Below are 272,353 nucleotides of genomic sequence, written 5' to 3' on the forward strand. Positions count from 1 at the left end.
GTATAAAAGCAGTTTAGCATTTCGAAAGCCACCATCTTTTTTCTTTCTCTGCATATACAGTATATATATACGTGTACATGTTGTTCCATCTATTGTTCCTTCTGTGTTTTATTCTCTAACGTCTAAATATTAATACTTAATCTGGACGCTGTGAGCTCTTGAAACCAAAGTTAATTTCCTTGTTTGTGCAGACAAACTTGGCCAATAAAACTGATTCTGTCTTTAAATTAGTGTTAGAAACTCAATTATAATTAGAACTTTAGTTCCTCTCTTATAGTTTCTGTGAAATAAAATTAACATCACAGGTTAATTTGTTTTAATTATAGTCATTTCTAAAATTATTTTTTACTTATATTTATGTTTGCACTGTCAGCATATCATGTGGTGTTTGTTCCTCTTCATACATCATTTACTTTGCATCCGGCTTCATATCCAACTCATTTATTATCATTTAAGTGCATATTTCATATTTCATCATAAGCTGTTTAATTGTGATACTTTCTCTGTTTCTTTTATTCTATTTCCTGACCGTAATACTACAATCATGTGATTTAAACTCTATGATGTATTCAGCACCAAAGTCGGCTGAGATTAAGATTAACAAGTCATGCTGCTTCTACTATAGCAATCTGGACATAAAGAAGCCCCCACCTCACTATCCCTTAGAGAAAGTGAGTAGAGTTTAGTGGGGGTTGGAGGGATTACGGAGAAGGATTGGTTACATAACTGCATTGTACCAGCGGGCAGTCAGGGTGTAAGTAAGAGACACACAGTAAGAGAGACCAGGTTCATCTAAAAAGGAAAACGGCATAAACTGTTCACTGTGTTTAACTGGTGGATTTTTTAGTTATTATTTAGAATCCTGCATATGTATTATTATTATTACCGTTGTCTTTTCTAACATCTCATTTCCCTTAGAAATAAACTATGCATTTTAAACCAGATGTATTCTTTTATTATTATTGTTATCATTATTATTATTATTATTATTATTATTATTAGGAAATTGTTCCCAAGGATGAACCAGATTTGTGCAGCTCCTCAAATCTTTTCCTGATCTTTTGACTGATTTCAGTTTGATTTTCAAACAAGAAAGCAGAGAGTTCCAGGTGTTGCCTAAAAATACATCCACAGGTCCAATTAACTCAAATGCGTCAATTAACCTATCAGGAACTTCCGATGCCTTGACATCATCAGCTGGGCTTTTCTCTCATTGTTTAAAGAAACAGGACTAATTCGATGCATTTCTGATTCTGGAGACATTTAATAAATACAACTTGCATAATTGTGGACATAATTTTGGAAGTTCTAACCTAAAGCAAGAAAAGTTTTGTTTACTTTAACTTCAAATAGTGGGGGGAAAAAGGTGAACGTAGCTCTGTTTCCATTAACCATAAAATAAATTTGCTTTATAAAAACAGATAAATAAATTAAAAAAACATGTTTTTTCATTAGGATGAGGTGGTTTTTCAGCTGTATCAAAATAGATATATTTTTCAAAACTGCAGTAGAAACACTGCAGCACACGAGTCATGTGATCAACAGCGGATGTTACTACTGCCGGAAACGACGGAGAAGAGGACAGGAAGTAGTAGGAGAATGAGAGTTAGTTTTTTTGCTCTCACAGCATCACACAGCTCATAAAATGTTGTGTGTCATTCAGACATGTTGATTCTACAATTTCGCAAAATGCCGCATACTCTGCTCCCAAATAGGCGGAGCTAAGACTCTGACTGGCTATTAGATGATGCCCGCTAGCACCATGACTGAACTATGAATATATCTCATGTAAGTGTCTCTGCCTTGATTTTTAATGATTTATCGCATGAACAAGCTTACTCACGTGTGATTTTGATTTAATTTCTTATTTTATGGAAACACCGAAATTGTAAAATTGTTGTGTTTTTTTTTTTTTACATTAGGAGAGTATACATAAAGATTTGTGCACATTTATAATGGAAGCCTTCCCTTTTTATTTGGTGTATTTAAACTTCTGGCTTCAACTGTAAGTCTCGAGTTTCAGAAAGCTGAAAGAGACACACCCAGGAACACCTGCAGCTTGGTGATTACATAAGGAATTGACTCGTGGAGATTGAATACAAATGCACACCACACTTTAAGCATTTCTGTTTGAAAACCATGCTTTTTCTCTTCCATTTCACAATTGCCCCTACTTTGAATTGGTCTAAGACATAAAATTCCAATAAAATGCACTAAAGTTTATAGTTGTCAGGAAACAAAAATGGAGAAAAGTTTAAGAGGAGCGAATACTCTGCAGGCCACTTTACTGAAGGATTACTGGGTAAATACACCAGTCAAAAAAAAACCTTCCTGCAGGAAGCACGTTGTTGATTCTATTTTCATAATGACACGGAGGTTTCCAGACTCATGGTGATGATGAAGTTCCACCTGAAACATGGATTCTTTCACATTTGCATGAAATCCAAGAGATGTGTGTGCTGTGAAGTCAAATCAGCAAAGTCTTTGCTTTAGATTTCCCTAACTGCTGCTGAGATTGAGCAGGAAGTAATGATCTCTCTATTATTCCAAAACAACCAGAATGATGGATTTTTCTCCTGGATGCGGAGGCAGCCTTGTGCTTTGGTTGGTATTCATGATGCAGTAACGATACAAAACGCTCCAGTGATGTCGCGTTGATGATAAATGTGTAATAAATTATGCAACTCTGCTACAATTTGAGCAGAGTTGCATAACTCTGCTCAAGGCAAGGACCTTCTTGACTTGCAGCAAGAAGCTCCTGGGTTCGATTCCCTGCCCAGGGTCTTTCTGCGTGGAGTTTGCATGTTCTCCCTGTGCATGCTTGGGTTCTCTCTGGGTACTCCGGCTTCCTCCCACAGTCCAAAAACATGACTGTCAGGTTAATTGGTCTCGCTAAATTCTCCCTAGGTATGAGTGTGTGTGTGCATGGTTGTGTGTCCTGTCTGCCTCTGGGTTGCCCTGCGACAGACTGGCGACCTGTCCAGGTGACCCCGCCTTTCACCCAGAACGTAGCTGGAGAGGCACCAGCACCTCCCGACCCCGTTAGGGGCAAGGGTGTTAGAAAATGGATGGATGGATGGATGCTATGATTTGGTTATTTTAACATAGTCTTTGCTACCATTATTAGTTCACATAATAATCTTTATACTCAGCCAAAAAGTTTCTCAAAGTAAAACAGAAAACAAGATCAACTCTCCACCTTCGGAGGTGAGCAGGGTACAGAAAAATTATACTCAAGAGTAGCAGTACTTCAACATATTTTTTACTTTTAACTAGTAGCCATCCAAAAAATTACTCAAATAAGAGTAAAAAAGTATTTGGTAAAAGGTCTACTAAAGTACTGAGTAGCTGATCAAATCATAAACCATTTAATATTCAAAAATTACATAATCAGACGGAACAAAATATAACGTTAAATGGAAATTTTTGTATTTTAAGGATGAAAATGACAAAAAAATTATATAAGTATGTAACATTAAAAGCAAAATCAGCCAGAACCCAAAACAAGAGGACGGTTCACCAAAAGTTTTATTACAAAAACAATGGTGTAGAAGGGTGTGGTCATACTGGTGGGTCAGGGATGGGGAATCCAAAGGGGTCAGGAATCCAGCTGGGGGAGGGTTGGTGAGTGGACAATGGGAGGTCCGGGGGGGGGGGGACTCAGGGGACAAACAGAAGACAGGGACAAAATCCACCAACCAGAGGCTGAGTCGTGAAACGGTCCGGGGTCATGCACAGGAGGGTCTCAGGCAATGAAAATCCAGTAACCAGAAGGCAGGAGGCAGGGTCAGAAACAGGATTTCCGACAGCAGAAGGATTAGACAAAGATCTGTGGTCAAAAAACAGGCAGGATCAGAAAACCAGAAAACTCTTTGGAACATGAGACAAGGCTTGAAAGCTGTGACAGTGACAACAGACGATCTCACACTGAGCTGGTGACAAGCAGCTGTTTAAATAGGGAGCAGCTCAGTGCATGTGCTGATTACTCAGCACCTTGACTGTGCTGAGTAATCACCACAGTCAAGGTAGAGCTGAAGGGCTGAAATCATGACAAAGTAACAACAAATAGCAAAATCAAGCAAAAAAAAGTTTTTTAAATCACTTTCTTTCAATAAGAAACCTTAACAAAAACTGCAGGTTGTGTCTGTGTCTGGTGAATTTTTGGTAAAAACATGTTTGTTTTTCATTTAGTGGGTAGAAAAAAACAGAAATTTGACTCAAGTAAGAGTAGAAATACTTCATAAAAAAATTACTGAAGTAAAAGTAAAAAGTACCGCATAGTAAAAATACTCCTAAAAGTAAATATTTTTCCAAAACATTACTCAAGTAAATGTAACTAGTTACTAACCAACTCAGTGCACTTTGTAATAAAGTTGGAAGCTGTTGACCAAAATAGCAGGAGTTTCGGCTTTTTGCATCCCTGAAGCATGCAAGTTTGAGTTAACACACTAAGGAAAGGAACAAGATAATGACAGCAGAAAAATAACTGTTACTGCTCATGAATCTGTTAAGGCTCATGTATCAAACTCAAGGTCCAGGGGCCAAATCCAGTCCTCCGCCGCTTTCTATGTGGCCCTATATACTCCAAAGAGACATAAATAGAATCTTGAAGATAATATTTGCTTAAATATTATTGTATCAAGCAAATCAAAGCAGTTTTTATATGTAAACTGCAAAATGCAAAGTTAACAAATCCCTGTATTAACGGGATATTGTGCAGAAATCAAACTTGACAAAGAAGCAATTCAGATCTTTGACTTTTATAAATTGAAAAAAATAAATAGCTTGACAACACTGACCCCTAGTGACCAATCTGCAGAACACAGAGAGCCCCAGACTTAAAACCATTCCGGTGACCTTGGCTTACAAGTGACAGAAGTTTAACAGCTTGTACTTCAGCATAATAGATATACTGTATGAATTAAAATGTAAAATGTTATTTCAATAAATTGCTCCTAAAAGGCTAAATTAAACCCTAATGGCTTTTATTTAAAAAATATTCCAAAGTCCTCCTATAGAAGAAAGAAAGTCAAGCTTTTAAACCATAACACGATTCTTCTGAAAGTCCCACAAGTCATGAAAATGTATTAAATTAAATGGAGCAATTGTGTGGTACCAATGGGAAAAAGTGTTTTCTTACTATTCAAAAATAATGTATTGATCCCAAAGGGAAATTAAATGTTTAATTCAAATTCTTCAAAGAATTATTATAAATGAGAAAACTTGGGAGTTTCAAATGTGGAAAAAAAGGAAGAAGACTTGGGAATATATTTGTTTTTTTCTAGACAATATCTCAGATTAATCTCAAAACGTCCAATTTGTTTTTCTTATAAATTACTAATTTTTGGAATTCTGAAAATTTCTTGCTTTTTCTAGGAAATTTCTCAAAGTTTCTGAGTTGTTGTTTTTTTTTTTTGGCAGAAATTTACTCCTTTATTTTCTTTCCACAATTACCCATATTACAGAATAAAGACAAATAACTATTGTCTAACTACTACAACTCTACACAATCTGGTTAACTTTTCTATAATTCTTCTGGCGGTTGGCAAACAACTTGTCCCCTAGTGCATTAATGCTTTGTAACAGCCGGTCTCAAAGATTTGTTATCCAGCACCAGAACTCCGCCATGTTGGTGGTTCTGGTTCCTCAGCTGGTCCCATTTAGCAATCGGCTCCAGCTGCTCTGCGGATCATATAAAAGCAGCTCTGATAGGCTGGAGTCACTATATTATTATTATTGCTTTTTTTGTGGGAGAATATATATGGAGCATCCCGATCCACGCTCCATTCCTCCATTCCAGTAGATGGCGGTAATGCACATCAGTAAGTTGCTTGCCAACCGCCATAAAAAAACAGAAGAAGAAAAATGAGTCACTATCAGAGGATCTGAACTGGGTACAGCAACATCCCTTTGGCCTCTCCAGCAGCTGTACCAAGATGAGGTGAGTAAATGTTGGGTTTGATGTTAGTTAAACTTGGTTCCTTTATTGTCATTGGTGACAATGACAATAAAGATTTATCTTATCTTATCTTTTAAAATGTGTTCTGAACTTTTATCTGCAGGTTTTTGTGGCTTTCTCTACTACTGATTGGAAGCATCATTTGTGCTCCTCCAAAACAAGGTAAACCTTAAACTTACAAAACTGAATAGTTTTAGCTTTGACTAAACCATATCTCTGAACTGGTTTTTTTTAGATGGGCAGCCTATGTGGTGGCAAGTAGTTTCTTCATCTGAACAGGACCCATCTCAGGCAGTCGACCAGAACCCCAGTGGACAGGTTGGACCTGGTAGCTATGGCAGTTAGTAAGGATTTCAGTACTACAGTGGAACCGGCAGTACTGGAGATTCTGACAGCGTTTTTACCCATGGGACCCAACAGGGGGCTCTAAATGACAGCAGCCCTTACCAGTCTGCAGAGGAGAGCTGGAGCTCTTCATCTGGTACCCCTGGTGAGGACGAGCCAGTGTTCACGCCTGTAGATGACGAGGATCAACCCTACAAGTCCAAGTCGCGCTCCAACCGTAAGCAGCTGAGGTTCCTCCAGTTCCGCTACCCCCCAACAGAGCCAATTGTCCTCCAGCCACCAGTGTCTCGCCATCCAGGGAAACGGCCTCACCATCCAGGACAGAAGGGGTACTGAAGTGCTCTCGTGGTGAGGCTCACTTCACAGACTGGTGTCTGCTGGCTTATGCTGATTCTTGTCTGTCTCCAGGGATGAGCTGCTGCATCAAAACTTGTAATAAAATGTAATGTTCAACTAATCCATATTTGGGTCTAATTGTTTTGAACTGTAACATCTAACGTGCTGAGGCCTGCAGACTCAGAGGTGGAGCTCTTTTGTTTCTGAGCAGTGAACGCCCTAACCTTGGGGTGACTATGTTGGGATGTGCATTCCTATGAAGATCAACAGTCTTCAGTCAGAGGCCTCTTCAGATTTGTTGCAAGATTGACTGCTACTGAAGATTTTTCCTGCCTGCACAATCATCATTCACAATGACTAAAGAAACTTGCATGATATGATTTACAACATTTAATTTTCCTTAGGGATGAGTAAAGTATTTTTGAATTGAATCTCTCCATTTACATGTGTCTTTGCAAGGTGTGCTATTATATTGTAGAGAGAACAGACTTTTTTCTGGCAAGAGCACAAGTTGAGCACAAATCAGTACTAAATAAATTCCATAATTTGATAGTTATTGCTGATTTTCTCTGAGCTAGGGAAACTTTGTAATTACCAGTAGATTGGCTTTTTTTCTATGGTTGTTTGTAAATAGAGTAAAATAGTTTTGTCTTGTTTTTTTAGCCTAATATTAACATTTGTTTTATGTGAAACACGCTATTTGATGCTTAAATTTGTTTGACGTATTTATTTATATAACTGAATCAAATTACCTTTATAAACTGGGCTGTATAAATCACCTGGCCCCTATAATAATGTGAACACAGCTGAAATGAGAGCCTTCATTTGTCTGTAACCCGCACTCCATCTCACCCCTACCTGCTCAACCCTACATCGGAGGCAAACAGAAACGTGACACAGCTTGTCACCTTACCGCTTTTCTCTGCCGTCTGCCGATCCAGCCAATCACAGCGGCCCAGTTTTATAATTCATCTTGACGTTTCTCTATCTGTCCAATCAGGGAGCAAGCCAACAATTAGCCACGCCTACCGTTCACTGCCACTGGGAAAGTTTTCTGAAGTCCCGTTGATGTCCGCATTTATCCCAGTTTTTCTGGATTAATGCTGAATTTCTGGTGGATTTTATTCTGATGGTGGAATAAGAGGGAAGCATGGTGGTGAATTCCGTGCACTGGTTCCGCAAAGGTCTTCGGCTGCATGATAATCCGGCACTGCAAGAGGCCCTTAGCGGAGCGGACACGGTACGCTGTGTTTATGTCCTGGACCCTTGGTTCGCCGGAGCCGCTAACGTCGGGATCAACAGATGGAGGTCTGACATTTTTTGACATCTTTTCATAAACCTTACAGTTACTTTGACTTGTTTCCAGGACATTATTAATGTCGTTCGGAGGATTTATCAGGTCGAGTGTTCTTATGTTTTTATGTCGAGTCCTCAGAGTTAAGGCCTTGGCCTCCGCTCTGTTAGCTAAAACTAGCTCATAAGGAACTCCATAAACAACAGTCACAATTTTAATTGATCCTCAAATATTACTTCAGTGTGTACGTTTACAGAAACGCAATTTAATCAGTTGGGATCCTTAATGTGAACTAATGAATTCGGGGCAATTTCGGGATTATTGTCAGATTGTTACATTTCTACAGCAACATAAACAAATCTTCATTCGCAGGCACATAAAAAAAAATCAAGAAGCTAATTCATCTTACTTATTCAAATCAAACAGAGAAAATCGTGAGTAGGTTCATTACTGTTCATCCTCTGTGAAGGTAGCTCTTTTTAAAGTTTTTTGCACTTCATTTTACACAGCCCATCTATGGCGAAGATATAAAAAAAGTAGCCTGCACAAACTTTATGTGGCATACAATGATGGCCTGAGGCTCCTACTCAAAGTGCCTAGATGGAGCAGTGCCAGCCACATGTTTGCACATAACGCTGTTCCCACATGTGCAGCTGCGCTCAGGAATCTCATGTATAAATGTATGTGTAGATTATCCGTGTCATACAATAATATAATAGCAATTTTAGTAAACCCTGTTTTTAGTACAGCGAGATTTTTCTCAAGATTGTGGAAACATTGGCGTCATCATTTATTTGTGGCTCAGTGACTGTCATGTTTCTTTTTGTTTTCTTTTTCTTTTGTTTTACTATGGACCTCTTTTGTGTCTGAAATAAAGATTGATTGATTGATTGATTGATTGATTGATACATTCACAGGGATATACTTCAACGCCGTTGTTTTTGCTAATTTTGATGATTAGGCCGTAAAGTAAATGAAAATAATCATCATCAATTTTATTTATAAAGCGCTTTAACACCAGCCACAACTGAAACAAAGTGCTGAACATCAGTAATAAGATTAAAAAAAAAGCATAACAATAAAGTGACAAAGATAAGCACACAGTTTATTAAAATCTCAATTCAAAACAAAATCAAACAACTCAATTAAAGAGATGAAATCAATACCAGTAAAGATAAAGTAAAATCAAGTCTCAGTTGGGTTGAAGACCAGTGAGTAAAAGTTATGTTGCTGGTTTTAAAAAATGAAAGTTTCAGTCTCTATAAACGTTAGAATGTTGCAGAAGACTAATTAATACAGCTTTTTAAAATACAAAATAGCTAATACAGGTTCAAGGATGTGAAGAGCCTCCAGAAAATGATAGCCAAAGATGGTGGCTGTAAAGAGCGCTGGATTCAATAAATTAATGGAAAGTTGAGCGGAAGAAAAAAGGTAGATAATAGGGATAATTGCAAGTTTTCAGGACATAAACTACAAGCTGGGCTACATTATATTAGAATATATATCTCTGGAGTTTAAAGCCTGCTTTGAGCATCCATGCAGATAGTAAAGATCACATCAGAATAACCTTCATAATGAATGAATCTCTGCAGCTGTTTGACATGTAATATCTCTCCTCTGTGCAGGTTTCTGCTGGAGTCTCTGGAGGACTTGGACAACAGTCTGAAGAAGCTCAACTCGAGGCTGTTTGTGGTCAGAGGTCAGCCGACCGAGGTCTTCCCGAGGCTCTTTAAGGTCAGTGTTCCTGCACGTCATGTTCTCCACCAGGATCTCTGTGAATGTGGTGATTAAATACCAAAGTGTTTACTTGTAAAGAAGAAATATGTTTGCACTAAGATGCATGTTATGAATTAATGAGTTAATCTAAATTTGATTGATCTTATTAATCGACTAACAATTCATTGATAATCTTCCATTTTCTTAAGAACCTGAGTATCGACCATCTTTCTGTAACATGAAGGGCTACATCTTTATACAATGAATTAAAAAAAACATTATTTTGTGTCAGCTGTATTAAATGCTCACTGAATAAAGAGAAAATTGTGGTTTTCTCATATTTTTAAACTTAAATGTATTCATAAAACATAAGAAAACAGGAAGCTCTTAGCTTGCTGAAGGAGTAAAATATGTGAAATGCTTGATTCGTCATTAACGGAAAGATATTCATACATAAATACCTTCTGTAGCCCCATGAAGTGCATTAACTTATGAAATCCCATCATGTTTTTTTTCCATTATTTTTCTGTGTTATCTCCTCTGGGTTTGTGTCATCACATCCTCCTCACCTTCGTAGCACATCAGTAAGTTTTTAGTAACTTGACTCTGCTCCATCGTGAATTTCGCCATTAAGGTGAAACTTAAATTAATGAGCTTGTCAAGTGATTATATTTCAACACAGAATCGCATAAAAAGTGCATTTTTGCGTCCCACACTGGACTCTGTTTAGGCCGTTTCTCCTTACCGTTTTTTTTGGTCTGGCCGCCATCTTTGTTTCTGCATCAAATGTCTGGCGCCTCTAAAGGATGACCAGTGGCGCCCTCTTCTGGATGGCATCCAAACTACAACACTGAAAGGAGGTCTAAACGGACGTTATTTGTTAGCTGGTTGGAACTCATTTTAATGTAATAAACCATTAGTCGACAATAAAATTAATCTTTTTGCTGACTGAAGTTGCTGGACATTCTTTGGCTTGGAAGTTCTTGAAGAGTAAATCAATCAGATGTACTTTTGTTTTTATCTGCCATCCTTGGCCTCTTAGAACTAGCTTATCCACTTCTTTTGTTCTGGTTGACCTTGGATGAGGCAGATTGAATACCTGTGGTGATGTTGGGTGTGCTTGGAAGTTTATTTCTGATCTAATGTTTTCTTCATGTCATAAGCTGTCCTCTGCTGTGTAAATATACTGATTTATTTGTGTTCAAACTTTTTGCCATGGGATATGCAACAAAATTATTTGAGAGAAAGTTTGCAGAGCATATATAACATATTAAAAAGAAAATGGAGCTGGGTGTAATGCTAGTTTGGCATGTTGTCATTTGCAAAACAGCCAATCCAGGAGTCCCATTTATTTTCCTTTGCACTGATTGGTTGAACCCTCAATTGGAGATAAGGAAGACTGTGGATGTTAGCTGCAGTTGTCCTAAGACGGTTTCTACTGTGTTTATTAATGCATATAAAGGTATATTTGGAGTTTGAACTATTAAAATAGTATGTTATAAGAGTTTTTATATTGAGTCTGAAGTATTTATGGATTTAAGCAACTCCTAACCCCCGTATATACCAGGAGTACATTGTAATCTTATTTTTGTAGAAATGCGTCTATAAATCAGGCAAGTTTGTCCAGTAAAGAAAAAAACAATCAAAGTAAAACAAAATACGATGACCTACATTTTTCATGTTGTTCATCTCTGTTTTGATCGTTTGTTGTGTATAATTAGAACAACTAGAACAGCAAATGGCTCACTCTTTTGATTTTAGTCAGGCTTAATAAATGGGGACGCCAAGCCTGCTGTTTATGTTTGTGGTCCTATTTACTTTCCAATTAAACTAATAAAACAGTGGTTCACACATCGCCCCTTTCTTTCTCTTCTGCTGCTTTTTGCCATTATCTGGATCTTTCTCTTTGTCATCTTCAACTAAATCATGATCTTTGTCTTAATCTAAATCATCTTGTCATCATTTAAATCTAAACCACCATGTTTCTCTTCATCTGAATTATCATCTTGGTCTTTCTTCATCTAAGTTATCATCTATGTCTTAGTCTTCATCTAGATAAAAGTAATTTTTTTCTTCATCTAAATCTAAATCATCTTTGTCTTCATCTAAGTCATCCTTGTTGTCTTTGACTTTACTTAAGTCTTAGTCTTCATCTAAGTCTTTGTTTTCATCTAAATCTTTTGTCTTTATCTTCGTCTAAATGAGGAACACCATATAAACCCCTACAGACATATATTTATGAAAAATCTAATTGATTTTCCTGCATTTCTTTCTTTCTTCATTCAGTTTTATTTATTCTTTTCACAAACCTTTGCTTCTGTTTCGTCCCACTGCAGGAATGGAATGTGACCCGGCTGACGTTCGAATACGACCCGGAGCCCTACGGGAAGGAGAGGGACGGCGCCATCATCAAGATGGCCCAGGAGTTTGGAGTGGAGACGGTGGTCAGGAACTCGCACACCCTCTACAACCTGGACAGGTCTGTGATTCACAGTGAAATTCAGCCTCCACAAGCAAGGGGTATCATTTAAAGGAGGAATGTAAGATTAAAACTATAAAATTATTTTATTTCCCATAGAATGAGCTTCTTGTGTCTTTAATTACTCTGAGTTAAAACTCAAAACAACTTATATCCTAAAGTAATATATGGATAAAGAAATATTTTTGAGCACTTTTAGAACAACTGATGATGATATTCATGTCTTTTCATCACAGACCTGGGCACTTGCTAAAAGAAAGGAGAGAAACCGTAGAGTTTTTAATAATATAGGAACTTTAGTATATATTTAGAGGAGTCCAAGTGCTGTCAGACTTATTCTCAGGAATTACAATCTGAGATATTAATCTTGTATCGGTTCATCTCTATCTATAATGCCTGATGGTGTCATTTATAAAATAAATAAATTTCAGATTATTTAAAGACTGGCGATCAGCCAGAAAACTGCAACCGGTGCGCATCTACAAATTGGAGAAGCTTTATGGTGGTAAAATCTGTAACTTCGGGTCTTCCTGGCTGCATCTGACATTCTTAATGAAGCACGGTAACTTTCTCTAATGTAATTTAACACTATATTTAGAATCAGAACTCCTTTTATTCTCATTGTTCACAAAAGAAAGCACTTCGAAACTTTAAAAAATAGCAGTTTTTAAAGTCAAGTCAAATAATTGAATAAAGTAAATATATATGAACAAATATAAAAATATGGTAGAAACACAGAAATAACTGGGATGTTAAGAAAAATTAAACTTCTAGAAATTTATTTTAGAAATGAATAAATTTTGGTCAAATTTTCTCTGAATCAGGACTTTAAAGCCCGTTTGAGTCGCAGCTAAAGTGAATCTCCAGTGTGTCAGACTCGGTGGAGCCCCCAGTGGCTGGCTGCTGTCACTGCAGGTCACACACTGCACCCATGTGCGGGGATAAGTGGGTTTTAACGAGCGAGAGTGAAGAACTTTCTCCATGCCTCTCTGCGCTGCTGCATGACCAGTGCAGCGTTACGTAACCAGTGGATTACCGCCGGCCTGTGTGTTAGTGTACCAGCTGGGTGAAGCCGGGCTTTGTGTGTTCCGGCGTTGTGAAAATGCGCTCATTCAGAGCCGACCCAGCCAACGGGACGCTGTCCCTGCTGCAGGTCCTGAGCAAGTTGTGTAAGAAGGAAACTTAAAAAAGTCCACAGGGCAGCTGATCCGTTTAAAACTGAGGCAGCAGCAGCCAGACGACTGATGAAAACACAGATTGGTTCTGATTCATTCAGATGTTCTTCATTAAGCGCAGGGTGGAGCTGTTCTGAAACTGGGCATAAAATGCTAAACAAAGGCATAAAACAAATAATAATAAAAAGGTTATTTGTATAAAACAAGCCATTTCAAAGTGCTTTACGTCATAAAACATACAAAGTCACAGAACACGCAGTCATTAACTGAAGCATTACATTTTGTCAAGTGCCATCGTTACACATCAAAATATTGATTGATGTTTTACTAATAATGTATCAAAGGCAACTATAAACAGGTGGGGTTTTATTCCAGATTTAAGGAACCTTATTTATAAATTCCTTATTTGATAAGTTTTGTTCTAGATTTTAAAAATAAAGTCTCAAACTTTGAAATGGTTTTACAGCACACTTCAGAAATGTAAAGCCAATTTTAGCATCATATAGCTCCATTATTGTGGAACACAGATAGTAAAACGCTATTATTTCGAACTCAAATTCCCTAAATGTCAGTAAAAATGCTGCAGAAAAAAATCTAGAACATGTAGTCTGAAAAGTAGCTTTTTTAAATTCTACCAATAAATAAATTACTTTTCAATAAATATAATTTCCATAGTTTTAATTGTTTACCATGGAAGATAACCGAAAATAAATGCATGGATTACATCAATCTGTGCTTTAATGACTCTATATAATTCATGAGTTTTGGTTTCCAGGTTGAATTCCTGGAATAAACCGACTTTAAATGCAGCAGAGCTGTAATCCTCCTCTGCTGTTTTTTATTGCCTGCAGGATAATCGAGATGAACAACAACAACCCGCCTCTGACCTTTAAGCGCTTTCAGACCATTGTGAGCCGACTGGAGTTGCCTAGGAGACCTCTGGCTTCTGTCAGCCAGCAACAGATGAACCAATGCCTCGGCAAAATCTCCGACAACCACGACCAGCTGTACAGTATACCTTCACTGGAGGAGCTAGGTAAGCATCTCCAGATCCACCCGCAGGCCGTTTTAATCCACATTAAATCAAAACAAATAATTGCTGCTCTTTATTTTATATATATAAATAAATATGCAACATTTTCTTATTGTTACAAATGTTATGACGTAAAGGTAGCGATAAAAAGAAAGGGATCTAACTGTGAGCCCTGTGGAACGCCAAAGGAAAATTTAAGGCAGCAGTTTTGACAAGAAATCAATTATGAACCAATATAAATCTTAGAAACCATTAAATAAACGTGACTGTAGCTTTTCTTAGACCCTTAAAAAATCCTGATTTTTAATGTAAACACAATAAGCTTTTTTAATTCATTATTAACACTTGGTGTGTGGATCTGAAAGCTGTAGAGTTTGGAAATAAATGGTTTGCTTACCAAAATGTTAGAAATCTTGCTTTCTTTAATCATTTTTTCATTCAAATTCTTGCTTCCCAGCTTCTAAAGAGCTTTCTTTTGCATTATTACACTACTACTTTAATTTGATTTGATTTAAATGTGTGTGCAGGTTTCAGGACGGAGGGGTTACCTCCAGCTGTGTGGCGCGGAGGAGAGTCGGAGGCTTTGGACCGACTGAGCAGATACCTGGACAAAAACGTAAAACTGACACTAGAGCCGAGCGGCAGGACAAGAACGCTTGTTTTGGTGGTTAAATCATGTGAAAAACTCAGATAATAATAACCTATCGAATCAGGATAAAGATCAACACACCTTAAAGCAATTTTTACAAAATTGCGTAAAAATCATTTGGAAGACAAGAATTTTTCAACAATTAGCTAATAACCTAATATTTTAATGAAGCAAAAAATCAGTTTATTATTATTATTTGTTTATTTTATTTTATTGACAGAACAAAATGTGTATAAAAACATTTGAGCCAAAACTGAAAAAATAGTGTTGCACATAAGCCTTATTTATTTATTTTAAAAAGCATCCAATTTTCTAATCTTTTTTTTACTTCATTGTTAGAAAAAAAAAATTTTGTTCTCAGGAATAAGAACAAAATTTTGAAAACTTGCTGAAGTACAATCTCATATTTTATTTATTTATTTGTCAGTTTTGGCAGGATTAGTCCTCCATAAAAATCCCACACAATGAGCAGCATCAGTGTGAGATTATTTACTGAGACATTTCACTTTTATATGTGACTGTTATAAATTCTAACTTCAGTTAGTTAATCTAATATTGAACATGCTTTTTTCTGTTTTAGTGAAAAACAGAAACTCCTAAAGCTGAAGAACTTATAAAAACTGTAGATTTATTAAGCTTTAATTAATAACTTTTAAAAAAGCAGAGTTTTATTAAACTACTTTTAGCATCTCAGCATCTGATTGGAGTCACACCTGCCTCTCCCCTGACTGATTCACACCTGTGCGTCCGTCTCTTCAGGTGTGGGTGGCCAACACTCGGGTGAAGACTTGCTCTCTGTATGCCAGCCCCACAGGCCTCAGCCCCTACCTGCGCTTCGGCTGCCTGTCCTGCAGGATGCTATACTACAACCTCAGAGAGATCTACATGAAGGTACTGAGAGCGACTGGCTCCAGTAAACACAAACAGCTTCTGTCCAAAACAAAGCACAACTGTGAGAAACATCTGTTTAGTCCTTTTTATTGTTTTACAAACAGCTGCCCTTTCTGGCAACAAGGAGAAACAACCAATCAGAGCCAGAGAACAATCTCAATTGTACACGGGCATGATTGACGGCGCTAAAGCCCTTCTCCTGGATCTGATTGGCTGTTTTTTCTGTACCTAACACTGGGAGAAGGCAGAGGACTTAGATTTTTATTTGACACATGATGGCACTTTTAACAAAAATGTAAGAAACATATTTTTATAAAAGTTACAAACTGCAGTTTGTAAAGCAAAGATGTTGTGGACAAACACAAATTATGCAGTTATAGTTATCCACCATTTGGGCATTTGTACGTTTTCTTCGTCTCTGGAAACCTTTACACTGGACTAAAGAGCTATGCTTTATAGTAAAATAAACATTTTGAATAAAACATCTGTGGTTGTTTAATTTGTGTTTGTTTTGACGTTAGTCTTAAATTTTATTAGATGTGTCATAAAAAATTTCTTAAAGTCTTCAGCCTAACTTGCCCTAAGCAGTAAGAATTCTGTACAAGGTGGTTTGGACATGAAGGTGGTTGAATATTCCCGTTTTGATCCAGAACCAAACTTAATCTTTGTCTCACTGGGTTTTCTTCTTCTTCTCCTCCTCCTCAGCTCTGTAAGCGGAGCAGTCCTCCTCTGTCGCTCTACGGCCAGCTCCTATGGAGGGAGTTCTTCTACACCGCCGCCACCAACAACCCAAACTTTGACCGCATGGAGGGAAACCCCATCTGCGTGCAGGTGAGCGTGAGACGGGTTTGTACAGGTGTTTCCTTGAAAATCCTTGAAAATGCTTGAATTTTCAATTTGGTGTTTTCAAGGTTTGGAAAGTGCTTGATTTATCTATCAAGTCCTTGAAAGTACTTGATGTTCAAAATGAAGAGTTTTGACTAAAAGCATACATTTTGAAAACGTTACTTACAGTTGAAACCAGATCATTTTTATTAAAGACTCTTTTTTTTTCTCACTGTTTGAAGTTAAATCAGACTAAACTTCTCATGTCTCAGGTTAGTTGGAATCACCAAAACCAAATTATTTCTATTTGCTAATTGCCAGAAAATTTGGTGAGAACATTTCTTTGAGAATTTCTTTGGGCAACGTTTTATGCATATTGTGTTTTAAGCATTTCATTTGGGCATAAAGGTCATTTGTTTGTATTGTTTCAATTTGATGAATATTTCTTACTATTAATGACTTAATGATCTGTGTAATTAAAATAAAGGTTGGCTTATATCTTATACATGTTTTTTATGTGTGTTAATTTAGTATTTTATTCTCAGACCAGCCAGGTGTATGAGTCAACCATTTAAAAAAATGTATTTTGTTGTATTTCAGTTATCTTCTCCCTGCTGCAGAATGTAGAATATTATTGCAGAATAAAATATCCTAAAATAATGAATAGAAAATGTCTCTTTTTTTCAGTTCATTTGTTTGTATTTTCAAAATGTGATGCTGAAAGTTTGAAAACTTACCTTGAAAATGGTTGAAAAGTGTACGGGCGGGCATTAATGTTTACTCTGTAGCTCCACAGCAGAGATTAATGCTTATTTACCTGTTTGTCAACAGATCCCATGGGACCAGAACCCAGAGGCACTGGCCAAGTGGGCCGAGGGACGGACTGGCTTCCCCTGGATCGACGCCATCATGACTCAGCTGAGGCAGGAGGGCTGGATCCACCACCGGGCGCGGCACGCCGTGGCCTGCTTCCTCACCAGAGGCGACCTGTGGATCAGCTGGGAGAGCGGGATGAAGGTCGGACTTTTGTGCGCTAACATGCGCCATTGCTATTCATTGAGTCAGGAATATCGGTGGTCAGGAAAATGACACAATTGTGCAAAATATTAGCAAAAGGCACACAATGTCAATATATTGACAAATTGATAACTAGGTCCAAGGGTATCACATTTCACATGTCAGTGAAAAGTTTTAATTAAAAAAAAATAGAGTGGAAATGGGGAGTAGGCTAGTCATGCTAGCTTGACTTTGACAAACTTAACATGTAGATTTGCTGCACAGTTTGGTCTTTTCCCATTGAGTTAACACTAAAATAAGGCAACAACACTCACTAACTCTGACAGATTAGGTGTTTACATTAGCTAATCAACCACCACTGATCACTTAAAAATCAGAATAAGTGGTTTTGACTTGTTTGGCGGTGTTGCCCTTTGTGGCGGCGCCTTGCAGACCAGCCAGGTAGATTATAAGTTAAAGAACTTTTAATTTTTAAAAGTTCAGTAAACAACAGAAACTGGACCAATTGTCTTGTTTGTACATAGAGCATTACGATATTCATAACAGTCATGAAATAGTATAAAATATTTCAAAATGTATAAGAGCCACTGCTTGTTTAATTTGAATAAACTGTCTCCTAAAGCAGTTGTTATGTACAACTAAATTAATTGTCCAACATAGAATTTATTTGAGTCCTTTCTTGCATCTTGACAGATTTGACAGAAACCAAATTGTTTATAGATTTATATCTAGAGTGGGGCTGAACAATATGGCTGAAAAACGTATATCTGTATAAGCATTTCCTATCAGTCACTAGGCCTGTCGCGATAAACGATAAATCGATTAATCGTACGACAAATTAAAACTATCGACGTCATTTTAATTATCGGCATTATCGTCTCTTCCGGCCTTTTTCTCTTTCCGCTAATGACACTGAATAAAAAAAAGGCTCAACTCCGGTGCTCTCCACTGACCCTCCCTTCCTCATTTCCTTAGTGTAAAGCCCAGCGCACCCTACAGGATCTTAAAGCTGTCGGCCGATTGTCAGCCCATTTTCAAACCTGACAGACCAAACATTAGCCGACAGAAATCCTAGGTATAACGGTTCGATCGGGTTCATTCCTGCCGTGTGGTGTCCAACAATGGGAACAAAATAATGGCTACAAGTTCAGTTAACTAATTTTAAAACCAGACATTAATCAATGCGTTACTACAATCTACCTGCAATGCATGTGGCTAGTGTCAGCGTAAAGTCCTGACTGAATGAAAATCATTATAACCTGTTTACGTCACGTTAACGAAGAACAGCTGAAAAGTTACCGGGTTTATCAACTGCGGTAGCAATTTCGCTCCAGCTGCTCCCCTTGTCATTTCTATATTCTTTGCATGTTGAATAAACATTAATGTTGTTTCCACATATCATCTCCAATGTCCACTGGACTTGCGCCGTGTCAGCTGTTTGGGATTCCCCGACGTAATTTACCCTCAGAAAGTGTGGAGGAGAATCCTGCTTTCTGATTGACTGCCTGTCACATTCAACAGGCTGCGTTAAGCTCCCAGTCGGGGAAAACCCCTGATTTGGATCGGAGGACGATCTACCGTAGCACCCCACACAATCTTAGAAAGACCAACATTTTAAGATTGTCATAAGGGGAAAAATAGGAGCAAAAAATCATGTAGTGTGAACTATTGCATCAGGTAGTCGATGTGCCCATCTTCTCTATTAAATCTAATTATTACTGAAGGGCAACATAATATACAAACTCCATAATCTGCACTCTTTTGGTTGAATGCAGTATTTATTTCCACTTTTACTTTATGTTGTTTAGGGTTTTTTTTCAAGTGCGTTTTTTGTTAATGGAGACCATTTTATTTTCGTTTTTGGTTGTTTTGTTTATTTTGTTTATCAGCTCCAGTGTTTAGTGTTCTTTTGAAAATAAAGTGTATCTATCTTTGGCAGGAAATCGCATGCATTATTATGTCATTTCCATTAAATCAGTGTAAAAAGTTCTTCAAACAATATTATCGTTTATTGCAATAATTTTTGAGACAATTAATCGCTCAGCAAAATTTGCTATTGTGACAGGCCTATCAGTCACTATTGATTATTATTGATTAGCTGTTTGTTTTATATATCTGGAAAACTGACAAACTGGTGGCGTGATCTTTCCTGTTTTATCCACAGTTTTCACTCCACGGTGTTTATTTACTTTTAAGCAGTTACGAGGCATCATAGTGAAACCTTAAACTTCTGCTGCTGCAAGTTACTCAACAGGTTGTTGCTAGGTAACCAAAGAATGAGAGAGTTGCTAGGTAACCAAAGAGCGAGTGAGTCAGTTGATTCCGCAAGCTTTGCTTAGCTAACAGTGAGAGGATGAGCTGCTAAAGCCATTTATCTGCCTACATTTCCCAGAATGCCGTGCTGTTCTGGATTGGAGCTCAGTGAAATTATTGATAATATCAGATGTATTACTTATTGATACTAATCACATTATCGCAATATATATATATATATATATATATATATATATATATATATATTATTAATTTATTGTCAAATCAAATCATATTTGTGTAGCACATTTCAGCAACAAGGCATTTCACATCATAAAAACACAAAAATATAAAGTCATAGAACACACAGTCAACAATTGAAACATTTCATTTAGCCGTCATTACGCATCAGATTGTTCACTAATGTATCATTGATTATGTTTCAAAAGCAACAAGCCCTAATCTAGGGAAGAAAAAATGTTTCCTCTTTAAAACATCAGGAATTTTCCCGGCTTTAGTTTAAGTCGACTGATGGCGTGTTGTTGTTTTTTCTGCAGGTGTTTGAGGAGCTGCTGCTGGACGCCGACTGGAGCGTGAACGGCGGCAGCTGGATGTGGCTGTCCTGCAGCGCCTTCTTCCAGCAGTTCTTTCACTGCTACTGTCCCGTGGGCTTCGGGAGGAGGACCGACCCATCAGGAGACTACATCAGGTCAGCTTAGCGCCCGCACGCCCGACTGACTACAAGCTTAAACGCTTTTCTGGCTTTCTTTGATGTCAAATCTGCTAATTCACCGCTAGGAGATACTACAACTGAGCAATGTGTATGGAACTAAATTGGGGCCATGCATGTGTTTCAAAATGTTTTATTTTTTCAGATTCAAAAATTTTAATTTACTTCTTTTTTTCTCTTTTGAACAAACTTTATGGCCCCAACTTAGCTCCATAGATATGGCTTAAAAACAAAATATCAGATTTACCAATTTCTTTTCCTCTCACTTTTATAAAAAAAATATATAAATGACTTGTAAAAGTGCTTTTCATGTCATTGGTGGGACTTCAGGGCCAGTCTAGAAGAATGTTTGTTTAATTATGAGAATGTGGTCATATTAGCAGAAAAAGGATGCAATTTTACCAGAAAACAAAAACGTCTTGAAATTACAAAAAAAGTTGTTTTAATGAGAAAAGGGATTTGATAAACCTGAGTTTGTGTGGTTCTTTCTTCAAAATAGACAAAGGTGGACTTTATTAGGACTGGTAGGACTGGTAATAATTTGATGCTGATGTGTCAAAAGATTAACTATTTCTGTTCAGTATCATCTGTAAATGTATTTTTCGTGTTGGAATTCTCATAAAATGAATACTTAATTCTCCTAATATTATGAATATGTTCTCATGATATTATGACTTTATTGCTGTAATATAAAAAAAAAATCTTAAACTATACCTAATATTTTGTCATAGAGTTGACCTGAATTCAAATTCCAAATAAATAGAAGCTGATAAACACGCTTTTCAAACAAAATGGCGGCTCTGGGCGCGCTCACGTCACTCTGAACTCTGGAAACTCGAGGAGTGCATTGGGTGAAAAATGTCCTTATTTTCTAAAAATTAAATAATCAAAAACCAAAAATTAACTTAATTGATAAAACTGTTTCATCGCCCAGTTCTAACAGATATTTAAACCTTAGAAAATGGAACATTTCTGTTCTTTTCACAATAAAAGCACTCCTGCTGTTATGCATGCATAAAGCATAAAACAAGTGCTGAGAAGGTGTAAAGCCTATAGCAAATGGGGAAACTGATAGATTATCATAATTTCTGCTTCTCTGCATTTGACCCTAATTTTTATCAGTTTTACTGAATTCAAAACAAAGAATGTTGGTTTACAGACGAAGAACGGAGCGAATCGAGAGCAAACTGACAGATTTCAATCTCAGATGGCCAGTGCAGCTCAGGTTGTGTCGTTCTGTCTGTTTATGAAGGATGCACTTCCTGTACCAACTGCTTGACTACAGGAAGTGTGGTAAATTTCAAGCACAGATTTCAAACCACAGCTCTGCAGCACTCGGCTCGAGCTGTGCACCAGCATACGGTACCGGATCGCTTTAAAGGACAAATTCTTTATCGTCGACAAATTTTCTCGGATGAAAATTTGATAAATCGATGGAGAAGTAAACTACAGAAGCAGAAAGCAGTAAAAATGTTGCCTACACAGTGGGGTTGGGTTGCACTGTAAAAACGCAAACGGATGCAGAGCTGATGTAATATTGCAGGAAGACTTTGGTCCATGATGAAGATTCTGGAAATTAGGGTCGGACAATGTTAAACAGTTATATTATTGGTGTCTGCCATAGCAATGCAAGTGCATTGGAGGCTAGTAGAGAATGGAGTTAGCCAATGTTAGTCAACATTCTAGTGATATTTTAGCTAAAATTAGCATTTTAGCTAATTTTGATAGAAAAGTTAATTTTTTTAAAACTAGATGGAGTATTTTAATTAAACTCAACATGCTAATGATAGCCTACATGGTAATGGTGGTATTTTAGCTAAAATTAAATTTTTAGCTCATTTTTATAGGAAAGATAATTCTGAATGGAGTAAGTCAATGTTGGCCAACATGCGAATGAAACCCCAGACGCCAATGATAGCATTTGTGTTAACCTTACCAATTTAGCTAATTTTAGTTTAGGGATTGCACTCCTTTTTGTGCTTTGTGGTCAACAGGCTAAAGATTGCCCACATGCTAATGGCAGCATATCAAGCTAGAATAAGCGTTTATCTATTTTCTTATAGAAAAGATAAACATCATACTGAATGGAGTAAGTGCATATTAGTCGACATGCCAGCGACAGCCCAGAAGTTAATGGTAGCATCTATACTAATGATAATTTTAGCTAATTTTTATAGAAAAGCGAAACCACATTTACTGAATGGAGTAAGTCAATGTTAGCCGATGTTCTAGTGATTGCCCAGATGCTAATAGTAGCATTAAAGCTAAATTTAGTGTCTTAGCTTATTTTAATAAAATGGTTAAACTTGACATACTGAATCGTCCTGCAGGCGTTACATTCCCATCCTGAAGGACTTTCCGAACCGCTACATCTACGAGCCGTGGAACGCCCCAGAGTCTCTGCAGAAGGCGGCGAACTGCGTGGTGGGAGTGGATTACCCCAAACCGATGATAAACCACGCAGAAGGCAGCCGGCTCAACATCGAGCGCATGAAGCAAGTTTACCAGCAGCTGTCCCATTACAGGGGACTCAGTAAGTACAGTACTGAGCTGCTGTAGCGCCACCTAAAGGGAGCAGCTAGGAGATGTTTGAACTGGTGGTGTCCAAACTCTTTGGCTTGTGGGCCGAAATCAAGCGGAAGCTACTTGAGGCCAATGAAATGTTATCTTTTGTATTAAAATTGCCAAAATATTAATATTTTTACTTCATTCTATTTTAACTTCAAAATATTTTAATGAAACAAAAAGTGTATCTTGTAGACATAGGATTTCTAAATCACTGTAGACCAAAACCAAATATTATCACACATTTTCCGTAATAAAGAAAAGCATAAAATTTCCCCAAAATTTCTTTTCTACTGTTTTGTTTTGTTTTTTTTTGTTCCTTGGCCTACGAAGTCCTAAATGTCTTTGTGTCAGATTTTGAAGGTTTGCTTTAAAGAGATGCTCTGATCATAGATTAAACAGCGGGAGGTTTAAAGGGGACCTATTATGCAAAACTGACTTTTAGTGTGTTTTTATACTGTCCTTTGGGCCTCAACTGCTTCTATGAACAACCCAAGCATTTAAAAAAACCATCCAATTGTTTTTTGGCAATTGTTAATGTATTCTGGTGTCTGAAAAACAAGCCGTTTCAAAAGCCTCCCAATTGTTGAGTTACACTGCGTGTTACCTAGCAACTGCAGCAGAGTTTTGTCCGTTACTTAGCAACCCAAGCTGAGGTCCGGCTTTGGTCAGCTGTTTTATCACTGTATGTGCTGTACAATGGCTGTCTTTTGGGGAAAAAAAGACGTTTTTTGTTGTTTTGTTGTTGACTTATCATCCAGAAACCACTTGCTGCATTATTTTGGTTGTGCAGGAGGCTCTGCTATTGTTTTCAAAGCTATGCTCTTGTAAAATTTTGCATCTTTTTGAAGCCTTTTTTATGTGTGAGTGTAAACGTTGAGCTGGGGGCAGTGGTCAGCAGCTGCTTATTTGGATTAAAAGTGACAGGAGTCAGTAAAACAGCTCAAAAATAGGCAGAATGACTACACTAAAATCTGATTATCTAAGTATTTATTACATTTTGTGCAAAACAATGTAATAAATACCATAACCTGTTCAATGAAACATAATAGGTCATCTTTAATTAAATAACATATTTGTGTTCTAGGCCTACTAGCGTCGGTACCGACGATCCAGGAGGAAGCAGAGCCGCCGATGACAGACGAGTCTCAGACCAGCAGCGGACCCGGTACAGTAAAGTTTTCTTCCTCAGATGTGGAAAATGTTTTCAAACGGTCTAAACTCAGATTATTCCCTCCCGTCTCCCAGATTCTCCTCCCAGAGTTCTCGCCGACATCGAAGCAGCCGTCTGCCTGATGGCTCCAGATTCCTCCACTTCGGCTCCGGACCAGGACAACGTGTCGCTCCATCGGGTGTTCCAGGATCACTGCACCTCCTCGGGCTGGCCGTCCTCTCCTGCCTCCAGTCCGCCACAAAGCCCCGCACCTCGATCCAAACCCGGATCTCCCTCCTCCTCCTGCCCCTCACCGTCCGCCAGTCCGTCCTCGCTGCCCCCGAGAAGGAAAGGCATCGCCCACAAGGGCCGGCGAAGCCAAAGACGGAGAGAACGTCCGTCCTGCCCGATGGCGAAGGAAGAGGATGAGGAGGAGAGGATGCAGGAGGAGGTGGATGAAGAGAGGATGGAGGAGGAGACGGCAGCAGCAGCGCAGCAGTGATATTAAGTGGACAGACAAGGTAGTTACCACGGTTTTAATAGTTTGGTTTTTCATTTTAGTTCAGTTTTATTTCGCTGGTTTTTTGGGCTCTCAAACTCATTTTCATTTTTTGCCAAATCCGGGTCATGGATGTTCTTAAAGGTCCAGTTATGCCAGAATAAAACCCAAACACAAACTGTTAAAATATTATTAAATAAATATTATTTATTAGTCTTTCAAACTGATGTGATTTTTTTTTGTCACATCAGTTCAGTTCAGTTTACGTCAGTTGTTGACAAATGACGGTTCTCTATATTTTTCCTGGTGTGGAAGACTTAAATCATATCCATATGAAACGGGGCAGAACTTTAACTATTTCTTTATTATAGACACATCTCCAACTTGTTTTGTGCATAAACTGATCGTTTTCGCTCTCTTGTCTCGTCAGGGGCGGTTTCTGAGAACAATCTGTATATTTCCTCCATCCAGTTGGAAACTAAGGAACGTTCCTTTGGATCTGGAGGCACATGATGCAACGAATGGAAGAGGAGCAGCACATTTAAACCCCAGTTAACCCAAATCAAGACAGAAACTGCAGACACATTCACACACAGACTGCTGTCTGGTCTAAAAACCTTATTTTAGGCCATATAATGTCCGTAAGATGAATTGTGTGTTATTTTATACAGCTCCACCTTTTGTTTTCTAAGGATTTCATTAGATCAGAGTGTCTCTCTGATCATGGACTTCATTTAAAGATGGAAATCATTTGATCCTTCTGACAGCATCAGGACTGTCTCCTGTGATCCAGGTTTATGTTCATGCTCCCCTTGTAACGGTTTGATCCAGTCTGAAAAACCAGCAACAATTTAAAGGGTTTAAATTTTTGTACAATGTAATTCAAAGCATTCAGGATGAGCACTGTCCAGGTCTGCAGAGGCTTCGTATTCAGTTGTGAGTGTGACGTGTTTAACATCGGGTTCAGGTGTCGTCAGACCCTCTAAAAAATTTTTAATTAGTTAAAACATGAAAGAAAATCAAACAAAAATTTCTACTCATCTGCTGCCACAAAATGGAGTAACATAATTTAATATTCTGTATTTTAAAAGATCAGAATTCAACCTTTGTAATTGTTTCTGATGAGAAACTTTAGTTATCAGAACTTCCAAAAAATAATGTACTTTAGATTTTTTTCTGAATTATTCAGAAAAAATTATTCTTGAAAATATTGAATGAAAATTAATGATTAAATTATTTGTGATTTTTTTTCTGAAATAATTTCCCAGAAAATTATTTCTGAAACATAATTTTTAGAAATTACTTTTTTGAAAATAATTTCAAAAAAAAATATTTTTCTGAATACAATTTTTATTCAGAAAAAATATTTATTTTTTGAATAATTTTCTTCTGAAATGATTCTTAAACAATGAATGTGGCCCTCCATTTTTGTAATTTTTAGCATGAGAGTTTTAATGACACATTTAATTATTTTTTTAACAAACTTCTTTGAGTTTTAATTATTAGTTTTAAAAATTATAGCACATTAATACTTCTATTAAACTTGCTAATTTTAAAGAATAATGTCATTTTTGTTGCAGGCAATTGACTAAAAGATATTTTAAACCAAATAAACTGAAAAACAATAAAGTTAGAAACTGTCCAGCTTTTAGTAATACAAAGAAAACGCCTCTTTGCTTCATTAAATATTGCATGTATAATTTTTTATGCATTTTTAAGTTGGAAAAAACAATATGGCTCCTCAATACTCAAAACTTTGTGATCTGACCCTTGTTGCGAAACGTTTGGACATTCCTTCCTTAGAGCCCACTTAATGTCAATTCTAGAAATTAGAGTTTCTTACAGACTCATCAGCAGAACTTTGTTCTGCAGCCTGAACCCGATGTTTCACTTCACTGACTTCTTGTTTCTGGATGAATCTGTATGAATGTTTAAATCCACTTCACTCTATTCTGTTCTTGGTATCTCTTTGTTTATATGTAAATATTAAAAGTGAATATTTTAGGAATAGCTGATATTTTTGCCAGCAGTTAGAGAACTCAGCCAGATTCTGTAGACCCTGTAGTTGTTCTGCAGGCCGGGAAACATTAAGGTGAATCGTTGCATCTTTTTGTGCAACCTGACTTTATAGAGTAAAAATTATTTCTTGTTGTTCACTTTAATTTATCTGTTTGTATATAAAATATATAAAGCACTCAACTGTATGTGTGTGGATTCTAAGTTTTGATTGAGGGTTTTACTTGGGTCCACTAGTCTGGTCAGTGGGAATCATTAGAAATGTAATCAGAAGGGAGACTAAATCAGTTATTTTATTGTATTCAGATTATAAAATCATTAGAAATTCAAACTTTGTATCCACAAAATTGGTTTCATTTAAATATCACATGTAATCTTATTGATCCATAGTCACCCAAAACAAACATAACACTCAAAAATAAATACGAAAAAAAATAAAAATGAAGACAAGAATGCAGTGGGAAGAGCAAATAAAAACAACAAAGTCAATTAAAGTTTTTAAAGTTTTGCTTCCCTACACATTTCAGCTAGATGTTCATCTCCTCTAGGCTGCCAGAAATTTCTCTCATTGACTTGGATTTCTCAGGGCCAATTAGCAAATAGAAGTTGTGAACGATGATGTTTATTTTCTGTGCTGTTTTTAAATTAAATTTTGCCTGTTGTCACCTTCCTAAAATGATGGTCTTAGTCATTTATTCCAAATGTGAGTTTGGCAAAAATAAATTAATAAAATAACCCCTTTTTTATTACCAAAAGATAATTTAGGAAAACTTTATTATGTTACTTTATTATTTCGAAAGGAGACGATATTCGAAATTAAATCATGAAACACTCCATACCACTAGGTGGCGGTAATTCACACTTCCTGTTTCCTTTCCTACTGTCAAAAACAGAAGAAGCAGTTTAGCATCGACAGCGAAGGAAGTGAACAAAACAGCTTCTTTTCGGTCCGTGTTGGACACATTTTTACGGAAGAGGATTAGGGCCACCTAAAAAAAAAAAAGAATTTTCAGATTAAAGTCAGAATTCTGACTTTCTGACTTTAATCTGAGAATTCTGACTTTAATCTCAGAATTCTTTTTTTTTTTTTTTTTTTAGGTGGCCCTAATCCTCTTCCGTACATTTTTGAATTAACATTAACAGTCATCTTTTTTAGCTCTTCTCTCTTCGCAGTGGAGGACGGCTGTTTACAGCGCAGACCATTTCCGGTAAGCTTCATGGGGTCGAACTGCCGCGTTACGTACGTCATGGCCAAACGTTAGCGGTTAAACCTCAACTAAATCCAGATTTTCTTTACGAAGTGAATTAGAACAAGTGGTTTTTTTCTGCCAAATTAATATCAAAGTGTTTGTAAGATGAGATCTTTCACGAAATACTGACTGAAATAGAAAGCTCCTAAAAGGTGTTGATTGATCACCCACCAACCATGATTTAAGCTGCCTCTTAAAGGGAGAGTATTATATATTTTCCAGACACGTAGTGCAATTTTACAGCACATACTACTAACTTAAATTGTTAAGTTAGTAGCTTAGCTGACTTGGAAGAAATTGTACGTCCTGATTTAATGCCTTGAAATTGGGCCTCTGTCCCTTTAAAAAGTCCCGCTCTTTCTGAAACTCTGCCTTCAGAAAGTCATCACAACATGGCTCCTGTATTAACCCTATAACAACAGTGTTGCACTGACAGTAGCTGGTATAAAGAGCTCTGCAGGTGCAAAGTTTCACCAGGTGTTTGCTAATTGCTGCTGGCTAGTCTGAAGGAGCTGCGTCATGGGGAAGCGCTGCTCTGTGAGGCAGTAGCTCTGAGGAGGAGCTGCTCCTTCAAGGCAGGTCCACTCAGGCATTTTGAACAGCTGAACGGTTGTCATGGAAATTAAAGAATTTGTCAAACATACATTAGAATCAAAGCAACACTCCAGGTTTGTTTTGGATTAGGGAATAACATTATGACATGATTTAAAGATTAAAAAAGTGGATTTTACACAAATACTCTTCCTTTAAACTGGTTTTCTGTCTGATTGACAGGCTGGTTCCTCACTGGTTTTATGTTTAAACTGGTTTACCGTTTGATTGACAGGCTGGTTCCTCACTGGTTACTGGTTTTATGTTTAAACTGGTTTACCGTCTGACTGGCAGGCTGGTTCCTCACTGGTTACTGGTTTTATGTCTATTTAAACTGATTTTCTGTCTTATTGACTGTCTCTTTACCAGTTATCAGCCTGTTTGCTGACTGTTTTCAGACAGGATGACTGTTTCCAGTTGTCAGACCGTTTCCTAACTGGCAACTGGGGGTATATTTAGCTGAACTGGGTTGAGACAGACTGGCAGGCTGGTTCCCAGTCATCAGACAGTTTGCCGACTGCTTTGCTGACTGGCCATTGCCTTTGTCCGCCTGTCCTGCTGTCTAGTCGTATTTCTCTGAGTCACTCTCTGTATGTTCATTAGCCTGAAGGCAGATCAGCTGATGATGTCATGCTTTGCTCTGATTGGCTGCCTCTGACTTCCTCCCTCCCTCTCCTCCTCTCCCTTCCTCTACATCTCTTGCTCATCTCAGTCCTGACTCCCTCCATCACAACTCAACACAATCCCTCTCCCTCTTCCTCTTCCTCTCCGTTGTGGTGATGAAGGTGATGTGACGGCGTGCGGGGCCAATCGTCAGGGAACAGGGGCGTGGCCAGAGAAGGAGCTCAGAGCTGAATGATGCTCAGAGGACCGAGGAGGAAGAAGAGATGACAGGGAGGTAGAGGAGGGTGGGGGAGGCCTTGTCCGAGCCGAGGAGCGCCGACGGTGGGTTGATAGGAGGAGGGAGGAAGCTGCCGCCTGTCGACGGAGGATCCACCTGCGCTGTCATGGATAAATACCGACCAAAGAGACCGACCAGCCTGAATCTGTTCCCACAGCTCCCACAAGCCGGCACCCAGGTAGGTCCGATCGGACCGGGCGGACCCACCCAGAGGTCGGCCGATAACTGGGTGACTGTGTGTGTGTGAGAGTGCATCTGTGTGTAATCGAGTGTGTCATTCGGGTCACATCCCGTCTCCCGGGATGCTGAATGTTCCTGATCGGTTCCAGGACTGAAGGAGTCAGAGTGGATCAGGGTGAAGTGATTCATCGAAGGACGCCTGGCCGTGTTTGTCCCGACTGCTGCTGATGCCGCTGCTGCTCTGCCATCTTGGGAAAATATTCAGTTGCAATTATGATAAATATTGCCGATTCTGGGAAAAAGACACGTCTGGACTGCTGACTCCAGAGCAGTAGAAGATCGGATTTAGCTCATCATCTCAGGGTGTTTACAGAGATAGAAGGCAGGTCTGGTTCAGATCCAGCCAGACTCAGACAGAGGCTCTGAAAAGAGCCCACACCCCTTTAAAAATAAAGCTTATAATCTTAAAAAGAAATTATAACTTTGATCTTTAAAGGGGCGGTATTATGCCAAGCATATAAAATCATTCTATAGCACAATCAAGTAACCGTGTTACCTTCAGTTGTTTTGAAAATGCTGTAAATATCAAATATGACTTAAAGAGAACCTATTATTATTTTACACTTTCATTTGGGTCTCTGGTGCTTCTAAAATCAGCGTAATCGCTTAAAAAACTACCTAGCCAGTTAACATTTTTTGGTGTCTTGAAAATGAGCCATTTCAAAAACCTTCGGAATGTAACATCACAACTCAGCTTGTTACCTAGCAACCCCAGCAGAGTTCCGCCGTAACCTAGCAACCCAATTGGAGGTCCAGCAGGTTTGTTCAGCTGGTTTTACTGCTGTATGCGCTGTACAATGGCTGTTGGAAAAGACAAGAGTTTTGTTGTTTACATGCCATCCAGAAACCACTTGCTGCATTTTTGTTGGTTGTGCAGGATGCTCCACTTCTACTTTTCAAAGATGTGCAGTTGTTGTATAATTGCGCATCTGTTTGCAGCTATTTTCACATACAAGTGTGAAAATAACTGAGTAACTGAGGGGGGCGTGGCCAGCAGTAGCTTATTTGGATTGGAAGTTAGAAGCCCTAAAACAGCTCAAAATAGTCTAACAGCATACTATTTGTGCAAAAATGTAATTAATATGGTTTGTGTAGCCCTCAAACCTATCCTTACATGTCCCAGGAAGCATAATAGGTCATCTTTAAAAGAAAATTGACATTGCGATTTAACGCCTTGAAATTGGGCATCTGTCTCTTTAAGAAGCTCCTGCTCTTTCCAAAATGCCGCCTTCATCACGTCATCACAACACTCCTCCATTAAGCCTTGAACAACGTTTTCCCCAGTGTTTCTTTGAGAAGTAGTTTGTATAATGAGCTCAGCAGATGTGCAGTTCTACCAGGTGCTTGCTAATTGCTGATAGCTAGTCTGAAGGAGCAGAAAGCTTGGAAACTGCAAAAGAACCTATTCTTACCAAGTAGTTTTGGTCTAGTTTCTTGTACAAATATCTTAGTACACTTGAAATAAGTCAAAACTAATTTAAAAGTAACTTTTTAGCAAGATCAAGGAAGTATTTTCAGTAAATGTCTTAAATAAGTTAAATAATTTACCGGTGGAGCCAGTTTAAGATATTTGTACTAGAAACTAGAAAAAATACTTGGTAAGATTTTGTGTTTTTGCGTTGTGATGCCACCAGCCTCATACTTCACAGTTGGGATGGCATTCTACCTGTTAAATCTTAATCACACTAAATTTATTAACGGTCCTTGCAGCCAAACACTTGAATTTTCTCCCTGAACACATTTGCGAAATGTAAACCGGAGCTTTATGTCTTTATTGTAATCACGGCTTCTTCTTCTGTGAGCGGCCTTTCAGCCCATTGCAGGACATGACTCCTTTCTCTGTGGATAGTGACTCCCTCCTTGTGAAAATGAAGATTTTTTTTCACTACGTCTTTTTTATTCTGAGGTTGATGCGGATATTACACAACAAAACCTGTTAATTTCAGGTAAAGAGAACCATTTTTCTTTGTGAACTGAATGATAATTAGACTTTCCATTTTGAATACATGAATGTGGCATTTTAATCTACCTGGAAGTTGTTTCCAAGGATGAAGCAGACTGGTGGAGGTTCTAATATATATTGACTAATTTCTTTTAATTTAGCCATTATTTAAAAATGTAATGTTAATTATCCTGTTGTTTAGCAAATGGAAACAGTTATTGGTGCTTTAACAGTAATTAAGGCTAATAAATGAGCCTCATGTTTTCAAACCATAAATGATTTCTGATTTTAATCAATTATTTTACGTTTTTTTTGGGGGTTTTTTTGCTTTCTTTTCTAAAAACAAAATTGCAGAAATTATTTTCAAAAATTGACTTTTATTTCCAACATCCCTTCTGTGAGTTGTACGACAAAGTATCAGGCCAGTGTATGAGAATTTTTGTTTGTGAGAAAATGTCCATTAGTAGAAAAAAGATGCAATTTTACCATCCATCCATCTTCTTCCGCTTATCCGGGGTCGGGTCGTGGGGGTAGCAGCTTCAGAAGGGAGGCCCAGACTTCCCTCTCCCCAGCCACTTCTTCCAGCTCTTCCGGGGGAATCCCGAGGCGTTCCCAGGCCAGCCGAGAGACATAGTCCCTCCAGCGTGTCCTGGGTCTTCCCCGGGGCCTCCTCCAGGTGGGACATGAACACCTCACCAGGGAGGCGTCCAGGAGGCATCCTGACCAGATGCCCGAGCCTCAACTGGCTCCTCTCGATGTGAAGGAGCAGCGGCTCTACTCTGAGTCCCTCCCGGATGACTGAGCTTCTCACCCTATCTCTAAGGGAGAGCCCAGACACCCTGCGGAGAAAACCCATTTCGGCCGCTTGTATCCGTGATCTCGTTCTTTCATAGAAGAGGGTGGGAACGTAGATCGACCTGTAAATCGAGAGCTTTGCTTTTTGGCTCAGCTCTCTCTTCACCACGACGGACCGGTACAGCGCCCGCTTGACAGCAGACGCTGCGCCAATCCGCCTGTCGATCTCCCGCTCCCTTCTTCCCCCATTCGTGAACAAGATCCCGAGATACTTAAACTCCTCCACTTGGGGCAGGACACCCCCCCTGACCCGGAGAAGGTACTCTACCCTTTTCCGGCTCAAGACCATGGCCTCGGATTTGGAGGCACTGATCCTCATCCCGGCCGCTTCACACTCGGCTGCGAACCGCTCCAGCGAGAGCTGCAGATCACGATCTGATGAAGCCAAAAGGACCACATCGTCTGCGAAAAGCAGAGATGAGATCCTAAGGCCACCAAATCGGATCCCCTCAACACCTTGGCTGCGCCTAGAAATTCTGTCCATGAAAGTGATGAACAGAATCGGTGACAAAGGGCAGCCCTGGCGGAGTCCAACTCTCACCGGAAACGAGCCCGACTTACTGCCGGCAATGCGGACCAGACTCTGACTCCGGTCATACAGGGACCTGACAGCCCGTATCAAAGGGCCCGGTACCCCATACTCCCGGAGAACCCCCCACAGGGCTCCCCTAGGGACACGGTTGAACGCCTTCTCCAAGTCCACAAAACACATGTAGACTGGTTGGGCGAACTCCCATGCACCCTCCAGGACCCTGCCGAGGGTGTAGAGCTGGTCCAGTGTTCCACGACCAGGACGAAAACCACACTGCTCTTCCTGAATCCGAGGTTCGACTATCCGACGGACCCTCCTCTCCAGGACCCCTGAATAGACCTTGCCAGGGAGGCTTAAGAGTGTGACCCCTCTATAATTGGAGCACACCCGCCGGTCCCCCTTTTTGAACAGGGGGACCACCACCCCAGTCTGCCAATCCAGGGGAACTGCCCCCGATGTCCATGCGATATTGCAGAGTCGCGTCAGCCAACACAACCCTACAACATCCAGAGCCTTAAGGAACTCCGGGCGCATCTCAGCTTTTTAACCACCTCGGCGACCTCGTCCTCAGAGATTGGAGAGCCCAACCCAGAGTCCCCAGGCTCAGCTTCATCAATGGAAGGCATGTTGGTGGGATTGAGGAGGTCTTCAAAGTACTCTGCCCACCGGCCCACAACATCCCGAGTCGAGGTCAGCAGCACACCATCCCCACTATAAACAGTGTTGGTGCTGCACTGCTTCCCCATCCTGAGACGCCGGATGGTGGACCAGAATCGCCTCAAAGAATCCTCCCACGCCCGAGTTTTTGTCTCAGCAACCACCTGATCCACATCGTTTCAAAATCCTGCTAATGATAATAATTTGATGCTGATGTGTTAAAAGATTAAATGTTTTCATATCTGTGTATTGTAACATAAGTAAATATGGAAAATGTGGGACATATTTGGATATAATTTAATAAACTTTGTCTTCTTCCTCCTACTATTCAAACTGGATAGGAAGGTTTAATTTTTTTTATATGTTTTATTATTATTATGGTATATTTTCTTCTTAATTATTTTACTTTTTTTCTGACAGCTTACTTGTTCAAAATAAATGAAGATTTCATTTAAATCCATTCATTGGTTAAACTGGTCCCAAAATATAACATTAGAAGAGGCTAAACTCCTCAGTTTCATTTTTTATTATTTGTTATGTTGCAGTTCTCATAAAACAGGCATTTTTATTTTTTTCCAAAATATCTTTATTAGAATTTTAGTGGTTAAAACAAACAACTTGATCAGTATGCAAATTGTGGCAACAACAATAGTAGTATTACTGTTCAAGTCAAAATAAAATACAAACAAAAAAGTACAACAAAATGTCTCTCACAATCCTGGTTCCAATACAACCCATCACATATTTTACATATCGTTTTTAAATTGAGATTTTAACAGTATATGCCCTCAAAAAGAATTGTCTTTGGGAACTGCAGTTACCATGTTCTTCAGTCACTTGTACCGTCTTCCGAGATGTTCCGATCCTTGACATACCTAATGAAGGGATTCCAGATGAACTCAAACACATCTTGTTTTCTCTTTAATATATACGTAATTTTTTCCAGAGGGAGGGCAGATAACATCTGCTGTACCCATTGGTTTATGGTCGGTCCATGGGTCTTTTTCCAAAACATTGATATACATCTTTTCGCATTAAGCAAACTTAAGTTTATAAATGTCCGTTCATTTTTAGTATAGTTATGTTTTTCAGGGTACAGTCCAAACACAAACAGCTTTGGCTCAAGAATTATTTGTTTGGAAATTATTTTCTCAATTACATCTTTTACCTCTTTCCAAAACAGTGTAATTATCCTACAATACCACATGCAGTGAACCAGAGTTCCTCTGTTCTCTGTGCATTTCGGACATACATCAGGAATCTCCCTGTTATACCTATTAAGGTCCACTGGTGTTATATAAACCCGCATTAACCATTTGAATTGAATCATTTTAAGAGATGTGTTGATAGAGCTGGTGTGGGCCAGTTTACATGCTGTTTGCCAATCTTCCTCAGATATCTCTAGCAGTAAATCTTCTCTCCAAGCCTTAAGTCTATCATGAGATCCTTCTGATATATGTAACATTATTGAGTGATAAAATTCTGATATGATACCTTTCTTCAAACTGTCCTTTGTTAACATTTTTTCTAAAGTTGACTTGGCAGGTTTTGTCAACTCATTATTTTGACTCATTCTTATGAAGTTTCTGAGTTGGAGATATTTAAAGAAATGTTTCCTATCTAGGTAAAATTTATGTTGCAGATCCTGGAAGCTCATTAGTATGTCTGAGTCTGGTACATAAAGATTCTGAATCATTTGGAGTCCTTTGTCTTTCCATACTTTAAATATTAAATCAGCTCTACCAGGTACAAAAAATTGGTTACCCCACACTGGACTGAACAGCGATAAACAATTTGGTTCATTTAAAATTTTTCTTACATCTCAAACAGGCATTTTTTACTTTATTTTTGTAATTAAAGATATAAAATTGGAATCTGGCCCTAGTATTCTATTGTGCCTGAGCTCAAAATCCAAATAAATAGAAAAACAAGATGGCGGCTCTGGGCGTGCTAGCATCACTCTGAACTATGGAAACCCAAGAAGTGAATTGGTGAAAAAAATTTTTCAAAAATTAAATCTTCAAAAACTAAAAATTTAGTTTCCTAGTCTTAGTAATAAGACAGATAGTGGAACATGCAGCTTGCAGAGTGTCAGCAGTGATTCAAAGTGAAAAGAAAGGAAAACAAGATGGCCTCCAGTCATCCTGGCTGGAGGCCATAAAACCCACATTTTAACTCCCATAAAACCCACATTTTAACTCGGTGATCGTAGAAATAAAGGAAGGTGATACTTTCAGAAATGAAGCAGCCCTTTTTTCAGTCTGGGCTGTATTTGGCGCTGTTCAGCTGTTGATGCTGCAGTCTTTCAGTCTGATCCCTCGGGCAGAGCATCGTCATCATCCTCAGCAGCAGCAGTGAGTTCTGGAGTTCCTCGTTAAACGAGCCTCTTCCTGTTTACTGGGTCGGTTCAGACCAGTCCAGCCATCCTTACCGGAAGGTAAGGATAGCTTACCAGTCACAAATTAAAGGCTTCAAAGCTTTAAGGAGCACTAAATAATTACAAATCAGATTTCTTTTTCTTCAAAATAAGATTATAGTTCACCAAGAGGAAGAAAAGGGTGAATGTTTTGTATTCTTTAGTTTTCAAGATGAAGTTGAAATAAGAAAAAACTTTTTTGCTGATTTTAAATCAAAACATTAAGAGTAAAGTAGAAATATCTTGAAAAAAGGTGGAATTATTGCAATATTTTTCCAACTTTTTCTCATAATTTGGATTGTTTCATTATGTCAAAGTTTTGTCATTATTTCAACATTTTCTAATAATTTTGTCTTTTTTCTCATTTGGTCTTTTTCCTCATCATTTATTTGTTTTTCTAATTCTTATAAATTTGTATTTTAAAACATTTGTTGATCGTTTGACTTTTTCCTCATCCTTAATTTTTTTTCATTATTTTGTTTTTTTTTTCTCATTTGAATATTTTTCTCATCGTTTCTTTGAAATGATAAAACAATAAGGATTAGAAAATTAAGAGGAAAACAAACTTTTCCTTGGGCTTTTCTTAATTTTCTTTTTAGTTCAACTTTATTACTTTTTAATTTTCCTCAACAATTAAACTTTTTTCTTTTTTTATAATTTTGCCAATTTGACTTTTTCTATTATTTTGACTCATTATTCCTGAATTTAATCATTTCTAGCTTTTTCTCCTTATTTTAGTTTCTTTTTCATCTCCATTTTTTCTTTGATTCAACATTTTCCCATCATTTCAATGTTTTCCTCATCATTTTGACTTAAAAAAAACATTAAACACAGTTAAGTTGGTTGTACCAACCAGTATTTACGCCAAGTTTAGGTTGGAAAAATAACATAAAATACATAAATCGACATAAGAGACAGTTAGATTAATCTGTAGGTTCCTGCAGAAACACCAGGAGATATTTTCCTGATCTGTCCTGCTGGAGAGGGAAAGGAGGATTAAGAGGGAACGTTGTTCTAAACAAATAACGCCCTAATAAATCCATTTAAGATCTCTACTCTGCAGGTTCTGACGGCTGCCAGCGGATCAGGGAAGGATGTGCTGAGTTGACGTAACAGAACGCTTCATCGATCAGTTGGGCCTGTTTCAGTTCAGCAGCTCGCTGTGAGACAGAGGATCTGGACTCCTTCTGACCGTTACTTCTCCGCTTCTGAGATTTATCAGCTGGAAAACGCAGCGAGTCACGAGTCCAGTAACGGTTCTGATTCTCCATGCTGAGGATGCACACGGCAAAAACACAAAATCTTAATCAAATATTTTTGCTCTTGTTTATAGAGCAAATATATTAGTACACTTGAAATAAAACAGAACTTACTTACAAGTAACAATATAGGATTTTGTCTTAAGTAAAAAATTCCTTTAAATTGATGAAAAAGTGCAAATTCCATTGGCAGATTAATATAACAGACATTTTTTCCATGTTATAAGTAAAATAATCTGCCAGAGAAACTAATATTCAAGAATTATTCATTTAAAACAAACTCATTTCTTGCTGAAAAGTTATTGCAATGTAGTTTTGTTTTTGTTTAAAGTGGACTAAGATCTTTGCACTAGGAACTAAACCAAAATTTTTGGTAAGATTTTTTGTTTTTGCAATGATTTCAAGGAAATTGATGGAAAACACTCACAAAGTGTCCTGAACTGAAATGAATAAGACAACAAGTGTAAAACAGCTGCAAAAACAGAAATACAGAACAACCATAAAGTTACATAAACGTCCAGAAATCGACCAACAAACCAAGGACAAAAATATCAAAAATGATGAAAGATATGTATGATTTTTAAATCTGTTCGGTGTAGAAATCCCTTTAAAGAACTTCAGTCTGCGATCTGACCTGCGATGTGAGTGATCGTCTTTATCTATTCGTGTAGTTTCTTTGTAAACCTGGGGAATTTCCTGAGGCTTACTGGGTCAGGCGTTTATATTTAGAGAAACTGAAAGAACTTCCAGGGATGAATGAAAATGTCTGGTGTGTTTGAGGTCAGAAAAGAGAAACGGCATGTATTTCATGATGAAAGTCGAAATATTTATTTTTAGAGGTTTGGATCTGACAAACTGTTGCTCAGAGTTAACACGGTAACCATGGTAACGAGGTGTGAGACCAGTAGAGCAAATTCATGATTATATGTTGTTTATTTTGGAGATATGCTGGTTCTGATTCTGGTTTGGTCAAAACATCAGAGATTTTTCAAGCAGTAAATCGGATGGATGGATGGATGGATGGATGGATGGATGGATGGATGGATGGATGGATGGAAGAAAGAAAGAACAGATGGACGGACAGATGATCTTTGATGGTCTTTCTTTCAATATGTTGTTTCTTTTCAGGACTCCATCAACAACAACTCTTTGGGTAAAAAGGACAGCTGGAAGGACTCCCACTCTTCCTCCCCACACATCACAGGTACAACAAACACCTCAAGGTTACAACAAGCATTTGAAGGGTACAACCATCATGTAGCAGTGGTGCCCAAAGTCGGTCATCCTGCATGTTTTAGTTTTCCCCCTGGTTTAACGCACCTGGATCAAATGATGGCTCATTAGAGGGCTAAGAAGAACATTGAGATGCTGAGGCGGCTGTTAGCATCCTCAGCATGCTAACGGCTGCTGAGGATGCTAACTAAAACATGCAGGTTGCCGGCCCTCGAAGACCAACTTTGGGCACTACTGATGTAAACAGTACAACCAACATGTAAAGGTTGCTACAAACATTGCAGCGGTTTTTGGGTGTCGAAGTTTTGCAGATGTGATGGCAGGTTATTTCATCTACTTGTTTCTGTGTTTGATGTGATGTAAAGCACTTTGAAATGCCTTCCTGCTGAAATGTGCTATACAAATAAAATCTGATTGATTGATTGATTGATTGATTAAGCACCTTTTCTATGATTTCTGTGATTAAGCGACAGTCCGGTCAACATTAATGATAATGATTCTTTGTTAGCTGTTTCCTTCAGCAGTCAGGCTCTCAGGCAGGAAGCTGTTAAGCCTCAGAGTTTAGAGTTGAGTAAGAACATGTGAAGAAAAAGAAAAGTTCCTGCAGCACCGGTCCAGACTAATCTTCTTACTACACGTATAATCTGCCTGTTTTCTGTTCTGAAGGTTGAGTAACACATAATCTGATGTTTTCTTGTTTTTCTTTCTGCGTTCAGGAGACCCAGCACCTCAAGATGCCAAGCCAAAACCAGAGGAAAAAGTCCGGCCCACAGCTCAGCGCCGGCCAGCACCAAAACCGCCCACAGCCTCCAACAGCAGAAACAACGCGCAGGCCGCCGCCTCAGCCCCAGACGCACGGGTCCGACCACGAGAACGGTCGACGTCCGCAGCCACGCAACCCTGCAGCACGCCGAGGAGTCAGCGGAGAGCCGCAGGAGGCGGGGGAGGCGGGAGAGGAGGAGGAGGGAGAGGAGCGATGAAGGAGAAGAACCTGGGAGAGCTCAGGGGCAACGGGACGGACCGGAGAGGGGGACGTCTGTGTGAGGACAAGGCGAAGGACAAAGACAGGAACGGACATCAGAGGCAGAGGGAGGTCAACGGGCCGAAAGGCCGGCAAGCTGAGGGGAGAGGAAGAGGAGGAGCGAAGATGAGCAGCAGAGGAGGAGCAGGCATCAAGTCCAACAACAAGCTGTCCAACCAGGAGATCTACCTGCCTGCCATGGTGGTCCCACGCACACCTGTAGCAGCAAGAAGCCAGGAGAAGAGCCAGAACCGGGAGAAGAGCCAGAACCAAGGTGGGAAACCAGTCAGCACCTCTGCAGTGAGTTTAGAGAGAAACAAATAACTAAAGAAAGGGTAACACTACTTCAACATATTCTTACTCAAGAAAAGTAAAAGTAGCCATCTGAGACATTAGTCAAGAGAAAAATAGTATTTGGTAAAAAAAATCAGCTCAAGAACTGAGTAACTGATCAAATTATCAACCATTTAATATTTAAAAATTACATCATCACACGGACCAAAATATACATTTCTGTGGAAACTTTTTGTATTTTAAGGACATGAATGTAAATAATTCATGTAAGTAACAAAAAATAAAATCAGGCAAAGAAATTTTTTCCAAATCAGTTTCTTTCAATAAAAAGTTGTGTGGTTAATTTTTGTGTTGAAACATGTTTTTCATCCAGCAGGTAGAAAACCCAGAAGTTTTACTGAAGTAAGAATAGACATACTTCAACAAATCTTTATTCAAGTGAAAGTAAAAAGCAGTCTTCAAAGATACTAGTCAAATAATAGTAAAAAAAAATACTTGGTAAAAAGGCGACTAAAGTGTTAATTCTTTAAAGTTAGGTTTTAAAAACTTGTCTGTGGTTAACAATAACAAGGAAATGCATTATTAATAAGAGCTGATTTAAAATTGACAGAGATCTGGATCTCATTTTTCAGCACTATTTCATTTATACACTGCAAAAATACAGAATCTTAAAAGTATTTTTGGTATAGTTTCTGGTGCAAATATCTTAGTACATTTGAAATAAGAAAAACAACTTAAACGTAACAGTTTAGCAAGATATAGGAGCTTGTTTAAGTCAAAAGCTCCTTAATATTGATGAAAACTTTTATCATCTAGTTTTTAGTAGAAAGAGAGAAAAAAGAAAAACAACAAATCATGTGATAATTTGATACTGATTATTGCGACAGGCCTAATCAACTCTGATTTGTTTTCTCAGGCCAAAACCATGACAGAACCCAGGAGAACCCCCCTGCTGCGCTGTCCCGGTCCAGTAGTGAGGGGGGGTCCAACCGGATGTCCCTGAGCTCAGACACAGAGGGGCCCCCTCCTGGACCGCTGCATCCCTCTCTTTCCTGCAGAACCAACCCCGACATCCGAGAAGAAGACGGGGAAGGAGATCCGACTCCCTCCGCGTCCGTCCAGAACCACCCGGCACGCCCGCTGACGGACAAGGACAAACCAGAGACGGACCGTACCACCGCCGAGACAGACGCAGGGGGGGACAAAGCTGAAGACACGGTGGACGTTAAGTTGGGCCGAACCCGACCAAAGAGCGAGGCGGCGGTCGGGCTGAGCTACGACTCTGTTAAATACACGCTGGTGGTGGACGAGCACGCGCAGCTGGAGCTGGGCAAGCTGAAGGACTGCCTGCACGGACCCAACGAGCACAACGAGGACAGCGACACCGAGACCGTCTACCAGTCGGCCAACGAGGAGGAAGACCCCGAGTACGAGGAGGAGAGGAGGAAGAGCGAGGAGGCCAGAAAGCTAGGTAAAAACTGAGGAGCTGCTTTATCTATCCATCCATCCATCCATCCCTCTGTCTGTCTGTCTGTCTGTCTGTCTGTCAGTCAACCAATCCAACAATCAATCAATCAAGTACTGCACATTTCAGCAACAAGGCAGTTCAAAGTCACAGAACACAGTCAATAATTAAAACGTTACATTTAGTCAAGTTAAATTTTTTATTTATTATGTTTTGACAGCAGCTGGGTTTTTGGTCTTGATTTAAAGGAACTCAGTGTTTTGGCTGTTTTGCAGTATCCTGGAAGTTTGTTCCAGATTTGTGGTGCATAGAAGCTGAATGCTTCTTCTCCATGTTTGCTTCTGGTTCTGGTTCTGCTCTACATCCAGAATTCTTTAATGTGTTGTGATGCTAAACTGTTCAGTGATTTATAAACTAACAGTATGTTAGTCTATTCTCTGAGCTACAGGGATCCTGTGGAAGGATTTTAGAACTGGGTGATGTGCTCTATCTTCCTGGTTTTAGTCAGAACAGCAGCAGCAGCATTCTGGATCTGATTGATTTTTTTAGGCAGACCTGTGAAGACCCTGTTGCAATAATCAATGCGACTAAAGATAAACGCATGGATGAGTTTCTCTAGATCTTGCTGAGACATTAGTCCTTTAATCCTGGAAATGTTTAGGTGATAATGTTAAGTTGCAAGTAGCTTACTGCGCATGTGTTGGATGTAAGGTAATGGGAGGCGGGGCTAGAACTGTAGTTTTTCATTATGTTGTGAGAGGGGCGCTGGAGCGCATGTTGTTAACTATGCGACCATTAAAGTGTTGTCAACAATAGAAGGCCGACTGTGTAACCATCTTTATGTGGCTCTGAATGTTCAGAGCAGAGTTCATCACTACTCCCAGGTTTTACATTCATACAATTCTGGACCCAATTCCCAGAAGGAAAACTTGCATTTGCTACAAAAAAAGACTAAGCAGCTTCTTTTTCCAGAATCTTTGCTGTAAAGGGGAATTCACATTTTATATGTTTTCATATTTCCATTTATGTCTCAACTGCTTCTAAAAACATCCCAAGCGCTTAAGAAAAAAAAACAACCAGCTGCTTTTTGGCAATAAGTTAATGTGTTTTGGTGTCTGAAAAATCAACCGTTTCTAAAAACTCCTGATCGTTACGTCACATTCAATGGGAAGTGTGCCATCAGTTAGCAACCTTTACGGTTTCAATAAGGGGTTAAATGAGGACTCTAGCGTATAAAAATCTGCATTTCTTTCTGTTCAATATTATTTTAACCTTGATTTTTAGTTTTTGATTCTAAGTTTACTTCATTTTCAATAATGTTTTCAAAGTTTTTAACATTTTTATATGAAGGCAAGTATCATTTGCATAGAGGTAAGTAATGATTTCCTTCTTTAAACTAGAAGAAGATAGAAAAAACAAAGGGCCAAACACAAAACCTTGTGGGACACCAGAACTGTAAGAAAAACAACTATCGCCATGTTGCTTTCTGTTTCAAGAAAGGAGAAAAGAGGAGGAGAAGCAAAGACAAGAGGAGAAGAAGAGGAAAAAAGAAGAGGAGGAGGCAAAGAGGAGGAAAGAAGAAGACCTAAAGAAGAGGAGGGAGGAGGAAGTGAAGAGAAGGAGGGAAGTAGTTGCAGTTGCACGTGTCTGCAAGCAGTCCAAGGTTTCGTCAGCCACAACTTCAGAGGAAGACGAGTCTAGTGGAGGAGGAAGAGGCCCCAGAAGCAGGAAGTTCCTCAACCTGTTCTCTGCCAACAGCAGCAGCTCATACAGCTCCACAGGTGAGTTTACCTGCAAATATTCCCTTCTCACTCAGCACTGTTCTCACGGATAGAGGAAAAATAAGCCGGTTACATAAAAATGTACCAAGCTGTACCACTGCAAGTCCAAATTCTTGGCGTTATTTAGTGATTAACATGATTCCAAGGCACTGAAATCTTAAACATGAACAAGTTTCAGTTTGTAATCCATAAAAATTAAGATATAAATACAAAGAAAACACAAAAAATATTATAGTTTTTTTCTTAATTTGAACCCAGAAAGTTTTTTAAGGAGTTTTTGTTCGTTTCTGATGGTTTAGAGATTCCTAGTATTATGTTTCAACCGTCCTTGTTCATATTTTCAAGGTTTACTAAAAATAGTGCATCTTAAATCAAAAACTCCTGCTGGAGGACAGTTCAAAGTGGACAAAGACAGTATTAGAAGCAGAGTTTTAAATGCGTGGTACCTGAAATTTGATAGGCTTTTAAATATTGCATATTGCATCCTCTGCAGTTGTGCTGTTGGACGCAGTCGTTTTGTGGTGATTTGATATATTGCACAGCTGTAGTTCTGAGGCGCAATTAAAAACTACAATCCTCCAGGAATGTGGAGCATTAACACATTTTATGCATGGAAAAAAACAACGTTGCATGTTTTCTGAGAGTTTGCAGGCATGTAAGGTCTATTTCAAGGTATACAGTATTCTTCCACAATACAAAAATATATGCAAATGCATATATTAAAGCCATAAAGTAACATGTTTCAAACAGTTCATTAGTCAGATTATTTGATTAAAAGCTGCAGGAAGGAGAAACATTGTTGCGGCGCGCAAATAGAGATGATATGCACTGGCTGTGGGTTGCAAATAATTTTATTATCTTAACTATAAACAGATTAAATAGTTAACATGCTTGCTTTCCTGACATAGATGTATATATAAACCCTCTATACTGTACAAGATTGTAGCATAAAAATACTATTCAGTTATCAAACGTTAAAAAAAATTAATTCAAGACGTGGAAATAGGAGGAATAGGAAGGCTATCAGATTATTCAGATGTTGGAACAGAACCAGTTACTAATTCATATAATCCAATCCAATTAATCCAGGCTTTTGGTGTTAACTCAGAAAGAGTGCAGTTTAACTTGTCAAGTGTTAAAGGAAATGCAAAGAGTAAATTCTAAACAATAGCTACTTTAACTCTGAATATTTTCACCGACATAATGAGGCATTTTACTCTCACCGTTGTTGAATCGACTCTTATAAAGTTCACGTTGATTATTTGACAGTTGGGGTGTAAAGTTGGCTTTTTGTTCCTCAGGTGCCGGCTCGTTTGGTGTGTTTTCCTGTGTTTTGGACGGCGTGGAGAGGCAGCAGACCCACCGGGCCACCTACAGGTCGGCACAAACACAACACAGAACCACATGAAAAAGTAAATAAAAATCATCACAGATCGCAGCTGACTCTGTTTCTGTCGCAGGTTTGTTCCCCGCCACGCAGACGAGCTGCAGCTGGAAACAGACGACCCGGTCCTGATGCTGAAGCAGAGCGAGGATCTGTGGTGTCAGGGCTACAACATGAGGACCGGGGCCACCGGCATCTTCCCGGCCTTCTACGCCGTCAGGGTGCCCAAAGACGGGAGTCTCGGTACGCCAGGACGGGCAGGAAGTGGGGTCCAGACTTCCTAAACTGGCATTTGTTACAAGAAGAGATTATTTTAATTCTTTACAGTAACATCAGACCAGTTAAAAATATGTCTGTGACTAACTATAACAAGGAGATGCATTATTCTTAAGGGAGATATCTGGCTGATTTGTCAGCTCTACTTAATTTATATATTGCAAAAACCAGAGTTATGTAGGAACTCTCTACATTTACTCAATAACATTTACTTGAGTAACTAAAAAAAAAAAAAGTACTTCTAGGAGTATTTTTACTACCCTGTACTTTTTACTCTTTAGAAAATTTCTGGATTTTCTACCCACTGAGTAAAAATAAAACATGTTTTAACAAAAAATTGTCCAGACACAGACACACAGCTGCAGTTTCTGTTAAAGTTTCATAAGTTTATTATTGAAAGAAACTGATTTCTATTTTTTGTTATATGAATTATTGCCTTTTTGGTCCTCAAAAAATGCAAAGTTTCCTCTTAACTTTATATTTCGGTCTGTCTGATGATGTAATTTCTAAATATTAAGTGATTGATAATTTGATTAGTTACTCAGTACTTGACTCTTTACCAAATACTTTTTACTGTTACTTACTGAGTAATTTCTTGGACAGATACTTTTTATGTTCACTTGGGTAAAAATATGTTGAAGTATTGCTACTCTTACTTTAGTACAATTTTTGGATACTTTACCCACCTCTGGCAAAAGCACAACATTTTACCAAGTATTTTTGGTTTAGTTTCTAGTGGAAATATCTTAGTATGCTTGAAATAAGACCAAACTAACTTACAAGTAACTTTTCAGCAAGCTATAGGAGTTTGTTTTAAGTCATCAATTTCATAATATTGATAGAAAAGTACCAGTTCCATGAGCAGATTATTTTACTGATAAGATATTTTTCATGTAATTAGTGAAATTATCTGTCAGTGTAACTAGTACTTTTGAATCAATATTCAAGGATTACTGACTTAAAACAAGATGGCGTGTCTTGCTGAACAGTTATGTGTTATAAGTGTAATAGAATATTTGCACTAGAAACTAAATGAAAATACTTGGTCAAATTATGTGTTTTTGCACAAAAAAACATCAAAATCTTGCTACAGTGTCAAAATGTGAAAATGGGGGAAATCCAGCCTCAAGCTAAGAAAACTGAAAAACATGACAATAAATACGTATTTTCAACAGACTCCACATTTATTAAAATTTTTAAATAAACGTAGCTGAAACATTTATATGTGTTCATTATTTATTGGTGTTTCTTTATTTGTCTTTCAGTCCGTAACGACGGCTGGACGGAGCAGTTTGTTGTTCGGTTTCTGGGCTCGGTTCAGGTTCCCGTCCACATGGGAAACGATGTCCTGTGTGCAGCGATGCAAAAGGTACAAAAGAAATCTGTGTTCACCTGGGAAAAAACGCTTTAAACAGTTCTTATAACAATTGGCTTTTCTAATAAATTTACTTTCCATCTAAAAGACAAAACTAAACATCTGTCTGCAGGAAATAAATTCTAACTTTGTGTTTATTTCTGTGTTTGTTTGCGTAGCTGCTGCTGATATGCAGGTTTTTTTCTGGTTGTCTGACTGTTTGCTCTAACAGGTTGTGTGTAACAGGCGGTCAGCCGGTCAGCTGCCGTCAGCCTGTGTGCTGGAGGTCAGCGTGAAAGGTGTGAAGATGATCGTTCAGGACCAGTGCCACTCTGTTCACCGGGTAAGTCCAATCATTCGGTTTTTCTTTCCATCTGCTAGAAGGTCCGATGAAGCTGAAAAAAGGTGTGCGGTTCTCAAAAAATTGAGAACAATCTGTGAAGAGTCTGTAAACAATTAAATATCTCAATTTAACACATTTAAGTTTTATGGGGAAAAAGAGTAAAAAAAGGAAAAGGGAAAAAAATGGAGTCCTAGCATAGAGCCATGAGGAACACCAGAGAAGAATGATTTTAATTTGAAGATTTGTGGAATTGAATCTTTGTTTGTCTCTGTGTCATAAAACACAAACTTTGTTGTCCTTAAGCCATTTATCACCACTGGAACCAACACATTACATTTTAAATTAAAAATTTTTAATTAATGTGATCAAATTATTGCATCACAAAAGAATGAAAAACAGGTTTACAAGCATAGATCCTTGAGGAACACTTATGAAAATGAATTATAAGATTCCTAGGATTAAATGTGTTTCTGTGTCTGTCAGGGAGACCAGCGTTTTCATTACTCCCAGTGAATGCTGGGAGTAATGGGAATCTTTGGAGAATATAAAAAAATCCTACAATGGAAATCAGAAGTTTACATACGCCTAATAAAAAAAGATAACTATACCAAACTTCTCTTGTTTTTAGGTCACAATAACCAAAATTGTTTCCATTTGCTAAATGCCACAATAATGAAAGAGAGAATATGTCAGAGATTTATTTATTAAAACTCAGATGCTAACGTACATTTCTTCAGTATTTCGTAGCACTGCCTTTGAACTCTTTGACGTGGGTCAAATATGTTGGGTTTCTTTCCACAAATTTCTCACAAAACATGAACTTTGTTGTCCTCAAACACAACTCAAAAATGTTAAGTTATGTGAGCAAATTATTGCAGCACAAGATGTTGAAAAGCAGGTTTCCCAGCATAGATCCTTGAGGAACACCACTGAATGTAAATTGAAGGAGTCGTAGGACTAATTGTATGTGTTTCTATGTTTGTCAGGGAGACCAGTGTTTCCATTTCTTCCAGTTGAAGAACATCTCATTCTGCGGCTGCCATCCCAAACACAGCCGGTGAGTTCAACCCACCGTACCTGAATTGTCTCACACACCTGGACTTGGAACTGTTTCAACCCTCCGTTTGGAGGCGTTGGGTCTCTGCAGATCTCATCAGCTGGAAATCTTTTTATTTTGGTTTTGCTGCAGGTATTTTGGATTCATCACTAAACATCCCGACCAGCAGCGCTTCGCCTGCCATGTGTTGATGTCAGACACCACCTTGCATCCTCTGGCGGAGTCTGTTCGGTGAGAAAGACACACCGAGGTTTTCTGCTCCCACTTTTTACCTCTTGGCTTCAGAGGAGTTTCTTTCAAGAAGGATTAGAAAGGAAGCCGTTAAAATAAATGTCACATTTTAGTCAGTTATTCTATTAGATTTGCTATTTTGATATTTTTATTAGTAATCATAACTATTATTTGTCAATATACTCCAAGTGGAAAACAAAATTACTTAAGGAAAAATAAAAAATAAGCTGGACTGACTTGACTTCAGAAGTGATCAGAGTTTAAAATGTTGCTTTGATTCCTGAAAGGGAATCAAAATATGATTCAACATTCATTTTGAGTTCTCACCTGTTCTAGTGAAAATTAGTAAATTGGAAGATATTAGAGGAGTTAATGAGATTCCTGATATTTGGTAAATGGATGAATAGTTGGATGGATGGATGATGGTTGGATGAATAGTTGGATGGATGGATGGATGAATGAATAGTTGGATGGATGACTAGTTGGATGGATAGTTGGATGGATGGATGAATGAATAGTTGGATGGATGAATAGTTGGATGGATGGATGATGGTTGGATGAATAGTTGGATAGATGGATAGATGGATGGATGGATGGATGGATGGATGGATGGATGAATAGTTGGATGGATAGTTGGATGGATGGATGAATGAATAGTTGGATGGATGAATAGTTGGATGGATGAATAGTTGGATGGATGGATGATGGTTGGATGAATAGTTGGATAGATGGATAGATGGATGGATGGATGGATGGATGGATGGATGGATGATGGTTGGATGAATAGATGGATGGATAGATGGATGGATGGATGGATGGATGGATGGATGGATGGATGGATGGATGAATGAATAGTTGGATGGATGGATGAATGAATAGTTGGATGGATGAATAGTTGGATGGATGGATGGATGGATGGATGGATGGATGGATGATGGTTGGATGAATAGATGGATGGATAGATGGATGGATGGATGGATGGATGGATGGATGGATGGATGAATGAATAGTTGGATGGATGGATGAATGAATAGTTGGATGGATGAATAGTTGGATGGATGGATGGATGGATGATGGTTGGATGAATAGATGGATGGATGGATGGATGGATGGATGGATGGATGGATGGATGGATGGATGGATAGTTGGATGAACTGGTTCCCCCCCAGTGAGTAATCTGATTACTTCCTGCTCTGTGCAGTCGGGCGTTCCAGCAGTTCTACAAGGAGCACGTCGGTTACTCCTGTCCCACTGAGGACATCTTCATCGAATGAACTGCCCTCCTCTTCATCCTCCTCTGCCTCAGACTGAAGCCTCACCGTGTGCATGCTACGCTGGCCTTACTCCCAGACTGGACCACCAGAACTTCCTCTCTGCATGGTGGGTTCATTCAGCGTTCTGACCGGTCCGAGTCGCCAGGCGAATCCCTCTGAGGACCAAAATGACTGAACTCACTGAAACGTCCCCAATAATCACTTTATATTCACGCATTTATTAACAGAAGTTATTTACATGTACCCATGCTTGGATATTTTACTCACCGTTTAAAACTTCAGTCACAGAGAAACTACTAGAAAAGTCACTAAAAGGACACAAGACAACAGCAGAGATACTTTAAAAGACCACTAGGTGGCGCCAAACAGCTTTAAAAGTTGGAAACAACTGGGAGGAGACGAAGAAGAGAGCTTCAAAACTAAACAGATGAAAAAGGCACAAAAAGCTGCTTTTACTCTAATATTAGTGCAGCTTGGTGGCTCATAATCCAAAGGTAGTCTATATTAAACGTTTCAGCAAAAAAAAACAGATAAATGTTTTTTTGCAGCTTAAATAATAAAAAGATAATTTATATAAGGCCTCATACAATGATGGCATATTAGGACCATTCCAGATAGAAAAAAGGAGTAAATTTCCATCAAAAAGCTCAGAAATTTTGAGATTGATCTCTAGTTTCCTTATTTTTTCTATACATTTTCTAGAAAAAACTCAGCAATTTCTGAGCTTTAAAAGTCAAAAATTTGCTAGAAAAAAATTTAAAACTCAGAAATTTTTAGATAAATCCTAGAAATTTTCTAGAACAAAATACTAGGACATTTCTGAGTTTCAAAAGTCAAAAATATTCGACTTGAGTTTTAAAGTTGAAAATGTCTGACTTTTGAAACTCAAAAAGTTCCTAGATTTTTCTAAAAGATTTCTGAAATTAATCTCAAAATTTTACAAGCAAACTTTTGACTTTTGGAGCTAAGAATGTCATTGGTTTTCTAAATCATTTCTGAGATTATTTTCAAAATTATTGAGTTTTGTTGGTGGAAATTATACTCCTTTTTTTCTCTCTATCTACAGTATGACGTCGTATCGTACACACATAGCCCGGGCTTTATAGAACCAAATATCTCCGCCACATTGTTTAAATAAATATCATACACACAGGATTGGTTTCGGAAACGTTTTTATCCACATGAACCTGCACAAATCCGCCCTGAGTGTTGTTTTAACCATGCCAGACCCATAGGGGGCAGTGTAGCTCTTGGCTTACTTTCTCCAAATGCCCAAACAATCCAAAATGATTCACCTGAAACTGAAGCTGCAGAGTTGGGAGTATAACATTTCTGCTGCTGCAGAAACATTTGGAGCATGGCTGCATGATCTGTGGAGACCATGAACAACCGAGGAGTTCTCTGATTCTTCTTCCAGCTATAAAATACAACACAAGTTCTTTTAATGAAACAAAAATAGGAAAAATTTAAAACATTTATAAACAAAAAAATTTGTAAAATGTATCAGTTTGGGACAATTTAAAACTAAACATTATAATTAAGTTTAAGACATTTACACCTAAGTGGGGCTTAATATGGATTAAAATAATAATTCTGCATGACTTCAAATCAGCATAATATGTAGAGAGATCTCCTTCAGCTATATTTATGATTTTATTAAAAGCAAAATAGGTTTCTAACACAAACAGAAATAGTGTTTTTAAGGGTCTTGAAGCTGCAGGATGAATCAACAGAGCAGATTTTAATCTCCACAGTGACGGAGGCCTTTATCTGCTCGTCTCTTTGCACACACTGATGTTTCCAAATAAATTGAACAAAACGCAGACTCTGTATTTTCTAACATTTAGACTCGACAATCTTCTGTTTTAATGGTGAAGGTGCCTCATTTATGTTTGCTGCTCTCCTTTGGCTTCCAAATGTGACTGAAAACGTTCACGCAGGGTTCCTGCAGCTGAGCAACAAGTCAAGGCCGAATGACGCTGTGCAATCTGTGTGTGTGTGCGTGTGTGTGTGTGAGAGAGAGAGAGAGGATGCTGATGTTTCTTCTGTTTTATCTGCTCAAACCTGGAGTGAATATTAAATGTTCAACTTGAAACAGATAGGAAAATGTTTTGAGATATTGCAAAAAATAAGATAATTTCAGTCAAGAAATAATGACATGAGATAAAGAGGCGGTAATAACGCTGACAAAAAAATATTCTTTCTTAAAATGCAGCAACAAAAAGGAAATCCCAATAAACTTTGTTCATAAAACGGCTCTAAACACGTGTGACTCAAAATGTCTGAGTTTTTATTTTACATCCCAGTTTTAAAGGGGAAGCATTATGTATTTTCTAGGCACATAGTGCTATTTTATATCACAATCATATACAGTACAGACCAAAAGTTTGGACACACCTTTTAATTCAATGAGTTTCCTTTATTTTCATGACTATTGACATTGTAGATTCACACTGAAGGCATCAAAACTATGAATAACACATGTGGAAATATGCACTAAACAAAAAAGTGTAAAACAACTTAAAATACCCCTTATATTCTAGTTTCTTCAAAGTAGCAACCTTTTGCTGTGATTACTGCTTTGCACACACTCTGCATTTTCTTGATGAGCTTCAAGAGGTCGTCACCTGAAATGGTTTTCACTTCATAGGTCAACCTGCCCTGTCAGGTTAATAAGTGGGATTTCTTGCCTTATAAATAGTCATGAAAATAAAGAAAACCCATTGAATTAGAAGGTGTGTCCAAACCTTTGGTCTGTACTGTATATGAAATATATACTATATATATGTAAAATATGTCTTCACAATTAATGCCTTGAAATTGGGTCTCTGTCTCTTTAAAAACACCTGCTCTTTCTGAAACTCCGCCTTCAGGAAGTTGTAACAACGTGACTCTTCTATTAACCCTTTAACAACATTTTTACCAGCGTTTCACTGAGAAGTAGCTCCTACAATAAGTTCAGCAGAACTTCAGTTCCTCCAGGTGTTTGCTAATTGCTGCTGGCTAGTCTGACGGAGCTAAAAGGGGGAGGAGCTGTGCCTCGAAGGCGGAGCTAGGTCCACCCACACTTTTTGCATGGCTGAATGGTTTCAGTGGGAGATTAATGGATTTTTCAAACATACATGAAAGAATCAAGGCAACACTCCATCTACGTTTTTGATGAGGGAATAACGTTATAACAGGATTTGAAGCTCTAAAAAATAAATTTTATACGATACTGCCCCTTTAAGGATTCATCTAAAGGGCTGTTTCAAGTACATAGAACCAAAATGTACACATTTAAGTCTAACTGCTGCTTTTGGATGAAAGCTGACTGCCGCAGTAATCATCCTGATGTCACTGGGCAAGTTCTGCAGGGGGCTTTCATGTTGTCCTGCCCTCTGGTGGCCACGTCAGTCATTGCAGTCTCAGCAAAACAAAGTTGAAACTTTTGGAGTTTGAGCAGATAAAACCCGAGAGCATGAAGCATCAAAAATGTTTTTATTTCCATGTTTGATAACAGTGCCTGTTTTTCTTTTTTTCTGCACTAACTGACCCGCTTCAGAGACACAGAACCGAACCTGAAAAAAAGCAAACAAACCAACCAAACAGCAGGTCGTGTTCAGATGAGTGGTCCTGCGGCTCGGCGCGACTGATCGCCTCAGAGGTGGTTGCTGTGGAAACCCAGAGGACTTAGGTTGATAGCTGGCATGTTTCTGCAGAAAAATTATTTGAAGCTGTTTAGATATTTAAATATGGATTGTTTGAGCTGGAAAACACCTGAAACATGTGGAATGTCGCATTAAGTCTCAGTAAGAGTTTAAACTATATCAATAAAATCTACGGCAGCACTGTTAGCAGTTTTCTAGCTAATAGATTTACATTTTTAAATGAAAAATACTGACCTGCCATGATTATTTTTTTATCTGAAAAGCCGCTGGATATGGGCTGGTGGGCGGGTCACTCAGGGCTGTTCTGTGAGGCCGAAGCTTGAAAGGAGGAGCTGCGTCCTGAAGGCGGGGCTAGATCCAACCAGGCATTTTGCACAGCTGAATGGTTGCCATGGAGATTAAAGGATTTCTCAAACACGCATGAAAGAATCAAAGCAACTCTCCAGGTATGTTTGTGATGAGAAAATAACATAACATAATGTAAAGCTAAAAAAAAAGGTCAGTTTTAAATATGTACTGCCCCTTTAAGTCTATATAAGAGGACAAAGCCATCTTAAAGATAGAATCCATATTTTTTATTTTCAAAAAAGAGTTTATGCCTTATTTAAATCAAAGTATGATCCAGAACTGAGTAAAAAACATTTCCAAAGGAAGACTCAAAGAACTTTTTATTAGAGCCACTTAAAAAAATTATTTAAAAAAAAAAAAAAAAAACACACTCTTGAACCCAACTGCCTCTTTGGCCGTGATAGAAAAATGTAGCTGTATCGCTGTTTCCATGGCAACCACCTGAAGTGCACCACTTTGAGCCGCTCCTCCAGAAAGTGTCCTTTCTTTGCGTTCCAGCTTTGTGACTCTTAACAGCACGAACATTCACTGTACATACGTCATCATCCTCATCCTCATCACAGAGGTCTCCTGTATAAATCCTGTTTGTCTGTTTGTATAGGAGGTATTGCCGTACGCTGTGGCTGGGTGTAGCGCCGCATGATATCAGTGTTGTAAAATGAAGAAGCTCAGACTGAAGCTAACTCTGGGTTTTCATGTCAATAAATCAAGTTTACAACAAAAATCACAGATCATGGTATGTTTATTTTTATTTTATTTAGAGAATAATGCTGAATTTAGATTTCCTGATGTTAAATGATGACAGTTTGTTGAAAACAATGATTTATTCATCACTGAAAGTTTCAGAAAAAGAAGCTTGTTAGTTCTGAACTTCATGTTTAATCTGGTTTTTGAAAAATAACATTCTGGCCTTGTGAACTTAAACAATTTTGTATTTTAATTTGTAAAATCGGGACGTAAAAGATGCATTTAGCTACTGGCCTTTTGTTAGTTCTTGCAAGCTTTTTCTTTCTTTTTGTTATATTATTCTTCTTTTAAAAAAGTATACTTTCTGTAGAGAGTTCCTACAAGGTCTCGATTTCGATTTTTCCAGAAAAAGAAAATGTGAAAAAATATCGACATTATTTCTCTGTCTTTCAGAGTCAGAATTTCTTTTTAAATTTTTTTTAAAAGATTGCAACTCTCAAAAGTAGTGCAAATAAAGAAATATATTTAGATAAATATACAAATTATAGTAGAAACACAAGAAAACTTTGATATTAAAAACATATATATTGTCTTTTTTCCTCCTGGGTTTTCCCCATTCTTCTTTTGTTGTGCCTTTTTTAAAAAAAACATTTTTTATTTTAAATATAATTTAAAAGACAGGGAATTCTATAAGTTAGTCTGGAAAATCTGGCAATTTCATATGAATGATGAAAATGAAAATCAGTAAAAGCACCAACAGTTTCATGCAGATTTAGCTTTTTTTGTTGTTGTTGCCAAAACCTTCTGCTGATGACAGTCATGATTATATCTTAAGTTATTCAATTCCACATTGTGACATAGAAGTGAACCAAAAACTGCCTCCATATCAATTTGACATTAATTCTAACCAATAATGACCCAGAAACCTTTAATGGCGTCACAGTTGCAGCTTTTATTAATCAGTGAGCGTAGCTGCATACATTTTGAATTATATTTTAAGTAATTTCATAATAAGAAGTCATAAATGCATGAACAGGTGAGTGATACAGGCTTAACATCTAATTTATCATAAACATTAACGCAGTAGCAGGTCAGAAAGAAGACTGTAACTATTGACTATGAATAGACATCTTCAAGAACAGATAGGCTACATGTTTGTAAGGTACATTCATAAAATGTTTGCTTTGTTGTCAACATTTCAATAGAGCTTATTTTCTATAAATGCCACAGATATAAAGATCTAAATTTTTTGACATTAGCAAATGCAAAATTGAGCTTTAATTAGAAATAATACTTTTAAGAAACAAAAAAAGAAAAGGTACAAACAGTTGAAAAATGTTTGTTCACATCAAGATGCTCTTGTTTTCAGATTTTACTTACAGACTTATTAGTAAGCTATTAAATTGTTCTCTATGGTTTCTGAAGCTCTTTCAAAGTCCTTAATTATTGCCATGAAGCTGCATTGAATTTACTGAATGAGATCAAATTTATTTTAAAACATACTTTTTATTAAACTACTACTTTGACAAGTTCAGATTTAAAACTGATGTAACATTCATGATGGCACAATGAAATGACAGCAGGTTAGTTGAGCACAAATTCAATTAGAGACAAAAGATTATTAGCTTTGCTTGAGAATCACTTGAGAGTTTGGTGTATAAAATTAACAAATAGCTTAAGAATTAAAGAGGAAAGCTCATGATTTGTCCTAAACAGAGCTAAAATCAAGCTAATGCATTTTGGGCTAATTGTTAAACTAGCCTAAGCTATGTTTGGATAGCTAAACTAAGTTAACATAATGTAGGCTACACAACAAACAAAACTGAGCTAAATTGGGAGATGCTAAAGAAAGCTAAATCAAGAAAACACACTTTGAATGAACATAAACTAAGCTAAGCTAAATTGAAGTTGAGTCAGTTTAGCTCACTTTATTTTAGCTTAGTGAACCTAAGGTACACTAAACTAACCCAAACTAAGTTAAATTTAGGTATAGCTACCAAGCTAAATTACACTGAACTAAGTCAAGAAAGGTTAATTTAAGGTAAACTAAGTTGAATCAAGCTAATCTGACCTAAACTGAGTGAAGCTAACACATGCTAATCTTGGGTAAGCTACATTAAACCAAGTAAAACTAAATCAAAGTAAGCAAAGCTAGATGTGGGTTAAGCTAGGCTAAAATTAGCTAAGCCAAACTATGTTACACTCAAATAAAGTAAGAGAAGCTAAGGCAAGCTAAACACAGCTAACCAGCTTTAACTATGCTAAAATGTGCTAAGCTAAATTTCTCTGAAAATGCACAGCTACAAGAGTTCTAATGAAAATGAGTAAAACCCAACAGAAAAAAAACGTGAACAGTTTCAGAAAGACTGAGAAAGTCTAAGATTATACAAGGAAGTCAGTATCAGAAAGATAAGAGGCGCTGAATAACGAACTATAAACTATAAAAAATGAACAATATCTCTTAGGTGACTTTAACACTGGAAGTACTAGAGAAAGGTGGGAAAGTGTACAGATCGAACCGACCACCTGATGTCACTTCGATAGCTCTGTAATGCGTGTTCATACGGCACTATCTAACGTAATGTGGGTTTTGTATTGCAAATTTTATTAGAATGTGTTTGCCTGCTAAGACTTAAAGACCCTGCAAAGACCCGGTTCAGTTTTCAGAGGAGTCCGTTTCCTCGGTGGAGCCGTCGCTCTCCACCTCCATCTTCCTCCGGTGGTGGATGTTCCTACGTGGGGAAGCGCGCCTCTGCACCTCCTTCAGACCCCCGATGGCGCTGCCGCTGCTGTTGCTGCCGGGGCTCACAGAGATCTGAGCGATTCTGCATTTATTCAGGCAGAAAGACAACACTCAAAACATCGTCCCACATGTATTCATCACACCATTTACACTGCAAAAACAAAAGGTTTATACGTATTTCTGGTTGAGTTTCTAGTGAAAATATCATACTACATTTGAAATAATACAAAAACTGACTTGCAAGTAACTTTTCAGCAAGATAAAGGAGCTTGTTTTAAGTAAATAATTCTTTATTATTGATTAAAATGCCACAGGCAGAATATTTCTCTATATAACTCAACATTTGTCCCATGTTTTAAGTGAAATAATCTGCCAGTTGAACTAGCATTTTAATCAATATTAAGTAATTATTCACTTAAAACAAGCTCCTTTATCTTGCTGAAAAGTTACTTATTTAGTTTTTGTCTTATTTCAAGTGTAGTGAGATTTTTCCACTAGAAACTAGAACAGAGAAACTTAGTATTTTTTGCAGTGTATTTAGTAATTTCACCTTGATGGAGGTTATTCAATTGTATTTTGCACACAATTAAAGCCAAATTAATTGAAACTAACAAAGTTATTCTATATTTTTAATGTAATTCAGATCATTGATTTTAGTGCAATATTGCTATTAAAACCCAGTGATTGTAAACTAAATGAGTTGTGTGAGTTTGTTCTCACAGCTTGTCGAGTTCCTGGTCCATTTCTGGGTCAATGAGCAGCTCCTCCTTACTGGGTAACGCTCCTGAAACAGTTCAGACACAGAAACTCAGTTTATCTAATCAAATTTAATAATGGAAATTAAATGTTGTTGTGACTCATATTAATTAAAAAAATGTTCAGTCATTGCAGATAGTGATGGCTGTGGGCAGGAAAGATCTCCTGTAGCAATCTGTGTTACAGCGAATTTGGAGAAGCCTCTGACTGAAGACACTATGTTTTATGTTTTACATAAAGAGGATGGTCAGGGTTGTCCATAAGTTTCTTGAATTTATATGAAATTCTTCTTAAAATTGAGAAAATTATAGACAACAATCAGGAAGTAAACAGAATAAAAATGGAAAATGTTAATAAGAAAACAATCTTACTGTGTGGTAGAGAGAGTAGCCATTTTGATTTAAGTCAAGATTAACTCAATAGAACTGACATTAAGCGATTATTTTAGTAACCAATTATTCTATCAATTATTCTTCTGATTAATCTGTTAAATAAAATAATAAAATATTTGGCACATTCTGCAGAGTTTCCATTTAACCACTTAAGCCTTTAAGAAAATACATATTTAATTACCTAAAATGCAATATAAAAGCATTCCTTTGGAGAATTTTAACCAGATAAAGTTAAATCTAGGCCACTTGAGTTTTGGCTAAAACATATTTACACAGGTGTTTTTATTTTAAATGCAAAAATGTTATGTAATTTTTGTACAATTTTGGCTTAATTATTGCTCTGAGTGTGTTGTTCTTTCAGTAAATGGGATTTTTTAAAATATCTGTATACTGCTGATCGATTAACTGCGGCATATAATTACAATCGAATATGAACTACGATGTGTTCATGATCATAAAACCTTATATATATTAAAAAATAACTCCGACAATTTTACAATTACAAATCAAATTAAATCCAGAACAAACATTCATTGAATCAAGGCCATTTAGAGTCGGGTTTTAGTTGTACAAGGCCTAATTTGTACAATGTACATGTACATTGTACATTGCTAGTTGTATAACCACTAGCAGCCATTTGCAGAGAAAACAAGCCCATCATCGCATAAGCCTTTCCGCAGAAACGTGTGTCATGACTTCCTGATGTCATGACACAACATGACTAATCGATTAGAGAAAACATTTGAAAAACTTTCTGCTGAACCCACCGATCGTTTGGTTAATGCTCTCATGGTTGGCCAGACTCTGGAGGAAACCGTAGTAAGAAACTTTGTCTGTCTGTTCCAGTACTTCCCTCAGGCACGTCCTGGAGGGATAGCTGCTCGCAGAAAAACAAAACATTCACAAAAACAACAAAAACGCTGCGATGATGAGACTTTTCATGGTCTGCTGACCTATGCTTGAACCGTTCACAAAGTGCGTCCACACACTCAGCCAGCGTGGACGAATCCACGACGTCCTGCTGCTGCTCCTCCCTGTCGCTCTCCTCGGTTGCCACGGAGACGAGCTGCTCGACGGAGGACGACGTGGGGACGATGACGGTGTTGGGACTCTTCCCGGCTAGCAGGTCCTGGTAGATCACCTGGATGCTGTCCAGGAACTCTGAAGGACGACAACAGGAGGAACTCGTTCGTATTCTGCTCATCAGGAAAAAAAAGATGAAGAGACAGTCCAAACAGTTTGACCTAAATGTTGAATTTTCTTATGTTTTCTGAACCGGCTGTACCTTGGTAGCAGAACTGCAGCTGGAAGGAATAAATGAAGTCAGAGAAAGACATCAGACCATCAGAGGCGTCGTCCGCCAGAACAATTCTGCAGAATGACAGAAAGAATAAAGCGAAGTTAACGAGCTGCACGTGGAAACAAGATGTCAAGGATCTGAATCTTTGAAAAGATCCAGAACTCTCATACGATTCATAATGGGCATGTTCAGGATGTTCTATTATCTATTCTATTGAACACTTTGGATTTTAGTTTTGCATTGTAAGTCTGTTGCTTTATCCGTTAAAATATATTAATTCTGGTGGGGTAACATCAAGGGCGGACCTAGCCTGTTAATGCCCTGGGCCAAACAGGCTAGGACCGTATCAGAGCAGGTCTAGTTTCTTCATGGCGTTTCCAGATTAGCATCCCTGCTGAGTGCAACGTGAAGCTGTTACCACCTGGAGGCGCTCTGCACTGCCTCCAGTGGGAAGTCAGGGCACAGCAGCTGCAGTAGGGACCTGTACTCCGGCACCGACAGCAAATCTACAACACAACAAGATGCACAGGTCGACTTAACTGGTGCACAACAACAATCAGTACAAGAGGAGTCAAAAGTCAAAGGTTTCACAGCTTCACGTAAAAACATTAACATTAGGTTATCTCAGCAGAAAAAACAAAGATAAATTAGTAATTAAATACACATTAATATATGTCCATCAATTAATTTAAGATTATTCATTTTGAAGAATTAAAAAATAAATGTATTTATTCAATGTTTTTTGATGCAACAATAGTGTTTCCATTACAGTTCTGTTAAATAAACTGGCCAAAAAAAAATCTACTTCACCTAGTGTAAAATCTTTTTATCAAAACACAAGAATTTTTTTAAACTGATGTGTTTTCATTAAGCAAATTTATTTTCAAAATGTTAAATATGGTCAACGGAAACGCAGCAAATTACAGATCCGTCAGTCACTTAGTTTAAAGCATGTTTTATGATTCCTCCTACGAAATCTGCTTTATCGTGTTTCGTAAAGATTATTAATATAATTTCTGACTTAGACTTCATCATTCTAAGAAGCTGCGGCATCGCCTCGCTCACCTCCACTCTTGCCGATCTGCCTGAAGCATCTCCAGAAGACTCTGATGAAGGACGCTCTGTTGTGCTGCGTGGCTCTGATGTAGCTCAACTCCCTGAAGAGGACATGGTTGCTGTTCTTCACACTGCTGAAACTAAAAACACAAAAAAACATGTTTAAGGAAGCAGTTCTGGTGCGATGGGCCCGGCAGGAATGAAACCGAGTCATCTTTCAAATTAAATTAAACAATGCCAGTGGGGTCAGAACTTCAACATTTAAACTCCTCACCAGCCACAAAATTCATTAAATTAAAAATGCTAATATTAGTTTATTGTAATTTTTCTATTTTTTATTTTGACCTGCTCGATAATAAATAACATTTTTATGAAATCCAGAAATCCTTAAAGCTCAAATACATAAAGGTTGTACTTTTGTTTTATTAAAAGAAATTAGTTGTTTTCTATTTTGTTTGCCAAATTTTTTACTGTTCTTGACTTTTGGTCAAGGGCCGAACAAAATCATTTCAGGGGCCAAAAGTGACTTTGAAATAGAAGTAGTTGAGCAGAGCTTAAATTTGGTTTGATTTTATTTTACGTTAAGAAAATTGTAACAAAAAGATGAGCACATTTATATATGTTGCTAGACAGCCACCTAATTTTGCAGCCATTTTATTCTGAGTGACATTGTTGTACCTAGGAATATCTTCCACCACAAAGGATAGTTATTTAAAACTAAAATAGTTACATTTTGGTTGAATTGTGGGTATGCCTGTCACAATAACAAATTTTACTGGGCGATAAATTATATATATGTTGTTTATTTTGTTGTGACCTTTTACCCAAATGTATTCATATTTCATTTAAAATAGATTAAACAAAACGAGTTGTTTTAAATAAATTATTTTTATTATTTTACTGTTTTCCTATTTAACCCAGCTCTGAATTTTTTATTTAATTTTGATTTATGTATTTATTTATTTATTTATTTATTTTTGAATTATCTCAGATGGGGTCAGAATTCAAACAAAGAAATTTCGGAATCTTTCATAGTAAAAATAAAAAATGTAAACCACATATTTTGTTTCGTTCAATTAATGCAAAACTATCCTGTGTTTAAAGAGGTCCAGGCGGGTTCAGCCTGACGGTTCTGTTTAATGCGGAACCTACTATTCTGCGAAGTACCGAACCAGGCCGAACTGGGTGTACTCCTCCTTATGGTCCAGCAGCTGGGTCACTGCATCATTCAGGTAGAACAGAACCTGGCTGTCCGCTACGGGGGGGAAATAACAGACAAAAATATGTTCATACAATCAGAACCGAACCGAGCCAATACAAATGAGGATTTGCAGTTCCGAAATTACCGAGGTACTGCTCTGCGGGGACGGCCGAACTCAGGCGGTTCATTCTGCTGGTATTGACGGGATGGATCCATTCACATCATCGCAAAATAAGAGAACTTTACTGATTAGCTGATTCAGTTCTGAAGGCTCTGGATGATTCCGACTGGCATCGTTGCAGCAAACTGCCGCTCCATATATGGAAACAGGAAACAAGACCGGATGTTGTGAGCTACGTGGATTTGAGCCCCCAGTTAAACCTGCTAGTAAGGGTTCCGCTTCACGTAATAACTAATAATATTAACAATAATAATAATAATAACTGTTCATGTAACATAAGCAATATTATGTAATGATAATAACTATTATTATTCTACCTAATAATGATAATAATAGTAATTTTATTATTATTATTATTATTATTAGGTAGAATAATAATAATAATAATAACTATTTGGTAGATTATTATTATTATTATCATAATTAGTATTATTATAATCATAATTATTATTGTTGTTGATGTTATTAAATGGTAGAAAGTCATTCAGACAATCTTTTTTATGTTGAAATGCAGGAGACACTACTGGGTGCCACTCCTGAGAACAAATAAATACTCATCCTGCAGTTCACACAGGCTGACCAAAATTAGACAGTTTTTGGAAATACTTTGCCTATTGGTGAGCCTTAATTTCAGTTGGTATATTGAGACGTGCAGGATTTGGTGTTGAATGTGTTCATCATGCTCTATCTCAAAGTTTCAGGTTGCAGCTGGTGGTGCAATGGTGTGGAGATATTTTCTTGGCACACTTTGGGTCTCTTACTACCAACTATTCGTCATTTAAATGCCATTTAAGTGCCACCTGAATAGTGTTGCTTTTGTTACTATAATATATCTATCTTTTGATTCCTAATTTCAGAGTAATGTACCATTTCACAAACCTTAAATCATCTATGAAGTATGGTGGTGGAGGAATGCTAATGTCCATCCATCCATCCATCCATCCATCTTCCTCCGCTTATCCGAGGTCGGGTCGTGGGGGTAGCAGCTTCAGAAGGGAGGCCCAGACTTCCCTCTCCCCAGCCACTTCTTCTAGCTCCTCCGGGGGAATCCCGAGGCGTTCCCAGGCCAGCCGAGAGACATAGTCCCTCCAGCGTGTCCTGGGTCTTCCCCGGGGCCTCCTCCCGGTGGGACGTGCCCGGAACACCTCACCAGGGAGGCGTCCAGGAGGCATCCTGACCAGATGCCCAAGCCACCTCAACTGGCTCCTCTCGATGTGAAGGAGCAGCGGCTCTACTCTGAGTCCCTCCCGGATGACTGAGCTTCTCACCCTATCTCTAAGGGAGAGCCCAGCCACCCTACGGAGAAAACCCATTTCGGCCGCTTGTATCCGCGATCTCGTTCTTTCGGTCATGACCCAAAGCTCATGACCATAGATGAGGGTGGGAACGTAGATCGGCCGGTAAATCGAGAGCTTCGCTTTTTGGCTCAGCTCTCTCTTCACCACGACGGACCGGTACAGCGCCCGCTTGACAGCAGACGCTGCGCCAATCCGCCTGTCGATCTCCCGCTCCCTTCTTCCCCCATTCGTGAACAAGATCCCGAGATACTTAAACTCCTCCACTTGGGGCAGGACACCCCCCCTGACCCGGAGAAGGCACTCTACCCTTTTCCGGCTCAAGACCATGGCCTCGGATTTGGAGGCACTGATCCCCATCCCGGACGCTTCACACTCGGCTGCGAACCGATCCAGCGAGAGCTGCAGATCACGATCTGATGAAGCCAAAAGGACCACATCGTCTGCGAAAAGCAGAGATGAGATCCCAAGGCCACCAAATCGGATCCCCTCAACACCTTGGCTGCGCCTAGAAATTCTGTCCATGAAAGTGATGAACAGAATCGGTGACAAAGGGCAGCCCTGGCGGAGTCCAACTCTCACCGGAAACGAGCCCGACTTACTGCCGGCAATGCGGACCAGACTCTGACTCCGGTCATACAGGGACCTGACAGCCCGTATCAAAGGGCCCGGTACCCCATACTCCCGGAGAACCCCCCACAGGGCTCCCCTAGGGACACGGTCGAACGCCTTCTCCAAGTCCACAAAACACATGTAGACTGGTTGGGCGAACTCCCATGCACCCTCCAGGACCCTGCCGAGGGTGTAGAGCTGGTCCAGTGTTCCACGACCAGGACGAAAACCACACTGCTCTTCCTGAATCCGAGGTTCGACTATCCGACGGACCCTCCTCTCCAGGACCCCTGAATAGACCTTGCCAGGGAGGCTTAAGAGTGTGACCCCTCTATAATTGGAGCACACCCGCCGGTCCCCCTTTTTGAACAGGGGGACCACCACCCCAGTCTGCCAATCCAGGGGAACTGCCCCCGATGTCCATGTGATATTGCAGAGTCGCGTCAACCAACACAACCCTACAACATCCAGAGCCTTAAGGAACTCCGGGCGGATCTCATCCACCCCCGGGGCCTTGCCACCGAGGAGCTTTTTAACCACCTCGGCGACCTCGCCCCCAGAGATTGGAGAGCCCAACCCAGAGTCCCCAGGCTCCGCTTCCTCAGTGGAATGCTAATGTGGGCTTGTTTTTTTTTTTTTTTTTTTAAAAACCTTTCAATTGTAAAGTTGACCAAGAATTCATCCTTATATGAAAAGCATAAAGTCAAATGTGATGGCATTTCTCCAAAAACTCAAGCTTGGCCCAAACTAGGTCATCACAAGTGCAGTACCGCCACACAGCCAGAATCAATTAGATACGCACTGTGGAAAATATACAGAATATGAGCTTTACATCCTAACAATCACTTCCTTCAGAGGTTTGTTTCAAATCTTAAAAAGAAGTACATATCCTAAATATTGATCTGATATACATTTCATATTAAGATAAAAAAAAAATCAGGTATATAACACTGGAAAATAATTATCTCTGTCAATTCTACCATTTCATTAAACTGACTGAAACTTGTTTTACTCTTCTTTTAATTAAAAATCAGCTAATTTTTCGCTTTTATTTAAGGCTGCTAGTCTGTAATGCAATTGTACTTTTCTGTTGTTATGAAGTTTGTTATAAAACAGTTTTTAATTTAAAAACCAATTTAATTGTACTTGAACAATAGAATTTCGAATTACCCAGTTAAAAACACGGGTGTGTTCCCCGTCAGTATGAAATAACCAATAGTAAATCAATCGATATACCTATGAGGCGGGTGTTGTCGCAGAACATCCAATCAAATTGCTACAAGTTATGACCTACATCGCTTCCATCAAATCAGCAAATTATTTTGACATCATGGGGGCGGAGTCTCGTTCAAATCTAGCCAATCATTGGCCACAGCTGATGACAAACAAGGAAACCTATTTGGCAAATTGCAAACGACAGAAAAAATAAAACTGTGCGGTAAAAAAAAATCCGTTTTCACTGGAATTTCCAGATATGTATGACTGTGTTTGGCAGGGCTCACTATCAGGTTTAACGTACGAAACGGATGCAGACAGAACGAAGCCCCACGTTCTCCGCCCTCCTCTGTCTCTCCGCCCTTGGACTCTTTTGAAAAAGATGCGTCAAGTTATACATGTATATCAGAGACGTTACCGGATGTGACTATACAAAATAAGAGTCAATAAATCATATGTGACCCAAAAATTCCAAACAGATACAAAACACATATGCAAACTATATGTAGAATGTGTTGTGGTGTCTTTTATATATATATATATATATATATATATATATATATATATATATATATATATATATTATTCAATATTACGAATACATCAGTTTCTTTAATAGACGCAGGAGACGTTGACCTTTACTTTTAGCGGAAGTTGATTGGGACGTACAATGCAGCTGATGCTTTAAGACTCGGGCAGACTTCACTAGGGTGATCTCATTATAGCTCCCATATCACTGGGTTGCCTACGTCTTATTGTCCTACAGAGACGTCAACAGGTATTCTTTTCATGTCAGTTTAATCCTCCACGTCGACCTACAGTCCATTTTTTCTGTGTCGGTGTGTTTGAGCTGCTGTGGCGGAGAAGTGCGTTGTTCGGCCTGGCTGTGTTGGCGCGGATGGACGGTTAGCTCCTAGCCGTTTCTAGGCAGCTAATGGACGTTAAGAGCCATCAGCAGGCTTTCATTGGGAATACTTTCTGTGCATAATATTTTTTCATTCTGTACAAAGCATTAGTAGAGTCACATTGTTTATATTGAATTAATATTGTGAGTGTTAGTGGTGAGGCGATTTCAACCAGAACCTCCGGGATAAGTAACGGAGCAACGGCTGTTGCTAAGGTAGCTAGTTATTGTGCTGGTTTAAATTAAACGGCTCGGTAATATTCTGACATTTTCTTAGCTTGAATATATTGGGGTTGTTTTTTTTTAACGAGGGTCACGGGAACATCCGAACAGCTTCTGACAGGGCTGTTGTATGGTTAAACCCAGTGGGTTTTCGGGTGCTGCCATGTTTCTGTGTTAGCTTTGCTTGGGGATTTGAATAAATTAATTTACAATTCAATGACGCTGAACCAAACAAGGAGAGTAAACCTCAAGTTTATACATTTACATTTATACATACATTTTCCTCCCTAATTTAAATCTGATTAACTTAATTCTTCTCTACCTCGACCATCGTTTAATGTTCTCTAGGTGATGCATTAATATAATATTATCCGTGGTATTACTAATGCTGTTATCTGTCTTGCGTTTATGCGCTTTTACTGTTGTTGTTGTTGGATGTCTGAATTAATAATGAGATGTTGGTGTATGTACTATGATCCCCATGACTACCTGTCCTACAAGTTGTAGGTGTTTCCCTCGATGCCACTCACCTGGCTGAAATGAACAGGCCTCTGCATCACCTGATTGCATGCTGAAGAGATGCACTAAAGTATTTTATTGTTGCGATATCCACCCATAATGTTGCTGTTTTAGTTTTGTCTTTAACATTGTAAATCTAATTTTGTAGTTTGCATTCGTGGATTCTCTCATGAAGCTGGAGTTGACTTATAATTGTAATTTCCGATTCAGGAAATGCCTAAAAGACCATTCCACTTAATTCTTCACTACCTTGACCATTTTTTAGACTTCATTATATTATTTTACACCATGAACAGAATCATTGAAACAAATTTGTGAAACTTATTAAATACAAGCATACCTCATTGCTCCCAAAGGGAAATTAACATTTTATTCACAAAGTTTATATATTTTGCCATTAAAGTAGAATAGTCTAGTCCAGGTTTGAAGAGTCTGAGTGTTGTAGTTTCTGAGCTGGACCAGAATAGTCACTAAGTTGACCTTTTATTAAACTTTTCTAAACCAGATAAAGGCATCACAAACTAGGTTTTATGTATTCTGCTATTAATGTGGAGCAATTTAATGAACATTTAACACTGTAACTGGAAGACATTTTAAATATCCAAATGAAATAAACAAAACAACAAATGATAAAGTTAATTTTGAAGACTTTGTAAACAAAACTGTACTGAAAAAAATGGCTAGTTGAGACCAGAGCACCAAACTGAAGATTTTTATGATCCAGTTTTTGGTAGAAAGAGGACAAAAAAGAGATGTATGATAAAACATGCCAATTGAAATTGAGTTTGTTTTAATTTATTATGCAATTAATAGATTGATTATTGTGACAGGCTTAATTGTGGTTTTTAAGATGGAACATAATAAAAATGTTCAGAATTTGAAAGAATAGGTGAACTTGCTCTTTAGCCATTTCTCAAATCAGAAGCTAACTTAAGCTTTGTGGTTCTCTGGGTACTCTGGTTGGAGAAAAGTAGCAGGAACCCCCTACACAAGGTTCCTAGTTTTGTCAATTTAACACATTTCTGTTTGTGTGTTTTCTTTACGATGGACTCTGAGCTGAAGGTATCTTCATCCGTTTGCCCAACTGGTTTGGATCAATGTGAAACATGAGCCTCCAGCTATTCCTTTAACGTGCTTTGAACCACTGAGTGGCTGAGAGCACACTGCACTTTATGGACTCTCTTATTGAACGAAAGTGGAACTATCTTTCAGCATTTTTTCCCTGGGTCTTCACTACTTCGTTTTCCTCTGACTATAACCTTTTTAACTTTAATTTGATCTAACTTCCAGTCTCTGACCTGATCAGTTTTTTTAGCCTTCCTCTGTTGTTGTTTGAATTTTCTCAGTTTGTGTTTCATTAAATTTGAAATAAACCATGCTGTTCCTAAACTGGATTTTACATAAATGTTCAACACTTGAGTACATTTGACATGAGGAGTAAGAAATACTTTATTCTAGAAAGAAAACCCAAATTATTCTGCCTCAGCAGAAAGGCTGATAAAATGATTAAAGTTTAAATATATGATGATAATGCTACTATTTTAATGTCTTGTTTTCAGCCAACTCTAGGGGAAGCCCAGCCCCCGACCAGTAGCCATGGGGGACGATAGCGAGTGGATGAAGCTTCCCATTGACCAGAAATGTGAACATAAGGTGAGCAACTGGCCGACTGTCCTCAGATAGAGGTGGTCGGATTTCAATCTGGTTTAATTTTTAATTTCTTAAACGTTGATTACTCTTTTTTCTGTCAGCCTCAGACAAAAGATGCTTTTATTTTGGTATTGTGACACAGATTGTGCCTTTTATGTCTTCACAGCCAAACATGATATTAAAATTTTACCAAATGTTATGTTTATGAACATAGATAGATCCTCCCATGACTGTTGACGTGTTTCATGTCTGTTTTGGACTCTTGGTAGAGTTCTGGTTTATGGGAAGATGGCAGAACAATGCAGTGAGAGTAGATAATTGGGCACATTGCCATATTTCACCATAAACTGCCAGAGTTTCTGAAATAATTTCAGCAATAATCAAGCATCTATTTTTGTAAACAATTTGTGTATTGAAACTCATCTACGTTTCAGTTCACAGTTGTGTAGCTGTATAAAAGATGCAATAGTTTTGGCTCTTGACTGCAGCTGGAGACTCAAGGAAAGCGACTAAATCTGAAAATGAGCTGCAAACAGGTTTCAGGAACAGGTCAAACTATCGGATCAGATCAGACGGGCTTAAAAACCAACCTGAGCCTCATCCTGCAGACATCAGGGACTCAGCTTCAGTCTCTCTGCATGATTAGCTTCCTTTAGATTTGCTTACTCTGTTTGGATCCTGATGAGACTTTGCATTCGGGATTAGACTAATACAGTCTTAGTGCAATCTCTAATTCATGGCTACAGACATGACATCGGTCCTAATATTGTTTGGTAAATCTAAACAAACAAGAACAATCTACTGCTGGTCAGCTATAATGTTTAGCATAGGCATTTAGCTTTTAAAGTTTAAAATATCTAAAGCAGGAGTTTATATTTGGCTTTTTTTAAATCTATTGTCTCCACTACCGTGTAGAAAAGTAAACAAGCTTAAAGTGTTTTTTCTTTTTAGACTTGAGGCTATGATGGAAATAACTTCAACAAACTAATCAGCTGTTTCTGCTCTGAGATCACATGACTGCATAATATCCCAAATATTTCCAAATAGGTTTTTTTCCCCTCTCCCACAGCCTATATGGTCGGGGTTATTTTGTTTTTAATCGGGTAAAGGAAAGTTCTCTGATATGTTTTCTGAGCCATGAAAATAAGCAACCTTGTCATGCCGCTTTTTAACCAGTCACACTTTTCTCTTGACATTTTTGATTCAGTTACTTTTTAATGTTAAATATGAGCGAGAATGCTTTTGCTAAAATCTGCAGACGCCACACATCCTGGTCACAAACTGTTTGGACTTTTACCTTCAGGTCGGCACTATTTGCTAAAACCAGCTGCCACAAGCTCTTAAAATTAAAATATGTCTGTAAATGAGGGTACATGTTGTTCCTTTATCCTGATTGTATTCCTTTTAAAGTTTATTTATTTAGCCTGTATGCTGTGAGAACTTGAAACCAAAATCAAATTTCGTATTTATGCACACAATCTTGGTCAGTAAAGCTGATTTTGATTGGATCAACTGATAAAGTTCACAAATGAGCCTGGAAAAGAAATAGCATCAGTGCACTCAAGTTAATTGATGCTAGTTGGGTTGAAATGAGCCTGTTTGGATGCTAAAGATGCTGTTCTCGGTCATTAAAGAGTCCCAAGAGTGGTGGTAAAACTTTTTTTTTTTCTCTTGTTTGGTTTGAATCATTTTTTACCTCCTGTCTCATTCAGGTGTGGAAAGCCAGACTGAACGGTTATGAAGAAGCTCTGAAGTTGTTCCAGAAAATAGAGGATGAGAAGAGTCCGGAGTGGGGGAAGTACCTGGGACTAATCAAGAAGTTTGTCACAGACTCGAATGCAGTGGCTCAGCTCAAAGGCCTTGAAGCTGCCTTGGCCTTTATTGAGAATGCTCATGTGGCTGGCAAGTAAGTTCTGTTCACAGCTGGAGGTTTAGCCACAAGTTTAACACTTGGTGGTATTTTTATGGCAGGTCTTTAAATAATGGAGGTGGTTCACTGGACATAATCCAGGAATGTTTTGGAGACTCTAATCCGCTTTGTCTCTGTGCTGCAGGACGACGGGCGAGGTGGTGTCGGGCGTCGTCACCAAAGTGTTCAACCAGCCGAAGGCGCGAGCCAAAGAGCTGGGCATGGACATCTGCCTGATGTACATCGAGATAGAGAAGGGCGAGGTGGTTCAGGATGAGCTGCTCAAAGGACTGGACAACAAGAACCCCAAGATAGTGGTAGCGTGCATCGAGACGCTCAGGAAGGCTCTGAGGTCGGTGGCTGCTCGATTATTTTCTGTTATTAAACAGAACAGAATTTTAATTTGCACCAAATCAATAATTTTTTTCACAGCTTCCTGTAAAACAAATTATTCATAATGTTTTGTTATAATCTGAGCTAGAGGGAGCATGTAGATATTAAATCGAAGGGGCCCCAGAATGGAGCTTTGTGGAACCCTGCATGTGAGTTGCTGCTTTTATAAAATGGATTTGCAACTTTGAGGGATTTTCACGACCACAGCAACTTTTTGTGGGCTTCTCACAAAAAGCAACTCCTGAGTTATTGGTGCACTAAACTAAAAGTTGGTTTTGGGGTAAAATGGCAAGTCAGGGGCTTTGCACAGTACCAACATGTCAGGTTCTGCACTGACTTCCATCTGAAAAGCAGCAACAAAGACAAGTTGTTTCACAAAGAAAGACTCTGATTGGTTCTTTGTTCTCTTCATTGCCTCCCCCAGTGAGTTTGGATCAAAAATAGTGACCCTAAAGCCAGTAGTGAAAGTCTTACCCAAACAGTTTGAGTCCAGAGAGAAGGCTGTGAGGGATGAGTCAAAGTTGCTTGCTGTGGAAATCTACAAGTGGATCAGAGACGCTCTGAGGCCGCCGCTGCAGAACATCAACTCTGTACAGGTGGGACCTGATCAGCTTCACACAGAGTACAAACAGAGCACTGCTTAATTCAGCTGGATGAGTGTTTGCTTGTTTTCCCTCTGCAGCTCAAAGAGCTGGAGGAGGAGTGGGTGAAGCTGCCCCCCTCCCCTCCCAAGCAGACCCGGTTCCTGCGCTCTCAGCAGGACCTGAAAGCAAAGTTTGAACAGCAACAAGCTCAAGGAGGAGAGCAGTCTGACGGTAAGCATGGCTCATCTGTGACCCATTTTATTGTTTTCTCTTTGTTACTGGGCAGTCACAGACTCCTCTGCTTGTCTCCCAGGAGATGAAGAAGAAGAAACTGCAGTAGCTGTGGATCCGTACGATCTGCTGGAACCTGTGGAGATTCTGTCAAAGATGCCCAAAGATTTCTATGAGAAAATTGTGAGTTTTTCAAAACACTTTTAAACCTCTGTGTAGTTTTCTTCCAGGTATATATATATATATATATATATTTTACCTTTGCAAGAGTTTCAGTCAGGATTGTCAAATTTGATCGGGTCTTTTCTGATCTAAACATGACATAAATCTAAAGAAACCCAGCAGAATAGTCCAAATCTCAGTCTCTGCTGAAATTCATGACTATTTCATAATGGCACTTAACTAATCAATGATTATCAAGTTTATTTATGCTTTATAGTGAGGTGCAAAGTAAAGACGGCAGAATAATTGACATAGTGAACAGTGTTACCACCAGCTTACAGCCAAACATGGGCCAGACATGCCCAACTGCAAAGACAAATGCAAGACAAAGTGACCAAAATGTTTTAATGGACAGATTTTTACCAATGACTACTAATTATTGTTGATGTCCCATTTGATGGATTCTAAACACTTCAAATTAAATTGACATTAAATTGGTATTTTTATTAAAATGCTCAAATTTTTTTTTTGTTTTTAAAAGTTTTCTGCCACCCAGAACAACGGTTTTGGTAGAATTTTCTATAAGTACTTTCTAAAAACCTGCTAAATGCTGTGAAAAGCGGTCCAAATTTCAACATCCAGTCCAACATGTTCAAAAGAATCCCAGTTGGGGTGAAACCTACCCAATCTGGCAACATGGTTTTCAGTAGAAATGACAAGTAGCAGCTGCTAGAATAACCAAGCTTCACATATGACGGCATTAAAATCACAGAAAGCAGCCTGGTTCCACTCATAAACATCTCTAACGATGCAGTTTGTATTAATAATCTGTGAACGCTGTGAGAATAATAATCCTGGGCTTTTATTCCTGCAGGAAGCTAAAAAGTGGCAGGAGAGGAAAGAAGCTCTTGAAGCTGTCGAAGCTCTGACCAAGAACCCCAAACTGGAAAACGGCGACTATGGAGACCTGGTCCGCGCGCTGAAGAAGGTGCAAATATTAAATTAATAAAATATTTCTCGAGTCATATAAAAACAGATCTGCAGATGCTGTTCAGAGTTACTGTTTTAAAGCATTTAGTTGGCTGACCCTGATATTTGAACTGAACTGTAAAGACTTGCCAGCTGTCTGAGAGGAGGGAAGGCTGTTCAGTCTTACTGATTGACGTTTTGACCAATAGGAGTCGAGTTGGAGCTGATGTGGTTTCTCTGCTTCAGGTTGTGGGAAAAGACGCCAACGTGATGCTGGTTTCCATGGCAGCCAAATGTCTGGCTGAACTGGCCTCTGGTCTCAGGAAGAAGTTTGGGACGTATGCAGGACAAGTAAGGGAATCTTATCTTATGGTTTATTAGACGTTCTTCCCTCAAATTCTCCAGATTCTTTTACTTTAAATGAAGGAAGTATGTAAGAAGACGGAGACCCATGAATCAAACGGCTTCCCTCACAGATTTATTTTATTTTTTTTACAGGTTGTTCCAACTATCCTGGAGAAGTTTAAGGAGAAGAAGCTGCAGGTTGTCCAGTCCCTGCAGGAGGCTATTGATGCCATCTTCCTCACTGTGAGTACAATAGGCATGTTTTTATTTTTGTTTTAGTATTTAGTCTACAATCTACGATATGTAAGGAAAAACTGCTAAATTTATTTTATTTGTAATTATTCATTTTTGTAATATTGATTGCAGAACCATTTAGGTTCTGTGGCAGCAGCATAAATAGTTTTTTTTTCTACTGAAAACATTTAATGTGTGAGCAGTTACCATGGTAACCATACTTATGACTTTAAACACAGCATAGATGTTGATATGTTTAGTGCTGTAAAATGTAATTGCATATTTTCTAAAGTACAAAATGGTGAATCAGGAGGTTTTTTTTATTCTGCATTATGATTTTCTTTAGCTTTGCCATCACTGAGCTTCTTCTTGTCTAGATGAACGGCTCACTTCCTGTCTGGAAGACATGATGAAGCGTTTTCTCTCTGGATTGATTTAATTTTAATCATTGTTTACTAACTTACTTTGAATCCACTTCCTGTTTAAAGACTGTTATCTACCAAGCACCCAGCTGATGCTGCAGCTCCTAATGTGTTTCAGTAGTGCTGAGACGATTGATATATATATTTTTTTCTTCCCCAGACGACTCTGCAGAACCTTTCGGAGGACATCCTGGGTGTGATGGACAATAAGAACCCGTCCATTAAGCAGCAGGCGTCTCTGTTTCTGGCCCGATCTTTCCGACACTGCACGCAGGCCACGCTGCCGAAAAGCGTTCTCAAGCCGTTCTGCGCCGCCCTCGTCAAGGTTTGTCCTCCAATACATCAACAAACTGTAGACATTACTGTTGGTCATCATAAAAACTGATCATGTCCTGCTTTATCATCCACAGCAAGTGAATGACTCGGCACTTGAGGTTCGTGACGCGGCCTTCGAAGCTCTGGGAACGGCCATGAAGGTGGTGGGGGAAAAGGCTGTGAACCCTTTCCTTGCCGACTTGGACAAACTCAAACTTGATAAGGTGAAGATTAGAACCAGAGAATCCTCCCCAGGCCCTCATGCCATCAATCTCTTACTTTTTCTGTGTTTCTCCAACAGATCAAGGAGTGTGCTGACAAAGTGGAGCTTCCTGGAGGTAAAAAAGGAGCAGCTGGAGGAGGATTATCAGCGGGTGACAAGAAACCTGCAGCTAAAGCTCCTCCTGCAGCCGAAGCCCCTCCCAAATCCTCGGCGCCGCCAAAGAAGAGCCAGACCGCATCAGTCAGCAAGGTACGCACAGAACGAAACCCAAATGGCTCCCGTTAATGATCCAGAGTAGCTAAACGTTTTGTTTTTTTGCAGCCGTCAGCTGGTCCAGCTAAAAAAGGGAAACCAGCATCAGCAGCTGGAGGGAAAACCAAGAAGACCTCAGACAGCAAAGAAATCACAGAAGCTGAAATATCTGTAAGTTCACAAGCAGAATGATTTAAATCAGAACGAGTTTTTACAGACTGGGTCTGGAGGCACAGAAACATAAATCTGGAGGGGAGGAAGAGCTAAAAACTGAGACGTTTATTTGTAGAGCACAATTCAGCAACAAGGAATTATCACTAAACAGCAAACAGTAACCGATTATGAAACAAGCAATAAACATTACATTTTGTCTAATGCTACCATCAGTCATCAAATGTATTGATCAATTCACATATTATTAGTCAAATGTAACTAACCAGAAGGGTTTTCAGCCTTGATTTAAAGGAACTCAGTGTTTCGGCAGTTTTTCAGTTTTCTGGAAGCTTGCTCCAGATTGGAGGAGCATAAAAACTGAATGGTGCTTTTTTATGTTTGGTTCTGGTTCTGAGAATGCAAACCAGAACCAAAACATCAGAGTCGCCTGGAAGGTTGATACAAAAACAGCAGATTTTTAATGTCTTCATTTACTTTAACAACAAAACATTACAGCTTTAAATTCATTTAATTGATGTTTTTTTTAAGTAAATAATAGAGGGAATCTGAAGTTGAGTTTCTATTTAATATAAAGTTTAATCCTTTTAACTTTGTTGCAATAAATTCACCTTTTTCAATATTGTTGGATTAATGGCAGTTTTAGCTTTCAGTCTGAGAATATTATAGAATCCTTAAATCTTCGTTAAGCTCTTTCTTAATGGAGATCAGATTAGATGGCATTGTTAAGTTTTAGTTTCTGACTGTTTGCTGTTGTCTTCAGCCTGAAGCATGCGAGGAGCTGGCAGCAGCAGTACTTCCTGCTTCCTGTTTGCAGCAGCTGGACTCGGGCAACTGGAAGGAGAGGCTGGCCAGTATGGAAGAGTTCCAGAGGGTAAAGTCTCCCAGTTTACTCTGAAACCTTTAACTTCCAGCAGCCACCAGTCTCTGCACGGCTGAGCAGAAGATTTATCTTGGATTCCTGTCTGCAGGCTGTGGAGACCATGGACAAGGCGGCGATGCCGTGCCAGGCGTTGGTTCGAATGCTGGCCAAGAAACCGGGTTGGAAGGAGACGAACTTTCAGGTACGCTGCTGGAATCCAACAGGCTAAAGCTCAGTGGCATTCTGGTCCCTGAACGCAGAGTTTCTGGGAGACGGCACGCCCAGATCTTTTTCTGTGCTGTTGACGACGGCTAAAGGGAACGGCAAGATTTATCACGGCTGACTAAGAAACACAGAGAAGGGCGTTGCGCTTGTAAACTCATCTGTCTGAACAATTAGTATGTTTTTGAAAGTAACTGGAATCTAGTTTAATGTTTCAGTAAATTATATAAGGAATATTAACGAATACAGTGTGTAGTTTGATGCGATTACATATTTTTACTTTTTTTTTTATCCTTCTTGGCTCTTAAGCACCCCTTACTAAAACAAACATTTACTTTTTTTTTTTTTTTTTTAAGTCATGAATGCTGTATTTAGATATTTTAGAAATGTCCCACTTCACATTGGGAAATTTTAACTGATGCCTAAATGCCAGCGATGCATTCAGCGGTAGACTAACCTAAAGAAATAACATTTAAATAAAGTTTTGATCCTCTTCAGACTGAGTCAGCTTGGTTCAGCTGCAGAACAAAAAAATGAGACGTTAGACCCTCATACGTGTTTGATGGTAAATTAAATCCTTTTCTTCATTGGAGACATGAATCTTCTGTTGATTTCATGAGTATTCTGAGTTTGATGACGGATATTTTGCAGAATAAGCTCAATGGTTTGTTGATGAATAAAAAGGTTGACAATTTTTAACCGATCTGTTCTATGAAGCCACTCTTGACCTTTTTAAATAAACTGTTACTAACTTGTAATATTATTCCTGGGAGCGACGCCATCATGAAACCAAACAAGTTAAACGTTTTAACTTGAGTTTTCTTTAAGGTTCAGACTAAATCCACCCCACGCAGCTGAACCTCGGTGTCTGTTTTCAGTTTCTAACGCTGTGACCTCCTGCAGGTGATGCAGATGAAGCTGCACATCGTGGGTCTCGTGGCTCAGAGAGGACAGTTCTCAAAGACGTCGGCCTCCGTGGTTTTAGACGGTCTGGTGGATAAAATCGGAGACGTGAAGTGCGGCGGGAACGCCAAGTCGGCTCTGACGGCGATCGGAGAGACGTGCTCATTGCCGTGGACAGCAGAGCAGGTGAACCCGGTAAACGTCAGCGAAGCCAACAGGACTGACTGTGCGGTTTTAACACGGTTTGTTCGCACGTCAGGTCGTCTCCTTGGTGTTTGCACAGAAGAACCCCAAAAACCAGGCGGAGACGCTCAACTGGCTGGCGAACGCCATGAAGGAGTTTGGATTTGCTGGGTAGGTTTTCCTCAGACGCAACAACGATCCTAGTTAAATCTTTCCAGATGAAGTAAATGCATTTTTTTCTTGTATTTTTAATGTACATAAAAGGCTTAAATTAAAAATCTGCAGAATGTGCCCTTTTTTTTATCCAATTAATCACCAGAATAATCAATTAGTCAGTAACTAATCGTTTAATTGCAGCTCTTATGAAATGCTGTGAAATTAATATTAAAACTACACACATGTAAAATGTTAAAGTAACTTAACAAAATTTAATCCCTGTAATGAAAGAAAGTGATTTAAAAGCTGAGATGTTATTATGATGGTGTAATATTAACCCTTTCCTCCCTGCTCTGCAGCATCAATGTGAAAGGCTTCATCAACAACGTGAAGACGGCTCTGGGCGCGACGAACCCCGCCGTGCGGACGGCAGCCATCACCCTACTGGGAGTCATGTACCTGTACATGGGCCAGCCGCTGCGCATGTTCTTCGAAGACGAGAAGCCGGCTCTCCTCGCACAGATAGATGCAGAGTTCGAGAAGGTACCAGACCGTCAGACGTGACCCGAACCCCGATCAGAACCACGCAGGAGACTCGGGTTTTCCACCGCCATCCGAACAGTAATGACAGAAAACGGTTCTCTCCCTCACAGATGCAGGGTCAGTCGCCTCCGGCTCCGATCAGAGCCACGAAGAAGGCGACGGCGGAGGAAGATGGAGACGAGGGGGCGGAGCAGGATGAAGATGGAGGAGCGGGGCAGGACATCATGGACCTGCTGCCCCGAACTGATATCGGGTAAGTTCTGCAACTCCATAATGAAATGGGTGAAAAACTAACTTCAAACTAAAATAATAAAGTTAGACTAGAAATGTGCATAAAGAGCAGAAACTCGGCAACATGACAAAAAATACCCAGAAATGACCTTTTCTGAGGTTTTGCCACTTGTAATCACAGTGGGAATTATGGTTGGACACATACAGCAGCTAAAAATGTATTTCTGCTCCAGCTCTGACCAGCATTATCACTAAACCAATGTCTCTAGAATAGATGGCAGAACACAAGTTATTGCAACAAACTCGAGGCATCAGATTGGCGCGAATTTGACACAAGAAGAAAAATGCTACAAAAAACAGGAATATTTCCTACCTGAGGAACTTTATGCTCACAAACAACTGCAGTCTCCCTCTTGCTTTACTGTCTTTATTTCCTGATGTGTGTAGCCGCTATGAACTGTGCTGTAGTCCATCAGATTTTTCTTTAAATCAGAATTATCAATCAAATCACGTTTGTTTCTGAAAAGTATGCCTTGACATCACTTTGCTGGCTTGAAAAACGATGTGAGGTACGTTTGTAACTTCTTTGTTTTGTTCCTAAATTATTTCAAAATTTTTTACTTTCAATATGAGATTTTATTTCTTGCATTAAAACCAAAAAATTTTCTTTGGATTTTTGCAACTGAAAGTGAAAAATGCTTCCTTTAAAAAAAATGACCAAGGTCAAAATAGTATTTTATTGATGGTAGCAATCTCTAGAAATGGTATTACAAAGTTTGTTGTTTTCTTCTTTTTTCCCGGAAAAGTGTATGAATATTTTTATCAATGTGTGAACAACACTTCAGTCTCTTCAGTCAGGAACCAGTTTTATTGTTTGAGATCTACAGGATTATTTTCAGGAGCAGCTAAGTTCATGAATTTTGCTAAAGGCCTTTTTTTTTTTTTCTTTCCTTTGTTCCAATTCATTTTTAAAGTGACAAGATCACATCCGACCTGGTGTCTAAAATTGAAGACAAGAACTGGAAGATCAGGAAGGAGGGTCTGGATGAGGCTGCGGCCATCATCTCTGAGGCCAAATTCATCACGGCCAACATCGGGGAGCTTCCTCTGGCGCTGAAAGGGCGACTCACCGACTCCAACAAGATCCTGGTAAGCTGGACTGTTCTGAGTTTGGCCTCTGGGTTAAACGTTATGATGACCGTCCTGTTTGTGGTCTGCAGGTCCAACAGACTCTGAGTATTCTGCAGCAGCTGGCTACAGCCATGGGACCCGGACTCAAGCAGCATGTGAAAGTTCTGGGGTTCCCTGTTATCACTGTTCTGGGAGACAGCAAGGTATTCCACCTCCAACCTCAACTCCAATAGTTTAAACAGAATCTCCATGACGGAATGCCTCATGTCCTGTCAGCAGTTATAATTTGTCTGAGTTATATCTGTCTATCTGCAGGTGAACCTGAGGACGGCTGCCATGGCAACCCTGCAGGCCTGGGTGGAGCAGACTGGGATGAAGGACTGGCTGGAGGGAGAGGATCTGTCCGAGGAGCTGAAGAGGGAAAATCCCTTCCTGCGTCAGGAGGTGCTCCGACTCCTCCACTGCTCCTCCTCACGGTGGGGATGATGAAGATCAGACTCTAACCCACTCTTCATCCTCAGGTTCTTGGCTGGCTGGCAGAGAAGCTGCCGACTCTCAGGTCGGTCCCCGGGGACCTGATGCTGTGCGTCCCGCAGCTGTTCACCTGCCTGGAGGACCGGAACGCCGACGTGAGGAAGAAAGCTCAGGACGCCCTGCCCGCCTTCATGATGCACCTGGGCTACGACAAGATGAACAAAGCCACAGGAAAACTCAAAGTACAGAGCCGTCAGCGAGGTGGTCCCAGTGTTTGAGACTGTTGGTTCCAACTTGGTTTGTTTATCTCTCCTCAGCCTGCCTCTAAGGATCAGGTGGTAGCCATGTTGGAAAAGGCCAGAGCAGTGATGCCGGCTAAAACTGCGGCGCCGACCAAAACGGGAGGAAAAGGTTCTGCAGAGCAGAGCAGAGCTCCTTCAGGTGAGCTCACAGACATTCAAGGATAATTTGGGACAAACCAAACTTAAACAAGATTTAGATAATTCAGATGTTTGCTTGTTGTATGTGCAGCTTCCAGGGCCAGCGAGGATTTCACTGATAAACCTGAAGCCAAGAAAGTCAGAGGAGGAGCTGCCAAGAAGGTACATCTGTTTGGATCAGGGCTGCAGCTAATTATTATTTTAGTAATTGATTTAATGAGATTTTTAAAAAATTGCCACATTCTGCAAATTTTTCAATTAACCACATAAACAAATCTATTCCTTTTTTGGATAGGAAAATGTATATTTTGTTGCCTAAAATACAATAACAGCAAATTTTTTTAGTGGATGTTTGATCATTTGTAACAAAGGATGCAGCTGAAAATACTTCAAATATCAACATGTGAAAAGTTTGGCTCCTTCTGCTTAACATCAGTATAATGGAGGGTTTGTTTTTCTCCCCATTAACTTATAATTAGAAAAAGGCGCTTAATTGAAAGTGTTTTTTTTGTGTACAAAATATGAACCGAGTGAAGCTTTAATCTGTTTATATTCTCTACCCTTAACTCAAGATTTTCTATTCTTGAGTCTTCTATTCCAAATGTATATATTTTTGTAAAGTATTAGCTTAATTACAGCTGAATATTTCAAGAAACTGGCCGTTTTTGAGTCCGTATACGCCAATTAATGATTAATCGATTACTAAATTAGTTGACGATTATTTCAGTAATGGATTAATTAATTCCAGATAAGATGAATTACTTTTTAAAGTAATCATCCAATTAATAAAAAATGTTTTTCTCATTTATTTATTTGATGAAAGAACACAGTCTCTTCAGTCCTTTTCATTAGTCTTTAAGTTTTGAATATTTAGTCACTTTGTTGTTTTTTTTGCCCTTCTCCCCTCATGTTGTTTGTTTTGGTCGTGTTCCCTCCATGAAGTTCGTTTTGTGATGTTTTTATTTATTTTCACTCACCCAGCCTCCCTCTCCCACGGAGGAAGCTCCTCCTCCCTCCAAGGAGAAGGAGTGTAATGGTAGCAAAAAGCCGCCCGTCAAAGGGAAGGCTGCTGCTGGCGGCCAACAGGTAGTTGAATGCGGGCGTCTGGATCATCCCACTCTTTCCTGAATGCTGTCGGCTTGGCAGATAGTTAACCTCCGCCTGGCTTCTCTCAGTCTAACTCTGCGTCTTCAGTCACTAATGCAGCCTCAGAGCATTCACTCAGCTGTGGAAACGACAAACCTCGTGTGACGGCTTTCTAGTATTAATGTCTCTGTTAACCTGCACAGAAATCTTTCCGCCATAACTCTCCTGGTAGCTCTGGTTTCTTCTTTCCCTCACTTTTCTGTCCAGTTCTCATTAAAACTTTGTTTTAGAAAACTTCTCGCTTCTGTTCGCTCACTGCTTCTGTCCGTTTGCGTCAATCAGGGTGCAGCTGGTAAGAAACCCGCCACTAAAGGCCTGAAGGATGATGAGGATAAGTCTGGGCCGATCTTTGTCTTGGTCCCCAACGCCAAGGAGCAGAGGATGAAAGAGGAGAAGCAGCTGAAGGTATCTCCAGCTGCTGACTTTTTGTAATTTATCAATGTTTTTAGGAAGCAAACCTTCTTTTTATATAAATTCAAATTACAAAACAGGAGCAGCTGAGTGTTTGTAAACAAAATGTTTAAATCCAACCAGTCGAGTGTTTGCATAACTAAAATCAGCTAACCTTAGTGAAAATATTAATTTACATTTAGTAGGATTAACACAATATGCATATCTCAGACGTAGCTAATGCTGCCATCAGGCTTTCTATTCCTGGAATGACAGATGTTAAAAGTAATTAAGAAAACCTTGTTGGAAATTTATCTTTTTAAATATATTTTTTTCCAGTTGATGGGTAAATTACTCATTATCCGGTGACCGTTTATCCTATCATTATTGCAATATTTACCATAAATGTCAAATATTACGTCTTTACTTAAATCTCTGCTTTGGCAACTGAGAGAAAATCATTTAAAATTCTTTTTCTGTGGTTTTTGACTCGTTCTGATTAAATTTTAGTTTTCCTTTTGAGTTGGTACTTAAAACGTTTTGCTTAAAACACGTTTGTTCGTCATCCGGTGGGTAGAGAATCCAGAAATTTTACTCAAGTAGTAATGGTGATACTTTATAATAAAATTACTAAAAAGTTATAAGTACAGTTTAGTAAAAGTACTCACCCTGAACCTCAAGAGGGATTCAAGTAAAATTAAGTAGTTGCCACCAAAATCTGTAAACTTTCTGAACCAGAAAGTTTAGGGTAGCACATTTAGCTCAAGTCTTTAGTCAAGAGTTGGGAATTCTGGGTAACTTGAGTCTCAGGTTAGCCCCGCCAGGTGGTCTGACTGAAATCAGTGACGATCTAACGCTGAACCTCTGGGCTCCAGATTCTGAAGTGGAACTTCATCACCCCTCGGGACGAATACGTGGAGCAGCTGAAAACTCAGATGGCCGCCTGTTTCGCCAAGTGGCTGCTGGATGAGATGTTTCACTTCGACTTTCAGCGACAAGTGAAGGCCATCGGGGTCATGATCGAGGTAGGAGGCTGCCGGAGCCGCGGCTGCTGTGAACCGGGTTCTGACCACCAGGTTCTGTTTCTAACTGATGGTCTGTCTCTGGCTGACAGAGGCTGAACACCGAGAGCGAAGCGACCATCAGCTGCCTGGACCTGATCCTCAAGTGGATCACGCTCCGCTTCTTTGAAACCAACACCACCATCCTGATGAAAGTGCTGGAGTATCTGAAGCTGCTGTTCACTATGCTGAACAGGGAGAACTACCACCTGACGGAGTATGAAGCCAACTCCTTCGTCCCCTACCTCATACTGAAGGTACACACACACACACACCATCAGTCAGGGGTTTAATAAACAGGGTAAATATTGGCATGAAAATTCATATCACCTGGAATATATTAGCAGACAATTGTTGCGCTCCACAGTCCTTTGTGATATGAGTTGCCCATCTCCAGCGAGACATTTCTCGCTGGAGAGGCGGGGTCACCCTGGACGGGTCACTAGTCCATCGCATATTCTGATTATATTCTCGCTTGTTTGTAGTTTTTGTGCTCATGGTTGCCGTTAACGGCTCAGCTTGCCATTTAGAGTGAGATGATCATTGCTTTCCTTCAGGTCGGAGAGTCGAAGGATGTGGTTCGTAAAGATGTCCGGGTCATCCTCAGCATGCTGTGCAAAGTTTATCCTGCTTCCAAGCTCTTCCCTTTCCTCATGGACGGAACCAAGTCCAAGAACTCCAAGCAGAGAGCTGGTAGGGTAGTCCAAGTAGAGATTTTCCAAAAATTAAATCTGTACAGATCGCCTTGACATAAACATGAAGCACAGGTCAGCCTTCCTTTAGTTATGTTTGCTCCTTCATGCTGAATGTTTTTGGTTTCCTCAGAGTGTTTGGAGGAGTTGGGCTGTCTGATTGAGGGCTACGGGATGAACGTGTGCCAGCCGACTCCGGCCAAATCCCTGAAGGAAATCGCCGTCCACATCGGAGACAGAGACACGTCCGTCCGAAACGCTGCCCTGAACACGGTGGTGGCCGTCTACAACGTCTGCGGGGAACAGGTCTACAAACTCATCGGAAATGTAAGAAAAAGAAAAACAACCAAAGTTTGGAGCTGGACATTCCCTCCGCAAAATCAGAGACTCATTTTATTTGGATTTTTTCCAGCTGTCAGAGAAAGACATGAGCATGCTGGAGGAGCGGATCAAGCGATCGGCGAAGAAGACGCCTGCGGCTCCGGTGAAGCAGAGCACCGCCGAGAAGACGCAGCGGGAACAGCCGACGAACCCCAACGCTACCTTCCTCCGCAAGCCAGCACAGGAAGACCCCGGAAAGCTCAAGTAGGTCCCCGCTTTTTACTGGAAACCAGTAAAACAAGCTCCAGTTATGAATGAAAATATAAAGTTTAAGATGCTTTACAAACTGTCGCACACTGACATGAATCAGCTCAAAATAACAGACCACAAAATTATCAATATCTTATCAAATTTCTTCCTTTAACTAGTAGAAACTGAGTAAATATATGGACCACAGCAGTTTTATTCATATTTATCATACATTCATATCACAATAGTGTTTAAATTATTATTGAAGGTACTCAATATGGACTCCGTCTGGGGGAAAACAGGCAAAGTATAAGTTTCCTTAAATAGATCAATCTGTCCACTGTCGCCCCCTGCAGGTTTGTTTTTGCAGCGCAGTTAGCATCAACGAATTAAGTTTCTCATAATTCACTCTACTGGTAATTTATAAACTTATTGACAGCGACATGGTAAAGGGTTGCCAAGTGTCGGGGGAAACTAAAACATTATATTGACATTTAATAAAGGAACAAACCCTTTATTAAACAAATAAATTATTATTATTAAACAAAGTGTCGTAACTTCTCTGCTTTTATCATTTAAATCTGGATTCAGTGTTTTAAGGCCTTAAAGTTTGCATATTTTATGTTGGAGGTGAATTATTGACATTATACAGCTCTGGAAAAAATTAAGAGAAATTAAAATGATCAGTTTCTGGTTTTACTTTTCACAGGTATGTTTGAATAAAATGAACATTGTTTTTTTATTCTATGAACTACTGACAACATGGGTCTGAAACTCCAAACAAAACTTTAATATTTATTTGCAGAAAATGAGAAATGGCCAAAATAATGAAAAAGATGCAGAGCTTTCAGACCTCGAATAATGCAAAGAAAACGAGTTCATGTTAATTTAGAAACAACAACACTAATGTTTTAACTCAGGAAAAGTTCAGAAATCAATATTTGGTGGAATAACCAGGAGGTTTTCAGTGGTCTCATTCATTCATTTTTCTAGAGCTGTATATTTTTTTCTATTTTGCGATCTCTAGTCTTTGCAACCTAAAACTAGAAATTAAAGTATTTCAGAGATGATGGTTAGAACTAAGTGATAAAGAGCCCGACTTTCTTGTTGCGTCCTTCATAAATATATCCATGTGTTTCTCTCTGATGTCTGTTGAAATGTTTGTGTGTGAGACTTTCTGACCTTTCCGGCCGTTTTCTCACCAGCATGCTGACCGTTCCTCTTTTACCCGTCTGTGTTTAAATATTTGCCAACATCTGATCTGTCCTCGTCCTCATCCTGGTTTCTGAGCCGCTGCATGCTGGGTTGCTCTCGCAGTCACACATCAGTTCAGTGAGTCTGTGAAACCAGCCTGCTTCTGGTCGTTTCTGTCTCCTAACCCTTCATCTTTCTTCCTGTGTGATCTGCTCCGCCTGCCTTCCTTTCCGGAGCAGAATAATGTATCGCACGTATAGGATGTGAGTACAACTCCTCCTCCTGTTTTCTGTGACGTCACTGTAAATTCACCCTAATGCTCGTCATAAACCAGCCCAACAACCAAAACCCTGCTGTGGCTTTGAGTCCTGGTGAAGCACCGCACTAACTCAGCTCTCACTTTCACTCATTCCTCCTCTTCCTCACTTGCCTGTTTGTGTTTGAGAGAACCTGAGATCAGACCGGCTGCTTGGCGTCCAGGAGATTATTCCCAGTGGGTTTGTTGTGATTCTGGTTTCTCTGAGTGTTTATAAAGCAGCAAAAGTGGAAAACAATGTTAATTCTTACTAATGGATAATTTGATCCAGATTCTGCAGGCTGTTTGCAAACATTTATTTCAGCATTTTTCATCAAATTAGATGAAGATGTGAAGGAAATATTGATTCAGGAGGATTAATTTTGCTCCTTTGCAGCCATAATGTTTACTATTAGTGACTGTCAAACAAAGCCGCTGAGCACCTGAATAGGTGAATCACTGTTGACGCGCCAGCTGATCAAAACTTAAATCCAAGTTAAGATGATTTTATTTTCCTCAATATCATCAAAAAAAATCCAAGGCAGAACATCAGTGGATAACAGACATCCGTGTCCAAAAGCAGCATTAAAAACGGATCCGCATGTTTTAAACAGTGAACAAAGATAACAAGACATTCAAGCTTAAAGCGGTCAGCAAAAAGTAGACCCCCCCATCACCCACTCACTAAAGTCACCAGGTGAGCAACAGGTGGTCTACCATCACTACTAACATCAGGTGATCCAGCGTAGCGCCTACCCACAACACTTAACTCCATCTGCAACGTTGAGCCGGGTTCCTCGGCCGGGATGTTGGGAGGAGTTTATCTTATCGGCTGCCTGATTTTAAAAACGTCAGTAGCAAAATGAAAACCTGAACTTGATGCTTTCATAAGTTTCAGAACCATTTGTGGCATCAATTCAAGAAGCCCAGGCATCTCAATCAGACGGACGCCGTTTCGAATTTTGAACGTTGAATTTTTAAACGTTTTTGTCTTGCATTAGTAATATTTGTTCTTTTCTGTTGCTTTTTGCTTTTTCAGGGGTTTTTTTCTTTTAGTTTCTTTTCTTTTTTTTATAAATATGTGGCTCTTATTTTTGCTGTGAGACAAACATCCTGCAACATCTACTAAAATACCAGATATGGGTGGATTTATTCATTACAGTTGGGAAAACACAACTTCTTTGTTTTCCCAAAATGAAAACAAAATGTTTTCATTTTGTCTTAAATGTCTTAATTTAAACTTTTAGATTTAAAACATTTTTCATAAAAAAAAAAAGATTTTTAAATGTAATTTTAAAAAAATTAATTGGAGAAATAATTAGAAAACTGCATTTTTTTGTTTTTAAGCTATGAAAAAATCTATGGGAATCTGATTCCATTGTTTCATTGAAATATTGCTTGTTTAAATTTATTGCTGAAGAGAAAAAAGTATAAAGCACAATAATATTTTTTGATCTTAAATCATAAATACCCTCCAGTCTCTGAGCTGCGCCTGAACAGACTCAGATGTCAAAGACCACATGTAACAACTGCTGACTTGGCAGATCAATTACTCTACTTGTTTTCTGAAAGTTGAGATAAAAACTGGAAACTCCTGAAGTCATTTAATTTCATCTAATGCCCTAAGCTTGTTTGGGTTTTTGCCCTTTAACTTTGTGCAAAACGGCGTCATTAATGTCCCGTTTCACCTCCTTCACCCTCTGGTTCTGTTCATCACTGTTATCCTTCACTTCCTGTGTTAAGATGAGCTAAAAGGGTTAAATGGTTCGTCTCAAGCAAACGATGCTCATGATGGTCTGTTGTGCTGCAGATCGTCACTTTGTCAAAAAAAAAAAAAGACAAGACAGAATCATTTTGAATAGATTTGAGTTTAGATTTTTATGACGGATTGTCCTTAATCTAGAAAACGCTTCACAGCTGCTTGTATCCATGTTCCCTCTGTGGTCTCTGTAGCTCATGAACTCCTGTGATTGGTTCGGCCATGTTGTTTTGTGAGGTCAGTGCTGCGAAGCTCCAGTTCAGACGGACCGACCCAACCTCAACCTCGGCATCAACAACGACCTTTCCAACTAAATTCACCATGAAATGTGACTTTTAAAATGTGTAAAATTTATGGTTTCCACTCAGACTTGAAGTGGGTAAAATTTCCAGAAAAGGAAATTTAAAGGTTTAGAAAGAGAGACATGCTTTGATGCTCTTACAGCTTTGCTGTCGTCGTGGCTGTCATTACAAATGCACCGATATCCCGCTAAAAAAACACTTTAGCAATCGCAGTGTTTCTACTGAATAAGAATCACAATTAAAATCACACGAATAAGTTTGTTTACCCTCCAAGTCATTAACAAAACATGGTTCCATAATCCTCCTGCCACTTCCTGTCTTCGTTGCCTTTTCTGCAAGCTGCTGGAGCCCATCATGATCACTTTCACTCGTGTGAAGTGAAAAGTGTTTTTTATTGGGGGGTTTTTATGCGGCAGACAAAAACGCTTCATTCTAGCTCAACAAATCTGTTTTTATAAATTGGCCCGTTTGCATTAAACTAATTTGTTTTAGGAATTTCAATTTGCACGGTTTGGGATCATTTATGTCAAATATCGCCCAACTCTGTTCATCTTGGATGCCAGAACTGTAAATATCTGAGGTAACTCAGTATGGAAGTCCAGACTGGAGCTAGAAGCACTGATCTCTACCCAGTAGAACTGACTGGTTTCTCTGCTGTCCGTCCAGTCAGTCCCGGCAGAACGCGCACAGCGACCATCCCTCCATCCCCAAAGAGTTCCAGCTGGACCTAGACATGATAGAGCAGGACCAGCGGAGCGTGTGTGAGCTGCCGGACCTGGTCCAGCACCAGCTGGATGAGCTGCTGGAGCCTGTCATGATCCCGGAACCGAAGTAAACGCACCGCTGTCCCCAAACGGAACCGGTCTGACTCCGGTCAACCAGAAACGGCCTTAACGTTCCTGTGTTTCCCTCCAAGGATCCGCTCCATCTCTCCACACTTTGACGACCTTCACAGCAGCACCGCCTCCACCATCAACTTCGTCATCTCTCAGGTGGCGAGCGGCGACATCGGCACCAGCATCCAGGCGCTGGCTCAGGTCCGGCCCACTTCCACAAACCGCTCTACATCACTTCTTTCTTCCACGTCTCTTTGAAAACTTCATGGTGAAATTCAGGCTTTTATTCTGAAAAATAAACACAAACCACTAGCACTGAGATGATAAAGTGACTATTGAAATAAACCAATATAGTAATCGATTAATTAACTAAAGGAACACAGAGCAGTAATTAAGCCAAGATGGTAGAAAATTGGTATAGTTTGCAGATGAGTTGGAAAATAAAAATAACTTTTTATCTGTTAATATTTTCTACCCAGAACTCAACTGGCTTCTCCTGGTTCAAATTCTGTACAAAACAATTTCCCATTTAGCACATTCTGCTGTCTAATTGTTAACTAATCAAAAAATAATCAGCTGATCAGCCCTACACTGTATTGATAAGTTAACCAAAAATAGTTGATTGATGAAAGTATTTTAAATTTTTATTTTTGCTGCAAATGATTCATTGAAGGAATCTTGTTTCATTTAGGAAATAAAATGTTTATTTCCTATTTAAAAAGGAATTAGATTATTTGTTGATTTGCATCTTCCAATGCATTTCTAATATTGTATATAGATCTAAGTGGTTACATTTAAAATCTGAGAATCTGCCTATTTATTTTTTCACCTGATTTAGTCATCAGAATAATCAAAAGAATAATCACTAAAATAATCAGTTGCAGCCTATATAAACAATTTATTCTTCTGGAAGAATTGGTGTGAAAAAGTCCTTTTTATAAATAAAATTCTGGAAAAGTGTTGGTAGTAAATGTTTCAGTCTTACTCTAAACATTCAACATTTAGAGCAACACTCTTCCAACTCCAAGATGTACTGTCGAATAATTGTGAATCTATTTGCAGCCATTTTTATTTACCTGAGTAAAGGTTGAGTTGGGGGCGTGGCCAGCAGCAGCTTATCGGGATTTAAAGTGACAGAACCCTAAAACGACTCATTCTGAAAGGAGCTGAAAATGGTCAGAACAGATCAGACTAAAAATTAAAAGATGTTGAATATTATTAGAAAATTATTTAGTCCTGAGTAGTATTCACTGAATGCAGAGACAGCTATTTATTCATATCTTCACTTTATTCATGAGTTTTTAAAATGCATTCTTCTGCCTTTGAGGACATTTATAATCTCGAAAATGAGTTTGACCTTTCTCGTGACCTTCTCCTCTCAGATTGACGAGGTTCTGCGTCAGGAGGACAAGGCCGATGTCATGTCGGGTCACATCGACCAGCTACTCATCGCCACCATCATGCAGCTGCGCCTCATCAACAGCACGCACCTCGCAGACGACCGCGTGGACAAGAAGGACCTCATCAAACTGTACAGCTGCATCATGGGAAACATGATGTCTGTGAGTGAGCGCACGGAGCGACGCCCTGCGGCTCAACGACCCGCAGGTGGCCTCTGACCCCTTTCTCCTCCCCTCAGCTGTTCTCCATGGAGACGCTGGCCCGCGAGGCGTCGATTGGCGTGCTGAAGGACCTGATGCACAGCCTGATCACGCTGATGCTAGACAGCCGAGTGGAGGACGTGGAGGACGGGACGCAGGTCATCCGCTCAGTCAACCTGCTGGTGATCCGAGTTCTGGAGCACTCGGACCAGACCAACATATTCAGGTCGGTAGAAACGGATCTGTCTCTCTGACTAGGTCAGAACTCTGCAGCCTTTACATTTTATATCTCTGTGTGTGTGCGCGTGCTGCTTCTAAGAACCACCCAGCTCTTTTTGGCAATAAGTTCATGTTTTTTGGTGTCTGGAAAATGAACCATTTCAAAAACCTCCTAAATGTGACAGTCAACTGGCGCTCCAACGTTACCTGGCAACCAAGCTGAGCTCCAGCACGTTTGGTCAGCTGGTTTTACTGCTGTGTGCACTGTACAATGACTGCTGGAAAAGACAAGTGCTTTATTGTTGACTTACCGTCCAGAAACCAGTTTCTTGTTTGTTGTTCAGGAGGCTCCACTTCTGCTTTTCAAAGATGTATGGTTGTATAATTGTGCATCTGTTTGTTCATGTGCGAGTGTAAACATTGAGTTGAGGGCGTGATTTCAAAGAGACAGAACCATAAAATAGCTTAACTCTCGTTAGCTAAGTGATTTTGTGCAAAAATGTAATGAAATGTTTTGTATAGACCTTTCCTAAACTGGTCAGGGCGGCATGATGGATCACCTTTAAGGTATAGTTTGTGTTTGGACTATTAATGGGGAGTTATAAACGTTTTTAGTGGAGTTTGAGGAGTATGCATATTTTAGCTCTTTGTGATACCGGGACTCGACTGCACTTGGGTTTAGCCGAAGTTATTAAGAGCCACTAAAGGTCCAAACCCATTACAGCGAGTTGCAAACCTCCAGTTTGACCCGTTTCTTCCTGTTTCCACAGCGCTCTACTGGTTCTGCTTCAGGACACGCTGGTCTCCAACGCCGGGTCTCTTAAAGTCTCTGAACTGGTGATGAAGGTGAGCGCCGGTACCACTGCAGACCCGGCTCAGTCAGTCCGGTCCGCTCTAACCGTTTATCCTCTTCAGTGTCTGTGGAGGATGATCCGCTTCCTGCCAGAGAATATCAACAGCCTGAACCTGGACCGGATCCTGCTGGACGTCCACAACTTCATGAAGGTTTTCCCGAAAGAGAAGCTGAAGCAGCTGAAGACGGACGTTCCTCACCGGACCCTGAAGACCCTCTGCCACACGCTCTGCAAGCTCACCGGGGTCAAGGTAACCAGAGGTCACAGACCCGGGGGGAGACGTGTTATTCCTGCAGGTGTCGTTTTGGTCATTCTTGGCGTGTTTCTGGACAGATTCTGGACCACCTGTCCATGATAGAAAATCGGAACGAGTCGGAGTTGGAGGCCTACCTGAGGCGAGTTGTCAAGCACTCGGGGAACCTGTCGGGAACGAAGAGCGACCGCGGCAACGAGAAGAGCGCCCTCGGGACGGTGAGCGACAAACTTCAGAGGCAGTCAGAGCTGAAGGCCTGATGCGTCCCTCTGGTCCTCAGATTCTACTTCCTGTTTTCCTCCATTTCTGAAAGTTCTTCCCACAGATTTAGAAAAGATTCACTAAAGTTGTGAAGTATGAAGAATTTAGCATGAAATGTAAAATAAATACCTAGTGACAGAGCTGGCCGATAAATCGATTTTTGAAGATTTAATTTTTGGATTTTATTTAATGCATTCCTTGGGTTTCCATAGTTCAGTGATGTCGGTGCGCCCAGAGCCGCCATTCTGTTTTACAGCTTTTATTTATTTGGACTTTAAGTCAACTACAATGAAACATCAGGGCCATGCTATGATTTATTACATTTTTTATTGCGAGAAAGTCAGTTGTACTACAATAATAATAAAAGAAATTATACTAAGAGACTAAAGTAGCATTTTTATAAGAAATCCTACATGAAAAATAACTTTAAATGAGGAACATTGAACATTTTGTGAAGTCATGCTCTGGTATAGGGTTTAAAGATAAAATGTCAATACTTGAGACATGGGAGTTCATTTTAACTAATTTCTGAATATTGATTTTAAAAGTCCTTAACACATTTCTCCAATTTTATAGGTGAAAAAAGTCTGTACTTTTTATTATCAACTTAAAACAATCTATTTCTTGCTGAAAAGTTCCTTGGAAGTTAGTTTTGTTATTTCAAGTGTAATGAGATATTTACACTAGAAACTAGACTAAAGTACTTGGTAAGATTTAGTGTTTTAGCAGTGAGACGATATTTGCTGATATTAAAAAACTGGAAGGAACCAGATGTGAGACGTGGATCCAAACTGAAACCAGCATCAAAGTTTCTTCAATTCAAAAACATTTGATTTGTCCCAAAGGGAAGCAAAATGAGGTCGTTACTCGGGTCTTCAGACCCGTCGGTGATGCAGAAAGTATCTCCTGTAACAGTCAGAGTTGCTGCGTATCGGAATAGGCCTCTGACTGAAGACTGTTTCTGTATGACTGTCTCAGTTTCCAGGCAGCAGAGACGATATTCGATTCAGAAATTCTTTATTGATTCCAAAGGGGAATTTAAATATTCCTCACTAGCATTTCCTGGCATTTCCTGGATGACATCATCAGTTCAGACATGCTACTTTCTTTAGCATGTCTGATTAAAGATAATTATTCACACTTAATCTTTATTTAATTGAGAAAACAGTTAAAATGTGGGGTTTTAGATCCATCAGACCCAGGATCGACTAGTCCATAACTCAGGTTCTGGAGATAATTAGGCTTTTAGATTCTGTCCGATTCTGTCTGGACGTTTTACCCTGCAGAGGTTAAAATCTGCTGAATAACTGTGATGTCTGCCGTGCTGCAGGACGATCGCATGTCCAAGGCGAAGGTCAGCGACATCCTGTCCGAGATCTTCAAGAAGATCGGCTCCAAGGAGAACACTAAAGAGGTCCGGTCCTGCTCTGGCTCCGCCTCGTTGACCTTTGACTCCAGAGTTGATTGGTTGTTAATCTGAGGAAACCGTTTCCCTCCCAGGGCCTGACCGAGCTCTACGAGTACAAGCAGAAGTACTCTGACGCCGACCTGGAGCCGTTCCTCAGAAACACGTCACAGTTCTTCCAGAGCTACGTGGAGCGAGGCCTGCGGGTCATCGAGTCGGAGCGGGAGGGAAAACCTCGGATCCAGAGCTCCTCAGGTTTTTCTTGGTTTTGTACATCTGCCAGCCTGGTGTGTGTGTGTGTGTGTGTGTGTGTGTGTGTGTGTGTTAACGTCGCTGTGTGTGTTTGCAGTGATTCCTCAGCACAACGTGGAGTCCAGCCTCAGCAGCAGCAACGAAGAGCTGAAACCCGCTGTTTACTACGAAAGGCTGAAGATCCTCCGGCAGAGACAAGGCCTGGAAAACACGACCAGGGTGAGTCCAAACATCCGCCGCCTGGTTCTGGTTCCATGATGCTGCTGGAAAAATTACCCATTTATTAAAAATTTTATAGCATTTTCTCTCAGTTTGGAAAAAGTGGAAATTTAATAGGAAAAAAAACATGGAAATGACCATTTAAAAATAAATAAATGTATAAGTTTTTTTTGTTTTGTTTTTTGTTTTTTTTAACTGTGAAATTGCTCGGTCGCCATGGTAACCGCTCCCCTCTGACGGCGCAGGCTCTCAGCAGCGAGGACGAGCCTCCGCAGCGGCCGGCCATCTCCTCCCTGCTGTCCTCCAAGCCGTCCGTGGCCTCGTCCACCGACATGCTCCACAGCAAGCTGTCGCAGCTGAAGGAGTCCCGGGAGCTGTACCAGCAGGAGCACAACACGCGCTCCGGATCGCCGGCCCGCGCCGCCTCGCCCGCCACCGCCAACCTGGACGACCTGAAGAAGCGTCTGGAGCGGATCAAGAGCAAACGGCAGTGAGGCGGTTCGTCCGCTACTCATACCCCTTCTCCCCGCTCCCAATGCACGGACAGGAGGAAGGCCGCGGCCTCCTCATCCTCACACGCAGCCTGACTCCGCCCACTGTGCCTGTGTGATGAAAACATTAAAGCAACACATCCAGAAACCCTGCAGCTGCTTCCGGCTGTCTGTGTTATGACGCTGACCTTTCTCTAAAACATCATCCGGCTGTAAATATCTAATCTACTCCTCACAGCGCCCTCTGCAGGTGGGTTTAGGTCGCATCAGGCTGTAGATAATTCTAGTTCTCATAAGCTCATCTGTTCAGCAGCTGGAGCTGGTTCTGGTTCTGATTCCGGTTCCGACCTGCTCGGTTCTCCTCCGTCGTTGTGGCTTGAAGAGCATGGCATGTCTGTGGCTGTTTTTATGTTGGTGTAAATAGTTTGTTTTAATAAAACTGCAGTTTTCCCTGCATCACCTGTCAGGTGAGCCTGTCTCTCACCTGTTCAGCGACGGGATCAGTAACCCGGTTTTTGTATTTAACTCAAACGTCCAAACTGCAGTCATCTTTGTTGCCGTCATTGTATAATCCATTGTTGAAAACATCAATAAAAATCTTTTTTTAACAACATTTTATGGCATTTTTATTCTTCTGTTGAAAAGCTTAATTAAAAGCTCAGACTGTAAAACATTTAAAATCCAGTTAGTTTCCGTTTGCAGCTCTAGAAAATGCTGCAAAATATAAACCAAAGTAAATTTTTTTTAATCAGGCTGTCCAGCCTTGGTCTTAAAATCATGTATCTAAAATATAAAAACACATTTTGCCTGTAAATTTTTACTCAGGTCTCCTGAAGTGGCAGTTTAACTAAATGTTTTTTAAAATTTGTATATTTGCAGCTTTTAATCTTTATAAAATTTTATTATATTTTGAGGTCGAAAGAAAATTTTTTACAATATGCCAATATTTTTATCCTATTAATCGATTGGTAAAATAATCATTAGTTGCAGCACTAGATGCCTGGATAGTTTGGGTTTGATTCATTTACTTGAATCATTCCAGCTGCTCATTCAGGGGAAAAGAGGTGTAAAACTACCAGGTAATAATGCTGAGATCCAGGTTGGTTGCAGTTTGCAATGTCACCACTTGATGTCGCCAAACGTCACAGCCAACCGTTGGCGCGCTCAGGAAAAAACTAGGTTAATTTCCTGAGACCTTTATCACTGATCGCTTTTAATGTATTTTTTTTTAAACATTTTGGTTTCAGTTTTATCTTTGTATGTACATTCTTTCGTGATAAGCAAATTTTTTATATTATAATTAAATTCTTTATTCCTTAATATTCAGTTGTAAATGTTTTTCACTCTAAAAAGCAGCCTCATTCCTCTGGTTTCTCATTCCAGTTTTATAGGCTGGCAACGTTTTCTTTTCAGATGTTTCTGATGGCACACCAGACAAGAAAACAACATCCATCATTTCAAATGAATAGAAACGTTTTTTTATTCAGCTATGGTAAAGAAAAATTTATGCAATCTGATGCATTTTTTTCTTCTTTCACTGAACTTACTCGGTTGATAGTATCCAGACATTTTACTCACATAAGAGTAATGCTTCACATTAAAATTACTCAAGGAAAAAGTACAACATGAATAAATTGTGACAAAATGTAATATTGTAGAGGGGGGGGGGGACTACAAGCCACGAAGAAGACTACTTCCTGTTGTCTTCTTGGTGGTTTTCGCCAGTAGTATGTTGATCACGTGACTTGTGTGATGGGGGCGGGGGAGTGTTTCCATTACATTTTAGCTAAACACATCTATTTCCACAGGGCTGAAAAACCACCTCATCCCAGTGCAACAACTTTTTATCGAAAAATTAGAGTTTTTTCCCCCCAAAATTGTCTGTGCTTCCATTAAGAGAATTTATTTTTCATAATTTCAATTTGCGCAATTCTGCAGCCACTGCCATTACGGTAAAAGCGGGAAGTTGGACTGTTGCTCTGGTTTTAAAGCCGTCGGGTTGTTTCCAACCAAACTAAGCAGAAATCCATTTAGAAGAAGATTTGCTCTGATTCTGTCTGTTGCTGATTGATTATGAATAAATTATCAAGATTACCCGGAAACAAACCACTAAACAACCCGTTAGCTAAATTTAAGCTAATGTTAATGCTAACTAGCCTCCAGGCGGGTTAGCTAAATTTAAGCTAATGTTAATGCTAACTAGCCTCCAGGTGGGTTAGCTAAATTTAAGCTAATGCTAACTAGCCTCCAGGCGGGTTCGGAGCTCTGACTGAGGTCAGCGGGTTAGTGGCAGCTGAGCCCGTCCAGATTCTGTCCGAATTCCTTTAACGTGACATAATGCTGAACTCTGGACTCAAAAGAAGCTTCATCTGGATCTCCAATCCTGCCAAACGACTGAGAGCAGCGGTGAAGTAGCACTTGAGGACCTCGACCACACACCCTGCCCTCTGTCGGGAAACCTCCAAAAGCCGCTTTTCTTGCGCCTCTTCCACCATTTTCAGGTTTTTTCCCCCCCTAATCTCCTGATCAAATGTGCCAAACGCTCCCCAAAGGATCCAAAAGGATGAAAATCAGCGAAGAGAATGGCGTCATTAGGAGGCCTTTGGTTTGCAGAGGAGCCGCATTGTTTGAGCTGCTGAACGTTTGAGAAGATGAACGGAATTCCAGCGACGAGACATGAGCTTCAAGTGCTGTTATAAAAGATTAATGCAAAGGTTTGGAAGCACACACACGGCAGTTACCGTTTATTCTGAAAAGAATCTCATTTTGGGATCAGATTCATGCGTCTGTTGTTGGCAGAACTGAATGAGGCGAAAGGATTTCTGTGTTTCTGTCTGCAGATTTTGGATCAGCAAAGACAGAAACGTACTAGAATCAGACTAAAACGCAACAGTGTTGCAGTCAAATCAGCTGGGAAATTAACAAAAATAATAAGCAAGTTAAAAACAAAACAAGTTCGGGATGATAAAACTTAAGACACTGAAAATAAAAATAAGACAGTAAAACAATCTAAATAATGACATAAGAAAGCAAAATCTGACTATTAGACTGAGAGGAAAATATATAAAATATGAAAAGAAGTTTAAGAATTGGGAAACAGTTCAATGTTAAGAAAGGCAAAAAAAAATAAAAAAAAATAAAGATACCATTAGATGAATGTGACAAAATAAAAGCAAACTAAATGTCAAATAATAGATTTTGATGCTGGTTAAATGTCACATTACATTTGATGGTTTTTGAAACAGCTCATTTTCCAGACACCGAAATGCATTAACTACATGCAAAAAACAATCAAATGTTATTTATTTTTTTGAGTGCTTGGATGCTTTCAGAAGCAGTCGACCTGCAAAGGGAAGTAAAAACATGCAAAAAGTGACTTTCCTCTTTAAAATGTAGGGAGTGATCGTAAAAAGTAATCAGAAAAATGAATACTCAAGTAAAATACAGAAACATGGAAACTCTACTAGCTAAAATTGGGTTGCTAGGCAATGGGCTGGGCTTCACTTGGGTTGCTAGGCGACAGGCCGTGCCTGCTGATTTGTGACATTGCATTCCAAAGGTTTAGACACCAAAAACATGAACTTATTGACATAAAAAAAAACCCTGGGTGTTTTCTTTTTTTTACTGGTTTGGCTGTTTTTGAGTTGAGACCCAAACGGACAAACAAAAACATAAAAAATATGAATTTTGGACAATAGTTCCCCTTAAACTGACTGGTTAGAGCCGTTGGTGCATTTAATAAGTTTGCTTTATGTTGTTTATGCATATTGTACCATCTTTGAGTGTGTGGCCGCCTCCCGCTCATTATTTATTCTCCGTCTCTGTTTGATTGGCAGTCGGCCGGCCCTCCTGGCTGGGAGCTGCGGCCGACTGACCAGTGCCATATGGACTCCTTTATGCACGCACGCTGACCAGGACACACACTGGTGGCTCCAGGACAGCACTCTTTAACCCGTTTAACACGCTGCGACAAAAGGTTTGGACCCCCATGTATGCAGCGTGGAATTTAACCAGCTCTCTGCGTCACACTGGGGCTTCGATTGTCTGAAAACAGAAATGTGATTTAACTTTTCCTCCCTGCTAGCCTGGAGTTCATGTGAAGATCATGAAAGAAATCATAAAAGCCCAACAGGAAGGCATAAATATGAGTTTTAATGTCATAATTATTAGATATAAAGTTATAATTTTGACTTTCAAATTCTCAGTTATGAGATTCAGTCACAATTTTGAGATACAAAATTATAATTTCCACTTTCAGAGTCATAATTTTGACTTTCAAGATCATAACTAAGAGATGATAATTTATAATTTTGATTTTAAAAGTTACAGTTATGAGTTTCGGTCATAGTAATGACATAAAAAGTCATAATTTTGACATACAAAGTTATAATTTGTACTTTCAGTCATAATTGTGAGCTGTAATGTACTTTTGGACTCATAATTATGGGATTCAGTTATGATGATATCAAGTCATAGTTTCGACTTTCAAAGTCACAAATAAGAGATTTTGTCACAATTAGGGGATAATTAAGTATCTCATAATCGTGACTTTGAGATTCAAAGTCATGATTATGAGACTGTAGAAAATCTGTGACTTTTCTTTCTCATAATTATGACTTTAAAACTCTTAATTATGTCTTCCTGTGGTTTTTTTTTCTTTCATGGCGGAAATGTGCTCCATAAATTCACTCACATTTTTATATTTAACCTAAACTTAACTTTGTGCAATAAAGTTGATTTATCGTAACAGAGCAAGCAACAATGACACTGGAGCCAAGTTGAGTCAGCAAATGTTTTTTTGACAGTGCAGGAATCTTATTCAGTGTGTAATGGAGAACGTTGTCTTGATTTTACCAACCAAAGACTTTTTTTTCCTTCTGCTGTTCAGCCATGATAAGTTTCTGCATCAGTTTCAGCTTTCTGTCAGAGTTTTATATTTTTTTATCAGCTTATTAGCAGCATGAACGAATGAAAATAAAAACGTTTCAGCACAGAAACCTGAATACAATCAGGAGGATCAGAGAAAAGCTTTAATAAAGTTCCAGAAAGTACTTCAGTTTTCAGATTTTTCTGCGAGTTTAGATTAAAAACCATAAACCAATTTTGATTCTCATCAAAGTGCCACATTTCTTGAAAACAAAACTTTCTGCTTTAGATGCATCAGAGATGCCACAGCTGACATTGTGTTTTTTTTCTGTCTTTTCTCTGAGATGTGCACCGTCCTTCCTCCTTCCTTCCTCCTCCTCCTCCCTCTCTGCCCAGCTGAATACCCACTAATGGTAATTAGATCATAATGACCTCGCAGCATCCATATAAAACCTGATTATCCACGCCACCGTCTGCCTAATGAGCTGAAAAACTGCTGTGTGAGTGTGTGTCAGTGTGTGTGTGAAATGTCTGTATTTTGCTCCTTTCGTCACAGCTCTGTGTGGCATCTCAACACTCACACCGACCCTGGAAACAGAAACCAGGAGCTGCAGGACGAGGGACCGGGACAGAGCGTCGAAACGTCCTGATTGTCCTAAAAGAGACCAAACAAAATGAAGGCAACAAAATCCAACTGATTTAACCACACTGCAAAAACACACAGCTTTACCAAGTAGCACCAGATTGTGGCTGTGGTAACAAAACAATCGAACTGTGAGTATTGTTCTCGAACTTTTACAAAGCAAACTAGCCAAGTCCTTAAAATATTACAATTAAATGTTAAACAATTTAAAATCTTTTAATTTATGTATGCTGGAACCATTAAATCAAATTTAGCAGCATTGATAATTCCAATAAACAAATGTTACATTTATGTATCTGTATTAAAATAGTAGCATTTATTGGCCCCTGAAGCCCTGGGGGCCCTTATGGAGCTGCTGACTTAATTTGGATTAAACAGAAGTGCAAATAACTGATATTCATTCTAATTGTATTTTTGATCAGTTGTTTCTAAGACTAGTTGTGGGTTTAAATAGTGTTTCACTGGCGATGTTTTCCCGTAACATAAAATAACCCAGTAATATTTTTACATTTCCTGTCAAGTTAACACAGGGGTGTGAAACTCCAGACCTCCAGGGCCGCAGTCCTGCAGTTTTTAGATGTGCCACAGGTACAAAACACTGGAATGAAATGGTTTAATTACCTCCTCCTTGTGTAGACCAGTTCTCCAGAACCTTAATGACCTAATTATTCTGTTCAGGTGGTGCAGCAGAGGCACATCTAAACGTTGCAGGGCAGCGGCCCTCGAGGACTGGAGTTTGATACCCCTGACTTAACATCTTTTAATACAAAAACACGCTGCTGGACCGCCTCGGCGCCCCGACCACCGGGCTTAGAAACCCTGTACTAAAATATTTCCACCAAATACTTGGAAAGATTTTATGTTTTTGCAGTGTTGTTGTTCAGTTTTGAAATTAAAATACTGTATTTTCAGAAATATTTTTTGTGCTACTTGAAAACTAAAGTGAGTCTTGGATGAAATGACGGCAGATCTCGGCCCATTTGAGTTTGACACGTTTGAGCGTTGCGTACCTGCTCCCTGCTCTGAAGCTGATTTAGCTTTAATTCTCTGTGGAAACGCACTTCCACCTCCTGACTCCTCCTCCTCCCCTCTGCGATAAAGAACTGCCTGTCCTGGCCTCGTGAATCTGTTCAGTGTGTGAATGATAGACTAACCCTTTTTTGAATGATAGACTCCCAGGGGTCACACTGCAGCCCCGAGGGCCCATTGTTGCTGCCCCTCTGCAGCCCCTCTCAGCTGCACTTGACGGCGCTTTGCTGCGATGTGTGTTTGCTCTCAGGTAGAAAAGCAGCCGATCGCTCGTTGCCCTCCACTTCGCCTCACTGCTTCTTTTATAGCGGCTCAAATTGGGCCTCAAAAGAGGCTGGATACTCAAACCCAACGGCAACAAACTCCCACTAGATGTGGGATGAGAGCAAAAATATTTGCAAATTCAAGCAGAAACTTTACCGCTTGAAATAAAAGCACCTGAAGAAAAAACGTCAATTTATTTGTAGAGAGAACATTTTTAGATCAAGAAAAAAAACTAAACCAGAAAAATTTTAAATAAAAAAAATGGGGAAATCTAAATGCTTTTAAAATAAGTAAAAAAAAAAAAAAGCTTAAGAATAAATAAATGTTTCAGAAAACATGTTGCTAAAAAGAAAAAATAAAATCTCAAGAGCATTTCTAGCACATAAACAGCAACAAAAATGCAAAAAAGTAACATTTTGTCACGTCAAACAAATTAAAAATAACATTTCAAAACACAAATAAGTGAAAAAGACGGAAAACCTCAATATTTTACAAAAATACACAAAAAGCACAATAAAAAACTGAGCCATGCAGATCAAATAAAATCAAGAGACAATATTTAGAAATATATATTTTAGAAGAGAAATAAAAAATTAATGTGGAAAACTATAAAACAGAACAACTAATAAAGATAATTTAAAAATGGTCAGAAAATAAAAACAGAAAAAATATTGTTGAAAATCGAAACCATAAAATAAGGAATAGAAAAAAACTATAAACAAAATAAAATGGAAAAATATTTTTGCTTCGTTCTTTTAGAAATTAATACCAAAATAACAACAAACAAGAGAAAAACAGGAATAAAACATTTTAATGCAACCAAAAAACAAACAAACCCAACAGCAACTATTAAATGTAATTTTATTTAACATTTTGGCTGTAATATTTAATTTCTGTTGCCCGAATGTAATTCTCTGCATTCATTAATGACATTTCCTCTTTTTTTCTCGGTTTTCTTCCTTAGGAGGCAAAAATGAAGACAAATCCAATCTGAACTTGTTCATATCATCATTTACTCTTTTTTTTGTAAAAATATTTTAATTAGAGCCAATCAAACAAATTACTATATAAAATTCTTATTTTACATATACATTTATTGATACACTTAATATAATACCGACAAAATAGTGCATAAAATACAGTTTCAGCCTTTTTTTGTTGCTTTTACTCTTAAATCATTTTATTTTACTTTCTCATAGGTCATTTTGTGTAAATTTTTTAAAATCTTTCCTATCTATATCAGTTATTTTCTCCCTAACAGTCCTGCACAGACAAAATGCAAAATAAAACCTATTTTTTTTAGCACCGTTGTCAAGCCAATCTAATTTTCTAAAGGACATTAAGTTCCTGCAGCAAAGCAACAGTTTGAAAAAGGCTGACCCCTCTCAGCGGAGCTTTAACCAGGAGTTAATTATCCTTTTTATTCTCCATGAATGAGTTAATTGATTAATGAGGACTGTTAATGGATTTATCTGTAAACAGCCTCTCTGCGGCTCCGCGGTTTTCCAGCTCTGCGCTGCAACTCGGAGACGAGAGCCTCGTTCAGATCCTTCTGTTCGCTTTAATTAAAAACTCAAGATTCGGCCTCTCAGAGGGATCGGCCTTCGCAGCTCCTCTGTGCTTCGGGTCTCCCACAGTAACACCCATTAAATACGACGAGGAAGAAAGACGGCACAGTAATTTAAATCCCCTCCTCCTCTGCCACTTTACATCATCGGGTTTGAGCTGCGAGCGGGACGCAGACGCCGATGGAGGAGAAAGAGGCGGATGAATGTGGAGCTTCAAAGCTCGGCGGCCCTTCAGGGAATAATCAGCCGGCTCAGGGCGGCTTAGCGCGGCTAACAACGCTTTCTACAAAAACCTTCATCAAACCAGAGGCGAGAGCAGAAAGTACAGAGATGGAGACGTGGGTTTGAATCTTCCGCCTTCATTCAGCTTTGAAAGAAGCGGCTTCGCCATTTGAGGCTTATGTTCAATTTACCACAGAGTTGCACAAATTGAAATTATGAAGATATTATATATTTGTTTAATGAAAAGACAGCAAAAAAACTAATGTTCTAAGATTAAAAAATGGTTTTTCAGCCATAGTATCACAGGAGTCACATTATCAACAGCTGGATGTTACTACTGGTGAAAACAACAAAGAAAACAGGAAGTGGTAGTGGGATGGGTTTTGTTTTGTGCAGTTGTGTGTAATGTTGAACATGTTGAATCCATTGGTTTTCTGTAAAATGGCCGTCTACAACTTCCCCAAAATGCTCAATACAAGGCAAGGCTCCTTCCCTGATTGGCTGATAGATAATTAGCATTAGCTAATGGCTAATTGGCTGAATTATGAAGGATCTCATGTAACTGTTTACATCCTTTGTTGCTGTGGTTTTTAATGAGTGATAGTGTGAGCAAGCTTATTGAAGTGTGATTTTAATAAAACGTCTTATTTTACGGAAACACCACAGTTGCGTAAATGGTTTTTTTATTAACGTTATCATTTGCGCACATTTGTAATTGAAAAACACAATTTTGCAATTGCATTGTTTAAATAAATGCAATTAAAGTCACACATGAATAAGTTTGTTTACATTAGAAGTCATTAAAAACACAATCATCTTACCACTTCCTGTCATGTTCTTCGTCTTTTCTGACAGTAGTAACATCCGGTTGTTGATCACGTGACTCATGTGATGCGGACAAAGCGTTTCCATTGCAGTTTCGCAAAATACACAAATTTTGATTCAGCCAGAAAACTGCCTCATCCTAGCACAATACTGTTTAGCTAAAAACGCTAAATAAATACCCCCATCGAAGGGGCAGTATTATGTATTTTGAAGGCAAAAAGTGCCATTTTATTGGGCAACCAAGTAACTGTTACCTTCTGTTGTTATAAAAATGTATATGACTTAAAAGAAATTTGACTTCATAACTCAACACCTTGAAATTGGGCCGCAGTTTCTTTAAGAAGCTCCTGCTCTCTCTGAAACTCTGCCTTCATGAAGTCATCACAACACGGCTCCTCTATTAACCCGTCAACATTTTATCAGTGTTGCTTTGAGAAGTAGCTCCTATAATGAGCTCAGCTGATGTGCAGTTCCACCAGGTGTTTGCTAATTGCTGCTGGCTAGTCTGAAGGAGCTGAGTGGGGGAGGGTGGAAACATTTATCTATCATTTTAAAGATATTAATAAAGGGTCATCGGAGGTCAACCAACCAGCCCACAACAAAAACTGGTGTCAATCAGTTGCTCTTCATTTGTGCCGCTTTAATTTGTAAGATTTAAAAAGGAAAATCTGAGTTTAACTTAATCTTATTATATTTTCTCTGATTTTTTTATCACTCCTGAATAAAACAAAATGTTTTACTGCCAATAAACTGAAGGGATGAGATGCGTCACACCTGTTCTGGTATTTTTACTTTTACATTTACCAAAAAGTTCATACTTTGAATAAAAAGTCACATGACCAGTCTAAACATGAAATTCTAAGTAAAAGAAGTTTTCCCAGCACTTCTGTGCTACATGTTGATTCCAGTTTTAGGTTCCAGAGAGGAAAACCTCTGCTGAAGGAACACCGACAGATGGCCTTTCTTGATTAACAGCTCACAATGTGGCTAATGAAACTTTTAACATGTCGTTAAATGTTTAACAAAACTCACTTGACATCGCTGGGTTTAGGCTCTCCGGGGAAAATGGGGATAAGGATGCTAAAGACGCTGCTGGTCACGTACGATTGCTTTCCCTCGTTTTCTGTTGTTTTCATGAGAAAAGCAGCAATTACAAGAACACAAAAAGAACCTGAATGGAGGGAGAAACGGCGCTTAAATAAATGATGTGAGTGATAATCTGGGGAGAAAGCAGCTCTATTGGACATATGGCCGAGTGCCGCGGGATGGAGGGTTTTTCATGGTCTTCACTCTATTTCGAGGATTAGAGATGCAGGGAGGCCGACACACACACACACACACACACACACACACATCGAGGTGGATAAAACATTTTTTACATTTTACTTTAAAGACTAACCTGAAATATGTATGTGACGATGAAAACGTTGAGTCCAATTAAAGTTTAGTTCATTTTAATTTATTTAAATAGCACTAATTAAAGTTGCAGCATGTAACTTTTATAAACGAATATGATTTAAAACGTATTTGTTAAACTATCACTATGCCCAGAAATAGTTTAACATGAGATAATCTGTGGGAAAAAAATCAAGCTTCTCTGCATCTGTCTGCAGAAATGCACTGCTTCATTTCTAAATCAACCAAACGGGGGCCAGGGGGAGGGTCTTAACGCTGTCAATCAGGCTCGTGTTCGCATCTATCCAGATGTCTGAGCAACACAAACTTGAAGTTGAGATCATCAGCAAACACAAGATGAAGTTGAACAAAACTAAACCTGCAACTAAAAGAAATACTGCAAAAGCTGAAAATGGACCCAAATCATGGATTTACGTCCTTCTCACCGAGGACGCTGACCTACTGCAGCAGAAATGATAAAAGCATCTCCGCCTGGCTACAGAAATTATCCGCATCCTTCAAAATTTTTAATTCCACGGTGTTGAGGAACTCCTGAAGATCTCATCTAGACCCTCCAAAGACTTTTCACACTCCCAAGTGCTTGAAAAAAACCTAATCAAACTGTTTTTTGGCAGCAAGTAAATGTTTTTTGTTGGTGTTTGGAAAAGTAGCATTTTAAAAGACCTCCAGAATGTAACGCCAAAATTCAGCAGGCACCTCCCGTTACCTAGCAACCCCAGCAGCATTCTATCGTTACCTAGCAACCTAAACGGAGCTCCAGCGTGTTTAATCAGCTGGTTGTACCGTTGTATGCGCTGTACAATGGCTGTTGGAAAAGACAAGTGTTGTTGTTGACTTACCATCCAGAAACCATTTGCTGCACTCTTGTTGGTTGCGCAGGAGGCTCCACTTCTGCTTTTCAAAGGTATGCGTTTGTATCATTGCCATCTGTATGCAGCCATTTTCACATGCAAGTGTAAATGTTGCGCAGCCAGAAGCAGCTTATTTGGATTTAAAGTGACAAGACGCTCTAAAACAGCTCAAAGATGGGCAGAACTAACCAGAGTAAAATCTGATTATCTAAGAATGACTTTGTGCAAAAAAATGTAATAAATATCCAACCTGTTCAATGAAGCATAATAGGTCACCTTTAATAATGACCCATCACCTGGCAGCAGTAGATGATTAAAAATGTATTCTGAAGAGCGAGTTTGTGGGACATCATGTCATTATGCGATTAATAATGTCTAACCTGTAACAAACAGGTTGGACATTATTGTCTATGCAGTGTGGGCAGAGCAGTGGCTGCTAATCCACAGCATCTAAACCAGTAAATGTTTGAAATGAAACTTGAAGAATCTGCAGATTTATTTGCTTCTGTTCGTCTGTCGGTGGAGAGACGTTTCTGGAATCGGTGTGATAACAACAAACAGGTGGAAGGTCAGAAATAAAAACCCTGAGGTTGGACTTTGATGAGCGGTGGAGCGAAGAAGCACCTGGACCTGGGAGGGAGGCAGGGATTTCCACATTAGCTTCCCCTCTTTCTCCGGACGGACCCCCATGAAATCACCCCTTAAGTAAAGGATCACTCACCATGAGCGTGCGGCCATGCTGGTAAAGCCCATGGTAAATCGAAACCATTACTGTCTGGTGCTGAAAAGGCAGAACTAAAGACCGTCCTGTGTCCCACCACTCGCTGTTGGCTTTCTAATACGACAGCTGTGTGTGTGTGTGTGTGTGGGCGTGTCCAAGTGTGTGTTCACACTGCGACAGTGTGGACCTCCTTCCATTAAAAATATAAAACTTTAAAGTGAAGAAAAGGAATCAGATAAAGTAAAATAAATGCAACCTCTGAGGAAAATCTTTGCGAAGACACATTTCCTTGCAGGTTAAGGTCAAATATTAGACTTTTATCTTGAAGGGAAGAAATTGTATCAGTGACAAACATTTAAACTCTGTAGTTGATTTAAAAATGAATGAAACATGTTTAGGAACTACATGATGAATGGAATGGAAAATACTTTATTGATTCCTAAGTGGAAACTTGTTATATGCTGTCAGCTACTCCATTGAAAGTGTCAAATATTAGTAAATACAAATATAACCATGAGAAATATAAAGTTTATGTATATATACGTATATATATATTCTGAGTGATTTAAATTTAAATATGTCTAAATAAAAAATAAATATTTTTTATGTATTTTATGTATTTAAATATTATTAAATACATAAATAAATAAAATATCAGTAATGCACATTAATCCATAAATAAATCTGTAAATAAGTGAGCCCAGAGATCACTGCTTAATATGTTCTTTTGTCAAAGTTTGAGCAGAGAAACAAATAAAAAGGAAGAACTGTCCCAAACAAGTTCTCTTTTAATATACAGAATTTTAATTGTAAAAAAAAACTTAATTAGGTTTTACAGTGCAGTTAAGTTACTCAAAATTGTGTAAAGTTAACAGCTTGCACTTACTAACATTTTAAGTTTTTAAAATTTGATTTTTTTTTTATTTCTGAGACAATGAGTTTGCATAATTTTTTAAGTAAAGTCTACTTATTCTGTTTTACAGTGCGGTTGCTGACCAGCATCATACCTGCTGGGAAAGGCCATGGTAACTGGAGGAGCTGCAGAGATTCACAACTCAGGTGGGAGAATCTGCATAAAGATTTCAGAGTAAACCCAAAACCAGAACTACAATGTAATATTTTAAATCAGAGAATATCCATTTGATACAATGGCCTAATCAAAGCTCAGACCTAAATCCAGCTGAAAATCTGTGTTAGAATTTGAAAATTGCTGTTCACAGTTGAACTTTATTTAATCTGGCTGAGATTAAGGTATTTTGCAAGAGAGAATGTGCAAACAAAAAAATAATTTATGGTGATTCAAGTCAGTTTTTTAGTGAAAGATGCTTAAGTTAAAATTTATTTGTTTGGCCAATTTCAGCAACATGTTCCGGGTTAGTGTTGATTTATGCCACTCTTTTTCAGTGTTTTGTCTTTTTTTGTCATATTTTTGCACCACTGACATCAAATCCCAATAAAAACCAGAGAGCAGCGAAAAATTATAATCAAGTAAGTTTAGCACGACCTTACTCAAGAGAAAGTAAAAACATATTTGGTAAAAAGTCTACTAAAGAACTGAGTAACTGATCAAATTATCATTTAATATTTAAAAATTACATCATCAGACAGACCAAAATATAAAGTTAAGTGGAATTTTTGGTATTTTATGGACAAAATTCATCTGAGTAGCAGAAAAATAGCAAAATCAGGCTAAAAATATGTTTTAAATTCAGTTTTTTTCAAGAAAAAACTTATGAAATTTTAACAAAAGCTGCAGGTGTGTGTCTGTGTCTGGCAAACTTTTGGTTAAAACATGTTTGTTTTTAATTCAGTGGGCAGAAAATCCAGACATTTTACTCAATAGTAAAAAATACTTCATAGTAAAGTACCTTTTTACGCGTATTTTTACTGAAGTAAAAATAAAAAGAGCAGCAGAGTAAAAATACTCCTAAAAGTTCTTTTTTTCAAAAAAGTTACTCAAATAAATGTAATTGAGTAAATTACTAGCTGACTCTGATAAAAACCCATTAAAGTTTTGTGGCTTTGACCCGTTTTTAGCACCTGGCTCTGTTTTATTCTCTCCTTCATGTCTTCACCAACAAACTGAGGCCTTTCTCCCGCCCTCTGCCCTCCTGTCCGGTCTCTCCGGCCCAGCCATGTATGACAGATATGGTTGATTGTGAGCAGATCATTGAGGTGAATGGATTCAGTGGAACCTCCTATTCAGTTCATAGTCGGAGCTTTCAAAGGAGCCCTGATATGGAAAAAATTGGGAAATCCTCCTGGCTGCTCCTTTATACTGCAGGCTGTGTGTGAGCTGCTGACTTTAGTCCATCTGAAATGATCAAGTAAAGCTGAAGTAGGAAGTAGCATGAATGTCCCTCCTGGTGGGCACCATGACCGTAATCTGTTGGGTCCATGCACGCTCGCTGGGGGTTCAAACATCTGAAAACAGGAAATGAAAATGTCCTTTTGACTCTTTCTTCAGTGATAATGAAGTTTGTAGCATCAGTGCTGATTTTCTCCGAAGACTGTCGGCCTCCTTGTAATATGAAAAGTGTTCAGTTTTCTATGAATGGAGATTTAAATGAGTCATTGGAGAGATTTGAATATCGTCTGTAAAGTTCTGCCCTCAGCTGTCAGTGTTGGAAACTGTCACAGTGGGACTCCATGTCGACTTTATGTTTGGTACTTTCAGACATGATGTCAGGAGGATCTTGACATGTTGTTGTTTACATCTGGGAATTTCTACGCTGGAGGGTAGAAAAAGACGATTCTTTTACTTGCCATCCATAGCCACACTGAAAACCGGAGATGCAGTAATAATCCAGGTATTATTACCGCAGTATTAATACCTGGAGACCATACGTGCTGGAACTCAGCCTGGGTTACTAGGTAACGGGCAGAGTTCCACTGGGGTTACTAGGTAACGGGCAGAGTTCCACTGGGGTTACTAGGTAACGGGCAGAGTTCCGCTGGGGTTGCTGGGTAACGGGCAGAGTTCCGCTGGGGTTGCTGGGTAACAGGCAGAGTTCCGCTGGGGTTACTAGGTAACGGGCAGAGTTCCACTGGGGTTACTAGGTAACGGGCAGAGTTCCACTGGGGTTACTAGGTAACGGGCAGAGTTCCACTGGGGTTACTAGGTAACGGGCAGAGTTCCGCTGGGGTTGTTGCTAGGTAACAACGCAGTGCCCGTCGAACGCAACAGGAGGTTTTTGAAACGGCTCATTTTCCAGACACCAAAAAACATTAACTTATTGCCAAAAAACGTTTTGGTGAGTTTTTTTAAAGCACTTTAGCTGTTTTTAGAAGCAGTAAAAACTAAAATGGAAGAATAAAAACGTGCAAACTGTGAATTTTTTATATTAAATCCCCTTTAAAATATAGAAGATAGCCATAAAAAGTACAGATGCGTGATCTATGTCTGTGAGGTTTGAATAAAATGAGAAATATTACGTAAAAGGTTTACCAAACTGGGTATTGGCCCCAACATTAAAAGCAGACATTATTACACCAGATTTAATTGAGTTTATGTCCCGTCCACGTGAATCGGCCTGCTCTACACCGAATCACAGGAGTCAAACGGCTCTCGGACAGTTGAATTTCCCTCGTTCTCGTTTCTTCATCCTCCTGAGAACGGTGACAGAAGCAGATGCCGGCGATCTGACGGATAGATTTCTGTTTCCCACAGCGGAGCTCCTACCTGTCAGACTATATGAGCACCAGATCCCTGGCTGGGTTGGATCTGACTGGATTAGCTGTTTCCTGCCCAGACACAATAGAGTACAGCAGGAACCCAGATCAAACCCCACACACGCAGCTACATGTGCAAGGCCGTGCATATCATAACATGTGCATGTGCGCATTGGTGTGTGCGCACATCGGGAGCAAAGAGCTGGGCTAAGGGGCCGAAAGCCAACAAAGAACAAGGAGAGGGAAGCAGCAGGAAGCTGACTAGTCACTTTATCCGCCTCGCGCTCTCCGTGCTCGTGCAGACAGCGGGATCAAGAGGCAGAGATGAAGTTAAAATCAAAGGTTGCAGCTTGGGTTTAATCCAGAGCGAGAGAGGGAAGGGGGAGAGGGCAGGAGGTCGGTTCAGGTTTAAAGAGAAGCAAAATAAGAGAAGCGATAATTTTCAGTACTTAGATTAGATAGTCTGTCTCCTTTCAAGTCCTTGCATTTCAGACGGACAAAATGCCATCTTAAGACTTTTTTAAAGTATCAAATTAACAAATGTATCAAGTGGAGGCACATCAATTCATCAGTTATTTTTTCATCTAACAGATCTCTGCACACTGCAAAAACTCAAATTCTTACCAAGTATTTTGGGTCAGGTTTCTACTGCAAATACCTTATTACACTTAAAATGAGACAAAACTAATACGTAACCTTTTGTCAAATATATAGCAGCTTGTTTTAAGTCAATAATTCCTTAATATTGATGAAAAAGCGCTAGTTCCTCTGGCAGATAATTTTTTCCACAAGTACAATAGTCTGCCAGTGAACTTTTTCATCAATGTTAATGAATCATATACTTAAAACAAGCTCATTTATCATGACGAAAGGTTACATTTTAGTTTTGTCTTGTTTTAAATAGTTACTTTAAATTGTAGAGTAACTGAAAAGTTACTTGTAAGTTAGTTAAGATATTTGCGATGGAAACCAGACCAAAAAATCTTGGTAAGATTTTTGGAACCTTCTCAAGGCCAAACTGACCAACTTTCACTGTAAATGTCGAGTTGCCTTGAGATCCAGACTGTTTGCTGAAGAAAATGGGGTTGGAACAATTAATCGTGATTAATTGATTAATTAAATAATTGTCAGCTAGTTCAATAATCAAATAATTGTTAACATGCAGACTCTAAAACACGACATTTCTGAAAGAACATTCTCAGAGGTTTTAGCTAAACCTGATTCAAATTCTCTAAAAAATTTAATATATATATTAATCACCTTTTATGGTCCAATTGTTAATCAGTTAATCCAAAAACTACAGTGACTTGATGTCAAGCAGAAAGGGCTGAGCTTTTCACATGTTGATGTTACAAGTTTTTATTTAACTGCAGATGCATCTTTTGCTACGAAGGATCAAACATTCAATAAATGAATGCTGTTGTTGCATCTTAGTCTATAAAATTATTATTTTCTTATTTCAAACATGAATTTAGTTATTTGCATTTTTTCATGTATTTCTAATATTGTATAGAAAAGGCTTCAGTGCTTAAAGGAAAAATCTGCAGAATGTGTCTGTTTTTTAATCCAGTTAATCATCATAATAATCAATAGAATAATCAATTACTGAAATAACTGTTAGTTGCAGCAATAGAAGAAAACCTGGATCACTCTTTGCTTTGTGGATAGACTCATCTTTATCCTAATAAATAATCTTTTTTATTTTTGGGCTGGTTTTTAGTGCTAATGTCTTGGTACATTTGAAAAAAGACAAATTTAACTTATAAGTAACGTTTTCATTCAGATATTGAATCTTGTTTAAAGTCAATAATTCCTTAATATTGATGAAACAGTTCTAGTTTCACTGGCAGATTATTCCACTTCCAACGTGGGAAATATTCTGCCAGTACAACTAGCACTTTTTCATCAATATTAAGATATTATTTACTTAAAACCAGCTCCTGTCTTGCTGAAAAGTGACTTGAAAAATATCTTGTTATGAGTGAATTTATCTACAGATGGAACAAAAGCTTTTAGATTTTTCCCTCGTCTTGAATTAAATGGCTAAACTGGCTCACCACTCGCCAGGGAAAACATTTTCCAACTTCTTTATTATTTGCTATCATTTTTAACAATACTGAAAAAATCAAAGTAATATAAATAAAATAGTGATGGGACTTGATTAAACTTAATGAAGTTAATTGCAGGGTATGTGATTAATTAATCAATTTAATCGTCAAGGTAAGCAAAATGTTAAATTCAAAAACTCTGTGCTGCTAAAATATTGAATAAAAATATATATATTGTTTTTAATCTGATATTTTGGTTCTTCAACCATCAGATTTGTGCAAAGTTCTGCTCTGTCCACTCAGGAACCTCTGATTATTTGTGGATCTTTATAAATGTGGGTTGTCAGCGTTGGGGACGTCTGTGCTGGAGCTACATGTTTAACATTCAGATGCTAATTTAGGCTTGAATATCTTCACTGATAGGCTAACTCCTTTTAGCACAGCTTGAACACAGTCCAAGCTTTTTCCAGCATCAAATCAGATCGACTTGTGAAGCAGAAATTAGTCTCAAGTGGAAGAGAAACTTATTTGTCGTCCGTCGTCGTCGTTTGCGAATTGTACAATTGTGCGTCAGATTTACGGATGTACCAGAAACTCGTGAATACAAAAGTTCCGCCCATAATCCTTGTTTATACAAAAAAATAATAATAATAAAAAATGCGATTGATTGCCTTAAAAACTATTGTAACTAATTAATCGAAATAAACACGTTAAAGTCCTGTTGGTTTTAAGACTTACATACATTTAAGACACTTTTTTCTTGAGATTTGTCTATTTTCATGAGTTCTGTTTTTATGATACAAACCCTTTAAACTGCCTTGTTGCTGAAATCAAATGAACTTGACTGATTTATTTCACATTTATACGTTATGGTAAGAGAGCTAGAGGGACTTTAACGGGGGAACTGCTTGGCCATTTCACACACTACCAATATATGTGCAAAATTTTATGAGTTTTTGTTTAGGTGCCTGAAATGAAATTAATTTGACAGGAGGATAATTCAAAGTGCTTAAAATTTTGCAGGTTTGTTATGAATGCAGATTTTGAGCTTTAATCTTCAGCGTAGAACATCTGCAGGGTTCTCCTGGTTCTGACTCATTTGGGTCCTCACAGGTGGAGAGAAAGGTGCCTGATTCCAAGGTTACATGTTTTTCAGACTTTTGTTCCTCCGTTGGGGATTTGAACCCCAGACGCCTCCCATCCTAATCTCCGTCCGGTTGGTGTCTCTGACTCACTGTTTCTCTGAAGATTATCACCTCACATTAAATGTTTTGCATCTATTTAGATGTTGTTTTTTTGCTGTTTTAATATCAATTTTTAGAAGGGTTGAAAGTTTATTTCAGCCGCAGGATTTTGGGGCTGTGAAAGACTTTCTGAGTCAGAGCAGGTTTTTATTTGTTCTTTGTCTAACTGCTGCGTCACGCTGTGTGGAAATGCCATCACAGAAGTGATCTAACGTGTGGAAAAACGGCTCCAGAATCCCTCAGTCCGCTGATCCGTGTGAGAACGCTTGTCCCTCAGCGTATGCATATATAAGCCTACCAAACACTTTCAATTACAACACTGTTCCTGTTCCTTCTCTCACACACAGGCGCCCTGAAAAGGCAGAGTCCCTTTTTTCCTGTTATGCAAATAACAGCAGCGTTAAAACGATTTGAGTGAGAATTAAACGTGAATTAAATGAGGCTTGGGTCTTTTCTCTCCTTTCTGTCTGAATAGGGCAAAGTCCCGTCACCATGGGAGATCCCCACGCCGCCGCAATGCCTGTTAAGGGATTGACAAGACGAGAAGTGACATAAATACCATGGCCAGCGTTCAATCCAATTATGTGGCGTGGCCCGCCTCAATACCTGCTGGCCACGCAGCGCTGCGCTGGCGTCCTTGCATTCAGAAATGAGACGAGCTGCATTCATCTCCACGCCTCGCACTAACCTTGGGCTCCTAACCTCAGTGAGATCTGAGTCTGCCTCCCATCCTACACTCAGCCCATCAGCCCGGCTTAATACGGGCCTTTGGACAAGGTGCTTTAACACCCCTCCCCAGAGTAAATCACAATCCGCTCTGAAATCCCCAAAGGGCCACAAACAACTTTTTATATAATAATATGCAGGCAACTCTGCAACAGGAAGCATTCTTTTAAACAGGAATAGTTAAAAAAAACAACAAAACATCAATAAAGACTGTTGCAGAGTTGACACTTTAAAACAAATTACATAAAGAGGAAGAGGCCAGGAATGTTATGAAAATCCAGTTAAATTGGTCCTGACTACTGCTGTGGAGATATTTACCTGAGAGGTTTTTATTTAAAGTTTTTATTGAGTCATGTTTGGTTTCCTAATGAAGCTGCAGGCATCAGAAATAGTTCTGTCTGAAATAAATCATTTAATGGCCAAAAACTCAAACATTTTAGCACATAAAGATCTGAAAACTCCATGGATGGATGGATGATGGATGGATGGATGATGGTTGGTTGGATGGATGGATGGATGAATGGATGGATGATGGTTGGTTGGATGGATGGTTGGATGGATGGATGGATGGATGGATGGATGGATGATGGTTGGTTGGATGGATGGATGGATGATGGTTGGTTGGATGGATGGATGGATGATGGATGATTGATGAATGATGGATGGATGAATGAATTTATGCATAGTTGGATGGATTGAAGAATGGTTGGTTGGATGGATGGATGGATGGATGATGGATGGATGGTTGGATGGATGGTTGGTTGGATGGATGGATGGATGATGGATGGTTGGTTGGATGGATGGATAATGGATGGTTGGATGGATGGATGGATGGATGGATTGAAGAATGGTTGGTTGGATGGATGGATGAATTGAAGGTCGGTTGGTTAATTGGTTAATTGGTTGATGGTTGGATTTCTCCAGAACCAGTCAGGCGCTCTGTCACATAGATGTTGCCAAGCTAACCTCTAACCTTTGACCTCTGGTTCCTGTTTCTGCTTGCTGTTGGTTCTGGAGTCCCAGGTCTGTGAAACGACCTAGTCCGTCTTTGCTTCCCCTCTCCTCTGACAACCCAGAGATCTAAACTGGACCTGACAACCACATCCCCCCAGTTCCCTTGGTTCCTCCCGGCTCCCCTGGTTCTGGGCTTGGCTTGTGTTCGGACCCATTTTAACCACAGGCATTTACAAGCTCCCCTCTAACCAACCTGCCAGGTGCTTTCAGCCTCCTGCTGCAGGCCGCAGAACATCATGAGCCTCCAATAAGATTAGCGCAGAATGGGCCATGAATGGTATAATGGAGGAGCACATAAAGGGAGAGACTGTTAGCACAGCGATGTGCCGCTCTGAGCTCCCATGACCAATCTCCAGCTAATGAGCATTCAGCGAGCGTGCTCTGTGTCACCGGAGTCCTGAGGCTGCAATGGGGACACCGAGACGAGCCATTTCTCATATTTGTCAGCGACACGGGCTAATCGCTTCGGTCAAGTTTTACTTTTATTGTATGGATTCAAAACGCCGAGGACATTCTCACACTCTGGCTCTGCTTGATGAAAATTCATGGGGCACCACGCTGCCGACACAGCATTTCATCCTGAGCAGTTCATTCTGGAGGCCAGAGTGAAAACACGCTAACTTTCCATTTACACTCAATAGAATCATTCAAAAAAAATTAGCACTTAAAGATATTAAAACTCCAACTTTGTAAATGGATAAACTGACATTTATAAATTAATTCCTTCAGGGTGAATATTTACTGAGATGACTTTGATGGAAAGATTAGAGAATCAAGTTCATCAAGTCAACAGAAAAATGGATGGTTGGAGGGTTGGGAGGATGGATGGATGGATGGATGGATGGATGGATGGATGGATGAGTGAGTGGGTGGGTGGGTGGTTTGTTGGTTGGATGGATGGATGGACAGATGGTTTGTTGGTTGATGGATGGATGGATGGTCGGATGGATGGATGGTTTGTTGGTTGATGGATGGATGGACAGATGGTTTGTTGGTTGATGGTTGGATGGATGGATGGATGGATGGATGGATGAGTGGGTGGGTGGATGGATGGGTGGGTGGGTGGGTGGTTTGTTGGTTGGATGGATGGATGGACAGATGGTTTGTTGGTTGATGGATGGATGGACAGATGGTTTGTTGGTTGATGGATGGATGGATGGTTGGATGGATGGATGGATGGATGGATGGATGGATGAGTGGGTGGGTGGATGGATGAGTGGGTGGGTGGTTTGTTGGTTGGATGGATGGACAGATGGTTTGTTGGTTGATGGATGGATGGATGAATGGATGGATGGATGGATGGATGGAGGATCGGAGCATATTGGTGAAACAAATCCTGATTTTCCAAAAATGGACTTAAAAAACCAAAAATTAGAGCAAATCGATTCATCGCTTCAGTCGTTTGCATTAAGACCCATAAAGCCCATCGACCTTCAGAAGGCGAGTGGACATGGCAGAGAACGACCTCAACGGGATAGCTAAGCAAGTACACACACCCACACACACACACACACACACCCACACCCACACACACACATTCAGCGTAAGCTGCTTTCCGTCTGCCTGCACAGAATGAGCCGATGTTTAATAGAAAGTTAATATGACTTTAATGCTGGTCGCTGCACTGCAGCACTGAAAGGCCGCGCTAATCCGCTCTGTTCCACCGACTTTCAGACCCTCAGAGACCCTCACTATTACTCACCATTACACAGACGAAAATAAATTCAGTTATTTAAATAAAATATCACCAAATGTACCGTAATTCAGGACAGGTCATGGAAAATCATGCATCTCACAATGTTAGCATCTCCTTTTAAAAAGAAGCACTGAAATTTAATACATTTTCTGTGATTCCAGTCCTGCAGCTTTTTACTTTTTTCTTCTCCAACACACCTGAGTCACACGAGTAGTTAATGACAAAATCTTTGCAGAAATGGCTGGCCGTTAGATTTTTACTACAAAAACTGCAATAACTGAAGAAAACACATGCAGAAGTTGAAATATGAAGAGATTTTTTTTAGTTTGTGTTTAGTTTTATTTATTTCCAGGAGCAGATAAAGTGGTGACCTCTCTAAATTCACCTGTTAAACTGAAAAACCAAATTTCTTCTTTTAATGACTACTCGCTAGCTGCAGGTGCAGAGTCAACCCAAAAGTGTATTTTTGGAGTAAGCAAAGGCAGGCGGCCATATTTTTACTGAAGCAACTCTTATGTAAGAACATTCAGTCTACGCTGAAATCAAACTAAAATAAACAAAAGTAAACTAACTTAAACTAAACCAAAACACAAAATAACATTTCTTGCAATCATTGACGTCGAAGATAATAATACGATTGTAATAATACAATTACAAAAGAATTGATGAATTTTAACTATTGATCTTTTAATAGAAAAAGTTAGAAAAAAATTCAAATATCACCACCATTACTTTGCACCATAATGGCAGTGAAATTAAATAAAAAGTGTTTTAATGGAAATGTATGGAGCACTTTTTGCCTCACAAATCAGTGTTGTTGCTAACCTTTGACTATAATGTTTTAAAAACCTAAAAAAAATCATAACATTTTTAGTTCTGAGAAAGATTAAATGTTTTATTCAAGCAGAAAAATAATTCATAAATGCTCTTTTAAAAGCAGATTTTTATGTACATTTTCTCCAAGATGATGCAAAATGCAAAGAGATGAAAAGGTTTCGACTCTGAATGCTGAAAAAACTGAAAACAAAGAGTTCCTGGTAAACTTCAGACAAAAATACTTTCTAAAAGCCATTTTCTTGTGTTTCTTGTGAAATTTTATGCTATAAATGCACACAGACCATTCAAGTAGACAATAGTGCATCATACAATACACTGCCAACTACAGGCCATTCACTGTAAGTGCAAGAAATCTTTTTTGCTAAATCCAATATGGCGGACAGATGGCAAACCAACTCAGGAATATCCAGTCCCTCCTTCTTCTGTAGAGGACTCTTACAGGTAACCCCTACAGACTAAAACTACTGATACATTTTACAAATAACAACTTTGTATTTGGAGAAAATTACAACTAATCACCTACAAAAAATAATCCTTTTTTAATGTCTTAAGAAAAGCAAACCCACTGGATAAAAAAATCCTTTTTTAATGTCTTAAGAAAAGCAAACCCACTGGATAAAAAAATCCTTTTTTAATGTCTTAAGAAAAGCAAACCCACTGGATAAAAAATTCTGCCATAAAGGATCATAATTCATGCATGAAGGCGTTAATTTCTGTGAGCCAAGAAGTTTTCATTGACAGAGTGAACATGAAATGGTTAAAGACGATAAAAAGTAAAACATTAATGCAGTAGTGCTCATAAGAAATGGAAACACTTTGCAAATAACAGCAGCAATGTAAACATTTATTGCAATTTTTTTATGCAAAATTCAAGGGTAAAAGACACTGGATGCTGAAAAAACTGTAAATAAAGATTCAGCTAATCCCCAAATATAATAAAGAAAATAATCAGGAATAAATTTCTCCCTTCATGTCGGAGGATTTTTCTGCTCCTTTGTGACATAAATGCGTCTGTTTGTTCAGATTCAGAGAGTTAACAGGAGAATTAACTAGTTATGGCCGCAGACAGCTTGTTTGCATGTGTAATGGGCGCAGCCTCTAATAATGGAGGCGGGTCGGTGTTGTAAGACTTTGCCGGGCTAATGGCCTTAAAATGAGTCTTAACTGGTGTTAAAATCACCAACAGCTGCTATTCTGGTTAAGAATCGGAGCAGCAGGTCGGAGAGTCTGTCGGACCAGGAGGACAAATTAGTTCTGCTGATGTTCATCAACCATCTGCTCCACTTCAGCACAATGGAGGGATTTTCTGAACGAATAAAATGCTCTGAATGCAACACTTTCTTTTTTTTTTTTTTTTTTTGGTTAAGGTGTCAAGTGTCTGAGCGGAGCAGATTTAATGATCTCTTCCTTTTTGTGGAGCAGCAGATCGTTTTGTCGTTATGCCTTTAAACGAGGCGTTCATGGGATTAAAATGCTGCGCAGATTCACACAGATTGGTTTGATAAAAGCAGCAATTTATTTTAAAGAATCATCAAAGAAAGTTTCTAGATTTTCTTTGGTTTCGTCCCAAAACTTTTGGGTTTGTTTGAAGATTTCAGCCAGTGGTGAATATTTATGTTTCACTAATAAAAGCTAAAAGAAAACAAAACAAAGCTGGAAAATTAAGTATTCATTTTTAAAGCACAGAAGAATTTTTTTTTATTTGAGTCGGATGGACGGATGGATGGATGGATGGATGGATGAATGGATGGATGGATGGATGGATGGATGGGTGGACGGACGGACGGGTGGACGGATGGATGGATGGATGGATGGATGGATGGATGGATGACATGGATTATGTCTCTGTGGAATCGTCCACAGAGACATAATTCATGCAGGTGAATCTGGACACAATTTGTTAATCCAGAAATTTTGAAATTAATCTCAGAAATCTTCTAGAAAAAAATACAAAATTTTGAGTATCAAAAGTAAAATAACTTTGACTTTTGGCATTAACTTCTGGAGTTTCAAAAGTTCAACATTTTTGACTTCTGACACTTAAAGATTTTTTTTTAGCGCATTTTCGACTTTTCAAACTTCGACCTTTCTTTGTTTTTTCTTGAAAATTTCTGAGATTAATATCAAAATTACCGAGTTACTTGCCATAAAATCTACTCCTGTTTTCTTAATCTGCATTTTCCTTAAACCCTGTAAGAAACCAACTGGTGAACCAGTTCCCTTATCCAGTCCTGTCACACACCTCAGCGCTCTGAACTGGTTTAAAACTTTCAGCTCTTAATGGGAGGTGAGGGTGGACCTTCTGACGCGTACTGGTGTGTGGGAGTAACTCCAGTATAAAACCAGTTACAGCAGCTTCAGAGACCAGAGGAGCAGTTTTTTTAAAAATTTGCCCCCGTTTGGAGCACCATGATGTTCCCGTGCAGCGCGCTGCCGCCGCCTCTCTACCCGGGCTTCCTGCGCCCTCCCGCGGCTCTCTCCTCGCCCCTCGGCCGCTCGCTGCCCTCCGGCTTCCTGGTGGAGGATCTGCTGCGGCTGAGCCAGCCTGTCGGCTACATCCACCGGGCCTTCTCCTCCGGGAACCCCGGGGAGCTTATCCAACTCGGCCCGGGGCTGGGAGCTTCTGCTCGCCCGGAACCACCGAACCGAACCGGGTCGCCGCACACGGGCTGCTCGGACTCGGGATACCTGAAGTTCGGCGTCAGTACCATCCTGGCCCCGTCCACACGGAGCGGTGAGTTCCTGTTGCTTTAGCAACTAATAATTAACATAAACTATAATAATATTAGTCTACTATAATATGACATATTATATTATAGCATAATATAATAACATTTAGTTATTAGTAACTTAATTATTATACTTGTTTGGAAAAAAAAAAACCGGCATAATTTCGTTACTGTTAGTTTTAAAAATTTTAAGTAGACGTAACTGCTTTTAAATTAGAAATAAATGGTTTTAATTTTTTGAATAAAATGAATGAAAATTTCTAAAAAAATGTATATATATTACAATATTTAAACTAGGTATTAATTAAATATTAATTTAAATTAATTACAAAAGCAAATTTATTTCCTTTTGGAATCAAGAAAGTTTGTTTATTTACTTATCTTTATTTATAGACTGTCTCGTTAAGATTTAAGACCTGTTGTGATGAAACAAACACAAATATTAATTTAATAAAATCTATTAAGAGATTTCAAATGTTTTGATATAAAAAGCATTAACATTTCAAATGAACTCAGTGGCTTGCAAACAAAATATGGTTTTTAAATCATTTCAGGAGCAATGATATAACTACTGCTTATTAATTAATAATATCCCATTTTTGCAACAAATTAAGAGGAAAATCTTTAAAATGTCTGTAAAAGATGCAATAATAAGATGTATTTATTGTTTTTTTCAATGTTTGGCATAGATTTTATATTTAAGATGCTTATTTAATGAGTTTATATACATTTATATCAAAATCTGTTTTTAAAAATGCCAAATTGAATCAAACAGTGAGTAGAAAGGGGATCCAGATGCTGATTGGATGATTTTAATCCTTTTCATGTGACTGAGTGGGACTCCTCTTCCTCCTCTTCCTCAGTTCAGAGTCTTCAGACGAAGTCGCTGCCGTTCTTTGACGGAAACTTTCATCCTCTCATCAGAGCCTCGTACTTCTCAGGTAGGCCGCCGACGTCTGGTCAGCTGAAATCAACGTTGAGTTTATTCAAGGCTTAGATCTGAGGATCGTATTTAATCCACTCTAATCTGTTCACACATTTCTACACTGAATCTGAGTTTAATTATTTCTTATGAGTTTCTTCCTCAAAAACCTCAAGATTCTGGTAAACAGACAAATAAAACTATTATTATTTGACTCATCCATCACAGTTTTTGCAGAGTTGGGTAGTAACTAGTTACATTTACTCAATTACATTTACCTGAGTACCTTTTTTTCCCCCTAATGTACTTTTAGAAGTATTTTTTACTGTGTTTTGCGCTTTACTTTTACTTGAGTAATTTTGTTAAGTATTTTTACTCTTACTTGAGTATTTTTGTTTACTCTTACTTGAGTATTTCTGGATTTTTTACTCACTAAAAGAAAAATAAACATGTTTTAACCAAAGATCCACCAGACACAGACACACACCTGCGGTCTTTGTTTAAGTTTCATAAGTTTTATGTGGAAAGAAACTGATTTGGAAACATTTTTCTTTTATCTGAGTTTCTTATTTTTTGTTACTCGTATGAATTGATGTCATTTTGGTCCTTAAGATACCAAAATACACTTCTTTTTTTCTTTTACTAGAGTAATTTCTTTTTATTTGTTTTACTTTTACTGGCATAAATGTATGTTGAAGTAGTGATACTCTTACTTTAGTATAATTTTGGATATTCTGCTCACCTCTGACATTTTGTTTGACGACACAAAATATTGAAGGTTTCTTGTTTTAATTGCGAGAAAATTTTAATTATTGGATTAAACTTGGAAAGAAATGAATTATTTCTGCAAAATAATTCACTGAATATTACAGATTAAACCAATAATGTTTTGTTTCACTTATTTTATTCACCTATGCAGTAGCACAGATTAGTACAAAACACAGAATAAATGAATGAAAAATACGTTAGAAACCCTGTTAACTGTTACATTTAAACTCTATTCTGTTAATGATCTTTCCTCAACTTGAAACATTTCTAGGAAATATTTTAATGCATGTTGTTTATTTCAGGTAATTTCTCCCTGAAAACACAAAGCAAAATAAATCGAGAATTTATGAACCACATTCATAAGGTCGAAATGAGAATTTCTGGTACATTTGTAAAGTAAAACTTTAAAGAATACTTTTCAAGTTGAACCACTTTGGTTACTGTTACGATGCCCGAGTTATTTTTGATCAATCTTATGCTATCTGAACATTTTTGTAACACACGTGTGCCTGAAGGCCTCATCCTGTAAAAAGACACATTTATGATGCGATACTGCATCACCAATTTAATTTATGCTAAAATCAAATTAATAAGCTACAGTAAAATAAAAGGTGCAGCCAGAGTTTTATCAGATCTGCAGTTTTCCTGAAGTTTATTTAAAGTTTTTGGAGCATCTGGGAGCTCAAATGATGATTTAATTTTCAGCTGGAAAATTAAATCATTATAAATTTGTTATAATATATTAAGAAAATTTTAAAAATTTTAATCTTTGCACAGATTTTAAAGTGAAACCTCAGACAGACTAAAAAGGTTTGTGATAGAACTAATTTCTCAGTGAATCCTGCTCTCCATGGAAACACCAATATGTCTTCAGTTTTTTTCTTTTTTAAGCAAATGTTTATTTCCGTCAACTGCTGTGGAAATATTTATACATTTATGTAACATCCTGAATGAAATGGTGGTTTTGCCACCAGGAGTCAAAAAGTTTCCGAGTCGCAGATTTACCTGCAGAAAACTTTAATTTTAAATAAGTTTCTTTTTTAGCTTCACCTTTTGATTATAAGAACATTCAAGGTGAATTAAAACTTAAGAGCTGGAAGATGGAAAATAAAAAAGTTTACATTCATTCATTCATTCATTAGATGTTCTCAGCCCCTCATATCTTCAGTTTCTTTCCCCGTTCAAAATACACAAGATTTTCACCAACTGATGGTTGGATGGATGGATGGATGGATGGATGAAAGAATGGATGGATGGTTGATGGATGGATGGATGGATGGATGAAAGAATGGATGGATGGTTGATGGATGGATGGATGAAAGAACTGATGAATGGATGAAATAACTGATGGATGGTTGGATGGATGAAGGACAAAAAAATGGATGGATGGATGGATGAACAAACAAATGGATGAATCATTCACTCCTTTTCAAACCAGTTCAGCACCAGTTTAAAGTTACTGGCAGATCTTCTGTCCCGGTTTTCCCAGTTCTCCCAGTTCTCCCAGTCTGTTTGTGTTTCAATCTTTCATCCAATAACTAAAGTTTTCTGAACTGTTTTGGTTTCATCTTGAACTGTCACCGAAGCTCTGATTGGTTGTTCAGGGATGGCGGCCATTTTCTGTCTAAGGCATTAAAACATAAAGTGTCAATATGAGGAAATAAACACTTATTTCATCAAACACAGTCAGCGAGTCTAAATATGATTATCATCCCATTGAGAAACATTAATCTGCCTGTTGGGAATCCATGGATCTGAATCGGCTTGTTTGGTCTGAACGCCTCTTTAGCCTGACTGCTGACATTAGCACCAGTTCTCCTAATCTACAAATTAGTCCAGTTTGTTCCGCTCTGAACATATCAGTGGCGTTTGTCATGCCTCTAAATGTGTGGCAGGTATCTTCCCAGCTCAGGATCGCCGCCGTTTTCCCACCAAACCCCCTCCGCTGGCCCACAAAGCATCCGGCTCCGTGACCAATTGGAGGCAGAGCCACACACACACACACACACACAGACACACAGACACACACACAGACACAGACACACACTTTTACATACAAGCACAAGAACAGCTCTGGGATTCCAGTGAATTAAGTCTAAAATTCAAGTTCAGCTATTTTTTTATCTATCAGTTCTGACTCTTTATATTTTTAGATTATTTACAATTTCTCATCTGAATAATTCCTGCCTAAATATGTACATAATCTTATTTTAGCGCTCCAAGTTAAACGTTTGCACTGCCTTCTCAGTGTCAGAAGTAAGGAATCGTGTATTTGGTTGTGTCCCTTTAAAGATTGATCCTCTCTGAACTATTGCCGTCTGAAGAAATACCTGTAAAATGTTGTCCATAATAATTTTACCTTGATTAAAAACAAAAAGTTTAATAAATAAATCTGTATCATTCTTTAATTGCAGTTGGGACCCAGAATAAATCACTCCAAGGGCCACAGATGGCCCACTGGCCACATTTTGACCACAAGTATCTCAGTTTCTCAGGCTGAATTTTCTTTCAAATATTTTTGATTCAAAATAGTCGACCCACAAATGCATTTTACCTACAATTGAAGCAACAATTAGGGGGAATAAACAAGTTTTCCACAGCATAAGATTTAATGCCATGAAGAATTAAAAATAATAATAATCAACCAAACAAACTGCTACATTTGACCCAAGTTTTATTTGGAATATGCAAGGGTATAAAAGTTCACTTTTATTCAACTCAGTTTGATTTATCACATGCCAAATTAAAGCTAGTAACTTAAAGTGGAATGGGCCCTAAAATTGCTAGCATAACTTCCATTTTAGCATAGCCCCTCTTTTAGCATTAGTTATTTTTTTAGCATAAATTCTGTTTGAAAATTAATTCTGCTTTAGCATATCCGCTGTTTTAGCATCATTTCTACTTTAGATTAAATTCAGTTTTAGCTTCATTTCTGTTTTTGTATAAATTCCATTTTAGCATGTCCAATGTTTTAACATCACTTCTGTTTTAGCATGAATTCTGAATTAGCATAATGTCCATTTTTGTATAAATAACATCTTAGCATAACATGAAATTTTTTATAAATGTGCTAGCATAAATTCCATTTTAGCATTTCCTATGTTGTAGCATCACGTCTCTTCTAGCATAAATTCTGTTTTAGCATCACTTCCTTTTTAGAATAATATGGAATTCATGATAAACATGCTAGCATAACTTCCATTTTGGCATATCTTTTGTTTTAGCATCACCTCTGTTTTAGAATAAATTCAGTTTTGGCATAAGTTATGTCTTTCGTTTATATAAATTCCATTTTAGCATAATATGGAATTTATGATGAACTTCCTAGCATAACTTCAATTTTAGCATATCTTCTGTTTTAGCATCACTCCTGTTTTTACATAAATATGCTAGCATAACTTCCATTTTAGCATTTCTTCTGTTTTAGAATAAATTTTGTTTTAGCGTAATATGAAATTTATGATAAATTTGCTAGCATAACTTCCATTTTAGTATATATTCTGTTTTAGCATCATTTCTGCTTTTACATAAACGTGCTAGCATAACTTCCATTTTAGCATATATTCTGTTTTAGCGTCACTTCCGTTTTTATATAAACGTGCTAGCATTTTAGCATATATCCTGTTTTAACACCACGTCTGTTTTAACATACAGCGGAACAGGTCTAATTATCTTCCATTTATATCAATTTGAATCGATTCAATCAATTAATTTCTAATCCATCAATGCAGAGTGTCTGGGAAAAAATTTAAAAGAATCATTTAAAGGAATCAAAAAGTTTCTTCCGGCGTTTTCTCTGATTTATTTGCTGCTGACGTGTGATGATATGCACATGCGGGTTTGCGAAGCAGCAAAGACTCTCTGACAGCTCTGCCTTTAATGTGCCTGTAATATACCGGCCTGTCGACGGCCTTTTCCACTCAATTCATTACAACACAATCAGCTTTCTCTGTGCATTTGCAGCCTATACAAGCTGCACTCCCCCCTCTTCATGCTTCATTAGAGGCTGTGTGAGCTGCTCTTTGGAGGGCCCGTCTCATTAGCATCGGCTGTGTTTCCAGTGCCGGACAAATTGGGCTCTTCAAGCGTCAGATTTGAGGCAGAACGGGGATATTATGAGGAGCATCGGGGAGCCTGTGTGCTCATTACGGAGACAAGAAGAGGCTCACAACGCCGACAAACGTGGAGGATAATCACGCGACAAAGTTCACAAAACCTCACGCTAAATCTGCATCTCTGTTTCTCACATACGGGCAGAATCGACTAATAATATTTACTCATTTACATTTACTTGAGTAAAAAAATATACTATTAAGAGTGTTTTTACTACACTGTGATTTTTACTTTTACTTAAGTCAATTTATGATGTATTTCTATTCTTAATTGAGTAAAAATTTCCGACTTTTCTGCCCACTAAATGAGAAACAAACATGTTTTAAACTAAAATTCAACAGAATCAGACACACACCTGCACTTTTTGTTAAAGTTTCCTAAGTTTTTATTGAGAGAAACTGATTTGGAAACTTTTTTTTTTTTTGCCTGATTTTGATATTTTTTGTTATGAATTATTGTCATGTTGGTCCTAAAAATACCAAAATTTCTACTTAACGTTACATTTTAGTTGATCTGATGATGTAATTTTTATAGATTAAATGATTGATAATTTGATCAGTTATCAATACTTGAGTATACTTTTTAAGAAATACTTTTTCACTCTTCTTGGGTCGCTACTTTTTACTTTTACTTGAATAAAAATATGTTGAAGTAGTGCTACTGTTACTCGAGTACAATTTCTGGGCACCAAAATGAAAATAATTTATATATATTTTCACATATTTTAAATATATCCTACCATATATTGCTTTCGTCTCTCTCTCGCTCTCCACAATTGTACAATATACATTATAATGCATTTTTTTCAACATACATGCGACACTATATCTTTTTCTATATTACAAATATGATTTTCCATATAAATCTGAATACATGATGGTGGATGTTCATAAATATAAAATTACATATATTTTGGGATATATAAACACATACATTATATATTCATGTTTAATATATTGCAATATATGGAAAGTGTCAATTATTAGCATATATTGCAATATATTACATGAATATATAAAATCTTGTATAATATATAATTTTATATATTTACAACATATTGAGAAATTATTGGGAAAATAATATATTAGGACATACTTCATATGTGAGTGCATATTCCTTTGATAAGGGATCTTGTTTTTCTTCCCTGCAGCCTCCTCCTCCTCTTCTTCTGTGGTTCCAGTCCCAGGAACGTTTTCTTGGCCCCTGGCCCCCCGGGGGAAGCCCAGGAGGGGCATGCTGCGGCGGGCCGTGTTCTCGGACCTCCAGAGGAAGGCGCTGGAGAGAACCTTCCAGAAACAGAAGTACATCAGCAAACCAGACAGGAAGAAACTGGCCAGTAAACTGGGACTGAAGGACTCACAGGTACGACTGGGACCAGTTCCGGAAGTGATTAATAATCTGCCGCAGTCAGTGAGGGCGAAGTGCAGGTTTGCTGCCCTCTACTGGATCATCTATGTAATGCAGGGCTTTTTCTTTTTTTTTTTTAGATTTTGACATATTTCTGGGACGGAAAACCTAATAGTATAATAATAGTTTTTTCCAGGTCTAATATAAGTGGATTGTTTAAAATATTCAAATTAATCAGTTAAAGTTTGTAATTCAGTCGTTATTTAACAATGAAGAAAAATTTATCACAGTTTTCTGGTAAAAACTTTGTGATTCTAGTCAGAAGATTCTCAAAAGGAACATATCTGAAAGACAACAAATCCATCCATCCATTACAACAACCAACCATCCATCTTTTCATCCATCCATCCATCCACTACAACAACCAACCATCCATCTTTTCATCCATCCATCCATCCACTACAACAACCAGCCATCCATCTTTTCATCCATCCATCCATCCATTACAACAACCAGCTATCCATCCATTCATCCATCCTTGTAGGTTTTTGGTAATTTTTCTGATCATTGTCTCTTTGACCTCGGGGTTAATTAGCCAACCTTTTCCCTTTCTGGGAAATGTTGCGTCCACCTTAAATATTTCCCCAGATTCACGGTCAGCAAACAACCCAAAGTCTGGTTAATTAATACCTTTCATCAGAAGCACCTTTTATTAAATAATGTGTAGAATTTAAAGATGGCGTCCTTTCTAACCAACTCTGCCTCCCTGTTTGCGCTCTTTGCAGGTGAAGATCTGGTTTCAGAACCGCAGGATGAAGTGGAGGAACTCCAAGGAACGCGAGTTGCTTTCGACGGGCGGCTGCCGCCAGCAGACCCTCCCCACCAAAACCAATCCCCACCCGGATCTGACCGACGTGGGCAGCACTTTCTGCAAGCGGCTGACCCGAAGTGCAGCCGACAGCCAGGAGTCGCATCCCCACCACCATCATCATCATCACCAGATCCCATCCTTTCCATCAGATGTGAGCAAACAGTCAGAGTCCGACGGCGAAGAAATCACGGTTTCATAAAGAGGAGTGACGTCAGAAGCTCCAAAGTGCCTGAATCTGCTGTGTATATATCTGTATTTACTCACCGTGTTCCTGTACAGAGCTGTTTATTGGCAGCTAAATAAAGTTCACTGTGCTGCTCTAGATTTAATATTTGTAGATTGGAAAGTTTCAAACTTAAGGTTGCAAAATGTTTTGCATTTTTTCATATTTTTGTTAAAATAAATTTAAAAAAACTCTCCTTTGTGTGTTTATTGGTGTATTCAGCTGAGGACACATTGGCTTTAGCTAATTAAATGCAAGTTATCAATAATGAATTAATATAAAGTTGATTAATCTTATCGATCATTAATTGATAAGCATGAATTTTCTTAAAAACTCGAGTTTTCTCTTAGGACTCTCTTTCCATAAAGGGTAAAATTTTTCATCATATGTTTAATAAACATTCAATTTTTACATTATTTTTGCATCAGCTGCATTAAATACAGACTGGATAAACATAAATTGTATTACACTTAAACATACAGATACAATATAACAAAACAGAAATATGCTGATAAATAGACAAAAAGATGGCAAGAATAAAATGTTAAACACTTCCACATTAACAAAGATATTCATAAGAATCGTTTGTTGTTGCTCTTGAAGGAATGTTAAAACTTAAAACTCACCACAGACCTCAAAATCAACCTTGCTTGTTTGCGTCATGTTTTTTAAAATCGTGTTACGCAGTTTGATTTTCTGTCATTAGCTCCTCACCTTTGTGGCACATCAATAATTTTTAAGGAGAAGTTGTCATTCCTCCATCTCGTAGCTCGGCTGAATGCGCGATATTAAAGTCAAACTGAACGAGATTGACAAGCATTTATATTTCAAAACAACTTAAGGAAATTGTCGTTAGTTTATATTTCCAAGCAGAACCACATAAAGACCATTTCCATCCCACTAGTGATGGGATTTTCGGCTCCTTTTCGAGATGCGGCTCTAATGGCTCTTACTGTGGAGAGCCGGCTCTTTCGGCTCCCAAACGGCTCCCCATATATATTTTTGACATTATTAATTAATTAATAGCTTAAACCTAATTTTATAATATTTTGTTTCATTATTGACATTGTTAAGCACTTATGATGAGTAAAAATGCCGCATAACAATGCTATAGCAATGCCGATGCGTGTGATGTCCGCATGTGCCTGTGCAGGTTGTTTGTCGAGCCTGCACGATAGGAAATGCTGACTTTGCACAGTCTGCACTCTGCCCTGGAGCTTGATGTAGCATTAAAATGAGTCCAAATCTTGCTCCGTTTTCTGTCACTCATTTATTTTCACCTATTCAGTTCTCACACTGACTCCCCTTCTTTCTGTGCTTCTTGACCGCTGACTGAGTGTCTGTACATAAACACCTGCCGACGAACGCTATACAGCTTGGCCAATTGCCTGCTGTTTCCACAAAAAAAGTGGAGATAAACTTTTTTTTCAGTGTTTTCCTGCCACATTATTAATTGAAACTGTGTATGATTGGTCAGATGTGTGGATCACACGCGTGAAATGAGGGCAGTGGACCGACCGAGGGAAAAAACTCTGAGCTCTAGCACTGGCAGAGGAGCAAAACGACCAAGGAGAGGGAGAAGGTGGGGAGAGACAGCGAGGCACCGCAGGACAAAAAAAACGATGTGGGGAAAAACTATCGGCTCTGGCACTTGCAGAGCACAAGCACAACGACAGGGAGGCGGAGAGACAGCGATATACTGTAGAAAAAAACCCGGCTCCCAAATAGGATCCTAAAACGGCTCCCATTGTGGAGCCGGTTCCAATCGTTCACTTCAAAGAGCCGGCTCTTAGAGCCGGATCGTTCGCGACCGACACATCACTATATCCCACACGACTGTTTGGACCGTTTCTCTCTCCCGTTATGGCTCTTCTTCTTCTTTAGATTTTAACGGCAGCTTGCATCCAATTATGTTGCACTACTGCCCTCTATTGACTCCTACTACCTACTCCTCAAAGACTCTTAAAAATCCCAGTGTCTTTTAAAAAACGAAAAATCTTCTTTTTCCCCTCAATATTATTCAGCTGATCGATCACCTTGTCAAATTTCAATTCCCTACTAACACCTAGTTCTGTTTTTAATAATCTTCTGTGACTTTCGTATTTCCTACATTTAATCAACACATGTTCCACTGTTTCTACTTCATCACACCATCTACATAAACCAGTAAGGTGTTTCCCCATCTTAAAAAGAGTTCCGTTTAGGAAACTATGCCCAGTTCGTATTCTATTTATAATTATCTCTTCCCTCCTGTTTAATCCTCTGATCCTTTCTACATCGACTGTTTTTTGTATTCTAAATAAATGTCTTCCTTTAATTTCATTTACCCACCTATCTTCCCATATCTTCTTGCATTCTTTCCAAATTATACTTTTGCCTTCAGATTTAGATAACTTTATTTGCATAACAATATCATCTTGTTTAATTGTCTCCTTCGCCAGCTTGTCTGCTCTTTCATTCCCCATAATACCTACATGAGCAGGAGTCCAGAATAATACAACATTTTTATTTTGTTCACAGATCCTATGATGAACCGCCATAATCTCATATAAAATATTTTGATGATTTTTTGTACGTCCCTTTCCGATACTCGTCAACGCAGATAGTCACTACAAACTATTATTTTATTCCTATTAGTTTCCTCCACCCATTCTAAAGCTACTAAAATAGCACCTAGTTCCACCGCGAATACACTCAAATAATCAGATGTTCTTTTTGAAATACTAATCTTTAATTCAGGAATCACTATGGCTATACTGGTTGCTTCACTTTTAGGGTCTTTCGACCCATCCGTATAAATTTGCAAATATTCATTATATTTATTCTGCATTTGATTATAAAATTCTTGGCAAGTATCTAATGTGTTCCTTTTCCTAATATTTGTTAGAGTTCTGTCTACATTAATATATTTCCAAGTCCATGTCGGTCTCAAAGGCCACAATACAGTTGGACTAAATTCCTTATAATATACATTAAAAATTTTCGCTCTATTATCCCCAACCCACCCAAAACTATCCATTTGTTTCTTTCCTCTTTCCCAACACTCTCCTAATAATTTCTTAACCGGGTGATCTGCATTATGTCCCTTTAAACTTATCCAATAATTTACCATTAGCTGCTGTCTTCTAATGCATAATGGCATTTCTCCCGACTCTACTTGTAATGCACATATAGGTGTTGATTTAACTGCCCCTAAACATATTCTCAGTGCTCTGGCTTGAATAACATCTAACTTTTTTAACCTAGTTTTAGCTGCTGATCCATACACCACACTCCCATAATCTATTCTTGATCTAATTAGAGACACATATATATTTCTAAGGGAATCGAAATTTGCACCCCATGACAACCCAGCTAAACACCTCATAATGTTTAGAACCTTTTTAGTCTTCTCCATAATATGTTCTATGTGATTTCCCCAAGTTAGTTTCTTATCAAAAACTACTCCCAAAAAACGAAACCAATCAACCCTTTCTAACTCTTTCCCATATAAACACAACTTCTTATCAACCCCTATTTTTTTATTTGTGAAAAACATTACTTTTGTCTTTTCAATTGAAAATTTAAAGCCCCACTCTACTCCCCACTTACTCACTTTATCTATACCTTCCTGTATTTTAACAATAAGATGGTCCACATTTCTTCCCTTTTTCCATAATGCTCCATCATCAGCAAAAAGTGACTTACCAAAACCAGTGGATATTTCTTTAAAAATATCATTGATCATAACTGAAAATAATGTCGGACTTACCACACTTCCTTGAGGGGTTCCATTTTCTATTTTACATATTTCCGAAAACTGACATCCTATTTTAACTTGAATATTTCTATCCCTTAAAAAATCCCATAACCAATTAAACATATTACCTCCTATACCTATCTGATGTAATTTAATCATTAACCCTTCCCTCCATAACATATCATATGCTTTCTCCACATCAAAAAACACAGCAACAACAGTTTCTTTATTAATCTGAGCTTTTCTAATAACATCCTCTAAACATAAAATAGGATCCATTGTTCCTCTCCCTCTACGAAAACCACTCTGATACGGAGCAATTAAATGGTTTGACTCCAAATAATGTGTCAATCTCTCATTCACCATCCTTTCCATCAGTTTACACAGATTAGATGTTAAAGCTATTGGTCTGTAATTTACAGGGTTACTCTGATCTTTCCCAGGTTTCTTCAACGGAATAATAATAGCTTCTTTCCACTTACAAGGCAGTCTCCCCTCCTTCCAAATCTTATTGAATAAAATTAATAATTTATTTAAAACTTCCTCACTTACATGTTTTAACATAATATAACACACCTCATCCTTACCTGGAGCACTATTCCTAGTTCTATCCAAAGCTCTTTTTAGCTCTCCAATAGAGAAAGGATAATTCATCAGATCATTATTATTCTTCTTTCTTCTTAAGATTCCATCGTATTCCTTTTTAGTTCTCTCCCTTCCCTCCATTTCATTACCTAATAAATTTTTACCACTATGTATCTCCACAAATGTTCTCACTAACATATCAGCCTTTTCCTTGTCAGTTACAGCTACTATATCATTTTTATTTAGTATAGGATAACTCCATTCCCTTCTATCTCCTCCCATTTTTTTGATCATCCCCCAAACATCCCCTAGTTTTGTACTACTGCCAATTGTGTCACAGAAACCTCTCCAGTATTCTCTTTTTGTGCTCCTTATTGTTCTCCTGACTTTAGCTTGTGACTTTTTATATTCAATTAAATGTTGAAAATTATGAGACCTTTTAACCAATTTAAATGCTTTATTTCTTTCTCTAACTGCTTTCCTACACTCTTCATTCCACCATGGAACCAACTTTCTCCTATTTTTCCCTGATGTTTTTGGAATAGCCTCCTCTGCAGCAACTAAAATACCCTGACTAATCACTCGGTTCATACTTTCAATACTGTGATCATTTTGAACATTTAAAATTTTCCTATCACATAGGTTATAAAATACCTCCCAATTTGCTTTCTCAAATATCCACTTCCCTCCTATCATTTCAGGCCTATGCACCTGGCCCATCCTTATTTTGCTGATTATAATGTAGTGATCACTACCAAATGACTTATTTTTAACTTGCCAATCACATAGTGGAGCTAAACAGCTAGAAACAAATGTCAGATCTAGTACAGATTCCTTACCTGAATTTATATCAATTCTTGTCTTCTTTCCATTATTCAAGCAAACCAAATTATTACTATCTAGAAATTCTTCTAAAATGTTCCCATTATAATCTACTTTTCCACTACCCCATAATGAATGATGTGCATTAAAATCTCCACACCAAATAACATTTCCTTTCATATCCATCTCTTCAAGTTTACTTACCTCAAGCTTTTTACAAGGATTGTAAAAATTTAAAACCAACAGTACCTTCTCTTCCACCCATATTTCAGTTGCAACATACTCCAAATCTCCTTTTCTTCCAATAACTTTATACGGAATACCTTCTTTAATCAGAGACAGACACCCTCCCCCATTTCCTTCTTCTCTATCATATCTAACTGCAATATATCCATCCAATTTGAAATCCAAAAAAGGCCTCAGCCAAGTTTCCTGTATACAAATTACATCAGGTTTTTCTTTTAATTCGTAAACAAACTGTTTAAAATCTTGCCCATTTGACAGAAGACTCCTCGCATTCCATTGCAATATTGAGACTATCCTTCTTGACTTGCCTGACTACACAGTTCTCCCCTTATGTCCTCCCACCGAATATTCTTTAAGTCTAAACTATGGCATGCTGCCTTTACAATAATCTGAATCCTTTCCGTTTTTGATTTCACATCCGATGTTGCATTTATAACTCCTGCAATAAAAGTCACCATTTTCTTTTTTTCCTCTTCAATTTTCTTTTCAACCATTACCATAATTTTTGAAATTACTTGCTTTTCTCCTGATAGAGATTTCTCAGTTTGTTTCTCTTTCTCAACTACTTTACACGCTTCTGCATATGTTACTTTCTGCGTAACTTTTGTTTTCTGTATCACTGATTGTCGTTTCATTACCTCGCATCCCCAAAAAGCGACACTATGCTCTCCTCCACAACTACAGCACTTTGGTTTAACTCCAACTCCACATTTACCATAGTCATGGTCTCCAGAACAACGGGCACATCTCTTTTTACCTTTACATATTTTTGCAATATGGCCAAATTCCTGACAGTTGAAGCACCTCACTGGTTTGGGCACATATTCCCTGACACTAAATCTTATCAAGCCAAAGAAAACCTCCCTTGGCATTTCTTTTGTTTCAAACTCCAGCAACACAGTTTCTGTTTCAATCTTCTCTGTACCCCTTTTCATTCTCCGTGCTCCTTTTACTTCCTTGTTTCTTTCTTTCAGATTCTCAATTAATTCCTTCATATCAACACTTAACGGCACTCCTGTTATGATTCCTTTGCTTTCATCATTTCTTTTTTCACCCACTTTAACAACTGCTCTAATTTTGACTTTACATACCCATCCAAGCTTTTTTGCCTTTTCAACCTGACCTTCAGAATTACAGCCAATCAAAAGATTTCCGTCTCTCAGTACTTTAGCATGTTTAATTTCCCCAACATGTGTCTTAAGTGCTTTTGTTAGTTTAAGTGGATCAATCTTCTTGACTCCTTCTCCTTCATCAAATCTTATTATAATGTTTAGATTTTGTCTTTTTTGTGCTTCTTTTCCTTCCTCAATTCCTTCATTATCAGTGTCTTCAGTGCTGTCCTCATTTCCTTTTTTTCTCTTTCTTTCAGCAGCTCGCTGCTTCTTTCCACCCTTTCCCACCAATTCCCACTCTTTATCTTCATTCCGACCACTCCTTCCTTCCTCGTCACTGCACTCCACACTATTACAGTCACTTCTTTCCAAATCCAACGTCGTCATGTTCCGAATTAAGTCGCATTTAACACCGAAGTTCAGCGAGCTCCCGTTTCAAAAACCGACCGGCTACACCCTGCACCAGCCACCATCAACAACCACCGCCCTGGATCGCTACCCCCCCGTTATGGCTCCGCCGCCATCTTTGTTTTTGTATCAACGGTTCTGCTTACGGATGACCAGCGGCGCCCCCTGCTGGATGGCGGCCAAGCTGCAACACCAAAAGAAAGTTTAATCGGTTGGAACTAATTTTCTAATAAACCATTAATGGACCTCCCTAGTTTCCACTAATACTTCATTCCATCTATGATGCTCTGCGATAACAGCTTGAAAACCACATCGCAGACAGATGATCCCAAAATTGAGATGTTTGGAGAAAACCAAACTTATCATGTTAGAACCAAAACCTCATCAGCATTTAGGAGGAGGAGGCCTGATGATTTGTTTATGTTTTACAGACAAGATTATCTGGGAGTCAACTGTGAATTAGCCAATGGACAATGATTGTTCATTTGCTAAACACAACAACAGACACACAGAAAACTATCAAAGTGATGCACTGGTATAGTCAAAGTTCAAATTAAAGTACCGGAGTAGAAGAAAGTTGTGGAGAAACAAAAATGTCAAAAATGATGATGTAGGGTCAGTTTCACCCAGATGCATTGCCCGCGGATGTAATTGGTGATGTTCGCCACATGAGGTCGCACAAGGACCAGAAACAACAAACTTCCTCATTGAGTTAAACCAGGGATCTGCAACCTGCAGCTCTCTGGACCTTCCTCTTAATAAGCTCTGACAAAAAAAGAAAGAATGAATAAAAAATGTAGCAGTTTTCTGTTTTGTTTTTTTAAATTGCATTTCCACAACAGAATTAGACTAAAAATTACCTGTATTTTTTTGTAGATACATTTTTCTTCTTGTTAGATTAGGAAATTTGTGCTTCTTTAAAATATTTTAATTTGTATCCATCCACCTTTTGCTATTTTTTTGTTTTCCCCTCTGTTAAAAACTAAAAGTTGTACAAGTATGGTAATACGTTTCCTACATAAGATATTCATCAACAGTTACAACTATTTTTCTGAAAGGTCGTGTAACATTTGTGGCTCTAAACAAGTTTTTATTTAGCTGAACTGAAGGCAAAAAGGACTATTTGGATTTTAAAGGTTGCATATTCCTGAGCTAAGAACACACTCTGAGCGTCAACACAAAGTTTTTTGATTTAAGGAATATTTTTATCCCAACCAACTTAATCAGTTTTTCTGAATTCTTAAATATTTTTGCTTTAATGTTGAAAGAAGAAAAAATATTTACAGACTGAGTATAAATAAAATAAACTGACTAAACATCAAACATCCTTTAATAAGGTACAAATAATTATTAAAAAGTTTATTCTGTCACTGAAGTCTCTAAAAAAACAACAAATGAAATCATTTTAGTTAAGAATAAAACTTTTGATGCTCCAGTTGTGTTTAAAGTATTAGTTAATCTATATATACCACCGGTCTCTCTGTTCCAGGTGACTTTGACTCGTGTCTTTGTGTCTCACTGTGTCCCATTTTGTCCAGCAGAACCTTGGATTATGTCTCGGATTATCTGGGCGTCCCTCTGCAGCGCCTCATTGTGGGGCTCGATCTTCAGAGCTGCTTCATAGTCTTGCAGTCCTGAAAACAACAGATTGATCAGCTGATCACCTGTTTTCTGCATCGCCAGTAAAAAAAGAGAAACAGCATTCTGTCCTCAAATAATATTCACAGTGCCATCAAATGTATTGATATAGCTTAAAATGTGTCTTTTATTTGGATTTCATATGATAAACCAACCCAAAGTGGTGCATAATGGATGAAAATATTGATCAATAGAATCTGCCAGTGGAACTAGTAGCTTCTCATTAAAATTAAGGAATTATTTACTTAAAACAAGCTTCTATATTTTGATGAAAAGTTACTGGTAAGTTAGTTTTGTCTTATTTCAAGAGTACTGAGATATTTGCACTGGAAACTAGGCAAAAAAATAGTTGGTAAGATTTTGTGTTTTTTCAGTATAATGTGGATAAAATGTACAGAAAATGGGTCGTGAATACTTTTGTAAGGCACTGTGAAGGTGTTTAAACCCTTACGGAAACAGCAGACCTTCAGTGTAGAGCTCCAGCTGGCAGAATGCGGATCCTCGGCGGACTCTGGCTCGGACTCTGGCTGCAGCGTTGGCAGAAACGGCCGGGGTCAACAGGTCCAGAGCCTGCAGACATAATTCAGGGTTAAATTTGGCATCAGAAGCTGTACAAGTTTACAAAAAAAAAATATATATATATTTCTAACATAAAAATGTGAAAAGATCAACATAGGACTGGCCGATAAGGCTGAAAAATGCATTACTATATAAACGGTTGATATAGAAAATTATTGATTTGTTTCTTGTTTTAAATATTGGAATTACTGTCAAAGTGGCAAAGTGACATTTCCTGTTTTATCCACAGTTTTCACTCCATGTCATTGTTTTATTTTTTATTTTTAAGCAGTTATGATGCACGGTGGGGAAACCTTAAACTGATGCGCAAGTTCTCAACAAGTTGTTGCTAGGTAACCAAAGAATGAGTGAGTTAGTTGATTCCACCAACCTAGCTTAGCTGTTCATGAAAGTTTTTTTCTTTGCCTACATCAATTGGAATGCTGTGCGGTTCTGGATCAAAGTTCAGTTAAAGCATTGAATTTTCTATCACATGTATTAACTATTAATATTGATCGCGTGCCTATGGGGATAAGCACTGTTATTGATTTATTGTCCAGCCCTACGCAGAGGTCTAAAAAAACCCCGTCATGATCATCATCAAACGAACCTTGGAGGAGTCCTCGATGGCTTTGTGCAGATTCCTGAGCTTCAGGTGACACGCCGCTCTGTTTGAGTAGAGAGCAGGCAACTTCCTGTTGAGGCGGATCCCCAGAGTGTACGCATTCACCGCTCCCACGTAGTCTCCGTTTGAGAAACACTTGCTGAAGAGGAGAGAGTTTGTTTACTAGATCTGATTTGATTTCACTAGTTGCGTTTCCATTGACCTTCTGATTGTGCAAACTGAAAATGAATTTGTTTAGAGGGAACATTTCAATGTCGAAAAAAACTCATGTTTTTGCGCCAGCATGTGGTGATTTTTTTGGTCGTATCAAAATTAGCACATTTTGCAAAACTGCAATGGAAACACTTTTTCGCATCACACGAGTCATGTGGTCAACAACCGGCTGTTACTACTGGCGGAAATGATGAAAAAGACGACAGGAAGTGGTAGGAGGATGATGTTTTTTGATGACTTATCATGTGAACAAACTTATTCACATGATTTTAATTGCGTTTCTTATTTAATGGAAACAGCGCAATGGCAAAATTGTGTTTTTTCAATGTGAGTGGAAAATTGACAAAGTTTTGCGCTCATTTGTAAGGCTTCTACTCACTCGCCCTTCTGCTTCAGCCAGTCGGGGTTCCTCTCCTCCTCCGTCAGGTCCTCCAGCTCCTCCAGCTCCGCACTCATCGCTCGCCTTGCCTCAGCCTGCTTCTTCAGCCACTGTTTAGAAGCAAAACTTAATTGCTTTTTCTGCTCCAGACAATCACAAAGGGTTAAAGCTCCTAAAAGCTGAGGCAGAGATTGAGGAAAGCTTTTTTATGATCGATATTAAGAAATTATTGACTTAAAACAAGCCTCTATGTCTTGCTGAAAAGTTACTTGCCAGTTAGTTTTGTCTTACTTCAAGTGTACTAAGATATTTGCATTAGAAACTAAACCAAAAATATTTGGTCATATGTTGTGTTTTTCCAGTGAAAGACATTTCACTGCTGGCCTGTTTTAAGTGTTGGGAGAACAAGTGGGAACATCACAAAGTGGGAAACAAACAACATTTTGTGGAAAATGTAGCAGGAATGTTTGGATTCTAACAATGTTCCAGGGAAATGTCGAGCATCACAGACTCACCTCTTCCTCTTCGGGAACCCGTGACTCTCGGAGAGCTGTCGGGAAAACTCGAGGGGTGAACGTAACTGGAATGTTTCCGCAGGTTCTGGGAGGAGGCAGCTGGGCTCGGATCTTCTTCTTCTTCTTCTCTGCATCGCTGTGAACTACAAGCAGGAAGATTTTCATTGAATCTGACTTTATGAATCAGGAGGAGGCGTTTGATCAGCAGGAAGGGCCTCACCTTGTTTGTTCTTCCTGATATCCGTTTGTCTGCTTCCAGGTGTCTTTGTGTCTGGGTTCCGTTGGATCTGATGGTTCTGGTTCTGTTGGGCTTTCTCTGCTTCCTGTTTCTGCCTCAGCTGCCACGCTGCCAGCTCTGCCGTCGTTTTCTCTCGCTCTGCGTCCTTCATCTGCTGGATTCTGTCTCTTTCCACCTTCTCCAGCTGATTTAAAGTCATTTTAAGTCACTAAACATTACACTGTAAAAAAGAGAATGCAGCTCAAACTTTAAAAAATTTATTCTTCCCAGAAAATCAAATCAAGGTTATCCAAGTTAATTTATTAAGTTATCAAGGTAAACAAATGTAAATAAAGTAAGTTTGATAAATTAAATTAAATTACTTGTGACCCAGTTAAGTCTTTTTTTTTTTAGTTTGAGCTGCATTCTCGTTTTAAGTGCAGGTTTCCAGTAAATCAACACAATTCCTGATGTTTTTGATGCCCTAAATGTGTTTTTTTACCTTCATCATCGTCTCCAGAGCATATTTCTTCTCTGCTTGCCGTTTCTCAGCTTTTTGTTTCAACTCTGCAGAAAGTTTCTGCTCCTGTGTCAGTAAAGCTCTCTCTCTGATCTCCTTCTTTGTTTCTTTATCATCTAAAACACATGATAAACTTTATTTATTACACAGCATTTACACCTCTGCCGGTGAATAAAACACATTCAATTCTGATCTTTTATTCCAGTTTAGGAATAATTTGGAAAAATCTGACCTGTGGTTATCATCAGATGCTCCCAGACTTTGTGAGTCTTTTTTGGTAAAGTGAAAACAGCGACGCCGTTTCCGACTTTCGCCGAGCTTCTGTCATCATCGATGGGTTCGAACAGGAAGGCCTCAAACAGGAAGGGAGGAAAATGGACCTGAGGAGGATGAGAACAAGGAGCCAGATGGATGAATCCGTATTTACAGCTGCAAAACAGGAAACATGTTGCCATGTTTTCATTTATCAAACTGATCAAATATTTCAACAAAAAGCCAGATGAAAAATTGCAATATCATTAAATTTGACAAATGTTTCCTTCAACAGAACATTTCGTCTCCTCACCACTAATCTTTAATCTTTGTCTAAAATATGTCCTGAATTTCTAAACACATTTCTAAATGCATTTTCCTGTAGATGTACTGAGTTACTATATATATTCTTAACTTTTGGAGATTTAAGAGATGATTTAAGTCAGATTTATAACTTCTGAACAGCAAGGTATAACTTAAAGTGTCTTGTGAAATAACCATGATTATGTATTGAGAACACTGGGATTTATGGTTTTTCCTCTATACTTGGTCTAAGGTGATTTATAGAGAACGAGCCACAAAATGTTTTAAAAACTCTTTTTCTGTATAATACATAAACGTTTTCCATGTATTCATGTCCCATCTAAGAAATTACTCAAATAAGAGTGAAAAAGTAAACATCAGTCATTTAATATTTAAAAATTACATCATAGGACAGACCAAAAATTTAAAGTTATGTGGAAATTTTAGCGTTATAAAGGACCGAAATGAAAATAATTAATGTAACATGATTAGAAAATTACAAAATCAGGACAAGCAGAATTTTCCACATCAATTTCTTTCAATATGAAACTTCTGAAATGTTAACAAAAACTGCAGCTTCCGGTGAATTTTTGGTCAAAACAAGCTTGTTCTTCATTCAGTGAAGTTACTCACAGTGAGTAGTGTATCATACTTGAGATATTGAAGTATAGCTCAAATACAATTAATACAATTAATCAAGTAAAAAATCCTCCATGTCCCCTAGGGGCCTCCGTAATATCAATAAACTAAATTGAATTAAGTTTATATACACCAAAAAACTGTACTTATCATTATTAATATTTTTGTTAATATATACATAGCTTATTCTGCTATAGTTTTCTTTTGGTAACTCTTCTCCTTACACATTTTGGTCTCCACGATTACAATCTCTGTTATTACCAATCCAAAAAAATATCAATAAACCATTATTATTACTTTTATTTATTTATTTACTTATTATTAGTTCTAGTAGTAGTAGTTGTAGTAATATGAGCCCTCTGACCCTTCACCTTTAGATACTCCTCCGTTGACACGATGTCCACTCCAGCAGCCGTCGCTCCCTTCAAAGGCACGCTGATGTGGACCGTGGAGTCCGTCTGGGTCCACGTGTAGTCGGTCACGTGCAGTGGCATGTCAGCTTAACCGCGTGTTGGTGCTGCCGATAAAAACACAGATGTTGTTATCAAATTTCACCTTTCCATAAAATTCTGGGCCACCCAGTTTCCCTGCGTTTCCCTGTGTCCTGTTGCTATAGCGACAAAAGAAAAACAGCCTGTTGCGTTCGCGAGCGTCGGAAATTTCATCTCTTTACTCATTTATAACACCGGTTATCTAGACGCCATAACGTTGGAAACTATAAAAACAGGGATTGTTTAAGGTGTCGGCCTTTGGTGTTTAATACAAAACCTAAAATAATCTTTAATGGATATCTAAAATTACCTTTAGCAAGAATTTGGCTGTTAAAATACATTTTCCAGCTCTTTTTGATCATTTTTATTAATATCTTTCGTCAAAATGTTCCTGATCTTTTTTAAATATTCATCAGACAGCCAATAAATGAACAAACCTCAGAGGCCTGCGAGAAAATATTTAATTGGTGGAAAACAATACAACATAAAGAGGTAAATGTCTAGGAATTACAGAGAGAAGTGGATAAAGACCGTAGAGAAGAGACTACAGATAAATAAATAAATAAGCAGAAGTCAAATTGAAATATAGTATTTTTGATGTTTAAAGGATAAGCCAAAGAAATTAAAATAAATATACATTAATGGATATCTAAAATTCTAACTCAAAATTCTTTGGCAGATTTGATGTGATGTATAATGAGCTTAAGATAAAACATTTTGCATTTTTTCTGGCATCTATGTTGTTGAGATGAAAGTACACCCTATAATAAATTTCTGGTGGTTTCTGCAGAATTAGATCAGTGTGTTCAAACAGTTGAGAAATGAAACTGGTGTGAGTTTGGGGATTTGTTCTGGGTTCATGCCCTTTTCATCCGATTCACCATCACTTTTTTATCTTTATTGACTCCTCTTGGAGTAAAGAGCACTGTGTATGCTTATCAGGATGGTGTGACGTTTAAAACACTGCGAAACTCAAAAGTCATAAACTTCTGGCCTTAAATGTCTAAATACGGTTTGTAAATGAAAACTAAGGGTCAAATACAGACATAAAAATAATAAATTAAACTTACCAACTTTCAGCCTACACCTCAGTAATTAAAGTATTCTTATGATATTGTAATGTCATTTCAATTGTTGACTATGTCCTTCATGACTTTGTATTTTTTGAGTTTTTATGATGTAAAGCACTTTGAACTGCCTTGCTGCTGAAATGTGCTATAAAATAAACTTGATTGATCGATTGATTGATTGATTGCGTAACCCTTCTGTTTGTCTCAGTTCCAGTAAGTTGACTTCACAACAGACACACTCAGGTTCCCTGTATTTATCCTAACAAAAGAGGAAATCAAGTCGGTGGTTAACATCAGTCCAGCAGCTTCTGCCCCATACTTTAAATAAAATGCAATAAATAACCCTAAACAAACTCCCAATTATCAGTTGACAGCAGAAAACAGTTGTAAAATTAAACATGGGTAAAATACACAACATTAATAATAACAGTTAAAAACATATACCAAACATGGCAAAAATTACTCATGAAAGGCTGCATATGATTAAATTTGTCTAAAATATATACTAAAATATAGTATTTGTAAAGAAAACACAGAGTTGATCCCAATACAGACGGCAACAGAAGATGGGGGGCAAACTGTCAGTTACTGGTTGCTACGGTAACCACCAACTGTCAAGAGCAGCGTAACAAAACTTAATACAAGAATAAATGTCTGGAGAAACAACTTCATGACTAAACAAAATGAATTTGAAGAATAAATAAACACATTTTGACAAACTTCACATCTATAATTCTGTTAAAATAAAACCCTGTGTCGAAAAATTACTCACCAAATATGTTGTGGATCACCTAAAAATACACCACATATGAAACAACGAAGTTGGTGTCCTGCAAGTACCCAAAAGTTTCTGGAACACCCTGCAGGTATGCTCATTTGCCTGAGAATACAAATACCATTAAAAAAATACAGTTGATATCCTGCAAGCATTAACAAAACTGTGGCGTAGGGTAGGAAGGTTGCGTGTTCAGGTCACGTCGGGGTCACCAATGTGGAAGTCAGCAGAAAAAGACGAAAATATAATTTGAGTCTTGTTTTATTCTCAATGTCTTCCAATCCAAACCAAAAATAAAATGTAGTACAACCGTTGGTGTCTTCTCACCTCACCTTCTCCCCTTCACAATAAGAGTACAGATTCGGGTGTGAAATATATACATTGTATACGCCACAATACAAACAAAATGGTATTTTGTTTGGATCAGGTTGTTACTTCTTTCTACCTTTTGGAGTGTCACCAAGCTAAAGCATATTTTGGTATATTTACTTTTAAAATATTGAGCTAAAAAAGCTAAACAAATCCTGCTATTACTGTAAAAACTGACACTTTCCTTGTTGCAAATTTGAACTATGTACTTTATTTTCCTTCAAATAACAAACACTTATTTATCTAATAATCTGAACTTATGACTATACGCAATCTCAGGTCTTTCATCTTTGGCTTGTGCTGGTAATGAGTCATAAAAATGTTCATGAGCGATAAAGCAAGATATAAGCAGCAACATAATCACATACAGTCGTTTGTGAAACCTCTGCATTCAGACTCGCTCACTGACATTTATCGTCATCATAACTGAAAAATATTCAACCTTGGTTTCCAATAAATACATGGAAATCGAGCATGTTATGCTTTATATGACCTCATAATTTTCCCTGTCTGAAAGGACAGTTTTTCTCATGTGACGTGAGAAAAACCTCACGTGAGAACATTTAGGGTTTGCTCTAACTTTAGAGCAAACTCTAAAGTTAGTTATTATCCAGTTGGGAATGTTAAGGAGAGCGCCGTATTGATGACATTAAAGGTATTTAAAAGAGGTGGAAATTTGTTAAAGCTGGAATATACTGTATATAGGGAAGTGTGATAAAATATTTGCTGTAGTTAAGTTTAGGGGACATTGTATTTGTTATTATCTTTAGTTTTAACAAAATGTCCTTAATGTCACATCCAGGTTTTTCAGTCCAGGTTATTAAGTTTTCTATATTTTTCCTGTCACAAAAAAATCAGGAACAATCTGACTGAAACATTAACAGAATATTTCACAAACTTCTAAAAGCAGATATTTTGGAGTGTTAAGTTGCACAAAATTCGAGACCAAACTTCAGCTTTAGGAGAGAACAAACAGCTTTAATTAACATTTGCAAATGGAGAAAACACACAAAGCTCACATCTCAGTGAGAATCGGACGAGTTCTGACTTGGGGCTGAACGTCCCTCATCTACATAGGATACATCACACATTACTTAGTCACTGGCTCAAGTGTCAGGTAAAAATCTATAAGTTACTTATCTGTAAGTTTCAGTTGAGCAGGGTTTCATACACATTCACAGCTCAACTCTAGGCGTTTATCCAAAAAGCCTCTCTGCTGATAGCTAAACAGATACTAGTAACTGAACTTCTACAAAACAGGCTCATCACCTTAGAATGTCTCACATCTCTAACCGCTGAACATCCTGTTCTTCCCTTATTAGAGGAGGGTCAGAAGAGCATACTGTATGTCCTGCTGAGCTGCAACTGAGTGCAAACCTTTAATAAAAACATCATAAAGTGTACATTCAATTTTATTTAAACATTGTTAATAAATTTTTCCTTCACAGGAGCAATGTCTTCGCAAAAGAATATAGTTTACAACATCTTTTTAAAGTTGATGTCACCATAAAGTGGTTGTAAGGATCAAAATATATTTGCACAGATCATCATTTTGTTAAATGTAATATTAGGCATGGTGTACCTCAAGCTTGTGTGTTTGGCTTTAGGTTGTTATTCCCAAAGTTTGTCCAATTTAAGGTAACCTGATGTTTACTTGTGATATGATTGTATGTTGTTATGTAAGTAAAAATCAAGCAGCAGAACTCAAAGTTAATAGCAAGAAGTCAAAACTAATGAATTATGGATGCTGATTTGATCATTCAGTTCATCAAAGGTTTAGTAAAACAAGCACTGGAGAACCTCAAGGTTGTTTGTTTGGTCCCCTAATTAGGCCCGAGCAGCAAAGCGCTGCGAAGGCCTATTGTATCTATGTTGTTTATTAGGCCCGAGCAGCAAAGCGCTGCGAAGGCCTATTGTATCTGTACTGTTTATTATTATTATTATTCTTATTTTTCTGCCCCCCCAAAGAGGCGCCTTTTTGGGGGCTTTATCATATTCAAAAACTCACCAAACTTGGCGGTCGCGACTAGAAAAATTCAAAATTTTGAATTTTAAGGTTGTCGCAAAAATCGCAAAAAAAATTGCTCAACGGCGCCAACTAGCAATTTTATGTTGACACAATGGTATGAACGTATTTCATCGTAGAGACATGAAATTTGGTACACTTGTAGAGCTCACCAAAAGACTCAGAACTTACATTTAATGTTATAAGCCAACTATCACAGGAAGTCGGCCATTTTGTATTGAAAGTCCATTTTTTACCTCGATTTTGACGTTTACAGCCTTTGCATTTGATCGAACTCCTCCTAGGGATTTCGATTGATCGGCTTCAAACTTGGTCAGTCTGATCATAAGGCATGTCTGATTTAAAGTTATCAAATTGGTGAGTTTTGGAGCATGTTGAAGGGGGGTTAGCAGAGGTCAAAGTTCACCTACTCGCCATGAAACACGAAACTCTTATATTTCCTATATAAAAGCACATAGAGGGACCAAACTTTCAGAGATTGATGGTCATCGGGTGTCCTAAAATACCCTGTGGTGAAATTATTTTTTTAAGTAGGCCACGCCCCCTGAGAACAGGAAGTGTCATGTTTTACTGTGAACGGTCGCTATCTTAGCCCTTTGACCTAATCAACATGAAACTGTGTCCAGAGACAGAAGACATGTTGGTGTGTTGTGGATCCAAGCCCTGACCGGCTGCGATGAAGCAGCTGGGTGTGGCGGCGTGGCGAAGTGACCTGTAACGCCGATGCAATACGTTTGCTTCTAGATTCCACATGTTTCGACCGAGCTGCACCAAACTTGGCCTGACTCATCCTGGTGTGATGCCTGACAATGCTATGTCATCATATTATGACATCATCTAAGCCCCGCCCCCTCAGAATGAATTAGAGAGATCTTCTGTGTAATTACATAATAAACAGTCCATGTTCGTTGTTTGTAGGGCAATGCTGCCCTCTGCTGCCCACTGAAATAGTTTCATTATTTCAGTAATTCGACACCAGAGGGCAGCATTGCCCTACGGAATGACAGTTCAATGTTGAATTAAAGAGGAAAAAATTAAATAATTTGTAATTCTAACACAAAAACTCACAGAGACACCAAAGTTTGAGTTATTGATCATCCTCTTGTGTAGAATAATATCCAATGGTCAAATGATGACATTACGTAGGCCACGCCCTCTGACAACAGGAAGTCTTGTATTTTACTGTGAACGGTTGATAGCTTCTGCACCAAACTTTGCACGAGTGACCCTGGTGGGATCCTTGACGACCCTATGTCATCATATTATGACGTCATCTAAGCCCCGCCCCCTCAGAACAGGAAGTGCCGTTTTTTTCCTTGGAAAGCTCCGTTTATGGCTCTCTTGACCTAATCAAGATGATTCGGATGATGAGCTCTGTCAATGCTCGCTTCTGGCTGAACCGGGTGGGCGTGGCCAAATGGCGAATATCAGTCCCTCGCCATATGCATACGTTTGGCTCTTATTCAGGCATAGATCATCCGATTGGCGCCAAACTGGATATGTATGACCTTTGTTCACCTCTAAAGAGCCCGACGGGTTTGAGATGTAATTTGGCTCCACTGCGCCCCCTAAGTTAATACATGGGTTGTATCTCCTCGACGCATCGACCGATCTGCGCCAGATTTTTCGACAGTCGTCGGGCAGCGCCGCCGAACGTATTCACGCGTATCGCCCGGTGGACGGGCGGGGAAAATGCGCGACAGCTTCTGCGGCGGCTGGCGGGCGGCGGTGCTGGAAACTGCGGCGGAGCTTCTGTGGTGGGGAGCGGGCTGCGGCTCTGGAAACCGCGCGAGAGCTTCTGCGGTGGCCGGAACCCCCGCGGTGGCCAATAGGCCGGAGCAGCGCTTGCTGCGAGGGCCGCCCGAGGCTGCTTGCAGCTTTAATTATTATTATTCTGCCCCCCCAAAGAGGCGCCTTTTTGGGGGCTTTATCATATTCAAAAACTCACCAAACTTGGCGGGCGCGACTAGAAAAATTCAAAATTTTGAATTTTAAGGTTGTCGCAAAAATCGCAAAGAAAATTGCTCAACGCCAGCAACTAGCAATTTTCTGTTGACACAATGGTATGAACGTACTTCATCGTAGAGACATGAAATTTGGTACACTTGTAGAGCTCACCAAAAGACTCAGAACTTACATTTAATGTTATAAGCCAACTATCACAGGAAGTCGGCCATTTTGTATTGAACGTCCATTTTTTACCTCGATTTTGACGTTTACAGCCTTCGTATTTGATCGAACTCCTCCTAGGGATTTCGATTGATCGACTTCAAACTCGGTCAGTCTGATCATAAGGCATGTCTGATTTAAAGTTATCAAATTGGTGAGTTTTGGAGCATGTTGAAGGGGGGTTACCAGGGGTCAAAGTTCACCTACTCGCCATGAAACACGAAACTCTTATATTTCCTATACAAAAGCACATAGAGGGACCAAACTTTCAGTGATTGATCGTCATCGGGTGTCCTAAAATACCCTGTGGTGAAATGATGACATCACTTAGGCCACGCCCCCTGAGAACAGGAAGTGTCATGTTTTACTGTGAACGGTCGCTATCTTAGCCCTTTGACCTCATCAACATGAAACTGTGTCCAGAGACAGAAAACATGTTGGTGTGTTGTGGATTGAAGCCCCGACCGGCTGCGATAAAGCAGGTGGGCGTGGCGGCGTTGCGAACGCCGTCGAATTTCGTTTGGCTCTGAATTCCACAATTTCGGGCCCAGCTGCACCAAACTCACTAGGATGGATCATTATCCACCCACCGACAGGAATTCATAACAAAATTTGGTGGGCGTGGCCTAATTTCTCTATAGGGCCCCCTAGAGTATTTTAAATGAACAGCCCCAAGCCATGCTTTAACCTAGAATTACGAAACTTGGTACACATGTGTATCTTATCAGGACGTACAAAAAAGTCTCTTAGAGCCATGGTCGAAACCCAACAGGAAGTCGGCCATTTTGTATTGAAGGTCCATTTTGGACCTCGACTTTGACGTTTACAGCCTTCGTATTTGATCGAACTCCTCCTAGGGATTTCGATTGATCGGCTTCAAACTCGGTCAGTCTGATCAAAAGCCATGTTTGATTTAAAGTTATCAAAACGGTGGCTGTAAGAGCTTGCTGAAGGGGGTTTAGCAGGGGTCAAAGTTCACCTACTCGCCATGAAACACGAAACTCTTATATATCCTGCACAGAAACTCACAGAGACACCAAACGATCAGTGATTGATCATCAATAGGTGCCCTAAAATACCCTGTGGTGAAATTATGACATCGCTTAGGCCACGCCCCCTGAGAACAGGAAGTGTCATGTTTTACTGTGAACGGTCTCTATCTTAGCCCTTTGACCTAATCAACATGAAACTGTGTCCAGAGACAGAAGACATGTTGGTGTGTTGTGGATTAAAGCCCTGACCGGCTGCGATAAAGCAGGTGGGTGTGGCGGCGTTGCGAACGCCGTCGAATTTCGTTTGGCTCTGAATTCCACAGTTTCGGGCTGAGCTGCTCCAAACTCACTAGGATGGATCCTTATCCATCCTCAAACAGGAATCCACAGCGAACCTTCGAGGGCGTGGCCTAATTTCTCTACATTGCCCCATAGAATATTTTAAAAAATCAGCCCCAAGACATGCTTTAACTTAGAATTACGAAACTTGGTACACATGTGTATCTTGTCAGGACGTACAAAAAAGTCTCTTAGAGCCATGCTCTAAACCCAACAGGAAGTCGGCCATTTTAGATTGAAGTTCATTTGACCTCGATTTTGACGTTTACAGCCTTCGTATTTGATCAAACTCCTCCTAGGGATTTCGATTGATCGACTTCAAACTTGGTCAGTCTGATCATAAGGCATGTTTGATTTAAAGTTATCAAATTGGTGAGTTTTGGAGCATGTTGAAGGGGGGTTAGCAAGGCTCAAAGTTCCCCTGTGATCGACTGTGTAATACAAAGGGCTTTGTCATGTGTAGGGCAATGCTGCCCTCTGGTGTCGAATTACTGAAATAATGAAACTATTTCAGTAATTTCAGTAATTCGACACCAGAGGGCAGCATTGCCCTACGGAATGACAGTTCAATGTTGAATTGAACAGGAAAAAATTAAATAATTTGTAATTTTAACACAAAAAATCACAGAGACACCAAACTTTCAGCTATGGATTATCATCGGGTGTGCAATAATATCCAATGGTCAAAAGATGACATCACTTAGGCCACGCCCCCTGACAACAGGAAGTCTCGTATTTTACTGTGAACGGTCGATTGCTTCTGCACCAAACTTTGCCTGAGTGAATCTGGTGGGATGCTCGTCGGACCTACGTCATCATATTATGACGTCATCTAAGCCCCGCCCCCTCGGAACAGGAAGTGCCGTTTTTTTTCCTTGGATAGCTCTGTTTATGGCTCTCTTGACCTAATCAAGGTGATTCTGTGTTGGATGACAGATAGGAAGTTGGTCTCGCTTGCTTTAAAGTGCCAAGAGTTTTCAATGGCGGCAACGCCGTTCGTATACGTTTGCTTCTACATTCCACATATTTTGACCGAGCTGCATCAAACTTGGCCTGAGTGATGCTGGTGGGATGCCCGTCGATCCTACGTCATCAGATTATGACGTCATCTAAGCCCCGCCCCCTCGGAACAGGAAGTGCCGTTTTTTTCCTTGGAAAGCTCTGTTTATGGCTCTTTTGACCTAATCAAGGTGATTCTGTGTTAGATGACAGATAGGAAGTTGGTCTCGCTTGCTTTAAAGTGCCAAAAGTTTTCAATGGCGGCAACGCCGTTCGTATACGTTTGCGTCTACATTCTACATATTTTGACCGACCTGCACCTAATTTGGCATGAGTGTTCCTGGTGGGATGCCGGACGATCGTACGTCATCATATTATGATGTCATCTAAGCCCCGCCCCCTCAGAACAGGAAGTGCCTTTTTTTTCCTTGGAAAGCTCTGTTTATGGCTCTTTTGACCTAATCAAGATGATTCGGATGATGAGCTCTGTCAATGCTCGCTTCTGGCTGAACCGGGTGGGCGTGGCCAAATGGCGAATATCAGTCCCTCGCCATATGCATACGTTTGGCTCTTATTCAGGCATAGATCATCCGATTGGCGCCAAACTGGATATGTATGACCTTTGTTCACCTCTAAAGAGCCCAACGGGTTTGAAATGTAATTTGGCTCCACTGCGCCCCCTAAGTTAATACATCGGCCGTGTCTCCTCGACGCATCGACCGATCTGCGCCAGATTTTTCGACAGTCGTCGGGGAGCGCCGCGGAACGCATTCACGCGTGTCGCCCGGTGGACGGGAGTGGAAAATGCGCGACAGCTTCTGCGGCGGCCGGCGGGCGGCGGTGCTGGAAACTGCGGCGGAGCTTCCGCGGTGGGGAGCTGGCTGCGGCTCTGGAAATCGTGCGAGAGCTTCTGCGGTGGCCGGAACCCCCGCGGTGGCCAATAGGCCGGAGCGGCGCTTGCTGCGAGGGCCGCCCGAGGCTGCTTGCAGCTTTAATTTTCTTTGTGTTTTCTGTCTTTGTTCTCTTCAAGCACAAAGAACAAAGATCTTGAAATGTTGTAGAAAACAAGAATTAAACTGAATGAATTACAAACTTAAATTAATGTTTATATAAAATGAAATATTTTTTACTAAGCAACTAAATGTCATGACCTTTCACTGTTATCATTGAAAACGATAAACAGAACAGAATTAAACTGCAACAAATGGTCAAGCTGGATGGAAAAACCCAGTTATCATTGAGGGTTTTTTCTTTCCAAACAAAAAAACAAAATAAAATGTATATTTTATATTTGTGGACTTTCTTTCCCTCCTTCTGTTGAGTAAATTTGGATTCCTTTGCCTAATTAATATTTCAAACATTCTTTATTCATGAAGTTTCTTGATTCTAAAAATCTGGAGCTAATCTGACGTGTATTTAGTACCTAAAATTAAAACATGAAGCCAAAAATTCAGAAAGGTGTTTACTATTTAGTTTGCATACCTTTCCCCTTATTAAATTAAATTATTTCAAAACTGCTTTTTATTATGTTCATTCAGTGTTAAATATTGCTTGATTATGTCAAATTTGTGAAGAAGAAAATTCTGAATCCTACTGTTTCATTATTGCACAGCAATTTAATTGGTTTGTAACATGCATGAACATGAATAATTAAACTAAACCAAACCCTTGAAGGGAGATAATTCCCTTCACATCCTAGTTCTTCTTCAGAGATTATTGGCCATAGGATGACTGGAGATACGTATTCTAAGTAAAAGGATTAAGGACTGAAGCTGAATCTGATGTTTCATAACCTTTCTTCTACCTACTCATCGTGACTCTGCTTTACTGCTTCAAAACCATAAAATGACATTCATAAAATAAAATGATGATGGAAAATTGCCCACCTATTAAAGTCCAACCCATGAGATAAAATCTGATTATACAAACTGGTGGAAACGTACTCATTAACAAATAGAAACGTTTAAAACTGTGTTTCATGTCCTCCGTTTCACATTCACTTCTTCTGAAATACTGATGCTGTAAACTCAAAATGAAAAGTAGATTTCTTCTATTGATTATCTAGATCTTTTTGTTGCTTTTATTGTTTTATGAAAACACAAAACCCAGAATGAGTTTCTATCAGAAACAATTTCCAGAAACAAATTCTGTTAGCCTCCAAGCCACGTTTTCCTTTCATTAGCTCAGTAACATGTTGTTGGTAGTTTAGTTAAGTTTACCGTAAATTAACACGTTTTGTATTGCTAACATCATTTTAGCTTTGGTCATCTCAGCTGGGTTTAATTTAGCTTAGCTTATCTTAGCTTTGTTTCAGTTTACTAGCTAAGTTTAGTACTGCTTCTTTCACATTAGCTTAGTTTAAACGAGTTTAGCCTAGTTTCATTTTGCATATCTTAACTAGATTTTGTAAGAAAAGCCTGGCTTACCTTAGTTTAGAATATAATTTTCCATTCTACTTTAATTAATCTTTGCTGAGTTTAGTTTAGCTCTGCTTATCTAAACAAGCTAGCTTAGCTTAGCTTGTGTAGGTTTTCCCATTCTAGCTGCATTTTGTGTAGTTTTGCTTAGCTTACCTTAGTTTAGTAGAGTTGATTTCCTTTTAGTTTGGCATAGTTCATGTTAGTTTAGAATATCATACTTGCATTTTGTTTAGCTTAGCTTAGTTTAGAACAACTTACCTCACTTTAGCTTAGCTTAGCTTATTTATTTATTTTAGATGCACTTGAATTAATTTAAATTAGCAACATTTTGTGTATATTAGCTTACCTTACTCTATACACTTTAGTTTAGAGTAATATACTTTACTTAGCTTGCTTTAGATGTCTTTTGCCTAGCTGCATTTTGTTTAGATTAGCTTACCTCGGTTTTGATTATTGGTCTTTGTCTCCTGAATTGATATTTCTCACTGTTTTATCAAGCTAGCTGTTTTTGTGTGTGTTTTTCTACTGCGGTTCTGAAATTTGGTGCTGCAATGTAGATAACATCAGTGGGTCCTGATGCAATCATGAACCACTTATCAACAGCCACTGTGGATTTGGATCATTGATTGATTGATTTTTTTATTTAACCTTTATTTCTCCAGGGGAAAACCCCACTGAGATTAAAATATTTTTGCAAGAGTATCCTGGTCAAGACTGGCAGCAGCACACAGAGATTGCAGAACATTAATAAATAAAGAAATTTAAAAATCCTGTTGAAACATTTACAAACAGATTATTCCTTCTAAAAATCAGTAAGAACCGCCTAAAATATGTATTTCTGCAACTGTCCAAGAAGAGGGAGCAAAATCTGAAAAGAAGATATTATCTTTAGCTTATCATAATTCAATTAAATGGCAAGAATGTTTAATGAGAATTAATTCAAATTAAATGTGGGGTTTCTAAAGTTTCTCATTTCAGGGAGTCGCCACTCAGGTAGGTGTTCCGGTCTCTGTTAATATGTCACCTGTTGCTGTGACTGGGAGGGGCAGATGCTTAATGGTTACAAATAAAGGTTCAACAGGCATCACGTCTTAGAGTCTCAGTGCAGGCAGACTGACACCATGGCGAAAGGCATCTTCATTAGTAAATATCTTGCAGTCGCAGGGATCATAGTAGGAGTGGCTGCCCTGTCCACCATCATCGCTTTGTCTGTCGTTTACTCTCAGGAAAGAGCCAAGAACAACGAGGCATCACCAACTCATGAAGGAGGAACGACTTCTAAACCCACTACAACACCTACAACTCCTTCTCCTTCCAACGAACCATGGGACAAATATCGGCTGCCAAAAACCCTGGTGCCGCACCACTACAGCGTGACTCTGTGGCCTCGACTGAAACCAGATCCGGTGACTGGGCTTTACATCTTCACAGGTAAAGCTGGACGGTGGAAACCTTCCGTCTAGATCACAGTTAAGGTCTAAATCTGCCTTTCTTCAGCCACAAGGACTGAGCCCAGCATCATTTTTAAAAATAAAACCAAATAGTGTAGGAAAACTAAAATGGATGCAGACTGAAAGTTTCAAACCTACAAACAGCTTGAGTCAAAAGTGGGAAAAACATGTGCAACATCTGCAGCGATCTACTGCTTTTCAGTTAAATTACAAAACAAAACAGATTGAGTAACATTTATAATTTACCTCAACACAGTTTGGAATTTTACAAGATTTTTAAAAGGAATAATTACATTTATATTTAAATATAAAATTCTTAGAAATAATTTTTTCACTTTTATTGATGTAAAACAACCTAAAAAGGCTAAAGCGTGTGGGAAAACACAAATTTAATTTGCCATGGCTAATGAAGGAATATAGTTTAGTTCATTTTAGATGGTATCAAGAGAGTCATCTCAAAACTGAAGCTCGCCTTTCTGAAAGTTCCAGAATTTTTTAAACAAATCTCTGGAGGTTTCAAACTCAGAAATGGTCAAAGATCGTCTGATGGGGCGTGCTGTGGTGGCGCAGGGGGTTAGCACGCCCCACGTTTGGAGGCCTTAGTCCTCGACGCAGACGTCGCGGGTTCGACTCCCGGTCCTGACGACCTTTGCCGCATGTCTTCTCCCCTCTCCTGTCTACCTACTGTCGAAAAAATACGAGCCACTAGCGCCGCAAAAACAATAAAAGATTGTCTGATAATCTGAGATTACTGTAGTTTAAAAACTATTTATTTGATATTAGTCCCGTTAAAACAAATAGAAAAAGTTCCCTGAGTTCTGGAAAACTGAATGATCAGGACTAGTTTGATTATTGGGTCCAGATGCACGTTTTAGTTTCAACTCAACACAGTGGGAAACATATGTGCAAAAATCTGCAACTGAAAGATGTTTGGATGAGGTGCTAAATTTGTTTTCATGCAGTCAGAAGTTGAAACATTTCTGACGGCCTTCTTGTGTTTCAGGAAACTCATTTGTGGAGTTTGAGTGTGTGGAGGAGACGGATCTCATTCTTATCCACTCTAACAAGCTGAACTACACACTGGATTCAAATAAGAAGCATGCAACGCTCTCAGCCGTCAGCAGTGGCAGCGCACCAGCCATCAAGAACTCCTGGCTGAAGACGGAGACTCAGTACCTGGTTCTGGAGCTGGACGGTAAACTGGTGAAAGGACAAACGTACCGCCTCGACACCGAGTTCACTGGAGAGCTGGCCGACGATCTGGGAGGTTTTTACAGGAGCGAGTACATAGAGGATGAAGTCAAAAAGTAAGAATATTCTCTGTTTGTGTTTCAAACGTTGTTCTTCTCCACCTTGAGCTGAAATGCTGCTGTTAAATGTTCTGCGCATATATGTTGCTCTCTTTTGATTATTAATCAAAATTCCTTATTCAAGACTCAGCTGAAAGCTGTGTTGATCATTCAGAGGAGAACATTTTTAGCTTAATTTTCACAGAACAAATCATTCGCTATCAATCAGGGATCTTCAAATGTTCTTACAGAGGTTATCTTTCTTGTCTTGTCTCTGTCAACTTAATGGACTTTTTCCATTATCACTGGAACCCAGAGAACTTTGCCCTTCTGTTATATAACAGAGTCTAATGGATGGACGTAACCACGGCAACATGAGCCATAAACAGACATCTTTAAAACCTCTTGTTGGGAATTTGAGTGTTGCTCACAGCAAAGGAGGGAAGGAAAAAAGGAGGGAGGAAGGAATGGCTTTTTTGTTTGGTTGGATGGTTGGTTGGATGTATGGTTGATTGGTTGGTTTAGTTGGTTAGTTTGTTAGTTGGTTGGTTGGATGTATGGTTGATTGATTGGTTGGTTGGTTGGTTGGTTGGTTGGTTGGATGTATGGTTGATTGATTGGTTGGTTGGATGTATGGTTGATTGGTTGGTTGGATGTTTGGTGGATTGGTTTAGTTGGTTGGATGTATGGTTGATTGGTTGGTTGGTTTAGTTGGTTAGTTTGTTGGTTGGTTGGTTGGATGTATGGTTGATTGGTTGGTTTAGTTGGTTAGTCTGTTAGTTGGTTGGTTGGTTTAGTTGGTTGGTTGGATGGATGGTTGATTGGTTTAGTTGGTTGGTTGGATGGATGGTTGGATGTCTGACCCCAGCTGCTCTGTTCCCTCCAGGGTCATTGCGACCACCCAGATGCAGGCGACCGATGCCAGGAAGTCGTTCCCCTGCTTTGATGAGCCGGCGCTGAAAGCTTACTTCAACATCACTTTGATCCACGATAATGGAACTGTGGCTCTGTCCAACGGCGCTGAAAAAGGTCAGTTTCATATCTCTGACTGCTGGACAACTTTAAACAAGGAACCTCTGGTCTACAGTATCCAGAACACTGTAGAATAAAACAAAGCAAATAGGAAATGATTGAAAGTCTGTTGGGTCTAGTTAAAATTAGGAAACCAGGAATTGCTTCTCAAAGCTGATGGATCCTCTTCAAACATCATCATAAATAAAATGTAGATTTGATTTTTGCTGTCGTACAGAAACCACATTAATCACCATGGATGATCAAGAGGTGCTGCAGACGGTCTTTGAGCGCACTGAGAAGATGTCCACCTATCTGCTGGCCTTCATTGTCAGCGACTACGACTACATCCAGAACACTATTGACGGGGTTCAGGTACTTCACTACCTTCAGTCTCTTTAACCTTACTGAATTTGTTTGGATCTTTTATGTGGATCACTGTAACACTAACACTTTCCGGGTCTGACATCAGGTCTAAAATCTGTGGGTTTATGGGTTAGAACTGTATTTTTGTGTCCGTTTCAGATCCGGATCTATGCTCGGAAGCCCGCCATTGCTGCTGGCCAAGGAGACTACGCCCTCAACATCACCGGACCCATCCTGAAGTTCTTTGAGGAGTATTACAACTCCACGTACCCGCTGCCCAAATCGGGTCAGTTCAACACCCTGAGACTGGCTTTAGGACACACACACACACACACACACACCCACGCACACACACACGCACACACACACGCACACACGCACACACACACACACCCACCCCCACACACACACACACACACACACACACACACACACACACACACACACACACACACACACATACACACATACATACATACATACATACATACATACATGCATGCATTTAGATATCCATCCATCCATTTAGGTATCATCCATCCATTCATCTGACCAATTAGTCCATCCTTCCATCTAGATATTCATCATCCATCTTCCATAAAACCTCCATCCGTCCATCCATAAAATCTTCTATGAATCATCCATCATCTAAAACCTCCATCATCTATAATCATCCATCCATCATCCATAAATAATCCATCCATCCAGAACAATTTACCTGAAACACTTAGGAAGGTGATGGCCAGATTAACATATTCAGTTGCCACAAATGGCTCCCGCCCCACACTTTGCCCACCACTGCTTTAATGAGACTGTACCAGGAGAGAACCGCTGGCATGCTGTGCTTTAGCCTCTGGCTTGTTGTTCTGTCTCAGTGAGGGATTATTTGTTTTCAAAATAACATGAAACATACAAGAAATGAGGAATTAAATGTCTGAAACAGCTGAAAAACATGCCTGTATTCTTGCTGGTTTATGAGGCGTCACAAAGAGCATAATTGCCTTGTTTTTCAGTCATCATTTGTTCTGAGGGTTTATAGCGTTTTTACAGCCAACTCTCTGAATGATTTACCTTTATGATGATGACTCAATGAAGACAGTGAAGCTGCTTCATCAGCTTTTCTCAGATTAATTAAAAAAATATATATCTTCATCATCTGTTCTCACTGTTTCAATGTCAGGCCGGAAGTCAGAGCAGAGCTTTTATTTGTTGGCTGGGAGTTTTTTTTATGATGCATTCTGTGAAGATATGATAACAACATCAGGGTTGAGCAGATAAAGTCTGATTCTCTGATTTACAGTTGTTCGTCCAGTAAATACATTTTATGGCAGTAATCACATCTGAAAAGAACAACGCTTTACTTTCCTTCTGTCACCTGACAAGGCCGGATCTAAAAATAGAAACAGTCGTCGCTTCAACCTGAGCGATCCAGCTCACACAGAAACAGCTGTTTCTTCTTTCTGCTCTTTCAGGTTCAGTGAAGAATTTACGGAAGGCCAAAAGAGTCAAAATTAAATGAATAATTCAGCACATCATTAAATTATCAATTAAATGTACCAATAGATAAATAAATGTCAATTTAAATGTTTGAATCATTTGTTTAATAGACAACTATTTTATAAAATATGTCAATATTATTAAAATGCAAACACTCAAAAGCTTATTTAAATAATTAGCCTGCTCATTAGTGAGTTTGACAATTAAAATTATTTTATGTTGACGTTACAGAACCCATGGGATACTTAAATACCCATTTAATTAATGATATGCATCAGCTGTTATGTTGCCATCTTTAAAATGTAAACATATAGGGTGACCTGTCCAGGGTTTACCACTTTTGTCAAAAAAGTTCATAACAGAAATGTGAGGATTTGCAGGTTGTGTCCACTGGAACTTGCCTGACTCTTTAAAACCTCCTCTGTCCTGCAGATCAGATCGCCATCCCTGATTTTAACGCGGGAGCCATGGAGAACTGGGGTCTGATCACGTACAGAGAGACGGCGCTGCTGTATGACGACGCCTTCGCCTCCAACTCCAACAAGGAGAGGATAGCCACCGTCATCGCTCACGAACTGGCCCACATGGTGAGCTCAGAGAAATGCTAAGATGCAGAGACATTCACAGATTGTTATGAGTTAGGAGGAAAATAAACTAAAAATAAAAACTGGAAGCAAAATACACCAAAGCTTCTCTTTTTACAAACCAGACTTCTGAGAACAGGACGTCAGTACGGCTCTACGGAGCCCCCCAGTGGACATGGAGGATTTATTTTCTTTGCACAAACTAAATGCGCAAAGAAAAATGGAAAAACAACTTCTATTATTTTTATAGTTACACAAATCTTAGGTTGATCTATTCCTGTTGTTGGCTGTTTCCTCTATTTGGGGAAATAGAAGACATCAAACTTATTGTTTACTATAAATTCAGTGTTTATCAGCTGAAGTTACTTTACATATTTAAAATAATATGGCACAAAAATACCAACAGTCATCAACAGCCATAACACCTAATATTATAACGTTATAATCTTTATATTTCTATTATGAGAATAAAGTCACAATGTTATGACTTTATTCTCGTAATATAACTTCATTCTCATCATTATATATATATTTTTTTCTCAATATGGCTCCATCATACTTTGGTGAGGTAACAAATTTCTCCCATGTCCTATACGGGGCTCTGTAGGACCCAGACTGCTCGGTTATTATTTATTTTAGTTTTTATAGATGTAATTTTCTCATCTTGTCCCTGCAGTGGTTCGGTAACCTGGTCACTCTGCGCTGGTGGAACGACTTGTGGCTGAACGAAGGCTTTGCTTCATACGTGGAGTTCCTGGGAGCGGACAAAGCCGAACCCGAATGGAACGTGGTACGAATTTTCTCTACGTTTGATGCTAATAATCGTTTCAGATGTTCGATGACACTCTTAATGGAGTCACCTTCCTCTTGTTTCTTGGCAGAAAGACCTGATAGTCCTCAATGATGTACACAGAGTGTTTGCCGTTGACGCTCTGGCGTCGTCTCATCCGCTGTCCTCCCTTGAAGACGACATCCAGAAACCTGCTCAGATCAGCGAGCTCTTCGATGCCATCTCATACAGCAAGGTCAGGAAGAGCACGCAAGCGTATGGGATGCCATTTGTGAAGTAACACCGAATAAAATGAACAGCTATACTTTTGGTTTATTTGCCTTCCATAGAGAAAAAAAGTGGGCGTTCATTTTTCACATTTATAAACGTCAGCATTCCAAACTAAATATTTCATTCACAAACTAAATATTTAGTAGTCCACCTCAGCTTTTTAGCAAGCAAATGAGCTAAACATTTAGCTTGGACCTAAGTTTGTAGTTGTCAGCTAAATGTGTGGCTAACAAATTAATTAGTTACGAGTTAAATATTTAGCTAGCAACCTAAATATTTAATTACGAGCCAAATATCTAGTTAGCAACCTAAAACTTTAGTTTTAGAACTAAATATTAAGTTTAAGATCTAATTTAGCTTGCGTGCTAAATATTTAGCTAGCATTAGCTGGCAACCTAAGAAATTAGCTAAGAACTAAATATTTAGTTTGGAAATTAAATGTTTAGTTTAGAAAATAAATATTTTGTTTGGAAAATAAATATTTAGCTGAGACCTAAATATTTAGTTTACAAGCTAATTATTTCACAAACTAAATATTTAGCATGCGAGCTAAACTATATATAGATGAAATTTAATATTTAATTTGCAACTACATTTTCAGTTTGATGTGTGAATTAAAGATTTAGTTTGTAAGCTAAATATTTAGCTCATAACTTAATATTTAGGTTGTTATTACAGCTCACTTATAGAAATTGTAAACAAAGAAGGATAAAAATGACTCACTGTGCATGTAGCATCTTGACATTATTCTTCTGCCGCATTTCTAATATCTGAGCCAGGGTGTGTAATAAGATCTATCTAAATGAATATTGTTCTTATCTTCAGGGAGCCTCTGTCCTCAGGATGCTGTCAGACTTCCTGACTGAACCGGTCTTCACCAAAGGACTCCAGGTGACTTCCCGAAAATATAATCAAACATTAGTTTTTGGATTTACTGCTGTTAAAATATATTTATTAAAACATGGAGATTTAACATCTTTCCCTGTTCTGCAGAGCTACCTGAGGGAGTTCGCCTTTGACAACACCGTCTACACAGACCTCTGGTCGCATCTGCAGGCGGTATGTTGTCTTCACACACTTTGAACATTCAGGTTATGTTTTTCTGTTAAAGCTCATGCTTTTTCAATTAGAAAAACAACTGGTGATCTATATCAATAGATAACACATCTAATAAAATATTCACTAAACTCTGATCCAGAACCACACAGCATTCTGGGAGATGTAGGCAGAGGAACGAGTTTAGCCTTTCAATCTCTCACAGCGAGCTAAGCTATGTGGGTGGAATCAACTAATTCCCTCTCTTTGGTTGCCTAGCAACAGCTTGCTGAGTAACTTGCACAGGAGCAGTTTAAGGTTTTGCCAACGTGTGTCATAAATGCTTAAAAATAATCAACAACAGTGTGGAGTGAAAACTGTGGATGCAGGCAGAAACGTCAGGCAGCATTTCAGATATTTAAAACAAAAAACAAATCAATAATTATCTATCTCGACTGATATGAGAAGCTTATATTATGATACGTTTTAATAGCCATATTGTTCAGTCATGATGCCTACCAAACTATTCTTGATTCAAATGTGAGACAATTAGTCCAAAATGAGTGCAAATTGGATCATCAGCAGAAAAACAACAGAAATTAGTTTTGGGAGAGAAGAATCAATATGTTGTAATGAGAGGTATTTCTGTAAAGGTGGTTTTATAAATGGTTCATTTAATTTTTTTTCTGATTGGGTGTGCAAAATACTTATAAACACAAAAACACAACAATTTAAGAAAGCACAAAAACCCAAATGTCTCTTCACCAACAGCATAGAAAAAAACATTTTTCATAGAATTTGTCAAAAAAAAAAATCCACATCTTTATTTCATTTGTGTCCCAGAATGTTTTCAAACTGAACTTGTTTTATGTTTTCTGATGCTCAACAGGCTGTAGATGATGCTAAAGTCGACCTTCCTAAAAGTGTCCAGGACATCATGAACACCTGGGTGCTGCAGATGGGCTTCCCTGTGGTCACCATAGATACCGCCTCCGGCAGCGTTTCCCAGAAGCACTTCCTCCTGGATCCAGACTCCATAGTTACCGCTCCATCTCCCTACAAGTATGTAAACAGCTCTCTGATATTTCTACAAGAATGCCTATGCTATCACAAACTGTTTTCCCCCCAAAATCATTTTACTGTCCATAAAAAAGTGGGTCTAAAAGTATTAACAGAGCGGTTTCTGCTCCAGTTATGAGTGGAGCGTTCCAATCAGATGGAGGAAGAGTGAAACCGACCAGAACCTCATGTGGCTGACGGAAAAATCAGGTATGAAAATATCAATGACCATGTGATTTACTAATTTCTGTTCTCGCAGAGTAGCCAGTTAGTAGCTGGTTTGTTTTTCTTTTTAATGTTTTTGGAATAGATAAAAGTTAGACTTTAGACGTCAAATTACAACGGCATAGTTAAAGAGCAAATTTCCAAGAAAAAATTCAGACATTTCTGAGATTTAAAGGTGGAAAATCTGCAAGAAAAAAAAATCTCTGAATTTTCTTGCAATAAAAATTAGAAAAGTTAAAAATTTGTAGGAAAATTTTCTCAAATTTATTTCTCCTTTTTTTCTGTCGACAGTAACTACAGTAATTACACCAATTATAGATAAAAAATAGGGTAAATATTATCAGCAACCACACTAACAAAATAAATAGTGAAGATTAAAAAAAGCTTATTTGAGATTTCTTTGCGTTTTTTTTTTATCTTCTAAAAAGCTCAGAAATGTTGCTATTAATTTTCAGGCAAACATTTAATGAAGTAATTTCAGCCTAATTAGAGCAAAGGTAATATAACAGGTTAAGCATAGGATTAATTGAACTCTAAAGTTATGTAATATATTTAATAGAGAAAGAAAGAAAAGCCCAGAGCTAGTCTGACACAAAAAGCAAATCTGTTCTTTCACTGAACAGTTATTCTTACCCTATAATGGCTAACCTGGCAACCCCAACGAAGACCGTTACCTAGCAACCCCAGTAAAGCCCAGCCTGTCACCTAGCAACCCAAGCGGAGCTCTAGCATTCAAATTCAAAAATACTTAAGGGATCCCAAAGGGAAGTTAAATCTTAGTGAAACTCATATTAATTAAATGTTAGGTCAGCAGATTTTACCTCTGTACAATGTACGCTGGAAAAGACAAGTGTTTTTCTGTATACATACATACATTTTTTACATTGATAACAACGTGAATGCTGCTCGCTGCTTCCATGTAGCTGTAAAAAAGCACCACTGCACCAGCTTTTATTTAAAGCCCCAATAAACAAGCAGTTTTTGCTTTCTACTTAAACTAACCAGTTTTAGCTGCATCCAAATCTGGTTTTAATCAGTTTGTCAAACTTGGTTTAGTACATCAGATTTTTATAGAAGGAGTGACCCAGATGCTGTACTTATTTCTGAGGCGATTATACAGTTCTCAGGCAAGAAAAAGAGAGTGCAGATGACCCCAAAAGACTTTCATGTGATAAAAAAGCTTTGACATTGCTTCTTTAAATCAAAGCTGCATATTTAACACTTGAAGTGGCAGAAAATTGCAGATATTCAGCAAACTGACCCACAAGAATGAAACAAAATCAAATTGCCCGCTCAACGTAAAAAATAATTTCTCCTGAAGCTACAAATAACGACATGAAGGTGACGGGGGCTTCTGATTGGGTGCTGGCCAACCTTGATGTGGTTGGATACTACAGAGTCAACTATGATGCTGCCAACTGGGAGAAACTACTAACCGCTCTGAGCATCGATCATGAGGTAGGAACAGCTTCCTGAAGGCTTTTCCGTCTGTGTGGTTCAACTGAACCTGACATGTTGCCGTTTGTATTTAAGAGCATTCCAAAGATCAACAGAGCTCAGCTGGTGGACGATGCCTTCAACCTGGCCAGGTAAGTCTGGAGCTAACAGACAGAAACAGGGGTGAACAGCCTGTGTTGCATTCAGGAATAATTTGATAAAAGCTCATAGTGTTGTTAGAAACTGGTGAATTAGAGCCATTGTACTGTAGATAGAAAAAAACCAGATTTTTTTTTATTGAGAAATTTTCTAGAAAAAACATGGACATTTCTGAGTGTCAAACGTCTAAAATATTCAACTTTTCAAACTCAGAAAATTTCAAAAATTAGAAAATGTTCAACTTTTGTAACTCAGAAATGTCCATGTTTTATCAAGAAAATTTCTGAGTTTTTTATAGCATTTCTTTTTACTTTTCAAACTCAGAAAATTATTTGTTTTTTCTAGTACATTTCTAAGATGAGTCTCAAAATTTTAGAGTTTTTCCAAGTAAAATTTGAGTATTTGAACTCAGAAATTTTCTTGTTTTTTTTAGTAAATTATGAGATTAATTATAAAATTTCAGAGTTTTTTCAAGTAATTTGACTTTTTGAACTCAGAAATTTCTGTTTTTTTATAGTTAATTTCTGAGATTAATCTCAAAGTGTTAGAGAAATTTGCTGTTTTTTTCTATCTATAAAAACGCTAATTCAAATTTTATTCAAATTTCGAATTTGAAAACATCGTCGCAGAGACGTACGGCTTTGAGCTTGTTAAAACACAGATTCAGAAACAAATATTTCCTAAATTGACCTTTTTTGTCATCTGAGCGAGTATGTATAAATCCCACTGCCTGTTGTTCCCCAAAGAGCTAAGATCATCCTAACAGTCCAGGCCCTAAAAACCACGCTGTACCTGAAGAACGAGAGGGAATATATGCCGTGGAAATCTGCTCTGGACAACCTGGACTTCTTCTTCCTGATGTTCGATCGCAGCGAGGTTTACGGAGCCATACAGGTGCTCGTCTTTCCTACGTTAACCTATGAACGTTTCTTTACGTTTCCCAACCTTTGTTTAATATTTATTACCTATTACTGTGGATCTCATGTTTGCAGGAATATCTGAGGAATCAGGTCACCCCGTTGTTCCAGCACTACAAAGAGTTAACAAGTAACTGGACCAACGTACCAGATGGTCACATGGACCAGTGAGTACATAATAATATGATATAATAATATTGATGAAGAAATACTAGTTCCATTGGCAGATAGATTAACTTACAACAAGACATTTTTCCCATGCTATAAGTTAATCCATCTGGAACTAGTACTACTTCATCAATATTAAGGAAATATTTACTTAAAACAAGCCTCTATTACTTACTGTAGAGTTACTTTTAAGTTAGTTGTACTTCAAATGTACTAAGATATTGTGTTTTTCCAGTGAATTTATGCACACAGGCTCAGCATATTTTGTTTAAGTGCAGCTGGTAGTTTCTTTTTGCTTTGCAAATATAATTTGTTTAACCACAGTCTGGATTGACCAGCTTTCAGGACAACTCAAGGAACTCATGGCAGATCTATGGATAAATTTAGATTTCCAAAAGGAAACAGTCTTTTATTGCATTTTCTAAACAGTTGCAGATTCTGAGAACACAGGCTCAAATAACTGAGTCCAAAAAAATTCAAACGTTGGGAAGGTTAATGCAGTACTTCTCAAATAGTGGGGTGTGTCTTGCATCAAGACGGTTTTCATTAATAAAATAGGAAAATTATGCCTCCACTTGGATCTTTACTGCTTCTAAAAACAGCTCAAGCTCTTAAAGAAACATCCAGAAAGTTTTTGGCAATGTTTTGGTGTGTGAACTGTTTCAAAAACCTTCGGAATTTAATGTTACAAATCAGCAGGCACTGCCCCGTTACCTAGCAACCCCAGCTAGGCCCCACCCGTTACCTAGCAACCCCAGCGAAGCGTTGAGTTGTGGGGGCGTGGCCAGCAGCAGCTTCTTTGGATTTAAAGTGACAGAGGCAATACAAAAGCTCATTCTAAAAGCAGCTCAACATATTATCTAAGAATGATTTTGTGCAAAAAAATGTAATGAACATGTTTTTTATTGTCCATAGACATATCCTAATCTGTCCAAGAAGGCATAATAGATCCGCTTTAAGGTTTTTTTGTCATGGGTTTACCACCAAACCAGCATCGTCTTATTTGACAGTCTGTAACTTTTAAAGTTGTGTTTAGGAGCCAGTAAATAAAACATAGATTTCTGATTGTCACCACCAACTGGCTTGTCCTCAGTTTAAACTCCAAGTCTTCTGTAATCTTCCTGCAGGTATAATCAGGTGAATGCCATCAGCCTGGCCTGTAAGACCGGTCTGAAGGAATGCCAGGATCTGGTCCAGTCGTGGTTCAAAGAGTGGATGGACACAGACAAAAACCCGTGAGTGGCAGAACATTAAGTCAGTCCTCTTAAAGGCCGTCCTTTAAGGCTGCTTCGTCATCATGGTGACGTTGTCTCTCTCCAGAATCCATCCCAACCTGCGCTCCACCGTGTACTGTAATGCCATCGCAGCAGGGGGCGTCAAAGAGTGGGACTTTGCCTGGGAGAAGTTCAACACCTCCACCATCGCTATTGAAGCTGATAAACTGCGTGCAGCGATGGCCTGCACCACAACACCGTGGCTGCTCAACAGGTTGGTTCAGATGATGCTAATGACAGGAGATATTTCACAACCATTAGATCAGGAACGATGAAGCATCTCATGTAGACATATTACAAATTTGCTTAGGGCCCCAAAGGTCTTGGGCCAACCATGGTCTGGGAGTTTGATTCAACAATCACAGATTTTTAAACTAACAGAAGTATTTTAAAATCTGTTCTCTGTCTCACGCTGGTTTTGCTCCTCAGGTATCTGGAGTATACTCTGGATCCAGGCCGGATCCGGAAGCAGGACGCCACCTCCACCATCGTCTACATTGCCCAGAACGTGGACGGTCAGTCTCTGGCGTGGTACTTCATCAAGTCTAACTGGAATTACATCTTCACTCAGTAAGTGGGACACTGATGCCATGTGAAAGTCACATGCAGACATGACCTGTTCGGTAACATCTGTCAACTTAAAAACCATAAAGTCCGCCTTTATGAAGGGAGATGGGCATTTTTATGAGGCTGTTTACCATCAATGAAAGGTTTTATTGATCAAGACGGTCCTCATCTGATCTTTGATCCTCATAAAACCATCTGTAGTAACGTTTGGTATTTCTTTTAGACTCATGTGATTTGTACAGCTACTGCATAAAAGCTTGAGCTTCAATGACAGAGTGAAATTACAGAGAGATTTATTGTGTGATACAGCCGTCAGATTTATTGACTAATGTACGTAAGAGAAGTATTAGGTTAACTGATGCTGGAGGTATGTGAAAGAAGTCTGAATATTTTTTCTTACAGATTTTTGCTTCATTTTGTTTTTTTGTCCCTCTCATATCTGGTGATGTTTCTTCTCGTAGGTACGGCGGTGGATCCTTCTCCTTCGCCAACCTCATCAACGGAGTCACAAAACGCTTCTCCACAGATTCTGAGCTTAAGCAGGTTAGAGAACATTTTGAAATGATAAAGATTTTTGCGGACATATTGTAATTTGTATAATCCGCTGATTGATGAGGTGTTTTAATTCGTGGTGACCGAGTATCAGCCGTTTGTGCTCCTTACAGGACAAAATCTCAAGGATTTCTGAGGATACTGATCACGTGTTCTTTGTCTCTTAGAGATAAAGAACCGTAGCTCGAATGATGAAAGGATTCAGGTGTTGCACAATAATGATAGCTAAGATATAAAGAGGACATAATATGCAAAATTCTCATCTTGCACATTTTTTTACTTCCATTTGGGTTTCTACTGCTTTCAAAATCAGTCAAAGCGCTAAAAAACAAACCCCCACCAGCCAGTTTTGGCAGTAAATTTATGTTTTTTGGTGTCTGGAAAATGACCCTTTTAAGAAAACCTTCCTAGAAAACTTTCCTAAATCAGCAGGCACTGCCTCTCATCTTATGACACCATCGAAGCCCAGCCCGTTACCTAGCAACCACAACAGAGTTTTGCCCGTCACCTAGCAACCCAAGTAAATCTCCAAGATGTTTGGTCAGCTGGTTTTACTGCTTTAAATTCTAAAGCTCTGATTTACTTGCCTGATTTGTGAACATTCAGCTGAATAAAGTTCAACATCGGAGTCAAAATTTTGGTCGTCGGCTGTTAAGAATTCCTCAAATAGTTAAACGTTTATATTCATGCTCTTATTTTGAAGTTGTTGAAGGTTGAAAGCGCAGCAGTTAACATAAAACATAAATGCAATATCTAAGGGTATTGTAGGACATGTAAATTATAATATCAAATTAAATTGGTACTCGAAAGTTGAAGGTTTCCAGGGGCAGATATAATTTAAAGTGACATTAGCAGTTTAGCATTAGCTTATATTTGTGTTAGCAAACCTAATGTTTATTATTAGTGCTTTAGGGTTAGCAAAACAAACTTTTTAATTAGCTGGTTAAGATTGCCTGCTTTCAGAAAATCTGAATCAGAACCTTTACTTGGAGAGTTTGTGCACTCAAAAAATTTGACTTCAATTCCACTTTGCTCTCATTGAAGACAAACACACACACAAGGATTTTACAAAAGTAGAAGAAACTCAAATGTAGATTTAGGCTCTCTAGACATGAGAAATACAAACACACAAGACTAGAAAAGAACATTTACGCTGTTAAAGGTTTTAAAGTCAGAAAATCTGTAGAAAAGGTAGCAGAAGTATGTTTTATCAAAAATCAGGCCTGTTTTGCCAAAAGCAGGTTGAATGTCCATATGTGGTCTGTTAAATAACTACGATTCAATTTATAAGCCATAAATAGAGCAAACCTAATCAATTATGTTCTGTTTTGTTTCAGCTGAATCAGTTCAAGGAGGAAAATGCTGAAGTGGGTTTCGGATCTGCGACTCTGGCAGTGGACCAGTCCATCGAGAGAACACAAGCCAACATCAAATGGATCAAAGAGAACAAAGACAGTGTTCTGGAATGGTTCAAGAATCCAGTTTAGATCACGACAAACATAAAATCTTATTCTATTTATTTAATTAGGAATGCCTTTTACATAAAAATAACCCGTTTTTTCAAGAAGTTCATGCTTTCTTATGGTCCAATGATTATTTTTACATCTTGAAGTAGCATTTAGGTGGTATTCATCGATAACTTCACCACTAAAGTTGTTCAACTTGTTTCACATTGAGAGAATAAAAAACATATTTTATTTCAAGAAAACTGAGAAGTGCCTAGATAAATATAAAACTAAAACAAATATGACCCCCACATGTGAACATGAGATTAGAGAAAAGTTGTTTTTGTTCCTTCAAATTTTTCTAAATGTTTTAAAACAATTAAGGGAATAAACTTTTAGTCAACAGAAAGTGGAATATTATAAAAAGCAGATTTTTTTATTTATTAGGTTTGTTTTGGTAATGAAAGCTGTCTTCAAACGTCACATCAGCCTGAACCAGCAGTTTTCTTTTACCTGTTGTTGACTATAAGGAGACAGGGAATAAATCTTAGTGCATTTTATGATATCTTGTGTCTAAATTAAAAAAATTATGTACTGAGTTCATGTGTTTACCGTCCTTTGATTTTATCCAAGATGTTTCAAATTGAATTCCATGTAATTTATCATGAAGAGTTTTTTGTAAATTCTTTTGGACATTTCATGAATCAACAGATAATTAAATTGTTTGTACAGAAGTTAAATTGGGTGTGTAAACCCCCACAGCATGTTTGGTAAGTTGAACCAAAAATTCTCCCTTTTCAGTTCTTTAGAAAAGAAACTACTTCTAATTTTTATTAAAAAGCTGAAAGTGAGCGTATTTAAACATCTTAAAGCAACAATTCGACTCTGTTTTGAAAAAAACCCAATAAACTATTTAAGTCGCTGTTTGTCTTGTTTCTTTCTGCAACACATCTACTATTATCCACTGTGGCTTTTATAAAACCATTTAAGAAGTCATTTTAATGAAAACAATAAGAAAATCTGGTCTTAGCATTTCTTCTGTTTTTGCATTGAATACTTATTACTTAAGGCCACCAGTGGGAATCTGTAATGTTTTATATTTTGAAGTGGGTTTCAAATCTTTCACCATGTTCCATATTTTTGCAAAAAGCTCAATATGTTGCTTTATTGTATAGAATAAAGAGTTTTCTTTTCCTTTGTAAAAGTTAAGATGAATCATTTTCTATGATCTAAAAATAGAAAAATATTTAATCATTTTTCTGGCTTTCAAAATAAACCGTTAGTTTGGTATATGTGCATGTGTAAGCTCTCTGAATCCACAAAGAGCATCATTGCTACACTGAGCTCTGCACAATACGTTTCTACTTTATGGACTCAGTGGCTAGCTTTATATTAAAAATAGATTTTTTTCTATCCTCCCAGAAAAGGTGGTCTAAAGACTAAGTGGAAAAGAATAACATGACATTTTAAAGCTATCAATATAAGATATTGAAAGAAATAAGAATGCATTTAAAAGTGCATTTTGAATAAAATTCATAATAAACATAATAAAACAATTTCACCCCAAAATCAATAATCTGGGAAAACTTAATTCCATTTGCATCAACACACCCAAAGTTCTGTAACACGACAAATGAAGAATCAGAAATAAATGTCCAGAAAGACGGTAGAAACGTTTCATCCAGGCAGGTCTGTGTGTGCTTACTTTCTGAAGTGCACTGAAAAAAATTAACTTAGGGGTTATTACATTAACAAAAGAATATCATGTACTTTTAACTAAATAATTTCATGTTTCAAACAAAAACGTCATACAATCATGTTGGATAAACAAGAAATTCAACAACTTAACGTTTATGAAATGTAATCATGTTGAGATAACATGATTCATTATAGTCAGTCTGATATTGTGCTGGAGACGACGAGCAAGATGACGGGATATCACGCATGTTCACGCGAGATCATGGGAAATCACAGAATATCACACGCAACCATGCGAGACAATCGATTTTTTGTCTCAACTTGAATAAAATGTATTCAAGTTGCGATAACGTGATTCAATTTAGTCAGATTGATCTCCCTCCGAGGAGGGTGTAGCGAGATCAGGAGATCACGCGAGATTATGGAAGATCACAGGACATAACTGTTTTGCCTGGGAAAACTTCAAAGCGGTTTTAGTTACACATTAAACTATAGATATTTGTTTTTCTCTGCAGGGCTCTAATGGCATTGACGAACTGCACTGTAACAAATTTCTGTAAAAACTACCGCATGAAAATACAGTAAGGTGGCTGGGTTTTGAAAATACAGTTCTGTTGTACCTTTTCTAATTGTTGAGTTTTCTTTCTACCCAGTCCTGTCTTAAAACACTTAATGTGATGTAACTTAAAAAAAATGTCTTTGAATTAATGTAATTAAATCATGGAAAGGATTTCCACACGATTAAATAGCTTTCTTTCAGCATGAAGCATGTTTGTTGAGCTAACTTAACTTTCATGAGTTGGATCAACTTCATTAAGTAGTGTGAAGGTACCACTGTAACATAAGTTGGTTTCTCGGGCGTGCGGTGGTGAAGCAGGGGGTTAGCACGCCCCACGTTTTGGAGGCCTTAGTCCTCGAAGCAGACGTCGCTGGTTCGACTCCCGGCGACCTTTGCCGCATGTCCTCACCCTCTTTCCTGTCTATCGCAAAACAAATACGAGCCACTAGCGCTGCAAAAACTCTTCGGAGAAAAAAAAGGAAAAAAAAAAGAAGTTGGTTTCAACTAATGCAATTTTCTAAATTTGCATTAATCTTAATCAAGTAAATTATTTGGTCCAAAACATTGCAAATTAGTTGGGCTGGCTCTTTTAAATTACATCGGGTCCAACTATAGTAAACAAGTTGAATCAACCTTAATAAATTAAATTGAGCCAACTCATTTTATTTAAATTAGAATAACCATAATAACATCAGTTAAGCCAACACAATTGCTTTACATTGGAATAACCTTAATAAATTAAGTTGACCTAACACATTTGCTTTAAATAAGAGTAACAGAATTACATGGTGCTGAAATAAAGCAAAGTAATCAGGTGGAAATCCTTTCCATAATTTTTTTATGTTCATCCAAAGTTATTTTTTTCAGTGTGTTTGACCAATTTGCTCCCACAAATAGACAATAAAATCCCTGCATCACAAGTGTTCACGTGTGTGAACTCTTGGCAGAAATGCAGAGTTTTACAACTTTCTGAGTAGTTTATCAGTGATTATCAGCATGGATAGTTCCCACCAAAGCTACCCTGACCTAATATATAATCCATTCATTCCTCAAGAGTGACAGCTCCTTGGGGAGGAGAAGAGGGGGAGCTAAACTGCTGACAGGCACTTCTGTTTTTCATTCCTGCATGGACTCATTTAACCAGACAAGCTCAGGTTTGTTCAGGCATCTGCAGCAAAGCAGGGGTTGAGCTTGAAGCTGTGCTTTAATCTGTATTAGCAGATCGGAGCACCATGGGGGAAAGATGCAAAGTCAGCTGGCTGTATGTTCTCTGCGTCGTCTTGGCCCTGGTTTCTGTGGCAACCATTGTTACGTTGTGGACTATCGCTATCACAGGAGGAAAAGGAGGTGACGTCACAGCTCCTTGGGACAGGTACGATATCAACGACACTATGACACAACAGGATGTTTGGACGAAAGACGCAGAGGTGCTGGATATCCAGAGTCACGTCACAAAGCAACATGAGAGTTTCTCTTCTTTCAAGGAAACGTTACCTGGGCATCAACAAAACCTGTCAGCTGACTCGTATTTGATTTTGTGCAGATTCAGAAAAATGCATCTGAATTACAATAATGAAAAGGAGAATGCTTTCTTTTTGCACAAATCATAACAGCAATACATCCAGGAAGCAGAGCTGAAGGTCTGAGAGTGGCAACAAACACTTCAAAGAAATTCATTCAAAATCTGGAGAAGTTTTGCCAACAAAGACAAAATGAAAACTTTAATCTAATCTGCATTTAGGTTGCAACTCTGCCATCACACTCAATGTCGTTTTACTTCATTTTTTATGCTTCTCGCTTCAGGGATCGTCTTCCTGGATATTTAGTCCCTGAGTTTTACAACATCACTCTGTGGCCTCGACTCAAGCCCAACCCAAACTCCAACCTCTACATTTTCACTGGTGAGTAAAAGTTGCAATGTGAGCCGAATCCCAGGCGAGGGTGGGAGGCTGTGAATGCTGGCTCCTGGAGTCATAATCTGGCTCTAGGAGCATGAAATGCCTCCTTACTGCAAGGCTAGGAGCCTGGCCTGTCATGTGAGGCTGGGCCACCCAGTCATAGTTGGAATCCCCTCCCCAGCCTGGGATCTGCTCATCTCCCCAAGAGGGCATGGATCCACTCAGAAATTTGAGTGTCCCAGAGAGAGGAAGGCACCAGACAGATGGTATATATTTTATGTGATAAACAAACAATGAGAATACTCAGCCCTCCTGGAGTCTCTAGAGCAGTGGTCTCAAACTGCAATCGTCAAGGGCCTGAGTCTCACAACTTTTTGATCTGTCTCCTCTGCTACACCCTTGATTAAATGACGAAACTACGTCACTAGAATGCAGTCAAGCTCTTCGGATAGATAACCAAAAGTTACAGGAAGCCAGCCCTTAAAGGACTGGAGTTTAAGTACACTGATATAGATGATGTGCTGGGCGGAGTGCCATCTCAAGATTCCCTTGTGCTCCTTCAGGACTTTAAGACCCTGCAGGCAATAATAGAGTAATGCAGAGGGCTGTGAGAGGGAGGCATGGTCTCCCTGTGGTGTTAGGTTATTAATAATCATCATGTGGACGCAAATGATGAAATGAAATGACATCAGGTATATATTGAGCTTTTCTGTACACCAAAAGATGCTTCACAATGAAATCAGTTACTCCCATATAAGCACCAATTCACATTCACTGACGGTGGCAAGCTGTGGGATTGAAGCCACTCAACATTGTATCCATGCCGGGCCATCAGTCCTTCTGACCTCCACCAGCAGGCAATGTGGGTGAAGCGTTTTGTCTTGCCTAAGGACACAACAAAAGACATGGACAGAGCGGGAGAAACGGCCACCTACCGATTACAGGATGAACTCCTACCATCACTGACGCCACTTTGCTAATTGCAACCATTGCCATGTATAGGGTGACCCAGATGTCTGCCAGGTACCAGGGTAGCTTGGGTCAATTGTCTATTTTGCGATCATGCCACCAAGCATAAGGCCATATCTGTCAGACACTTGGGGAAAGAAAGAGGGAGAATTGTCACCTGATCACACCTGTCCTGTCCAATGGGGTAGGCTTAAAGGGGAAACCTCATTAATGCAGACCCTGACACTTAATATCCTAGCTTTGTGTACGTATGTGATGCTGAAAGAAATCTGACTTTTAAAACAAGATTGTTTTCACTTACTCACAGCCCATCTTAAATAACCTAGAGGGCACATAGCCTTATCAGACCTGCTATTAGACATTTCCATAATCCTACAGTCATGCACCAGGTGATCAGCAGATCAAATACAAAAAAATGTTTGGATGTTGTCCTGTCTATTGTGTTGGTAGGATCAGTTTAAACGTTGTTGACCTTGCATGTCTCCATTTTCTCAGGTTGGTCCGCCGTTCAGTTTGAATGTCTGGAAGCAACAGATCTGATTCTGATTCACTCTAACAAGCTAAACTATACGGAGATGAAAGATGAACATTTCGTCAGCCTGACCTCTGAAGGTACAGAAAACATTCATGAAAAACACGTTTCTCTCGATAAGCTCAATTCAGTTTGTCCATAACATGCTGATTTACAACAATAAATGTGATGTCAAGGCTCTTTAAAAGAATAACAATCAAATAGTGAAATGCCAATACAAGCGTGTGCCCCATCCACCAAGGCTGGGGTTTTCAGGGGTTCAATTCCCAAACACTTCCTGTCTGAATTCTGCAAAATAAAGGCCACTAGTGCTACAAAATCCTTTTGAGAAACTTTTCTATCTAAATACTGAAATTTAAAAAAAAAAATCATTACAGTTTTGTTGTAATGGCTGGGTTTCAATCTGACTGGATTGAAATGCTGCTGTAGGAACTTCAGAGTGCAAAGCCCAAAACAGATGTCTGGTGTCTGGTGACGACACGTTGGATCTTGCTGGAGCAAATTTCTCACATATACACTGAAGATGACAAACCCCCTTACACAACAGTCTGCTATTGCTAACGTCAATCTTAGAAAGTAAAGTAGGACAAAGTCTAAATTAATGTCAGAGACCAATAAAGTGAGACAGAAAACAACTACTGATGCTTCTTGCCCTAAAGGTGGTTATTCCAGCTGTCGGATCGTTACTTTAAACATATTTCACAGCTTTCTTCTCACTCTAAATGTCTTTTCCAGAAGGTGTATCTGTCCCCAACATCAAGTCAACTTGGTTGCAGCTTCAAACGCAGTATCTGGTCATCCAGTTGATGGGTAAATTAACTCCAGGACAGAAGTACCAGCTGCATGCCCAGTTCACAGGAGAGCTTGCTGATGATCTGGCTGGATTTTACCGAAGCGAATATAAAGAAGATGGAGTCACAAAGTAAGATTTTCTACCCTGTTTACGTATCTTTGTTTTTAACTTTTTAAACAGTTGAAACTCTTCACAGGATTGTTGCAACCTCCCAGATGCATCCCACTAATGCCAGGAAAACGTTTCCTTGTTTTGATGAGCCGGCCATAAAAGCCGTTTTCCACTTAACCCTCATCCACCCAACAGGAACTATCGCCCTGTCCAACGGCATGGAAATGGGTAAGAAAGAGTATGACTGCACAAACTTGCAGCTTTAGTCCTAAAATGGCTCTCAGAGGACAAAAATATTATTGTGTTATGGGCTTGACTAGAAAGAGTACATCTATGTATTAGTTTACAAAAGCCAGTCTGGAGCAAACCAACTATAATGCTATATTTAACCAATCTCTTTCAACCTTGATGAGAAATCTTAAATGTCCTTTAAGTAACTTTCTGTCTGTGGTCAGAGACCCACACCAAAAAATCCCAGCAAAGGAAAATGTGAGAATCAGGGACTTGAGAGCAAAAATTTGCATTTGATTCGGGACCAAGCCATAAAAAGCTACAAAGCATCTGTCCTTCCTTTTTATTGGCCCTTGAGAATTAATTTATTGCTGCTAACGTCAGTCAGCTTTTACAACAATAAATTAAGTACTTTAATAAACCACAGAGTGAAAAAAACCCTGTTTATTCTAGACAACAAGTGCAACTTCCTGAATTCTGCATCTGCCACAAGATCGCCGCCTAGTGGGACAGTCAAAGGAAAAACAATGGAGAGTTTTCAGGAAGAATTCACCTCAGACCCAACTCAGTTGGCTCATGTTGGTGATGCAGCTCTATTTGGAGCAGCTCCCAATGTCAACCCTTCCATCCTGTTGAGGAATCTATTTTAAGTTTCTAGTAACTAAAATCTCATGACCATATGTGAGGGTTGCAATGTAGATCAACTAGTCCAAGAAGTTGTAGCTTAGCTTCTTGATCATCAAGGGGGTTAGCACGCCCCACATTTGGAGGCCTTAGACCCGCGGACGTCGCGGGTTCGACTCCCAGTCCCGACGACCTTTGCCGCATGTCCTCCTTCAAAAATGACGCCGGCTCAGCTGGCTGCCTGCAGACGCAGCTCCTGTTGTGTGTGTGTTAATCTGTGTATAAAAAATTCTTGCTGTAACTGCGAAATAATTTCCCTGCTGGGATGAATAAAGTAATTCTTCTTCTTCTTCAAAGCAGTATCCCAATTACTGTACATACTGTCTAAACAAGCATATCCATCTCCTGCTCCATCACTTTCCTTTGCTCAACACTCGAATGTGATGTGGTCCAGTGCACACTAAAGTGGAGTGTTTGGTCTAAAGCATTGATTGTTAAGGCTCTGTGGGGTCCAGTCCATAAAAGCAACAAGAAGTCCCCTCTAGATACGCCCATCAATCTATCACAAATATTAAAGTCGGAATTTTCAGTTCAAGTATTATGATCGTAATGATGCTGTCGGATATATGCTCTGGTTTGTACAAACTAATCCATAATACCTTTTCTTTTACATTTAATTGCAACATCATAACAACGTAATTAGCACCCACTTTTGTAATTTAAACCTCAACTGCTTCCACTGTTTAGAAACCGCAACCATCACTGTTGACGGAGAAACGTTGCTGCAGACAACGTTTGAAGCCACCGAAAAAATGTCCACCTACCTGTTGGCCATCATCGTGTCTGACTACGCTCACCTGAGCACAACCCAAGGAAACATTCAAGTTTGACATTTTATTCTGTCGTCTCATGTAGTCCTATCTCAAGGAGTGTCAGGGAATCAAATTGGTCATTGGTTTCACGCTGCTTAGTTTAGCTTTAACCAGTGTTAATTCTGTTATGTTTGTAGTTTTTCCTGATTGTTCACTGAAAATTTGCTTTTGGTTCTGCAGATTCGAATCTGGGCTCGCAAAAAGGCCATCAAGGAGGGACAGGGGAACTACGCTCTCAATGTAACTGGACCCATACTGGACTTTTTCCAGGCCTACTATAACATCTCGTATCCCCTGAGAAAGTCAGGTGAGTGTTCTTCATGGTGAAGCTCAGAAAACTCACCCCTTAAGCACAGACAAATCCCAAAGGTTGTCCTGAATCCTTCAACTCTGATTCACAGACCAAATCGCTCTGCCAGACTTTTATTTTGGGGCGATGGAGAACTGGGGACTGGTCACCTATAGAGAAACCAACCTCCTCTATGATCCTGAGACCTCTTCTAACAGCAATAAAGAAACCACAGTCACCATCATTGCTCATGAACTGGCACACATGGTAACGTTTTTCCATTTTAAACTGAAAACTTCACAGATTAGTGGGCCAACAAACTTTCCCCTGGTGTGCTGCAGTGGTTTGGTAACCTGGTGACGCTGCGCTGGTGGAATGAGGTTTGGCTAAATGAAGGCTTTGCTTCGTACGTATCCTACCTGGGAGCTGACTATGCAGAACCAGACTGGAATGTGGTAAGGAGACAGTAAGGGGCTCAGGACATACAGTGATGTGAAAATATTTTTCCATTTTTGCCTTGAAGGTAGATAAAGTTAGCATAAGTAAATACAAAAATAAGTTTTTAAATGATTTCATTCACTAAGGGAAAAAAAGAACTATCCAAAAACCACCTTCCCAGATGACCAGAGGGCAAAGTAAGTGCCTGAATATCACCTGAGCTGTAAAATTAATTTAAACAGAGCCTTTCTGACAGCTAAAATGTCTGAAAAAGCAGCACATTAAAAACTACAACAAAATCCAAAAATGGTAGAAAAACTAAGTAAATGGCAATTATCATTGTAGAAAGCAGTATGAAGCTATTTGGTATACTAGTGAACCAAAGTGAGAGTCATAAACCACAACTGGAGAAAACAAAAAGCACTACTGAGCCTTTCCAGGAGACACAACATCAGTCTAAAGACACTGATAATTAACCCAGGAAGTCACAAAACAACACAGAATAATGTCTAAAGCTTGACTCAATTAAGGTCAGAGTTCAAGAGTTAGCAATAAGATTGAAAGGCTGCATGGGAGATTTTCTTAGGCCAAAACCAGCAGAAGAACACAAAGGCCCATATCACATTTACCAAAACATTTGGGGAAAATACTTTTAAGACTGAAGAGATAAAAGTTAACCTTTTTGGAAGGTGAGTTCCATCTGATCTAGAACCAACCAATCAAACACGCTGAAGGTGGCGTTACTGGGCTGTTCTGCTTCCTGAAGGCCTGGACGACTTTCTATAACTGAATCATTAATTCTGCTCTCTACCAGAAAATCCTGCAGAACAACCAGCCTTTGGTGCTGGAGCTTTCGCCAGATCACACCTTGGTTCTGTAGCAGAATAATGATCCAAAGTACAGTAGCAATGCTGCTTCTGAATGATTAAAAAATAGTTTTGAAGTGGTCTAGTCAAAGTCTGGACTTAGATCCAATACAGATAGTGTATTATGACCCTAAACATGCAATTTCTACTCAATAACATTCCAGTTTGGCTGAAGAAAAACATTCTGCCAAGCAGAATGGTCCAAATTCTTCTGGCAATGTTGATGTCAGTTGTTGTTGCTAAGGTAGGCATTTCTATTTATTATATTTAGAAGGTGATTCCTTTTACACATAGATCCAGGTTTATTTCCCTTAATTTATGAAATTCTAATTTGAAAACTGCTCTTTGTATTTACTCCGGTTATCTCTATCCAACTGCTACCTTAAGTGACTTTATGTCCATCCGTTTGATTCAGAAAGATTTGATCGTATTGGACGACGTGCAGAAAGTCTTTGCAGTCGACGCCTTGGTATCTTCTCATCCTTTGACTTCTAAAGAAGACAGTATCAACCTGCCAGGACAGATCATGGAGCAATTTGACACCATTTCCTACAGCAAGGTACACACAGCCAACCTAACCAGCAAACGGTAACATGGCAGTTTAACTCTCCTCAAACACAATCAGCTCCTTAACTAGTTAATTAAACCGTACAAGGTAAAACCCCTAACCTGTAAAAATTTGAAATCTTTCTTGACTTTTTCGTGACAGTCAATACAGTTTATGTGTTTAGCACATTTCAGCAACATTTCAGTTTTTAGTGCTTTACATTGTGCTAATATTGAAAAAAAATCACAAACACATAATGTAGTCAACAGTTGTGAAAACTAAAAACATTTAGCATTTTGTCAAGTGCGACTGTTAAAATCATCAATACATTTCAAATATGTTGGTCAACGTTTCATTTATTATGTTTCAAAAGCAACTCTGAACAGGTGGGCTTTGAGTCTTGATTTAAAGGAACTCAGTGTTTCAGCTGTTTTGCAGTTTTCTGGAAGTTTGTTCCAGATTTGAGGTACACAAACTGAATGCTGCTTCTCTGTGTTTGGTTCTGGTTCTTGAGATTCAGTGGGTCTAAAACTAGGACATTTAGTTTCTTAGTTTATAATCTTACATTTTTTAGTTAAAAGCCACCCTATTTTGTTTTTCAGGATACAACATATTCCTAAAAACATGTTTTATTGATTTTATCTATCTATCTATCTATCTATCTATCTATCTATCTATCTATCTATCTATCTATCTATCTATCTATCTATCTATCTATCTATCTATCTATCTATTTAGTTTCTGTGCCTCCATCATCAGTGATAGCCTTTCTCTGGACAAACAAAGCACCATCAAACGGTTCTTCGTTGTGGAACCTGATCCAAATCCATCGTTCTTCCTTTATTGTTCAACAAGCCGGATTATAAAAACATGCCATTTTTAATTTATTGGCAGACATTTTCTTAAGTGCAACTTCAAAACACAGTCAGGTAAACTTTAGTCTTTAGCTGATGAATAGGTGACCTGATTCCTTTTCTCTGTTTGTGTCTCAGGGAGCCGCAGTGTTGAGGATGCTGTCAGACTTCCTGTCAGAGTCGGTCTTCAAACAAGGACTCAGCGTATAAGTTTGTTCTTTCCAAGCAAAAACAGTAGATTAGTTTATCTTATTGTGGTTAAAACTATTTGACCAAAAGCAACTTTTTCCCCCTTTGTCCACAGAGTTATCTCAGACATTTTTCCTATGGTAACACAATTGGGAGTGACTTGTGGAAACATCTGCAAACGGTGAGATGAAGACTTCTGACTTCTACATCTCCAATATCTGTATTAGGTTTCCTGTGATCGATCGCATTAACATCCTTCATTTAGACGTAACTTGATTTCTGCAGGCAGTGCAAGACAACAACGTGTCTCTTCCTCGTCAAGTTGACGCCATCATGAACCGCTGGGTGCGTCAGATGGGCTTCCCGGTGGTTACCATAGACACAAGCACAGGCATTGTTTCCCAGAATCACTTCCTGCTGGTTCCAGAATCGAATGTCACTGTGGAATCGCCATACAAGTACGCAAACATGAAACAATTTAAAACACAACTTCTGGTAAAGCTGATTGCCGATCAATCGTAAGAAAACATTATAGTTCTTCTAAAAGAAATGGTCACATATTGATTTTCATTCTTTTTGTTATTTCTCTGTAGAGGCAATTGCTTGTCAAACCAACTATTCTATGAAACATTCAGTCGTTGGAGAAATTAAAGAATAAAAATGAATAAAATAAGAAACCATTAACCTACAAATAAACCTCATAAATAACCCACAAAATATAATGTAAACTAAGAATACATTTTAACAAAATTCAGAGTGATAAAAATGAATAAATAGCTCAAACACTCTCAAAAAATGGGATTTAATTACAAGTATATGGTTTGAATCCTGTGTAAAGTGAAGCATCTTGTTGGACCAGGGCAAAATGAAATCATCAGTAAAGAAAACGTCAAGTACAATGGTCTGAAACTAGAAAAACTAGACACTTAAAGAAAATAAATGAAGGTTCTGTGAGATAAAACGGAAGAGTCACTGACTTACAATATTGGAATAAACACCTAAATTGGAGTTTGTAGAAAAAAGCAGCAGATGTTGCTTGAAGAAGCAGAGGAGATGGTAATGAGGAGTTCTGCAGGAAATGCAAATTTTTAAGATTTTTCTCATTCCTTTAATGGAAAGGAGGTTTGTTGATCAGCATTTTTAAGATTCCAACATATAGATACTATATTGAAAAATCACAAAATCATTTAATTCTTATGCCTTACTTTTGTCTAGTTTCTGGTGCAAATAATTCAGTACACTTGAAATAAGACAAAACTAACTTGCTAAGTAACTTTTCAGCAAGACATATGAGCTTGTTTTAAGTAAATAATTTCTTAATGTTGATGAAAAAGTATTAGTTCCACTGGCAGATTATTTCACATATATCATGGGAAAAATGTCTTTCTATAAGTAAAAAAATCTCCCAGTTGAACTTGTACTTTTTCATAAATATAAAGGAATTATTTACTAAAAACAACCTCCTATATCTTGCAAAAAATATTACTTGTAAGTTAGTTTTGTCTTATTGCCAGTGCACTAGGATATTTACCGTAGAAACTAGACCAAAAACACTTGGTAAGATTTTGTGTTTTTGCAGTGCACCATCTTCAGACAGTGTTGATTTTGTGTTTTTGCCAGTCGTTGTGCATCAGCAACACTTTTCCCACTGCAGCTCTGCAGACTGAGCTCTAACAGCTTTGGGTTTTTCAGGTACGAGTGGATGATCCCTGTGCGCTGGATGAAAGACGGAGCCACCAAAGACATTTGGTGGCTCTTGGAAAAGAAAGGTGTGCAATTATGGTGTACTAAATGTGCAGAAAGCTTATGCTCAATATAATAAAATGTCTTCAAAATGTGTTTGTCAGGTCTGAATGTGGACATGAGGACTGGGCCTTCCTGGGTTTTGGCTAACATCAATGTGACGGGGTATTATCGGGTGAACTACGACCTGGGGAACTGGGAGCGGCTCTTTTCTCAGTTCAATACAGACCACCAGGTTACCAAACACACTTTACCTGATGGAGCTAGCAGAGCATCTGCCAGCTGATAGATTTATTTTGTATTCTCCAGAAGTATTTCAACCTCTGCAGACTGACTTTGTAACCCGATTTAGGTGATCCCACTGATCAACAGAGCCCAACTGGTGGACGACGCGTTCAACCTGGCCAGGTAGGACCAGTCAAGTCAGATGTATTTATTATAGTGCAAATTACAAATACTTGCTCTGTTTACAAATACATATCAGGGAACAAGTTTTGGTGCATTTTACCTTTATGTTTACCAGATCATTTTAAAGAAACCAATGTCAAATGTGATCTTTAAGATCTGTGTGAACAGATACCTGTAAATGTTGCCTTTGTTCTCTGTGGAAACTTTAAAGATGTCATATTTTGGCTGACAGAAAATCATGTTAATGCTGAAACAAGGTGATTCCTCTAGAACTACCAGCTTAAAACTTTGTAAAGATCAAATCATCATATGAAGTCCACTGCAAAAACACAAAATATTAGTAATTATCTGCAGATATCTTAGTAACAGCTGAAATAAGAAAAAACTAACTTATAAGTAACTTTTTGCAAGATATTGGAGCTTGTTTTAAGTCAATAATTCATTAATAATAATGGAAAAGTACTAGTTCCACAAACTGATGTAAAAATATTTGTTTTAGCCACATAAAGTATCATGCTCAGCAGCAAACATACCCAACTACAGCTCAGAGTAACTCAATAATATGTTAATGCAGTACCCATGTAGTCTGATGTAAAAACATTTTAGACAATGTCAAACATTGAGAAGTTTTAATTATAGTTATTAAACATCATGGAGCAAAAATAATAACACAAATACAATCAACTCATTTCCCCTCATTTCCTTCTTTCTTTTCTCTGTCCCTGAAGCATAAGTCCTTTTTTGCGACATTGTTTACATCGCACGGCAGCTCATATTACCGGTGAACTGTGACCTAACGCGCCCACCAGGGGGCTCCCAAGAGCAATGATTTTTTTACTTTTGCCTGAACCTGTTGGAGAGCCACTTGCCAGTTCGGATAACTACGAAGCCGTCCGTGGCTGTACTCTAATAATCAGACCAAAGTGAAACTTGTGTGGACAAAAACCCAACGGAAGAAAACCCGCATCTGCATCCGAAGCAACTGAGTCAAAGAAGTAACTAACTATGCTAGTGCAGGTTATTTGCAACCACTTCTTTAAGTCATCATGTCACTCCTCAATAGCTGTAAGTAGCAGTAAAACAATACTGTCACAATATTGTCACATCCTACATATGTTATCGCCTAAAACAGGGGTGTCAAAGTCAAATGGACGGAGGGCCAAATAAAAAATTTAGCTACAAGCCGAGGGCCGGACTGATCGAATGTTCATTGAAATTTTTTTAAATGACGCATATAGTCTAGTGAACCTAATTGAACCTACTGAAAACCTAACAAATATATTCCAATATGATCAGATAAATAAAGCAATATTTTCTTAATATTTTTAAAATATAATTGGATTGAAATACAATAAAATAAAGTGCAAAAATCTATTAATCAAAAACAGCACTTTCATCAAGGAGAAGTAACATGCAGTGAAAACAAATATTAAACTTTAACTTTTAAACTTGAACTGAGTAAAAACTCTAAATATGTGATTGCACAGTAATGTTCACTTGTTTGAGGTTGAGGGTGATACTTGGTGGTGTCCCATCTTTTCCACAAGTTCATCAATGTTCGGGGTAAGGCTCTGAGCTGAGGAAATCCTCAGAATTGAGTGAAGGTGTTCAGCAGTAAGTCGACTTCTGTGTGATGTTTTGTTCAGGTTCATCAAAGAAAACAGTTGTTCACACAGGTATGTGCTGCCAAACATAGACAACGTTTGAGCAGCCTGGATGCGCAGCTACACGTGTCGCCGGCGACACATCTAAATTTGCAGTACCGTAATTCCGCCACACGTAGCGCTAAGTGGAAAAGTTCCAACGGTTTCTGAAAGGGGAGACGTTGCACTTTCCAGCAAGTATCGGGTTAATACTGTAACTTCGCAGCTGCAGCTGCAGAGAGTGTAATTAATCCGGGGGGCACTCCTTTAATAGATGGTATATTTCGGCAATAACTTGGTGGATATTGAAAGTTCCGGTTGTTATGGATACATGGGTAAGTACATCATCTCACAGAACATTTAAAGAACTACTTACAGTTCAAATAAGGAAGGTATTTTTTTTCAGACGGGGTGCCGGCTTACTGCGGTCTGCGGGCCGGTTCTAATAATAAATCAAGATCATTCCAGGGGCCGTAAAAAACCTTCTCGCGGGCCGGATGTGGCCCGCGGGCCTTGACTCTGACAAATGTGGCCTAAAACCTCTGACGAAAGCCGGACAGGGAGTTGCTAAGACGTAAATAAATGGTGGTTCCGGTTTGCGGCGGAAGTCGCGCCCATAATTCACGCAAAGCATCATGGTGGCTAGGAATGAAGTGGATAAAGAATGGTTTCTACATGATCAAATATATATTATTGTAAAAATAAAAAATCACAACTTTATAATGAAAACTGTGTGTTTTTGTTAATATGATCACATAGAAATCAATACTAAAAAAATCTGTTCCACTTAGGCCCTGATTAAATGCATTGAATGTGACCGACTTAATAATTGTGGGAGGTTTCAACATGCATGTTGAAGAGCCTGAAGAACTAGAGGCAAAAAAGCTGTATGATATTCATGATCATTCTGGTCTAATTCAGCATGTTGACAAAGCAACACAAGTCATCTCCAGTTTGGATGTGTTATATATCTGTCCTCTGCAGAGCTCAGCTGCTCTCCACCACTCTGGCTCTCAGGACGACTTCCTACCTGTCCAAGGAAACCGAGTACATGCCCTGGCAGTCTGCACTCAACAACCTGAACTACTTCAACCTCATGCTGGACCAAACCGAAGTCTATGAGCCCATGCAGGTGAAGACTTCTCAGATGTTAGCTGTTTGGATGCTATGAGCGTTTTAACAAGTAAACCTCCATCTTTTCCTGTTTCTGTGATTCATCAGGAATACATCAGGAAACAGGTGACTCCACTCTTCTTGTACTTCAGGAGTATAACGTCAAACTGGACCAAAGTTCCTGAGAAGCACACTGACCAGTGAGTTTATTCACATAAGTGGAAACAACAGTGTTTGATCCTTTTCACCCAGTTATTTCTCATTAATCTGTACATGTTCAATACAGAAATGTGATTATGGTGATTATGGCACTCAAACAAAATCAGCAACATGTTGCAGAAACTGCATTAGCCAGCACTAGTTTTTTCTAATAACCAGAACGCGCTCTTTCTGAAAAGCAAAAGTGGTTCCATGCAAAGTAATCCTCAATGTCATTATTTACTAAATTATCATCATTATTACTGAATACAGAGTTCTAGAAAAGGTTTACACATCTGAAATGATGTGTTTATCTTCTGATGAGAAGGTTTTGAATGCAAGTATAGAAGATACAAGATAAAAATAGTCCTTATTGTCCAAATGTGGGGAAATTCAGGAAGTTAAGGGAAAATGGAAGTATGCACATTCAAACTAAGGTTAAACATATATTAAAACAGAAACGAGAATAAGTAAGTGTATGGTAAGATCAAATAATCTATTGAATACAGCATGCCCAGACTGAAAGAAAGTAGGTAAATTAGAAAAAATTTATGTGATAAAGATTTGTATATTTGTGTATATGAAACAACATTTATAAGAAATTAAAACAACTGTGCAAATATTTACACGGATGTTATTTGAAATGAGAAATCCACATAGATACTTTTATTGCCATATGTAATTCTGAGGCTAAAAGATATGAGTATTAGGGCCATACTAAATAAAATAAAGAAAAAAAAATTAAATTACGAGAATAAAGTCAAAATAATACAAGCTAAAGTAATAGTATTATGAGAATAAGGTTGTATGAGAATAAATTCAAAATATGATGACTTTATTCTTGTAATTAATTTTTTTGATTTTCTTTGTGTGGCACTAAAACTGTCATAAAGACAGAACTACTCTTTACACAAATCCACATCTTTATGGGTTGTAGCGCCCCCTTTGGTCACAGAACTTCTTGCTCTAACAGGTTTTGTCTCCCCCTGCAGGTACAATCAGGTAAATGCACTCAGCACAGCCTGCAGAACCGGACTACCGGAGTGCCAGAACCTGATCCGCATGTGGTTCCGGCAGTGGATGGACGACCCTGAACGCAACCTGTGGGTCTGATTTATGCAACATTTCATCATGTTTATTTCAATGTGTGTGAAAATAAGATCCATCCATCCATCCATCCATCCATCCATCCATCCATTTAACCAATCAAGTTTATTTGTATGGCATATTTCAGCAACAAGGAGTTCAAATTGCTTTACATCATAAACACAAATACAGTCAGTAAACATTTTATGTTTCCAAATTCCATCGTTACACATCAAAATGTTGGTCAATGTTTCATTTACTATCATTCAAAATCAGCTCTAACCTGGAGGGTTTTTAGTCTGGATTTAAAGAAACTCAGTGTTTCAGCTGTTTTGCAGTTTTCTGGAAGTTTGTTCCAGAACAAGTGAAACTAATCTGTTCCTTCCTTCAGCATCCACCCGAACCTTCGCTCGGCGGTGTACTGCAGCGCCGTGGCGGCCGGCGGCGAGGCTGAGTGGAACTTCACATGGTCGCAGCTTCAGGACGCTACAGTGGCCAGCGAGGCCAATAAACTCATGTTGGCTCTGGCCTGCAGCAACAACACGCAGCTGCTGGAGAGGTGAGCGTCGCCTTCACTGCCTCGTGGTTCAGGCCTCCGATGGTCCAGCAGCTCAAACCAAACGGAAACCAGTCTGGTGTCCAAACTGGCAACTTTAAACTACTGGTGGACCATAAAATTCATTAAATTAAAAATGAAAAAACTAGTGTGATTTTTATTATGATCATATTAATATTGGAATAGAATAGAATTAACATTGTAAAAAATAATAATAATAACTTTGATTGAATTTTAACATGGTAAAATTGCCAGAATTTTACCGTATAATTGCAGGTTTTACCGTGTAGGAAAACATATGATATGGTTGAAATAGTTTGTGGTAAGGTATTTTCTCATGTCTTTTTGAAATGTTTGCAAGTTGTTGAAGCAGTTGATTTGAATTTTGTGTTTAATTTAATTTTGGTTGTGTTTTCAGAAATACCTTTATGTCTATTTATGAATATTTGTAAAGGATCATTATAGTAATGTCTGATGTGAACCTCAGGAAGAATTGTCTCTGCTGTGGTAGAGGCTAATGTAGGCCCTTAAATAAACAAATAAACATTATTTGTACCATAGTCAATTTTATGGTCATTAATAAAAACTCCAGTTTTAGATGTTTATATCTGTTAACCTTAGATAAACTGGTGAGGATCCACGATACAATTTCACATGTGAAAAACAGATTATCCAAATCCTCGGTTACTTTTTCACAAAATACGAACTCATCCACATCCATTTCAAACTGACTTGAAGGTATCTGGAGTTCACGTTGGACCCGGCAAAGATCCGGAAACAGGACGCCACCGCCGTCATCACCGCCGTAGCCAATAACAGAGCGGGACAAAATCTCACCTGGCAATTTGTCACGAAGAACTGGGAACACATGTTCACAGAGTGAGTTTAAACGGTGTTGATTGTTTAAGCATTATGTATTTATTGGTTTATTTATTGTTCACCTTTCTAGTCCTGTTGACGTATATAAGTTTTTGATCGACAGGTTTCGTGTTTTTAACCATTTTAACCATTCTGTCTTTTGTCAGAGCATTTCTTCTTCTTACAAACCTCCTACTGACGTCGCTTTAGTAATTTGAGATGTTTAATTGTTAAAAATTTGTGTGGGTTTTTGCCAGGTATGGTGTGGGCTCTTTCTCCTTTGCTTCTCTGATCAGTGGCGTCACAGCGAGGTTCTCCACACCTCAGGAGCTGCAACAGGTATGTGATTTAGATTTTGCTAACAAATACAATTTGAGCTGATCCACAGTCAAAGCTGCAGTCTGACCTGGTAGGTGAATAATTACTGAATGTGTTTTATCAAAAGAAAGATAGATATGGTTGTTTTGTTAGAATTTGACAAGATGAATTGGCTGGAATTAACTAAAATGTTTTCATGTCCAACAATGCAAAAGAACCTCTAGAAGATGTGCTACAAATATAAGAAGTTGGGATTTCTGGGGTTTGTTTGATGAAGATGTGCAACATATGCAGATAATAATAATAGTAGATTTTATTTAGATGCATCTTTCACAGTGTCAGAGTACTTCTATACGAATCAAACAGGAAACAAAGAAACGGTACACATTAAAAATTGTGCTAATAAAGTTCCCAGTTTGGTCCACAGAATTTTGAGTGTTGTGTGGTAATTGGATTTTTGTTTGTCACTGATTGATTCCTGACGAATTGGCACCCAACGTGGGGCACCCACAACCCTTAAAGGTGCATTCACACCAGCCCTGTTTACTCTGCTTTAATCGAACTCTAGTCTGTTTGTCTAGAGAGTCCCTTACGTTTGGAGAGTTATGAATGCACAATCGAACTCTGACACAGACCAAAAACACAAACTCTAGTCCACCTGAAAACCTAGGTTTCGGTTCAGTTGATGTGAATTCTAGTTCAGTTTGAATGCATATGTGATTAACCTCTCTAAAGGCAGGAAGCAAACTACATGGCATTCTGGGTAAATACAACTAAAACAAACGTGCAGCTCTAGCGCTAGCAGGAGAAATGGTTTGTGGCCTTTTACAAACGACAAAAGAAAAATCCTCTATTTTGACAGTACTCCATTTTGGTTTATATTTCATGAAGAAGGAAGTTGCACTCAATGTCTTCTACTGAGGTTTGGTGTTGATTTTTTCAGTGGTTCTTGGCAATAGGGGAACAGATTTTTCAAAAGGTTTGGTTTGTTTGAGTGTGAAAGCGAACCTCAGCAGCTGAAAATGTTTGATTGATCCCAAATCAAACTGAATCTACCCAACTATCGAGTGTGAAAACTCCCAAAGAATCTCATATTCCACCAAACAATCTCATATTCTACCATAATCCGAACTTGAGTCTGACCTGTTGAAGTCTGAAGTCCTGTGATTCCTTTGATAGTTGCTGGATTTTGAGGAGGAGCACAAAGATGCAGGATTCGGTTCTGCGGCGCTCGCAGTGGATCAGGCCTTGGAGCGGACCCAGGCCAACATCAAGTGGGTGCAGAGGAACAAACAGGACGTCCTGCAATGGTTCCGCAGCCAGACTGGAAACTAGCAGAGCTTACTGGGCGCTGTGAGTCTGGAAGGAGGTGGTGATGATGAAGAGCAGCCTCAAGGTGTACATGTGTTTATCAGAATCATAAAGAAAGAATAAATGTCCACAGAGAACAAAAAGGAAGGCTTAAATAATAATTCCTCTCAAAGCCAATGCAAAAGCCAAAACCAGCTTTATATAGTATAGATTCTTGTATATACAGTAAATTGAATGTGGTTGTTTTGAAGTGTTTCAGTACTGTGTTAATGATCTGGATTTAACTGAATTGAATTGGAGTCTATTCTTTTCTGTTTTACAGTGACATCAGAAAAGCAACACATGGAAATAAATGTCGAAAGCTAATTAATTATTATAAAGTTTTTCATTGTTTAAGTAACTGTACTTATATTATTGGAGTTGATATAAATTATAAAATACAGATAACTTTGTTTGGTTTCTTTCTGAAGACACAAATTCAACCATGTAAAGTAAAGATATCGGGTACTGTACAAGTACCGACACCTTAATAAATGTTTCAGCTTGCTACGTTACACCAAGAAGAAACAATTATTGATTTATTATTTCAATAATAAAACATTTTCCCATAAGTGAAATAATCTACCAGTAGAACTAGAACTTTTTCATCAATATTAAGGAATTACAGACTTTAAAAACAAGCTCCCATATATTGCTGAAAAATTACTTAAAAGTTAAGTTCTGTCTTATTTCAAGTGTACTAAGATATTTGCACTAGAAACTAGACAAAATACTGGGCTGATTTCCACTGACAATGCACAATTTGACATTTTTTAAATAAATTTTCTGAATGGAAACACCAATAGAAAAATAATCTTTCCCAAGGTTGAGGTGCTTGTTTTTTACTATATCAAAATTGGTTTGTTTCCAAAACTGACAGTAACATTTTCTTCGCATCACGTGAGTCACATGATCAACAACCAATTAACTTTTGACAAACCACGAAGAAGACAACAGGAAGTAGTTGGGCATGTTTTTAATGACTTCTCGCGTGAACAAACTTATTCACGTGTGATTGTTATTGCGTTTCTTACTTAATGGAAACACCGAAATTGCGAAACTGTGTTTTTTCGACAATAGCGGAATATTGACGACGTTTTAGGTAGTTTTCCGTCGGACTGAACCATTTTCTGCATCAGGAACAACAAAAATAAGAGATCCGGGCTGTGGTTTGGTGTCCCAGTGCTCATCTCTCCTTTTTATTGAGTAAAAACACAGATCACACTCAGACCACGTTACACTTACATATTATGTTGAAAACGCAGAGCCAAGAGAAAACACCAGACAGACATGCAGCCACCTACACAACCAGAACCGAACAAGATAAATAAAACAAACGTGTGCCACAGAGTCAAAAACCCCAACAGACACAAAAACAAGCAACAGGCCGATGGGAAACGTTGATTTAAAAGAAATTCAAAAATGTCTCAGTCCTGGATGTGATTGTCTATTTTGTCCACTAGATGGCACTGTAATAACATTCAGATCGATTCAATTTTGAGTGAAAATGTGAGGGTTGAGGGGGGGGGGGAGGAAACAAAGATGGCGGTAACGCACATCAGCAGAAATCAGAAGAAAAAACAAGCTAGACTGTGAAAACAAAAGCAACTCCGAGCACACAGAAACTGTTAAAGTTACACACAGATAGGTTTGTCTTTCTGAGAAGATCCAGCACAGTCAGGACGGAGGTTCTCATGCAGGACACACAGGACAGGAAGACACACAGCTGGACTCTGGGACGGATAAACAGCTGTTTGATCACAAGCTCCGGTTAGTTTCATAGGATGAGAGTTAAAATCCGTCTGTGGGATGTAGCAGCTGCAATTTGATATTCATACTTAGAAATTAACCTTATAATTTGAGAAAAATCACTAAAACTGCAATTAAATATGATTAAATTCAGCTGGTTGGTAACCACTGTTCTGGAATAAAAGATCCGGAATCACTCCTCCTGGAAGATGTTTTATTTACCCTCTAATTATTCTGGTTTTCAAAACATAATCAGGGAATATTTATTAGGAATCAATGTGACTCTGTCATAGAAGACAGATAAAATCACATAAATCAGCAGGGGAAAATGTCTTAAATAAAATAATCTTCCAGTGTAGCTGGTAGTTTTTTAATCACTTTTAAGGAATTATTGACTCAAAGCAAGTTTTTATATCTGGATGAAAAGCTACTTGTAAGTCAAGTTTTTTGTATTTTAAATGTACGGAGATATTTGCACTAGAAACTAGACTAAAGTTACTTGGTAAGATTTTGTGTTTTTGCAGTGTAACATCATGACTAAAGAGTTACTTCAGTGACTAATAATGACACATTACCTGTTTATTAGGAGTGACTCCAGATCTGTTTTGAATCATTTCAAAGATCTTTAACGTCTAATTCAGGTTCCAGAGCATAAACTCTCTTTGTTGGCAGATTTTAGAGTAAATTAGATTTTAGAAACTGCTGCTTTTGAACTTCAGGGGTTGAAAACTTAAGCATCTTTCACAGCATCAACATACAAACAAGAAGTTTGTGAAACTGCTGGAAGGCGAAGTTCCTCCTCATGCACGGAGCTGCTGCTGACAGGAAGTAGAGGATGGATCGAGTCATGATCAGTCATCAGTAGCTACACTGCCGGGTGATGGACTGAGCTGAAAACAATAACTTCCTTCCTCCACTCTGTACAGATGGATGTGGTTCACGTGAAGAAACGAGCGCTTGGCATTGGACCTGAACAGCTGCGGTGTTTCTGTTCTCGCCTTCTGCAGAGAGCAACATGAAGTCCGACAGCTTCCAACGTGAAGCGGACTCGCTTCTTCTGCCTCCGGACGCCGCGGCGGAAATCACTGCAGGATTTTCTGCCTCGTGTCGGGCAGCTTGAGGGCCACCAGGCCGCCGCACACCAGGGCGGCGAAGGACAGAAGGATAGGGATGGCTTTGGTGATCCCTACGAAGCTGGCGAAGATGGAGCTGCCGAGGATGGCGGCCAGCTTACAGAGCGCGTTCAGCACGCCGAACGCCGTCGCCCTGCGACAAAAACACAACCGGGTCGGTACGAGGTGCTGCAGGACCAAATCTGATGGCCAGCAGGACTTCTAGGCCCCGTTCACATGGAAACAAGCGTATTTTTGTAAACAATTAAGAAGAAATGTGCATCTACAAGACAGAAGATGGTGCAGTAAATCTGCCGGGTCAATTGGTGGCGCTGTAGCACAGTCAGAGAACGACACCGAAAACACTGAACTGCAGTCAGAGTTGGGTAGTAACTAGTTACTTTTACTTATTTACATTTACTTGAGTAACTTTTTTGAAAAATGTTAGTGTTCTGCTCTTTAATTTGTTGTGAAGTAGGTTCTGAGTTTTGGTTTTTGTGTTGGAGTAGTAAGGCTTTTATTTTGAAGGTCAAGGTGGGTCTGGGACAGGAAGTCAGCCATTTTGTTGGGATTGTTTTGCTCAGTCACACATGAGGAGGTGAATCTATCACAATCCGCCTTTTGTTTATGCCATCGACATCACCGTCTGTAAGTTTTCATTTAGTATTTAAGAGTAGATTTTATTTAATGCCTTATTAGTCAGGAGTGTGTTCTTCGTTGTGACTTTTTTGTGCTCATAATAAATGCAGCTATTTTATTTATGTTACAGTTTACTCCATGTCATACGAGTACTTGGGTCACCAAAATAAAGTGGGAGTCAAGAACCTGCATCCGGACTCAAGTGTTCATTTCATTGGAGTTGAGCTTACTGCTAAATTGTGTTGGCAAACACACAAGGAGAGCAGAATAGTTAGTTTTAGGACTATTTTTGCTACGCTCTACGTTTTTACTTTTACTTCAGTAATTTTATTATGAAGTATTTCTACTCTTACCACCATTAGCATATTTAGCAGCGACTACATAAAGGTGATTTACAGCGCTAAGACCCTCCTGGCTCTGATTGGTTATTTTTGGTCGGTGGTGGTGCATTTTTTCAGTAACTCAGGGAGAAAATGGAGGAGGAGATTGCTCCTCTTCCATTTTCTAATGGAGGAGCAAACTAAGTATTTAGTTTGTAAGCTAAATAACTTAGTCACAAAATATATTTAATGTTGTCAGAAGCGTAGCCACTGACGAAGGCGGATGAACGGTTTTCCTGTAACGGTACGTTGCTTCTCTGCCATTAGCACATTTCGCAGCAAGTACATGAGGTTGATTGACAGCGCTAAGACCAGACTCCTGGCTCTCATTGGTTGCTTTTGTGCATTTCTTTAGACAGCAAGAGTAACTCAGGGAGAAGGTGGAGGACAGACAATCTTTTCACAGATTGTCTCATAGCGATATGATGTTTTAACAAATAAGTAAAAAATATATTCGTTATAAAAGTTTCGTATTTTAGCTTTACGATACTTTAGATGTAGACAAGAAGTTACCTTTTCGAAGTCGGGTAGAGCTCCACGGTCACCACCTCGATGCCGTTCCACGCAGCGGCGCTGACGGCGCAGAACATGCACTGCAAGGCGATGATTGCTGATTGGCTGAAGCTCAGGAACAGGAAGAAGGAGCATCCGGCAGAAATGAGCATGGAGCCACCTGAGGAGGTCAGAGGTTAACAGAGCTGTAATCTGTGAATCCTCAGTGATGATCTCGTGGATTTCTGGCGTCACCTATGATCTTGACCCTGCCGATCTTCTCCACGAACAGCGCAGAGATGATGTTGCCCGGCAACACGGCCAGGCTGCCCAGGAAGCTGACCAGGTAGATTAACACGTCGTTCTCCTCCACTGAATCCAGGTGGCAGCCATGTTTGTTGTGCTCAAAAGTGGTGTTCTCCATCCGGCAGTCGATGAACTTCTCCTCCCACAGGTCTGCAGAGAGGGAGGAGGTTCAGGGGAACAGCAAGCACACAAACTCAGCACCTTAGTAGCTACGATTCCTTTAGAAATGTTTACGAATCTTTGCCTATATTCCACTAATGTATAAAAAAAAACATTAAATAAGAAACATTAAAATCACACGTAAATAAGGTTGTTATTGTTTACAACTATTGTTTGCAGATGATTCAAGTTCCTATTTGTAGATTTAGTTTGAAGCAAAATAGTCAGGTTCAAGCTAAATATTTAGCTTTAGATTTAGGCTAAATATTTGGCTTGCTAACTAAATATTTAGTTGAGAGAAAAATATTTAACTTGAAGATTAATACATATTTAGATTAATAAGTAGCAATATTTAGCTACATATTTAGGAAAATATGTAGCTAAATACATGCTAAATACTTTAGCTTGCTAACAAAATAAGCAAAAACATTTATCTAGAAGCTAAATAATTAGCTTAGAGATAAATATTTAGCATGAATCTAAGTATTTAGCTAAATACGTAGATAAATTTGTAGCAACTTTTAGCTGCATATTTAGCTAAATATGTAGCTAAATATGTAGCTAAAATAAAAACCAAATACTTTAGCTAACTAAATATTTAGTTTGGATTAAAATATTTAGTTTCAAGTCAAATAATTCGTTTTGAGTTAATTATTTAAGCTTAAAATTTGTCTTCAAGTTAAACATTTAGCTTGCAAATTAAAGTTTTAGCTTGAAGTTAAATAATTAGTTAGAACAGTAAATGAACCCACCTGTGTTGTAGAAGACGGTGGAGAGGATGGTGCAGTTCTCGAACACCGTGTTTGTGGACCGGATGTCCTCAAAGGTGCAATTATCGAACAGGGAGTCTTTGAACGTCACTGATTTCATCTCGATGCCGATGAACCTATGAGGATGGGATGGGACACACACCAGCAGACAGACACAGGGCCTTTCTCAGTGCACAGCTCCAACTCCTGCTTTTGGGATCTCAGGTGAAACAAAGCCTCCGGGAGCGAGAGTGGAAGAGTTTTAAGATAAGATAAGATTTATTTGTCATTGTCATCAACAGATTACAACGAGATTGAGATTTGCTCGACTCGAGTTAAGATTCAGGTTATGTGTATATACATGATATACCAAAATTTTGTTGTTTAAGGAAACAGAACTTCACCCTCTTAAAAATAAGAACAAGAATATAAACACCTAACTACAAAACTTCGAAGTAAATTAGCGTTTCAGTATTTAGCCAGAACAATTAAGTGCAATAAATGTTAGCTAAAGAGAAAAGAAAAAAACAAATTTGGTCCACCAATAGCAGATTAGCTAATCCAAAATATCCAACATACTGAGAGATTTAGCGGCTGTTGTCTTAAAAAGGTTCTGAGATACTGAATTCCTCAGTTCTTTTCTTTAACCACTCAAATCACCCAGTGGATCAGGAAACATTAGGAAAAGTCAGATCTGGATTATCTTAGTTAATATTTTAGGCATTCAATTTCAGATTTTAAAAATATGGCAGAGTATTAGGGCAATACTAAGAAAAAATAAAGTAAAATACAAAAATAAAGTCGTAAAATTATAAGAATAAAGTCATATCATCAGAATATAAACAAGAATATAGCTAAAATGAGAATAAAGTCTTAATATTTAGAGAAGAAAGTTGTAATATTACCAGAGTAAAGTCAAAATATTATCACTTTGTTTTCGTAATAGTACCAGACTATTTTTGTATAATATTATGACTTTATTTTCATATTATTGTGATGTTATTCTCAAAATATTGTGTCTTTATTCTCTTATGAGTTTATTCTCATAATATTATGATTTTATTCTTATAATTTTATGACTTTAGTCTTGGAATTTTATTTTTATTTTTTTTCTTAGCATAGTCATAATACTCTGTCGTAAAATAACTTCCCCTTTTATCAAGAACTGTATAGTAGAAGAAAAATGTCTGTTTTTATTTTTACCTTTTTTACTTACAATCGTGATAAAATAAATTGTCTCAGCTACAGTAAACAGCGTTTTATAAATCCCAGAGAACACGAGTGGAGAGCGTAACGCAGGTTGAGAAAGGCCACCATTGACTTCTATTGCTGCAGAATGAACGAACAGGCCCAGCGTGGAAACGCCAACATGTTTCATGTTCCTGCAGCATGTTGGGCTGGGAATGGTGGATTACAGGAAGTTCTGCTGTAATCCCAGTAAAGGGCCCATTCGGTCTGTTGCATTCTGCTGGAAGCATAGAAGTTTCATAATATACAGCAGTGGTACCTGCTGTATATCTGCAAAGTCTCTGATCCTTTGGTTAAAACAAACCATAGAAAAGCGGACATTACAGCAAAGGTCAAAGTTCACTATAAAAATATGAATGAGTCATGAATGTTTCAAATCAAACAGGAAGCAAAAAACAGAGCAGAAACAACAGACTGAAATTTGCTTTCAAGACATTTTTGATATGAAACTTTTCCCAGTCAACCGAGGTGACGACGTGTCAAAAATCATGTAAATTATCACAGAATAATCCGACTTCCACTCATTTAGTAACTGCTTAATCCAAACCACTACCCGGATATTCCTAACCTTAACCAACATTTAATCACATCATCTCTGTAAACCAGAGTTTCTCAGACTTTTTCCAAAGAAAACCCATTTAACACTCAGAGACCTCCTAACTTAACTCACATTAAAACGACATCTTAATATAAACAGCCTGGAATAAAAATGTTAGTTTCTTATGGCATTTATTCAATAAGCTACTTTTTGGTCAGCTTTACCAAACAAAAGTTCAGCAATTCACCTGAAAAACTGAAAAATATTCCTGACATGAATTCATCCAATAATATAAGTCAGGTGTGTCAAAACGTTTTGGCATGGGGGCCAAAAATGTAAAGTGGAAATAACTACAGGGGCCACAAAACCTTAATAGCAAAAACTATTTTGTTTTGTCTTAGCTGTTAAATAAAAAGTAAACTGAACACACAACAAGCAGTCAGATTTCTGTAGGCAAGGTATTTTAAAATAAATTTAATTTTGTCTGATTTGAACAACAGTGGGGGATGGTTGACCTTTCATGACCTCTAGAAACATTTAACAATATCTTTAAAACGACAGCAGCACAAACAGAAACTTTTGCTGTGCAAACATTTGGCACTGATTTGAAGATGCATTTATCTGCTGGCTGGTTAATGTTCACAGTGCAGGTCTGAAGGGAGAAATGAAATCAAATGAAGGACTTCCTGTCTGCCGTGACTTACGTGTCCCGTTTGTATTCTCCCTCTCTGTGGATCTGGTTCTTCAAGGGAAAGTCGAATCTGACATCCACCACTCGTTCTCTGTGGAACGTCTGGACAGAAAGAAAACATCATCAATCTGTGCAGAGGTTTCTATAAAACAAAAAACGTTTTCTAAGAAATATATTCAGATTTTAGGTCTTCACTGCAGCAGGAATTTCCTCTTTCAACCAAGAAGCTTCTGGAAACTAAACATTTGTTCTCTCTGTCTGTCAGGTTTATGATGGCTGCTTGCTTCATGTTTGGTTTTATCATGTATTTGTGCATACAGTACGTTCAGTGAATATCTTAACTCATTGGTTTTACAGCCTGCTGTCATTTATTAAGATGTTTTGTTGATGCGGTTTGCACTTCAGGGCCTCCGCAGTTATGAAATTCATATTCAAAGTAAACCTGAAAGCTGCTGCAGGATTCTGTGATTTACTCAGATTTTGGGTCATTTTGTCAGGAGATAATGAAAACATGTTGGGGTTTCGGTGAAGAATATAAAAGAACATGTTTTTTATTAGGATAAGTTGCTCACCTTCACCTTGGTCTCATACTCCTCGTACTGCAGGTGTTTGATCATGTCGGGGAACCACACAGACAAGCCGTAATAACTGGATAAAACACAACAGAGACGACCGCATGCGATTTAAAACAGCACAAATTTAACTTATTTTGGGAAAATTTGGAGATAAACTAAAGGAAAACAGAATTATTTTTCTGTGTTCATAGCATAGATGCTTTTCCTTTCTTCATAAGTGCGCAACTTGGAATTAAGAAAAATAATTTAAGTGAAAAAAAAAACGTTTTGTTGATAAAACGTGTTTTTTCACCTGTATTGAAATTTGTTTATTTTACAAAACTGCAATAGAAACACTTTTTTCGCTTCACACGAGTCATGTGATCAACAACTAGATGTTACTACTGGTGGAAATGATGAAGAAGACGACAGGAAGTGGGAGGAGGATGAAGGCGGAGCATGATTTTTAATTACTATCAAGTGAGCAAATTTATTCAGATGTGATTTTAATTGTGTTAATTCTTTAATCAAAACACTGCAACTGCAAAATTGTGTTTTTTCAACATCAAAACATCATAAAGTTTTGTGCTCATTTGTAAAGTAAGCTGCAGTCAGGCTGCATGTTGAATGTTGAACTCACCTGAAGGCCATGCAGAACCAGATGATGGCCATGAAGAGAGTGGCAAACCTCAGCTCTGCAGACAGCAGGGACGCAATGTTCCTCAGCACCTGCAGCGCACATACCGGAGCCTGTTCATTTCACATTTACTCCACCTGGATGGTCGTCAGGTGTGAACACAGCCAAATACCAGAAGGAAGAAAAAACACAGCAAAGGTCTGAAGGGACCCAGCTTTGATCCAGTTTGTCCCATTTAAAATCGGGCAAGAAAAAGAAAGTTTGTATGTATATTTACGCACCTGAAGGACTAGAATGTGCAGGAAAGGATAAGAGCAAGAAAAACAATTCAGAAAATTATGACTAATTATCAGAATTCAGACTTTTATGGTGCGTTCACACCAAAAGCATTACCAAGACGCTTCAAGTTTGACGTGTGTGCACTTTGAATGCAGACTCTAGACATTTTGCTCTACACCTGTTTTGTGCATCTGGTTTACATTCAAAGTCCATATGGAGGCGCATCAGATGCGTCAGCTCTGGCTGTTGTTTTCCATTGGATGCTTCAAACACTCCAAATGGTTCAAATCTCGCCGCGCTAGATGCTTGAGACGCACCTCCACGCTCCTCGATGCGCCTCCACATAGACTTTAAATGTAAACCAGACGCGCCTGACGCTCAAAACGCTTTTGGTGTGAACGCATCATAATTCGCAGAATTTAATCTCAGATTTCTGGCTTTAATTATCAGAATTCTGAATTTAATCTCATACTTTTAACCGTGTCAATCAATATCAAAATCCCAATAAATGACCAAATATTCTTAAAAGTATGTCAGTTATGTTGTTTGTACATGAAAATAACCACACAACTGTTTCTTCCTTGTCTTAGGATTTGTAAACTTGCACTTTATCCACACTGAAAGCTTGTCAGTTAGATTTGGTGGATTTGACTTTTAAGATTAGATTTTCCTCAAGGTGCAAGAAAAATGTAAACAATTCTGATTCTGAGGGGGAAAAAAGAAGCCAGAATTCAGATATTTTTCAAAATTTCAGAATTCTTTTTTTCCTCATCCTTTTCTGTAAGGATGTAATTAATATATTAGTAATATCTAATCAAGTCTATTTTCCGTGTCAAATAAAAGCAGATATTGAAAGATATTGTACAAATGTCGGATGAAATACTGGATCAGAGAGGTGGAAGAAGATGCTCAGCGCTCTATCAAGAGTGTTTTTCTCCTGTGAAATCAGTTGAAACCAGACCAATCTGAACCAGTTTGTGTTTCGGGCGTACCAGTTTGCACAGTGTAAGCGAGCGAACGGCCCAGCGCTGCACCGGTGTTCCAGTGCCGCTCTGAATCTCGATGAGTTCGTCTTCAGCCATCTTGGGCGCCTTAATGTGAGTCACCTGGGAAACAGGAGAAAAGTAATGGGTTCAGTGGAGCCTCAGACCAGAATTAAACTGGTTTAACTGGTTTCCCCTTCACCACCTGAAACGTGATTTGATGGAACATCTTCTGTTAAAGGTAAGATTAAGGAGTAAACAATTATTTTCTGAATCCAACTAATCCAAAAGTTCATTTTAAAAATGCAAAAACTGTCTTTTATTCAATAAAATAGCTTTTTGTGAAAATAAAAAGCACCATAACAAGAATGTTTTACTTTTTAATACCATCAATGTCAAGTTAAACATGGTTAAAAACTAATTTTACTGTACAGTTAAATAAAAAAAACTAATTTTGTCAAATTTTCTAAAGTTCTAACTGAAAAGAAGAAAATGAAAGTGTGCAATAAATATTGAATAAGTGAATATTATTTTAGCTTTAAAATTACAATGAAAACCTTATAAGCACAAGAATGGCTATGCATTTAAATGCATACATGCAAAGCTCTTATTAACTTCCCCTGCATGTGCAGATCCACTCAAACACAAATACAGAAAATGCACCTCTTTCTTTTTAAGCCAGAAGAAAAAAGCATCTAAATCCTAAAAATACCTCACTTTGATGTACGAACGTGTCAGGAATGACGAGCCGCTCCTCGCCTCGCCGTACCTTTTATTTGTCAGGTAAAAACTGGGACAGCAGGAATGCGCATGAATCTATTTTGAGTCGGAAACATGTGCTTTGCTTTAAAAAAAAAAAACAGCTATATTTTTTGGTTCCTAATATTTGTAAAACAATCTCCTGATTATCTGTTTCTGCACCTGCTTGTGATTTTCTGTTGATGGTTTTAATGAACTCACAGTGAAGACTTTCTCCGGTTTCCCTTTGGCTCTCCAGTTGGTGTCATGAACCTGCTTCAGGATCATCCACGCCTCGTCATGTTTGGCATGCTGCTCCACACACACACACACACACGCACACACACCGTCTATCAGTATATCAGGAAAATTTCAGGACGATGTTTAATCCACCAAACTACGACCGAGACACATTATTTCATCAAAAATCTGAATGAATTGTTTTACAATTTTACAACACACTTCAGAAGCACAAAATCTTACCAAATATTTGTTTTGTCTAGTTTCCAGTGTAAATATCTTAGTACACTTGAAATAAGACAAAACTAACTTACAAGTAAATTTTCAGAATGATGTAGGAGTTTGTTTTAAGCCAACAATTTCTTAATATTGATGAAAAAGTACTGGTTCCGAAAATGTCTTGCTATATTTTATATTTTTTGGGGCTCTAGGTTGAGGCTTTTAATAAAAATATACGGAAGAGGATTAGGGCCACCGAAAAAAAAAAAAAAAGAATTCTGACTTTAATCTCAGAATTCTTTTTTTTTTTTTTTTTTTTCGGTGGCCCTAATCCTCTTCCGTACAATGATGTATTATGGCCATTGTAAAAAAAAAAATAAAATAAAAAAATGCAGGAGTAAATTTTTGCCTAACGAAAAACGATTTTTTTTTTCAAGAAAAGATTTGGAAACGTCTAAGTTCCAAATGTCCAACATTTTTGACTTTTGAAAAAAAAAAGGCCATTTTTTTTCTCAAAAGTTCTGAGATTAATCTAAAAATGTCTGAGTTTTTTTCCAGCCAATTTGTAACTTTTACAAACTCAGGAATTTTCAGATTTCAGAGACTAATGTAAATTTCTGAGATTTGTGGTGGAAACGTACTCTTTTTTTAATCTACGGTGGCCTTAATATGTCATCGTACTGTCCACCCGGAAAGAAGCACAGTATATTTTTTTAACCAATTAAAAAATATATATATCTCCACAGGTTGAACTGAAATGAAACTCTTACATTTCCATAATTATTTTTAAATCTGAGATTTTTAGTGGAAATTTACTCAGTTTATTAGCAGCAGAGTAGCATTTTTTCGAAACATGTTGCTTCATATTAGCATCGTCTGCCAGGTTCGCAGTTTCTTGGTGCAATTTAAGTTCAGTTTTGCTTAGTTTTGTTTGTGAAGTAAGACTTTCTGTTTATTAATACTTCAAATTTATTAAAGCTGATTGAGTCTAACAAAATTTTGTAAAAATGTAAAACTAGAGCGCACTTTGCTGTCAAAACATAGTGATTGGTGTCAACAGCAAACGTCTGTAGGTATAAAGTCTAAAAGCAAACAGAAAAATGCAAACTCTTTGTGAACTGTGGAGGAAATGACATTAAAACCCAGCAGAAACTCCTCACAGAATCCATAGAAACATTCATTAAAAACTACTTTGAGAGTTTTAATGCAGCTCCTATTAAAGCAACATCCATCAAAGCTGCCTGAAGGCAGCAGCTGCAGTAAAGTCATATACATAATAAGCTCCCAGCAGGTGCAACCGCGGGGTCTCACCTCCAGCAGGAAGCGGGGACTCTCAGGCATGAAGGTGAGTCCAACCAGAGACGTGACGGCCGGAAGAGCTGCGATGATGACGAAGACCCGCCAGCTGTGGAACTGGAGCTCTGTGCCCATACTGAACCCCCACCCTGCTCAAACACACAACGATGTTGAGGATGACGGCCAATCAGAGAACACAAACGAACACAGAACACATAGACAGACAACGGCGCCCACGTGGAGAGGGAAAAAAGATGGAAAAACTCTCTCCCTGTATTAGCGTTACATTGTACTTTATACTGACTAGGCGTTTCCTCACTTTAATATATGCAAAGAAGGCGTTCCGTAATTCAACCAATCAGAGACCTGTTTCGGCCCCCAGAGAAACCTGAGAAGTCTCCCCCTTTACACCCAACTCGAACGGGCGTCTGGTCTCCGTCAAGCCAGAAGGGGAAGAACACTTAATCTCAGAGGTACTGGGTACGACTGTCCCCAGCACCGAAGTCCTGAGATAAATCTCGCAGACTCCCCTGGAGTTTTGACGTCCCACATTCCAGCTGCCGTTTCCATGGAGATGCTACTTTATGGCCCTTGTATGCTCTTTAAGCAGACAGTGGAAGGCGTCTGCTTGTCTCCTTGGGCCATCTCAAAGGGTCACACAAAGCCTGTTTTTCCAATAAAAATGCTTAATATTCCTTTACACATGTTGTAAGTATTTTAGCACTTAACTAATCATTTTCCTTTACAACCTCTACACTGCAAAAACACAAACTCTTACCAAGTATTTCTGGTCTAGTTTCTAGTGCAAATATCTTAGTTTTTGCAGTTGTTTTTTTAGCTGTATTTTACAAAACTGCAAAGGAAACACGTTTTTCGCATCACATCATGTGATCGTCATGAACTGGATGTTACTACTGGCAGAAATGACAAAGACGACGACAGGAAGTAAAATACTGTTTGTTAACGACTTGTCGTGTGAACAAACTTATTCACATGTGATTTAAATTGAGTTTCTTATTCAATGGAAACACAGCAATTGTGAAATAAAACAAGATAAAATGTAAAATACAGCTGAAAAACAACTGCAAACACTTTTTAATGGAAAATGTGAGTTTTTTTAAATTGTCAATGGAAACGCAGCTCATGGCAAAATATCTCACTTATAGCATGGGAAAGTGCTCTAAGTAAATAATCTGACAATGAAACTGATGTTTAGGTTGTTTTTTTTACCAATATAACAAATTATTGACATAAAACAATCTCTATCTTGCTGAAAAGCTACTTGTAAGTTAGTTTTGTCTTATTTCAAGTATAATGAGATAGAAATGAGACGGAAAATACTTGGTAAGAGTTTGTGTTTTTGCAATGTATACACACAATACAGATAATTTAATAGTAACAGAGTAAGTCATGGTCATCTTATCATAAAGTCCTGAGCATGGATTCGTACCGTATCTCGGGATGATTCCCCAGGCGGTGAATGAGGCGTAAATCCCACCGAACATCCAGAACATGCACAGCCAGGACAGATGCTCCCCTCTCTTATCCGTCTGCAGGAACTCGGAGAAGTAAGAGTAGACGATGGGCACCGTGCCGCCGATGCTGACAGCATCAACAGAAAACACAGAAAATAAAATACTGTCAGGAAAGGGATTTAACTGGAGAAATGCAGTACTGGTACTGGTAACAGGAAGGAAAACAGAAAGAAATTAGGTATAAATCAAGTTAGATGTAAAAAAGAAAGACAAATTCAAGGTGAGGATTCTGTAATTGTTTTCTTTAAGATATTCTATGTAACCAAGATAATGTAAAGATGTGTTTCTGACTCTTCTGTGTCAGAACCTTATGTTATCTGTCAGATTCAGCAGGCAAACTGTGCATGCCTCAGTGGCTCTGCAGACGGTTTTTACTCTTCAGCTCAGTTTGTGACCTTGTTTTTCAGTCCCAGCGGATCACAGTTATTCTGAGAGCAACTCTGCTGCGTCACTGCAACCCAACACCGACTCGGCTGCAGCTGCATGCACAAAGCTCAGCTCTCATTGCTTTCACAAAAGAACAGAAAATTCTTTACATTTTGTATCTTTTTCAACTATGCACTGCAAAAACACAAACTCTTACCAAGTATTTTTGTCTAGTTTCAAGTGCAAATAGGTTAGTACACTTGAAATTAGACAAAACTAACTTAAAAGTAACCTTTTCAGCAAGATGCAGAAGCTTGCCTTAGGTCAATAATTCTTCAATATTTATGAAAAGTACTAGTTACATTGAGAAAGTACTAGTTACATTGAAAAAGTACTTGTTACATTGAAAAAGTACTTGTTACATTGGCAGATTATTTCATTAACAAAACATTTTTTCCATCTGGTTTAAACCAAAGCGTTTAAACCAATATTAAGTGATTATTGACTCTAAACATCTCCTGAAAAGTTACTTATGAGCAGGGGTGGAAATTAAAAACTTTCTCTACCAGCCACAGTGGCTGGTTTTACCGGCCACTCAGACATTTCACCAGCCACTGATTTTTCTATTTCGATTACAAACCACACCTGTACAAGCAAATTATATAAAATATGAGATTTATTCTTAACTATCAACACCGATTTACTGACAATAAGTTTGCCATACATATGTACGTATGCAGATTAATTTAACATAGCAAAGCATAGACACCTTAACAGAGGTGTAAAGTAATAAGTTCACTTGAAGTAATTCAGTGATTCTTGAGAAGAGGGACAAAACAGGTCCTATGGATAAAGCACAAAATTTGAATAAAATATACACAAAATATAATTTTTTCAAATATCTGACTAAACTAACCTGGACCATGTGAGCAACAACAATGTATGTTTTCCTGGTGTTTGCTGAATATTTTGTACTTTAAACATTGTAGCAGGTGGATGGTGTCTGTAAAATCCCTTCTCCTGGACCAGAACTCAATACATTATAATTGTTTAGAACAATTAAAGGAATACTAAGATAATATATTATGACAATTAAGTATAAGTATTCAAATAAATAATTATAAAAGTATCAATAAATTGAATTAAAAATTATTTTTATATATTTTACAACTCCATTGAAATTTGTCCCAAGTTTTTGGGACCTCCACTGGGGTTGCTAGGTAACAGGCTGAGCTCCACTGGGGTTGCTAGGTAACAGGTAGTGGCTGCTAATTTGTGACGTTACTTTCAGAAGGTTTTAGAAACGGCTCATTTTCCAGACACCAGAAAACGTTAGCTTATTGCTATAAAACCTCTGGGTGGTTTTTTAAAGCGTTTGTCTGTTTTTAGAAGAAGTAGAGACATAAATGGAAGCACTAAAACGATACGTCTTCTTTAAATAAAGGTGATAGAGACATTAAACGTAACAGAATGATAGTTTAGTTACCCAATCCCAGAAAGCAGCCTGAAGAAGAGGAAGAAGCCGTAGCCACCAGCAAACGATGACAGGAAGGCAAAGATGCAGTTTATGCCTAAAGCTAAAATCAGACAGCGCCGACGGCCGGTTTTATCAGCCAGACCGCCCCAGAGGAACGCTCCGACCATCATGCTCAGGAAGACCACCAGACCTGCACAGAAACACACACATTAAAGGCCGTTAAATGTAGTTATTTTTGTCTTGTTTTATGTCTGATCATCTGGTGCAGAAACTGATGCTTTGCATCAAACTGCCTCAGAAAAACCAGCCTGAAATAACTCTATCCATTAAAAACAGAGTAGGGTAATAACTAGTTACATTTACTCAATTACATTTATTTGAGTAACTTTTTTGAAAGAAAAAAAAAACTTAGGTAAGGTACATATATGGGACATTTTCATCAACAAGACAGTTCAAAGTGCTGTACATGAATTAGAAGGAAATACAAACAAAACAAAAAAGAAAGACAAAAAGCTAAAGTACAAAATTAAATATTGGTTCCCCATGTTTAATAAAAATAAGAATAAGTAGTTGATCATTTATATACTAATACAGGTTTTCCTGGATTCAAGATGTATAAAACTAAATGTTGGTTCTCTATGAGTTTTCTTCTGGGTGGGTGAGTAAAGTAACAGGAGTTTAGGAATATTTTACTACAGTGTATTTTTCACTTTTACTTTAGTCATTTTATTATGAAGTATTTCTTGTCTTACTTGAGTAAAATATCTGGATTTTCTACCCACTGAATGAAGAACAAACATGTTTTAGCCAAAAACTCGCCAGACACAGACACACCTGCAGTTTCTGCTAAGAAACTGATTTGGAAAAATGTTATTTTGCCTGAATTTGTTACTTATATGAATTATTATTTTTGTCTTTAAAATCCCAACATTTCCACTTAACTTTATATTTCAATCTGTCTGATTATGTCATTTTTAAATATTAAATGATTGATCATTTAATCTGTTGCTCAGTACTTGAATATGCTTTCTACAAAATACTTTCTTGAGTAATTTGTTGGATGGCTACTTTCTACTTTTACTTGAGTAAAAACATGTTGAAGCAGTAATATTCTTACTTACATAAAAGAGTCCTTCTCTGCCCCCTCTGGTTAAATACAAAGTGCTCTGACAGAACTTACAAATTAACTCGACCCAGTTCAATACCATTATTCATCTCGTCAGACGGTGAGGCTGATTCGACCCATCAAGTCTGAGTCACGTTTGCTCGCTCAGCTCTTTCTGAAATCTCCAGACCTGTCTGCCAAGAATAAACCCGATCGATGCCAGAAACCAGCTGGTGGACGACGTTTCGTCAGATGGTGGCGCAACAGGGGGCAACAGACGCTGTGAGTCAGCGCGCGGATCCCAGGTTATGAAACCCCGTTCTTTATGTATTTGTTTTTTAGGAGACTCTGCACGGCTCCTTTCAAGGTCACCATCGATCAGTCCACTGCTGAGTCAGAGCAGAAACACAGAAGGAGGTGGAATCGGCTCTGGATCGAAGCGCTGGAAGGTGGGCGGACAGAGGAGGCATGGGACAGACGAGCAAGAAGGAGATCAGAGTTTCAGAACAGAGTTTGATCCCTGCAGGGTTCCTATCTGATAGATGAAGAGGAGGATGAAGAGGCAAGACTTAACTCAGAGTTGTTGTTTAGAGAAGATGCTGGGAATACAATTTCTTCCTAAAGAAAGATATACAATAAAAGTCAAATGACAAATTTGACTTTTATTGTAGCAAACTGGCACAGAGAAAGTGTTTTAAAGGTGACCTATTGTGCTTCCATGAACAAGTTCAGATAGGTTTATGTCCTACACAAAACCTGTTTCTCATTATTTTCAACAAAGTTATTCTTAGATAATCAGATTTCAGTCTGATCAGTTCTGACTGGATGTTTTTCGACGTCTTGTCACTTTAAATCCAAATAAGCTGCTGGCCCCCAACTCAACATTTACACTTGCATGTAAAAATGGCTGCAAACAAATGCAAAATTATACAACCACATGTCTTTACAAAGCAGAAGTGGAGCCTTCTGCACATTTAACAAGAATGCAGCAAGTGGTTTCTGGATTGCGAATCAACAACAAAACACTTCTCTTTTCCAGCAGCCATTGTACAGCGCATACAGCGGTAAAACAAGCTGACCAAATGTGCTGAAGCTCAGCTGGGGTTGCTAGGTAACGGGCGGAACTCTGCTCTGGTTGCTAGGTAACGGCACAGTACCTGTAAAATGTGACTTAGCATTCAATTCAAAAATCAAACAATTTTTTTAAATGGCCCATCGTTCCAGACACCAAAAACATGAACTTATTGCCCCAAAAAACAGCCGGATGTTTTTAGTTAAGACTTAAATGGAAGTATAAAAACAAGCAAAATGTGAATTTTGCATAATATTGGTAAAATACTGATATCCACGCATTATCCACATTGCTACACTTGTAATCTCCAAAATTCAAAAGGATGTAAGTCCTTTATGGCTCAACATACAATCTTCAGCAAGAACTCTGAGTACTGAAAGGTTAGTACTCAGAGGAATCACAAATTTGCCCATAAGGCGACTGAAGTTTATTTATTGCCATATAAATACGTAAAATAGTAAGTTATAGTAATATTACACTGCAAAATAAAGGACTCTGAACTTAAATTTATTCGAAAACCCTCTTGAATAATTCTCCAAAGAAGAGTGGGGCAACATTGTTCACTACCAATTATTGCAAATGCCTTTTTTTAAATAAATGAAACAATTACCATGGATGGACGGATGCTCAAAGATTCACCACAGCAGCATTAAATAAAAACTCTCTCAGTGAGCAGGGTAAGCAGTCGAAGACGGCTGCTGCATTTCTTTTGCTGCACCATCCGTCCGGCTGAGTCACTGCTGCTCATTAGCTAATTAAGCTGCAGGAGCAAATAAACAGCTCCCTCTGAAAAGCTTTCAGGGCGTCAATCACATCAGAGCCACTCTGTTTTCAGACTTTATTAGATCTACTCACAATTTTCAAGTAAATTTGTTTGTGTTTGTGTCAGTAAAGCAAATTAAGCTCCCTATGAAGGATGACTTCTGACTCTCAGATCATTCACCCTTCAGTCAACTTCCTCTTGTCTGACGAAATGTTTGCTGGTTAACGACTTTAGAGAAATAAAAATCCTATTTTCCAGGTTCTACTCAGAAACTGGAAAATCAGAAGGAGTCCAGAGAGTTCTGGGTCTGCCCAGAACCCCCAACCTGAGGTCCAAAATGAGGCTCTGTTACTCAGTACCTTTATAAGGGGAGGCATTTGTAAAGTCAGACAATCAAAAATGAACAGCAATAATTGGCATTAGTTAGCCTGTGATAAGAGATAAAAATGTAAGTTTATGTTAAGTCATATTTTCACCATGTTATTCATTAATTTACAATGATTTGCTCATTAAAATAAGTATTTAATTAGCAAGCTAATTATTAAGCTTACAAACAAAACACTCAGCTTGCTGATTAAATATTTTTGCTTGCTAACTAAATATTTAACCTGAAGATGCAAATTTTGGAGCACAATTTGTGGTTAGCAAGCTAAATATTGATTGAGAGACTAAATATTTAGTTTCTCAACTGGAAAATATATAGAATTGATAAATAAACTCCAAACTAAATATTTAGTTAAAAACTAAATATTGAGCTTCCAACCAAATATTTAATTTAACTAAATAGTCAGCTCCAAACTAAAGAACTAAATGTTTACTTTGTGAAATTACATTTTTAGCTTGCTAATAAAATATTTAGCTCTGAGCTAAGCATTTAGTTATTAAACAAAATAGTGTGCTTGCTAAATAGATATTTAGATTGAAGCTACATATTTATTTTGGATCGAAATATTTAATTTACTATAATATTTAGTTTGTTAACTAAATAATTAGTAAACAAGCTAAATATTTCTGATATAAATATTAAATTTGCTAACAAAATATTTACCTCTGACCTAATAATTTGTTTGCAAACTAAATTTTAGTTTGTAAACTAAACTAAATATTTTGTTAGCAAGCTAAATATTTGGCTGACAGACTGAAAATTTAGCTTGTTAACCAAATAGACAAATACTGATATGAATATTTATCTTACTAACAAATTGTTTATCAGAATATTTAGTTTGTGAACTAAATATTTAACTTGCTAATTAAATATTTAGATTGAAACTATCATTTATGAGAATATAACAGCATAGTGAAAACCATTCCCTATTTATAATAACTCACATTACTGCTGTTAATCTTTGACTGTCTAACTTTGCAAAGGCCACTATCTACCTTTATGTAGAAGTTTCCAAGTAAAATCAAATAAAACACCACAAAGACGTACATAAAACACTGACTTACTCAAACATTGAGGTTGGATATGGATCCTTTGAGAATGTAATAAAATATAAATAAATTAAGTGGGAAAAGTGGCTCCAGAATCTAAGAACAAGAGAGGAAAATGTCCTGCAGTTTAATTAAAACCTGTTCAGGAACTAAATCACAGCCTGTGACTGGAAAAGCACCACAGAGACTCATTCAGGAGGCGTCAGGATGTCGTTCTTTCAGTCACAAAACTTGATTTAAACAGAAAAGAGGAGCTGCAAGTAAATCAATTCAGTGGGATTTATGATCTCAGCTCTTACCCAGCATCCCTTTCTCCGCATTGGACAGACAAAGATCCTTTTCGGCTGACGGCAGAGCGAACGCCACCACGTAGCATTCGACTCCGTCGGCCATGAGAGCCAGACCCAGCACCATGAAGAGCATCCACTGGAACTTCCCGTGGCCGCAGTCCTGCATGATGTCCTCATACTGCTCCGATAACTCCTCCAGCTCGGACGCGGCGCTGCCGCCTTCTCTGGACTTTGCCCTGACACAGAAAACATTTGGACTCTATGGTTAGTAAGATGGGATCTGAGAATAATCTCATAATGCCCTGTATTATCACAGAAAGCTCTACTAAAATGTGCTCTGTATCGTCTGCGTGTTTAACATTTCGGCCTTATTTTTCTGATTCTCACGGATTCTCTTTAGGAGTTTTCTTAATTTTGTGAGATCTGTGATCGGCCGATACTTACATCTGAAGCCGATCGTATCTCCTGATCTTACCTACCTTACCAAACCTCTAAAAATCAACCACTGTCCTCTTCTGCTTTGCCGTGAGAGGTTTGACTGAGACCGGCCCACCAGATCATGCCTGCTGAAGTTACCAATAGTCTCTCCTCTGTTTCCAACTTAGCAACTTTCTTGCGATATTTAGCAACATTTCAGACCAAAAAACATCCGTATCGGCCAAAACCGGAATCAGCAGGTCAGGCTTTTAAAAGATCAGTAATTAGTGATCGACCAGAACCGGTGCACCTGTAGTTCTCTGTTGTCCTGAAGCATTGTTTCCATAAACAATGCAATTACTCTGCCTCATCCTCGTCTTCATCTCATTCAGGCCAAATCCAGACGCTGGCAAACATATTTTAAAACTTAATAAAAAATATGTTTGTTACATATTTATTGCCATAAATATGACAACAAATAAAAACAAAGTCCCATAAGCTCCCAGTACTAATTCCTGAAATACAGTCAGAAACAACCAGTTAGAGCCAGGAGGAGCATCTTAGTGCTGACAATCATCCTCAAGTACAATCGCCTCACACCCTTCCCCTTTCCATCCACTATGCTGCAGCTGGTTCATCACAACAGAACCTGATATTTAGTTTGAAGCAAAATGTTTAGCTTATTAAATAATATTAATAAGCTAAATATAAACTTATTAATATTAGCTAATATTAAAAGCTAATATAAATTATTATTTTTATATAATATAAAAATGTATTATGTATATTATAGTTAAATAATATAAATATAAATAAAATATTTATATTATTTAAATATAAATAATATTTATAATAAGCTAAATATTATTTTGCTTATTTAGCTAAATATTTGTAAACTAGATATTTAGTTTACAAATATTTAGTTTGGAAACTAAATGGCTTTTCATTTATTTAGGCCATGTTTTCCTGTAATGGCAAGATGTTTCTATGCCATTATGAGATTGATTGACAGCGCTAAGACCCTCCTCCTGCCTCTGATTGGTTGTTTTAGTCTATTTCTTTAGACGGCCATAGCAGCTCATGGAGGAAGTGGAGCATATCGATCTTTTCACAGATTATCTGTGTCAAATATAGAACAACACATTTTGCTGGATTATAATTTGGCCCAGACGTTTTTGCAATAAACAATAATATTGTTGTTTTGAGACCATTTTCAATAATGTAATGGTGTAATAATGCAAGAACACATTCTCAAAGATCAATGTTAAATTCTAATGAATATTCAACACCGGAACTGGAAGACATTTAAAATATACAAAATAAACAAAACAACAGAAACAACAAATTAATTATGAAGAACAAATTGCAAAAAGAGAAAACTAGTTGAGAAAAAGCAGCAGGCTGAAGACTTTTATCATCCAGTTTTTGGTGGAAAGAGAAAAACAATAAAGAATGGAAATGGAAATTATCAAATTTGTTTTAATATATCTTTGGACTAATTGATTTATTTCTTATTTCAACAGTCCTACTCATAACATACTGTCACGGCATGGTGACAGTTTTAACAAATATATAAAATAAAAAAAATCTTTTGGTCAAGTTTCATACTGTAGCTTTAGAGCGAAGAGTAGTGCCTCACCGTGCGGCTCTCTGTGCGGCCTTCACCTCATCGGGATGTGGAATCCCCTGGTATTCTCCTTCGTACATCTGATCTTCATCATCGTGTCCCTCCGTCACGTCGCTCGCTGCGTCCTCTTCCTGAGGAGGATAATCCGCCTGGTAACCGTAGCCGTCAGGACCGCCGCCTTCTCCGTAACTCCCATAGCTGTCCCCGCCTCCCTGGTGGTACACGTTGTTCTGGTAATGGTCCGCCATTACAGCTATTTCAGCATTTAACAATACGGGAACTAAAAGGCGTGCTTGCTGTCTCTTCTGATGTTCTAGCAGAAAGGTAACACAATGGACGTCCTTGTTTGCACTTTTTGGTGACCAAAAACTAACAGAGATCTCTCATCATTTGCTTGTTTTTTTTTTATTTGGTTGAAAGTAGAAAGTCAAAGTTGCTGCAGTCACGTATTGTTGGAGGAAAGTCAAAAATCCAGTCTGGAGTCTTTATCAGTTTGACCCTGGAAACAGAAAAATACCCATTAGTTAATTCTCCCTTAACAGCAATGCCTAAAGCAAAAGATCAATTTGAGAAAAGGTCAGAAATTTTAATTTTATTCTAGAAAATGTCTGAGTTTGAAAAGTCAAAAATGTGCTAGAAAACAATCTGACATTTTTAAATGAAGCTCAAACATTTAAAAAAGAAATTGTGGATATTTCTGAGTTTGAAAAGCGACAAATTTGTTAGAAACAAACTTGGAACTTTTTAAATTAATCTCTGAAATTTTCTGTACGATTTAAATTTATACAAAATTCAGATTTTGAAAGGTTGAAAAATTGCAAGAAAAAAAATCTGAAATTTTTAGACAAAGCTCAAAAATTCAATCAAAAAACAACAAAAAAAAGTCCAACATTTTCAATTTTTTTCTGGAAAATGTCTCAGACTTTTCTCCGTTTTCTAGTTTTTTGTGTTAATTTACTCCTCCTTTTCTTTTTGCAGTATCCCTACTAGACCATCATACAAACAGGATGACATTCAGTGGATTATGTTGTGTTTAGCTCCACTCTAACTGTACATATTATTATAGTTTAATGGACCTACAACTAAATGGCCAGGAAGGATGCAAAATGGTGTATCTCAGTGGAAACAAGACATAAGGCTCAAACCATGTTATAAATAAACTTCCTTCTCATCCCAATTTAATGAAATGGGGCAATGAATATGGGATATTTGGTTTCACGGTATCTGGAAGCAATATCAGATTGCATCAAACTCTGAGGCTGTTGTTCTTCAACAAACGCACAGAATAAATCAAATGTTTTCCAGGGTGAGAGTTAAGATGATACACTGAGCAGTTTTCCACTTCGTTCATCCCCATATAACAGATGACCATAAGAACAATAAGCTTCTGCAGTTTCTTTTCTTCCCTCCCAAAGCTGCTGGTGATCAAACAGCTTTATGCCATTAGGTTAACAGCAGAGCACCATTAGTGGTCAGAACTGCTGCAGTTACTGCGGCACTTTGTTCCTCACAAACCAGCATTGTTTATCCGCCCACCGAGGTTTGTTGGGTTAATTCGACGGAGTGTTGCCCTCAGGGTTTACCTCCATAATCTGGTTCTGCTCCCCAGATTAGGAATGCAACATCGGTATCGGCCGATGTTAGTAATTTTTTATTTTTGTCTATTTTGTAGTGCAAATATTTTAGTATACTTGAAAGACAAAACAAACTTATTAGTAACTTTTCAACAAAATACACGACCTTCTTTTAAATCAGTAATTTCTTAATACTGAATAAATCAAGTACTGGTTCCACTAGCAGATTATTTTATTAATAACAATAAATCTTTCCAGTGTAGTAAGTGAAATAATCTGCCAGTGGAGCTGATACTTTTTCATCAATATTAAGACATTTTTTTACTTAAAACAAGCTGTTTCTTGCTGAAAAGTTACTTGTAAGTTAGTTTTGTCTTATTTCAAGTGAACAAATATATTTGAACTAGAAACTAGATCAATGCTTAGTAAAAAAAATTAAGGTGTGCTATTTGTTTGCTTGAAGGCAAACAAAAATATGTCTCAATGCGCATAGTTGCATTTTAATTATTAATTATTTACCTGCTCTGGTTTGTTTGAATCTAATTCACAAATACAGAATATATTATATAATTTTAGGTGTTAATTACTTAATAATAAATTTCAGGTCTTTGGAAACTTATTGCATTTAACAGTGACAATAATGAGGATTTGGTTATTTTTATACTTACAGTGAGGCTTACTAAAACGAATATGTGTCTACAGCTGAAAGCTTCAATAATCAAAGGAGAAGATGAACCAAAGGAGGACGAATATTGTCATAATATTAAATTCATAAAAGGCATCACAGAACACAAGTAAATAAACAAATAATTGAGGTAGATGGAGATAAAGGAAGTCTGTAGTCTGATAACAATGACACAGCCACAGGTTGTTCAGCAGGAAATTAAAACAGACTTATTTATCCTGAATGTATCACATGATTGAACAGAGTTTCAGTCAGGGGTCCCCAAAGTCAGTCCTCGAGGGCTGAATGTTTTAGTTCTCTCCCTGGTGGCACCAACAACCTTTTCAGCATGTCACTGTTCTTCTTAGACCTTCTAACGAGCCATCATTTGATCCAGGTGCGTTAAACCAGGGAGAGAACTAAAACATGCAGGAGGCCGGCCCTCGAGGACCGACTTTGGGGACCCTGCACTGTTTCTCAAGAAAAATGCATAATTTGCCATTTTGTTGCTAATAGCTTCAGGAATTAACAGCTCTACACGATCTAGAAAAAGTAGCAATCGAGTTCTGCTGATCAAATATTGACTAGTTAAGGGGTCTGTAACATTGCAATATCGCTTTCAAAAATCATTTAAGTTTTATTTTCCACCGGCAAACACAACTTTTAATTTGTTTGGCTTAGAGTTTCAGGCGGTACACATAATGTTGATTTTAGATGCACTCTTAATTGCATGTTTCACATCTCCTCAAATCAGATTTTTTAGTCAAACTAGAGTTTGAGTAAAGTGAACTGAAGAGGGTGTGAATGCATCTTAGCATGAATCTAACTGTGACAAAGAATAACTAAACACAGGAAATAAACATGATCCGACACTGAAAGAATTAAACTACTAAGAAGAACTGATCAAAAGTAAAAACAGAAACTAAGAATAAACATGAAAAAAGTAGGAAAGCAAACAAAAGAAAGAAAAGAAACAGAAACAAAAGAAGCAAACAAATCCCAAACATTTTTAACGATGTTTACTGAAGAGATCACTGCAAAAACACCAAATCTTACCAAGTATTTATGTCTAATTTCTAGTCCAAATATCTCAGTGCACTTGAATTAAGATATAGGAGCTTATTTTAAGTAAATAATTCTTGAATATGGATTAAAAAGTACAAAGTAAACTGACATCATTCATTTGTATAAGACATTAGGGATTTCCACAGGGGAAACCCCACATGATCCTCATGCAGGTCCAGTGTTTCATTACATTCAGCGGTTTATAAACAAGAGACGGGGAGCCACTGTGAAATTTAGCTGACAAACATATTTCACAGATCAGATGGCTGAACAATTCCTACTGTCTGTTCTTTATATGCCACAATCGTTAGCCCTTACAGTTCATGATGGCTTTGTGATCCAAGGTTTCCCCCAGAAAACTTGCTAAGCCCGGTGGTTGGGTGTGAGTGCAGTCATTCATCCAGCGTTAAAAAATGTTTAAAGTTGACAGGAAATTTGAAAAATATCACTTGATAATCATGTGTTACTGAAATATTGGAAGATTAATATGTGAACACCAAAATGTTAAAAAATGCTTACATTTTAAAAAGCATTAAGTAAATAAGCAATGCTTAGCCTGGTGGGAGCACAAGTAAAGCCTGGTGGCCCGCCAGGCTTATAATACACTAGGGGAAACCCTCTAATCAACGGCATAATGCTGTTTAATTCTGGAGTCAAATGCGAGGCCATCTGCCTGACAGCTGAAGCGTGGCCCAAATGGGTCATCAAAAGGACAGGGATCCCAAACACAGCAGATTGGCTGAAAAACAACAGAATCAAGTCAAAGTCCAGACCTCAGCCTGATTGAAGTGCTGCTGTGGGACCTTTGGAGAGATGTGCAGAAACAAATGCCTGAAAACCTCAAAGAACCAAATCAGGAAGGAAGAGAGGATGAAAAATTTTCTGCAACAACGTGAGAGACGGATACAGTCTAAGGGAAGGGAGAAGGAATAGGGTGTAGAAAGCAGAGTCTTAGGGTTCATTCACACCAGACCTGTTCAGTCCTCTTCAACCAAACTCTGGTTCGTTTGTCTAGAAAGTGCAGTTTATTTGTGGAGGTGTGAATGCAGAATCAAACTCTGATGCGAACCAAACGAGTGAACTCTGATCCATCTACAAACCTCAGTCTCGGTTCGGTTGAAGTGAACCCTGATGCGAATGCATATGTGAACACCAAGTGGACTGGAAACTGCTCCAAAAGCAGGAAGTGGAGTGCAGCGCAGGGCATTCTGGGTACATACAACCAAAACAAATATGCGAGGCTAGTGCTAGTGGGAGAAATGCCTTGTGGTCTTTTATCGAACACAAAAGAGAAATCCTACAGTTGCTAAAACCTAAACTACTCCATTTGTTGACATTTTGTGAAGAAGAAAGTTGCGCTCAGTGTCTCCTTCAGAGGTTTTCATGCCGTTTCCTTCAGCGGTTCTTGGTGCAGCGCCCCAACAGGTGAAGAGGGGAACAAGTTTTTCAAAGAGTTTGGTTTGATTGACACAGTTCAGTGTGAAAGCGAACCGCAGCAGCTGAAAATGTAACAAATGTTGCAAGTTTGGTCCCAATTGAACGGAGTCTACCAGACTATCAGGTGTGAAAACTCCCTATAACTCTGCACAAGAGTATGACATGGAAATGCTTCAACACCAAAACAGTGTTTTATACCAATAAGGAAGAGTTTTAGTCCAAGATCAGGACTGAAACAGGGTTCAGACTGAATGCGAAGCACTCCACCATCAGCAAAGAAGAGCCGTGTCATTCTGGGAGATAAAAGTAACACCTGCACCAAAACACCTGGCCCTGTTTCCCGCTCCAGAAACAGCACAGCGAAGCTGAGGCAGCTGCATAGAGCAGCGTCAGCCCTGTCATTTAGAGCAGATTAATAATGCATCGAGTTTCTTTCTACATGGACTGAAGGCGCTTTTCTGCTTCAAAGTGGAGCAGAAGGAAAGCAGCTGCTTTAAACGGACGGAGGATGGATTTTCTTCAACGTTTTTCACATGACCTCATTTAGAAGAACATCTAGTTGTTGATGAAAGCAGGCTAAATCCGACCGAGAAACGTACAGCTTGGAAAAGAGCTTCACCAAGCTAACCCAAAACAGGAGAAAATAAAATAAATGTAGCTAAAAGAAGCTAGGTTTATATGTAGAGAAACAAAATAGATTAAAATAAGCAAAAATGGGATAAGCTTAGTCATGTCAGCCCCCTCTCCCTCCCTCCCAATTACCTCGGTGCACACCAAGCTAGTGCTAGCTAAAGTACACCGAGCTAATTAATGGCAGGATAAAAACAAAGAAATGTTTAGCTAGAAGTTAAGATATAAGTAGATCAAATAAGCTACAATAAGACAAGTAAAGGTAACATAAGTTCAAATGAAAACAGTTAAGCTAGGATAATGTAAGCTAAGGGAAATAAGCTAAACCACACACTAATCTAAGAAAAGCTAAAAGTGTCCCGTGTTGAAATACAATTTAATATAATACAAAAGGCAATTTAATTTAATGAAAGTGGAAAATATGGGATTCTATAATAACATAGCATATGCTAAGCTATCATAACCAAATAAAAGAAATTATGCAGGGCTAACCTTAGGCAATAAAAAATAAGACAAATTTACATAAACAAATTAAACTACGTTATTGTTGGCTTAAAAAAAAGCTAAACAAAAATAGAATAAGTTCCGCTAATGTTAGCTTCAGTAAATTAAGGTATACCAAGCTTAAGTTCATACATGAATTTTATCTAGACCAGAGTTGTGTAAAGTGCGGCCCGGGACCTTGTATGGTTCTTGGACTTAATTTGGTGACCCCAAACTGCAATCCAAGAATGATTCAAATTGGTCCCGTCCAGGATCGGTGGTGGATGCAGGTGAAGACTTTTTATTTGAAATTGTGGTAAAACTATCACAGATAAAAAAAATTTACAATAAAAAATATTTAGTGAATCACAAAGTATTTGTCTTTTCATAACTAAGCCACATAGCGCAGCCAGGCTTAACCAGAGACACATTTTTAAAAAGTATTTAGAAATTTATTTTTTCCTCTTATTATTGTTTAATAATATAGGAACAGTACTGTTTAGTACTGTTTAGTTTGCGTTACTTGAACTCTAGTTTGTTTGCCTAGAAAGCCCGGTTATTTTGAGGAGCTGTGAATCAGTCATCAAACTCTGACGTAGATCAACAAAGCTAACTGTAGTCCACCTCAGTCTCAATCCGGTTGAAGTGAACTGTGGTGTGGAACATGTGAACGCCAAGCGGATCAGAGACCTCTCCAAAACCAGGAAGTGAACTACCCAGAAAGCACAGTGCATTCTGGGTAAATACAACCAAAGCAAACATGTAAGTCTAGCACTAGTGGGGAAATGACTTGGGATTTTTGACCAAAGAGAAATACTGCAACCGCTAAAATCAGACGCCACTCCATTTTTGTTTACATTTTGTGAAAAAGGAAGTTGCGCTCATTGTCTTCTTCAGAGGTTTTTGATTCTGGTCTGCTCCGCATCCACAGAATCAGAACGAAAGATGGAGAATCAGCATTCAGCTTCTATGCTCTTCTAATGGAGCAAACTTCCAGAAAACTGCAAAACTGCCAAAACACAGTTTCTGTAAATCAAGGCCTGTTTAGAATTCCCTTTGACTAATAATAACTGGAACTTTGATCAATATACTTGATGTGTATTTGATTGATGCATTTGATGATGTTATTTGACAAATGTAATGTTTACTGTTTGTTTCATAACTGGTTACTGTGTGATGTTTTTGTGACAAGCCTGAACTCATTTTAAAGTCTCTGTGAACTTTCTGGGAGTTTAAATTGTAGATGTCATTAAAATCTCTGAATTTCTAACAGCAACTAGAAATTCACCGATTTTCTCTGGGTCACCAGTGGAGAGTAAAACCGGGGAATCCTGCTTCTAATGAAAAAGATGCCCTGGCTCACCCAGAAAGGTTTTTGTTCTCTGCTCTGCAAACAGCAGACGAGTGAACAGTAGCTGTTTCTTTCAGAGTTGGCATGGAGCATGAAAAGGATTTCTGAAACGTGAGAATAGTGTTTGCTTTGGTGTGTGATTACATAAGGCTGTCGGCACTAAATCCCTGCTGAACGGATGCTTCAAAAGCTTCCAGCGGCTCATCAGAAACACATCCATGTTCTGATTAGATCTGAGATATAAAACTGAGAGTCCAAGAGGAAAAAGTTCTGATGCAGATCTCACATGCTTCAAATATCAGAATAAAATCAAAGCCAGACAGAATTTAAAACCTCCAACTGACACAATGAAGAACAACAAAGCACTTCTCTTACCAGGACAAATAATCTTGAAGTATATCCGTTTGTTTTTTGGTGGCGTTGTTTTCAGGAAATTAAAAATCTGCCATGGACTTTAAAGAGAGAGCATCCCACGCTGAGGCAGGACTGAAGGATTACTAAAGGAGGAAGATGCCAGCCTTTCCCAGTTTCACTGCAGCGCTCCTCCCTGCTAGCGACGACTCCCCACCCCTCCACCCTGCCACGCCCTCAGTGGTTCAGTCCTCCTCAGAGAACCGAGATGAGCTGGAGCGTGCTATGTTCCTGCCAGGAGGGGGGAGGAGAGGCCTGAGGAGGCAGATGGTTGGCTGGTGGGAGGGGATGGAGGGATGACAGATGTGTTGACTTACAGTAGAGATGCTCTAGATTCAATGAAAGCATCACCACTTTGATTTTTTCCCCCTTCTTTTCTTGATTGAGTGATTGATTTTACTGATTCGTTCCAGACATGTCACCACCATTGTGTCGAGCATATCTACATCAACACTAGGCTACGTTCACATTGCAGCCTGAAGCAACCCAAATCTGATTTCTTTTTCTTAATACAACCTGACCCGGATCTTTTCATGCTAGTCTGAACAACACAGATCGGATATTTTTAATGTGACCCAGGCCAGTTGGATATCCGATACATATCTAATCTTCTCAAATATGACCCCCGTCTGTACAGCGAGGTCACATTCATCCGACCTGAACGTCACTGATACTCGACAAATGGGAAGAAAAACAACAACTATGGAACCATAATGAGGATTAAGTTGTTAATGTGCTGGCTCCGGTCGGACAACAACTTCAAAATTGAAAAAAATGCTTCACCATTTGCATCCATGATTACTTCCACAAACACTGAGCACTACTACGGTACTCATTTTTTTATATGGCGGTTGGTAAAACACTGCTGCGACAGACTGGCGACCTGTCCAGGGTGACCCCGCCTCTCGCCCAAAACGTTAGCTGGAGAGACACCAGCACCTCGGGACCCCAGTATGGACAAGAGTGTTAGAAAATGGATGGATGGATGGATGGATGGATGGATGGATGGATGGATGGTAAAACACTGAGCACGCTCTCTATCTGTGACGTTATCGCGCCCTTTACTACGCATGCTGAATACTTTTAGGTCGTTTGCAGTTCACATATAGGTGGCATATATTTGGAAGTGTGAACAACCACAGCAAAAAAAATAAATAAAAAATCCGATTTGACAAAAAATCGGAATGGAGTCACTTCAGCCTGCAGTGTGAACGTAGCCATTTCATCACTTGACTCGATGATGGACATCGGAATTGATTAACAGAAAAACTTTAATCGGTTTCCCAAGTTGTTTTTCTCAGTTTAGTCGTGGCTTCTACTTGTTCTACTAAAGCTAATTTGTCTGTGAACGTAACACACTTGGAATATTTATAAAAGTTTTAAATAGCTAGCTTTGAAACCGACTTGTACCAAAGGAGGGAGGAAGTACAGGAAGTGCAGGTGCTTTGGGGAGAAAGGCCATTTCTTTACCTGAATTTCTTTCAGGTAAAGAAATTGTCAACTTTACCTGAATTCACACAACATGATTTATGTCACTATGTCATAAGTTTCTCCTTACACCGGAGAGGCCTTAAAAACGTACTGAACTCGAGATGCTTTTTTTCTTCATATAGGCTACATGATGGTGGGCCATCGTCTCCATGGTTACCAATGATTAGACATGTACCTTCTCCATAATGCGATATTTAATATCTTTCTAGTCACACTTAGTTATACAGAATTAGAAAGTTAATCTTCTTACCTTGTAAAAAGTGTTCACTGTAAATCCGCGGTTACACCGACGGCTGCCGGTCATGATTGCCATCATTCGCCACCTTATCTTTCCTCATTAAAAGTTATACAATAAAATAACACATTTGGTTTGCATCCTTGCCGACCGCACAGAACCCTGTGACCAATTTGAAAGTGAAATCAACTAAATAAAAGTGATATTAGGCTTCCAGATGTCTGTTTTTAGACAGGATTTACTGACCTTTACAGGTGGAAGCTGCTGCTCCACCTTATGAACTGATTGTAAGGTGATATTTGCTATTAACATCTCTAGAGCAGCAAATTCCCTTTATGGAAAGTAGAAGTGGTTAATGTTTAGAGATTTTAATGTTAAAGTGACTAAAAACAGCCCAGTTTTTCTCCTCAGATCTTTCCTTTTGGAGTTATAGCAGTTTTCTGACCTTGTATGCATCAAATCATATCAAATCTGAAGGTGAAAAATCTCTGAAGTCTGCGTTTGGGGTCTGTATCCTGCTTTAAGAGTGATCACAGTCAGAGCAAACCCTCCTTCCTAACAGCAGGCCATGTGGAGCCGCTCTGCTGGGCTCATCATGCCGATGCTGTTTTCACCTTCAGGTGGAGGAAAAGGTGTCAAAAAGGAGAAACAGGCTTATTATTAAAAATTAAAAACAAATCAATGCAGGGTGAGAAAGAAACACTACATGAATGAAAAACAAGAACAAAAGACTGAACAGCGTACAGTAAGTTCACAGCAAAATAAAAATACCCAGTTATTAACTAATAGCATACTCAGATATAAAAAAAATATAACAGTGAAGTAATTTAGTGAAAAAATGTCTAAGAAGTGCATATATCAAAAAGCTAGCTAGTTATCTAGACAGATGGATAACTAGGTTCAATATATACTAATTTCTGAGATTGTTGGAAGCAGTGATATTACTGCTGGGTGGAAGGATCTGTTCTAACACTCATTAGTGCACTTAGGATACATCTAGGACTAATGAGGATCACTTTAAGGAACCAAACGTAGTGATTTTAACTATTTAAAATATGTTTTATTATTATTATTATTTACTTACTACTCATAAATTGAATCCACACCCTGGACATTAAAATTCCGTGATCCAGATTTGATCCTGGAAAAGGTTAAAGTTCATCATACAGTTTGGTTCACTGACCTCCCCTCTAGTAAAAGCAGTTGGTTTGGACCAGCTGACCCTAATCCTTTCACTCCCATCGGAGGGAATCTCTCTGCGGTCAGACCACCAGCTGCGGACGTTCAAACACACAACCAGGCGATGAGGAACATCCATAATCCCAGCGCCACACTTCAGCAGGGATTACACGGATGTAAGCAGTCGGACTGGAAACTCTACGAGATCACAGCGAATCGCTGCTCTTGTGTCACATGTGACCTCACAGGATTTCAGTTGTAAACCTCAGCGTCACTGCAGGTCAGAGGGATGCAACTCCACTCCTCGAGTGCAACTGTTGATTGTCTACCTGCTCTGGCGCACCTGAATCAAAGAGGCTGAATTACCTCTTTGGCATGTAAGTGAGTTTGCAAAGACTTGGTCATAAACCATTAATTTGATTCATTCAAAAGCTGCAGGACAGTGGCACTCAAGGACTGGAGATACAGATACTCCTGACACCATTAAAGGTGACCCTCTATGCTTCCTTGAACAACCGAGGAGAGAGCCATGATCTTTAAAAAACGTTTTTTGCACAAAGTCATTCTTCGGTTTGGCCATTTCTGCCTACTTTGAACACCTTGCAGCTGTTTTAGGGCGTCTTGTCCCTTTAAATCCAAATAAGCTGCTGCTGTCCCCCAACTACGTTTAACCTCCCATGTGAAAATGGCTGGAAATTATACAACCATACATCTTTGAAAAGCATTAGTAGAGCCTCCTGCACATTCAACAAGAATGCAGCAAGTAGTCTCTGGATGGTAAGTCAACAACAAAACACTTGTCTTTTCCAGCAGCCATTGTACAGTGCACACAGTAGTAAAACCAGCTGACCAAACATACTGGAGTTCTGCTGGGGTTGCTAGGTAACAGGCAATGTCTGCTGATTTGTGATGTTATATTCTGTAGGCTTTTGAAACGGCTCATTTTCCGTACACCAAAAAAAACATGATTTTATTCCCAAAAAACAGCTGGGTGGGTTTTTTTTTTTTAGAAGCAGTTGAAACCGAAACTGAAGTATAAAACGTAAAAAATGAAGTTTGCATAACTGGTCCTTTTAAATTATGTCTGAACACATAAACACTCTCTCATTATCACAGGGTTTGCAGATGCTTTACTTTTCTGTTGTATCCGCAGCTGAACCGAAAGCTTCCAGGCTCCTATAGTTAATTAGTGAAGCTTAATTAGTGAGCTAAAAAAAAACTGAGTTTCTTGACTTTAGCAACAGCCTTAATCCATGACTCTGGACATTAGTTCTTGTCATGGATCCAGAAAGCTGGAATTTCTCAGACTGATCTCCCTGATTTGGCTTGTCTCAGCACATTAGATTGGATTGGACCGGTCCGCCAAGCGATTCTGCAGCCCGAGCAGACGGCAGCGAACGCTGATCAATGAGCAGGATGCTGATTAAAATACAACCCCTCCCTTTTTCTGCTGGAACAATCCCTGCTGGCTGCTTTCCTTCGGCCTTCGGATCATGCATCAGGTCTCCCCTCAACCAGGGGAACCACACAGAAAACCAGAATTCAAGTGCAAGTTTGCTCACATTTTGTTATTCTTCATCTGAATTCTGTTATTTTACTTTTTCTTGGTCTAAATGGGCAGAAATTGAGCAGATATTCTAATAAAAACATAAAAGTACTTGATGTGAACTTGTATCTGTTTGCTTGAACCCTCCTCCGGTGTCAAACATCATTTCTTGCAGATGGATCATAAAACCCACATTTATCGTTCTCTTTCCTTCCTCTCACAGCCACTTTCCTCCCCTCCTCCGCCTTCATCTTTTCTTCTGACTACGCCCCCCGTCTGTTTCCTCTCCATGCATTATAAATCAGGCCGAGCCCAAACAGCGCTCTCTGCAGCCCCCCATCCTGTCGGCTCACTCCTCAGAAAACTCATGCATTAATTGAGTGCATATTCAGAGAAGCGGGATTCCTTTAAAACAATCCATGACGTGTTAAAAATCTGGGGGTTTTCCCCCCTTTTAGCCTAACTGCAGATTAAAAGAGATTGCTGCACAAACCCAAACTGGTTTCTTAAAGGTAAAGTATCACCTGACTGCAGTTTTGAAAGCACAAATTAAAGAGAAGGCATAAAAAAATGGAGCAAATGGGAAGACTGTGAAACTCAGAAGACCCTATTTTATTTTTAGTGACCAACCTTAATAAAACATGGCCACGCTCTAATAATAGTTTCTGTGTTTTTATTTATTTGTTTGCATTTCTTACTATTTATTTATTTTTGTATTATTATATTTTTCATCCCGATCGTTTTAACGGTTGTTTTTGTGACTACATGTTTTGTAAAATTTGCTTTCTTGGGAATCAATAAAGACAAAAAAATAGAGCCAGGCTATTAAATCAAGCTTGAATAATTAATGCAATGATAATAAAGCTGTTTGAAAACCAAGAACAACCCTCAGTCTTTGGTGAAAAGCCAACAAAACTCAAGGTTTTTAAGAACTTTATGTTCTTAAAATCAAAATATTTTATTTTATACATATATATGCTGAAGCTATTTATTATTAGTAGTATATGTATTATTTTATTTGATATTATGATTAAATTAGATTTTTATGTGAAGCACTTATTTTTTATTTATTTTAAATGAAGATCTGTATTATTTTAAATGCATTTATTTTGTTCACATATGATATAAACAAAAGTGTTGAATGAAAAAAGTAGCTGTAAGAAAATAATTCTTATATAGTTTATTCCTTCATGGATGTGATCACAAATTGCAACCACTTTAATAAAACGTACAATTTTTACCAAACTCTGCTTTGTCTGCAAGTGTAAAAGAAGATTACAAAAAAAAAAGATTTAAATCAAAAACAAATATATATATGGATATATTTAGAAGTAAAGTAAAATCATGAGTTAGCATTTCCAATTTTTATGTAACTGTCTAAGCTTTAACTGGTTTTAAGTTATTTTAACACTTTCCTATGAACAGCAACTGTTTTTAGTACGAACAACATGGCTCTCTGCCCATTTATTTATCATAAATTTAGATTTGGAAGTTTCTCAAAATGCACCAAGGAAGAAAATTTACAGACAAGAGCCAAAAAAAAAACATTATCTATTGAAAAGAGTGACATTTTTTACATTAAATTGTTTTATCACCCCTTAAAAAGCTTCTGGAAATAAGATTTTTTTAAATCATATAATAAAATTTGTGTCTCTTACTGAGCAAATGATTCATAGAAATCCATTCAAAGTCCACAGAAAGTGCAGCTACTTCAATTATAATATCGGCCATCTATAAACATCTCAAGCTGCTGTTACTGCCTGCAGATTAATGAGAATGGAGCCTAAAAATGGCCCTGACAGTCGGCTTTATTTGTGTTTTAGTACAGATGTGGAGCAGCAGAACAGCTGTTCTTTATTCCACGCAAACGAGCAAAAACGCCACGTTACGTAACAGCTGGAAGACGCATCTTAAAAACACGTTTGGTTTCTCCTGATGCATCACTGCAGCGAGTTCCAAGAAAAGAACTTCATCCAAACTAAATGTGGATTTAAAGCAGCCAAACGCGGCAGTTCCCAAAGAAAAATTAAATATTAATATTTAAATGAGTGAGAGCCGCAGAGCGGAGATGAAAAATGACAGAGAGGTCGATTACTTGCCTTGTTTTAGTGCAGGATGGAGAGAAGAGGAGTGGGATTTCCCTCGGTTTCCTCCCTCTGCTCCTGCCTGGATGAAGGAGATCCCAATGCATCGATGGAGAGAGAAGCAGGAGGAGGAGGAGGAGGAAGAGGAGAGGGAGGCGTTTCTGTCCTGATGCAGTCTAGACAAGGTCTGAATACTTATCAGCTCCCTGGGTTTCCTGCTCGCTCCACCTCATTCTGCACAGCAGCGCAGCTTTAAACCAGCTGCTTCTGGGAATTAATTATAATCTCTTATTTATTCAAGCTACCTGCAGACAAAGTTTGATATTTTGAGGAATATTTAAATGCCATTCTGGACCCGACCTTGAGGGATGCTCAGTCAGTGCCTCAACCAAACCAATTTTTTATGTGATTTTAAAAGAACTTTTAGAAGAAATTCATATTTTTAAAAGGGATCTATTATACAAAAATTACATTTTGCACGTTTTTATACTTCCATTTGGGTCTCAGATGCTTCTAAAAACAACCCAAGTGCTTAAAAATAAACAAAATCTCCCACCAGGTTTTTTGGCAATAAGCTAATATTTTTTAGTTTCTGGAAAATGAGTCATTTCAAAAACCTGCAGGTACTGCACCGTTACCTAGCATATTTATAAAAAATACTAGTTCCACTGGCAAATTATTTCACTTACAACAAAACATTTTTCCCATGTTAGAAGTGAAAGAATCTAACAACAGAACCTATGCTTTTTAAAATCCATATTAATTAATTATTGACTTAAGACAAGCTTCTGTGTCTTGCTGAAAAGTTATTTGTAAGTTAGTTTTGTTTTATTTCAATTGAACTAAGATATTTGCACTTGAAACTAGACCAAAAATACTTGGTAAGATTTTGTGTTTTTACAGTGTGGGAGAACTGAGCTCATCACGAGGTTTGCAAAGGTCAAAACTCGTTGATTAAAAGCATCTAGGCTCACATTTAGATCTGATGAATTATTTTTCAATCATGTAGTAAAACCTCCAGCTGAAATTGCTCTGTCAATCAATCAGCTCACAGACTTTTGTAAAAGCAAAATGTGAAGGAATCTTCGTCTTCTTGAGTTAGCGATGCTTACCTCCAAGAGAGGCAGGCAGTTCGTCTTAAACATGGCCTCTCATGCAGAAACTGCTGCTTAGCTGCAGAGGTCAGGATGTCCAAGCTGATCTAAAATGCAATACAAATAGTAAAATACAATATTCAAGCAAAAACTTGGAAGATTTTCTGTTTTATGTCAAATTAATAAGTGGGGAAAGTCTGAGTTATACAATTACTCTTCCTTATGCTTTAATAGCATAAACTGCTTTTATATCATAGTAAAGTGAAAAGTCGGGGGGAGGGAGGGTTAAAGTCATTTTCCTGAAAGGTTTTCAACTTTCACTTTTGAAGCAGTTTCCTTTTTGTCCACAAGGCGTTGCTAAAACTCAAGACATGTACAGCCTGATTCAGAGAGAACAGCGACAATTAAAGTTACTAAATAAAACGGAGTTTACTAGTTTATTTAATGTTCAATAAATGAGAACATTTACTAAATAAATGTGAGATCTGTTGTCTTTTACACAGATTTATATCTTGTTAGAGAACAGAAAAACCCAGGAGCAAACTTAAAAACTAAACAAACGTAAATCAAATCAGTCAAAAAGAAGAAACATTTCAAGGAGAATAAGACCAGCTAAATGATAAACAGATAAAAATCAACCAGTTCCTGAATCTGAAAGACAAAATAATATGAAAAAAAGATTTGAGAGACCAGAAATGAATGAACAGGAAGAATGACACAATCTGACAGATTCAGGTTGTAGATTATTCTGAACAAGAAAAAATGTTGGTTTGATTATCAAAACCAAAATGCTTGTTTCTCTGTAGGTTTAAACATTTTCCTAAAACGTACAGCTGGTCCAGCTGTACATGTCAGAGCAGGTTTTCCTCACCTGCTCTGACATAGTGCTGCAAAATAAGTGAGGAAGATGAAGAAACTGTTAACAAATGCTTCATTTTATCCAATATTTACTGGTCAGAAAAAGATTCAGGCATCAAGAAATTCATAAATCTTTGTAGAATAAATGGCAGGTCCTTATTTCTTACATAATCTAATATTTAATATCCAAACTATTTATCTTTAAATCTGTTATAATGTATTTGTATGTTAGCACATTTGGTTCGATTACAAACCGAAACGGTTCTGGGCTTGCATCTATCCGGATCTCCTCCCAGAGCGAACCTGTTCAGTTCTCCTCCAGTCCAGCAGAGGGCGCTACGCGAAGAGGCTCTCGGTCTCCTGGAGGAGATGTTTCCCCGGTTCGGCGGTGGTTTGATTAGGTGTTTCAAGCAGATTCGGTTCGAACCTCTAACCGGTGTTCCTGCAGCTGACTCCGTCCCGGTGTTTAGCTGCTCGTCTTGGTCCACCCGCCGGTCCTCCAGAACCACAGCGATGCCCCGGAAGCAGAAAGAGGTTAGTCAGAATCTGAGTCTGAACTTCAAGCGTGGATGGTTCGGTGTTTCTGTCAGGATCTTTAACTGATCCTCGTTTAATTCCCCATTGTTATTAAAGGGTTATTATTTAACCATTTTCGTTGAATCCGAACCGAATCTGATTAATCATGAACTGCGCCTTTCTACGCCGAATGAACTGAAAAGATGCTTGCAGCTCCATGTTGCATTCAAATGCACCTCCTGCAGTAGAAAGCTATTCTAATTATTAAATATGTGTTTTAAAATGAGACACTGCGCGTTTCAGTGGCGTAGGAAGATGCAAAGACATAAATAAAACAAAAATAACCGTCCAGCACCCCTCCTTCCTATTCATCTGAAACTAAAGCATGCACATTTTAACTCTACCTCAACCAGACTCCCACAGACTACTTCCAGTTGTTTAAAACACACACACACACACACAGCATATATGCAGTGATAAATGTGTCACTCCAGCAGAATCAGCACAAGTTCTACTTAGATGTTGCAGTCAAGACCCAGTAACAGCATTACTTTACTACATACTAACCAATGCACAGTCTGCACTGATGAAAATTCCCTCTTTTTATGCAAATGATCAAACTAATGACAGCCTCACATGTTTCCTGACTAATTAATATTAAATAATCTGAGTAAAAAATAATAATAAAGATTCTAAAATGGTATGACACAATATGACACACAGATAAATTAAAATTCAACAAGCTAACCAAAACAAGAGAAAATAAAACAAATGTAGCCAAAAGAAGCTAGGCTAATATGTAGAAAATCAAAATAAACTAAAATAAGATGGGACAAACTATACGAAGGTAGGGTAAACTGCATTAAGATCAGCTGAAGTACACCAAGCTAATGGCAGGATAAAAACAAAGAAATGCTTAGCTGCAAAACTTAAGATATAGGAAGATAAAATAAGCTACACTAAGACAAATGAAGTTAAAATAAAAACAAATAAACTATGATAATGTAAGCTACAGTGAATAAGCTAAACCACACAACACTAATAAGGAAAACAAGTGACCCAAAATATGGGATGCTAGAATAAGGTAGCATATGCTAAGCTATAATAAGATAATGAAAAATTAATTATGCAGAGCTAACCTTGAGCAAGTTCAAGTATAACAAATGTACATAAAACAGATTAAGCTACATTATCGGAGGCTTAAATGCAAATTGAACTAAAAGATAAGTTGGGCGAATGTTAGGTATTAAGGTATTCCAAAATAAGCTTAAATTCTAGAGGATAATAAAGACTAAAATAGTCTTGAATTTACATTAAAAATTAAACTGTGCTTCAGGAGGATGAGATCAATTTAACGACACAAAGAAAAACCAGTCCAGTCACACAGTGAGGGTATTACCAACGTGGTGATCGATATAATAAAACTATCCAGTAACCTCTGTGCTGTTAAACAGATGAAAGGACAGGTGAAGGCGGCTGTAGGTGGAACCGCAGAGACACCGGACTCTGGTCCGGTAACCCGTGACAAGAGTGGATCTGTATCCATCACAGTGCACGCGAAGCCGGGCTCCAAACACAGCAGCATCACAGGTCGGCCTCACGTTGCATTAAACATCTTATCTGTTGTTACTAAAACAGAGCTCACACTTTGTTCTGCCTCTCTTCCAGATGTTTCCACTCAGGCTGTAGGCGTCTCCATTGCAGCGCCACCTACAGACGGAGAAGCAAACACAGAGCTTGTCCGCTACCTTGCAGAAGTCCTGGAGCTGAAGAAGAGCCAAATTTCACTGGACAAGGTTTCTGAAACTCCTACATCTGTTTTTGATTTTAATGTGTTTATTCAGCAATCATTGGAGTCTAACATTTCAAGGGATACAAGTGAACAAAAACACTTCAAAAGATTACAGGACAGATTAAAAACTAATGGTAGGACTCAACTGAGTCATTAATTAATTTACATTTTTGCAGCTAAATTATTGAACAGACATGAGTTCAGCAACAAATATATTTACCTTTGTCAATCTGTTTAAGTTGATCAACTTTTAATTAAAAACATTATGCCACAAAAACAAACATTTAATTTAAAACATCCTTTTTATTGCTAAACTATTGAAAAAAAAATGTATATATGAACTCAAAATATAGATTTTTATTATTTAAGTTATTCAACCGTCAGATCGGTGTAACGTACTTTTATACTTCACTTCAAAAGCCATTCAGTTTTGAAGTGTTTCAGGAATGCCTGATTATTCATGTAACTTTCTTTTTTTTTTTTTTTTTTTTTCTCCTAAGAGTTTTTGCGGCGCTAGTGGCTCGTATTTTTTGTACAGTAGGCAGACAGGAAGGAGGGTGAGGAGAGGGGCGCGACGTCCGCGTCGAGGACCAAGGCCTCCAAACGTGGGGCGTGCTAACCCCCTGCGCCACCACAGCACGCCCCGTAACTTTCTTTTTTTTAAAAAAAATAAATAAATAAATAAAAAACGTGTTTATAAATGTGGACGCCAACATTGGCGTTGGGGGCGGCTCTTCTGCTGCTACATGGTTAGCATAAATGCTACTTTAGGCTTGAATAGCTTTGCTGATAGGCTAACTCCTTTTAGCATAACTTCAACACAACAAAAGTATTTTCCAGCGTCACATCAGATATTTTTTGAAGCAGAAATTTGCCCTTACTGGTCCAAGAAAAGCTGCTTTATCTTCCATTACTGTTCGCAGATTCCGCTTGTGCGTCAGATTTACGGGTGTACCAGAAACACGCAGCAAAGGTTCCGGCTCTGGACTTTTGCATTAAAAGAAAAAATACAAACAACAAATGTGATTAATTGAGTTAATTTTTTTAATTCGTTAAAGTCACAGCCATATTTAAAACGGAAAGACATATAGATAAAGTTAGGAGTTTATCTTCATAAAATTCAGCATAACTAATATTTACTGGATAGCTTTTCAGTCAGCAGCTCTTTAAACTACAGTTAATGCCTCGTCATTTGGATTAACTCTTTTTCCTTGTTTAGATTTTTTCTTTTTAACTTGTGAATTTTATTCTAATGGATCAACAACATTTCACCCTGTAGGGTTCTAGATCCAGAGACAAAGTCATCAAGGTGGACTCCTCGTTGGATCCAGAGGAGGTGCTAAAGAGGCTCCGGCAGGCAGCCAGCTGATCGGCAAAGACAGGGTGGAAGAAGGGTTTTAGTTACCTTCTGAACAGTCAGCTGGACCAGTAATGGATCTGTGGGACTGAAACTTCTCCCACATTGAGATCAATATCATCTTTCCATCCCTCAATTTTCTAAATAACAGATTCTTCCGAGGATGGAGCTGGAAAAACATGAAGTGAGAAGAAAACTACTGTCAGGTCTCTGAAGTGGCAACATGACGCTGGTTAGAGCTTTTCCACAGAGTCATGTGGAAAGGGTTGTGTGTAATCATGGAAAACAGGTGGATTTCCATTCTTAAAAACAGAACCTATTATACAAAGTTCACATTTCTGTACTTCCGTTTGGATCTCTGATGCTTCTAAAAATGCCCAGATGTTTTTTGGTAATAAGTTCATATATTTTGGTGTCTAGAAAATGAGCCATTTTCAAAAACTTTCCGAATGCAACATCTCAAATCAGCAGGCACTGACCTTCACCTAGTGACCCCTATTTCCAAAGAGTTCTGCCCATCACCTAGCAACCCAAGCTGAGCTCCAGTATGAAATAAGTCATTTTCAAATAAATATTTAACTGAGCTCCAGGTTCATGACTTATTTTTGTTGTAAGATTTTAAGTTTTTTAATCACTTGCGTGCTGCAAAACTTAATTCTGAAGGTTATTAGGTCTGACACATTATAGCTTTTACAAATCCAATCCAGTAGGTGGCGGTAATGCACTGCTGGTATACAACCAAAGAAAATCCTCAACCAGCACCTTTCACTGCTTTTTTAAATTTCTGTTCACATTATAAAAGGTAAGTTTTGTGCAAAAATAGACCTATTTTAATTTATAAATAATGTAAGTGTGAAATAAAATTCCTTTAGATTACTTCAAACTCCAGTTGCTTGATTTATTTTAAGTTAAAGCTACAGCAAATTGATTTTATAACTAAATAAATATAATTTTTTTAAAACATTAAATGTATCTTTCTGTTCTTTCACAAACTCAATTAATTCTGTTTTACTGAATATATTCACATATTTGCCTTGACATGATTTCCAATTGACATAGCTTTGTGTTTTATTAACTCTAAATACTAATATGCTAATTAAAAGTAGTTGAACCTATTTATCTGGCACCAGGTTAATTCCTTACAGGAAATTGTGGTTGTTTTGAAGCAATTTGATTAGCTGACAGATTTTAGCTTTGTGCTACTTTGACAACATCTCCACTTTCATCCATCTGGAGAAATCCCTGGATTTTTGTAATATTTTTGTTTTTTCATATTATTTCCAATTATTATTGGTAGCCTTCACTGTACCAAGGCATACATACAACATCCTGGAATATAAAGGCATCTGTTTTTCTCCAGATAGATACTTTTATACTAGGAATGCACCATCCCTGTTTTCCACTTCCGACACCTAAGGTTTAGTATTGGCCAATACTGATCTAATACAGAAAAACTATCCTGAATTTCATAAATGTCTTCAATTACAAAATTTGATGACTCTGCACCAGTACAGCACATTTAAATACACAGATAGCTTCACAAGTTTGGTCAAGCCTACAAAAACAGCACGACTTTAATTTGGTCAAACTGACAAAAATAAACTGCAACAAACCTTCTTTCAAATGGTTCAGAAAGTGCAATTAGGAATTATAAATATGATGCAAAATAAATAAAGCATCAAGTGTAGCACAAAGCATAGAATTGGACTGAATAGATTGGCCCATATGGCTGAGGCACATTGGCACTGAGACCCAATATTGATTTTTTTTCAATATCGATACTCAAGCATTAATATCAGATCTGTGCATCTCTACTAATGTTCAGATTTTCTATAATTTCTCTGCAAAACTATTTTTAAAGGATGTTAATAGGCAAATTTTAAAAAGGAATGCTGCCTGCCAGCACAGCTGTGGTTTATTTCTGGTTCTTCAAATTCACTGTTGTAAAATCCAGACGACTGAATGCTGCAACTAAAGGCGTTTCAGAAACATTTTTGTTTAAAGTTGTGAACGCTTATGCAACCATGTTATTATAGCTTTCTAATTACTTATACATTCCTTCAGTGAGTTTCAGCTGAACAGCAGACATGCCAAGATGAAACCTTCACTAAGTGACTGCAGAGATGATCCACGGTCCAGCAGCAGCCGATGAGGAGCTTCTGAGCACATAAGCTTCTGAATCCTTTACATTTGAGAGGAAAAATGTTTGTTCAGTCATTTGAGGCTTAGCGCAGAGTCTGAAAACCTTCGTCACCCTGACAGTCGCAGACGTAAAGCTGCTGATCCTGGATCAGCAGAGGAAGACAGACACTGAGGAAAAACTAACTCTGAGGTGGTTCTTATGTAATCCTGCAGCTTCCTAAACCAAGCAGAAAGTTTGTTTGCAGAGCTGGCTGCAGAAAGATAGTCAGCGGACCTTTGATATTCGGTCCTTATCTGCTAGGCCTTTCATGTCGCGCTCTCTGAAGCCTTTTAGTTTGAACAGGAACAATCTGAGCCTCATTACTGCTTCACTAATTCACAGCTCTCTGATTCAGAGGCTGATGACTTGATGCTGATCAGACATGCCTGCAACGAGGAGGCGTTCAAGTCCTCGGAAACCCCAGGAGTCCCGGAGAAGCCAAAGTTGAACCCTCTGCAGCGTCTGATGAACATTTCTCCATATAACGCTTCTTTTTAAACTCTTATGAAACATGGAATCATCACATGTTGTAGGAGTTTGTAGTAGTTTATTTATGCAGCACCATATTATAAGACTGTAAGATCAAATTCATATCTATGCATCAAACTCCATAAAGATTCAAACTCATGCATTTTCTGCTACACACTGCAAAAACACAAGATCGTACCAAATGTGTTTGTCTACTTTCTTGGGCAAATATCAATTGAAATATGATTTAAAGTAAATTAGCAAAATATAGGACTTTGAAGTAAATAATTACTGAATTTGGATTTTTAAAAAGTGCCAGTTCCACTGGCAGATTATTCAGCTTAAAGCAAGACATTTTTCTGGAGATGCAAATCTTTAAGTGTCGAGCGATTCGATTCAGAAACGATCTTTCTACTCAAATGGTCTAGAGATTTTGCTTAAATTATGTGATTGACAAGAAAATACAGTGATTTAGCAGATCCAGAGGATTTGGATGAAACTACTACAAACAGTAAATAATGTCTTTCAAAAAGCAGTTTACAAAAAATGCTCTAATTTACAGGCATTTTACGGCGCTTGTGAAATTTAACTGAACTGGTTTCATGTCTGGTGTAGGATGTGACCTTTTAAACTCTACAGGCTTGTAATCCAGGATTTTTGAAAACCTTGAAGTTTCTCCAAACTGATGGGTCACTCTGGTTAAATGCAATTAAAAGATAGCATGAGGTTATTAGCAGCCCATGCAGATAGGACTGAATGAGGCAATTAGGATGAAAATGAGGAAGTTGATCAAGAAGACGGTAAGCGCCGACAGTCTGATGGATTTAGATCATTTTAGAATGTTTCAAACTTTAAATTTCACTCAAGGAAAAAGTTTGATTTCCAACATTTCACATGTGAAAAGAACATAATGGGCTCAAAAACTGTTATGGTGCCAGTTTGTCAGAATTGTGAAGTTAAATAACCTAAGCTTGAACCCTATCCCTATTGTGTTAAAATAGATTTCAGTCAAACAGATCAGCTCTGCAGATCTGATTAGCTCTGCAGGATGGAGCCAAAATGCACCAGTTTAAGTTTCCATTTTGGATTTAACTCTGACCAAGAATTTGTCCCAGAACTGATTTAACACTGAACTTGATTTTCCAGTTAAAGTCCCCATTAAGATCAGCCTGTGTTCCAAGCTGGACCTGTAAGTCCAAAGGGTTTAACTGGAATATCAAGTTTTGAGGCATGCAATGAAACCCAAAACATCCGGATCAATTTGTACTCAGATTAAAGTAAAAACAATTGAAAAATTTAGAGTGTGGAAGTCGATAGCATACAGGAATGCCTAAGACCTCAAAACCCAACTGATGTTTAACTAAGGCAGACTTTTATCTGCCTTAGTTTCCCAGGAGATAAAAATTCACCAAGACAGTGATAGCAGACATTTAAGCATTTGTTTAATGTTTTGACACGTTGTGGGAGGCGTCGCTTAAAATTTCCATTTCATTTGTAGCCAGTTGTGCTGCAGACAATAATTTTGTTTCGTTACCAAATTTGCATCATTTCGTAATATGACTAATGCAACGTTGGTACTTTACTTTCAAGGCACGTTCGCATAAAAGTGCCATTTCTCTAATGACACTTCATGAGAACAGTCAGGCATTCATAAAGACTCCTTCACATCCATGACAGGAGTTTTGTCAATCTTATGCACACCCCATCAGAGTGTTATCGAATGAGTACTAATTTTAGTTAGGATATTTTAACAAATTCCCAAGCACCTTCCTAAGAACATCACTGACAAAACTCTAAGTCACCTTTTCCAAACCACAAGGCCATAACACAAAGGAGCCAGCTCCACAGAAACACGCTGAATGTTCAGCTGAATGTTAAACCTCAATCTGCAGGAGCCACAGCTGTGGCACATCACCTCTAATTTCAGCAAATACCACAGCAATATTGCGTTCAACTACTTAAAGGAGGGGTAAAGCACTAATAAGCAGTTTGCTAACCGCCATTATATAACACAAGAAGAAGAAGAAGAAGAAGAGTATTTTCAATTTAGGTTCACATATTTTTGATATTTTTATGAATGCGTGTAAAACATGAACTAAATATTTTGGGGAAAGAGGAAATAGAGAAAAAATATTTGGCCAAAATATTTAAAAAGAGTATTTTCTGAAAAGTCATATTATTCTCACTTATACAGTAGGACTGGTTTAAATCTCATTGTTTCTTTTTGGTGGGTTTGTTGGTATCTGACAGACAAAAGGGAGATTTTACATTCCTTCTTTCAACACCTCTCCTTCGGGAGCGAAATGTGTAACAGGGTTTTATTTTAATAATATTATAGATCTGAAGTTTGTCAAAATTTATTCATTAATTCTTGCTGCTCTTGACGGTTGATGGTTACCACAGCAACCAGTAACGGACAGCTCCTCCCCCTTTTTCTGTTGACATCCGTACCCGCAGCATTCATTAGGATCAACTCTGTGTTTTCTTTACAAAAATTATAGTTTGACATTTTAAATTTGAATTTAATCACTGGGCTTTGTGTGTAACTTTTCCATGGTTTGTGTATTATTTTACTTTTGTCATAATGTGTTTTGCAATTTAACTGTTTAATTTTACAGTTACCTTGAACTGTTCATACTTCTCATCTGACACAATTTCACACTTCGGGGAACTTTGCATCTGACAGCCATCTTGGTTGGTAACTGTAACTAACTGTCATTTCGGTTACAATGGAATTGCTATGACAACAATAACCAAGTCACAAGCTTAGAATTAGCTTTCGTCTGGGTCCTATCTAACTTATAAACAATATTAACATTTTATTTTTTCCTTATACTTTCTTTTTGTTGGTCTCAAAGCCATGGTTCATCTATGCTTTGTACTGCACTTGCCTACCAACATGGCGGTTCAGTGGAGCGGCTCATTGAACCGCTCTGTTGCTCTGTAGCTTATTTAGCTACAGAGTTGACTTCACCTTTATTGTATTTTATTTAATGCATGGCAGAAACTGCTGGACAGATGCTGATTTTCTGTCTTATTTGAATAAATACAGTGAACCTGAAAGTGTCTGTCGTGAAGTCAAACTGGACTTGAGGTAAACAAAGAAAGGTTGCAAATGCACAACTTATCTAGAAGTATTCTGTGTCTTTGTCTCTGACTATATTTTGAATGTTTTTGTCCTGTAAAGCTAATTGTCGTCACGCTGTGACAGTGATGAATGAGGTGCGATCAACAGACTGACACATCCTCCAGTTTCTGGTTTGTTTACGGTGTGAGAGGCGAGGATTTTCAGATGCAGCTCCTCTGACTGTCAGAAGGGTTTAAGTTGTGTTCAGATGAATGGCGCCGACAGTAATACCTTTATCCCAGCAAACTGATGGGAAATATAAATAGAAGTGCTGCAGCCAGAAAGTGATTGCCACGTCTCTTACACTGTTTCAAAGTTTGTTATATAAGAAGGGAGTTGAATATGTTTGTTTCATCGCAGAAAGTGTCTGAGAAGTAATGTGTGTAAATTTCTCAAAGCTGACTGGTTCATCCATAAACAAGCTGCTTCTTCAGAGGATCAGTCTGATGCTAATCAGGGAGGAAAACATGTTGCTGCACCAAAGATATCAGCTTTTTTTTTCCATTTTTGTGCAGCAGCTATGAACAATTAGTTTTCCTTGACTGATGCAAATTAAGTTAATTAATTTGAAACAAATTAAAAGCATTCACAATTATTAGAAGCATTTTAGGACAGACATTAACTTCTGCACAGCTCCCATTAGCAGCATGTGAACTTTGATTAGGTCTTTGCAACACCTGGGTTATTTTCTTTTATCTTAGTTTGTGATTTTGTTTTTACCTTAAACTGTATTTCCCCTCTGTGGGACAGTAAATTATAGTTCTATTCTTTTCTGTTCTGCTCTAATTGCTTATTCCTGTCCATCTTGGTATTGCTGTGTCACACAACCACCTGACTCTGCAAGCTTGTCACATCATTTATAAGTGAAATAATCCTAAGGATTATATCTGGATAATCCAGGTTATTTCCCTGAAGCTCATCTTCATTCTGTTTCTTCTCCTGTATTTTCTACTGAGAGGTTTTCTAATAAAAACAACAACTAGTCCTTAGATTTAGGCACAAGTCAAAGTGTTTGAATTAATACAACAAAAACAACACAAAAAACCAGCCTCTGCGTCACGTCGATGACGTCATCAGGGGGTCCAAAGATGCCCCGCGGTGCGGAGCGCGCGGCATTCAGTGCGTGAGACACCAGGTAGAGGAAGGTGAAGTCAACTCGCGATCTGACCTTTAACTTTCCCGCACTTTGCTTGTTTGTTTGTTTGCTTGTTTATTTGTTGTTTTGTCGGCATGTGGGCGCGTGCTGTGTTGTGCGCGGCGCTACTGTCGGTTCTGTGTCCGGCCGGCTCGACGGAAGCCGAGAGGGACGAGAGAGAAGTGCAGGACTACAGCAACTCCAACAGACTGGTGAGCCCCTCCTAAAAACTAGATGCATTAAAAATAAACTTAAGAGACGCATATAGAAGTTTAATCTCTTTAAAATTAAATCTCAGCATTTGCATAGACTAATATTATACATTTTAAAACTACATAAGTTGCCTTTTTATAGTCATTTTTAGATTATATTATTATATTTTATGTCTCAAAACTATAAAAAATATTTTTCTTTGACTAATAATTCTTTATTGATAGGAAATAAGATAAGCATCTCTCAAAAGATTACATACATTAACGAAAAAGGACTATAGAATTAAAATAGTTTTAATAATTTGCTTTTATTAATGTTTTGCTCCCTACACAGATTATCTACATGGGCCACTTCTTTATAAAATATTATTTTTACTTCCAATCATAAGAATTTTGTATGTATTAATTAATGTTTTATTTTTTAATGATGTTTCTATTTATTTACATTTCTTAAATTCTTAATTTAAAAAGCAAAAAGCATTGAAATATATTTTAAAATGCATTAAATAAATTAATTAAAGTATTTAAAGAGCAAGTGTAATAGTAAACATTTAAATTGTATTTATTTGGAAATATGTTTAAACTTCTTTCAAATACGTAATAAACTGGAGAATAATAAAATTTGATTTTATGACTCCAAGAAAGAAGCATCTTACTAATCAAAAACTCTTCTGAGCCAAGTATTTATTGCCTTAATGCTTCTGCAGTTTCACTCTTCTTGTCTTTTCTTGTCAGCTCGGAGCGCTGCATGAAGTTCTGGAGAAGCTGCAGACAAAGAGGATCAATCCCTGGGAGAAGAAATACGGACAGGTTCCTTCTGTGAGTCTCTGTAGATCCTTTTTCTCAACTTGAAAAATATTCAGAAATTTTCAGTATGCAACTAAAACTGAAACATTATTGACAAAAGAATCCAGAACATCGCATCAGATTTATTATTAAAAGCAATCTGGAAAACAAATCAACAAAAATTGTTTCAACCAGTTGCAATGCCGCAATTTTGCCAGTAGATGGCGTGAAAGCATACATTTTACAATTAAAACCAATATTAGGTTTAAATAGTGTTGTGTTTTTATGAATATATCAGTCACTTTCATGAAGGCAAATTATTTGAATAATTATTTAATACCTCAGGTTATGTCCAGGTTTCCCTGCTCTGTTTACTTCTAATGTGTAAAGTTATAGATTTTATGTGTTAAAGCTGCACATGATCAGCATAAATATTATTCATTTTTGTCTTTTAATGACTTTTAATGTGAATCGTTCTTTTTCCAAAGCGGAATGACTGCATAACATAGCAATAATTTTTAAAGACAAAAGCTGAGTGCACAATTTATGGATTTGATCAAATCCAGTCGGTGTTAAAATTATCCAAACTTTCGCTAGCTAATAAAACAGCTTCATTCTGGGTGGATATTTGACCTCTGCTCTTGGTGTGATGGTTAGAGTTCACCTAAACTAGTTAATTAACCGTAATTCATCAGTTTTCAACAGAGTTGAGTGCTTCAGGAAGCTAACACTTAAGCTAAATGTTAGCTCTACTTTATTCAGTCTTAAGCCAGCTTGGGATCATTGCCTTGTTGCAACATCCACCTCAGTCCAAGGTTGAACTAACTGTAGATTAGAGGTTAGGTGAAGACTTTGCACTATGAAATGCACCAGTACCATTGGTAGTGAAACAGACCCACAGGATGATGCAGCCACCAGGTGGCTTGAGGTTCTTAGGTTCGAGGATAATCAGCTCAAATCTTTGTCTCCTCAGACCCTAAAACTTTTCCCCTGAAGTCATCAAGCTTGACCATCTGGACAACTGAAAGCTTTGAATTTGGAGCAGATACTACTAATTGTGCCATTCAATCTTATTTATGCTATTAATTTTTTTTATCTGTAACTTAAGTGTTCGAGCTCCATGCAAAAAATGGACACTGGTGTTCCAGTTGTTTTCAGACTTGGCCATCCTGTCCAAATTCCCAAGTATTATATAAAACAACCTGAAATTGATTTAAAATTGGCTACAAAAATATTCTCAATTCATCTAATCAACAGTTCTCCCTCTGCGGTATTCATTAAGTTCCTTGGACCATCTGATTGTTAACATTGCGAAACAAAATGGCCGACCCTGTTCAGAACAGGGTTTCTTCAGGTTTCACCAAGTCAATTTTAAACCTTTTTAAGACCATTACAAAATAAATCTAACACCTATATAACTACTGACATATTCAACAGAAATGTTTTATAATGGTAGTGCCAAGTTTTTAGCACCGAATGAGTTGGCAACAGAAGTGGTCTAATGGGGAAGACGAACGTTGTTTAGCCGACTGCCAATAGATTTACATCAGAGATACAATAAAATACAGAAGCGTGTTGATGTCACGGAGGAAGATACTTTTTGAACACTATTAAACAATATAATTATCACGTTACAACGTAACTGCGTTCGAAAAAGTATTTTCCTCCGTTACAGCAAAAGCCAGCTAGCTAGCAGCTAGTTAGCGGAAGCCTGAAACACAGAACGTAATGAAAATGTCTGCAGGTGACTTAAACTTTCGCCTGACAGAAAAGTCGCACAAGAAAAACAAATTGCATATTATGCGAGATTAAATAGTCCTGCTATGACAAAATTTTAAAATTGTGATTATTTAAGGTCAACTTATATTTGTCTAATAAATGTAAGATATTTTAAGGTCTTAATTTTAGATACAGACATTTAAGACACCCTGCAAAATATAAACGGTAACGATGTTTTTCCCTTATCTAACCACTACGGTTTTTCTCTGACCAACATCAGCTAATACCAAAGTTAATGTCGATATATTAACTTTGGTATATTGTGCATCCTTAATGTGGATTAGAGTTTTAAGAAATTCCCCCAAACTCAAGCACCTAATTCTTGTCTTCTAAAATAATTTCAGTTGAATGCTTTATTATTCCACCGTGAAAAATGAATGTCTTACATTCCCTCTGATCATTAGTGCTCACATCTGTATGATAAATCAGATACATCATTAACTGTCATTATTCAGGTGTTCAACACGCGACCTGACTCTGTATTTCTTCCTCTGTGTTCAGTGTGACCTCGGGGAGCACTGCGCCATCAGGAAAGGATCTCGGATCGGGAAGATGTGCGATTGTCCCAGAGGAGCTTTCTGCAACTTCTTCCTGCTGAAGTGCTTATGAGCCAAAACACGTCATCAAGAGTGTGTTGTAAAGCTGTAAATTTTCCATTAGAAAGACAAACATCCAGGCTGCATGTAAGGAGCCTTCAGTGTGGAATCAATGTGTGTTGTGCATTAAAGATGTTTTTGCTTTAAACTGAAACTCTGCTTCATTTTATAATCCACATGAACTGGATAAAAACAGAAATTTAACTGGTTATTAGGGCTGGGCGATATGGTTTCAAAATAAACTGATTTTTACATACCAGATGCATTTTTTTTCCTCACTTGTTTTAATAAGACAGAAAATATTTTCAAAAGTGAAGTATTTCTATCAAATAGTATCTGTAAAACTTATACCAAAGTGTAACTTTACAAGATCCTCAATATTCCTAATTTTAATATTTTTATTTTTCATGTTGGAGTTTTTGTAAAATTACACTTTATTCTAATATTACAACTTTATTCTCATGTTATTTCAACTGTATCTGTGAAATATTTTAACTTCTTTCTTGTAATTAAAATTTTTTTTACTGTAGCCTGGCCCTGATATTCTGTTGTAAAGTTAACCTGAATTCAAAGTCCAAACAGAAGTTGTAATAAACGCTTGTGAAACAAGATGGCGGTTCTGGGCGTGAAAAAACAAGATTTAATCTTCAAAAGATAAAAGTACAATCAATAAAATCAATTTATCGTCCAGCCTTACTGGCTACATTAAAAACAAACAAGTTTGGTTAAAAGTTTTAATAAAACGTACTGAATATAGCTGAAGACGTCAATTCAAAGATCTTAGAAGTGACAGGATTCGAACTCCATCTAAATTTATTCCAGTGAGACATAATTTAACACATCAGAAATCAGCAGTCCTGCACAGCCAAGGCTTTTTTTGTCCCAAACGGATTTTATTAGGAATAAAGTTTACAGACGTCTAGACCCCTCGAGGCTGCTTGAAGTTCATGCCGACAGGTGGCTGGGTGACCTGCAGGTTGGACAGACTGCCGAAGTCCTGCAGGAAGACAGAGAGAAGACGTGGACAGGTGTGAGAAATGGACAGGTGAGCGGTTTTCCTGGGACAGGATTTGTCAGAGAGCGTCAGGGTCTGACAGGAACGAGCGATCCTTCAAACACGGGAAAGCTCTCTGTTTGATCTGCCTGTAGTAATAAATGACAGCAGCTACGAAGACGCTGCCACCACCTTTCGATACAGGCGGACAAAACAAACACAAATTCACTAGACGTAATCTGCTCCTAATCTCATTTTAGATCATTATTGAACCACATTTGCAGCTGAAATCAGAAGAGACAAACACATTTTCTCAAGAGATGCAACAAACCTATATTAATATCTGTACCAGTTCGATATTGGACAAAAATTCTAGATTGGATATTGATCATGAGTTCAATCCATAAGGGCGGATATATTCAGTCTAATTCTATGCTTTGTGCTCTGAGCGACATAATGCTTTATTTATTTTATAGTTGAGGATTATTTAAGTTTCTCTTCCTTAATCTCACAACTTCAGCCTTTCTGAATGCGTCTAACTGGGAGCTAACTGGATCCAGTAGGTTTTTCCCAGTCAAAAACAAGAGAAAATCTGTTCTCTCTATAACCACGGCAACAGCCATTAGATAACCAGTAATAAAACATCCGGGGTCGTTATCTCCAAGCGGACGTCACAGAATGTTCCCCGAGGTACTGATGTCTGATCCAAACCCTCAACTTTCCGTCTGTGATGTCGCTAATGAGCGCAGAAACGACCCGACGATCCCTCAGCGCCGCCAAACGCCAACTTCTTACAGAGGCACCTTTAATCTTCTGGGAGTTTTTTTTTAATTTTATGTCCTTTTAACTCATCCGGTCCAGAACCAACAGAGATCCAGGAAAAGACGAGCGTGGAAACTTACCAGCAGCTTCAGCATCTCCTTGGTGTCGGGGTCAACCTCGATGAGCTCCTGGTCCAGAGCAGACACCTGCACAGGTAAACGGAAAGCAGATGGTCACAACGCAGATCTGCAGGATCTGAAGCCTTAAAACCGGCGATAAACAGTGAAACGCTTCACACAGGGCTGAAACGATTAATCGCGATTAACTAATTATTTAAATAATCATCAACTAATTTATTAATTGATAAATCATTAACTGGATTTTACAATTCAACAATTGACGAAAAACTAAATATTCAGAGCATAAATTAAGCCAAAACTGTACAAAAATGTAAACAATTTGCATTTAAAAAGAAAAAAAATAATAATTTTCTGTAAATGTGTTCTATCCAGAGCTTTCAAGCTGAAGTTTTATTTTCGCAATTCTGTAAAAATGTACATATATATAAAAAAATCTATTAAGCACCTTTTGCTATCCAATTATTACTTGGTTCATTTAATTAATCGATAAATAACAGATCATCTCTACAGTACTGATATTAATTCAAGCAGAAAGGTCTGAGATGTTAGAAGTATTTTTTAACTGCAGATGCATCCTTTGTTACAAATAAAGTATTTACTGAAGTAATGCTGTGAAAATGTTTCTTTTCTTCATTTAAAATAGGAATTTATTTGCATATTTTAATGCATTTCTAGGATATATACATAAAAGTTACGTAGTTAAAAAAATATGCAGAATATTTTTTTTTTAATCTGATTAACTGTGATGATTAAATAATCATTAGTTTCATTATTTAAAATCTTCAAAAAGTAAAAATGCCGTATTTCTCAGCAGTTTTTAACGTTGATAGTTAAAATGTTGTCTGGAAGCGCCAGGGTTCAAGAGGAACAGGAAGTCCTTCAAACACGGGAAATGCTCCCAGGTTTATGTACCTGTAGTATCAATGACCTGGCAACAAACACGCCATGATCACTTTCGATACAGGAGCCCCTTGTCAGCAGGAGCAGAAATACCAGACAGAAACCAGCAGGATAAATATAAAGGAATGGATTTACATTGAATCAGGCCGATATTAAACAGAACTTCAGGAAACAGCTCCACTGATTATGTTGATACAAAGTTTTATTTCACAAAGAGTGAAAAGTTTTAATGACAGGATGTAAATACAGTCTTTTTTGTGTTTTAGAGAAAATGTGTTTGGGCCAAACTCTGAACTAAAAACTACAAATGATCTGCAAGTTGAGATTTTTCATGCAAAATAGTCCAGACTTTTACAATTCTCAGTCCTTTACGTTTATTAATAAAATAAAACACTGACGTTTTCTCCATTGACTTGTGGAAAATATTTCTACAAAAATGACAAGACATCTAAAACAGGGATGCGGAAAAGAAAAACATAAGATTGAAGGAAAGAAAGAATAGAGAAAGGAAGTAAAGTAGTAGATGCTAAAGGAGGGAAAGTAAGAACATGAAAGACGGAATGACTTTCAAAAAGAAGGGAGGGGACAAAGGACAAAAGGCATGGAGGCAAGACAGAAGGAGAAAACAGAGTAAAGGAAAGGAGGACACAAGGAAGGAAGTAAAAGGACAAGGAAGAAGGAAGGGAAGGAAATAAATGACAGAACGACGTAAAGACGAGCCATGAGGGAACAAGAAAGAAAGGAGACAAGGAAGGAAAGAAAGGACGCAAATTCCCCCCTAATTATCCAGAACTGGAATACACAGAAATCAAATTTCACACTTTTCCAAACCAATTTTAAAAACGAAGCAAAGTTCACAATGTTTTTTCTTCAATATGAAATAAAACCATGGCCTTGTTCTTCTCCATTTTGTTATGAAAATAATTTTAGAAAACTAACTTAGACAACAGGACAGAGATTTCAGTCTGGAAACTCTTGATGTCTTTCCATACATTTAGACTTTTTCTGCCATATTAACTAATGGAAGATACTGAAAGCAAACAGTCTACAAGATTTTTAAAAAAGTTGTAAAATCAGCAGGTCAAAGCCAAGTCCAGACATTTCAAATGTAGACTTCCATCAGTGAAAAAAAAATCCAAAACAGCTCCAACAAAAACAAAACGCCCGAATTACCAGCGACATTTCTAACGATGCATTCACTGACCTCTGGAACGTAGTTGTCCCTCCTCTCTCTCTCCTCCTCCTGCAGCTTGATGGAGATTCCTCTGACAGGACCGCGTTGGATCCTCTTCATCAGATGTGTCACATACCTGCAGGAGCAAACACACTCTGGTTTTTAGCTCCTCCTGTCCGCCGCCGCGCTGCGATCTGACCGTCATGCTACGATCCGCTGACTCACCCGGCAATCTTGTTGCGGAGCTTCTTGCTCGGGATGATGGCGATTTCCTCACACACCCTCTTGTTGGTGTGGAAGTCGTTTCCCAGCCGGGTGTAGTATTTCTCGATGATGACCCGGGCGGCCTTTTTCACCGTCTTGGTCCTGACTCGTCCCTGCAGGTGCAAAGATTTCAGATTCGGTGATTAGGAATACGTGTTGGAAAATACTCCTGCGTTATTCCTTCACATTTTTAATTAAATGCACGTTCAGGTCACTAAAGAGTAACAGAACCAGCACATCATGTAGTATTCTCAGAATCAGTTGACCTCAGAACATTTCTACCTGCAGACTATAGATAGTAATACTGCCCCCTACAGGTTAAACTGTTGGCACAAAGCATGATGGGAGCATCTCTTCCTGATACTTCTATCAATCCGAAATAATGCTTCCGAGTTTCTAATCCAGTTTGTTTCTAGATTTTTTTTAAATGACAGCATGTTATTCCGCCTTTTAAACTTCATAAACTCTGGAATTTTCAAAAAATTAGCTGCATGTAAACCGTATCATCTTGCTGTAATCTGTAAGGTTGCATCAGGAAAACCATAAAAAAAGCTCAGTTTGAAGTAAAATACCATCAAATCTTCAAATAAATTTCTGACAGCTTTAATACCAGTGCAGTACCTTTTATCTAACCTGACAAGATATAGGACGTTTAAACACGGCACGTTTTATACTTTTTCACGTGAAACCAGGAGACTTCCTCCGCAGTACAGCTCCAGGTCTGATCCGCCCTCCGGCTACTCTGTCCGGGGTACCGAGCCCGCTGTCTCCGCGGCAGACCGAAACATTCCCGCAACTTTGATTTAACCACATTACGAGCCGGTGTTGAACACAAAAGTAAGAACCTGATACCTGCGGCCTCGTCTACGTCTGAACCCGAGGCTCATTCAGACTAACGTCGGATAAGGTTTAACTGACAATAATCTGCTTAAATTATATAATCTAGTGTCAATAATGCGGTGAATCGCAAGCTTCAGCATTCCGGCGTTTATCAATATGACTATCAGGATGAATAAAGAGATAAAACGGAAGGATTGACGTGGATAAAACAGAAAGACGTGAAATTATCACCCACCATATTGGATCGGCCTGGTAGAAGAGACCGAGAAGACTTCCGGTGGAAGTTTAAAACCGACGGAGGTTTAACTGCAGTGACACCCTGTGGCTAAAAGCTGAAACTACAAAAACAAAAGCGATATAACGCTTAAAAATATTAAATCACACTTCAGAGTGATTTAATTTCAATCAGTGGTACTTTTAGTATAAAGAAGAAAATTCCCTATTGTAGGAAATAAAATATTATTTTCAAACAAATCATGATCAGGTATTCTAATATCTAGAATTCTTACAGGACTTGACATAAAAAATAACCATTTTTATCAGTTAGGCCGTCCTTCAGTTTGATCCCTTCTCCCATGAAATATGCAAAACGGTCAGAGGCCACTCTTCAATAAACAAGTAGAAAATAAACAAATTTGGTTATTGGAGCGTCGTTGTCTGGCTGTCTAGCTGCTGAAAACTGGAAATCTCAGGGCGAGGACAGCACAAAAACCCTTAATACTGCAAAGCCAGAATGTAAATTAGATGATTTGAGGGGCTTTCACTTACTTGTTTGGTATTTATAGAATAATTAGGCAGGTTTGTTAGTATCAGGGAATGCTATAGTATTACAATGATTCCAGTGCACATATACCTTGATGTTCCTGTACAAGTGGCAAACTGTATGTCAATTTTTATCCAGAAAGTACCTTATTTTTCTGCTTAAATGGTAATAATGATTGTAGTTTGGCTACAACCACTGTCCTATTTTCCTTATCAATTTCTAACAGTTTACTGTTTAGATTTATGAGGAACTCTTTCAAAGTACAAAAAAACATATGAATAAAAATGCACCACAATAATCCGATAGTCATGTGATCTCATTTATTTAGTGTAAAATAAATCTACAAAACATGTACACAACAATACTGCTTATTATATTAGCTAACATACATTCAGTAGCTTTCTATTAAAGGGAAAGTCCAACATTTCAGCGACTATACTCAGGATTATTGCATGATTTACAGTTTCTGGCTCTAAGTGATCATTTGTACCTTATTCAGTGTTTAAATGAAAATAAAATAACTGAACAGATCTGAGATTTAGTTTCCTTTACAATAAACCAAACCACATATTTCCCTGATTTTAGCCTCTGCAGAAGTCAACCGTTTTTAAACCTCATGCATTGTTCTTGTAATGTGTGCTTTTACCTTTATAACACAAATTAAACAAAAAAAGCATAGCAATTCATCTAGATAATGTGACAGCAATGGAGTCTAAGTATAAAACTGAGAAAAAATACAAGAAAAACAGAACTCATTAAACATTATTTGTTTGATTTTTTGATAAAATACATGAGCAAATAAGACAAAATGGACCAATAAGAGTTATGTTTGCAGGGCTCATTGGGATTTTTCAGTGATTCGACTTCCTAAGAGCAAACGTTGATTTATTTACCTTACAAACCATTCTTTAGTTGGTTTTGTCCAACTGCTTCCTCCATTTAGGCTTTACTGTTGGTCTAATTCTATCAGGATTTCCCTGAGCTCTCCTTCAAAGAGCCCCACTCTTGCTGCTTTGAGTTTTCAGAAGGAAAAATAAAGCCATCAGATGTACTGATTTATCAGTAACCATCAGTGTAAGTACTAAAAGAAAGAGTGTTGGCAGTTTCTTTGCTATGAACCACATGGGTGCGTTTTAATACAGTACCAAGACAGAAAGACATCAGCGTGATTTTAGAGAAACAACTGCTGCTGCCCATGAAAGGGTTACAAGGTCATCTACAGATTATTTACAGATTAAAGTCAATCATTCTACATGGAGAAAGATTGATCAAAACAAAAAGCTGCCCATCTTTTAAGAAGTGGAAAACCCACCAAATTCACCATAAGGACCAGGATTTGGCCACCTTGCAGTTACCAAGGCAACCATTAACTCCTCCGTATACAAAGGTGTGTGAAGCCATCTGTCCAACAACTGAAGTTTGGTCATTAACATGGAAATGACTTCAAACACAGCAGCAAATCTAAGACAGCATCAATGTGTATGTCTGGCCTACTCAAAGCCCAGACCTCAACTTGATTGAAATGCTGTGATGAGACCTTCAAAGAAGTACAGAAAAGTAAAAGAAAATCCTGCTGAAAGCTTTTCCTCCTGGATGTGGCTCTACCAGCTGATGGATCCTGTGGTGAACTAAGTGTTTCACACATAGTTTCTAAATTTTTGCTCACTTTTTTGATCGTTTTTTTTAGTTTGAGCCACTTTTTGACCCACTGAAGGCCAAACTATACTTACCAAGTATTTTTTTGTCAAGTTTGTAGCTCGAAAATCTTAGTACACTTGCAAGTAACTTTTCAGCAAGATACAAGAGCTTCTTTTAAGTCAGTAATTCCTTAATATAGATGAAAAAGAACTTGTTCCACTGGCATTTTTTTCAATTAAAAACTTGTTATAAGTTGAATAATCTGCCAGTGGAACTAGTACTCTTTCATCAACATTTATTTAAAATAAGCTCCTATATCTTGGTAAAAAGTTACTTGTGGGTTATCTTATTTCAAGTGTACTAGGACATTTGCACTAGAAACTAGATCAAACAATATTTGGTAAGAAGAAGAGTGTTTTTAGTGTAAGAGATAAAACCTTGGTACTTGTAGAATTTGTACCTCTAAAGACCAAAAGCTGAGCATTAAGTCAGGTTCAGTAGGAACTCAACAGACTGTGTGAAGTTTTTTTTTCTTTGTGTTTTCATAAACTAAGATTTATAAAAAAATTTTAAAAAAAACGCAGTGAGAAGGATTCTCCTGAAGGCACCCGTCGACCCTGTTTCTCTTTATAACTGATTCACTTATAGAAAAGTGCAAACAGAAGTGTCAGAACTTGCATATTATCAGAAGTCGAACCCGACATCCAGCTCCAGAGTTCGATGAGACGTTGTCACGGTAACGGCAGAGGCACCAGCACCTCCACGTAGCTGACGGGTAGAAGCCCGGATCGCTCCCCGAGCGTTCCCTCGTACCAGTCGCCGTCAACCTGGCCGGTGAGGATGATGACCTCTCCCTCGCTGAAGTCCAGCTCGTCGTCGCGTTTTGACGTGAAGGAGAAAATCGCCCGGCAACACGGCTGATTCAGGAGCAGCTTACAGTCAGCTGAGAGGAAATCAGAGGGACAAAAGAGAGGAAAATGCAGTTAAACCTCAGATGTTTTGATCACTGATGCTGGTTGAAAACTCTGAAACTTCTTAGACAAAAAAAAGACGAGTGGAAGACGCTGGAATCTCACTGGGGTAACTGGTCTCTGCTAAAACAGCCATAAGATGTTTTCTCACCAAAGTTGGAGATGAAGCTGTCTGGGCTGGATGTTATCGCTGAGCTCTCTTCTCCTGAGACCAGATTAGATGAAAACAAAAGTAAGTTTTACAAGACATTTGCAGATCAGCCTTGAAGGCCAGTATTATGCGTTTTCCAAGCACATAGAATGATTTTATAGCTCACCTAAGTCCTATAAAACTGCGACCTTCAGTTGTTATTCACTTCACACCATTGTTTTTTTATTTGTGGCAAAACATTTAACTGCTGCTGCGCCAGTTACTCAACAGGTTGTTGCTAGGTAACCAAAGAACGAGTGAGTTGCTAGGTAACCAAAGAATGAGTGAGTTGCTAGGTAACCAAAGAGTGCTTTGTAATTCCCCCAGAATTTTGTGCCATTCTGGATCAAACAGCTCAGTGAAATGATTGATTATTGTCTGTTGATATTAATCACATGTCTACTGTAATACATACTGTTATTGATTTATTGTCCAACTGACTGGAAACCAGTTTAGGGAGACCAGAGCATCTGTGAGATGATGTTGTTCCAGAACCTGAGTAATTGATGCTTTGTTTTTGTTCAGGTTGAGAAAGTTGACCTCTAAACACCTTTAAAAAGGTTCAACATGGAGGAAGTATCTGGAACAGACCTGAGGACCGAGGAGCCGCAGCTGACAGCTGGTGGTAAAACCCGACAGTACTGCTGGGGTCGGCTCCGACACGAATCTTCTCGGATCTGAAGTGGAGCGCTGGTTTGTTACTGGCAGCAGTCAACCTGATGTAAGGGAGAGGTCAAAGGTTATGTGGAGACAGATTTAACACTTTAATTCTGATGGTTCTGATAATTAAACGTGGAAGAGGATATCAATAAACATTTGGTTTTGTCTCACTACGATAGAAACGCATCGATCCAATATCAATATCTGTATCGGAAACGAAAATGAAAACAATTCTAGATTGGCACTGGTGACGATGTATCCAATCCATAAGGGCAGATCATGCTTCATGATTTCTCTTACACTATATTTAAAATTTGTAATTACACTTTCTGAACCATTTGAAAGAAAGTTTGTAGCAGTTTATTTTTACATGTTTGACCAAAGTAGTCAACTTGTTGTTTTTGTCTGTTTCAGTTTCTTTTATTATTTATTTTACATTGGCTGGTTTACTCCCAATTGCTCTGACTGAACAAATTAAAGTTGATTTGTTTTTACACATTTGACCAAACTTGTGAAGTTATTTGTGTTTTTAAGTCTGTTGTTATTCAGTACATTTATGTCTGTTTTAAAAAAAAAGAAATGTTTGAAGTCACTGTTTTTCTCAATCACATCAGTATCAGCTGATATCAAACCTCAGATATCGGTATTGTAAGTGAAAAATGTGGATCGGTGCATTCCTACGTGAAGCCAAACTCACCTGGCCTGCAGGTCGCTTTGCAGGTCCAGCAACATGCGCTGGGCGTTGCGGTGGAAATCGAGCAGAGAGGCGATCAGAGCAGCCAGCGGGCGGATCAGATCCACCTGCAGGAGAAACACCAGAGCGGATCGGTAGCACCGCTTCCTGACTCCATGCATGACTCAAGTCCAACTCATCATTTCTAAGGATTTTCTCCTTTGAGTCGTCTCTGCTAATCAGACAGACAAACTGATTTTCTTTCCTAGTTTGATGTGGACATTTGGGACATTCTCAATGTTTTCAATAATTGGAGCACATGTGAAGAAATGCAACTAATGATTATTTTATTTATTTAAATTAATTTTATTTTGTTGCCCTTTGAGATCTAAAGATATAAATGGCATTATAAATAAAACCCATTATTACTATTATTGTTATTATTATTATTTATATTATTGTAACTGACTGAATCCTTATGCATGATCGTTTTTTTCTAAATTGAATTGACTAAGACTTTAAGAGCTTATATTGTGGTTACAATTGGTGAAAATGGGGCGTGCTGTGGTGGCGCAGGGTTTGGAGGCCTTAGTCCTCGACGCGGACGTCGTGGGTTCGACTCCCAGTCCCGGCGACCTTTGCCGCATGTTCTCTCCTCGCCCTTTTTCCTGTCTACCTACTGTCGCAAAAAATACGAGCCAGTAGTGCCGCAAAAACTCTTCGGAGAAAAAAAATAATAAATTGGTGAAAATAAATCTTTGTGAAGGATTGAAGCGTTTCAAATTCATACTCGATAAAACCTTTTTTTAATTTTATTTTGAAAATTAGAGAAGAATCAAAATGGCTGGACATTTTGGGGGATTTAAAGTGCAGAAAAGACCTGGTTTGTCTTTCCGGAAACCAGGTCATGAAGATTTTTTTTTCTGGTAATTAGTCCCAAACTTTCTTTAGACTTGTCTTACGGTTTCCTACAGTACAGGTTGAGCAAAATTAAACAGAAATAGTAAAAGAATAAACATCTGGTTTCCAACTCACATCTCTGTCCAGCAGGACGAACATGCTCCTCTCTGCCAACTCTTTGGACGTCATAAACTTATCCCACGCCAGCTGAACACTTTCTGTTGACACTTTTCCTCTTCGTCTCTTCTTATAGTCAAAATCGAGCCGTTGGCCGTTCACCTTCTTTAGCTGGTACTGAGGAACCAATCAAACAAGCTTCAGACCTCCTGCTGGTCTAGATTCTAGCACCAATAACAAATGAGTTCATATAATTCAGTTCGAAAAAAGATTCAAGGTGGGATTTAATGGCGGCTCACCTTGATCTGCTTCATTTCTGACTGCTGCAGCCCCTGCAGAGGGTCAATGAACGTCCGCTTGATGCCAACGTCCAGAACGTCTTTGGCCTGGCCGACCTTCTGCAGAGCTCCGCCCACATCCGTCAGAGCGCCGCCTGATCAGGAGGCGAGGAAGAGGACAACCGCAGAAAAACAGCAGGAGAGTCAGGACTAGCAGAGTTCACACACAACAAATCTGCAGGTGCCTCATTAACAGAGTCTGGTACTAACTAGTTACATTAACCTGTGTAACCTTTTTTGAAAATATTTACTTTTAGGAATATTTCTACTAAGCTGTACTTTTTACCTTTACTTCAGTAATTTTATTATGAAGTATCTCTACTCTTACTTGAGTAAAATTTCTAACTTTTTACCTACTGAATAAAAAAAAACATGTTTTAACCAAAAATTAATCAGACACAGACACACACCTGCAGTTTTTGTAAAAGTTTCATTTTCAGATTTTGTATTGAAAGAAACTGATTTGGAAACATTTATTTATATAAGTAATAAAAAAAATAAAATAAATTAGGCCAGAGAAACTGTCATCTTGGTCCTTAAAATACCAAAATTTCCACTGAACTTTATGTTTTGGTCCATCTGATGATGTAATTTTTAAATATTAAATGATTGATAATGTGATCAATTTCTTAGCACTTGAGTAGACTTTTTACCAAATACTTTTTTATTCTTACTTGAGTAATTTCTTGGATGGTTACCTTTTACTTTTACTTAACCACTACTTCATATATGTTGAAGTAGTGCTACCCTTACTTGAGTACAATTTTTAGGTACTCTATCCACATGTGCTCATTAATTTGTTTAAATTTATTTTAATTTGTGTGTACCAAATTCAGAAGCCGGTCCGAGCTCCTGGCCGTAGAACAACATGCACTTCCCCAGCATTCCCTCCGTCTGCGGGTATCCCACCGTCCGCGCCTGTCCTCGGATCCTGGACACTGTGCTGAGCATGCTCAGTTTAGCTCTGTAGGCTGAGACACAAAAACATTTTAATCATTTTAATTTGTCTCATCAATTTCATTTCTGAACGCAAAACTTTCAAGAAAAAGAAGTTTTGCCACTGAGGATAAGGGTGGGCTTTATTGTGCATTTTAGCGATATAAATCACACTTTTTTAAATTAGTAACATCCTGAAGAAGCTTATTTCAAATAGGAATATTTTCCCAAGAATTATATTTGTGTTTGTGGCTTTGTAAATGTCATGCCATGTAGTTACATTTCTCCATTAAATTCCTCCATATTCCTTCAAATCTAAAGTATAATTAGTAATATTCTGATCTATGGAGAAACATCCAAATTTCTTCTGATCCTTCAATAATAAACTTTTTTCTCACACATTTTTGGTGCTAATTTGGAGATTTTTTGCTTTTCATGCATAGAGACTTGGAGCGAAATCATTATTCAGCTTGGCTTTCATATTGAAATTATGAAATCTATTCCTCATGTCTGCACCTCACAACCTTCCAAATATTAACTTTTTTAAAGCTAATTTCTGTCAGAATCTGTAATAAGCAGAACTTTGTCTTTTTAATTAGGGATGCACAACATTTATGCATCAACATTGGTATTTATTGATGATGTGTTTGGACAGTGTAGGAAAATACTGATATTGGGTAAGATTTTTCATATTGGTGCATCTTCATTATTCATGTAATTATGTAAAAATGTGTTACAGGTTTTGTTTTGGTTCAGATGTTGGTTGGACTGTGACTTTGTGTGTTAAATCATCTGGTACCTGGGTTTGGCTGGAGTAGCTCTGTGGTTCTGGACATCAGCTCACCCAGAAGAACATTCATCACTGCGACAGTCTGATGAAAAACACACAGAGGGAAGAAGTTCAATCGGGTTTTTATCTTCAATCTCTGAGGTACACTGCAAAAACACAAAATTACACCACGCATTTTTGGTCTAGTTTCCATTGCAAATATCTTGGTAAACTTGAAATAAGAAAAAAACTAACTTAAAACTAACTTTTTAGGAGATATGAGATATTAAGATATGAGCTTGTTTTAGATCAATTAGTCCTTAATATTGATTTTTTTAAAAGGTACTAGTTCCATTGGCAGATTTATTCACCTATAAAATGGAAAAAATGTCTTGCGTAAAAAAAATCTGCCAGTTTCAATTTTCTGTACATGGATGGTCAGGAGGGGTGCTGGTGCCTCTCCAGCTAACGTTCTGGGCGAGAGGCGGGCTCACCTTGGACAGGTCGCCAGTCTGTCACAGGGCAACACAGAAACAGACAGAACAACCAACCATGCACACACACACTCACACCCAAGGAGAATTTAGAGAGACCAATTAACCTAAAAGTTATGTTTTTGGATTGTGGGAGGAAGCCAGAGTACCCAGAGAGAACCCACGCATGCACAGGGAGAAAACGCAGAAAGACCCCGGGCCAGGAATCGAACCCAGGACCTTCTTGCTGAAGGCAACAGCTCTACCAACTGCGCCACTGTGCAGCCCTGCTAGTTGACCCAGTACTTCTTAATCAATATTAAGAAATTACTGGCGTAAAATAAGATCTCCTATATCTTGCTGAAAAGTTACTTGAAAGCTAGTTTTGTATTATTTCATGTATACTAAGATATTTACACTAGAAGCTACACAAAGAATAAGATTGGTAAGACGTGTGTTTTTACAGTGAAGACTTTCAGGGCTAATGGTTCGTGTAACATGACCATGTAAATATACTTTACTGCTGTTCTTTTGTTTGCTTTTGTGCTAAATTTATTTTCTTTGTATATATTTTTTTTTAGTATTATTTTATTACACTTTGCTCAATAAAGACAAACTCAAACATTCACCTTCTCCATCTTCAGGAAATCTTCATCCAGTTTGGTTCCCTCAGCTCCCATCAGGCGCTCGTTCAAAAGCTGCCAACAGAAATCAGGTTAAAACACATCAGAGCTCCAGAAAACTAGTCAGTTTTCAGAAATCAATCAAAAACTAAATTCCTGAAACTTTCAGTCTCTGAAAGATGGAAAATCTTCTCAAATTTAGATTGATAACTGCTCTAGCTTGATACAAACTGTCTGAACTACTGCATTGTAAAGCGTTTGATCACTCAGCTTTGAACTGATCCAGATAAACTGGAAATGACAGTCTGATGAAGCCAACAGAACCACATTCCTTCAACTAGTGCTACACCGATTGCAGTTTTCTTGTCGAGCGCCGATTAACGATCTTTAAAAAGGCTGACTGGTCAATTCCAATTTTGGCCAATACCAATTTTTTTGTCTGAAATGTTGTTAAATATAGCAAGAAAGTCACTGAGTTGGTAACAGTGGGGGTGACTGTTGTTAACTGCAAACGTGCAGACATGACCTGTCTGTCAGTCAAACCTCTCCCATTGCAGAGCAGAAGAGGAGAGTGGCTGATTTTTAGAGGTAGAAAAGATCAACTTCACATGGAAGTATCACCAATCTTCCAAAATTAAGAAAAGCTGCGCCAATAAATCGGCTGGCCGATAAATCGCTGCACCGCAACACTCAACACCTCAGCTGCATCAAGAAAATTTGTCCACAAAGGTTATGGACAGAATTGGTGACAAAAGGCAACTTTGTCACCAGAAACAAGCATGACTCTTGTTTTTTTCATTTGAATAAAAAATGATAATATTTGAAGGATTGAAGGATAAATTAAGAAAAGAAGAGGAAGAAGTATAAACAGAGCGCCCATTAAAGTGTTTATCTCAGACTTTTGTTCACATTTTTTGTTAAAATTTGGAAAACTTTTAAGTTTTTAATATCTTATTTATTTCAGGAGTAAATCTGCAACTTACAAGAGCCACTGTGACATTGAAGCTCAGGAGAATTTTTTTTACTTGTAGTCAGATTGTGATATTTTAGTGACAAAGTTCAGAGGAAAAGTTTGCATGGCCTTGTTAAATCAAAATCAGAGCTTAAAATAATCTTTCCCTCCACCTTTTGGAGCGGATAAACGCATAATCTCTTTCTGATCATTAATGTTTAACCTATAATTACAACCCTAACAAAGTGCAAAGTGCAGCCTGCATCATACTCTGATGTACCGGGAATAAAAACCTTAATAAACATAAACAAGGCGGACCCTCATTCTGCATCTTTCCTGGGGAGAAGCTTTCCAGGTGGATCGGTACCAGGCCCTGTGTCGCAGTGGAGCCTCGAAACACGACGGCCTACATCTTGAATCTCGGTTCGGCTCTTACCTGACTGGCTTTGTGGAACTGCTTCTTCATTCCGGAGACGGACATCTTGACGGCTCCAAGCGGCGGACCTGCTGCTGCTACCGCCGGGGTCCGGACAGCCTTCAGCCCGTCTACGATGCTTTATCCCCCCGCAGGGAGTTTCTGCAGGGACCTGCCCACACCTCCGCAACCACAACGAGGTCAGGACCGGAAATTTGGACCGGAAACAACTCCGTTTAACACTTCCTACCACGAAGAAGTGGACAGAAAAAGTTCTGCAGCTTGTAATAGTCTATTTAATTTCATTTTGTATGCTGTAGTTTGAAGTTTGCCAGATGTTTCATATTTATTATTTTTTCTGTGTCAAATCTGTTTATTTGCTTTTCATTTAAAGTTAGCCAATCTTTCCAATAATTTATCTTGCTGATCTTCTATTAAACTTAAATTATTTCATAAATCAGCTTAAAACAACTACATAATTTATGTATTTTATAAAGCACAGTAGGTGTGATTAGTTTGATTTTCAATTTCCTGTCCTTGTGCATGAAAAATGAGATAACATCATATAATATATGGAAATTATATAAAATAACCTATGACATAGTAGAATTCAAAATAATATAATAAAACATAATATTTTACAACTTTTTCCTCTCTTCTGTTTTTTTTTTTGTCTTTCAGTCCAAATAAAGTTATTAAAATCAGCAAAAAACTGTACTGAATTAGATATTACATAGTAATATTATACTTCTTATAATAACATAGAATTACTTTTATATTCTTAATTATGTTATTATTTTTTATTATGGTATTTATGTTGTGTTGTTTTTAATTTGTTTATCAGAGGTCTGTCAATAAAGTTTGAATTCCATTTTATTGAAATATTGTCAAGCTTAATCTTTTTTCTGCCTAATATGCTTAATATTAGTTATTTTAATAGACGTTTTAATTTTGTTTTATTTTTAGGTTTAATTTGTATTTTTTTTATTATTATTATTATTGTCTGTTGTTTTGACCAAAATTATTTTTGGTAAGTTAATGTATAATTTTTGTTGAAATTATTAGTATAATTATAAAATAAACTGTAAAATGTGGGATGTAACACATGGACATTTGCATCCACACCAGTTGTGGTTCATAGTTTTATTGATTTGTTTTTTTAAATATTTTATTTAATTACTTTTCTTTTTCTGCTAAACGAGATGTTTTCCTGATTCTTAGTTGACCTACATCTTGGTTAAAACTTCATTTCCCATCAGTCATAGCGCCAGCCAGCGTTGCGTCACATGACTCTTCTCTTGTCAACATGGCTGCTGCGCTAAACAGTGAAGATTTCACCAACTTGCAGCTCCTTCTAAAGGTAATGAACGTTGTTTTTCATTGTTTTTAACTGAGACTTGATGGAAAACGTGTAATTGTCTTCTGAGTATTTTAGAAAACGTGGTTAAAATAGGAATATCGGTTATCTGCTTACTTTAATCTGCTCTAAGCACTTTATCTGCGGTTTTTTGTATTGAAAACAAGACTTGTTTTTATGAGGAGGGTTATTTCACAAAACCAGGATAGCGGATTAACCCTGGATTTTCCGGTTGAATTAAGCCTCGACTCGGTTTCATAAACGCAGTAGCTCATACGTTACCATGGCAATTTATCCTCTTCAGCTAGCCTGTTGAAGAAGCTAGCTGAAACGTTAGAGCTTCATTTGTTCAGTCAGATCGATCATATTTAAAACATATTCTTATTTACGTTATAAACATACCTTGTGCCTCTATCAAGAAGCTGGTTTTTAACAAGATGCATTTTAAGCTCTTTAACAAGTTACCTTGTCTTTAGATTTCCGGTAAGCTCCATTTGCGCTAACAGTTAACAGGAAGTTGTCCCTTCAACATAAAAGCATGGCAACTCAAGCAGGAAGTTAAATATAAGTAAAATTATTTAAGGATCTTAGTCATTAGTACATGTTCATTTTTACATTGTATAATCTTTACTAGGTACTGAAAATTGTTCTTATGTTGAACCTTGACCTATTGTCATGTTAGTTCTTTATAAATATTGATAAGATGTGGAACAAAAACAGAGTAACATGAATAAATTCGCTGTTGTTTTAATATTTACTACTTCTGTTCATTTTTTAATTTCAAATTTTTTCATTTGAGCAAATGACGGTATGTATATGATGTTTTTAAGTTTTGTAGCTGCACCCCCTGATACTGGTTTGGTCTTTCAGGAACAGGTAAAACCACAACCAACTGATCACCTTATATCAAGGCTAGTTTTATCTCACCTCCTGGATTTCTGAATTGTGGTTTTAGTGAAAGAGTCCTTTGAAGGCCATGTATATTTTCTGATTATTTTCTTTTGTGTGTGTGTTTCAGGCTCCATCTAAAGACGCAGTGAGAGATGTCTGTGTTCAGAGCCACAGAACCCCGAACCGGAGGCTGACAGAAAACACTGCAGCCACCTTCAGCATCCCTGCAGCACAAGCAGCTCAGGTAACACGCACACGCCCGCACACACACACACGCCCCCACGCACACACACACACACACACGCAGTTTACTCAGCTGCACTGTGAGAATTGAAGTTAGCAGTAGCATTAATAGCATTAATAGTGCATTAAACTGCTCTATACATTAATAAGGATGGTTGCTTTTAATGTTTTAATTAATTGTTAATATGTTATAATTGAACTTAATTAGTTATTTTTGCTTGAGATTTTTAGATTCACATCCACCATCTCTTATATCGTAGTTTGCATACTAATAGGCCTGCCTCCATAACAAATTTTACTGGAGAAGAAATTGTCCCAGAAATTATCGTGTTTATTGATAATCTAATTTTTAGACCATTTTCAATTAGCATAATAATATTAAAGGCAAGTACACCCTCTGGAAGATCAGTGGTGAAGAACATTTAACACTGGAAATTAAAATCATGTAAAATATCCAAAATAAATAAAACAATGTAAACAACAATAGTTAAAATGAATTATGAAGTGTCTATAGCTGAAATCATCTTTAAAAAAAATTTCATTATTCACTTTAGACAAGGAAAACAGCCAAATGAGTTAGGCACAAAAAAAAATGGAAAAATGAAAATACTTTGTACTTGGAGTCAAACGATTTTCAAAATGACGGCTTTTCACCAATATTAAAGGGGAACATCTCTTTAACACTTGTTGTCCGAATGGAAATTATCAAGCTAATTTTGACTTGAAGTGACTTTTATTAAACTAGCAGAGATTTTTTAACAATCAGTGTCCAGATTTCTCCACTCATTCATTTTTGTCTTTGTGCTCCACCAGGTCCATTAACCAGTTTCAGGACCCGACCAGAACCCCTAAGTGTAAATTACCTTGAGAAATAATGAGATTTGGTTCTATATAAAAGCAGTCTTTAATGCCGAAAAGTGATAAAATGTTACAAGCCATACATGTCATACAAACAGAACAGATACAGAGTTACATTCACCGTCGCATCGCTGGGCCACACTTAGCTCACCTTATGGAGGACACCAAGTGAAGCAAAGACTGTACCGCATGTTTAGCTTTTTATTCTTTTCTGCAATCTGTACCCTCCAAGGGTTGTCTAATCAATTTCAGTTTGTTTATGTTTGCCTGGCGACAGTCATACAAAAGCATGGTTGTGTAATCTGTGGCGTGTGCATGTCAGCAGATTAAAACGTCGGCTAAAAGAGATAGAGAAAAAGATAGAATCCACAACAATAGAAAAATGTAAACATAATTTAATTTGGATTTTTAAATTGAATCTGCGCCATCCATCTGTCGTTTAGCTGGTCCAGTCCCTCCACACTCTGTCTCACCACGTCCTCTTCTACAACCTGACGTCTCCGGATCAGATCCTCGCAGTATTCCCAGAGTCTTTCCACTCCAATCTGAAGAACCTAATCACTAAGATCCTGCTGGAGAACAGGTCAGACTTACTGAAACTTTAAGAAGTAAACAAACTGATTTGATTATTTTCCAGGTCTGATAAGGATGAGAAAAAATGTCATTTGATTATTTTTATACTTTCTTTCCATTTCCATATCCTATTTTTCTAAAACACAAAACTCTGACAATCATTTTAAGTAAATATAGTGGTTTTCACATTGATTTATATTAATTTGACGTGTTTGCATTTGCTAAATCACTCAGTATTCATATTTTGGACTTTGTGTTACTTAATTAATGTATGCTGATTTACAAGGTCTTTGTAGATTACTTTAAATTCAGGTTTAACTTGAATTTAAAGAAATCCAATTTTTAAATTAGGTCAAAATGCCATTTTTAATATTATTAATTAAAACTGATTTGAGTTAGTTCAGATACAAAAAAAGCAGTAAAAATGATTCTGTCACAGTACAAAAACATTTTCGTTGTTTTGTTATTTCTTGTTTTTTGTTAAAGCAACAGAAAATGTAACTAAATTTTCAGAATGTTATAAAGGTGTTGTAAAGATTTGGCACAATGAGAAAGTGTGGGATAAAAGCAAACAAGGTTGTGAAATGCACTAATTTTGATACGACCCTAAAAAATGTCATCCTACTGCAAAAACTAACATCGAAAAATGTGAGTTTTTTGGCGTGTTTCCTTTGAGCAAATTTATTTTTGAAATGTCAAATTGCACAATTCCAAGGTTAATGGAAATGCAGTTAGTGTCTCAGACATCTCAGTTATCTTTGACTGATCAGGAATTAAATTTTTGGTTGACAACAAGTTTGTTTTTTCAGTCCGACGTGGAGGACAGAAGCTCTCAACCATCAGGGTGAGTAAACACCAGGCTTTTCTTTTCCGTCTTTGTGAGGACAAACACTTCAGGAAATGTTCTGCCACTTGTTTATTTAACCTTTCATTAGAAGCAGCAGTGTTACCTCTAATTTAAGGTTCGGTAAATGACTGCTTGTGTTCAGAAGTGGGTAGAGTATCCAAAAACTGTACTCACTTAAAAGTAGCACTACTTAAACATATTTTCACTAAAGTAAAAAGTAACTGTCCAAGAAATTACTCAAGAGTAAAAAAGTATTTGGTAAAATGTCCACTTAAGTATTGAATAACTGATCAAAACAATCATTTAATATAAAAAAATTACATCGTCAGACAGACCAAAATAATTTATGGAAATCACTCAGTATTTTTCAAATCAGTTTCTGTCAATATAAAAGTTATTTTAAAAAACTGCTGGTGTGTGTCTGGTGAATTTTTGGTTAAAACATGCTTGTTTTTCATTCAGAGGGTAGAAAATCCAGAAACTTTACTCAAGTAAAAGTAGACACTTCATAATAAAATCACTCAAATAAAAGTAAAACAAACAGCGTAGCAAAAATACTCATAAAAGTCCATTTTTTCCAAGTAGTTCCTCAAGTAAATGTAACTAGTTACTACTAAATGCTGCCCTTGTTTTCAGTCTCCCTCCCTCAGCTGAAGGAACTGGACTGGAGAGTGGACCTGGTGACCGGTTCTGACTCGGTCAGTCGGATGGCGGTGCCGACCTGCCTGGTCCAGCTGAAGGTGAGAACCTGACCTCTGGAGAGGTCGTGACCTTCCTGATGACACAATACATGAAAATTAATCTTGATATGCAAAACCTTTTCAGATGGAGGATCCGTGTCCGTCAGAAGGCGGGGAGCCGGTTTCCACGGTTACAGTGGAGCTGAGCAGGGAGTCACTGGACACTATACTGGACGGACTGGGACGGATCAGGGACCAACTGGCTGTGGTGGCAGGGAAGTGAGAACATGGACTCCAGATTTCATCCATAAATGGTTTACACTTTAAAACATGCATAAAGTTCTACATTTTCATCAAAAACCTGGTGGGGTCTCATTTGTCCAGCGATTGGAAAGTTGAACTTTTTAACACGTGTTGAATATGATAATGTTTATACATTTAATATGAATTATTCTACTCAACCCTCATTTATGTGTAAAAGTATTGTTTCCATTTCTACTAATGTGAAAATAAACTGATCAGTCAGATTCTATTTCGTGGTGCATCTTTTCTATTCTTTCCTATTTTAATCCATCTTGATGCAGTTTAGGTTTCACTGAACTGCATCAGGTTCAGGGATGCAGTTCCCTGAACCTGATGCAGATGCAGGGATAGTTTAAATGTATAGTTTAAACTATGCATTTAAACTAAATGTATAGTTTACTGTATGTAAACTATACATTTACATATAGTAAATGTATAGTTTATATATATAGTAAACTATACATTTAAACTATAGGCCTAGTCCACACCTAGCTCCGTGTGGACTAGGCCTATAGTTTAAACTATACATTTAAACTATATAGTTTAACTTTATTGATCCCAAAGGAAAATCAAATAATGCAGCAATGCGAAAACACTTCGTGGTACAGGGCTTATTTAAAGCTTATTCAGATCCAGAGTAGTTCATTTTCTAACCTGCAGTCCTACATTTGCCTTAACATTTGTTCAACACAATATACGTTTTACCTAACGTTAAAGTAATTTAAGACAACAATGCTAGAGAATTTTATAAAATAAAGCAGAACTCAACTTACTTTCACCTTTTGGTCGATCGCGGTGAGCAGCAAGCAGATACTGTAGCTCAGCTCCAGCAGAAACAAACACAGGTTGGCTTATGAAAACGTGCTGCTCAGCAAGAGTGCTGCTGATTGGTTAGTTTATAGTCACATGCAGCCTTAGCCAATCAGAGTTTAGCCAAACGCTTAGCCAATCAGGTGGTTCGGGTTCCTGTCCCGCCACCTACTGTACATAATCGTGTGACCTCACAGCCTCAGAACGAAAAGGTTTTTAAAGATAAAAGTTAAAAAATAATAATTGCATCAATTGAACAATGATACTGAAAATGTAAAACAATTGATAAAATTCATTAAAATGTAATGTTAAAAATCACATACACAATAAGTAAGTAGTGTACATAATGAAAAAAATATGTGTTCATATATGAAAAAATACTCGTGCACCTGTTTTGTATGTTTAAACCATAATTCTCAAATTAATTTCCAAATTCTTCATTCAATTTAACAGTATTAAAGTCAATTCGTTTAGCTGTGATTCAGCTATGATAAATTGTTTAGCTATTACTCTAAAAGGACCGTCTTTCATTATAAATAGCTGAGACTTTACAGAAAATTTAATAAGAAGTAGATGACAAACTCTTCAATATTCTTTTTTTCTATCTTGAGAGGAAACCATTTATTAAAAAGTAATATATCTCTTTAAAGAAAATCAGAATCAAATATCTTCTTTCCACTTCCTTAAAAAGTAAAATAAATTAATGTCAAATGTATGTATGTTTAACCTTATTAGAACTTTTTGCAAAAGAAAATAAAAATAGATACCAACTCTAGTGTGCTTTGAGACAGCATTTCTATTGCAAGTTAGATGTTTTTGTAAGGATTTTCAAAATTGAATCTTAGAAATATTTTCCACTTCAACGTTTTAATATGATAAAGGTTGGTCTTCTATGAAACGACTGTAGTAACAATTTAATCCTCCTGGCTATTTTCATTCACAAGTGCCATTTTTAAAAAAAATCAAGATTTAAAAGTAAAATTACTTTATTTTACGAAGCACTTGATAAACGTTGCTTCGACACAAAAGCCCAGTCTTTATACAAATATTTTAAAAACTCAATTAAGGTTTGAAATTCACTCTTACCATGGTAATATTTTCTGTTTATTTTCCCCCCATTGTTTGTTTTGTATTTTAATAGACTGCTATTATTTAGGTAATTTCCTTTTTTGTTGAGAATGCCTAATCTTTAATAACGATAAAAACAAACAGGAGAAGGTAGCAGCTCCCCCCGCTGGACGAAATGCGTACAGCACCTGGTATTTCCATCCGGGTTCCCGTACAGTGCGTGGTGCGCGCTCCCGCTGAAGGCCCTTTTGTGGCGGGAAAACCGATAGAGTTGAAGCTAGATACGTTGCTTAAGTTTATGTTAGTTTACTTCGTTTTGTTTGCTCATAAACATCAATCTGAGGAGATTATAAAGACCCGTCTAATTTAATTTTATAATTCAGCTCCTTAGTAAACTCTTAACTCGACGTTAGACTATTTTTTGTTGACGCTTAGCATTAGCATTTTTTCGTTAACATTTCGTTGTCTTTTTTTTTTTTAGCAGTCAGAGGTTTTCAAAAATGGCAGCAAGAAAACAAATGAAGAAAAAGGTACTAGAAGAGAAAACAGAGAAAAATGTTTATGATTTTCCCGCAGGAGACGATAAAAAGGAGCTCAGCGGCTCAGAGGATGACATCAGGGAAGGTAAGGTAGCTGATTTCTGAAGATGGCGTCTTTTTTCACAGCTCTAAAGATTTACCAGTGCGTAAGATCAAAATGGGAGAAAATTAAACCTTTCAAGCATACGTTTTCACACGTTTTAAACCCCCTTTTTGTTCCAAGATGAAACGCCAATTGTGGACAAGCTGTCAAAGAAAAGGCCTGCACCTGATTTTGATGAGGAGGGAACAGCATGTGCCGTGGGGTATATATTTCTTACATTCTTCCTCTTCGCATATAAACTTTAGGTATTTAAAAATGATTGGTATCACATTTTATTTCTTTAAAAACAGTGTGAAGTGACAATATCAATAAATGATTACATAGATTCTCAAGACAGCAAATATTTCATATTATTAGTGTCTGAAAAATAAAAATAAACCCTAATTAGATTCAGTTCAATAGAGTTTCCAGCATTTATGCTGAATAATTGTACATGCTGAGTGTTTTCACTGGTTCATTTGACTTTCCCCCCTCCTTTTTACTTGTTTAGAAATGAAGTCCAGTCTATGTTGGAGAAATTTGGAGGTAAGCAGTTGGGTTTTTGGTCATTTCTTGTTTACATTGATTAGATACCCTAAACTGGAGGGTTGTCCAGGTATCCGTCCGAGTATTTTGCTTAAAAATACTCAGGTTCATTTTCCTAAATGGGTCACAGAGAACAAACAACTGAGACTGTGTTGTAAAATCCATTTTTTTGCCCTTGTGTTACTTTGTCATGTGTCTTTCTTTTTGTCTTAATCAAGTTTAACTTCTGTTGTAGAATGGAGCTGCAGCCTTGTTAGTGCATTATGGCTTAGATAGAAACACTTTGTGACTGAATAAAAATGCTTCTCTGTCTTTTTCTTTACTTGTAGCTGATATCAGTAAAGTGATGCAGGCCAAGAAGAAACGCCTGGAGTGTCTGACAAAAAACTACATGAAGGGAAGCCAGCACAAGCTGGAGCAGCTGTGGACCAACTACCATGGACAGAGGTTCTTCTTTCTGTAACTTTAAGAAAACTCAGAGAAGAACTGCAGAAGCACCAACTGCTTCTCACCGAGTAGTTCTCCAGACCTGCTGATAGGTCTTTTAAATATGTTCTCTTTTTTTTCTGTTAGATGATCTTACAATGATTTATTAACATTCAGCTCCAGGTTCTGATGTGTCTTTTTTTCCATTTTGGATTCATACTTTGAGATTAGAATAATTATTGACCCAAATAATTCATATATCAGCAATTGTAGGACAAAATATTCATTGGAAACTAACCAGCTGCAAGAAGTTTTACGAAACAACAGCAAAAACCCAAATAAAAACACAAAGGGACTTGTAGAAAGACTGGAGAATGTTCATAGAGGCTGCAAGAAATAGGAAGAAAAGATGAACTGAATCAGGAATTTACTTTACATCTAAACTATAAATATGTTAAAGCAGTGAAAACATGAATTTATATTAAAGTTAGAATAGCTGTTGTGCTTTTTTCCAGACCTGTTTGTGTATTCAGGTGCAACTAACGATTATTTTACTTATCAATTATTCTGTTAATTAATCGGATGAAAAATAATGAGCACATTCTGCAGATTTGTCATTAAGCTACTTAAGCTTTTTTCAGATATTAAGAACACATCAAAAGATAAAAATAAACTAGTACATTTTTTCTTAAATAAGCAAATCAATATTTTATTAACTAAAATACAGCAACGTATCATTCCTTTAGTTTATGTTTGATCACTTGTAGCAAAGGATGCATCTGCAACTAAAAAAATACTTCTAACATCAAAATCTGAAAATCTGCTCTTTCTGCTTGACCTAACATCAATACAGTGTAGGGCTGATCTAGTGATTAGGTTATGGATCAATTGATTAATAATTGGATATCAAAAAGAACATGTTTTGTACAGTTCTGGCTTAATTACTGTTCTGAGTATGTTGTTCTTTCTGCAAATTGCCTTTTAAGTCTCTATTCTCCAGTTAACGATTAATCAATTACTAAATTAGTTGATGATTATTTCAATAATCGATTAATCTGTTTCAGCCCTAGTTAGTATTGATGAGTTGATGTGGATCAGGTGACTAGTACTTGCCACTCTGAATATTTTTTTTCAGAGAATGATCTTTTTGAGTCTTTATGCTCCAATTAACAATTAATTGATCACTAAATTAGTTGATGATTATTTCAATAATTGATTAATCACAATTAATTGTTTCAACCCAACTTTATATGCTCTATTATATTGTGTTTTCTGTAAAGGAAGAAGATGACCCAGCAGTACCATCAGCAGGTTTCTTCTGCGCTGCAGATGTGGGAGGTTGAAGCTCAGCGAACCGAGGAGCAGGAGGAGAAACTCAATGTCAGTTTATCCGCTTCATCTACATTATGCCGCACTACAGACTGCAAAAACACGATGTGACCAGTGTTTGCATTGACTTTTTTCATTGCAAGAAGGATGGTGTGACGGTTGTTTTCTGGTAGTTTTCTTGATCTGTGAGCATTTTGTGTTTACTGACTGCACAGATATTTTAAAAAGTCCCAGATACCATTCACAGCAAGTACCAAAGATGGTCTGATTCAACAAAAACACGATGTTGATGGTTATTCTTTGTCCTTTGTGTTCACAGAATTTGTTTCGGCAGCAGCTGAAAGTCCTGCAGCAGGCCCGAGTCGTTCAGAACCAGAAGCTGAAAGCCGTCAGAGAGCTGTATGAGCAGTTCATGAAGGTGAGCCAATCTATACTTACCGAGTGATTCCTAATTCAATGATGTCATCTTTCTTGCTACATGTGACTGGATTTTAACATTCGCTTGAATTATTACATTAAAAACCCTTTAACTGTGCCGCCTTTTAGAGAGGTCAGCTCAAAAATGACTATGACAGTAATTTAGTAATTAAGCAATTGTGACAATTAATCATATAAACATTTGGCATATTTAGCCTTTTTCTGTACAATATTAGAAATGCATTAAAAGACTCAAACAAATAATTCAATAAATTTTTTTGAACAAGCAATTTTGTTGCCTAAAATGCAATAACTCAGCATTATATTTTTGTAGTGTCTGCAGCTAAAATATACTTATAACATCAAAATGTGAAAAGCTCAGTTCTTTCTGTTTGACTTAACTTCAATGCAGTGTACAGCTGAATTTTTAAAATTATTTTTCAGAATAACCAATCAATAATTGAATAGAAAAAGGTGCCTAATAGGAGTTTTTTTTAACTGAATGAATGAATTCAACTGTGTACTAAAGTGCTAAATTACTTGATGATTACTTCAATAATCATCATAATTTGTTAATTTGGTTGTTTCAGCCTAAAAAAAATGTTATACCCAAAATTCATTCAATATATTTCAGGAAGTAGCAGGTAAGTGTGGGAATGTGGTGTTGGAGTATTTCACATGGTCTCCAGAAGTCAAAAAAAGACAAAACCAGTCAGAAACAACAACACTTAAATTACTGATATTCAATATATAGCAGATTGTTGACTTATGGACGGTAGTTTAACACATTGTCATTGTGTGACAGGACTGAACCTGCAGTTGCAGAAAGAAAATATTCTGACTTATTGAGAAAATATTTATATTTTAGTCGTGACATCTTGTTTAAGTGAAACAATAACCTGAAGTTTTTGCTGTTTCCCTCCAGAACATGGAGGACATGGAGAAAAACCACGAGATGTTCCTGCAAGGAACGCAGCAGGAACTGAGGAAGGAGATGGCCACCCTGCAGAAGAAGATTCTCATGGACACGGTGAGATTTAGGCTGCATTCATACCCAGTCTGTTTTAATCAAACTCCAGTTTGTTTGTCTAGAACAGGGGTGGGCAACTCCAGGCCTCGAGGGCCGGTCTCCTGCAAATTTTAGATGTGTCTCTACTTCAACACACCTGAGTCAAATAATGAGGTCATTAGCAGGACTCTGGAGAACCTGACTGTTCTTAGGAGGTGATTCAGCTGTTGGATTCAAGTGTGTTGGATCAGGGAGACATCTAAGAGTTGCAGGACACCGGCCCTCGAGGACCAGGATTGCCCACCCCTGCTCTAGAAAGTCCAGTTTGTTTTGTAGAGGTGTGAATACGCAACCAAACTCTGATGCGGTCTATAAAAAGGAATCCCGGTCCGTCTACAAATCTTGATCTCGGTTCAGTTGAAGTGAACTCTGGTGTGGTTTGAATGCCTATGTGAACGCCAAGCAGACCACAAACCGCTCCAAAAGAAGGAATCAGACTATAGCACAGAGCATTCTGGGTAAATATAACCAAAACAAACGCAAGCGTCTAGGGGGAGAAATGCCTTGTGGAGAAATCCTACATTTCTTGAAGAAGGAAGCTGCGCTCAGTGTGTTTTTCAGAGGTTTTTGTGTCGTTTCCTTCAGTGGTTCTAGGAGCAGCGCCACCACAAGTGAGGAGGGGAACAGATTTTTCAAAGTAAATGTAACAAATGTTGCAACTTTTGTCCCCAATCAGGTGTGATTAACACACTACAGTTTCATATGCGCAAATATACTGGGCAAAATATTACAACTTCTGGCACCTACCAGGTGTGACCAGGTCCCAGAACAACTTGGATGCATTTCTAAGTTCCTCAGGATTTCTTGGTTTGGCCTCAGAATCGGCATATTTGATGTCACTCCAACAGGTTTCTGTTGGATTAATATCCAGGGTTTGGGCTGGTCACTTGTTAACTTTCATCTTGTATGTCTGGAGCCATGGTGGTGATTACTTACCTGCTTGTTTGGGATATCATCAGGTTCAAACTTCAGTTTTAAGGTCATATTCTTTTCCAGCACAAAGCAAAATGGCCGTCTGGTAGACAATCTGTACCAAAAACAATTGTTGTTAGTGTGGACTGTTTTATTTTCCTTTTCGTGTGTGTTGAGGGTTGTAAATCAAATCAGATGCTTTCTCCGTTCGGTTTCTGACAACATATTGTCATGTGTTTCCACAGCAACAGCAGGAGATGGCCACAGTCCGCAAGTCGCTACAGTCCATGCTCTTCTAACCTGCCGTTACCATGGCGACTGTTCCAGCGTTTGAGTTTGTTGTTCCTTAATGCAGCAACATTTTGGTTACTGAACCACATTGATGTTTATTTTTTAAAAATTCAGATTTTTAAAAGATGATGCAGTTTGTTTCAGCCCCTCTCACTCTGCTTTGTTTTTATCGCCAGCAGGTGGCGCTGTGTTTATATCTGAAGTCACTTTGTAAAGATGAGCTCTGTTGAGTGCCTGTTAAATCTAACAATAAAAATTTAATGTTTAAGTGTTTTTGATGCTTTTGTTTTTAATAGCATTTAACTTGTCACCAGAGTAAAAAATAAATCTATATTTCTAGTTATTTGAGATCCAGAAGTGTCTGAAAAGTCCCTACAGAGAGAGGTTCACTGAGGTCGGCCATTTTGTAAGGAACACCAGTGTCAGTCAGACACAACAGACCAACCTCAGCTTTGTGAACCCACCTGTGTGGAATCATATATGTGCTGTTCAATATTTTATAGCTTTATCTTTGACATTTGACATTAAAAATTACTTATTTATTGATTTTCTTTACAGTGGAGAAAATGCTAAAATTGACAATTCTTGCAATACTTTCAATTTTGGATAAATGTATCAGGTTATGCCTCTGGATGTGACGGTTTCCCTCCATTCTTCCTGCTAAGTTGTTCCATCTCTGTCAGGTTTCATGGGGATCCGCTATGAACAGGTCTGGGCTTTGACTAGTCCACTCCAAAACATACACCTTGTAGTCTTTAAACAATTTCTGTGTCGCTTAAGCTGGATGCTTCAGGTAATTGTCCTGTTGGAAGTTAAATATTTACTCCAGTCATATTACCTTCTATCTTTAGTATTACCAAAATGAAGTAATAATCATACGGGATTAAAGTCAAATTCAGGTGACAACCATTCCACTCATTGTGAGACTACTGGCACCAGTTGGCTGGACCTTTGTTGAATTAGGTCAATCATTTTAAAAAAGGTGAATATTGTATGCAAATATTGTATGTTAAATATGTCTATCAGTTGTCACTATTTTATAGCAACCAGGCTTCATTTGACATTTAAGATACTTTTGTAATTTCTTTTGCCAAAAAAACAAATTTTATTGATCAAAAGCATATCAGCATGTCATTCCGAATTTAAGCTCCACAATTCTTCAACAAACAAAAGCGCATTCATGTTGTCTGGTGTAAAAAAAAAATAAAAAAATTATAAATTAGATCATTTTGTGTCTCAAACTCCAGTCCTCGAGGGCCGCTGGCCTACAGTTTTAAGATGTGCCACAGGTACAAAACGCTGGAATGAAATGGCTTAATCACCTCCTCCTTGTGTAGATCAGTCTTGCTAATGACCTAATTATTCTGTTCAGGTGTGGTGCAGCAGAGGCACATCTAAAAGTTGCAGGACTGCGGCCCTTG

General features: G+C 38.2%; 15 protein-coding genes, 3 long non-coding RNA genes and 2 other non-coding genes across 28 annotated transcripts; 11 read left to right on the plus strand and 9 right to left on the minus strand.

Annotated features, from left to right (window-relative positions):
- The first annotated feature begins 7,639 nt into the window (after positions 1-7,639).
- On the plus strand, positions 7,640-25,498 carry cry2 (cryptochrome circadian regulator 2). Its single transcript, XM_028001009.1, has 13 exons — positions 7,640-7,948; positions 9,560-9,668; positions 11,987-12,129; positions 14,156-14,340; positions 14,865-14,953; positions 15,746-15,877; positions 16,583-16,708; positions 17,534-17,719; positions 20,530-20,681; positions 23,033-23,235; positions 24,355-24,435; positions 24,516-24,941; positions 25,350-25,498. The coding sequence occupies exons 1-12, from the start codon at positions 7,791-7,793 to the stop codon at positions 24,920-24,922; spliced, it is 1,971 nt and encodes a 656-aa protein (XP_027856810.1). The 5' UTR covers positions 7,640-7,790; the 3' UTR covers positions 24,923-24,941; positions 25,350-25,498.
- A 2,489-nt stretch (positions 25,499-27,987) lies between these two features.
- Positions 27,988-49,818, plus strand: LOC114136232 (C-Jun-amino-terminal kinase-interacting protein 1-like). The gene is made up of 13 exons (XM_028004099.1): positions 27,988-28,143; positions 29,489-29,855; positions 38,707-38,782; positions 39,528-40,106; positions 41,043-41,597; positions 43,088-43,372; positions 44,674-44,749; positions 44,833-44,999; positions 46,298-46,401; positions 46,619-46,729; positions 47,716-47,786; positions 47,919-48,017; positions 49,219-49,818. The coding sequence occupies exons 2-13, from the start codon at positions 29,784-29,786 to the stop codon at positions 49,289-49,291; spliced, it is 2,268 nt and encodes a 755-aa protein (XP_027859900.1). The 5' UTR covers positions 27,988-28,143; positions 29,489-29,783; the 3' UTR covers positions 49,292-49,818.
- Positions 49,819-54,908: 5,090 nt separating this feature from the next.
- Positions 54,909-61,765, minus strand: cstpp1 (centriolar satellite-associated tubulin polyglutamylase complex regulator 1). Its single transcript, XM_028002675.1, has 9 exons — positions 61,570-61,765; positions 61,376-61,478; positions 60,233-60,363; positions 59,589-59,673; positions 59,153-59,238; positions 58,821-59,028; positions 58,635-58,744; positions 57,440-57,503; positions 54,909-56,801 (listed from the first exon to the last, which is right to left on the minus strand). The coding sequence occupies exons 1-9, from the start codon at positions 61,610-61,612 to the stop codon at positions 56,633-56,635; spliced, it is 999 nt and encodes a 332-aa protein (XP_027858476.1). The 5' UTR covers positions 61,613-61,765; the 3' UTR covers positions 54,909-56,632.
- A 6,166-nt stretch (positions 61,766-67,931) lies between these two features.
- ckap5 (cytoskeleton associated protein 5) lies at positions 67,932-93,790 on the plus strand. Of its 3 annotated transcripts, XM_028035906.1 has the most exons (44): positions 67,932-68,025; positions 69,735-69,928; positions 70,077-70,283; positions 70,749-70,920; positions 71,007-71,139; positions 71,222-71,322; positions 72,176-72,289; positions 72,517-72,621; positions 72,769-72,858; positions 73,432-73,596; positions 73,682-73,810; positions 73,888-74,058; positions 74,131-74,232; positions 74,996-75,106; positions 75,204-75,296; positions 76,220-76,405; positions 76,479-76,573; positions 76,918-77,101; positions 77,212-77,354; positions 78,307-78,481; positions 78,553-78,666; positions 78,779-78,907; positions 78,985-79,179; positions 79,255-79,378; positions 79,469-79,539; positions 80,359-80,463; positions 80,806-80,928; positions 81,789-81,938; positions 82,028-82,231; positions 82,532-82,667; positions 82,800-82,993; positions 83,079-83,251; positions 84,670-84,693; positions 87,453-87,617; positions 87,703-87,823; positions 89,005-89,184; positions 89,262-89,449; positions 90,213-90,288; positions 90,358-90,546; positions 90,630-90,767; positions 92,141-92,224; positions 92,311-92,470; positions 92,565-92,686; positions 92,932-93,790. In XM_028035906.1, the coding sequence occupies exons 1-44, from the start codon at positions 67,969-67,971 to the stop codon at positions 93,178-93,180; spliced, it is 6,141 nt and encodes a 2,046-aa protein (XP_027891707.1). In that variant the 5' UTR covers positions 67,932-67,968; the 3' UTR covers positions 93,181-93,790. The 3 variants fall into 3 exon arrangements, with proteins under 3 accessions (XP_027891707.1, XP_027891714.1, XP_027891721.1); XM_028035913.1 differs by lacking the exon at positions 84,670-84,693; XM_028035920.1 differs by lacking the exon at positions 80,359-80,463.
- Positions 93,791-95,046: 1,256 nt separating this feature from the next.
- LOC114152590 (uncharacterized) lies at positions 95,047-112,582 on the plus strand. 2 transcript variants are annotated; one of them, XR_003597168.1, is made up of 6 exons: positions 95,047-95,891; positions 97,014-97,153; positions 98,388-98,456; positions 98,600-98,817; positions 106,566-106,641; positions 112,459-112,582. It is a non-coding gene; the product is annotated as an uncharacterized LOC114152590 (long non-coding RNA). The 2 variants fall into 2 exon arrangements; XR_003597165.1 differs by having other exon boundaries at positions 98,440-98,456.
- A 6,304-nt stretch (positions 112,583-118,886) lies between these two features.
- LOC114151569 (homeobox protein DBX1-B-like) lies at positions 118,887-127,988 on the plus strand. Its single transcript, XM_028028879.1, has 4 exons — positions 118,887-119,553; positions 120,412-120,489; positions 126,502-126,713; positions 127,484-127,988. The coding sequence occupies exons 1-4, from the start codon at positions 119,229-119,231 to the stop codon at positions 127,766-127,768; spliced, it is 900 nt and encodes a 299-aa protein (XP_027884680.1). The 5' UTR covers positions 118,887-119,228; the 3' UTR covers positions 127,769-127,988.
- LOC114151579 (uncharacterized) lies at positions 120,345-128,733 on the minus strand. Its single transcript, XR_003596962.1, has 3 exons — positions 128,507-128,733; positions 126,447-126,637; positions 120,345-120,512 (listed from the first exon to the last, which is right to left on the minus strand). It is a non-coding gene; the product is annotated as an uncharacterized LOC114151579 (long non-coding RNA).
- Positions 128,734-136,016: 7,283 nt separating this feature from the next.
- dnaaf4 (dynein axonemal assembly factor 4) lies at positions 136,017-141,167 on the minus strand. Of its 3 annotated transcripts, XM_028029719.1 has the most exons (10): positions 140,935-141,167; positions 139,602-139,749; positions 139,352-139,485; positions 138,853-139,054; positions 138,633-138,775; positions 138,118-138,227; positions 137,511-137,664; positions 136,807-136,912; positions 136,174-136,338; positions 136,017-136,083 (listed from the first exon to the last, which is right to left on the minus strand). In XM_028029719.1, the coding sequence occupies exons 1-9, from the start codon at positions 141,055-141,057 to the stop codon at positions 136,220-136,222; spliced, it is 1,239 nt and encodes a 412-aa protein (XP_027885520.1). In that variant the 5' UTR covers positions 141,058-141,167; the 3' UTR covers positions 136,017-136,083; positions 136,174-136,219. The 3 variants fall into 3 exon arrangements, with proteins under 3 accessions (XP_027885520.1, XP_027885511.1, XP_027885530.1); XM_028029710.1 differs by having other exon boundaries at positions 136,017-136,338; XM_028029729.1 differs by having other exon boundaries at positions 136,017-136,338; positions 136,794-136,912.
- A 12,139-nt stretch (positions 141,168-153,306) lies between these two features.
- LOC114150348 (aminopeptidase N) lies at positions 153,307-169,231 on the plus strand. The gene is made up of 21 exons (XM_028026704.1): positions 153,307-153,644; positions 154,668-154,971; positions 155,840-155,982; positions 156,203-156,339; positions 156,490-156,616; positions 158,260-158,414; positions 159,088-159,201; positions 159,293-159,436; positions 160,297-160,362; positions 160,465-160,530; positions 161,396-161,568; positions 161,699-161,775; positions 163,112-163,248; positions 163,324-163,379; positions 164,133-164,280; positions 164,379-164,470; positions 165,599-165,706; positions 165,792-165,959; positions 166,175-166,315; positions 166,774-166,855; positions 168,202-169,231. The coding sequence occupies exons 1-21, from the start codon at positions 153,335-153,337 to the stop codon at positions 168,349-168,351; spliced, it is 2,898 nt and encodes a 965-aa protein (XP_027882505.1). The 5' UTR covers positions 153,307-153,334; the 3' UTR covers positions 168,352-169,231.
- Positions 169,232-171,650: 2,419 nt separating this feature from the next.
- On the plus strand, positions 171,651-189,455 carry LOC114150914 (aminopeptidase Ey-like). The gene is made up of 23 exons (XM_028027710.1): positions 171,651-171,938; positions 172,370-172,467; positions 173,929-174,045; positions 174,701-174,887; positions 174,955-175,097; positions 176,472-176,608; positions 176,777-176,903; positions 176,998-177,152; positions 177,227-177,340; positions 178,605-178,748; positions 179,729-179,794; positions 179,895-179,960; positions 180,065-180,237; positions 181,472-181,548; positions 181,627-181,757; positions 181,875-181,930; positions 184,558-184,705; positions 184,795-184,886; positions 185,877-185,987; positions 186,362-186,529; positions 187,265-187,405; positions 187,642-187,723; positions 188,882-189,455. Exons 1-23 carry the CDS (start codon positions 171,799-171,801, stop codon positions 189,035-189,037), a joined length of 2,829 nt encoding a protein of 942 aa, XP_027883511.1. The 5' UTR covers positions 171,651-171,798; the 3' UTR covers positions 189,038-189,455.
- Positions 189,456-190,124: 669 nt separating this feature from the next.
- Positions 190,125-219,902, minus strand: LOC114150921 (synaptic vesicle glycoprotein 2B-like). Its single transcript, XM_028027723.1, has 15 exons — positions 219,727-219,902; positions 212,160-212,646; positions 210,113-210,339; positions 205,449-205,629; positions 203,512-203,663; positions 202,077-202,210; positions 200,529-200,618; positions 199,578-199,691; positions 198,310-198,398; positions 197,688-197,763; positions 197,129-197,217; positions 194,642-194,775; positions 193,680-193,880; positions 193,446-193,605; positions 190,125-192,067 (listed from the first exon to the last, which is right to left on the minus strand). Exons 2-15 carry the CDS (start codon positions 212,393-212,395, stop codon positions 191,884-191,886), a joined length of 2,067 nt encoding a protein of 688 aa, XP_027883524.1. The 5' UTR covers positions 212,396-212,646; positions 219,727-219,902; the 3' UTR covers positions 190,125-191,883.
- A 6,426-nt stretch (positions 219,903-226,328) lies between these two features.
- c2h15orf40 (chromosome 2 C15orf40 homolog) lies at positions 226,329-232,505 on the plus strand. The gene is made up of 5 exons (XM_028030391.1): positions 226,329-226,482; positions 228,482-228,783; positions 230,220-230,355; positions 230,434-230,561; positions 231,837-232,505. Exons 1-5 carry the CDS (start codon positions 226,329-226,331, stop codon positions 231,924-231,926), a joined length of 810 nt encoding a protein of 269 aa, XP_027886192.1. The 3' UTR covers positions 231,927-232,505.
- Positions 232,506-238,793: 6,288 nt separating this feature from the next.
- cart2 (cocaine- and amphetamine-regulated transcript 2) lies at positions 238,794-242,353 on the plus strand. The gene is made up of 3 exons (XM_028027817.1): positions 238,794-239,038; positions 239,774-239,857; positions 242,105-242,353. The coding sequence occupies exons 1-3, from the start codon at positions 238,922-238,924 to the stop codon at positions 242,210-242,212; spliced, it is 309 nt and encodes a 102-aa protein (XP_027883618.1). The 5' UTR covers positions 238,794-238,921; the 3' UTR covers positions 242,213-242,353.
- Positions 242,354-243,069: 716 nt separating this feature from the next.
- zgc:114188 (40S ribosomal protein S17-like) lies at positions 243,070-247,616 on the minus strand. The gene is made up of 5 exons (XM_028027803.1): positions 247,509-247,616; positions 246,395-246,546; positions 246,200-246,305; positions 244,096-244,161; positions 243,070-243,196 (listed from the first exon to the last, which is right to left on the minus strand). Exons 1-5 carry the CDS (start codon positions 247,509-247,511, stop codon positions 243,119-243,121), a joined length of 405 nt encoding a protein of 134 aa, XP_027883604.1. The 5' UTR covers positions 247,512-247,616; the 3' UTR covers positions 243,070-243,118.
- LOC114137760 (small nucleolar RNA SNORA71) lies at positions 243,271-243,399 on the minus strand. Its single transcript, XR_003594096.1, has one exon. It is a non-coding gene; the product is annotated as a small nucleolar RNA SNORA71 (small nucleolar RNA).
- On the minus strand, positions 244,935-245,061 carry LOC114137746 (small nucleolar RNA SNORA71). Its single transcript, XR_003594086.1, has one exon. It is a non-coding gene; the product is annotated as a small nucleolar RNA SNORA71 (small nucleolar RNA).
- On the minus strand, positions 246,422-259,577 carry sh3gl3b (SH3-domain GRB2-like 3b). Of its 4 annotated transcripts, none has more exons than XM_028027735.1 (12): positions 259,451-259,577; positions 257,713-257,937; positions 256,331-256,399; positions 255,259-255,331; positions 254,351-254,494; positions 253,485-253,618; positions 253,204-253,362; positions 252,193-252,296; positions 251,427-251,551; positions 250,797-250,850; positions 250,353-250,617; positions 246,422-246,546 (listed from the first exon to the last, which is right to left on the minus strand). In XM_028027735.1, exons 2-11 carry the CDS (start codon positions 257,755-257,757, stop codon positions 250,406-250,408), a joined length of 1,119 nt encoding a protein of 372 aa, XP_027883536.1. In that variant the 5' UTR covers positions 257,758-257,937; positions 259,451-259,577; the 3' UTR covers positions 246,422-246,546; positions 250,353-250,405. The 4 variants fall into 4 exon arrangements, with proteins under 4 accessions (XP_027883536.1, XP_027883554.1, XP_027883546.1 ...); XM_028027753.1 differs by having other exon boundaries at positions 257,713-257,873; positions 259,451-259,569; XM_028027745.1 differs by lacking the exon at positions 259,451-259,577 and having other exon boundaries at positions 257,713-258,247.
- On the plus strand, positions 258,927-263,672 carry commd9 (COMM domain containing 9). The gene is made up of 6 exons (XM_028027790.1): positions 258,927-259,051; positions 260,067-260,183; positions 261,484-261,623; positions 262,423-262,457; positions 263,097-263,200; positions 263,286-263,672. Exons 1-6 carry the CDS (start codon positions 258,998-259,000, stop codon positions 263,421-263,423), a joined length of 588 nt encoding a protein of 195 aa, XP_027883591.1. The 5' UTR covers positions 258,927-258,997; the 3' UTR covers positions 263,424-263,672.
- On the minus strand, positions 263,567-264,079 carry LOC114150970 (uncharacterized). Its single transcript, XR_003596862.1, has 2 exons — positions 263,971-264,079; positions 263,567-263,912 (listed from the first exon to the last, which is right to left on the minus strand). It is a non-coding gene; the product is annotated as an uncharacterized LOC114150970 (long non-coding RNA).
- Positions 264,080-265,465: 1,386 nt separating this feature from the next.
- sycp3 (synaptonemal complex protein 3) lies at positions 265,466-271,205 on the plus strand. Its single transcript, XM_028027776.1, has 8 exons — positions 265,466-265,945; positions 266,084-266,165; positions 266,454-266,488; positions 266,818-266,935; positions 268,195-268,294; positions 268,563-268,661; positions 269,586-269,690; positions 270,887-271,205. The coding sequence occupies exons 1-8, from the start codon at positions 265,822-265,824 to the stop codon at positions 270,938-270,940; spliced, it is 717 nt and encodes a 238-aa protein (XP_027883577.1). The 5' UTR covers positions 265,466-265,821; the 3' UTR covers positions 270,941-271,205.
- Positions 271,206-272,353: the final 1,148 nt, after the last annotated feature.

Source organism: Xiphophorus couchianus, chromosome 2 (genome assembly GCF_001444195.1).
Source record: "Xiphophorus couchianus chromosome 2, X_couchianus-1.0, whole genome shotgun sequence".
NCBI classification, from domain to species: domain Eukaryota; kingdom Metazoa; phylum Chordata; class Actinopteri; order Cyprinodontiformes; family Poeciliidae; genus Xiphophorus; species Xiphophorus couchianus.

Excerpts from the sequence above, each read along its gene's own strand:
- cry2 (XM_028001009.1), top strand. The coding sequence starts at position 7,791 with ATGGTGGTGAATTCCGTGCACTGGTTCCGCAAAGGTCTTCGGCTGCAT. Across the intron at positions 14,954-15,745 it reads GCAGATACCTGGACAAAAAC|GTGTGGGTGGCCAACACTCG; the intron begins GTAAAACTGACA and ends CCGTCTCTTCAG. Across the intron at positions 23,236-24,354 it reads GTCCCATTACAGGGGACTCA|GCCTACTAGCGTCGGTACCG; the intron begins GTAAGTACAGTA and ends TTTGTGTTCTAG.
- LOC114136232 (XM_028004099.1), top strand. The coding sequence starts at position 29,784 with ATGGATAAATACCGACCAAAGAGACCGACCAGCCTGAATCTGTTCCCA. Across the intron at positions 29,856-38,706 it reads TCCCACAAGCCGGCACCCAG|GACTCCATCAACAACAACTC; the intron begins GTAGGTCCGATC and ends GTTTCTTTTCAG. Across the intron at positions 41,598-43,087 it reads CGAGGAGGCCAGAAAGCTAG|AAAGGAGAAAAGAGGAGGAG; the intron begins GTAAAAACTGAG and ends TTCTGTTTCAAG.
- cstpp1 (XM_028002675.1), bottom strand. The coding sequence starts at position 61,612 with ATGAACCGCCTGAGTTCGGCCGTCCCCGCAGAGCAGTACCTCG. Across the intron at positions 60,364-61,375 it reads GTTCGGTACTTCGCAGAATA|TTTCAGCAGTGTGAAGAACA; the intron begins GTAGGTTCCGCA and ends TTGTGTTTTTAG. Across the intron at positions 59,674-60,232 it reads GCAGATCGGCAAGAGTGGAG|ATTTGCTGTCGGTGCCGGAG; the intron begins GTGAGCGAGGCG and ends GTTGTGTTGTAG.
- ckap5 (XM_028035906.1), top strand. The coding sequence starts at position 67,969 with ATGGGGGACGATAGCGAGTGGATGAAGCTTCCCATTGACCAGAAATGT. Across the intron at positions 70,284-70,748 it reads ACGCTCAGGAAGGCTCTGAG|TGAGTTTGGATCAAAAATAG; the intron begins GTCGGTGGCTGC and ends TGCCTCCCCCAG. Across the intron at positions 90,768-92,140 it reads AGAAGAGCGCCCTCGGGACG|GACGATCGCATGTCCAAGGC; the intron begins GTGAGCGACAAA and ends GCCGTGCTGCAG.
- LOC114151569 (XM_028028879.1), top strand. The coding sequence starts at position 119,229 with ATGATGTTCCCGTGCAGCGCGCTGCCGCCGCCTCTCTACCCGGGCTTC. Across the intron at positions 119,554-120,411 it reads GGCCCCGTCCACACGGAGCG|TTCAGAGTCTTCAGACGAAG; the intron begins GTGAGTTCCTGT and ends CCTCTTCCTCAG. Across the intron at positions 120,490-126,501 it reads CAGAGCCTCGTACTTCTCAG|CCTCCTCCTCCTCTTCTTCT; the intron begins GTAGGCCGCCGA and ends TCTTCCCTGCAG.
- dnaaf4 (XM_028029719.1), bottom strand. The coding sequence starts at position 141,057 with ATGCCACTGCACGTGACCGACTACACGTGGACCCAGACGGACTCCACG. Across the intron at positions 139,750-140,934 it reads CAACGGAGGAGTATCTAAAG|GTCCATTTTCCTCCCTTCCT; the intron begins GTGAAGGGTCAG and ends CATCCTCCTCAG. Across the intron at positions 138,776-138,852 it reads TATCAGGAAGAACAAACAAG|TTCACAGCGATGCAGAGAAG; the intron begins GTGAGGCCCTTC and ends TCCTGCTTGTAG.
- LOC114150348 (XM_028026704.1), top strand. The coding sequence starts at position 153,335 with ATGGCGAAAGGCATCTTCATTAGTAAATATCTTGCAGTCGCAGGGATC. Across the intron at positions 163,380-164,132 it reads GATGCCTTCAACCTGGCCAG|AGCTAAGATCATCCTAACAG; the intron begins GTAAGTCTGGAG and ends TGTTCCCCAAAG. Across the intron at positions 164,471-165,598 it reads CCAGATGGTCACATGGACCA|GTATAATCAGGTGAATGCCA; the intron begins GTGAGTACATAA and ends ATCTTCCTGCAG.
- LOC114150914 (XM_028027710.1), top strand. The coding sequence starts at position 171,799 with ATGGGGGAAAGATGCAAAGTCAGCTGGCTGTATGTTCTCTGCGTCGTC. Across the intron at positions 172,468-173,928 it reads CAACCTCTACATTTTCACTG|GTTGGTCCGCCGTTCAGTTT; the intron begins GTGAGTAAAAGT and ends CCATTTTCTCAG. Across the intron at positions 179,795-179,894 it reads TCTTCAAACAAGGACTCAGC|AGTTATCTCAGACATTTTTC; the intron begins GTATAAGTTTGT and ends CTTTGTCCACAG.
- LOC114150921 (XM_028027723.1), bottom strand. The coding sequence starts at position 212,395 with ATGGCGGACCATTACCAGAACAACGTGTACCACCAGGGAGGCGGGGAC. Across the intron at positions 203,664-205,448 it reads AGGCTGCTTTCTGGGATTGG|CATCGGCGGCACGGTGCCCA; the intron begins GTAACTAAACTA and ends TGATGCTGTCAG. Across the intron at positions 202,211-203,511 it reads GGGAATCATCCCGAGATACG|GGTGGGGGTTCAGTATGGGC; the intron begins GTACGAATCCAT and ends GTGTTTGAGCAG.
- c2h15orf40 (XM_028030391.1), top strand. The coding sequence starts at position 226,329 with ATGGAGAGAAGAGGAGTGGGATTTCCCTCGGTTTCCTCCCTCTGCTCC. Across the intron at positions 228,784-230,219 it reads TGCCCCGGAAGCAGAAAGAG|ATGAAAGGACAGGTGAAGGC; the intron begins GTTAGTCAGAAT and ends GCTGTTAAACAG. Across the intron at positions 230,562-231,836 it reads GCCAAATTTCACTGGACAAG|GGTTCTAGATCCAGAGACAA; the intron begins GTTTCTGAAACT and ends TTCACCCTGTAG.
- cart2 (XM_028027817.1), top strand. The coding sequence starts at position 238,922 with ATGTGGGCGCGTGCTGTGTTGTGCGCGGCGCTACTGTCGGTTCTGTGT. Across the intron at positions 239,039-239,773 it reads ACAGCAACTCCAACAGACTG|CTCGGAGCGCTGCATGAAGT; the intron begins GTGAGCCCCTCC and ends TTTTCTTGTCAG. Across the intron at positions 239,858-242,104 it reads AATACGGACAGGTTCCTTCT|TGTGACCTCGGGGAGCACTG; the intron begins GTGAGTCTCTGT and ends CTCTGTGTTCAG.
- zgc:114188 (XM_028027803.1), bottom strand. Across the intron at positions 246,306-246,394 it reads CTCCGCAACAAGATTGCCGG|GTATGTGACACATCTGATGA; the intron begins GTGAGTCAGCGG and ends TTGCTCCTGCAG. Across the intron at positions 244,162-246,199 it reads GGGACAACTACGTTCCAGAG|GTGTCTGCTCTGGACCAGGA; the intron begins GTCAGTGAATGC and ends TTACCTGTGCAG.
- sh3gl3b (XM_028027735.1), bottom strand. The coding sequence starts at position 257,757 with ATGTCCGTCTCCGGAATGAAGAAGCAGTTCCACAAAGCCAGTCAG. Across the intron at positions 253,363-253,484 it reads CAGAAATGAAGCAGATCAAG|TACCAGCTAAAGAAGGTGAA; the intron begins GTGAGCCGCCAT and ends TTGGTTCCTCAG. Across the intron at positions 251,552-252,192 it reads CAAAGCGACCTGCAGGCCAG|GTTGACTGCTGCCAGTAACA; the intron begins GTGAGTTTGGCT and ends CCCTTACATCAG.
- commd9 (XM_028027790.1), top strand. The coding sequence starts at position 258,998 with ATGGCTGCTGCGCTAAACAGTGAAGATTTCACCAACTTGCAGCTCCTT. Across the intron at positions 261,624-262,422 it reads AAGATCCTGCTGGAGAACAG|TCCGACGTGGAGGACAGAAG; the intron begins GTCAGACTTACT and ends TTGTTTTTTCAG. Across the intron at positions 262,458-263,096 it reads AGAAGCTCTCAACCATCAGG|TCTCCCTCCCTCAGCTGAAG; the intron begins GTGAGTAAACAC and ends CCTTGTTTTCAG.
- sycp3 (XM_028027776.1), top strand. The coding sequence starts at position 265,822 with ATGGCAGCAAGAAAACAAATGAAGAAAAAGGTACTAGAAGAGAAAACA. Across the intron at positions 266,489-266,817 it reads TATGTTGGAGAAATTTGGAG|CTGATATCAGTAAAGTGATG; the intron begins GTAAGCAGTTGG and ends CTTTACTTGTAG. Across the intron at positions 268,662-269,585 it reads TGTATGAGCAGTTCATGAAG|AACATGGAGGACATGGAGAA; the intron begins GTGAGCCAATCT and ends GTTTCCCTCCAG.